The sequence below is a fragment of the Erinaceus europaeus genome, chromosome 7 (assembly GCF_950295315.1).
Source record: "Erinaceus europaeus chromosome 7, mEriEur2.1, whole genome shotgun sequence".
In the NCBI taxonomy this organism is placed as follows: Eukaryota; Metazoa; Chordata; class Mammalia; order Eulipotyphla; family Erinaceidae; genus Erinaceus; species Erinaceus europaeus.
In genome coordinates, this window is record NC_080168.1 from 115,325,946 (window position 1) to 115,530,568 (window position 204,623).

At 45.1% G+C, this 204,623-nt stretch overlaps 5 protein-coding genes and 1 non-coding gene across 12 annotated transcripts; 1 reads left to right on the plus strand and 5 right to left on the minus strand.

The window, feature by feature from the left end:
- Positions 1–7,762: 7,762 nt before the first annotated feature.
- Positions 7,763–106,860, minus strand: SPATS2 (spermatogenesis associated serine rich 2). Of its 2 annotated transcripts, XM_060195455.1 has the most exons (14): positions 106,423–106,860; positions 105,598–105,682; positions 72,335–72,599; positions 65,474–65,553; positions 62,692–62,800; positions 59,940–59,989; positions 54,916–55,177; positions 49,166–49,342; positions 46,098–46,233; positions 31,406–31,464; positions 26,069–26,178; positions 20,210–20,312; positions 16,454–16,665; positions 7,763–8,788 (listed from the first exon to the last, which is right to left on the minus strand). In XM_060195455.1, exons 3-14 carry the CDS (start codon positions 72,357–72,359, stop codon positions 8,477–8,479), a joined length of 1,635 nt encoding a protein of 544 aa, XP_060051438.1. In that variant the 5' UTR covers positions 72,360–72,599; positions 105,598–105,682; positions 106,423–106,860; the 3' UTR covers positions 7,763–8,476. The 2 variants fall into 2 exon arrangements, with proteins under 2 accessions (XP_060051438.1, XP_060051439.1); XM_060195456.1 differs by lacking the exons at positions 105,598–105,682; positions 106,423–106,860 and adding an exon at positions 94,296–94,380.
- Positions 38,997–39,103, minus strand: LOC132539604 (U6 spliceosomal RNA). Its single transcript, XR_009550944.1, has one exon. It is a non-coding gene; the product is annotated as a U6 spliceosomal RNA (small nuclear RNA).
- A 6,728-nt stretch (positions 106,861–113,588) lies between the features above and the next one.
- Positions 113,589–136,495, minus strand: DNAJC22 (DnaJ heat shock protein family (Hsp40) member C22). 3 transcript variants are annotated; one of them, XM_060195411.1, is made up of 4 exons: positions 136,277–136,495; positions 132,301–133,238; positions 127,610–127,791; positions 113,589–113,789 (listed from the first exon to the last, which is right to left on the minus strand). In XM_060195411.1, exons 2-4 carry the CDS (start codon positions 133,138–133,140, stop codon positions 113,744–113,746), a joined length of 1,068 nt encoding a protein of 355 aa, XP_060051394.1. In that variant the 5' UTR covers positions 133,141–133,238; positions 136,277–136,495; the 3' UTR covers positions 113,589–113,743. The 3 variants fall into 3 exon arrangements, with proteins under 3 accessions (XP_060051394.1, XP_007528569.2, XP_060051395.1); XM_007528507.3 differs by lacking the exon at positions 113,589–113,789 and adding an exon at positions 126,873–127,076 and having other exon boundaries at positions 136,277–136,494; XM_060195412.1 differs by lacking the exon at positions 113,589–113,789 and having other exon boundaries at positions 126,873–127,791; positions 136,277–136,492.
- An 11,158-nt stretch (positions 136,496–147,653) lies between these two features.
- On the plus strand, positions 147,654–152,240 carry C1QL4 (complement C1q like 4). The gene is made up of 2 exons (XM_007528508.2): positions 147,654–148,190; positions 151,458–152,240. Exons 1-2 carry the CDS (start codon positions 147,654–147,656, stop codon positions 151,635–151,637), a joined length of 717 nt encoding a protein of 238 aa, XP_007528570.1. The 3' UTR covers positions 151,638–152,240.
- Positions 152,241–152,828: 588 nt separating this feature from the next.
- TROAP (trophinin associated protein) lies at positions 152,829–162,042 on the minus strand. 3 transcript variants are annotated; one of them, XM_060195414.1, is made up of 15 exons: positions 161,813–162,042; positions 161,569–161,723; positions 161,163–161,328; positions 159,353–159,501; positions 159,123–159,260; positions 158,560–158,642; positions 158,023–158,075; positions 157,513–157,631; positions 155,410–155,526; positions 155,232–155,315; positions 155,036–155,095; positions 154,673–154,801; positions 153,559–154,549; positions 153,156–153,349; positions 152,829–153,000 (listed from the first exon to the last, which is right to left on the minus strand). In XM_060195414.1, exons 2-15 carry the CDS (start codon positions 161,710–161,712, stop codon positions 152,953–152,955), a joined length of 2,475 nt encoding a protein of 824 aa, XP_060051397.1. In that variant the 5' UTR covers positions 161,713–161,723; positions 161,813–162,042; the 3' UTR covers positions 152,829–152,952. The 3 variants fall into 3 exon arrangements, with proteins under 3 accessions (XP_060051397.1, XP_060051398.1, XP_060051396.1); XM_060195415.1 differs by having other exon boundaries at positions 153,559–154,528; positions 154,673–154,807; XM_060195413.1 differs by having other exon boundaries at positions 154,673–154,807.
- Positions 162,043–187,669: 25,627 nt separating this feature from the next.
- PRPH (peripherin) lies at positions 187,670–191,907 on the minus strand. 2 transcript variants are annotated; one of them, XM_007528511.3, is made up of 9 exons: positions 190,881–191,907; positions 190,484–190,544; positions 190,188–190,283; positions 189,689–189,856; positions 189,457–189,582; positions 189,123–189,343; positions 188,983–189,032; positions 188,258–188,337; positions 187,670–188,017 (listed from the first exon to the last, which is right to left on the minus strand). In XM_007528511.3, the coding sequence occupies exons 1-9, from the start codon at positions 191,423–191,425 to the stop codon at positions 187,952–187,954; spliced, it is 1,413 nt and encodes a 470-aa protein (XP_007528573.1). In that variant the 5' UTR covers positions 191,426–191,907; the 3' UTR covers positions 187,670–187,951. The 2 variants fall into 2 exon arrangements, with proteins under 2 accessions (XP_007528573.1, XP_007528571.1); XM_007528509.3 differs by having other exon boundaries at positions 187,670–188,020.
- Positions 191,908–204,623: the final 12,716 nt, after the last annotated feature.

Genomic DNA, 204,623 nt, shown 5'->3' on the forward strand with positions numbered 1-204,623 from the left:
GCCAGACTCTGGCCTGCCCCTCCTACAGACCTCAGAATCTGGGGCTGGGGATGAACATTGCACACACGCACACTCTCTCTCTCTCTCCATCGGAGAGAGAGAAAAACAAAGGTTCATTCAGCCTTTCACAGATTAGCTTAGATGCCAGGGTGTTCTTAAAAAACTTAGTGAGATAAAACTGTGTGCAGTGGTTGCCACTGTCTTCACTTTACAGTCCAGAAAGAGGTTCAAAGATGTTATGTTCGGGGGCAGGTGCTGGCACACCCAGTTAAGCACACATAGTACGAAGCACAAGGATATAGGTTGAAGCACCCCAGCTCAGGGAGGATACTTCATGAACTGTGAAGCAGATCTGCAGGTGTCTTTTTCTCTCCCTATCTCCCCCTCCTTTCTAAACTTCTCTCTGTCCCTATGCAATAAAGTGGAAAAAATGGCCACCAGGAACAGTGGATTTGTAGTGCTGGCACCAAGCCCCAGCAATAACCCTGGAGGCAAAACAACAACAAAGATGTTATTAATAATTACTAGAGCTGGGAGTCAGGCGGTAGCACAGTGGGTTAAGCGCACGTGGCGCAAAGCGCAAGGACCGGCGTAAGGATCCCGGTTTGAGCCCTCTGGCTCCCCACCTGCAGGGGAGTCGCTTCACAGGTGGTGAAGCAGGTCTGCAGGTGTCTGTCTTTCTCTCCCCGTCTTCCTCTCTTCTCTCCATTTCTCTCTATCCTATCCAGCAACGAGGACATCAATAACAATAGTAACTACAATAAAACAACAAGGGTGACAAAAGAGAATAAATAAATATTAAAAAATAATAATAATTACCATAGCTAACCTATGTTAGTAGGTCTCATAGCTGCCAGATTGTGAAATTAAAACTTTAATCCAAGTATCGGCAGGGAGAGAACTTACCCAGGAGAGTGCACACAATAATACTATGCTCAGAAGACCCAGGTTTGAATCAATGGCCAACACATGGGAGTAACCTGCAAATGGGAGAGCTTTATGAGTGGTGGAGTGGTGCTGAGGTATCTTTTTTTTTATATATTTATTTATTCCTTTTTGTTGCCCTTGTTGTTTTATTGTTGTAGTTTTTACTGTTGTTGTTATTGTCACTTTTGGATAGGACAGAGAGAAATGGAGAGAGGAGGGGAAGACTGAAAGGGGGAGAGAAAGACAATTGCAGACCTGCTTCACTGCTTATGAAGTGACTCCCCTGCAGGTGGGGAGCCGGGGCTCTAACTGGGATCCTTACGCCGGTCCTTACACTCTGTGCCACATGCACTTAACCCGCTGTGCTAAAACACCCAACATCCATCTCTTGTGTTTTTCTCACCTTCTATCTGGAAACAGAATAGGAGTCTGCTGGGAGTATTGGACTGGACAAGTGTGTATGCCCAGAAGTAAAAATAAAATAAATCACGTGTATGTCTCAAAAAATACAGGGCCTTTCCACTTCTACCACAGCGCCTAACCACCAAGCACAGCTTGCAAGGTGGCAAGGAGGAGCTCAGTGCTCTACTTCTTTACCTGCAGAGCTGTGAAGGGAAAAAACTTGGAATTTTATCCTTGCCTCAAATCTCAGCATAGTGGCTAGCTCACAGTGGCGATGGCATTGTGGCCTGTTGCCATGATGGGTTAAAAACTACTGACAGGGGCCCGTACCTGGTTGAGCGCACATGTTATAATGTACAAGGACCCGGGTTCAAGCCCCCAGCCTCCACCTGCAGGAGGAAAGCTTCACAAGTGGTGAAGCAGTCCTGCAGGGGTCTGTCTCTCACCCTCTCTATTCCTCCCTTCCCTCTCGATTTCTGTCTCTCTCTATCCAATCAATAAATAAAGGTAATAAAAAAATTTAAAAAAAGTATTGACAAAGGGGCCGGGTGGTGGAACACATTACAATGCACAAAGACCCAGCCTCGAGACCCTGATCCCCACCTGCAGGGGGATACTTTGCAAGTGGTGAAGCAGTGTTGCAAGTGTCTCTGTCTCTATCTTCTCTATTGATTTCTGGTTGTCTTTATCCAAAGTATAAAGAAAAAAAAAAAGGGGGTGGCTAGCAGTAGAGCAGCGAGTTAAGCACACATGGTGCAAAGTGCAAGGACCGGCGTAAAGATCCTAGTTTGAGTGGTCTGGGAGATGGTTCAGTGGATAAAGCATGGAACTCTCAAGCATGAGGTCCTGAGTTCAAGCCCCAGCAGCACATGTATTAGGGTGATATCTGGTCCTTTCTCTCTCCTCCTGTCTTTCTCATTAATAAACAAGATCTTAAAAAAAAAAAAAAATCTGGTTCGAGCCCCCAGCTCCCCACCTGCAGGGGCAGTCACTTCACAGGCAGTGAAGCAGGTCTGCGGGTGTCTGTCTTTCTCTCCCTCTCTCTGTCTTCTTCTCCTCTCTCAATTTCTCCCTGTCCTATCCAATGACAACAACAACAACAATAACAACAATAAACAAGGGAAACAAAAGGGGAAAAATGGCCTCCAGGAGCAGTGGATTCATAGTGCAGGCACTGAGCCCCAGCAATAACCCTGGAGGGAAAAAAAAAGTACTGACAAAGGGGTCTGGCATTGGCACATATAGTACTAAGTGCAAGGACCTGCACAAGGATCTGGGTTCGAGCACCCAGCTACCCACCTGGAGGGGGGATACTTCACAAGCAGTGAAGCAGGTCTGCAGTTGTCTATCTTTCTGCCTATCTCCCCCCTCCGCTCTCTGTTTCTCACTGTCCGATCTAGTGAAATGGAAAAAGTGGCCATCAGGAGCCGTGGATTGGATTCATACTGCCAGCATTGGGCCCATGATAAGCTTGAAGGCAAAAAAAAAAAAGTACTGACAAATAAGCTGCTTTTTTGGGTTGTGAGCAGCAAATAGGGACCTGCTGCTTCCATGAAGTGTGCTGCTGTGTAGACAGAACCCTCAGCAGGTGGACCAAGGTGGGTGAACCCTCTCCATCAGGCAAGACAAAGTCATTCTGTTAGGTCAAAAGGGAGTTTCCAGGGACTACAAATCATTACTATACTGAGCTTCCAAAATGTAGGTTGCTTTATGACTGATAACCAGGCAGCCTGGCATTCCCAGGTCATTCTCCTTTAATGTGCCAGAGTGGTGATCTGGTTCTCGTTAATAAATTAGGGACAGGGTGGTCGCTTACCCAGTTGAGTGCATATATTACCACGTGCAAAGACCTGGGTTCAAGCCCTCAGTGGCCACCTGCAGGAGGAAGTTTCACAAGTGGTGGAACAGTGGTATGTGTAGCTCTCTCTTACTCTTATCACTTCAATCAAGATAAAAAAGAAAAAAAAAGGGGAGGGGAGGCCACCAGGAACAATGAGTCATGCAGGTATACAACTCCAGCAATAACCCTGGTGGGAAAATAAAGTAAATAAAGTCAAAGCCTTTCAAAGGATGCTGATGATCAAATCGTGATACATAAATACAATAGAATATTAAGCAGTAATGGAAAGAATAAGATAGTGGCAGGGTGGTGGTGCACATATTATCATGCACAAGAATCTGGATTTAAGCCACTGGTCCCCACTTGCAGAGGGAAAACTTCATAAGCGGTGAGGCAGGTTTGTAGGGGTTCTCTGTCTCTCCCTATCTCCCCTCCCCTCTGTTTCTCTCTGTCCTAATAATAGATTAAAAAAAGAATAAGCTCCAACAGATGGGTGGCTGATAAAGTTGTGGCATATATATATACACACACACACACACAAACAATGGAATACTACTCAGCTATTAATAATCAAGTCACCTTTTTTTAAAAAAGATTTATTCATTCATGAGAAATGATAGGAGAGAGAAAGAACCAGGTATCACTCTGGTACATGTGCTGCCAGGGATTAAACTGAGGACCTCATGCTTGAAAGTCCAATACCTTACCCACTGCGTCACCTCCCAGACCACCAAGTTACCTTCTTAACCTCATCTAGGGTGGAGCTTGAAGGTATTGAATGAGATAAGCCAGAGAAAGAAGAGTGAATGTGGGATGATCTCACTTATGGGCAGAAGTTAAGAAATAAGAACAAATAACAACAGAAAGGAGAAACACAAAGAACTTAGACTGGGTTTGGTGTATTGCACCAAAGCAAAGGGCTCTGGTGGGGTGATGGGCTTTTGGGTCAATGTGTGAACCACTGCCCACCCCCCTGATTTTTATACCAGGGTTATCACTGGGGCTCAGTGTCTGCACAATTCCACTGTTTCGGGAGTCAGGCGGTAGCACAGCGGGTTAAAGCGCAGTTGGTGCAAAGCACAAGGACCGGCTTAAGGATCCCGGTTTGAGCCCCTGGCTCCCCACCTGCAGGGGAGTCACTTCACAGGTGGTGAAGCAGGTCTGCAGGTGTCTGTCTTTCTCTCCCCCTCTCTGTCTTCCCCTCCTCTCTCCATTTCTCTCTGTCCTATCCAACAATGATGACCTCACTAACAACAATAATAACTACAACAATAAAACAACAAGGGCAAGTAAAAGACTGGGGTGGGGGGTGGGGAGAATACAGGCCCATGAAGGATGATGAATGACATAGTGGGGGTTATATTGTTAAATGGGAAACTGGGGAATGTTATGCATGTACAAACTATTGTATTTACTGTTGAATGTAAAGCATTAATTCCCCAATAAAGAAATAAATTTAAAAAAAAACAAGGGCAACAAAAGAGTAAATAAATATAAAAAAATTAAAAAAAAAAACAATGCCACTGTTTCTGGTGGTGATTTTTTCCTTTTCTTTAGATAGATGAGAGAGAGTAGGAAGGGTGGGGGTAGATAGCAAGACAGCATAATGGTTATGCAAAGAGACTCTCTGCCTGAGGCTCCAAAGTCCCTTCACCACCATAAACCAGAGCTGAGCACTGCTGGTTAAAAAAAAAAAAGAGAGAGAGAGAGAAACACAGCAGCAGTGCACTACTCATGCTCAACTCCCCTACAGGTGTTCCCATGCAGCATGTAGTACCTCCCCGGTTTTGAACCCAGGTCCTTGTGCACGGCAATGTGTGCATTCTACCAGATGAGCCACCTGCCACAACCTCAACCCCAAGTATCCTTTTATACCTTACAAAAACTGATTTGTACCCTTCTAAGAGAAAATTTTTAATTGCTATAAAGAAAAGGCCTAGCTTAGATCTGATAATGATGAAACCATGTTAACTTTAAATTCATCTCTTAAGGGTTACATAACTGGCAGAGCTAAACAACCTGAAGTTATCTTTCAGCTGGGAAAGGGCAAGACATTGATTTCTAAGAAATGGAAAGGGCAAGAAAAGTGATACTTTAGTCTCTGAATATTCAGTGGGGCTAATTAGGGACTACAGCCTTCCCTATCTTGGGAGCCAAGAGCATTTATGGAGAGTGAGAAATATGCTACACTTAAGACAAACCCAAGTCTTCATTGAGGAAGACTCAAATTGGCAAATTGGGCAGAAAATCAATGAGAGACTCTAAAGGAATCATGGTTTAGATATATTGGGTTGTTGGAAAAGTCACAACACATTTTTTTTAAAAAAAGATTTTTAAAAATATTTATCCCCTTTTGTTGCCCTTATTGTAGTTATTATTGTTGTTGTTATTGATGTCGTCACTGTTGGATAGGACAGAGAGAAATGGAGAGAGGATGGGAAGACAGAGAGGAGAGAGAGACAGACACCTGCAGACCTGCTTCACCTCTTGTGAAGTGACTCCCCTGCAGGTGGGGAGCAGGGGGCTTGAACAGGGATCCTTATTCAGGTCCTTGCACTTTGTGCCATGTACGCTTAATGCACTGCGCTACTGCTCGACTCCTTTCACAACACATTTTTGTATAGAAAAATATATCATGGAGCCGGGAGGTGGTGCACCTGGTTGAGCGCACGTCACGAGTGGTGAAGCAGTGCTGCAGGTGTCTGTCTCTCTATTCCCCCCTTCCTCTTGATTTCTGGCTGTCTCTAACCAATAAAGATAATAAAAAATTAAAAAAAAAATAGCATGACTTTCCCAACAGCCCAGTACATTTTTAAAAAAGAATTGTAGCAGGAGTTGGGTGGTAGCACAGCGGGTTAAGTGCAGGTGGTGCTAAGCACAAGGACTGGCATAAGGATCCTGCAGGGGAGTCGCTTCACAGGTGGTGAAGCAGGTCTGCAGGTGTCTGTCTTTCTCTCCCCCTTTCTGTCTTCCCCATCTCTCTCCATTTTTCTCTGTCCTATGCAACAATGAAGACATCAATAACAACAATAACTACAACAACAATAAAAAACAAGGGCAACAAAAGGGAAAATTAAAAAAAAAAAGAATTGCAGCATATATACAGTGTAACTCCTTTAGACAAAGGAAACAAGGGGCTGGGGAGGTGGCTCAGCAGTGAAATAGCTATGTCACATGCCAGAGCTTTTAGGTTTGCTCCCCACCAATAGCCAGAGCTGTGTGGTGCTCTGGTCCCTGCCCTTCCCCCCCCAAACCCAAAAGACAGAATAGTACTAATAAAAGTGTAAAAAGCGAAAGCAAAAAATTTAACATGCACACGCAAAGTATATATCCATGTGCATGTGCATACTCTGAAAAACGTCTATGAGATTATATGCCAAATCATTAACCGTTATTACACCTGGGCTAACATCCCAAGAGAATGGGGAGGTGGAGAACTTTTAACCCTTTCTAATTTTTACTGCTATATATTTCATTAAAGCCTCTTATAATTAAAACAAAATGTAAAGTTTCATGATTTTTAAACTTTCTATGTCTATACAAAAAAACTCCAAATATATATATTTTTTATGTAAGATTTAAATTTCAGCTGCAAGATTTTGACAAACGTGGTTTTTCCATCTGTCTGAGTGGCTAAAAACAGTCTTGCCTGGATACAGGGATAGCTCTTAGTCCTTCAAGGCCACTTCAATCTCTGGGTTTCCTATGAAGTCTAGGTAAGCAATTAATCAGAAAAGTAAGGCTTTTCCCTAATACTCAGAGAGCTGATGGTATTAAGACAAATTCCCCCAAACGAAGTGATCAGTCTCTCTTAGAAAATGATCTCATAGTACTGACTAAAATTTTACTGGAAAGGATGGACATACGTGCACGTGCGTGCACACGCGCACACGCTTACACTTTGTGTGTTCAACCAACCTGATCAGCTTTAGTTGAAGAGCCAGGAGATGCTCTGAGGAAGCTAGGTTCTGCACCACTGCCACTTACAGTATGGGCTTTAGACTTGGGAGAACAAATGCTGTTGTTATTAAGCCACAGATGCAGGTGAAGGGCAGAAGGGCCTGGCCATGTCATCTGCTATAGGCAGTTCAATTAGACAGGCAGTGAAGAGGGTGCCAATTTAGCCTTTGGTGCCTTGAAAAGCTGTTGGCAGCTGTGATTCCCGCCTCCCCCCCCCCCCATAAGCCTTTATGGGAAATGAGTCTTTGTCCTAGGGACCCTTTCCCATAAGGAAGTTGTATTTGTTCATACTAGTGTCCACATTTTAATGCAGCTCGAGAGCTGAGTGGTGGACAAAGGACTCAGGAAGCAGATACCTTTATTTAAGCCCCACATAAAACGAATGACCTCTACCTCATGCCATCCAAAGGAAAAAAAAATTAAAAAAAAAAAAAATGAAGCCACTTTCTGCTACTCAACAAATGTGTAAACACTTATGCAGTTGTTTTTATTTGACTATAAATTGACTGTGGAGAATCTCTAGGTAACGCCTTAGATGAACACTAATTATATTGCTATAAATTTTGTTCAGGATCAGAAGAGGTTTTGGGAAAGAAGGCGAATAACAAAAATCTTCCAACATTGAACAATGAACACTTTTTAAAACTTTAATCAAATGCTACTCTCCTACAGACCTCCCTAGACTAGTCTGCAGTCTAAGGTGATAGAAACGAGGCTTTGGGCATTCGGAAGGAGCTGCGGTTAAGCTGCAGTGCTGAACAGGAGACTGAAACCTGGGTCCGAGTGTCAATCTTAGGCACATTCTGAGAACAAAGGCAGATTACCAAATGTTTCCTAGTGTTCCTTCCTTTTTACCAACTCATCTTCCCTTCTCTCGGTAATTCAACCCCTCCTCTCGCTGCTCCTATTACATTGTTGGCTAGAGGGTCCCCAAGCGTGTGTGGCTTCTGCTCGGACTGGAAAGGCAGCAGGATGAGCTCTGATCCAAGTCCTTCTGAGTCTGCACAGCGTGGGATGCTGAGGAAGTCCTCTCTGGGCAACTGAAAGGCCGGGCGCACTGAGAAGAACATCATTTACCCTTGGGAAACCTAGCCACAGCTGCCTGATTCCTGGTGGAATGATCAGAGCTCATCCAAATCACTGGGAGACATACAGGGGTGAAAAAGCTTCCCCTCCAAAAGTGATACAGAAGAAATGAGAGAATAAACCAAAACTGTTTATAGAGTGACATAAAATGTGGTATGTGTAAACTCCTTTTTGTTAATGAATCTAACTATAAGTTTCCTAAAGTCCAGTTATCAAGTTGAAATGTGTGTGATAAAGGAGAGAGGGTGGCTGGAATTTCCCTCAAGAGTGCACAGATTCAGGCTGAGAGGTCCTGGGCTTGCGCTGGGGGAGTCCCTTTTTGAATGCAGGCTTGGGTGGGTTAGTTTCCTTGATGGCTCCAGTTCCACTGGTCCCTGCAGAGTGAGCCTGGCCCAGTTCACTGGTGTTTCCCAGTGCTTGGGGTGGAGTATTTTGATACTTGGAACTAGATGAATACCATGAACTATTTCTGTAATGACTACCATTGTCATGTCGCCCTTGATTTGTGGGGTCACTGGACTTTTGGCCTTGGGACCTGTAGCCTTGTCCTCCTCGCCGGTTTCCTGGTGGTACCTAAGGATAAAAGAATTCAGTGTTCAAAGCAGGCTGGCATTATAGTACCCATTTTGTCCCTGCTCATATTATGAATGGATGCTCAAGGCCTATTTATAGTATACCATACCAGGGGATCAATTTTCTGTGAAAGACCTTTTTACATTTTTTTTTTTTTTAAATCAGAGCATGACTCAGCTTTGACTGATGGTGGTACAGGGGATTGAACCTGGGACTTTGCAGCCTAAGGCACGAGAGTCTCTTTGCATAACCCATTATGCTGTCTCCCTTGCCAAGGATCAGTTTTCTTTCCAGACTGAGATAATTCTGTCAGTCAATCCAACCTAGCAGTGACATGAGAATTAATGCACCTTTCATATTCTTCTCCCCACCTTCAATCTCTCTGCCTTTCAGCCTGAGCTTCTCTACTGAAGAGATGTTCTTTCTTTCTTTCCTTCATTTTATTTTTATTTTACTTTTCTCATGTTTGATAAGAAAGAAATTAAGGTACTGGATGGTGGCACACCTGGTTGAGTACACGTTACAATGTTCAAGGACCCAGGTTTGAGCCTCCAGTCCCCAACTGCAGGGGTAAAGTTTTGTGAGTGGTGAAGCAGTGTTGCAGGTGTCTCTCATCCTTTCTAACTCCCCCTTCCCTCTGGATTTTATCTCTATCCAATAAATAAATAAATGTAGTAATAAAAAAAAAAAGAATTTGAGAGGGGAAGAAAGAGGAAAAGAGAGACACCTGTAGTACTGCTTCACTACTTGCTTGCCCTGTGAGGACTGGAGGGGTTGGGGGGCTTGAACCTGGGTCCTTTGTGTATAGTAATGGGCTCGACCAAGTGCACCATCACCTGCCCTCCCCCATTTTTTATTTAAGAGCAAAGAAGAAAAAAGAATATTATTTATTTGGGTAGTTACATGCTACTGAACAACTTTCTTGCTATGTGTCTGAACTTTGCAAATGATGTCATTTATAAAGATAACGAACGACTTTCTCTCTTCTCCTCTCCTCTCCCGGATCAACTAGGAGTACCAAAGGAGACCACCCGGACCGAAACAAGACAGGACTAGAATGACCACAGGAACCCAGTAAATCACCCGTGAGTACAAACACACATGGCTGGTGACAGAGAGGAGAGAGGGGCCTAAGGAGAGATTAAGTGACTGCTAACAGTTCAACAGTTTATCAGTGAAGACACCACCTCCAGTCTGCTCCACAACAAGGGGACGGCTGAAGGGAGGAAAGGACTCCCCAGAGACTCACCAAGTGCAACTCTGAGTCTCCATTGCTACTACCCTCAGAATCTGGAGCAGCAACAGGGAGGGACACCAGGGGACAGAGATCTAACTGGGAAACTCAGGAGAAGACCTATACCTCCGTGGCATAGCTGAGGGGCTGTGAAAGTCTCTTTGCATAACCACTGGATTATCTCTGCCACACTCTGCTTTATCTCTTGGTCAGGAGTCAGTGATTAAGCTAAGAAGCCTACTGATAGTTTAAAAGCCCTCAGGCTCCCATAGCCTACAGGGAAGAAAAAAAAAAAAAAGAGGCTTTTACACCACTGAGCTCCAACTCAGGGATTGAAAAAACTGTTAACTTCCACCACGGCAAACCCTTTAATTAAATTACTTAAACACAAGTCAATCCAGGCAATAGTGATCAATAATTTGAAAAGTACTGATAAAGGGAACTCATAACATAATATATAAAATGGTTAAAACAACAAGAAAAAATATTGGAGACTCAAACCAGGACAAGAGTCCAGCTAAAAGTCCTCCAGAGGGTGAAGCACAAAACAACGAGTTCAACATCCAAACATTAGCTAAGGAAATAATAACAGGAGTGAGTAAAGAATTTGAAAAAATTGTAATCAGAAATGCAGGAACAACAAATGAGAATATGGAAGAAAATTCTAATTATCTCATGGTTATTAGAGAGCTGAAAGCTGAAATCGCTGAGCTAAGAAGGCAACTAGCTAAACAAGCTAAAACAGTATCAGAGCAGGGCAACAAAACAGATGAACTCCAGAAAGCAGTAGAAGGCAGAGAGAATAGAATCTATGAAGCTGAAGACAGAATTAGCAAGATTGAGGATGGATTAGAGACAACTAAAAAAGAAGTAAGAGATCTCAAAAAGAGATTAAGAGATGCTGAAAACAACAGAGTCCTATGGGATGACTTCAAAAGAAACAATATACGCATTATTGGCTTACCAGAGGAAGAAAGAGAAGGAGAGGAAGAAAGCATTCTCCAGGCCATAATAGCTGAAAATTTCTCTAGTCTAGACAACACCAAAGACATAAAGATTCAAGAAGCCCAGAGGGTCCCAAACAGAATTAACCCAGACCTAAAGACACCAAGACATGTCATACTTAGATTGGAAAGGAATAAGGATAAAGAAAGGATCCTCAAGGCTGCAAGAGAAAAACAAAGAGTCACCTACAAAGGAAAACCCATAAGATTAGCAGCAGACTTCTCCATACAAACACTACAGGCCAGAAGAGAATGGCAAGATATCTATCGAGTGCTCAATGAGAAAGGCTTTCAGCCAAGAATACTATATCCTGCTAGACTGTCATTCAGACTAGATGGAAGCATCAAAACCTTCTCAGACAAGCAACAGTTGAAGGAAGCAACCATCACCAAGCCTGCCCTGAAAGAAGTTCTGAAAGGTCTCCTATAAACAACCAGACCACCACAAATAGGACATATATATCAAAACACTCTAAAACTCTACAAGAATGGCGTTAAAATATCTTCAATCTTTGATATCAATAAATGTCAATGGCCTGAATTCACCTATTAAAAGACATAGAGTAGGAAGATGGATCAGAAAACACAACCCAACAATATGTTGTCTACAGGAAACTCACCTAACTCAACAAGACAAACACAGACTTAAAGTGAAAGGATGGAAAACTATCATTCAAGCCAATGGCCCACAAAAAAGGGCAGGAACAGCTATTCTCATATCTGACATGATAGACTTGAAAATAGATAAGATTAAAAAAGATAGGAATGGACACTACTTAATGCTCAGAGGATCAGTCAATCAAGAGGACTTAACAATTATTAATATCTATGCACCCAATGAGAAGCCATCTAAATACATCAAACTTCTACTGAAAGAGCTACAGCAATATATTAACAGTAACACAATCATAGTAGGGGACTTCAACACCCCACTATCTCAACTTGACAGACCATCCAGGAAGAAAATCAGTAAAGACATAAGGGAGCTAAATGAAGAGATAGATAAACTAGAACTACTGTACATTTTCAGAGTTATTCATCCCAAGAAACTGGAATACACATTTTACTCAAATCCACATGGATCATTCTCAAGGATAGACCATATGTTAGGCCACAAAGACAGCATCAGCCTATTCAAGAGCACTGAAATCATCCCAAGCATCTTCTCAGACCACAGTGGAATTAAATTAACACTTAACAATCAACAAAAGATTAGTAACAGTCCCAAAATGTGGAAGCTCAACAGTACACTTCTTAACAACTTCTGGGTCAAAGAGGAAGTCAAGGAAGAAATCAAAATGTTTCGAGAGTTCAATGAAAATGAAGACACAAGCTATCAAAATATTTGGGACACAGCTAAAGCAGTCCTAAGAGAGAAGTTCATAGCTATACAAGCACACATTAGGAAACAAGAAAAGGCACAAATAAACAGCCTGATTGCACATCTTAAAGACCTAGAAGAACAACAACAAAGGAATCCTAAAGCAACTAGAAGGACAGAAATCACTAAAGTTAGGGCAGAAATAAATAACACTGAGAATAGGAAAACCATACAAAAGATCAATGAAAGTAAATGTTGGTTCTTCGAAAGAGTAAACAAAATCGACAAACCTTTAGCCAGACTCACAAAACAGAAAAGGGAGAAGACCCAAGTAAACCGGATAGTAAATGAAAGAGGAGAAATCACAACAGACACCGCAGAAATTCAACATATCATGCGAGGCTTCTATGAACAACTATATGCCACCAAGCTAGAGAACCTGGAAGAAATGAATGATTTCCTAGATACCTACCAACTTCCAAAACTAAGTCAAGAGGAAGTGGATAACATGAACAGGCCCATCACAGCTAATGAAATTGAAACAGTTATCAAAAATCTTCCCAAAAATAAAAGTCCTGGACCAGATGGTTTTACAAATGAATTCTACAAAACCTTCAAAGAAGAACTAATACCTCTACTTTTAAAAGTCTTCCAGAAGATTGAAGACACTGGAATACTCCCTGCCAGCTTCTATGAAGCCAACATCACCCTGATACCAAAAGCAGACAGGGACACAACCAAAAAAGAAAACTACAGACCAATATCTCTGATGAACATAGATGCGAAAATATTGAACAAAATTCTAGCCAACCGGATACAGCAGTATATCAAAAAGATTGTTCATCATGACCAAGTGGGGTTTATCCCAGGCATGCAAGGTTGGTTTAATATACGTAAATCAATCAATGTGATCCACCACAGCAACAAAAGCAAGACCAAAAACCACATGGTCATATCAATAGATGCAGAGAAAGCCTTTGGCAAAATACAACATCCCTTTATGATCAAAACAGTACAAAAAATGGGAATAGATGGAAAATTCCTGAAGATAGTGGAGTCTATCTATAGCAAACCTACAGCCAACATCATACTCAATGGTGAAAAACTGGAAGCATTTCCCCTCAGATCAGGTACTAGACAGGGCTGCCCACTATCACCATTACTATTCAACATAGTGTTGGAAGTTCTTGCCATAGCAATCAGGCAGGAGCAAGGAATTAAAGGCATACAGATTGGAAGAGAAGTCAAACTCTCCTTATTTGCAGATGACATGATAGTATACATGGAAAAACCTAAGGAATCCAGCAAGAAGCTTTTGGAAATCATCAGGCAATACAGTAATGTGTCAGGCTATAAAATTAACATTCAAAAGTCAGTGGCATTCCTCTATGCAAACACTAAGTTAGAAGAAATTGAAATCCAGAAATCAGTTCCTTTTTCTACAGCAACAAAAACAATAAAATATCTAGGAGTAAACCTAACCAAAGAAGTGAAAGACTTGTATACTGAAAATTATGAGTCACTACTCAAAGAAATTGAAAAAGACACAAAGAAGTGGAAAGATATTCCATGTTCATGGGTTGGAAGAATTAACATCATCAAAATGAATATATTACCCAGAGCCATCTACAAATTTAATGCTATCCCCATCAAGATCCCAAGCACATTTTGTAGGAGAATAGAAAAAATGCTACAAATGTTTATCTGGAACCAGAAAAGACCTAGAATTGCCAAAACAATCTTGAGAAAAAAGAACAGAACCAGAGGCATCACACTCCCAGATCTCAAACTGTATTATAGGGCCATTGTCATCAAAACTGCTTGGTACTGGAACATGAACAGACACACTGACCAGTGGAATAGAATTGAGAGCCCAGAAATGAGGCCCCACACGTATGGACATCTAATCTTTGACAAAGGGGCCCAGACTATTACATGGGGAAAGCAGAGTCTCTTCAACAAATGGTGTTGGAAACAATGGGTTGAAACATGCAGAAGAATGAAACTGAATCACTGTATTTCACCAAATACAAAAGTAAATTCCAAGTGGATCAAGGACTTGGATGTTAGACCAGAAACTATCAGATACTTAGAGGAAAATATTGGCAGAACTCTTTTCCGCATAAATTTTAAAGACATTTTCAATGAAACGAATCCAATTACAAGGAAGACTAAGGCAAGTATAAACCTGTGGGACTACATCAAATTAAAAAGCTTCTTCACAGCAAAAGAAACCACTACCCAAACCAAGAGACCCCTCACAGAATGGGAGAAGATCTTTACATGCCATACATCAGATAAGAGTTTAATAACCAACATATATAAAGAGTTTGCCAGACTCAACCACAAGACAACAAATAACCCCATCCAAAAATGGGGGGAGGACTTGGACAGAATATTCACCACAGAAGAGATCCAAAAGGCCGAGAAACACATGAAAAAATGCTCCAAGTCTCTGATTGTTAGAGAAATGCAAATCAAGACAACAATGAGATATCACTTCACTCCTGTGAGAATGTCATACATCAGAAAAGGGAACAGCAGCAAATGCTGGAGAGGGTGTGGGGTCAAAGGAACCCTCCTACACTGCTGGTGGAAATGTCAATTGGTCCAACCTCTGTGGAGAACAGTCTGGAGAACTCTCAGAAGGCTAGAAATGGACCTACCCTATGACCCTGCAATTCCCCTCCTGGGGATATATACTAAGGAACCCAACACACCCATCCAAAAAGATCTGTGTACACATATGTTCTTGGCAGCACAATTTGTAATAGCCAAAACCTGGAAGCAACCCAGGTGTCCAACAACAGATGAGTGGCTGAGCAAGTTGTGGTCTATATATACAACGGAATACTACTAAGCTGTAAAAAATGGTGACTTCACCATTTTCAGCCGATCTTGGATGGACCTTGAAAAAAAATCATGTTGAGTGAAATAAGTCAGAAACAGAAAGATGAATATGGGATGATCTCACTCTCAGGCCGAAGCTGAAAAACAAGATTAGAAAAGAAAACACAAGTCGAACCTGAAATGGAATTGGAGTATTACACCAAAGTAAAAGACTCTGGGGTGGGTGGGTGGGGAGAATACAGGTCCATGAAAGATGATGAATGACATAGTGGGGGTTGTATTGTTAAATGGGAGTCTGGGGAATGTTATGCATGTACAAACTATTGTATTTACTGTTGAATGTAAAACATTAATTCCCCAATAAAGAAATAAATTCTTAAAAAAAATAATAAAAAAAAAGATAACGAACATAGGAAATAAAACAAAACCCACTGTGATTATTATGGTATATATCATGAACCATACATTAAATCATGTTGCTATGACATTTAGCATTTTTCAAAAATGTGACATCTTTTCTATTATAATCTGGAAAGCTTTTGGCACATGATTTTATTTTTGTCCACTAACTCGTGTTATACCACTTCTGAATAATTACAGCACTGGGCAAGGTAGAGAGCATAATGGTTATGCAAAGAGACTCTCAGGCCTGAAGCTCCAATGTCCCAAGTTCAATCCCCTGTACTACCAGTGTTTGGGTAAAAAAAAAAAAAAAAAAAAAAAAAAATATATATATATATATATATATATATATATATCACTTAAGATAGCTCTTGTGTATCTTTTTCAAACCAAAGAAGACAAAATATAGATCATGCTTTGACTTTCTAATGTTTGCTCCGCATGTCACCATGCTGACTCGCACTCCCCCTGCTTTAGCCCACCCACATGGTGCTTCTAGGGAAATGTTACTTCAGATGCACGCCGGTAAACTGCAACTATGTTGTCTTCTACCTTGAGATGGGCACATGATTCCCAGAGTGACTAATTACCAGGCAATCAGGTAGGATACAACAGGTAGGATAACTGCCAGCACCAGGAAGTCAGCAGTTCTTGGCAACGGGCAATCCTAAACTGGCTGATGGTTTGAGGCATATATACCAAACACTATCTCTGGAACTAGTGGGGCCCAGAAGCTTCAAAATGGGTATGAAATGGGCACAGAAAGAAAGGTAATGAACTGAGTTGTCAGCACTGAAACTATGACCATGTGGTCATTTTTCTTCCTCATCTCCTCAGTGTGGAGAGTAGTTTACCTCTCGAGGCTGGTACGGTCGGCCACTGGAGTTTGCTACAGCTGCAGGTGTCTCTCCTGGTGCTGAGTTTTTCTTGTTAGTACTGGTAAGGCTGGAAGCAGAGGCACAGGTGGGAGAACAAGCAGCAGAGGCAACACATTGGCTACTCAAGGGCACAGATGTAACTGAGCTACACCGGGATCTGCTTGAATAGCTGTTCTTTGGATGGGACACTGAAACAGAAGTATGAGTTTCTGGTCATATGATGGAAGGGCACGATGGGTGAGACTGTCTCCATTTCTCTATTTCACAGTGAGCAATTTAAGATAAAGAAGTGTCTACCTGAGCTGTTGTAAGAAAATCCTGCAGATGTTTATAGGAAATGATAATAAGAAAATTTCCTTTCTGATCTCTTCCTCTACTCCAGGAATGGGGAATCTTTTTCTGCCAAGAAATATTTTTTTAACCGAATTCATGGGTCACACAAAATTATTAGTCTAAAGATTAACACTTAATGTTGCTATGAAAGAAAGCTCCTGAATTTATTGAATTTTGAGTCTCAGTTTGGCCAGGCCAGACCAAACAACCCATAAGTCAGACGTGTGTCCTCACCCCTGCCCCACCCCTCCCATCCTTTACTTTTTTTTTTTTTCAGCCATTACTTCTACAGGAATAGATTAAGTGGGCCATCCCCTCACCAACTAATGATGCCATGGCATTTCCTACTACCTGGCTCCTGGATATGGTTCCAGTGGCTGACTAATAATCCTGGGAACAATAGTATGGGCCATATGTTCAGTTTCCTATGCAAGGAACATTTTGAAGTACATACTTTGCAAAGAAACAAAAAGGCAAATTAAAAAAAGTTAAGTCCTTTAACAATTTTTTGAATGATACATAATATAAATAATTACTTAAATATGAATATAACTAGTTTTTATAGCATACATACATTTTCCCAAGGTACTTTCTACAAATAGTCCCAAATTCAATATGTCAATTTAGCTGAAAAATATTAGTATTTTTATTATTTTCTACTTATTATTTATATTATCACCACCATCATCATCATTTATTGCCAGCAAAGTTATTGCTGTGGCTTAGTGCCTGCATGACAAATCCAGTGCTCCTAGTGGACATTTTTTCTTTTTATTTATTTATTTATCTTTTATTAGATAAGACAGAAATTGAAAGGCAAAAGAAAAAGAGGCACCTTCACAACTGCTTCACTGCTTGTGAAGCCTTCCCCTTGCAGGTGGGGAGGAGTTCAAGCCTGGGTCTCTGAGCACTATAAACTGTGTCACTGCCTGGCCTGCTCCTTCATTCCTCCCTCCCTCCCTTCCTTTCAAAGGATGTTTTTTTTTTAAAAAATTTTTATTATCTTTATTTATTGGGTAGAGATAGTCAGAAATCAAGAGGGAGGGAGAGACAGAGAGGGAAAGAGACATAAAGACACCTGTAACCCTGCTTTACCACTTGCAAAGCTTTCCTCCTGCAGGTGGGGACCGGGGGCCCGAACATTGCAACATATGTGCTCAACCAGGTGCACCACCACCCAGTCCCTTCAAAGGATGTTGTTTTTAACACACACACACACACACACACACACACACACACACACACACACACACACACACACACACACCTATTCTGAAATCTCATTTGGTGTTGGAGAAGGAACCTGTGGGTCTCATGTAACATATACATTGTAACATGTACTCAGTATATTGATTGCTGAGTCACCTCCCTTATCTCCAATATTAATATTTTCAATTCAAATTTGGTCACAGCTCTATTTTTTGTTTATTTTGTCCTGAGACAAATGATGAACTCACAATCACTGCCCGAAGTACATTCCACTTTTGTACTGAAAGAATACAGAAGATGGGAGTCGGGCGGTAGCGCAGCGGGTTAAGTGCACGTGGGCGCAAAGCACAAGGACTGGTGTAAGGATCCCGGTTCGAGCCCCAGCTCCCCACCTGCAGGGGAGTCGCTTCACAGGCGGTAAAGCAGGTCTGCAGGTGTCTATCTTTCTCTCCCCGTCTTCCCCTCCTCTCTACATTTCTCTCTGTCCTGTACAATGATGACATCAATAACAACAACAATAACTACAACAACAATGAAAAACAAGGGCAACGAAAGGGGAAAAAAAAAGAATACAGGGGAGTCAGGCGGTAGTGCAGCTGGTTAAAGCGCAGTTGGCACAAATCACAAGGACCGGCTTAAGGATCCAGGTTTGAACCCCTGGCTCCCCACCTGCAGGGGAGTTGCTTCACAGGGGGTGAAGCAGGTCTGCAGGTGTCTGTCTTTCTCTCCCCCTCTCTGTCTTCCCCATCTCTCTCCATTTCTCTCTGTCCTATCCAACAATGATGACCTCACTAACAACAATAATATCTACAACAATAAAACAAGGGCAACAAAAGAGAGTAAATATATATATACAGAAGCTGAGCTCAGGGCTTGATTGATGGATACACTCTCACCTCAGATTCCTCTCACCCCTTCATTATCTAAGTACCTACTCTGAGCCAGGGAAAGCAAGTATTGTTCTTTCCATTAGGAAGAATACAATAAGGCTCAAGAAGTCAGTGTATTTTTTTTGTGTGTGTGTGTGTGTGCCAAACATGATACATCTTTCAACTCAGCAGAAGATGAGGAGCAAATATTATTGTACATTTAGGAAGCTAAATATATATATATATATATTTTGCCTCCAGGGTTATCACTGGGGCTCAGAGCTAGCTCCTGGAGGCTATTTTTCCCATTTTGTTGCCCTTGTTGTGGTTGTTATTGTTGTTACAGCTGTTGTTGTTGTTGGATAGGACAGAGAGAAATAGAGAGAGGAGGGAAAGACTGAGGAGGACAAAAAGACACCTGTGGTCTGGGAGGTGGCACAGTGGTAAAGCTTTGGACTCTCAAGCATGAGGTCTTGAGTTTGATCCCCGGCAGCACATGTGCCAGAGTGATGTCTGGTTCTTTCTCTCTCCTCCTATCTTTCTCATAAACAAATAAAATCTTTTTTTTAAAAAAAAAAGATAAGACACCTGCAGATGTGCTTCACGCCTGTGAAGTGACCCCCCCCCTGCAGGTGGGGAGCTGGGGGCTTGAACTGGGATCTTTGCGCTGGTCCTGAGATATTCATTCTTAGAGCTCAAAGCGTCTGCATCCACTCACTTCTTAAATATCTCAGAGTCGTTGGTGTATTGCAGCAAAGTAAGACTCGGGGGGTGAGGGGAAGGGTTCAAGTCTTAGAACATGATGACAGAGGAGGACCTAGTGGGGGCTAAATTATTATTATATGGAAAACCGAGAAATGTTACGCATGTACAAACTATTGTACTTTAGTGTTGACTGCAAACCATTAATCCCCCAATAAATTTAAAAAATATATGTATCGGGAGTCGGGCTGTAGCACAGCGGGTTAAGCGCAGGTGGCGCAAAACACAAGGACCGGCATAAGGATCCCGGTTCGAACCCCGACTCCCCACCTGCAGGGGAGTCGCTTCACAGGCGGTGAAGCAGGTCTGTAGGTGTCTTATCTTTCTCTTCTCCTCTCTGTCTTCCCCTCCTCTCTCCATTTCTCTCTGTCCTATCCAACAACGACAACAACAATAATAACTACAACAATAAAAAAAATATATATATATATGTATCTCAGAGTCACCTCCCATAAACACACGAGACACTACGGAACAATCACTGAAGTCCCGGCACTGCAGACTCTACCAGAGGATGAGCTCATTGCCGCACCAAGCATCCAGAATCTCCCCATCTCACCTTGTCCAAATGAGTCAATGTTCTTCTTGAGTGTCTCTACATCACAGGTGAACTTGGCTACTCGTCCCAGATCCTCATCGTATTTCCGTTCACTAACAAAGTGCTGGAGAAAGGACAAATAAAGTCTCCAGGTGAGCAAAGTGGTAAACCGGACTCTAGAGATGAAGCGCGCTTCACAGCTCCAGCACTGTTACACTATCTATGAAGCTATCTCCTGGCCCTTCACTTGTTTTCTTTTTACCGCTCAAAGTTTACTAAACAGTCTTCATATTACCAATGTTGTGTGACTGACATAATTCAGTAATTTTTTATATTTATTTATTATTTATTTTCTCTTTTGTTGCCCTTGTTTTTTTTGTTGTTGTGTTATAATTGTTGTTATTGATGTCTGTAAAAGGCAGTAGCCTTGAAATTCCCTTTTTATGCAGTTGTTTGTTAAGTGCTTTTAGTATGAGTTGCTTGTAGTATGAGGTGTAAAATTCCTTGCCCCTTCCCCCTTGAATAAGCAGGACCTAATTAGTTAAGGCCACCCATTGTTCAAAGGACCCTGCCTGAGGACAAGCCTTATCAGGACCTTTGAACAGACTTTGTGGTGTGCTGTCTACCAGATGGGTGGGATGTAGGTTGATAAGGTGATGTGCTCCCCCTCCCTGAGTGTAGTCTGAATTCCTATAAATTGTATTGTTTGAGCCCTGTTCGGGGCCGAGCTTGGTAGACTAACACCAGTCACCATCTCGGCCCGGATTGCAATTCGTCAATAAACATCTTTGCTTCCTTACAGTGGATGGTGGTTTGATTTATGCTTGCTAACAATGTCGTCGTTGTTGGATAGGGCAGAGAGAAATGGAGAGAGGAGAAGACAAAGGGGGGGAGAGAAAGACAGACACCTGCAGACCTGCTTCACTGCCTGTGAGGTGGCTCCCCTGCAGGTGGGGAGCCAGAGTCTCGAACCGGGGTCCTTATGCTGGTCCTTGCGCTTTGTGCCACATGCACTTACCCCACTGCGCTACCATCCGACTCCCCATAATTCAGTAATTTTTTTTTAATATTTATTTTATTTATTTATTCCCTTTTGTTGCCCTTGTTGTTTTATTGTTGTAGTTATTATTGTTGTTGTCGTTGTTGGATAGGACAGAGAGAAATGGAGAGAGGAAGGGAAGACAGAGGAGGAGAAAGATAGACACCTGCAGACCTGCTTCACCGCCTGTGAAGCGACTCCCCTGCAGGTGGGGAGCCGGGGTTCGAACCGGGATCCTTATGCCCGTCTTTGAGCTTTGCGCCACCTGCGCTTAACCCGCTGTGCTACAGCCCGACTCCCAATTCAGTAATTTTTTTAAGAATTGAAAGGCTGGGTAGATAGCATATGGCTATGTAAAAGACTCTCATGCCTGAGGCTCTGAAGTCCCAGGTTCAATCCCAGTTCCACTATAAACCAAAGCTGAGCAGTGCTCTGGTCTCGCTCTCTCTGCCTCTCTTCTTTCATTAAAATAAAACAAATAGAATAAAATAGAATTGAAGGAGTCCACTTAGGAGCTTTATTCAATGCTATATGATGGTTAAAGCTAGTAGGCATGAGGAAGAAAGTCTGTAGAGAAAGAACTGATAGTAGAGGGTCACTTTCAACTGCTGGCTAGTCTCCACCTGGTTCCATTTTATAGAAAAGTAAAGGCAGCTCATAAGCCACAATGATTCCCCTTAAGCGGAAGGCTTGATATTATTTATTTATTTAATTTTTGTTACCAGAGCATTGCTCAGCTCTGACTTATGATGGTGTGGTAGACAGAACCTGGGACTATGGAGCCTCAGGCATGAGAGTCTCTTTACATAACCATTATAGATACTCTTTAGTAAAAACTCAAGTGAAAAATCAACTTTGCAAGTGAAAAGAATTTATGATACAGTAATCATGTCCCTGTAAAACAAAACAAAACAAAACAAAACTGGGGGCAAGGGTAGATAGTATAATGGTTATGCAAAGAGACTCTCATGCCTGAGGCTCCAAAGTCCCAGGTTCAATAACCTGTACCACCATAAGCCAGAGCTGAGTAGTACTTTGGTATTTCTCTGAGTCTTTCTCTGTATTTCTCTCAAAAATAAAATACTTAAAAAAAAAAAAACTGAGTTAAGAAATAAACAACTCTCTAAGTAAAAGCAAACAAACAAAAAACAAAAATTAACTACAGAAACTGTGAGATTAAAAATAAGTCATGAACCAAGTACTTTTGAGGGCTCATTTCTTTTTTTCTTTTTTTATATTTATTTATTCCCTTTTGTTGCCCTTGTTGTAGTTATTACTGTTGTAGTTAAAATTGTTGTTGTTATTGATGTTGTCGTTGTTGGATAGGACAGAGAGAAATGGAGAGAGGAGGGGAAGACAGAGATGGGGAGAGAAAGATAGACACCTGCAGACCTACTTTACTATCCGTGAAGCAACCCCCCTGCAGGTGGGGAGCCGGGGGCTTGAACCGGGACCCTTACGCTGGTCCTTGGGCTTTGTGCCACGTCCGCTTATCCCACTGTGCTACCGCCCGACTCCCAAGGGCTCATTTCAATAAAAAATTTATTTAAAAAAAATATTTTAATGAGAGAGTGGAAGAAATAGAGCGTCAATCTGGCATGTGATGCTGGGTATGGAATGTGGGGCCTCATGCTTGAGAATTCCATTTTTTTTTTACTCATTGAACAACCTCCCAAGTCACTTCAAAATAATTTCTATAGTAGCTTTGAGTATTATTATTATTATTTTTAATGATGATGAAAAAGAAAGTTAGATGCCCACATGTGATTTAGAAGAACTAGACTCCTCAGTACAGGTCCCTAGTTGGCCGGGGGTGTTCAAGTTCCACTCTGTATTTTCCAAGGGAAGAAGGAAATGCATCAGAATCCTTAGAACTTATCTAGAAGCAGGAAGTGGTAAAGAAATAAAAATGACTTTTGGATCTTATAGTCCTAAAGCTTCAGAGTACATTGTGACACATGAATCTCTGTAAAAAAAAAAAAAAAAAGTCTTCAGATATATAATGTCAGAAAGATTAATTCTGAAATAAATCCTAGGGTTTGTTGAGTCAAAGACCTAGTGACAATGACAGAAATAAAATGATGTGAAAATAAGACATTTAAGTGGCTCAGCCCCCATCCCAGTGAGCACACTGAAAAATGTGGAAACAGATCCTTAGTCAGCCTGAAGAAATGTTTCCAGCAGCTTTTCAACCACGTGGGAAGGAGAACAGATGAAGCCTTTGAGTGCCAGAACCTGATCTAAATCCAAAGGGCTTTCCGGCTTCTACCAGGGAGCTGAATGAGACTGACTGGCATCAGTGTGAGGAAGACTTCCTAAAAAAAATTACTAATATAGTTTTAGCTAACCAGAAAATGGTAATTTAAAATCTGCTTGTTTTCACTATTTCACATCAACAAAGAACAAAGAGGACAAGCCAGGTGGGGGAAGATAGCCTAATGGTTATGCAAAGAGACACTGAAGCCTGAGACTTCAAAGTCCCAGGTTCAGTAACCCATACTACCATAAGTCAGAGCTGAGCAATGTTCTGGTAAAAACAAATCAAGAAAAACAAAACATACCAGTGTCTATAATTATCCATGAGTATCTCAGTCTTTTTCAGGTTCCCATCTCAGTCTTAGAAATATTTGTTTGGGAGTCGGGCGGTAGCGCAGGTTAAGTGCACTTGGAGCAAAGCACAAGGACTGGTGTAAGGATCCTGGTTCGAGCGCCTGGCTCCCCACCTGCAGGGGAGTCGCTTCACAGGCAGTGAAGCAAGTCTGTAGGTGTCTGTCTTTCTCTCCCCCCTCTCCATTTCTCTCTGTCCTATCCAACAACGACAACATCAATAACAATAATAACTACAACAGTAAAACAACAAGGGCAACAAAAGAGAATAAATAAATATTCAAAAAAAACTTTTAAAAAGAAATATTTGTTCTTTATATAAGAATTTAACATGTATGCCTAATGAAAGCAAGAATATTTTACAGGGGTGGGGGTAGGTAGCATAATGGCTACGTAAAAAGACTCTCTCCGGAGGTAGTACAACAGGTTAAGCGCAGGTGGCGCAAAGCACAAGGACTGGTGTAAGGATCCCGGTTCAAGTGCCTGGCTCCTCACCTGCAGGGGAGTCACTTCACAGGTGGTGAAGCAAATCTGAAGTTGTCTTATCTTGCTCTCTCCCTCTCAGTCTTCCCTTCCTCTCTCCATTTCTCTCTGTCCTATCCAACAACAACGACAGCAATAGCAACAACAATAATAATTACAACAATGAAACAAGGGCAACAAAAGGGAATAAATAAGTAAATATTAAAAAAAAAAAAGAGAGACTCTCATGTCTGAGGCTCCAATCCCCCGCACCACCACAAACCACAGCTGAGTAGTACTCTGGTTTTTTTTTAAAGAGTATTTTGCAAAGATATCACAAAACCTAACAACTGAAACTTCAATTCAGAGGTTGGGGAGATAGCAAAATGGTTATGCAGAAAGATTTTTTTGGGGGGGGCAGGTGAGCAGTGGTGTATCCAGCTGAATGCATGCTTTGTCATACGCAAAGACCTTTCAAGGCCCCAGTTCCCACCTGCTGGGGGCAGAAGCTTCACAAGTGTGAAGCAATAATACTGCACGTGTCTTTTTTTTTCTTATTCTCTATCTCCCCTTCCCCTCTCGACTTCTCTCTGTCCTATCAAATAAAATAAATAAACTTTAAAAAACTGTTAATTGGGTGGGGGAGATAGCATAATGGTTATGCAAACAGACTCATGCCTGAGGCTTTAAAGTCCCAGGTTCAATCCCCCACACCAACATAAACTAGAGCTGAGCAGTGCTCTGGTTAAAAATAATAAAAGAAAAAGAAATAAACATTTCTGAGTAGCTACTATGTGTCAAGGCACTATGCTCAGCACTGAAGACAGCAGCTCCTCCTACTGTGAAATGCATAACTAGGCAGGGAATACAGACCAATCAAGTGCACATAAGATTATGATTTATGAAATGCACAAAGGAGGAAAGTCTTGAAGGACAAGCAGAACACGAGTGCACATGCATGCTGGGAAGAGGGAGAGAAAGGATATGACTGTGGACATGGTGGGAAATGAGGAGGGTGACAGAGTCAGATCATGGCAAGCCCTATAGGCGATGCTGAACATCACAGTCTTTTCATGCCAAAAGCAAGGAAAAGTTGGAAGCAGGTCACTACAGCGTGAAGAACACAAATGGAAAGTGAAGAAGAGTGGCCCAGTGGTAAGCGTCAGTTAAGAGCCTATTACATAAGTTCAAGCAAGAGCGCACAATACTTTCGTGATGGCGGAGATGAAAAGGCAAGTCAGGCGGCAGCGCAGCAGTTAAGTGCGCGTGGTGCAAAGTGCAAGGATCTGCGTAAAGATGCTGGTTCGAACCCGGCTCCCCACCTGCAGGGGAGTCGCTTCACAGGCGGTGAGGCAGGTCTGCAGTTGTCTGTCTTTCTCTCCCCCTCTGTCTTCCCCTCTTCTCTTGATTTCTCTCTGTCCTATCCAACAATGACGACATCAGTAACAACAGCAACGATAAAAACAAGGGCAAGAAAAGGGAAAATAAATATAATTTAAAAAAAGAAAAGAAAAAAGGTCAGTTCTGCAGTTCAGAAGGAGGTCGAGTGGACAGGGTCTGCTGACAGATTTAGTATGGGATAAGGAAACTTATCCTCATGTTTCTACTGGTTAGATGACAGGATCGCTCACAGAGAAAAGAAACCTGAAAGAAGGCCAGACTTGGGAAAGGAAGATGATGAGTTTAATGTATCAGATATAGTTTAATGTATCAGATATTCATGCATGAATCATGAGATTTTTCTACTTGTTCCTCAATGGTGAGTTGTTTACCTTGATATCGGCTCTGAGCTCAACCAACTGCTCCTCTGACATTCGAACAGCCACATCAGTCATCTTCTTTAGAAATTCAGCTTTCTTTTGTCGGCTGAGCAAAATTTCCACTGCAGAGGAAAAGGGAGTGTGGCTTAGGTACTGTTAAGCAGGATAAAGAACCTCCAGCATGGATTTTGCAGTGCGCATTTGGATGGCCAAAAACTTAGCTGCCTACCCATCTACAAAATGAAAATACCAAAGGTCCAGTTTCCACCTTCTTGAGGAACTTTAAAGAGAATTATACAGTAAACATTTTTAATGAATCACAAAGACTTTTATTTTTAATGAATCACAAAGTCATCTGTCATTTTTCTCTCTCCCCAGTAACAATTTTTGTATTAAGAAATTAAAGCAGAAATATGAACACTTGGTTACAAAAAACAAACAAACAAAACAAAACACAAAACATCTTATCTAGAGGGGCCAGTAGGTGACTCCATCAGCAGAGCCATGTACAAGGATCCATATTTAAGCCCCAGGTCATCATATGAAGTGGTTGCAGGGGTGGCCTGGGGGCAGGGGAATAAGCTTCAAGAGCATTGGAGCAGTGCTAGGGTCCCTCTCCCTCATCGTCTAGAAAAAAGAAAACTGGCCACCAGCAGCAGGAGAGTCCTAAAGGCACTGAAGCCCAATAGTAACCCTAATGGCAAAACTACTCATCTAGAATAATCTGTGTAAAATGAAAAGTACAGGGTCTTTTCAGTATTTGGCCTATAGGAAACCACTGTTCACAGTTTCTTATGGATACTTCCTAATACATACAATATATTATGCAACATTTCTCTCCCCCTTTGTTCCTTCTCACAAATAATAAACCTGGTGCTTTTACCACCTTAGTTATTTTCACTCAATAGACCTTTCTTTTTTTTACCAGGTACTGCTCAGTTCTGGCTTATGATGGTGTAGGGGATTGAATTTGGGACTCTGGGACCTCAAACATGAGAGTCTCTCTGCATAACCATTATGCTACCTTCCCTGCCCTCACTTAATATAACTTGAAGCTCATTTCCTATTAATATGTAGAATCTCTTTCATTCTCATTCTAACCTGGCATATTACTGTTAATTGCCAATTTCAGTAGATATTTAGATTTACAATCTTATTATTTTCAAAATATGTTATTTACTTATTTATATGATGTGGAGAGAGAGAGAGAGACTAGAACACTGATCAGCTCTGGTTTATGGTGGTGCTGGGGATAGAACCTGGGACTAAAACTCAGGCATTCAAGTCTTTTGCATAACCACTGTGATGTCTCCCTAGCCCTACTTAAATATTTATTTTTTAAATTGCCACCAGGATTACTGCTGGGGCTCAGTGCTAACACCATAAATCCACTGCTCCTGATAGCCATTTTTTCCTTTCTTTCTTCTTTTTTTTCCCCCTTTGTGTTTTGAACCTGAGGAACTTGAGAACTTAACCTCTGGACAGGGAATTTTGTCTTTCTTGTCTAGTTGGATTTGTTATTTTCTTTCTTTTTTTATTTTTTATTTTTAATATTTTTATTTATTTATTATTGGATAGAGACAGAGAGAAATTGAAAGAAGATTGGGATACAGAGAGGAAGATACCCGCAGCCCTGCTTCACCACTCATGAAGCTTTCCCCCGCAGATGGGGGCCGGGAGCTTGAATCTGGGTTCTTGTACACTGTAATGCAAGTGCTTAACCAGGTGCACTACCACCCGCCCCCCCATTTTAATTAAAAAAATATTTATTTATTCCCTTTTATTGCCCTCGTTGTTTTATTGCTGTAGTTATTGTTGCTGTTAACTGATGTCATCGTTGTTGAAGAGGACAGAGAGAAATGGAGAGAGGAGGGGAAGCCAGATAGAGGGAGAGAAAGATAGCCACCTTACAGACCTGCTTCACTGCCTGTGAAGTGACTCCCCTGCAGGTGGGAAGCCGGGGGCTCGAACTGGGATTCTTATGCAGGTCCTTGCGCTTTGTGCCACGTGCACTTAACCTGCTGCACTACCATCTAACTCCCATTCTTTGCTTTTCTAAGTGGGAATTTTTACTACAATTCTCCTAATCTTTTTCTGTGTCATGCTGGAGGAGGAAACATTAAGTTTTCTTTTAGTTTATAGGAACTCTTGACTACAACATGCCATATCCAGACCTACTGGAAGGTCTAGATTGATCCAGAAGTCCTATACTTTTTGACCAGATAAAATAAATCTTCTGAATAACCATGTTATTAATTATATTGGTTGTCAAGAAACTCATGATGCATTTCTTCATAGAAAAACTTATGTCATGACCTTTCTGACAGCTGAATATTAGCCTCTCTACTTGAAGTATGTTCAGAACCACTGCACTACCGCCTGACTCCCAAGGTCTCTTTAACAGATTTACTTTAGGGCTGGCAAAATAGCTCACTTGGGTAGTATGCTGCTTTGCCATGTGCGTGACTCAGGTTGAAGTTCGGCCCCCATTACACTGGAGGAAGCTTTGGCCTGTGGTCTCTTTCACCTCATGTTGGAGCATTAAAGCCCCAGAGATGACAAAAAAAAGAAAAGAAAAGAAAAGCATTTTACTTTATACGCACCCTCCTCACCTTCAAAAAGACACATCGATACAAGGATAGACTGAATCTATCCCATTTAGAATTTCAGGATATACCTGAATTATAGAATTATTTACATGAATTCTCAGCTTTGAAAAATACTGCAAAAGATCTCTGTTACAGATTCAAGATTTCAGATTAAAATGGATCAAAACCGAACTCAGCCCTGTGCTCCAAAGTTGCTTTCTCTGGTCCACAACCACAGTGATTAAACCGCGAGTCATCATATCAACCTGTTTCTATTCTTCCAGTTTGACAGCAGGTTAAAAGAAACAGCCTTCCTAATTATAAATCTGGCATTCGATACATGAGAGTGTACTCTGCTGCTGAAAAGCCCCAGGTGAACAGCACTGGACTGCAGCAGTCTATCTTTACATTAAGCCCTAACAGAAAGTAACAGAAATGCAAATAAACCAAGATACATATTTCTTTAAAAAAAAAAAAAGGGAGTTGGGCGGCAGTGCATCGGGTTAAGCACAGGTGGCACAAAGAGCAAGGACTGGCTTAAGGATCCCAGTTCGAGCCCCCAGCTCCCCACCTGCAGGGGAGTCGCTTCACAGGCGGTGAAGCAGGTCTGCAGGTGTCTGTCTTTCTCTCCTCCTCTCTCCATTTCTCTCTGTCCTATCCAACAACAATAACATCAATAATAACTACAATAATAAAACAAGGGCAACAAAAAATTAAAAACAAACAAACCTCACAAATGGGGCCAGATGGCGGTGCACCTGATTAAGCACACACATTATAGTGTGCAAGGACTCAGGTTCAAGCCCCTGGTCCCCACCTGCAGGGTGTCTCTCTCCCTCTCTATCTCCTCCCCTCAACTTCTCTCTGTCTCTATTCAATAATAAATAAATAAAAATATAAAAACTAAAAAACTCACAAAACCCAATTTAGACTCTTTTCCTCTAGAGCCTACTTTAGTAAGGTCCCCAGGACCTAGTATCTGCCAGAAGTATACATAACCTGTTTCTTTCTTTCTCTTCTCTTTCTTTGTCTCCAGTGTTTATCACTGGGGCTCGGTGCTCCTGGAGGCCACTTTTTTCCATTTTGTTGCCCTTGTTGTTGTCGTTATTGTTATTTGTGTATTGCTATTGTTGTTGCTGAATAGAGCAGAGAGAAACTGAGAGAGGAGGGGAAGACAGAGAGGGGGAGAGAAAGACAGACACCTGCAGACCTGCTTCACCGCCTGTGAAGCGACTCACCTGCAGGTGGGGAGCCGGGGACTCGAACTGTGATCCTTATGCCGGTCTTTGCACTTCACACCATGTGTGCTTAACCTGCTGTGCTACCACCTGGCCCCCATATAACCTGCTTCTTACCTAGTGATGACTCAGTGAAAACTGCTCTACACTGAAGGAGAAAACAAAAACAAGCAAACAACAACAACAACAAAGCCCAGGGAATTTTGAAAGCAGTAACCTGAAGACTCCACTCCGCCAGTTTTTTTCTTCTCAAGGAAAAAAGAAAATGAAATTTAGTCACTGAAGGAAAAAACAAAACATAATGAAGTACAGCAGCAGATGCTGGAGAGGGTCTGGGGTCAGAGGAGCCCTCCTGCACTGCTGGTGGGGATGTCAATGGGTCCAACCTCTGTGGAGAACAGTCTGGGGAACTCTCAGAAGGCTAGAAATGGACCTACCCTATGACCCTGCAATTCCCCTCCTGGGGATATATCCTAAGGAACCCGACACACCCATCCAAAAAGATCTGTGTACACATATGTACATATATTACACACTTTGTAAAATGGTGACTTCACCGTTTTCAGCCGATCTTGGATGGACCTTAAAAAAATCATGTTGAGTGAAATAAGTCAGAAACAGAAGGATGAATATGGGATGATCTCACTCTCAGGCCGAAGTTGAAAAACAAGACCAGAAACGAAAACACAAGTAGAACCTGAAATGGAATTGGCATATCGCACCAAAGTAAAAGACTCTGGGGTGGGTGGGTGGGGAGAATACAGGTCCATGAAGGATGATAAATGACATAGTGGGGGTTGTATTGTTAAATGGGAAACGGGGGAATGTTATGCATGCACAAACTATTGTATTTACTGTTGAATATAAAACATTAATTCCCCAATAAAGAAATAAATTTAAAAAAAACATAATGAAGTCAGGTGTCACTCTATTTCCTAACTGATGCTGTGGCAGCAGATAACAAGACACCATCCCTTATATAATTAATTCTATATTCAAAATATTTAAAATTTGGAAATTTTCTTCTAAAAAAGGCTCTTATAAAGTTGTTTTGCCTATAAAATTCATCTGCTGTTACAACACAACTGTTCAAGATTGTCTAACTAGAGCAGGGGTAGATAGCTTAATGGTTATGCAAAGAGACTCTCATGCCTGAGGCTCCAAAGTCCCTGGTTCAATCCCCCACACCACCATAAATCAGAGCTGAGCAATACTCTGAAGAAGAAAAAAAACAAGAGGGAAAAAAAAAAAGCCAGGTGGTAGAGTATCTGTCTAAGCACAGATATTATATGTGCAAGGATCCAGGTTCAAGCCCTCACTCTCCTCCCGCAGGGGTGTGGGGTGGAGTTGTCGTTTTATGTGTGGTGAAGCAGGTCTACAGGGGTCTGTATACAATATATATATATAAAGACTGTAACTAAACATGTAAACTCTTGTGGCATTTGTGTGATACTTTTGTTATGGATATTGAGAGACAGGTACCTACTAGAGAGATCAGAGCTGTAATTAAAAATCAATCTTACTTGCTTCAGCTTTCACTTTGTCCATTTCAGCGAGCAGTGCCACTTCTCGGTCCATTAAACTAGGAAGGGGTGACAAAGAGGAAAAAAAGGTTTGCTAAGAAACTCAGTAAGAGAAATAGCACATTGTTTATCGCAGAGAGAGAGCCAGTGTACTAAAAACATATTACAAAGAAAACCATATATGGATCACATGAAAATTCCTATAGCTAGCTCTCAAAGAATATTTTAAGAATTCTAATAAAGTAAATAGATCAAATTCCCCCTTTTCCAGTAAGCCAGCAGCTAGAAATCTAAGAGTTGAGAACCAGTAGATGGCAGCAGCAAGCTACAAAACAATTTCCAAGTTAAGCTGTATTAACAGTTCTTGTGAAAATTTTAATGTGGTCACTTAAATATTATTTTATTTATTTATTTTTACCAGAGCACTGCTCAGCTCTGGCTTATGGTGGTGCGGGGGATTGAACGTGTGACTTGAGCCTCAGGCATGACAGTCTGTTTGTATAACCATTATGCTATCTACCCCCACCCATTAAATATTATTTATAAATGGCGTGTCTCTGTGTGGGGGCAGGGGCAAAGCAACACTCTGGTACAACTGCTGCCAGGGGTCATACTGTCATACTCAGAAACCCATGCTTGAGAGACCACTTACTTTACTTTACCCACTGTGCCACCTCCCAGACTATAATCACATATTATTTACTTTTGATTTTGGTCTGTAAGACTGAACAGCTCTGCTTCTAATGATTTTTTTTTTTATTGCATAGAGACAGAGAGAAATTGAGAGGGGAGGGAGAGATAGAGAGTCCTGCAGCCCAGCTTCACCACTCGTGAAGCTTTCCTCCTTGCAGGTGGGGACCAGGGGCTCGAACCTGGGTACTTGCACACTGTAATGTGTGAACTTTAAAAAAAATTTTTTTTAATATTTTCCCTTTTGTTGCCTTTATTTAATTGTTGGTGTAGTTATTGTTATTGATGTAGTAGTTGTTAGGTAGGACAGAGAGAAATGGAGAAAGGAGGAAAGAAAGACACCTGCAGACCTGCTTCACCGCCTGTGAAGCGACTCCCCTGCAGGTGGGGAGCCGGGGGCTCGACCGTGATCCTTATGCTGGTCCTTGTGCTTCGCACAACGTGCGCTTAACCTGCTGCGCTATACCCGACTCCTGTAAGTGTGAACTTAACCAGGTGAGCTACCACCTGGCCCCACTTCTAATGAATTTTTACCAGCAATATTCCTTCTAGGACAACATAAATTTATCTACAATTAGGATCTATATAGTTTCAACATTTTACCAACATCACACAAAATCCACTATTTTTAAATAGAGTAGTTAAAGGAATACATAAATGGTGCTATCTGATAAACATGTAATAGAATTTCTGGGAAATGGTAGGGTTTTTTTTTTTTTTTTTTTTTTTTTACAAAGAACATTAAATGGTGGTCTGGAAGATGGCATAGTATATAAGACATCAGACTCTTAAGCCTAAGGTCTTGCGTTCAATTCTTGGCAGTACCTGTGCCTGGTTCTCTACTTCTATCCTTCATTAATAAATAAATAAAAATTACAAAAACAAAAAAATCAGAGAATATAACATGGACCATTAAAATGTTCTCTACTATAAAGGAAAGGATGGTCTCTACTATAAAGGAAAGGATTTTATGTTCTCTACTATAATGGAAAGGATTTTCCAGGGCATCTGGAATGTTCTCTACTATATGTTCTCTACTATAAAGGAAAGGATTTTCCAGGGCATCTGATTTCTCCATGTCCTTATAAAAGAGCTCATCACACTGAACATTCAACCTTTGGATGCAAATCAATTTGCTTGTCATCACCTTGCTCAGTGACGACAAAAGGAAACCTTTAATACCTGCATATCAATTTTAAAGTTCAGTGGTCTGGGAGCTGGTGCAGTGGATAAAGTATTGGACTCTCAAGCATGAGGTTCCGAGTTCAATCCCCAGCAGCAAATATACCAGAGTGATGTCTGGTTCTTTCTCTCTCTCTCTCTCTGCCTATCTTCGTGAATAAGGAAATAAAACATTTAAAAATGTTTTTTGGGGGCCAGGCGGTAGCACACCTGAGTAAGTGCACACATTATAGAGCACAAGAACCCAGGTTTAAGACCCTGGTCCCCATCTGCAGGGTAAAAGTTTCACAAGTGGTGAAGTAGAGTTGCAAGTGTCTCTCTGTCTCTCTCCCCCCTCCCCTTTCAACTTCTGTCTCTATCTAATAATAAATAAATTTAAAAAATGTTTTTAAAGTTCATTTTGATTTCTCCTTTTGAATGCAAATATAACTAAGGTCAGTAAAAGTTCTACTCTTGTTTCTGGTTATAAAATCAATCATATATGTATATACACACATATAAGTACCAATCCAATTTAGTGTCATATGTAGTTATGTTAGCATAAAGCAGTTAATACAGAGACTACAGTGCGAGACATTTAAAAAAAAAAAGAGGGGGGTAAGTCAGTGTAATTTCCTCATAGAACAAGACCCTTTATGGGGCAGTGCCAGAAAACACAGGCCTGATACTCATCATGCATGTTAATAAGTAGGCTCGTAATGACACAAGTTTGCCTAGCATATTAACCAGAAGCACCAGAGTGGACAGACGATACATCTACTGTGGGCAGCGATACTTTGCTAAGAAAGCATTTCCCAAACCTTGGTGGTAAATTGCTCCAAGAGCTCTAACAGCATTTGGAATACCTAAAAGGCAAAACAAAAGCACAACTGAGATAGGAGTTGTCAGGCCTAGTTTGACGTCACCTCCCTTATGCCGCTCAGCTACCTTAGTAGCTGCATCTACTAGATGATAAATTCCTAGTCTCTGACAAGCTTTTAAATTGTTGATTAGAAAACTCCCTTAAGCGAGTAAGCTTTTTGCAGCTTATAATGAAAAGCAGAATATCACAAGCTTTTAACAAGAAAAAAAAAAAAAGATGCTGGTGTACTGCACCAAAGCAAAGGACTCTGGGGAAGGAGGGGGTCCTGGTGCATACTGAAACTGTCCTCATGTATCAATGACTGTACTGTAAATCACTGATCCCCTCAACAAAAAGAAAAGAGAAAAAGCTGCCGCTCTAAAACTACATGCAGTATGAACTAGTACACTGTGATAGTAGTTTTTGCTTCCTGTGAGAATGACTAGCATCCATTTAAACAAGCTTTGCTTCTTGATTGATTCTTGGTTACACTGAGATTCATGAGATTCATAGGACATTGCAAGGAAAACCATACCACCACTCCATTAAAAAGTTTACATTTTCAGATCCCTCCAAACACTGAAAATCAATACGTACTTCTATTTGTTTTTCTCCACTGTTTGTCCTGCTGCCATTTATTGACAATGTCTATTGAAAGGTCCTGTACTATCTATCAGTCAAGCAATAAACAGAGGAGTCTATTAGATAAGTGAGAGAGGTGAAGGTATATTCTCAGAAAAGCTTGATGAGTATTTATAACATTCCATTAATATGTTCACTTTTTAATATACAAAAATGAGGACTTGCTGAGGCATCACAGATAATCACCTTAAAGAAAGTTTACCCGTTACACAATTAGATAAAGCACCAGGCTTTTCCACCAAGTGCCCGCCCCTCCCCTCCCCTAAATTTCTTTTTTTTTTTAATTAAAAAAAATTTTTTTTATAATTTACTTCTTTATTGGGGAATTAATGTTTTACATTCAACAGTAAATACAATAGTTTGTACATGCATAACATTCCCCAGACTCCCATTTAACAATACAACCCCCACTATGTCATTTATCATCCTTCATGGACCTGTATTCTCCCCACACACCCACCCCAGTCTTTTACTTTGGTGCGATATGCCAATTTCATTTCAGGTTCTACTTGTGTTTTCTTTTCTGATCTTGTTTTTCAACTTCGGCCTGAGAGTGAGATCATCCCATATTCATCCTTCTGTTTCTGACTTATTTCACTCAACATGATTTTTTCAAGGTCCATCCAAGATCGGCTGAAAACGGTGAAGTCACCATTTTTTACAGCTGAGTAGTATTCCATTGTGTATATAGACCACAACTTGCTCAGCCACTCATCTGTTGTTGGACACCTGGGTTGCTTCCAGGTTTTGGCTATTACAAATTGTGCTGCCAAGAACATATGTGTACACAGATCTTTTTGGATGGATATGTTGGGTTCCTTAGGATATATCCCCAGGAGAGGAATTGCAGGGTCATAGAGTAAGTAGGTCCATTTCTAGCCTTCTGAGAGTTCTCCAGACTGTTCTCCACAGAGGTTGGACCAATTGACATTTCCACCAGCAGTGTAGGAGGGTTCCTTTGACCCCACACCCTCTCCAGCATTTGCTGCTGTTACCTTTCCTGATGTATGACATTCTCACAGGAGTGAAGTGATATCTCATTGTTGTCTTGATTTGCATTTCTCTGACAATCAGAGACTTGGAGCATTTTTTCATGTGTTTCTCGGCCTTTTGGATCTCTTCTGTGGTGAATATTCTGTCCAAGTCCTCCCCCCATTTTTGGATGGGGTTATTTGTTGTCTTGTTGTTGAGTCTGGCAAGCTCTTTATATATGTTGGTTATTAAACTCTTATCTGATGTATGGCATGTAAAGATCTTCTATTCTGTGAGGGGTCTCTTGGTTTGGGTAGTAATTTCTTTCTTTCTTTAATGGGGGATTAATGGTTTACAGTCCAAGTTCCTCTTTTGGATAGGGGGGAGGGGGAGGCTTTAGAGTGATCCTACTTGTACCTTCCTACATTTTATTTTATTTGGTGACAAGGATCAAATCCAGTGCCTCATACATGTGAGGCATGTATGTGACCTACTAAAGAGGTACTTTTCTGCCCCCACTGCTTTTATTAATATTTTAAAAATCTACATATAATGCCAGCAAGATAGCTCCCCCAGGAGAGAGCTTTGTCATGTGCGGGATGTAGCCTCTACCCGGTGCCCACTGCATTGGAGGAAGCTTTGGTGTTGTGGTTTCTTGCCATCTCTCTCTCTCTCTCTCACACTCTCTCTGACTTTTTGTCTCTACTCAAAAAAAAACACAGACTAAAGAAATGGATCCCTTATGACAACAACACAACACACAATACAGAGACACACAGATATAATAGGTTGTCAGAAAAGTCATGACTATTATTTTTATATTTTTCTATGTAAAAATGCGTCATGACTTTTCTGACACCCCAATATATATGCTGAGGCGTTCATTGTGCCTCTGTGAGTCCACCACTCCCTGCAGATACTTTTTGACTTTTAAAGTAGAGAGGAAAGGAGACAGCATCACCCTGCTGTTCATGATGCTTCTCCTGGTGCTGTGCATGATGCTCCCATGTGCTGCTTGGGAGTGGAAGCTGGTACCTCATTCTTGGCAAAATGTGTGCTCTATCAGGTGAACTATGTCCCATCCCTGCCTGTGTTTTATTTTGCTTTACTTACCAATACAGCCTGGCTCAACTGCCAGAGCATGAAACTTGTGTGCCTGGAATTCCCAGTGGGCAGCCAACAGTTTATGTTACAGTGATGCCCTAACTTCTCTTCCTTCTCCATGTGAAATTCTATTCCATATGAGACAGACAAAAATAAATAGTTTTTAAAATTCTAAGAGTGGAGGAGATAGGTCACCTAGTAGAATGTACATTTTAACATATGTAAAATAAAAAGGACAAATTCACCAATATAGAGTGAACCAGTGAAAATCTAAAGCAGCTTGTTCTCAATGCAAACAGCAGAAACCCAGGTTTAAGGCCTCTCCTCTTCATAACCTTGTCCAGAATCTACCAGTAGTAAATATCGTCTCTTCAAAGATCTCTGATGGCTGCTAGAGTGGATCTCGTAATCATGATGCCCACAAGGGCCTGCCTATTCAGTCACAGCACTGGCTCTAGAGGTTCACACAGTAGTACAGACTCAGTGTCTGTCTGGCCTCAAGCATTCCTGCCTCTCACAGCATTACCAATAGACTGAGGTGCACACCAAACAATAGAGTAACTCTTCAATAACTAGGCCATGCCACATAATGCATCGCAGTAGAGGAGAATGTCTTATTTCTAGATTCATGCTAAAGCATTTAGGTGTGCTAAGATTTTTGCAACTTCCGAATGATTCCACCTACACACACACCCCACAAACACACTATTATACTACTTACACTTGTCCGTATTTTTTTAGGGAGCACTTTTAAAATTATTTATTTATGTGGTCAGGGAGGTGGCACAGTGGTAAAGCTTTGGACTCTCAAGCATGAAGTCCCAAGTTCGATCCCCGGCAGCACATGTGCCAGAGTGATGTTTGGTTCTCTCTCTCTCCTCCTATCTTTCTCATAAATAAATAAAATCTTAAAAAAAAAAATTATGGGAGTTGGGTGGTAGTGCAGCGGGTTAAGCGCATGTGGTGCGAAGTGCAAGGACTGGTATAAGGATCCCGGTTTGAGCCCCCAGCTCCCCACCTGCAGGGGAGTCACTTCACAGGCAGTGAAGCAAGTCTGCAGGTGTCTATCTTTCTCTCCCCCTCTCTGTCTTCCCCTCCTCTCTCCATTTCTCTCTGTCCTATCCAACAGCGACAACAATAATAACTACAATAATAAAAACAAGGGCAAGAAAAGGGAAAATAAATAAAATTTAAAAAAATATTTATTATTTATTGTATAGAGATAGAAATCAAGAGGAAAAGGGAAGATAGGGAGGGGGAGAGAGATACATGCAGCACTGCTTCACTCACTGCCTGTAAAGTTTTCCTCTTGCAGGTGGGGACCAGGGGCCTGAATCCAGGTCCTTGCACATTATAACACTGTGCTCAACCAGGTATGCTACTACCTGGTCCCCACCTGCAAGGTGCTTTTGGTTTATTTTATTTTTATTTATGAAAAGGAAACACTGACAAAAAACACAGGATAAGAGGGGTACAACTCCACACAATTCCCACCACCAGAACTCCATATCCAATCCCCTCCCCTGATAACTTGTCTGCATTAAAAAAAAAAAAGTTTTCAAATAAGAAGTTGGGTAATAGATGTATCATAAAACAGAAAAGGTGGGAAGAATTCAGAAGCAGAAAGTAGTTTTAGTTAAAAAAATTAATTTTTTAAATTATTTATTTATTCATAAGAAAGATAGGAGGACAGAGAGTAAGAACCAGACATCACTCTGGTGCATGTGCTGCCAGGGATTGAACTCAAGACCTTATGGCTGAGAATCCAATGCTTATTCACTGCATCATCTTCCAGACCACAAAACAGTAATTAAAAAAAAAAAATTTAGTTATAAAAAGGAAACACTGACAAAAACCATAGGATAAGAGGGGTGCAGGGCCAGGCAGTGGCAAACCTGGTTAAGTGCACACACTACAGTGCACAAGGGCCTGGGTTCAAGTCCCTGGTCCCCACCTTCAGGGGGGAAACTTCACAACTGGTGAAGCAGGGCTGCAGGCTTCTCTCTGTCTCTCTCCCTCTCTATCTCTCCTCTCTCAATTTGTTTTTACCCAATAATAAATATATAAAAATAAAAACTAACATTAAAAGGGGTGCAACTCCACACAATTCTCACCACCAGATCCATATCGCATCCCCTCCCGATAGCTTTCCTATTTTTTTTTAATAAGAAACGCTTCATGAATTTGCATATCATCCTTGTGCAGAGGTCATGCTAATCTTCTCTGTATCGTTTCAATTTTAGTATATGTGCTGCTGAAGCAAACACAGATTTCCTGTCTTTACCCCTCTGGGAGTATGGACCCAGGGTCATTGTGGGATGCAGAAGGTGAAAGGTTTGGCTTCTGTAATTGCTTTCCCGCTGAACATGGGCATTTACAGGTCAATCCATACTCCCAGCCTGTATGAAACAGTAATTTCTTTTATTTTTTTTTAAAGATTTTTAAAAATGTTTATTCCTTTTTGTTGCCCTTGTTGTTTTATTGCTGAGTTATTATTGATGTCATTGTTGTTGGATAGGACAGAGAGAAATGGAGAGAGGACGGGAAGACAGAGAGGGGGAGAGAAAGGTAAGACACCTGCAGACCTGCTTCACCACCTGTGAAGCGACTCCCTTAAAGGCGGGGAGCCGGAGGCTCGAACCAGGATCCTTATGCCGGTTCTCGTGCTTTGTGCTTTAATAGTAATTTCTATTACAAATTTCTAATAGTGAAGAATAGTGTCTCTATCTTTTTCTTAGACAGACCGTGGCCCCAGCATTTATCTGTAGGTGAGATTTGTCAAAAGATCCCTGGCTTGAGAGAATAATTGTTAGGGACCATAACAGCAAGCTGTAAGCCTTCCCAGAGAATGAGGGAAGACTCAACATGTCAAGATTCTCTTCCCTTTCTCACTTTAAGAGAATACTAAGTCTGTAATGTCTGTGTCTTTCCTGACTGGAAACATACCATAATAAGCGGTTAATCCACTGGACTCTAAAACTGCTAATAAAATTCAACTAAATATTCTTGGCAATCTGCCTTAAAAGATTCTAGGCTGGGAGTCGGGCGGTAGTGCAGCGGGTTATGCACATATGGTGCAAAGCACAAGGACCGGCGTAAGGATCCCGGTTCTAGTCCCCCGATCCCCACCAGCAGGGGTATCGTTTCACAGGTGGTGAAGCAGGCCTGCAGGTGTCTATCTTTCTCTCTTCCTCTCTGTCTTCCCCATCTCTCTCCATTTCTCTCTGTTCTATCCAACAACGACGACAACAATAACAACTATTAACAATGAAAAAAAAAAAAGGGCAACAAAAGGGAATAAATAAATAAAATAAATATTTAAAAAAGAAAAAAGATTCTAGGCTTAGTTAAGTTTGGGCCTTACAGATGTCAAAACTTTCCCTCCCTATCCTGGGCTGGCACGATAGTTCACTGTTTTAGGAGAGAGCACCTGCCATGCCAACAATGTGACCTTGGTTTGAGCCCCTGGTCCCCGAGCACTGAGAGAACCTTCAGTGATGTATTGTTTCTGTCTATCTCTCTAGCTGGAAAAATCAAGCTAGAGTGGTGAAGACCTGGCAATGACCAAAAAATAAATTGCCATATCTTTTCCTCTTCCTCCTTTTTATTCTTCTCCTTCTTCTTCTTCTTCTTCTTCCTCTTCATCTGGTGCTAGGACTTGAACCTGGGCTGCAAGCATGACAAGGCACTCATCTGACAAGGGGAGCTATCTCTATGGCATCACAGTGATACATAGATTTCTATTTATTTGTTTATTCCCTTTTGTTGCCCTTGTTGCTATATTGTAGTTATTATTGTTGTTGTTACTGATGTTGTCATTGTTGGATAGGACAGAGAGAAATGGAGAGAGGAGGGGGAAGACAGAGAGGGGGAGAGAAAGACAGACACCTGCAGACCTGTGAAGCAACTCCACTGTAGGTGGGGAGCTGGGGGTTCAAACCGGGATCCTTACGCTGGTCCTTGTGCTTTGCGCCACCTGCACTTAACCCAGTGCTCTACCGCCCAACTCCCCAGTGATATTTTTATATAGGTCTATTATGCATGAATCCTTTTGACAATGAAAGTTAATAAATGGTAGCAGCAGTTATTTTAATTTCTAGACTCAGCTCAATATCTGTTTCACAGAGTACATATTTAGTAAAATACCTTCATATTAACTCCAGTGAAGTCATTATACACTTCAGATTCATTGTCTAGAAATTCTTAAATAAACTCATACTAACACCGTGTAGGCAGTTATACTGAAGTGAATCAAAGCTAATTTTAAGTGAAAAGTGTGCTTTACAAAAATCACTTTCGGAGAGGTTGTGGGGACAGAGGAACCCTTTTACATTGCTGGTGGGAATGTAAATTGGTACAGCCTCTGTGGAGAGCAGTCTGGAAAACTCTCAAAGGCTAGACATGGACCTTCCATATGATCCAGTAATTCCTCTCCTGGGGTTATACCCCAAGGACTCCATAACACCCAACCAAAAAGAGGTGTGTACTCCTATGTTCATAGCAGCACAATTCATAATAGCTAAAATCTGGAAGCAACCCAGGTGCCCAACAACAGATGAGTGGCTGAGAAAGCTGTGGTATATATACACAATGGAATACTATGCAGCTATCAAGAACAAAGAACCCACCTTCTCTGACACCTTCTTGGACAGAACTAGAAGGAATTATGTTAAGTGAGCTAAGTCAGAAAGATAAAGATGAGTATGGGATGACCCCACTCATCAACAGAAGTTGAGTAAGAAGATCTGAAAGGGAAACTAAAAGCAGGACCTGACCAAATTGTAAGTAGGGCACCAAAGTAAAAACCCTGTGGTGAGGGATAGACATGGAGCTTCCTGGGCCAGTGGGGGGTGGGAGTGGGTGGGAGGGATGGGTCACAGTCTTTTGGTGGTGGTGGGAATGGTGTTTATGTACACTCCTAGTAAAATGTAGTCATATAAATCACTAGTTAATTAATATGAGAGGGGGAAAATTAATCGTATGTCTCGAAGTTTTTCAAAACACAAACTGAATCTTTTTAATATATAGGTTGTGTAATTGATATGCAGACTCTCTCAAAAACCTAGACCAAGTAGATCAGAAGCAACCAATAGCACAGCCATATACAAGATACTGGGTGCTGTACAGCAAACCCTAACAAAAGGACTTTTCAAAGTTAACCCAATTACCAAATAATGTGATGATAACATTAACTATCGATTATCTTTTGGAACCCTAAGACAGCAGGAACCTCACATCTCCACTATAGAGCCTCTACTTCCCCCAGTCCTGGAACCACTGGATAGGGCCCACTTTCCCGTATGCCTCTCCCAATCCATATCAAATAATATTGCATCTGCCGATCACAACCTAACCAACACAATGATTGCCACCTCAACATGCTTCACTTCAGACTGTGTCCAGAGACTTCACGTGTGGAATGACAACCCTTTAGCTTCATTACTCGGGTGAGACCTTTCCTTTCATAGTATACTCTAATTCCATCTCAGGTGGTTCACTTTCTAACAAAGTCCCAAAACCTAGATATACACCAGTTTCTGTGAGAGAGAGCATATGTTCACACGTATCTGTAAACTACTGAAAAATATATACCTGAAAGCAGAAGTACACTAGAGTTTGCAGTGAGTATCCCCCTAACACTTCCTCTCCAATATTCCAAGCTTTGGGTCCATGATTGCTCAACAATTTGTTTGGCTTCGTATGTTAACTCTCTTTTCAGTCATCAGGTTCCAGATGCCATCAGGATGCCAGCCAGGCTTCCCTAGACTGAAGACCCCACCAATGTGTCCAGGAGCTCCGCTTCCCCAGAGACACACCCTACTAGGGAAAGAGAGAAGCAGACTGGGAGTATGGATTGACCAGTCAACGCCCATGTTCAGCGGGGAAGCAATTACAGAAGCCAGACCTTCTACCTTCTGCAACCCACAATGACCCTGGGTCCATGCTCCCAGAGGGATAGAGAATGGGAAAGCTATCGGGGAAGGGGTGGGATATGGAGATTGGGTGGTGGGAATTGTGTGGAATTATACCCCTCCTACCCTATGGTTTTGTTAATTAATCCTTTCTTTAATTAAAAAAAATCACTTTCATTATGATTACAACTATTAAAGTTATTTTTAAAGATTTACTATTATTACTTATTGTCACCAGGGTTATTGCTGGGGCTTGGTGCCTGCACAAAGAATCCCACAGGTATGTGTCAGCTTTTATTTGGTTTCAAAGACAAAGCAGCAGTTATCAGTACAACTCCCAGAGTACCGCTTCAGTAGTAATATAATCTTACTATTGCGAATTTGATCACAAGCTTTGCTTTGCTTTTTATACTATAGCCAACCAATACAAAAAGAATGGTTTCCTAAGTGACATTAACTCCAAGCTCTAGTGCCATATAGAGTTTACTCACCTGCCAATTATGACTGGAAATAGCAACTACAAGGAACATTGAAATTAGGTAGTTTAAAAAAACAATCAGTCAGAGGAATGGACTTTACACAATCAGGAAAGAGCATGTAATCTTTCCTCAAGTTACAGTGACCTGGTTGCTAATTCAACCCCAAATACACAGTTCCCAGGCAGGAAATCATTTGTTATTTACTACAGGACCCCTCACCCACTGGGTTCTAAGTCAGGGGGAACCCACAAATCTCTTTCCCAAAACTGTTTCTTAGTTTAAGGTGTTTATGAATGGAATCAGATTTCCTAGAAGTAAGCTAGACAACCTGGAGAACAGAAGCTATTCACCACAAAGCTGTGATAATCTAAGCTCTTTATCCTTTTAAAAATGTGCAAACAATATTTGATCTGACAGTAATCATGGAGAGAGAATTTTAAGGGGAATTGTGCTATAGTGTCTCTTCTTCACCCCCCCCCCCATTTTTTTATTGGATATGACAGAGAGAAACTGAGAGAGGAAGGAAAGATAGTGAGGGGGAAAGAGACACCTCCAGACCTACTTCACTGCTTGTGAAGTGACCCTTCTGCAGGTGGGGAGCCAGGGCTTGAACTGGGATCCTTGCATGGGCTCTTATGCTTTATACTATGTGCACTTAACCTGGTGCACGACCGTCCTACACCCTCTCTTTTTCATTCTCTGTCTTTCTCATCCTCTCTAATGTCATCATCTTTTATCTGGAAAGAGAAAAAAAAAAAAAGGGCTCACAAAAAGGAGAAATCAATTACCTAAAAATTGAAAAATCCCAGAAGAAATGGTATCTTAATTTAATATATCTTTGAGAAACTTCATTGTATTGAGGTAAGCACATAGATTTAAGACAGCTGGGAAAGTTCTACTAACTAATATATGGATTGGGAACTGTGAACACTAACTTTTGAGAATTAATGAGTAATCTGGCTAGAACAAAAAAATGTAAGGAAGACAAACAGAAGATACGACACTAAGTTTCTAGCTCTAAAACTTGAAAGGGGAAGCTTAAGATTCAGGACAAAGAACAAGTAGCCTAGTTTATGACTTATCATATAAAAGTACTTTTTTTGTTGTGATGATTTAATGGGCCAATTTACTCATTACAAATGATCAAAGGAGGGACCAGCAACTTTCTGGACGGTTAGCCTTGTATCTTTGTTAATTTATTCCCTCTTCAGTTCCAGAGAACAGAGGGCTGGAGGCCAACTTATCTATCTCTTTTATTTATTTTTTTATATTTATTTATTTTCCCTTTTGTTGCCCTTGTTTTTGTTGTTGTGGTTATTATTGTTGTTATTGATGTCATTATTGTTGGATAGGACAGAGAGAAATTGAGAGAGGAGGGGAAGACGGGGGTGGGGGGGGAGAAAAAGACAGACACCTGCAGACCTGTTTCACCGCCTGTGAAGCAACTCCCCTGCAGGTGGGGAGCTGGGAGCTCGAACCGGGATCATTACGCCGGTCCTGGTCCTGGTCCTTGCACTTCGCACCACGTGCACTTAACCCACTGCGTTACCGCCTGACTTCCACCCCATCTATCTCTTATCTGCTGTGGCATGGAAAGAAACACAATTCAAGACGACCTATGTAAACAGCTCATAGACTGTAAGAAAGTGGGTGTAGGGTTGAGAAGAAGAGTGGTGAGGTTCTCTTTACCCTGTTGTCTCAAACCCAGACAAGACTACAAATGAGCAGAGTGAACAGTCCTCACTTCCAAAACTTCCACCTAATTGTGTGTCTTCTCATCATTTTACTTAGCTTGGTTAGTTCTTTTTCCATTTTCAATAAAGTCCCTTATAAATATGCAAATACTCTTCCCAGTTATAGTGGTCAGGAGATAGTGCAGTGGATAAAGCATTGGAGTCTCAACCATGAGGTCCTGAGTTCAATCCCTGGCAGCACATGTACCAGAGTGATGTCTGGTTCTTTCTCATTAATATTTATAAACAAAATAAACATTAGTTATAGAAAACCTTAGAAAGTATCTCCCAATCCCCGCCCCCAAAAGTCAAATACATTTGAGGAACAGTACAGTGCAACCCAGGAGGTGGTACAGCAGGGAAAAGTGCTCAACCTGGAGCATCAGTTCCCGAGTCTGATCCCAAGTACTGCATAAGTCTGAGTGATGCTCTCATTCTTTTTCACTAGTAAATAAATCTTGAAAAACAGCATAACATAGTTCCAATACATGGATTCACAATAGCATTGAAAACTCCAGAGGAATTTTTTTTAAAGTATCAAATCCTGTTTCCTCTATAGAACACACAGTACATTTTAAGATATGAGTATTTTGAACATAATTTGAAAGCACAAATTAAAACAAATCAATGATTAATAAAAAGCGACAGAAGAGACCGTTATAAACGGGTGCATCAAGAAGGATAAAAGAAGGTAGAAAAGTGAAGACAGTCCTTTCTAATGCTATTCAAAAGCATCAAGTCATAGTTACAAGTTCTTGGTTTAGATAGACACTAATGTAAGTCTACTCTAATTATTTGTCCTGTTTTAGACAACAAATCTCAGGACCACTTCTCTTTCTTCTTCATTTTTCATCAGAACACCACTGAGCTCTGGTTTATAGTCGTACTGGGGATTTTGGAGTGTCAAGCATGAAAGGCTTTTGCGTAACTGCTTCCCAGCCCTCTCGGGACCTTTTCTAAAGCATTATGAGCATTAGCATGTACAGGGACACAATGGTTAAAGGAAATAGAAATCTAAATATACCATGAGACTTTCATGTTTCTCTCCACCATGAAAGTGTAGTCAGGAGACAAGAATTTAAAACTTTCAAATGGCTGACCATCTGTACAGTGACTATCTTTTAGAGTGTAACTCACCAGCTCTGCAATTCAGCAAAAGCTTGCTTCATTTTCTTAATGGAAGCATCCATCTCTTCTTTAACTACAACTCGATACCGTGCAAGAGAGACTGTACAGCGTTGGAGGTCTTTTACAGATTTTTCAATATTGGAACCTTAGAGAAAAAAAACCAAGGATTAATTAAAATGAAAACAAAGAAACAGAGGTATCTTGCTAAGTATAGAGGAGTAGCTAAGCATGCAAAGTAACTGATACCCTGTGCTCTCATCAAAACACTGAGAGTTCCCTAGATGTTTAAAAAGTATCATTGCTAATACATGGGGAAAAAATTGGCTTTATTCTCATCTCGTAAGATGCACACATATGGGGGCCAGGTGGTGGCACACCTGGCTGAGTGCACATGTTACAATACACAAAGACTAGAGCTCCAGACCCTGGTCCCCACCTGCAGGGGGAAATCTTTGTGAGTGGTGAAGCAGGGCTGCAGGTGTCTCTCTGTCTCTCTCCTCTATCTCCCCCCTGTCTCCCCATTTATGGCTGTTTCTATGCAATTAATAAAATAAAGATAATAAAAGAGACTTCCGGAGGTGGGGCTACAAGCAGCAGCAGATGTGTTTCTCTCCTCTCCTCTCCCGGATCAACTAGGAATACCAAAGGAGACCACCTGGGACCGAAATAAGACAGGATTAGAATGACTTCAGGAACCCACCAAATCACCGGTAAGTGCAAACACATGTGGCTGGTGACAGAGAGGAGCCAAGGGAGAGATTAAGTGGCTGCTAACAGTCCGGCAGTTTATCAGTTGAGACACCACCTCCAGTCTGTTTCACCAATAAGGGGACAGCTGAAGGAGGAGAGGACTCCCCTGGGACTCACCAAGTGCAACTCTTGAGTATCCATTGCTACTGCCCTCAGAATCTGGAGCAGTGGCAGGGAGGCCCTGAGCTGACACTAGGGGACAGAGAACTAACCAGGAAACTAAGGAGAAGATCTATACCTCTGTGGCATAGTGGTGGGGCTGTGAGAGTCTCTTTGTATAAACCGCTGGGTTATCTCTGCCACACTCTGCTTTAAGTCTTGGTCAGGAGTCAGTGATTAAGCTAAGAAGCCTACTTATAGTTTAAAAGCCCTCAGGCTCCCATAGCCTACAGGGAAGAAAAAGCAACAAAGAGGCTTTTAAGCCACTGAGCTCCAAATCAGGGATTAAAATACTATTGAAAACAACTGTTAACTTCCACAACTGTGAACACTTTAATTACCTTACTTAGACACAAGTCAATCCAGGCAAGAGTGATCAGTAGTCTGAAAAGTACTGAGAGAGGGACCTCATAACATAATATATAAAATGGTTAAACCAACAAGAAGAAATATTGGAGAAATGAACCAGGACAAGAATCCAGCTAAAAGCCCCCCAAAGGGTGAAGCACAAAATAACGAGGTCAACATCCAAACACTAGTTAAGGAAATAATAACAGGAGTGAGTAAAGAGTTTGAAAGAATTGTCACCAGAAATGCAGAAACAACAAATGAGACTCTGGAAGAAAACACTAATTATCTCAAGATTATTAGAGAGCTGAAAGCTGAAATAGCTGAGCTAAGAACACAACTAGCTGAATAAGCTAAAACAGTATCAGACCAGGGTAACAAAATAGATGAACTCCAGAAAACAGTAAAGGGGAGAGAGAATAGAATCAATGAGGCTGAAGACAGAATTAGAGAAAACTAAAAAAGAAGAGATCTCAAAAAGAGATTAAGAGATGCTGAAAACAACAACAGAGACCTATGGGATGACTTCAAAAGAACAATATACGCATTATTGGCTTACCAGAGGAAGAAAGAGAGGAAGAGGAAGAAAGCATTCTTTAGGACATAATAGCTGAAAACTTCTCTAGTCTAGACAACATCAAAGATATAAAGGTTCAAGAAGCCCAGAGGGTCCCAAACAGAATTAACCCAGACTTAAAGACACCAAGACACATCATATTTAGAATGGAAAGGAATAAGGATAAAGAAAGGATCCTGAAGGCTGCAAGAGAAAAACAAAGAGTCACCTACAGAGGAAAACCCATAAGATTAGCAGCAGACATCTCCACACAAACACTACAGGCCAGAAGAGAATGGCAAGATATGATGTGTCTAAGTAAAGAAGAAGTAGATAACACGAAGAGGCCCATCACAGCTAATGAAATTGAAATGGTTATCAAAAATCTTCCCCAAAATAAAAGTCCTGGACCAGATGGTTTTACAAATGAATTCTACAAAACCTTCAAAGAAGAACTAATACCTCTACTTTTAAAAGTCTTCCAGAAGATTAAAGACACTGGAATACTCCCTTCCAGCTTCTATGAAGCTAACATCATCCTGATACCAAAAGCAGACAGGGACACAACCAAAAAAGAAAACCACAGACCAATGTCTCTGATGAACATAGATGCGAAAATATTGAACAAAATTCTAGCCAACCGGATACAGCACTGTATTAAAAAGATTGTTCATCATGACCAAGTGGGGTTTATCCCAGGCATGCAAGGTTGGTGAAGCAGGTCTGCAGGTGTCTGTCTTTCTCTCCCCCTCTGTCTTCCCCTCCTCTCTCCATTTCTCTCTGTCCTATCCAACAACGACAGCAACAACAACAACAACAATAAACAACAAGGGCAACAAAAAGGAAAAAAAAATCATGTCAGTTTGGGACTGGTGACATCCTGTATGGATACAGCCCTGGCAGTTCGAACAAAGCTATGAAGAGAAATGAAAACATTTCTCTAAACTTTCATGGCAGAGATGCTAGTGCTTTTTACTGTTTAAGCAACCAGAAGACAGCAATGAAGGAAATAGCACAGAAAAGTTGCCACAAAACAAGTAAGACAAACAGGTTAATGATAGCAGAAAAAAACATCCTGACAAAGTGGGTTACATTCACAAACAGGGTAACAAGCCTAGAGTGTGCTCACACTATCAGACTCCAATATACACATAGATAGGGAGGGGCATCTCCTGGAACCTTATCTGTGGAAATAATTTGCCCTGTTTAGCCCCAATTCAGATTTTTTTGTTTGTCTTCTTACAAAGGCATGCCTCTGACTTACCTAGCTTTTTGTTGCTGGTGAAGAGTGGCACATCTTCTATGCCCAGACTGGAAGGCGGAGGCCCCGTGGTGGGCCTGGAGAGAGACTTGGCAGCACTCCTGCCTTGTGAATTCTGAGTAGAGTGCATAGACAAAGGCTTGGACTCAAAGTCAGAGACACCATTCTCCAGTGTGGATCCTATCAAAGAGGGACAGCAGCATTTTAGAACACAAATGAGTACAGCATCAAACAGTCTTAAGTACATACAATTAAAATAAATAAATAAAAAATGTCCTAGGCAAAACTGTACCTCTTAAAAAGGTATAGTTATGAACAGATTCAACTCACAATGCATAGTAAAGAGCAGAGTCTTGGGTAAGGCTATTAACATGGCTGTTAGCTTCAGCCTGCCATCTAGGATCTTGTCTGTTAACTCATCTCTAGATAAACTGGTTCTTTCTACCTTGGTAGCTTCCTCGTAGCTCTAAATACAAGGAAGTGAAGATCATGAACTTCACCAAATTCTGTGCTGTATGATGAGAAAAAGCTTTATACTATTCAGGAAAAGAAGAATCTTCCATGTTTCAGAGAATAGAAAGGGCAAAGGGTTAGGAAATAAGAGAAAAGCTAGCTCAGAAAAAAACAGAAGCCACTGCATTAAAGTCAATGCAGGTGCTATACTTGTCTACCTTGTGTGTGAACTAATGAAGAAAGGAATATTTTAAAAGTACAGCAAAGTTCTTAGGATAGCATTCTATTTAAAAATCAAGAGCTCCTAAAGGAACCAAAATACCCACCCAAAAAGATTTGTGTATACCTCTGTTCATAGCAGCACAACTTATAATAGCCCAAACCCAAACAACAGATGAGTGGCTGAGAGAGCTGTGGTATATATATATATATACAATGGGATACTACTCAGCTATTAAAAATAGAGAATTTACCTTCTTTACCGACACCCATGCAGGTGGGGAGCCAGGGACTCGAACCAGGATCCTGATACGAGTCCTTGTCCTTTATGCTATCTGATATCGCCCGGCCTCCATATATAAGATATTTTTATTTGTAACACTAATCATAACTTTTTCCAGAAATAAAATTGAAACAATAAAAATCAAGCCTACTTCTTATGAAAGTCATGGAGTTAATGACTATTACTATATATGCCTCACTGTGTTGGACCTCAGAATACTGACATCAACTCACCATTATCATTTTCCTAAAGTGTGCAATTAAAAAACACCTGGGGGGCTGGGAGTTAGCCCACCCAGTAGTGTGTGTCTTGCCATGCATAAGGTCCCACATTCAAGTCCCAGTATCACATAGGAACACTACGGAGGGGGATACCTCTGTGGACAGTGAAGCAGTGTTGTGGTGTCCCTCTTCTCTTTTCCCCCTTTGAAGTCAAGAGTGAAAAGACTGGCCTGGAGAAGTGGTAATATCTCTTATGACCTACATGTGAGGTGGCCCTGTACTCATTCTCCTGTGAACCATAAAGAAATATCTTGAGGTCTTGGAGGTGGCTCAGCAGGCAGTGCTTGCTATCCAGGCATGGGCTGTAGGTTCAGTTTAGGGCACCACCTGACATCACCAAAGACAGTACCAAGGGGACTTCATAGATCTGTGGATCTGTGAGGAGATATATGGAGAGCTGTGGTTTGAGGTCTATCCCCCCCTATAAAAATAGAGAATAAAAAAATAAATAAATAAAAATTGGGACTAGGGAGTAACTCTGTAGTACTGTTCATGTGTAAGGTCCTGGGTTCATCTCCCAACACTCATAACAAAATAAAAACCATCCTGGGGGGGGGGGGGGGTCGGGCGGTGGCGCAGTGGGTTAAGCGCATGTGGCGCAAAGCGCAGGGACCGGCGTAAGGATCCCGGTTCGAGCCCCCGGCTCCCCACCTGCAGGGGAGTCGCTTCACAGGCGGTGAAGCAGGTCTGCAGGTGTCTATCTTTCTCTCCCCTTCTCTGTCTTCCCCTCCTCTCTCCATTTCTCTCTGTCCTATCCAACAACGAATTGCGTCAACAAGGGCAATAATAATAACCACAACGAAGCTATAAGGGCAACAAAAGGGGGGAAAAAATGGCCTCCAGGAGCGGTGGATTCATGGTGCAGGCACTGAGCCCAGCAATAACCCTGGAGGAGGGAAAAAAAAAAACCATCCTGGAAGCCAGGGAAGAAGCTTAGTAGAGATTCTGCCTTACATGCATGAGGTCTTGGCTCCAACACTTGAGAGAACAACAAAGATAAAACAAGTGAAACCCCATAAGTGTTGGAATGGTGCTTTGGTCTTCCTCATTCATAAAGAAAAGTAATAAATATTGGGCTGAAGAGATAGTTTTTTAAAAACTTATTTTGGGAGACAGGCGGTAGTGCAGCAGGTTATGCGCACGTGGCGTAAAGCGCAAGGACCAGCATAAGGAACCCAGTTCGAGCCCCCGGCTCCCCACCTGCAGGGGGGTCACGCCACAATCAGTGAAGCAGGTGTGCAGGTGTCTATTTTCCTCTCCCCTTCTCTGTCTTCCCTTCCTCTCTCCATTTCTCTGTCCTATCCAACAATGATGACATCAGTAACAACAATAATAACTACAACAATTAACAACAACAACAACAACAAAAAAAAAAGGGCAACAAAAGGGAATAAATATTTTAAAAATTATTTATTTTAATGAGAGACTGACCAGAACAATATTCAGCTCTAGCTTATGGTGGTACTAAAGACTGAACCTGTGACTTTAGAAACTCATGCATGAGTCTCTTACATAACCATTATGCTATTTCGCCAGCATAAGGTTAAAAAAATTAAGGTCACCTTCATTCCTAAGCTAAGGGACAACTGAGTTAAAAGTTAAAAAGACTGATATACATGGGGCTGGATGGTGGCACATCTGGTAGAGCACACACACTACAATGCATGAGCTCTGCTTTAAACCCGTGGTCCCTACCTGCAGGGGAGAAGCTCCACAAGTGGTGTTGTAGTGCTGTAGGTGTCTTTGTTTTCTTTATCTCTACCTGCCCCTAATTGCTCTGTCTATCCAAAATAGTGACCTAGACTAAAATTAAACTATGATAACTGCTGGGCATTAAACCAGCTCTCCCCTGCTCCACTGCTGATAGTGTGGTCTATTTACATAATCATTGTTTTGCCTGATACCCGCCCTGCCTGAATGGTACTGGTTAATCCCATTGGTTAGAACCTTCACAACAGCTGCTATGGAAGCTCTCTACCTTCACACTCTTTTCTTCACCCCCTTTCCTAGCCATTTCCTTTTCCGATTTGCCACTTCTGGTTTCTAAGATATAAAAAGCATTGTCTCTGATCAATAAAGGCATTGCATTGCGTTCCTGCTCCGCCACGAGTTCCTGGTCTCTCTCCTGCGTCACTGAGTAAGCAGCAGCCCAGGTTGGCTCCGGTCGAGTTCTCTCCAACCCAGAGAGCATGTGCCCAGGAAGAAATGCCCTCAAGCTAGCCTGGCATTCGCCAAAATGCCAGGCTAGCTTTGCCAGAGGGAGAGAGAGAGACGAGGAACTCGTAGCAGTGTGGTAATACAATTATTTATTGATGCGGACGCCCCAGAGTCAGGTGTGAGCACAGAGGGTTTAGACCACGTGGACCTAGCAAAACGGCTGCCTCCCGCTATACACGCCAGCCCTTCTCCAGGTCGGGATGTGGAAGAGAATGAAGAGAGAGCGGAAACAGGAGTGGCTTTTATAGGAGAATTCTGGAAGTGGCAAGTCGGGACGGAACTGGCTAGGAAAGGGGGTGGAGAAAACAAGGCACTCTGGGAAGGTAGACAGCTTCCGTAGCAATGGCTGCTATACTTTTTTAGCTCGTGGGAATGGGCGATACCCTGAGGGGTTAATGTGGGGGCGGAGAAGTCATTTTTAAAACATGACAGAAGACTGATATATAAATAATGATACTCGCATGGAAATATGGTGGTTTGTGGGTCCTGCCTAACTCAACCACATCTGTACAATATCCCAACAGACAACCAATGGGAGGTGGTTGCACACCCAGTAGAATGCATGTTACTATGTGCAAAGACCTGAGTTCAAGTCCCTGCACCCCATCTTGGGGTGGGGGGAAGCTTCATGGGTGGTGAAGCAGTGCTATAGGTGTCTCCCCCCAATCCCAAATTTCTGCCTTTATTAAAAAAAAAGGCTACCAGGAGTGGTAGATTCATCGTGTGGGCACCAAGCGCCAGTGATAACCCTGGTGGCAAAAAAAAGGGTAGGGTGGCATACCCTCATTGAGTGCACATGTTGTAATGTGCAAGGACCTGTTCAAGCCCATGGTCCCCACCTACAATGGGAAATCTTCACAAATGGTGAAGTAGTGCTACACATGTCTGTTTTTCTCTTTCCCCCGTCTTCCCCTTACCTTTTGATTTCTGTCTCTATCTAATAAATAATAAGATATTTTTAAAAAAGAGAGGGAGGGAGTCGGGTGGTAGCGCAGTGGGTTAAGCACACATGGCGCAAAGCACAAAGACTGGCATAACGACCCCGGTTTGAGCCCCTGGCTCCCCACCTGCAGGGGAGTCACTTCACAGGCGGTGAAACAGGTCTGCAGGTGTCTTTCTCTCCCCCTCTGTCTTCCCCTCCTCTCTCCATTTTTCTCTGTCCTATTCAACAACAAACAACATCAACAACAACAATAATAACCACAACAAAGCTACAAGGGCAACAAAAGGGGGGAAAAATGGCCTCCAGGAGCAGTGGATTCATAGTGCAGGCACTGAGCCCCAGCAGTAACCCTGGAGGCAAAAAAAAAAAAAAAAAAAAGAGAGAGAGAGAGAGGGAGAGGGAGAGGGAAAGGCCAAATGGTGGTGCACCTGGTTGAACACACGTTACAGTACATGAGAATCTGGATTCGAGTCTTCAGTCCCCACCTTTGAGGGAAAGCTTTGTGAATGGTAAAGCAGTGCTGCAGGTGTCACTCTTTCTCTCTCCTTCTGTCCCCCTACCTTCTCAACATCTGGCTATCTGTACCCAATAAATAAAGACAATAAAAAAAATTAAGAGAGGAGAATACAGGTCCAAGAAGGATGACAGAGGACCTAGTGGGGGTTGTATTGTTATGGAAACTGGGGAATGTTAATGCATGTACAAACTACTATATTTACTGTTGAATGTAAAACATTAATTCCCCAATAAAGGATTAAAAAAATTAAGAGAGAATGAAGTAAGACTTGCATTTTTTAAAACATTTTTAAAGATTTACAAACTTCTTTATTTTTGATAGACAGGGAAATTGAGGGGAAGGGGAGGTAGGAGAGAGAGATCTGAAGCACTGCTTCACTACTTGTGTTCCTTGCTCACTGTAAAACGTGCAGTCAACCAGGTACACCATCCATCCCAAGATCTATATTTTTTAAGTTGTATTTATGGACGGAGGATAGATAGCACAGTGGTTATGCAAATACACATTCATGCCTGAGGCTCCAAAGTCCCAGTTCAATTCCCTGAACCACCATAAGCCAGAGCTGCACAGTACTCTGGTAAAAAACTAAATGAAATGAAATGAAATAAATAAAAATGTACTTATTAATTAAAGAATTTAAACTGGAACCTCAGGTTGAGCATCCAATGCCCTATCCACTGTACCTGGCCTTTGATAATTACAAAATGTGACTCATGTAAGAGATAATAAGAACAAAAAGTACAATTACAAGATTTAACTTACTGATTGCTTTCTCCCCCAAGAAGTCCCTGCATTATTTAAATAGAATGCAAGTTTTCAAAACTCTAGTCATCAACTCACCTGTTCGAACTACCACATCTGGTGCAGCAGACTCAGGATCCTCCAGTTCTCTAGCATCTATTGAAAGGGTCTCCACACCTTCACTGAACGAGTCCACAGACTCGGTGTCATTGATGGCACCGTTGACGTGGTACCCGTTAATACCGCCTTTCTCGGAGGAAGGTGCAGACTGTTGCTCTTGAATGGAAACCGGTTTACTGGAGTCTGGGATGCTGTTAGTTGCTTCTGCAGCAGGTTTTGGTTTGTTTTTCTTCTTTTTGTTCTAATGAGTATTAAAGGTTGGGGGGTGGGGGAGAAAAGAAAAATAAGACTCCCACAACCCAGAGAGAAAAACTCTAGTGACACAAAGACAACCAGTGCTACCGATTTCTTATATGCTCTTCCAGGAATTAATTATTTTGTATTTGTTGAACTAAAGCAACTATATAAAATGACTTGGATGAACTTGAAACACAGTTTTATTTTTATTTATTTTTACCTCCAGGGTTATTGCTGGGGCTCAGTGCCTGCACTATGAATCCACTGCTCCTGGAGTCTATCTTTTTCCATTATTATTGTTGTTGTTGTATAGGACAGAGAGAAATGGGGAGAGGAGGGGAAGACAGAGGGGGGGAGAGAAAGACAGACACCTGCAGACCTGCTTCACTGCTTGTAAAGCGACCCCCTGCAGGTGGGGAGCCAGGGGGCTTGAACGGGGATCCTTGCTTCGCACTATGTGCGCTTAACCCGGTATGCTCCAGCCCAGCCCCCAGTTTTGTGGTTTTTTTTATTACCAGAGCACTGCTCAGTTCTGGCTTATGGTGGTGTGATGGGACTAAACCTGGGACTTTGGAGCCACAGGCATGAGAGCCTCTTTGCTTAACCATTATGCTATCTACCCTGCCCTGTTTATTTTTAAATTATTTTATTGCCACCAGGGTTATTGCTCGGCACTGGCACTACAAATCCACCACTCCTGGCAGTCATATCCCCCCACTTCTTTATCTTTATCAATCTCTCTCTCTCTACTTTTTTGCCTCCTGGGTTACTGCTGGGACTTGGTGCCGGCACTATGAAATCATTGCTCCTGGAGGCCATTTTTTCCCTTTTGTTGCTCTTGTTGTTGTTATTATTATTGTTGTTGTTATTGCTGTCCTTGTTGGATAGGACACAGAGAAATTGAGAGAAGAGGGGAGGACAGAAAGGGGGAGAGAAAGACATACACCTGCAGACCTGCTTCACTGCTTGTGAAGCGATCCCCTGCTGCAGGTGGGGAGCCGGGGGGCTTGAACCTGGACCCTTACACCAGTCCTTGCATTTTGCGCCATGTATGCTTAACCTGCTGCACCACCACCCAGCCCCCCTCCCCCCACTTTATTAGCTAGGACAGAGAGAAGTTAAGAGAGGACATGGATATAAAGAAAGACACTTGAAGATCTGCTTCACCACTTGTGAAGTGGACCCCCTGCAGGTGGGGAGTGGGGGCTTAAACCTAGAATCCTTGTGCTTGGTAATATGTGAGCTTAACTGGGTGCCTCACCGCACAGCCCCCGACACAATTTTTTTTTAAATACTTATCTTCCCTTTTGTTGCCCTTGTTTTATTGTTGTAGTTATTATTATTGTTGTTATTGATGTAGTCGTTGTTGGATAGGACAGAGAGAAATGGAGAGAGGAGGGGAAGACAGAGAGGGAGAGAAAGATAGACACCTGCAGACCTGCTTCACTGCTTGTGAAGCGACTCCCCTGCAGGTGGGGAGCTGGGGGCTCGAACTGGGATCCTTATGCCAGTCCTTGCGCTTTGAGCCACTTGCGCTTAACCTGCTGTGCTACCATCTGACTCCCCCAACACAATGTTTTTATACATCATGACAAAACTTGTGATAAGGAAAATCAGAAGATAAAATTTTAAATGTCATATGTGCAACTAATATAAAAAATAGATACAAAGTTCAAACAATAACTAAATAACCCAGTAGGAAACTGGTTTAAGATCTAAGCATATGGAATGAAAAGCAACCTATTCTTATAAGACACACATATTAAAACTGCACTACAGGGCCCTGGGCAGTAGTGCAATGGGTTAAGCACACATAGTGCAAAGCTGAAGGACCAGCGCAAGGATCCAGGTTGGAGCCCCTGGGCCCCAACCTGCAGGGGAGGAGGAGTTGCTTCACAAGCAGTGAAGTAGGTCTGCAGGTGTCTACCTTCCTCTCTCCATTTCTCTGTCCTACCCAACATCAATAAAAACAACAATAAAACAACAAGGGAAAACAAAAGAAATAAATGGCCTCCAGGAGCAGTGGATTTGTAGTGAAGGCACTGAGCCCCAATGATAATCCTGGAGGAAAAAAAAATTGTTTTAAAAAATTACACTAAAGAGAATTCTGGGAAGATGGCAGTGGAAGAAGCATGAGGAAACTGTCTCTTCACTTAGTAACTGCACTATCAAAACCCAAGTTCCTGAATCCAAAATGGTCCACATCACAACACATAATAGGTGGTCCAGGAGGTAGCACAGTAGATAAAGCATTTGGACTCTTAAGCATGAGGTTCTGAGTTCAATCCCTGGCAGCACATGTACCAAAGTGATGTTCGATTGTTTCTCTCTCCTATCTTTCTGATTAAAAAATAAACAGAATCTTTAGAACACAAATGTAAAACTATCCAAAAGCAAGGACAAGAAAAAAAAAAGTAGGCTGCTAGGGAAACGAAGAATGTAACACTATGCATAGACAGGAAATTATGCCCATGTGTAGACAACTATGCTGTAAATCATTAACCCTTCAATAAAGTGTAAAACAAAATAAAATAGAGGATCTAAGAGTTCCAGACAAAAGAAACTCAAATAGACAAAAGAAGTCTGAACAGATATAAAAAAGTAAATGGCAAGTTAATTCAATAAAGTAATATAAAATACTAAGGTTATTTATTTATTTTTTTGCCTCCAGGGTTATTGCTGGGGCTCGGTGCCTGCACCAAGAATCCACTACTCCTGGAGATTACCCCCCCTTTTGTTGCCCTTGTTTTTGTAGCCTTGTGGTTGTTATTATTATTGTTGTTAATGTTGTTCGTAGTTGGATAGGACAGAGAGAAATGGATAGAGATGGGGAAGACAGAGAGGGTGAGAGAAAGATAGACACCTGCAGTCCTGCTTCACCATCTGTGAAGCGACTCCCCTGCAGGTGGGGAGCTGGGGGCTCAAACTGGGGTCCTTCAGCCGGTCCTTGCGCTCTGTGCCATGTGCACTTAACCGACTGCGCTACCGCCTGACTCCCTCTACAAAAGGTTTTATTCTTGCTAATATATATTCACCAAATGAAGATGCACAAAAATAGATGAAGCAATTTATTAATAGAAAAAGTGATGTGAACAGTGATACAATTACAGTAGAGAATTCTAACACCCCATTTAAAACTTTGGACAGATCAACTAAGCAAAGAAAAAATAAGGAAATAGTAACCTTAAATGACAAGCTAGAACAGATGGGTTTAATGAACATTTATAGAACATTTCAACCCCAAAAGGGAAGAATTTCTATTTTTCTCAAACTCAGATGGAACTTCTTCAAGGATAGACCATATGCTAGGACACAAAACAAGTATCAATAAAGTTACGAAGATTAAAATTATAATCAGTATTTCCAACTGTATTGTTGTAATACTAGGACTTAACCACACAAATAAGACCAAAGAAACTTCAAACATGGAGACAAAATCATTTTTCTTCTGAACAACCATTGGATCAACAAGAAAATTAAAAACACCTGCAGGCAAACAAAGACTCAGCAGTATAAAGTATTCCCGCACTGTCATTTTTCCTGTTATTTTGATTTCTTAAAATATTTTATTAGTGGGAGTCGGGCTGTGGCACAGCAGGTTAAGTGCAGGTGGCGCAAAGCGCAAGGAATAGCGTAAGGATCCAGGTTCGAGCCACCGGCTCCCCACCTGCAGGGCTTCCCACCTGCACCCTCAAAGGTGGTGAAGCAGGTCTGCAGGTGTCTATCTTTTTCTTTCCCACCTCTCTCCATTTCTCTCTGTCCTATCCAACAACGATGACAATGGAGGAGATAGCATAATGGTTATACAAAGAGACTTGCATGTCTTAGGCCCAGAAGTCCCAGGTTCAATCTCCTACACCACCACAAGCCAGAGCTGAGCAGTGTTGGGCGCGCATGTGCGTGCTGTGTGTAATATTCTGGGTTGTAAATAAGGAAAGTGAGGTAATGTGCAACTATTAAACATACTTCATTGCTTCCTACCTTAAACTACATACATAGTGACTGTGTGATACTCTATGTACTTATGTTTTAACATGGCGATTTCCCTTTTTTTTTGCCTCCAGGGTTATCACTGGGGCTTGGTGCCTGCACTACAAATTCACTACTCCTGGAGGCCATCTTTTTCCATTTTGTTGCCCTTGCTGTTGGATAGGAGAGACAGAAATGGAGAGAGATGGGGAAGACTGAGAGGGGGAGAGAAAGATAGACAGACACCTGCAGACCTGCTTCACCACCTGAGAAGTGATCTCCCTGCAGGTGGGGAGCTGGGGACTGGAACTGGGATCCTTATGCCAGTTCTTATGCTTTGCGCCATATGCGCTTAACCTAGTGCACTATTGCCTGGCCCCCAACAGCTGACTTTTTTTAATCATGTAAACTGAAAATGCATATATAAACCTGTTTTTCCAAATATTTTTGTAGAATCTAACTTTTTAATAATAGAAATACTGATATCGTGCTATTATTATTATTACTATCCTCACTGCCATCCTGGTTACTGCTGGGGGCTCAGTGTCTACACAACTCCACTGCTCCCAACTGTCATTTTTTCTGTGTTTGATAGAGGGTAAGAGACAGAGAGAGCTAGAGAGGGAAAGAAAGAGGCAGAAAGGAGAGACACCTGTAGTGCTGCTCTGCTTGTGAAGCTTCCCTCCTACAGAAGGGAACGAGGGGCTTGAAGCCAAGTTTCTGGATATGGTGCACTCTACTGGGTGCACTGCCACCCAGGCCGGTATCCTACCTTTAAACTTCCAATATATTCTTACCTTTTTCTTGCCTGTTACTGTCCATTCTTTCAGCACTTCATTGGCACTACCTGTGTAAAGAGAAACCAGTCACAGATTTTATCTCCTACCACTCTGTATGGTCAAACAGGAATTAGTACCCCTACATTTTCAGTTGCTGGAGACTTTTCATAGTAAAAGTTAGGGGAGTCGGGCTGTAGCGCAGCGGGTTAAGCGCAGGTGGCGCAAAGCACAAGGACCGGCATAAGGATCCCGGTTCGAACCCCGGCTCTCCTGTGAAGGGGAGTCGCTTCACAGGCGGTGAAGCAGGTCTGCAGGTGTCTATCCTTCTCCTCTCTGTCTTCCCCTCCTCTCTCCATTTCTCTCTGTCCTATCCAACAACGACAACAAGAATAATAACTACAACAATAAAACAACAAGGGCAACAAAAAGGGAATAAATAAAATAAATATATATATATTTTTAAAAAGTTCATCATCATAGTAAAAGTTAAAAGTTTTTAACAGTAAAAGTTAAGGTCCAGGGTGGGGGAGATGGATAATGGTTATGTAAACCAAATCTCATGCCTGAGGTTCCCAGGCCCCATGTTTAATCCTGCATACCACCATAAGCCAGAGCTGAGCAGTGCTCTAGCAAATAAATAAATAAAATTCATGGTACAAGTCTCTGATCTAATGTAATAAGACACTAATGTCATTTTTTTTAAACCCCTGCCCAATTATACCTTCCTCTCTAGGCAATTTCCTCAGTAGTACTGAGTCAGTCAGTCCAAGAAGAGGCTCATGTAACCTGACCCTTCAGAAGCTTTGTATAATTTATATAGCTTCTAGCCCAAAATGCTACCCCCTTCTCCAGAAGATTGAAGACCACCTTGGCTACAGTATTTTAGAGAGAGCTATATATAGCCCAGACCCAAATACTAACATGTAAAGAAAAGAGATGACTCAGTGGGGGCGGGGGGTTCAGGTGCTGGTGCATAACGGTGGAGATGGACCTAGGCTGGGCGTGTTTTGCAGAAAGCCAAGAAATTATACCCATGTACCAACAATTACATTTACTGTTAAGTTCCGAAAAAGAAAAAGAAACAGAAAACAGACAACAGTGAAGAATAACCTTTTGGACATGCTTATTTTATACAATCAATTTCAGAAAATTCAACGGGTCACTGTTCAATAAATTACCAGGAAAAATCTGTTGTTTTTTTGTTTTTTATTTTTGGTGGAGACAAGAACTTATAGAAACATGATTTCAGCCACTGTTCTGGAGCCTGGCTTGATACTATAGCATTTTCACATGGATGCTGGGGCTCAAACCTGGGACATGAATATAGCAAGACACTCAACATATGTAGGGAACTGTCAGGCCCAAGAAAAGTGTCTGTTTTTATTTAATTATTCTTATTTTCCTGCTTATTTTTGTAAACTGTGGCATTGTTCAACTAGTGGTGTCTAGGATCTGAGCTTCAGGTAGGAAAGTTCATTACAAAAACCACTTTGCCATCTCCCTGGCCTGTACCTTTGACTTTTTTTTGCCCTCTAGGATTATCACTGGGGCTTGGTGCCTGCACTATGAATTCACTGCTTCTGGAGGCCATTTTGCTGTTGTTGTCACTGTCACTGTTGTTGGATAGGACAGAGAGAATTCAAGAGAGGAGGGGAAGACCAAGTGGGGGAGAGAAAGATAGACACCTGCAGACCCGCTTTACCGCTTGTGAAGCAACTCCCCTGCAGGTGGAGAACCTGGGGCTTGAACAGGGATCCCTGCGCTGTTTGTTTTGTTTTTTAAGATTTATTTATTTATTAGTGAGACAGGAACTTGAGGAAGAACTTAGAGCACTGCTCTGGCACATGTATTGCTGGGGATTGGATTCAGGACCTCATGCTTGAGAGTCCAACATTTCATCTACTGCACCATGTCCTGTACCAGCAGGAAGACTTTTATCATGTGAGTTATATAGGAAAATGTCTGCAAAATACTCAGCACCAGAAATGTGATGGCTTTGCTCTGCCCACCACTCTTCTATATGAGATAAGAAAAGTCAAATCCATATACTTAGATGACTTATCGAAAGCAAATGAAATGGTATTGGAATCTGCCAAGTAAAGGTTGAATCTGACTTTGCTTCCTGCGGTAAGACACTGAATCCTTCCTTTGTTATTAAGAACTTAAGAGATTCTTAATAATTCAACTTTAAACAAGTTCCTTCTAACAATGACCACACAATTTTTCTTAAAGAACACAGAATTTCCAGAGTTCCCAGGTTCAATCCCCAGCACCATCATAACTCAGAGCAAAGCAGCACTCTAGTAAAAGGAATTTAAAAAAAAAAGAGGGGAAAAAAATCCCCACAATTTCTTGCTTCAAGTATCATCAAATTTATGAATGAATTATTTCTAGGGTTAAGAGATATTATCTTTTAAAAAATAGCAAGGATCTATATATTACCTATGAAACACTAGAATGAGGAAGGAATATTAGGGGCCAGGCTGGGTGGTGGCGCTCCTAGTTAAGTGCTCATATTAGAGCACACAAGTACCTGGGTTCAAACCTCTGGTGCCCACTTGCAGGGGGAAGCTTACTGAGTGGTGAAGCAGGGTTGCAGGTGTCTCTTGCCCTCTCTATCTTTAGCTCCCCTCTTCCTTCTCAATTTCTCGCTGTCTCTATCCAATAACAATAAAATATTTTTTAAAAAAGGAATGAGTATTTTAAGAGCCTAAAATAACTTTTATTTAAATAAATATAAATTTAATTTTTTTAAATGAGCTAGGATTACCTTCCATGAATGCTTGTACAGTTTTGTCCACACAATTATCAAAGTGCTGCAAAACCAGGATGATTTCATTGTTGCTCTTATTGGGAACTATTGCACGGACAGCATTTATCTGGAAAAGATGACAGTCATTTAATTCTAACACCAGCAAGTCACTTGGCAGATGAGGCCTATTACACAGAGTAACAGATAAAGTGACATTTCTATTCTAGCAATATGCATCGCTTTTTACTGTTAATGAGAATACATATAACCAACTCTCTAGGCTTGACAAGGAAGTGAAAAAGGTATATAAATTCAATTTTAAAACTTAGACACACATTTCTAGAAAAAGAAAGGTATGGCTAGATCTTATTTTTAAAAAAGGTGGTTAAATTTAGGCATCAGGTATTAATTTAGCATCAGCATTTCCTTGTTTATGAACCATCAACAGTAACCACTTGGGTTTCTACATAAGTTTCTTAAAGCATTTTTACTTTATAATACTTCAATGTGTAACAATGATATAGAGGTATTTTATAATATGAATACTTATATATTATACCAGGGATATAAAGTATAATGAGTGCTTATTAAGGGTGTGATTAAAAAAACAACAACAACCAGATACAAGTGAGTCAGAAGATTTTTTATTTTTATTTTTTTTTCCCTCCAGGGTTATTGCTGGGCTCAGTGCCTGCAACATGAATCCACTACTCCTGGAGGCCATTTTCCCCCTTTTGTTGCCCTTGTTGTTGTAGCCTTGTTGTGGTTATTATTATTGCCATTGCTGATGTTGTTCGTTGTTGGACAGGACAGAGAGAAATGGACAGAGAAGGGGAAGACAGAGGGGGGAGAGAAAGACAGACACCTGCAGACCTGCTTCACCGCCTGTGAAGCAATTCCCCTGCAGGTGGGGAGCCTGGGGCTCGAACCAGGATCCTTACGCCGGTCCCTGGGCTTTGTGCTATATGCGCTTAACCCACTGCGCCACCACCCAATCAGAAGATTTTTTTTATGCCAGGCAGGGCGGTGGCACATCCAATAGAGTTCTTGTTACCACAAGCAAGGACCCAAGTTCAAGCCCCCAGACCCCACCTACAGGGGGAGCTTCATGAACAGTGAAGCAGATCTTCAGGTATCTTTCTTTCTCCCTCTCTATCTTCCATCCCCTTCAATTTCTGTCTGTCCTATCAAATGAAAAGGGAGGGACTCAAGGTTGGTGACCAATTCAAGGACCACACCCCAGTGACAACTATGGTGCCAATAAATAAAATAAAAATAAAGATTTTCATGCTTGAGGCTCAAATGGTCCCAGATTCAATCCTGAGCACCAACACAAGCCAGAACTGAGCAGCACTCTGGTAAAAAAAAAATAAATAAAATAGACACAACTAAACCTCCCATAAATGACATTTTCCTACTTTCCCTAAAGAATTTCTCCTTGAGTTTTGTCCTTTCAAAAAATACTTTTATACTTTTATGGTATATGTATAACAGATAATGTACACTATTAGTTTGTATTACAAAAATATATTGTACATGTTTATATTCAATTTGCTCTTTTTTAGGAGAGTAGTTCTTAGACTTTGTTTTTTTTGCTTTTTAAATGTTGAGAAATACACCTCTCGTTCATTTGTCTGCACTGCTACACGACGTTTCCTTTGTTAGGAAATAGCTCATCTATCCATTCTCCCACTGACACTCAAATCATTTCTGACATTTGACTATTATGAAAATTTCTATAATGAGCATTTCTATGCTTATTTGCTGCTGAATTCTCAGTACCTAAAACAATGTCTAGCACATAGTACACAATAAAAAATATGTTCTTTCTGAACTGTGAGAGAACATTTTTACTGCACATATCTACCAGCAGAGTTCCTGAATAGTAAGTAGGGCATCTATAACTTCATTATACAATGCCAAACTATTCTTTGACGATTCTCCTCTGTCTTGCCTTCTCTCCTTCAAAAAAATAAATAAATAAAAAGTAAAAAAAAATTAAAGAGAGAGAGAAAGAAAAAAAGAGAAAAGAAAAGAAAGAACATAAAACTGGACCAGGGAGATTACTCAGTGGTATCTCATCTGTGGGAGGTCTTGGTTTCATTTGCTAGCACTATATTAGAGAAAGGGAGGAGGGAAGGAGAGAAAAAAAAGAAAAAAAAGAGATGAAAAAGAAGAATTTGCTTCAAGTAGATGAAAAAATTCTACTCAGATTGCCATATCAGACTTAGTTATATAAATGGTATGTTATAATTAATGTCAATGTCTCTCACATGTAAATTAGAATATAGAGAAGACCTTGAAAAATTCATGTTAAGTGAAATAAGTCAGAAACAGAAGGATGAATATGGGATGATCTCACTCTCAGGCAGAAGTTGAAAAACAAGATCAGAAAAGAAAACACAAGTAGAACCTGAACTGGAATTGACGTATTGCACCAACGTAAAAGACTCTGGGGTGGGTGGGTGGGGAGAATACAGATCCAAGAAGGATGACAGAGGACCTAGTGGGGGTTGTATTGTTATATGGAAAACTGCAAAATGTTACACATGTACAAACTATTGTATTTATTGTTGAATGTAAAACATTAATTCCCCAATAAAGAAATTTGAAAAAAAAAAAAGAATATACAGAGATATAAAAAGAGCATATCATGTTTACATCACTGTTATTCTCTGATATTGAATAGCAATCTGTTCTTAAATTTTCATTCTCCTAATGAGTTCATGTAGTCACAGTTGCATACTAACATTTGACTACGACATACAAGTTTACTACTCTTCATAGTAGTTGGCTATACCTTCTCTTTCATGTTCTCGAAAGTTCCTCCCTGGGCCAATACAGTATTAGACTGTAAATCAAAAATGAATCCTGATGAATCTGAAAAAAAGAAAAGAGAATATACTCAACATGATCCAAAATTAACATGTAATTTATCCTCCAAAAAGATATGGTGACTAGCTGTTTCTTTACCCTATAAACTGTTAACAATTAAGTTGCATTTCTTTTTATTTATTTATTTACTTTTTTCCCTTTTGTTGCCCTTGTTTTTAAGTTGCATTTCTTTACTTACATATATTTTTAATATTTATTTCTTTTTGTTGCCCTTGTTTTATTGTTGCAGTTATTATTGTTGTTATTGATGTCATCATTGTTGGATAGGACAGAGAGAAATGGAGAGAGATGGGGAAGACAGAGAGGGGGAGAGAAGGATAGACACCTGCAGATCTGCTTCATCACCTGTGAAGTGACTCCCCTGTAGGTGGGGAGCTGGGGGCTCGAACTGGGATCCTTACGCTGGTCCTTAGGCTTTTTTATTTTTACTTATTTATTTTTTTAACCAGAGCCCTGCTCACCTGTAGTTTACGGTGGTGCAGGATTGAACTGGGAACTTTGAAGCCTCAGGCATGAGTCTTTTTGCATAGCCATTATGCTATCTAATCCCCCCACCCAAATTATTTGTTTTTAGACAAACCCAAACACACACACACACACACACACACACACCCCTTATTAATTACAGTTTTTAAAAGACAGAGAGACAGTGAAAGACACCACAGCACTGAAATTTCTTTACTGTGGAGGGGGCAAGTTCATACCTGGTCATGCACAGAGCAGCACACAACCCCCAGTAACTACATTTTAATTGAAATTACCAAATAAAATTTGACTTTAATAGAAATTTTGACTGCTTGGGAAAAACACTACATATATCAGTTCTATTAACCAGTCCTGTAATCCCTGACTGATCTTTGTTATTTATCATATGTAACTTATAAGGTCCTCTGGAAATGTCACAAGGAAAGGTGCACGGGATGGCTCAGTAGCAACATACCAACTTTGCATGGGTGAGGTCCTGAGTTTGATCCCTGGTACCACAAGAGCACCAAAGAAAATAAATGAAACTCCATGGGGGTCAGGTAGTAGCACAGTAGGCTAAGGGCACATGGCACGAAGCGCAAGGACCAGTACAAGATCCTGGTTCAAGCCCCGGCTCCCCAGCTGCTGCAGGGGGTCACTCCAGTAGTGGTAAAACAGGTGTCTGTCTCTCCCCCTCTGTCTGTCTTCCCCATCTCTCTCAGTTTCTCTCTGTCCTATCCAACAACAATGCAATAACAATAACAACAAGGGCAACAAAAATGGAAAAAAAAAGGCCTCCAGGAGAAGTGGATTCGTAGTGCTGGCACCAAGCCCCAGCGATAAGCCTGGAGGCAAAAAAATAAATAAATAAAAAGATAAATGAGACAAAACAGGTGTTGCAAATAAATAGCTCCCCCAAGGTAATTTTATTTATTTGTTTATTTACTTGTGCCAGCAGGGTTATTGTTGTAGCTCTATGCCTGCATGACTCCGCCACTCCTGGCAGGGTTGTTTTAGACAGAAGATAGGCTACAAAGGCACACAGACACTACAGCACTACTGCCATGTGGTGTCGGGGACTGACTCAGGTTCTTGTGCATGGTAATGTATGTATCCCACTGGGGGGGCCACCTCTCGGCCTTATCCTTATTAGGTTAGATAAATCACTAGTAAGGAATAATCCTTATCCCTATCCGCCCCCAGGAAGAACTATTATCAAAGAACCTGAAAACATGAGGATAACTTTCTGTAACATTAATAAGACATGAGCATAGCTTCCCTCGTCTAAACTGCACGATACACAGAATATACGTTTGTGTTCTCAATATATCTGAATTTACATTGCCAGCACACTATAGGGTATCTGGCATACACAGCCATGTCATGTAACAGTGAGACAGAACATAATTACACAAATCTAGATGGTAGTGTATATACACAATGGAATATTATTCAATCTTTAAAAACACAGGAAATTCTGACATATACTACAATACTGAATACCATACTACAATAATGAACCCTAAAGACATGGCAAGACATTCAACCTACACACTGAATTATCTCTCCAGTCTGTTGAACATTTTTTGGGGGGTCATTACTGGGGCTTTGCCATTTCAGGCCAACTTTTTCAGCTGGAAAGGAACAGACTCTTTTAAGACTTTGTGATTCTATGGTGACTATCATTGGGAAGGTGAGGGTACAGAACTTTGGTGGTGGGTAGGTATAGTATAGAATTATGCATTGTAATCTTGTAAACTACTGTTAAGTCACTAAGAAAGATACCACAGCACTGAGGCTTCCCAAAGGGGGGGGGGGGGAAGAGCAGGCTCTTGGGTCACGTGCATAACTAAGTGGCAAGCTCCCACATGCGCTTTCTTGCCGGTCTTAAATTTAACTATTTAAAGGAAAATGTAAATATTGAAAATTGTATGGAATAATACTCAGCTATTAAAAATGGTGAATTCATCATCTTCACCTCAACTTAGATGGAGCTTGAACGAATCATGTTAAGCGAGATAAGTCAGAAACAAAAGGATAAATATGGGATGATCGCACTCTGATTTTGAAAAACAAAATCAGAAGGGAAAACACTAAGCAGAACTTAAAACTGGAGTTGGATATTGCACCAAAGTAAAAGACTCTGGAATAGCGGGGAGGGTTCAGGTCCTAGAACACGAAGGCAGAGGACCCAGTGGGGGTTGGATAGAAATGTGGAAACTGAAAAGTGTTACACATGTAGAAACTACTGTATCTTACTGTTGATTATAAACCATTAATCCCCTGAAAAAGAAACTTAGCAAAAAGAAAACTGTAAATAAGTTATTTTATGTTAAAAGTCAAGAAACCTAGCTTTGCTATAAAATCTCTCATTTGAGGCTGAGGAAAAAGCATGAGAGTTATGCAAAAGACACTCATGCCCAAGGCTCTGAAGGTCCAGGTTCAATACCCACCGTAAGCCAGAGATGAGCAATACTCTTGTCATTCTCTCTGTATCCCACATAAATCACATTTAAAACAAAAATTCTTATTTTTAGGAGAAAATGATAATTTTCTCAACCATAACTGGGTTAAAAAAAAGCAAACTAAATTATGATGACTGAGAAAGAACAAAATGGAGATATAAAAACTTTTTAACTGGGTTGTGATGAAGCAGGTCTGCAAGTGTCTATCTTTCCCCCTTTCTCTCTTCCCCTCCCCTCTCAATTTCTCTGTCCTAACTAATAAAATAGGAAGAGAGAAAGATAGGGAAGATGGAAGAGGGAGAGAAAGAAAGACAGTAGTTGGGAGTGGTAGTTGTAGTGTCAGCACTGAGTTCCAGCCATAAAAAACAAAACAACAACAACAAAACCCATTTCAGTCCATAAAGCAGTTCATTTTATCTAGTAATCAAGCCATTACTAAGAAATCAACGTTTTTTTTCTTTCTTCTTTTCTCTTTACTGAGGAGGTTAATGCGTTACAGCGCAGTCACTGACACATGGGTAGAATTCATGATACACCAGGGTCCCGAAGTTCTCTTCTGCCCCCTCCTCTCCTCTTCTTTCGCAGTCCTTTGCCTTGATGCAATATATCATGTCCAGTCCATATTTCACTTTATTTTCTCCCTCCTTGTCCTGATTTACTAAGTCTCACCTATAAGTAAGGTCATTCAGTATTTATCCTTCTATTTTTGGCTTAAGAAATCAGATTTTTTTTAGTACAAATTTACCATATAATGAATGAAATGTAGCTGTCAAAATCACAAACATCTCTAGTATGTTATTTTCTTACAATAATATTTTAAACTGTCTAGTAAAAATTAAATGTAAAAGCATTTCCTTCATATTAAATGTGAGACCTAGATCTACAGCTTTATTTTGAATTAAAAAAAAAAAACCAACTAACTTTAAAATAAAACTGAATACAAGTCAAAGAGTAACTAGGATTCTTTTAACAAATATATTCCAGTTACATATAATGGCTGTAGGGCAATGTTAAATCTGTCCCTTTAAATTTTTGCAGTTATTCTAGTAAAGTTGAAAAATGATCTAAGGTGGTCTGGGAGGTGGTGCAGTGGATAAACCACTGGATTCTCGGGAGTCGGACGATAGTGCAGCGGGTTAAGCACAGGTGGCACAAAGCGCAAGGACAGGATCTAGGTAACGATCCGGGTAAGGATCCGGGTCTGAGCCCCCGGCTCCCCACCTGCAGGGGAGTCGCTTCACAAACAGTGAAGCAGGTCTGCAGGTGTCTGTCTTTCTCTCCCCGTCTGTCTTCCCCTCCCTTTCTCCATTTGTGTCAAATCCAACAACGATGGCAACAATAACTACAACAATAAAAAACAACAAGGGAATAAAAGAGAATAAATAAATGTTTTTTAAAAATTGGATTCTCAATCATGAGATCCAGGGTTCAACACCCAGCAGCACATGTAGCATGTAGCAGAGTAATATCTGGTTCTTTCTCTCTCCTATCTTTCTCACGAATAAATAGATTGAAAAGAAAAGAAAAAATAAAAGAAAGGAAATATAATCGTGGTCTGAGAAGACAGCATAATGGTTTACAAGAGACTTTTACACCTGAACTTCTGAGGTCCCGTTCCCAGCATCACCATAAGAGCTAAGCAGTGGTGTGGGTGTGGGTGTGGGTGTGTGTGTGTGTGTGTGTGTGTGTGTGTCTACATCTCTCTTCTTCCTTCTCCATCATTCCCTCATTATTCATTTAAATAAGTTAATAAACATCAGGGAGACGGTAGGTAGCGCAGTGGGTTAAGCGCAGGTGGCGCTATGTGCATGGACCGACTAAGGATCCTGGTTCAAGCCCCCGGCTCCCCACCTGCAGGGGAGTTATTTTACAGGTGGTGAAGCAGGTCTGCAGGTGTCTATCTTTCCCTCCCTCTCTGTCTTCCCCTCCTCTCCATTTCTCTGTCCTATCCAACAACGACGACATCAATAACAACAACAAAAAACAAGGGCAACAAAAAGGAAAATAAATAAATATAATTTTTTTAAAAGTTAATAAACATCATATTTATTTATGTATTTACTTATTGCAATGCCAGGGAATGAACTCATGACCTTGCACATGTGGAATATTGCTGCGCTGCCTCCTTGGCCCATCTTTTTTTTTTTTTTTGCTAGTGCCTACACCATGAATCCACTAGTCCTGGCAGCCATTTTTTTCCATTTTTGTTGTTGTTGGATAGAACAGAGAGAAACGGAGAGAGATGGGGAAGACAGAGAGGGATAGAGAAAAAGAGACACCTGTAGACCTGCTTCACCACTTGTAAAGTGACTCCCCTGCACGTGGGGAGCCAGGGATTTAAACCAGGATCCTTGTGCTTCAATGTGCGTTTAACTGCTTGCCCAACTTTTTTTTTTAATTTTTATTATTTAAAATGTTTTTATTTGTCTATTATTGTAAAGAGACAGAGAGGAATTGAGAGGGGAGGGAGAGACAGAGAGGGAAAGAAGTAGAGAGACACCTGCTCCACTGCTCGAGAAGCTTCTCTCCTGTAGGTGGGACCAGGGGACTGAACCTGCAACCTTGCACACTGTAGTGTGTGCACTTACCTAGGTACACCAACACCAGGAGGGGCCCCGACCCAGCTTTTAATCCTTCCTTCCTCCCTATTCTTTTCTTTCTTTCTTTTAATAGAGAACAGAGAGGGGAGAGAGAGAGATCACAGAACAAAAGCTTCCTTCGAAACAGTGGGGGTCAGATTCAAATCTAGGTCATAAACATGGCAAAGCTGTACACTATGCAAGTCACTTATTTCGCCAGCCTATTTTTTAATTCCTTTTTATTTATTTTTCATATTTGTTTATTCCCTTGTTGTTGCCCTTGTTTTATTGTTGTAGTTATTACTGTTGTTATTGCTGTTGTTGGATAGGACAGAGAGAAATGGAGATGGGGAAGACAGGGAGAGAAAGACAGACACCTGCAGACCTGCTTAACTGCCTGTGAAGCGACTCCCCTGCAAGTGGGGAGCCAGCGGCTCGAACCAGGATCCTTATGCTGGTCCTTGTGCTTTGCGCCACATGTGCTTAACCCGCTGCACTACTGCCCGACTCCCTATTTCTTTAAGGAAGTAAAAAGAGGAGAGATGGGGAGATAGCCTGCTTCAGTACCCATGGAACTCATTCAGTGCTATCTATGGTGCTCCCAGGTGACGCAGGGACTCACGCATCATGATACGTGGCTCTTCCACTTGCTCATCCAGCCTGAAAAGGTGGTTTTATAAAACCATTGCTGGCCTTCCCCTCTGTAAGGCTACACTTTGTATTTCTTGACTCTTCGCACCTTTTTATCTTTATTTTCTTTTATTTACTTATTTAATTTAAATAAGCTAAAGCAATAATCCCAGAAGGAAAGTTAACAAGCCAAAACTGGGAACATCTACTTAGGCTTCATTTCCAGTCTCCAGTGAAACGTCAACTTACAGGATATAAACTATCCTGCAGTAAGTTATCGCCTACTGTTCCCTGTAACATTACCTCACTCTCCCCAAAGTGCATTTTTCAAGATGCATTTGGCTTTCCTGCAAGAATATCTCAATTTGATAAAGCTATTCTTATATGAATTAGTTTCCAAACTAGTAACATGTAAGGCTATAAACTCATATCCACAGTTAAAGAAACAGTAAATAAATAATATTCTCTACTCTTCTGAAAATAACTTTAGTCATGACAGAAGTTAGTAGTAGTTAGTACCACACTGTGAAGGAAAGCGCAGCACATCAAGACAATGATTTTCAGGTGTAAGTGTGATGCTTACTCTGTAACTATGCTTTCAACAGTTATGCCCACATGGAACCTTACCCTTCTGGTTTTGTTTCCGGGACATTGTAGTGTCTTCGATCTCAAAAGATAAAGAAGAAAAATATCTCTTTGTCTTATCTGGGTTCTGATTATAGTTATCTCTGATTTAAAGCAGACAACAGGAGTCTGTAGTTGGAGGTGGTAAACACAAAATCCTGGTTATCTGAAGTTCTGCTCACTGGCTGTTAATCTCTTCTTCTCTTGTATCAGCTGATTGTCAGGAAATATCATTGCAGATTTTCATGTCCTTTTTTCATAGGAGAGTCTAGAGGAAAAACACATACACATTCAGTATTACAGTAATAGTCATGCTAAGAGGATCCATACTTTCACTTTTCAGTTTATGGGAAGCCATAGATAACCTAGATAGATATCCCTTTATATTTTTACTTTAGTGTTTTTTTTCCTTCTCTTTCTTTCATGTATTTATTTTCCCTTTGTTGCCCTTGTTGTTTTATTGTTGTAGTTATTACTGTTGTTGTTATTGATGTCATTATTGTTGGCTAGGACAGAGAAGTGGAGAGGGAAAGGGAGGACTGTTGTTAAAATTTCGGAAGCTCTTGCCGGGCGGGCTAGCTTCACGGCGGGTAACAGAGACGCGGAGACAACGGCTGGGCAGGGAAGCTGTATTTCTTTATTCAGGAACAACGATTCATAAACTAAGACAAACTAATCACCAAACAGAACTCCGCTGTCTCTTTGTGGCAGCGCAAGCACTCTCTCTTTTACTCTCGAACTCAGGAACCGTCTCTTACTCTGGAACTCAAGAACCCAGGAACTCTGTCTCTCTGGCACTCTCTCTTACTCTGAAACCCTGAAACTCTCGAACTCAGGAACTCCGGAACTCTCGCACTCTCGAACTCAGGAACCCAGGAACTCTGTCACTCGGGAACTCTCGTACTTGGGAACTATGAAACTCTGGCACTCTCCAACTCAGGAACCCTCTCCCGGGGTTCCTTGGGGCGGGGCCAAGCAGGCAGGCCCGCGAAATTAACAGGACTGATCCAATTCTCTTGGGGGGTGGGGGGGGCTAGAACAAACCAATGTAAAGCATACGACAGAGGACAGAGGGGGAGAGAAAGACAGACACCTGCAGACCTGTTTCACCGCCTGTGAAGCGACCCCCTCTGCAGGAGGGGAACTGGGGGCTCGAACAGGGATCCTTATGCTGGTCCTTGCACTTCGCGCCGCGTGTGTTTAAACCTGCTGCATTACCGCCCGACCCCCTTTTCTTTCTTTAAATGGATACAGACAGAAAGAGACCAGAGCATTGCTCAGGTCTGGCTGATGGTGCTGCTGGGGATCAAACCTGGGACCTTATGGTCTCAGACATATTAGTACTTAAAAAAACAAAAAATAAACAAAAAACACCAAGATTTATTTATTAACATGAGTGAGGAGGAGAGAAAGAACCACAGTATCATTCTGGCAATGTGATTGAACTCAGTACCTCCTGCTTGAGAGTCCAACACTAGCCTCTGTGCCACATAACATAGGTTAATATTAAACAAAACAAAGAAAGAAAAGAAAAAACTCCTCAATAGAATAAATCAATACTGAAAATCCTTGGTTGAATCTAAATTCTATCTACTGTATTTATTCTAACACAGAAACCCAGTAAGTTAGCTGAAGAAATATATCATTCAGAACCTACCAAAGGCTGTTAGGAAGGTAGTTCAATGGGTGGAGTGAAGAACCTCTATGTTTAAGGGAGGTCCCAGGTTTGGTCCTGCATACACTGGAGTGGAGGAATGTTCTAATCTCTCTCATGAAAATAAAACAAATCTAACAGATGACCTACAAATGCTAACTGTGTAAACCAGCAGAGTACTAACCAATGAAAAAGACCATCGAAATTTCAAATAAAAAGACTTCTTAGGAGTCAGGCTGTAGCACAGCGGGTTAAGCGCATGTGGCACAAAGCACAAGGACAGGTATAAGGGTCCCGGTTTGAGCCCCCGACTCCCCACCTGCAGGGGAGTTGCTTCACAGACAGTGAAACAGGTCTGCAGGTGTCTGTCTTTCTCTCCCCCCCTGTCTTCCCCTCCTCTCTTCATTTCTCTCTGTCCTATCCAACAATGACAACATCAATAACAACTACAACTAAGGCAACAAAAGGGAATAAATAAAAAATAAATATTAAAAAAAAAGAATTTAAGACTTCTCATTTGTTGTCATTTGGGAGACAGACCCTTGTGCATGCTGAACTTTACCACCGTAGGCCAGTTTTTCATTCAGACAGACACCACAGGTCCTGGTACCATAGCACCTCCCATGTTCAAATTGGAGTTCCAACTTGGACCCCATGCACAGCAAAGCAAGTGCACTTCTTAGTGAGCTATCTTTCTGGCCCTTTTCTGATCAAAGTTATAAAAATAAATAAATAAAATACGGGGGTGGGGTGGACAGCAGCGCATTGTGTTAAGCGCACAAGGTGCAAAGCACAAGGACCAACGTAAAGAATACTGGTTCGAGCCCCCAGCTCCCCATATGCGGGGGGGGAGGTCACTTCACAAGCAATGAAGCAGAACTGCAGGTGTCTGTCTTTCTCTCCCTCTCTCTGTCTTCCCCTCCTCTCTCCATTTCTCTATGTCCTATCCAACAACGAAAACAATAACAACAACAATAAACAATAAGAGCAACAAAAGGGAAAAAAATAGACTCCAGGAGCAGTGGATTCGTAGTGCAGGCACTACTGAACCCCAGCAATAACCCTGGAGAGATAAATAAATAGCCAAGAACTTTTATTCTATAATCATACATTTACCAACATCACATCCCTTAGCTTTATAAAGACTTATAAAAAGGAAACCCAAAGTAACACAAATATAATTAGAAAAAAAAAGTTTTTTTTTCTTAGCTCAAAAAGGTGAATGTGAAACCTTTCCACGACCTATTTTCTCAACAAGTATCTTCATTCATTGGTGTGGACTTTCTAATGCATAAGTCATTTTTATCTAAAAAGCCTACCATGATAGTAAAGTCTGATCATAAATTTATTTCAGAAAATGGTTTTCATTTAGAAAAATAAATTTTTATTTTTTTTGTTTTTTTATATGTATTTTATTTATTTATTCCCTTTTGTTGCCCTTGTTGTTTTATTGTTGTAGTTATTATTGTTGTTGTCATTGTTGGATAGGACAGAGAGAAATGGAGAGAGGAGGGGAAGACAGAGAGGAGGAGAGAAAGATAGTCACCTGCAGACCTGCTTCACCGCCTGTGAAGCGACTCCCCTGCAGGTGGGGAGCCGGGGTTCGAACCAGGATCCTTATGCCGGTCCTTGTGCTTTGCGCCACCTGCGCTTAACCCGCTGTGCTACAGCCCGACTCCCAAAATAAATTATTTTTAATACAGCTTCAGGTTGCAACAAAGCAAAATTTCTATAAATTTAAAATATATTACAGCAACCTGGGAGGCAGTATACTAACTAGAGTGTTGGACTTCAAAGCATCAGGTTATAGTTTGATCCCCAGCATCACATGTGCCAGAGTGATGCTCTGGTATTTCTCCTTCCCCTCACTCATGTTAATAAATAAATTTAGAAAAAAATATATAAAATTCATGATGAGTGAAAAATCAAAAACCAAACTCCTCTTTAATACTATTAAAAAAACATAGTGCCAAGAGTTGAACAGTAGCACAGCGTGTTAAGTGCACATGGCACAAAGCACAAGGACTGGCATAAGAACCCCAGTTCGAGCCCCGACTCCCCACCTGCAGGGGAGTCACTTCACAGGCGGTGGAGCAGGTCTGCAGGTGTCTTTCTTTCCCCCTCTGTCTTTCCCTCCTCTCTCCATTTCTCTCTGTCCTATCTAACAACATCAATTAAAACAACAACAACTACGACAATTTTTTTAAAAAGGGCAACAAAAGGGAAAATATAAAAAAATATAAAAAGTAAAATATAAAAAAAATTAAAAAAAAAAAACCCAAACAATGCCTACAAACTGCTCAGCATTAGTCATCACTGGCAGCTGTAAGTGTGGGAGTAGAGGGGCTGGGAAGGATCAGAGCAGGAAGGAATCCATGCATATCTGTCTTGTCCTGTTTCAAAGCCAGCTGGGTGGGTAGTTATCTGTACCACCCCCCTCACGCAGGTGACTGTGGTCCAACCCAATCACGTCAAGCTAACCTCAGCTGTAGAGTCTTGACTAACGATCATGTCACACATCCCCCCACCAGCACACACACAAACTCCACTCCTCCCATCGCTCCAGAGCACAGGTGCGCAGGCAGCTCAAGGGAATGGAGGCAGTAATTAGGCAAAAGCAAAACAAGGCAATTAGGAGCAACTCTGCTCACTAATCCTATCCCATAAAAGGATATCCCATGCACACAAGAAAAAAAATCATTTCTTTTAATTTTTATTTACAAAACAGAAATATTGACAAGACCATAGGATAAGAAGGGTATAATTCCACACAATTCCCGCCACAAAAAAAGTTATTTCTAACACTTGCACTAACTTAAAAAACTTAACTGAAGAGGCCAGTGGTGGCGCACCTGGTTGAGTGCCTGGAGCTGCGCCTACCCCAATGCCACATCCTCAGCCCCGTCCCCAGCCTTCTGCCTGCTAGTCCTAAGGCCCAGGGGCCATGCCCAACGCCCCACCCGCTGTCCCCAAACCACCAACCCTCTACCCAGCACCGTGCCTGCTATCCCTGGCCCCCGGCCCTGTCCCGTCCTGTCCCGTCCTGTTCCTCTGTCCTATCCCGTCCCCCTGTCCTGTCCGTCCCCATCCTATCCCATCCCGTCCTGTACCCTATCTCCCTGTCCTGTCCCCGTCCTGCCTCGTCCCTGCCCTGTCCCCCTATCCTGCCCCCCCCGCCCCTCCCTACCTCACCCCACCGTCCCTCATGAGATAGTCCTGGAAGTCCTTGCTCCAGACATAGCCCGCGGCCTTCCGCACCAGTGCACCCGCCATGCCGCCTACACCGCGCCACCTGCCCCAGTGACACCTGGCCGCCGGCGCACCACAGCCTGCCCCCACTCTTTTCCCTCTTGATTTGTCTCTATCCAAAATAAATAAAAATAAACAGAAAATTTTTAAAAAATCAAAATTTTTTTCTTCTTTTTGTTTTATGTTTTGCCTCCAAGGTCATCGCTGGGACTCAGTGCCTATACTATGAATCCACTGTTCCTGTGGCCATTTATTTTATTTTATTTATTTATCTGATAGAACAGAGAAACTGAGAGGGGAAGAGAAGATAGAGGAAAAGAGAAAGACAGACACCTGCAGATCTGCTTTACCACTTATGAAGTGTCCCCTCTGCAGGTGGGGAGCCAGGGGCTTGAACCGGGATCCTTGCACTTCGACTATGTGAGCTTAACCCAGTGTACCACTGTCCAGCCCCTAAGAAATTTTCTCATAATGAAATTTTCTCATCTATGACCGTATTTCTAGTATTGCTAGAAATGTAAACTACTATAACTTCTTTGAAATACATGGCACCAAACACACAAAAAAAAGAAAAAAGAGAAGAGAAAGAATTAGGATTTGAGAGGAAGAGATAAAACTAACACTTGGGACCAGGAAGGTAGCACAGAGGTTTACGTTCATGCTTGAGGCTCAGAGGTCGAGATTCAGTCACTTATGGCACACCATAAGGCGGAGCTGAGCAGTGTTCTAGAGAAAAGAAAGAAAAAGAGAAAGGGAGAGGAGGGCCAGGCGGTAGCGCAGCAGGTTAAGAGCACATGGCTCGAAGCACAAGGACCGGCCTAAGGACCCCGGTTCGAGCCCCCAGCTCCCCACCTGTAGGGGGTCGCTTCGCAAATGGTGAAACAGGTCTGCAGGTGTCTTTCTCTCCCCGTCTTCCCCTCCTCTCTCCATTTCTCTCTGTTCTGTCCTACCATGATGACAGCAATAACAACAGTAATAACTACAACAATAAAACAAGGGCAACAAAAGGGAAAAAATAAAAAGACTCTGGGGTGGGTGGGGGAGAGAATACAGGTCCAAAAAGGATGACAAAAGACCTAGTGGGGGTTGTATTGTTATATGGAAAACTGGGAAATGTTATGCATGTACAAACCATTGTATTTACTGTCAAATGTAAAACATTAATTCCCCAATAAAGAAATTAAAAAAAAAAAAAGGAAAACTAGCCTCCATCAGCAGTGGATTTGTAGTGTAGGCACTGAGCCCAGCAATAACCCTGGAGGCAAAAAAAAAAAAAAAAAAGAAAGAAAGAAAGAAAAGAAAAATAAAAAGGGAGGAAAGAGAAGAAAAGGAGACTAGCATTTACAGTCTATCGTGTGCCTGGGACTAGTCTGTCCTTTATATATACATTTCATGTAGTCCTGTTAGTCACTTAATTGAAGAACTTGAGATTGCAAGGATTTCCCAAGACTGAACAGCTGAAAAATAGTAAATTGATTCAAATCTGGGTTTATGAAATTAAAGTTCTATTTCTTTCCACTGAACTACACTTCCACTTCAAATTAAAAAAAAAATGTACAAGGAATAAAATATGGTCATGAAGCAACAAAAGTTCGGTCAAAGTTAGCATGACTTTGGAGTAGCTAACTCCATGCCATCTCCTCTCCTTAGTTCAACAACCTGAACTATTTAGTATTATGTATTTAGCACTGGGAACTTGCTAAAGTTAAAACATACATACATATATATATATATATTCCCCTCCAGGGTTATTGCTGGGGCTTGGTGCCTATACCATGAATCCACTGCTCCTGGGAGCCATTTTTCCCATTTTATTGCCCTTGTTGCTGTCATTATTATTATAGTTGTCATTGCTGTTGTTGTTGGACAGGACAGAGAGAAATGGAGAGGAGACGAAGACAGAGAGGGGAGAGAACGATAGACACCTGCAGACCTGCTTCACCGCTGATTAAGCGACCCCCCCCAGCAGGTGGGGAGCTGGGGGTTCAAACTGGGATCCTTATGCCAGTCCTTGCACTTTGCACCATATGCACTTAACCCTCTGCGCTACCTCCCAGCTCCCTAAGTTGCAAGTTTTAATTTATATAATAAAGTCTTAATTTTCTAAGTAATGAGCTATTCCACAAGTTATAAGTAGGTTGTAGATGTGGTCCATGAGGTGGCAAAATTAATCACATGTTGGAATCTCAAGCATAAGGCCCTGAGTTCTGTCCCCAGTAACATATGTGCCAGAGTGAATTCTGGTTCTCTTCCCTCTCTCCTCCTATCTCTCATTAACAAATAAATAAAATCTTTAGAAATAGTTGAAGATAAGTGAAAGCAATGTAGATCTTGTTCACATGCATGCAAATAAATTCTGTCCAGTGGCAGGAAAAATGATTTTCCCAATGGCCTTGTGGAAACAGTAGATCTGCATCAACAAACAAGCTCATTTCATAATTCTTGATCCTACATGTGTAGAACTTTAATTTTCTTTTAATTCAGTTGTTTCTTTTTGATGCTCTAATGAGTTACTCTCATTTTATAGAGCAGAGGGCTTCAGGGAGATAGTAGAGCATGGATGAAACTATGAGTTGGATCTGTCACTGCATTAAGAAAATTAATGAGTGGTCCAGGAGATGGCACAATGGATAAAGCATTGGACTTTTAAGCATGAGATCCTGAATTAAATCCCCGGCAGCACATGTACCAGGGTGATGCCTGGTTCTTTCTCTCTCCTACTATGTTTCTCATTAATAAATAAATAAAATATTAAAAAAATAGAAGTTTAAAAAAAAAGAAAATTAATGAGTGGGAGGTGGGACAGAGCTAGAGCAGTGGGCTTGTAAACAAGTTTGAGGTCCTGAGTTCAATTCTGGCATCCAATATCAAGACTGATATTCTGGCTCTCTCTTTCCTATCCTTTCTCACTCATAAATAAATAAATCTTTTTAAAAAAATAATAAATGATTGAAGCACTGGTACAGATGGTACAGAACAGGGTTTGTGTGAGAGAGACTGATTCCCAGCCCTCCTTATGCCTGAATGGTGTTTCTGCTGTCTATCATAAAATAAATTTTACAAGCTTTAAAAATTGAGTTAAGGGGAATCAGGTGGTAGCGCAGCAGGTTAAGCACAGGTGGCTGCAAAGCGCAAGGCCTGATGTAAGGATTCCGGTTTGAGCCCCTAGCTCCCCACCTACAGGAGAGTCACTTCACAAGTGGTGAGGCAGGTTGCAGGTGTCTATCTGTCTCTCCCCGTCTTCCCCTCCTCTCTCCATTTCTCTCTGTCCTATACAACGACAACAAAACAATAAAACAACAACAGCAACAAACGGGTATAAGTAAATAAATATTTTTAAAAATTGAGTTAAATGGGAGTTGGGCAGTAGCACATCGGGTTAAGCGCAGGTGGTGCAAAGTGCAAGGACCGGCGTAAGGATCCCGGTTCAAGCCCCCAGCTCCTCACCTGCAGGGGAGTCACTTCACAAGTGGTGAAGCAGGTCTGCAGGTGTCTGTCTTTCTCTCCCCCTCTGTCTTCCCCTCCTCTCTCCATTTCTCTCTGTCCTATCCAACAATGACAACATCAATAACAACAACAATAATAACTACAACAATAAGACAAGGGTAACAAAAGGGAATAAATATTTTTAAAATTAGTTAAATGACATCCTATTTTATTTTATTGTTTCTTTTTTAATTTTTTATGTATTTGATATTGGATAGAGACAGAAATTGAGAGGGGAGGAGAAGATAGGGAGACAGAGAGACACCTGCAGCCCTGCTTCACCACTCATGAAGCCTTCCCTTTGTAGGTGGGGGCCAGGGGCTTGAACCCAGGTCTTTGAGCATTGTAATGTGTGCGCTTAACCAGGTGTGCCACCACCTGACCCCCTATTTAATTTTTCAAACTAGTCAGCTCTGGTTTGTGGTGGTTGTGGGACTGAATCTGAGGCACTGGAACCTCAGGCATCAAAGTCTTGCATAACCATTATGTTATCTCCCCAGTACCCCCTCCCCTTTTTTTCCTACAGTACGGGTCCCTTATGAAACTGTCTATGGTACTCCCACAGACATGGATTCAAACCCAGAACCTCAAGGACAGTAAGGTGTGCACTCTACTGGTAGAATTCTTTCCTGATCACAAAGTAACATATTTTACATTTATATGGAGATTATGATTTTGCCTGTTTCTTTTTAATACTTAATAATAAATTTCTTAGAACATGTAGTAAATACCATGGGAGATAGTTCTAGAGTCAATGCAAGGGAAGCAAGATAAAGCTTACTGTCTGGCCTCTCCCCAGTTTTGAGATTTTAAGACTCTAGGAAGCACAGTCATTGTGAAATCAGTTGCACTTGAGAGATAACTCAAAACAGAATTCTTTGAAATATTTCCAGCTGCTGCTTCGTCCTCTAGCATAGTGTAAACAAAATGTTTAGAATCTTGTCTGAGCTACTTTTGTTCATTACAGTCACCAGTAAATAGATGGTATATTTTATCTTGAACTAAAAATTTACAATTGGCAAATGCTTTTTCTGATCCCAAACATTCTTTTTTTGCTAATCAACATCTCTACAATAATAAAAACATTATATACATTTTCAAAATGTTACTTGTCACTGACTGGTAAATGCGAGATGAAAGTACAAAACAGTATTTTTTAACTAACTTGATTCAAATATACAAATACACACACACACAACTTTACAAAAAAAAAAAAAACACTTTACCAGGAATCAATGTATAAGTTAAATATTAAATCAATAACTCATTTTAAATTCACTAATATAGAAAGGTGAGGGCACTATAAGCTCCCAGGTCTGCTGGTTTTCTAAGCCCCAAATGGAAAATGTCTCATGTGAGTCAGTCTCTGGAATTATTGGTTTCATAAGACAGCTTTTCTCCCTCACTCAGCTCAAAAAGAAACAAAGAGTAAAATCAAGCTGCACCAAAATCTTTTTTTTTTTTTTTGCTGGGGCTTCACTGTTCTGGACCAACTCTTCAGCACAGAAAGAGAAACAGAGAGAAAGATACCATAGCACCATTCCCCAGTGTGGTAAGGGCCAAGCCTGAAACTGGGTCGTGCACACAGTGCACTTTCCAGGGAAGCTATCTTACATTACAAGCCCCTGAGTCTCTAGACTCAGCATTCATACAGAGCCTTTCAAACCTTTCATGGCTCTTAACATGCTAGAAATATGTTGCTTCAGCAAGTAGCTATTGTATCCAAAAAGTGACTAGAACAATTTAGACGGGAAATAATTTGCTGTCCATGTCATTCACAAAACCATACTATATATTATAATATAGAGAGGGAGAGAGACAGAGGCATCTGCAGGCCTGCTTCACCACTCATGAAGCTTTGCCCCTGCAGGTGGGGATCAGGGGTTTGAACTGGGTCCTTGTGCACTGTAATGTATGTGCTTAATCAGGTGTGCCACTGTCTGGTCCTGTGTTAATATATATTTTTTAAATTTTATTTATTTGTTTATTCCATTTTGTTGCTCTTGTTTTATTATTGTAGTTATTATTGATGTTGTCGTTGTTGGATAGGACAGAGAGAAATGGAGAGAGGAGGGGAAGACAGAGAGGGGGAGAGAAAGATAGACACCTGCAGACCTGCTTCACCGCCTGTGAAGCGACCCCCTGCAGGCAGGGAGCCAGGGGCTCGAACCAGGATCCTTCCGCCAGTCCTTGCACTTTGTGCCATGTGCACTTAACCCGCTGCGCTACCGCCTAACTCCCGTGTTATTTTTAAAATAAAATGTATTTTACTTGATAGAACAGAGAAGAATTGAGAGGGAGGGAAAGAGGGAAGGAAAGAGGGACACCTACAGGCCTGCTTCACCAATTGTGAAGCTTTCCCCCTGCAGATGGGTAGAAAGGGCGAGAACCCTGGTACTTGTGCACTGTAATGTGTGTGCTCAGCCAGGTGTGCCACCGCCCAGCTGCATGTTTTTTTAAAAATTACTAATACCAGTGGTCCAGGGGGATAAGGCATCGGACTCTCAAGCATGAGGCACTGAGCTCAACCCCTAGCTGCATGCGTGTCAGAGGGCTATCTGGCTCTCTCTCCTATCATTTCTCATGAGTAAATAAATAAAATCCCAAATCCTATCTCTACCAAAGAGGTGTTGGCACTGATGATGTCTTCTTCCACAGCTCTTCACAAATCCATTCCTCAACATCAGATGAAGAGAGACCATGTCTTTACCTACAAGCCCTTGCCAGCATGGCCCACTTGATTCTATTGTACAAAGCGGTTTGAAGGGGCTATGTGTTGGACACATTACATTTTAAATTGTGTTTGCAAATTCCTTTCTTTTAAAGCCATCAAAATATAGAGTCTAATTCTCCCCACAAACACGAACATACTTGGTAACTGCTGTCATGATGCTGACAATCATCCCAAGTGGGCTGATGAGTGTAAAAAACTGACTCAAGTAGGGTTGCCACCCCCTCTGGGTCGACAGAAAGGAGGGTTCTGATTCTTCCAGTTATACAAATCGGAAGTGCTGAAAGGAATGTAAGCCCTCAGGGGTCGTCCTCCTGCCTCTGATTCCCCCACCTCCCGCAGAGGGAAAGTCCGCAGATGCATGCTCTGACCCAAAAGCAGTCCCTGCTCTAGTATGGGACGGGCTCAGGACTCCTGATGGGGACCCAGAGGTGGAATCAGGCACCTGGATGGGGGGCGGTGACTCTGTCCCAGCAACAGTTCAACAATGGAACCCTGATGATCCTGGGCGGAGGGTCAGACTTCAACATTATTAAGATTGCAAGGATACAGCTTCAAGCCCCCAGTCCCCACCTGCAGGAGTGAAGCTTCACAAGCAGTGAAATAGTACTACAGGCATCTCTCTATCTCTCTCCCAGTCTTATCTCCCTTTTCCCATTCAATTTCTTTTTTATTTTATTTATTTATTTTTGTTTTTTATTTTTTAAATATTTATTTTATTTATTTATTCCCTTTTGTTGCCCTTGTTGTTTTATTGTTGTAGTTATTATTGTTGTTGTTGTCATTGTTGGAAAGGACAGAGAGAAATGGAGAGAGGAGGGGAAAACAGAGAGGAGGAGAGAAAGATAGACACCTGCAGACCTGCTTCACCACCTGTGAAGCGACTCCCCTGCAGGTGGGGGTTCGAACCGGGATCCTTATGCCGGTCCTTGTGCTTTGCGCCACCTGCGCTTAACCCGCTGTGCTACAGCCCGACTCCCCCATTTATTTATTTATGTATTCCCTTCTTTTGCCCTTGTTGTTTTATTGTTGTTATTATTGATGTCATTGTTGTTGGATATAGGACAGGGAGAAATGGAGAGAGGAAGGGAAGACAGAGAGGGGTAAGAGAAAGACAGACACCTGCAGACCTGCTTCACCGCTTGTGAAATGCCCCCCCTAAAGGTGGGGAGCCGGAGGCTCAAACTGAGATCCTTATGCTGACCACTATGCTATAGCCTGACTCCCTCCAACTCAATTTCTGTCTCTATCAAAAGAAAAAAAAAAAGTCTCTGTCTTTGTGTTTTAGGAATGATATTACTACTTGTCTAACTCTTATTTGTTTATTTATTTATTTTTGCCTCCAGGGTTATTGCTGGGGCTCAGTGCCTATATTACGAATTCACTGCTCCTGGAGGCCATTTTTTTCCTTTTGTTACCCTTGCTGTTTGTTGTTGTTACTGCTGTCATTGTTGTTGGATAGGACAGAGAGAAATCAAAACAGGAGGGGAAGACAGGGGGGGAGGGGGGGACACCTGCAGACCTGCTTCACCACTTGTGAAGTAACCCCCCTGCAGGTGGGGAGCCGGGGGCTCGAACTGGGATCCTTTGCTCTTTGCACCACATGTGCTTAAACCGCTGAGCTACCGCTCAGCCTTCTTTTTTTTTTTTTAAACTACAGCACTACTCAGCTCTGGCTGATGGTGGTGTAGGGGACTGAACCTGGGCCTTTTGGGACTCTGAGTCTTTTTGCATAAATATTATGCTATTGACCCCACCTCTTCTTTGCTTTTTTCCTTCAAAATAACCAACACAATCAAGACTTATCCAAGTTGTATTTCAGGGGCAGGGGCAGGGGCAGGGGCAGGAGCATGGGCAGATAGCATAATGGTTATGCAAAGAGATTCCCATGCCTGAGGCTCCGAGGTCCCTGGTTCAAACCCCTGTACTACCATAAATCAGAGCAGATCAATGCTCTAGTTAAAAAAAAAGTATTTCAGAAATATTTCAGAAAGGATTACACAGAAAGCACCATCCAGGAAGCCAGATAACCTGATGACTAGAAGAACCACCTCCTTGGAGCTGCATGAAACTGCACCCCTGTCATCTGACAATCTTGTTAATCATTATTAAATCACTAATTAAAAAATTATAAAATAGACACACTTCCTGTTTTTTAAGAAATATAAAGGTAAAAAGATATGAGAAAAAGGAATTATGTTAAGTTTCAAGCAGAATTAGAGGGGAAAAAACTGAAGGAGTAAGAATACCACTAAGTCTAAAACAAAACTAATACTTATTTCCAGCTTTCTCAAATAGCAAATGTTTCTCAAATTAAGAAATGCTCTCTAGGGCAAAGACCAAATCCAAAGAAAGCCGTGTCACAGAAGACCTAAAGATTAAATATTTTTTTAAAAATTTAATCATTTATTTATTTATTTATTTATTTATTACCAGAGCACTGCTCAGCTCTAATTTATGGTGGTGCAGGGGGTTGAACCTGGGACTTCGCTAGCTTCAGTCATGAGTCTCTTTGCATCACCATTATGCTATCTACCCCCCGCCCCAAGATTAAATCTTTAGCAGCTGGAAAGAGCACAAGACCTATATATATGAGAGACCCTAAATCCAATCTTCAGTACTTTCTTTTTTGTTGTTTTGTTTTTAGATTTTTATTTATTTATGAGAAAGATAGGAGGACAGAGAAAGAACCAGACATCACTCTGGCACATATGCTGCCAGGGATCGAACTCGGGACTCATGCTTGAGAGTCCAAAGCTTTACCACTGCACCACCTCCTGAACCACCTTTAGTACTTTCAATGGAGTAATGCTTTGGCTTCTAGTCTTAAATTTTTTATTTCTCATACAATTAAAAAAAAAAAAGCCTGAAGAAACAACATAATGATTATGCAAAAGACTTTCATACCTGAGGCTCCAAGGTCACAAATTCAATCCCAAGCGCCACCATAATCCAGATCTGAGCAGTGCTTTGCAGGTAGGGAGCAGGGGGCTCGAACTGGGATTGAGCGGATCCTTGCACTTTGTACCATGTGCGTTTAACCCGCTGCACTACCGCCCAACCCCCTACCAAGAATTTTTATAGGTGTCATCCCACAAGAGTCTTAAAGGAAGCTAATGGGATTCAGGTCATGCTATCCCAAAACAAGTGTGAGGGACATAGTTTAGTGATTAAGCAAAAAGACTTTCATGCCTGAGGCTCCAAAGTTGTATGTTCAATCCCCTGTACTGTAAGCCAGAGCTGAACACTATTCTAGTAAAAATAAAAAAAGGAATAAAGTCACCAAAATATGGCACCTTGACACACTGGATATTTTAAACTGAAGGGGCTTGAAAAATGGCAGGATCAGGACGGTCATTCTGACCTTCTACACCCTCTCCCCTGAATCAAGTCATAAAACCCTCATGCGAGGGTGCCCTCCCTTGCACTGCAGGAAAATCCTAACAAAGGCTCTGGCTCAATTCCTCAAGCTCCCTGACCCTTCGTGTGCCTACAGCAAATCTTGAAAAAAATACTGGTCTACTTCTGAGTATTTTCTTCTGAAGGTTTCCATGTGAAACCTATATTCATTAAGTTTGTATATAAGAAATAAGAAACCAGGAGTCGAGCTGTAGCTCAGCGGGTTAAGTGCAGGTGGCACAAAGCACAAGGACCGGCATAAGGATCCCGGTTCGAGCGCTGGCTCCCCACCTGCAGGGGAGTCGCTTCACAGGCGGTGAAGCAGGTCTGCAGGTGTCTGTCTTTCTCTCCCCCCTCTCTCCATCTCTCTCTGTCCTATTCAACAACAATGACATCAATAACTACAACAATAAAACAACAAGGGCAACAAAAGGGAATAAATAAATAAATATTAAAAAAAAAAGAAATAAGAAACCTAGAGTCATTTGAGTCTGGATAACTAAGACAGTCTGTTGAGGATCTGACCCCAAGCATAAGGCACTTCCACCTCCAGGAAGGAACTGAAATATAACCCTTCTATCACAGACTACCCTGGATTGAAACTCAATCAACAACTGCCCAACCAGTTTATTACCTGCATTGCATGTTACTGGACCAATTGGAACTCAGTGACTTCTAGTCGAGCCTGATCTAATTTGAACAGTGGGCCACCAACGGGAACTTGATGGATTTCTAACACTGATCTGCACAGCTTACTAGAATTTGAACTATATCACCTTTTCTATGCAGATAGAAGCCCTACGCCATCCAGGAAATTCAGAACACAATTTAAAGATTTCTTGAATTATGTCTCCCTGGTTGCACTTCTAATAAGACACCAAATAAACACATTATATTTTGCTTCAACTGGGCTTCACACACCTTAGAGCAACATAAATATTTTCCTTAGTCTGTCGTTATCAATTTATTTTCAGACCTAGTCAGGAACCTAAAGAAGGTTGAAAAAAAGGGTCAGGCAGTGGCAGGCCTGTTGAGTGCATATATTATAGTGATCAAGGCTCCTGTCTCCACTTGCAGGGGTAAGCTTCACAAGTGGTCAGACAGTGCTGAAGATGTCTCTTTCACCTCTCTCCCTCTCCATTTCCCTCTCAACTTTTTTTCTATCCAAAATAAACTAATTTAATTACATAATAATAAAAAAAGACAGGAAAACTATTCCTCCCCTACAGAGCCTAAAGTAAAGAAGGGCTTATACCAATGTGTTAAGTGTGATTTTTGTCCAATGAACACTTCCATGAAGATTTAGAGGGCCAGGAAATGACTCCTCCTATAGACTGATGGCACTGGGTTCAATCCCAGACATCACATGGGAGCACAAAAACAAAGAATACGTCAAAGACAGTGGAGCAGTGCTAAGGTGTCTCTCACTCTGTTCCTCTCTCTAGTAAATCATAATACTTTTAAGTCAGGGCTGGTAATATAGTTCCCTAGGATAGTCCACCTGCTTTGCCATGTACACAGCCAACGTCTGAGCCCTGCTGCCACTGCATTAGAGAAGCTATGGTGTCATGCAGGAATAGACAGCATAATGGTTATGCAAAGACTCTTGTGCCTGAGGCTCCAAAGTCTCAAGTTCAATCCCCTGTACCACCATAAATCAGAGCTGAACAGTGCTCCGGTACAAAGAAGGGAGGTGGAGGGAGAGAGAAGCTGTGGTGTCTTCCCACTGCTCCCCATCTCTTTCTTTAATTTCTTATTTGTGCTTTAATAGTGATCTGCTAAATAGTAAAATCACAGGGCTGCAACCTGGGAGGTAGTGCAGTGGATGAAGCACTGGGCTCTCAAGCATGAGGCCCTGAGTTCAATCCCCAGAACTGCATATGCCAGAGTGGCTCTCTGCTTCTCTCCACTTTTCTCATAAATAAATAAATCTGTAAAAATAAAATAAAATAATTTAATCTAGGTCCCAAAAGACAGAATAAGCTCCCTTATTCCTCTCATGCAGAACAAGTGCTTTTGGAGCCCAAAACCTCCATGTAAGAAATCCGGTTACCAAGAGACCACACAGAAATAGCAGGAGGTGACTGTGGAATCCTAGCTGTTCGGACTCCTAACTATCTGGACTTCGCTGCTCAAGTGTCTGACATCTGAATCTGCAAAGAAACCTTCAAGACAACTCCTTGCCATCTGTCAACAAGTACATGTACAAATACAAGTGAACTCTGGAGCTGGGGAGACAGCATAATGGTTATGCTAAAAGACTTTCATGCCTGGGGAGTCAGGCTGCAGCGCAGCGGGTTAAGCGCAGGTGGCACAAAGCACAAGGACCGGCATGAGGATCCCAGTTCGAGCACCCGGCTTCCCACCTGCAGGGGAGTCACTTCACAGGCAGTGAAGCAGGTCTGCAAGTATCTATCTTTCTCTCCCCCTCTCTGCCTTCCCCTCCTCTCTCCATTTCTCTCTGTCCTATCCAACAATGACGACGACAACAATAATAACTACAACAATAAAACAAGGGCAACAAAAGGGAATAAATATTTTTTAAAAAAAGACTTTAACGCCTGAGGCTCCAAGGTCCCAGGTTCAATCTCCAGTACTATCATAAACTAGAGCTGAGCAGTGCTCATCTCTCTCCCTCTCTCTGTATCTCTCATTAAAAATAAAAAAAATATTGCAGGGGTAGATAGCATAAGTTATGCAAAGAGACTTTCATGTGCTATCTCCCAAGTTGTTTAACAGTATGGACTCAACTGCTCAAGCTCTGGGTTATAGGGGTAGTAGAGGTTGAACCTGGGACCTCAGAGCCTCAGGCATGAAAGCCTTTCGCAGAACCATTGTTTTCTCCTCAGCCCTCACAGTGTTTGAAATGGTGGTTTTACCTGCAGAACTACTATAATCATCACCAACACAAGACAACCACTCTTTCTAAGATCTCCTTTTACGAGGTGCTAGAGGATGAACTCAGGGCCTCATGCATGCATGACATCACCAAGCAATCTCGCTGGCCTAATCGTTAAATTCTACAGACTTGGAAAGAGAAGCAAAGACAAAGAAAAAGACACCAAAGCACTGTTCCACCACCCATGGAGTTCCTTTTGGCACTGCTCATGGTGCTCCTCTGTAGTAAAGATGGAACCCAGGGCTGTGTTCAACCAGGTGAGCAATCTCCCCCACCGTTCTGCATCTTTTAGAGAGAGAGAAAAGGAGATGGGAAGAGTGTGAGAGAGGGAAAGACACGAAAGTGCCACCCTATCATTCAGAGTTCCCTGTGCATTGTTCATGATGCTCTCATGTAGTGCCAGGGGTCAGGCCAGAACCTAACACCCAGTAAGGCATGTGCTCCACCCACTGAGTCACCTCATCATGCTCATGTTTCTTCATCTTGCAGGACTCATATTCTAACTCTTTGAAGAAAAATGGAATTTGATGCTCACAGTGTATAAACATGGTTAAACTCAACTTCTATGGAGAAACTGAAACAGCTGAGCCAAGAGTTAATTGGCCCCAGCAGAACAGCAGAAGATACTCTGGAATAGAAACAGCAAGCGGGCCTGAGGTCAAGATAACTTGCTCTGAAAACGTAATTAACTTTCTCCATTGTATTAGCACTTCCAACTAGACATCTGAAAGGGAAAAAGCCTTAATCTTCTATACCACCAAATAACCACAACATCCTAAATTATTTAGCAGCAATTTAATTAACCTTTCTTTACTCTTTCCTAGACTGTCAAATGTTTGCTTTATTTTTTTAGCAAACCAAGTACTGAGAAAGAAAAAAGATCAAACAATCAGTTTGAGACCATATTTTAAATAATAAACTAGCTGGGGGCCAGATGGTGGCGCACCTGGTTAAGCACTCATAGTACAGTGCGCAAGGACCCAGGATCAAGCCCCTGGTCCCCATCTGCAGGAGGCAAGCTTCATGAGTGATGAAACAGGGCTGCAGGTATCGCTCTGTCTCTTTCCCTCTCTATCTCCACCCCCTTCCAATTTCTCTCTGTTTCTATGCAATAATAAAATAAATACATTTTTTAAAAAGAAAAATTAAGAAGGAAGAAAAAATATGATAGCTATTCTGCTATAAATAAGATTCTTTAAATGTTAAGTAATCCATATACTTGTTTGGGTAGTAAAAAAAGAGTGAGAAGGCCAGTGTGCAAACATCTATCAATAGTTAATCTACAATATGGCTGCAGGATAGCTGATTTTAAGTATCAGTTTGGGTTTTCAGTCCTGACAGCAAAGAGTCAGTCATCCAACCCCAGGAGAAACAGTTTCTTTCTTGTTTGTTGGTCAAAAGCTTAAGTCCTGTACATCTTTTAAAATATATATTTTGTTTTCTTTTTTGTTTGTATTTCTGCCACCAAGGTTATCACTGGGATTCAGTGCCCACAGTACTCCCACTGCTCCTGGTAACCATCACCCCCCCCACCCCGCCTTTTCTTTCCTCTAGAAGATGAGCGATAGAGGGGAGGAGGAACACAGCAGTACTGCTCCACCACTCATGATGCTTCCCTGCTACAAGTGCTCCCATGTGGTGACCCAGGGTTCAAACCCAGGTCCTTGCACATGGTAACATATGCACTCTACAAAGTAAGCCAACCACAGGCCTCTAAAAATTCACTTGACTTCATATGAGATAAGACAGTTTCACACGAGAGAAGGAGTGAGAAGCCAGAGCACCATTCTAGTACATGTGGCACCAGGAACAGACCTTGCCTGCAAGTTCTGAGCTATTTCACCCAATTTATGCAAATTTTCAAATAAGAAATAAAGGTCATGACTCACTAAGAATCTACAACTTCCTAATTCTTCCCCACTCAAAAATCCCAGTCCTAGGAGAGAGGGGCACTGGCAGGTGGCTCAAGCAGTGGAGTACACACACTGCCATGTGTGAGGACCCAAGTTCGAACTACAGGTCAACACACCGGTGCACTAACAAGGAGGGAAGCTTTAGGAGCAGTGGAATGATGCTCCCCTGTCTCTCCTGTTTCTCAACCTTCATCTAGAGGAAAGAAAAGAAAAAATGGCCACCAGGAGTAGTGGATTGGTATAGGTACTGAGTCCCAGTGATAACCCTGGAGGCAAGAAGGAAGGAAGGAAGGAAGGAAGGAAGGAAGGGAGGGAGGGAGGGAGGGAGGCAGGCAGGCAGGCAGGCAGGGAGGGCGGGTAGGCACAAGAAAGAAGCAGAACATACTTTACGCTGCACAAAGACAAGTTCAAATCCCTCGCCACCACACAGGAGCACCTGCATGGAGAAGTTTCTTGAGTGGTGGAGGTAGCTGTGTCTCTCTGGTGTCTCATGCTCTGTAGCTAGCACTCTGCAGTCTGCACCCTGCCAGTGAGCTTCTACCTTACGCTCATTTAACCATTTATGTGCTGGACACGGTTCAAGCCCAGAGGTCAACAAGCATTTTCTGTAATGAACTAGGCAGCTATAGGCTTTATATATAGGTCACACAGTTTTTATTGCAATACTCAGTTCTGCTGTTACAGTGTGAAAGTCGACCAAAACAATGCACTAATGAATGAGCACAGCTATGTTTCAACTTATATATATGAACAAGCAGTAGGCAGGGGTAGATAGTATAGTGGTTATGCAAAGAGACTCTCCTTCCTGAGGTTTTAAAGTCCTGGGTTCAATTCCCTGCACCATCATAAGGTAGAGCTGATCAGTGCTTTGGTTAAAAAACAAACAACAACAACAAAAAAACGCAATTCATTTTGGGCTTGCCAGCCCCTGTTCTATGCCTATGTGAAAGCAGTAGTGAAACAGAATTTTTTAATTTAAGTTTAAGCAAATAAAACATACACACAAGCTAAAGGATGCTGCTAGGTGCTGCACAGAAAAAGAAAGCAGGAAAAGAGATAAGGAGAACAAGCACCTCATGGATATGGTGATACTGGAGCCTGACACCTAAAGGAAGAAAAACGGAGTGACCTAGGAAGTAGCACAGCTGATAAACCAATGAATTAGCGAGCATATGGTCCTGAGTCTGATCCCCTGCATTGCATGGGCTAAAGCGATGTTCTTTCTAGTTCTCTATCATAACTAAGCATTTTTCTACGTAAAAGGGAGGGGGAAAGCGGAGAAACCCACAGTACCTATGTAGGAAAGCATCTCAGAGAGAGGTAACAAGTATACAGGCTCTCAGAAGCATCTTAGGATACTACTAGAGAAATGGCTCAACTGACAGGTCACTGGGTTAGCACACCTGACATTCCCATTTCAGTCCCTAGCACTGCATGCAGCAGAGTGCTGTAGCTTCTATCTCTCTTCTCTGTCTCATGTCAGTCCCCTCCCCCTCATGTAATCAATAATAAATCAACCTTGGGACTGGGACCATGCAGTGGTACACCTGGCTGGGCACACATATTACCATGTGCAAGGACTCAGGTTTAAGCCCCTGCTCCCCACCTGTAGGGGGGAGCTTCAAGAGCTGTGAAACACTGCTGCAGATGTATCTTTCCCTCTCCCTGTCTCCCCTACCCCTTTCAATTTCCCTCTGTCCTATCGAATAAATAAATGAAATTTAAAAATAAATCTTAGGGAGTCGGGCGGTGGCGCAGCGGGTTAAGCGCAGGTGGCGCAAAGCGCAAGGACCTGCATAAGGACGCCGGTTTGAGCCCCCGGCTCCCCACCTGCAGGGGAGCCACTTCACAGGCGGTGAAGCAGGTCTGCAGGTGTCTATCTTTTTCTCCCCCTTTCTAGAGAGTCTTCCCCTCCTCTCTCTATTTCCTCTGTCCTATCCAACAATGATGATTTCAACAACAAGGACAACAAAAAAGGGAAAATCAATAAATTAAATATTAAAAAAAAGAAAAAAGAAAAGGAACAGGGCCGGGCAGTAGTACATGCCCCATAAAGTGCGCATGTTGCTGTGAGCAAGAATCAGGGTTCAAGCCTCCTCTCCCTACCTGCAGTGGGCTAGCTTCAGAAGTGGTGAACAGTGCTGCAGATATCTCTTCCTCTCACCCTCTCTGTCTCCCCTTCCCACTAGGTTTGTCTCTATAAATAAATAAATCTAAAGCAGAAAACAAAATAGGGGTCAAGTGGTGGTGCACCTGGTTAAGTGCACGTATTACCATGCACAAAAACCTGGGTTCAAATCCCTGGTCCCCACCTGCAGGGGTGAACTTCATGAGTGGTGAAGCAGTGCTGCAGGTGTCTGTCTCTCTCCCTCTCTCCCTCCTCTCCCTCTAAATTTCAAATAAAATAAAGTTTGAAAAATACATATATATTAAAAAAATAAAAACAGCAAAGATGTCACTGTTGCTAGAGGAACATGAACAGAAGTAGATTTACAAGAAATCAACCCAGTGGATAAACTGAGGCCAGACTCTAAATCTTTTAGGTTACTATCAAATGAACTTTGTCTTATAATCTGAGATGGAAAGTCACTGGAAGGTTTTGAGCAAAGGAATGATACCCTGGTTTGACTTACATTTTACCAGGTCATGGAGTCTTCTGTATAGAGAAGGGCAGAAGCAGAAAAATCAGTCAAAAGGTTAATGCAGCAATCCCAAGAAAGAGAATAACAATTTGAATTTTGGTAAAGGCAACAAATACTGTGAACTATATCCTGTAATCTTACAATCTTGTAACCCATTATTAATAAAACATGGCAAAAATATTCAGGAGTATTCTGACAATAAAACTAGATATAAGATGTTACAGAAGCATCCACAATAAGTCCTTATTTCTTGATATGTAGATGGCTGTGGATACAGGCTTGAAGAATCATATAAGTTTGAGATGTCTACTAGACACACACTAATAGTCGCATAAAGATATCAAGTAGGCAATGGGATGTGCAACTTTGGCATCAACATATTTTTATCTTGTTTCCAGTATGTTGATCTCTCCAATCAGGTTCTTAATTACTAAAGAATAAAAACATCTTACTGGGAGTCGGGCGGTAGCGCAGCAGGTTAAGCGCACATGGCATAAAGTGCAAGGACTGGCAGAAGGATCCCGGTTTGAGCCCCCGGCTCCCCACCTGCCTGCAGGGGAGTCGCTTCACAGGCGGTGAAGCATCTTTCTCTCCTGCCTTTCTGTCTTCCTCTCCTCTCCATTTCTCTCTGTCTTATCTAACAACGACGACATCCAATAATAACTACAACAACAATGAAAAACAAGGGCAACAAAAAGGGAAAATAAATAAATAAATAAAACATCTTACTATGATTTTACTCACAGGTATATTTCTCAACTTTTTGTACACAGTTCCAGTAGGATTAGATTTCTACTTTATGAGCCCATAAAACATAGCAAGTAAATTTTAAATTGGAGAAAAGAAAATACAGCTGACACAGGAATAAACAGAAAAGAAACTAGCCCCATGCCTGGCACACAGAAGGAATTGCAGGAATTGCCCACTGGAATGGACGGGTCTAACAACAGGAATTAGGATACAGACCCTTGAGCAGGTGCCCTCTCCAAACGCTTTACTCTACCCTCCCATGGCACAGGCCAGACTCTTTCCCTCTTCTTAACGCCTTTTTTTTTTTTTTTATTATGATTAGATTTCAGACTTAAGGACTATAGATTTCTACTGAAACTCTTCTCTCTCTTCCCTTTCCAAACCTAAAGCTGATTCTTTCCTAATTCTTTATTGTAACTGCTCTCATTTTCCCCAGCAAGGCAAAAAATAGCACCATCTACAAGTTTCTAGGATATTTAAGAATAGAATACTGAAAATATCAAGAAGTTCACTTGGGTTTTCAGTAGGAAACAGGGAGAATACAGGCATGACCATGTAAAGAGGAAATAGGGAATTCTGATTTTATTTTGTTTAAAGATTATTTTGCTAATTTCAGCACAGAGTGGGGGCCAGAGCACTGTTCAGATATATGCAGTGTCAGGATCAAACCTGGTACCACAGGCACAAAAGCCCTGTGCTCTGCCTGGTAAGACATCTCCCCAGCCTTGCTTAATGAAGTTACAGAACTAGTTATACAACACTGAATTTCATTGAAATAAATATATTTAGGGAGACAGGTGGTAGTGCAGCGGGTTAAGCGCACGTGGCACAAAGCACAAGGATCCCGGTTTGAGTCCCTGGCTCCCCGCCTGCAGTGGAGTCATTTCACAGGTGGTAAAGCAAGTCTGCAGGTGTCTTTTTCTCTCCCTCTCTGTCTTCTCCTCCTCTCTCCATTTCTCTCTGTCCTATCCAACAACAATGACAACCAGAATAACTACAACAATAAAACAACGAGGGCAACAAAAGGGGGAATAAATAAATAAGTATTAAAAAGAAATATATATATTTTATAATATGATTTCAATATCTTTTTTTAAAAAATATTTATTTTATTTATTTATTCCCTTTTGTTGCCCTTGTTTTTTTTTACTGTTGTAGTTATTATTGTTGTCGTCATTGTTGGATAGGACAGAGAGAAATGGAGAGAGGAGGGGAAGACAGAGAGGAGGAGAGAAAGATAGACACCTGCAGACCTGCTTCACCGCCTGTGAAGCGACTCACCTGCAGGTGGGGAGCCGGGGTTCGAACTGGGATCCTTATGCTGGTCCTTGCGCTTTGCGCCACCTGCGCGCTACAGCCCGACTCCCAGAAATATATATATTTTTAAAGCCTCAGGCATGAGAGAGTCTCTTTGCATAACCATTGTGCTATCTATCCCTGCCCTTCAACTGTAATCTCTACAACAGTTAATTTTCTTTTTTTCTTTTTCCAAATTATTGTATTGGGTTTATATGGTTTACAATATAGTTAACACATGGGTACAATTTATCCTCATGTTATGTGTGTGTCTGTAAAACACTCATGAGGGTTATTTTATGCTATGAGACTTTCACCTCAAAAAAACAGAACTCACGGGTTGGGTGGTAGTGCAGAGGGTTAAGCACACATGGCTGTGAAGCACAAGGACCAGTAAAGATCCTGGTTCAAGTCCTTGGCTCCCCACCCACAGGGGAGGTCACCTCACAAGCGGTGAAGCAGGTCTACAGGTGTCTATCTTCTCTCCCCGTCTTCCCCTCCTCTCTTGATTTCTCTCTGTCCTTTCCAACAACAATGACATCAATAACAATAATAACCACAACAACAATAAAACAACAAGGACACAAAAGGGAAAATAAATAAATAAATGAACTCGTCATAACTCTGTATTAAGAATTAGGAATTACTAACTACTGCACCCATGTTGCAGATACCAAAAAATAGGGTCAAAAAAATTAAATGACTTGATCAAATCACAAAAACAATATAGAAAAGATTAAAAATCAAATTTGTACATCTTCTGGCTTGTGCTCTAACATGCTATTGAATTTCCCATGTTAATAAATTAAAAGAAAAATGTTATAACATGGACTTTTTTTCTTTTAATTACGTAGGGCTAGGCAGTTGTGCACATTACAACCCAGGTTCAAGATCCCAATCCCTACCTATATGGGAAAAGTTCAGAGATGAAACTGTGCTGCAGGTTTCCCTTCCCCTCTCTCTTTCCTCTTCCCATCTCCCTTTCCCTCTTCTCTATCTCTATCCAAGAATTTAATAACTATTTTTTAAAAATTAGGGGTCGGGCGGTGGCGCAGTGGGTTAAGCGCATGTGGCGCAAAGCGCAGGGACCGGCGTAAGGATCCCGGTTCGAGCCCCGGCTCCCCACCTGCAGGGGAGTCGCTTCACAGGCAGTGAAGCAGGTCTGCAGGTGTCTATCTTTCTCTCCCCTTCTCTGTCTTCCCCTCATCTCTCCATTTCTCTCTGTCCTATCCAACAACGAATTGCGTCAACAAGGGCAATAATAATAACCACAACGAAGCTACAACAAGGGCAACAAAAGGAGGAAAAAATGGCCTCCAGGAGCGGTGGATTCATGGTGCAGGCACTGAGCCCAGCAATAACCCTGGAGGAGGAAAAAAAAAAAAAATTAAATGGGAGGACCTATTCTGAAAGACACCTCACTGTCAATCTGAAGCTATTGTAATCTACTATACTTGGTATTGTATGGCAATTCTCTCTGGCACATGTGCATCTGAATGAAGGGAAGGAGAGAAAATGAAGTCAAACAAATGACTACAATTAATTTTACTTCCTGGGTTACAGCTTCCTTCTTGAATATTTAAAGGGGCTTAAGGAACGGGACACAGCCCACCCAGTCGAACCTGTGCCTTGCCATGTATTGGGCCACAGGTTCAAGACCCAGCACCAGATGGGAGCACCATGGGTGGTGGAGTGGTACTGTGATTTCTTTTCACTCTCGATGTTTCACAAATACAAACAGAAAATTGGGGGAGTCGGGCGGTAATGCAGCGGGTTAAGCGCATATGGCACAAAGCGCAAGGACCGTCATAAGGATCCCAGTTCGAGCACCCGGCTCTCCACCTGCAGCTTCACAGGCGGTGAAACAGGTCTACAGGTGTCTGTCTTTCTCTCCCCGTCTTCCCCTTTTCTCTCCATTTCTCTCTGTCCTATCTAAGGACGACAACATCAGTAACAACAACAATAACTACAACAACAATAAAAAAACAAGGACAACAAAAGGGAAAATAAATATAAAAAAATTTAAATAAAAAAAAAAGAAAATTGGGTTGGGAGGTCACTCAGTAGTATGGAGCAATTGTGAAGCCCTGAGTTCATTCCCCAGCACTGGATCAGAAAAAAAGAAGGGGGCTGGGGAGACAGCGTAAAGGTTATGCAGAAGATTTTTACGCCTGAAGCTCAGAGATCCCAGGTTTAATCCCCAGACACACCATAAACCAGAGCTGAGCAATACTGGGGGGCTGGGGGGGGACATGAGGAAGAGAAGAAAATATATAGCAGTAGCAGACAAACTTTTTTCTATGAATGAAAGACAAACAGTAAACAGCAGCTTGTACCTGAAAAAACACTTCAATTGTCCTGAACATTAACCCAAGGCAGCAAAATGAACTCATAATACTTCTTAAATATAGATGCACATAGTGTTAAGATGACTATCCACAACACAGGTATGAAGGTGTGACTGGAAAGACCTCTATGTACCATGGTTCTTTCCACACTGGGTACTGGCCACGCTTTTCCACTTCTTTCATTAGCTGAGATGCCTAAAAGATTTTCAGAAGTACTTTTGTTGCTAAGTTGAAATATATTTTCCTGTGCTTGTCAGATGCCAAGGTAAATATAAACAGGAGACAGTCATAAAAAACTAGGCAAATTCTCTCCTTTTGAATTATTTCCAATGCATGTGTCTGTCAACAGTGAGGAAATCAGTGAAAATCATCCCTTGAACACAGATGAAGTGCTACTTTCACGTAAACAGAATAAACTACCAACTATCACTTAGAAATAACTAAACTGGCTCCAGGGGAATAAAGCAACTAACTAGTAGAGCACAGGACGGCTATGCCTGAGGCTCCTGGTTCCATCTCTGGTGCTGCATACACCAGAGTGATGCTCTGGCTTCTCTTTCTCCTATAAAACACTATCTCATCTCATGTGAAATGAGTCTAATAATAAAAAAAAAAGTCTCCAAACCTTCTCAAAAAATTTAAACAGAATTACCATTATCACCCAGAACTCTTAACTTCTCTTCTAATCTTCCAAAGGATTTAAAACAAAGACTCCAACTGGTTCACAGAAGCATTATTCACTGCCAAAACAATCTTGAGAAAAAAGAACAGAACCGGAGGCATCACACTGCCAGATCTCAAACTATATTATAGGGCCATTGTCATCAAAACTGCTTGGTACTGGAACATGAACAGACACACTGACCAGTGGAATAGAATTGAGAGCCCAGAAATGAGGCCCCACACCTATGGACATCTAATCTTTGACAAAGGGGCCCAGACTATTATATGGGGGAAGCAGAGTCTCTTCAACAAATGGTGTTGGAAACAATGGGTTGAAACATGCAGAAGAATGAAGCTGAATCACTGTATTTCACCAAATACAAAAGTAAATTCCAAGTGGATCAAGGACTTGGATGTTAGACCAGAAACTATCAGATACTTAGAGGAAAATATTGGAAGAACTTTTTTCCGCATAAATTTTAAAGACATTTTCAATGAAACGAATCCAATTACAAGGAAGACTAAGGCAAGTATAAACCTATGGGACTACATCAAATTAAAAAGCTTCTTCACAGCAAAAGAAACCACTACCCAAATCAAGAGACCCCTCACAGAATGGGAGAAGATCTTTACATGCCATACATCAGATAAGAGTTTAATAACCAACATATATAAAGAGCTTACCAGACTCAACAACAAGACAACAAATAACCCCATCCAAAAATGGGGGGAGGAATTGGACAGAATATTCACCACAGAAGAGATCCAAAAGGCCGAGAAACACATGAAAAAATGCTCCAAGTCTCTGATTGTCAGAGAAATGCAAATCAAGACAACAATGAGATATCACTTCACTCCTGTGAGAATGTCACACATCAGAAAAGGTAACAGCAGCAAATGCTGGAGAGGGTGTGGGGTCAAAGGAACCCTCCTGCACTGCTGGTGGGAATGTCAATTGGTCCAACCTCTGTGGAGAACAGTCTGGAGAACTCTCAGAAGGCTAGAAATGGACCTACCCTATGATCCTGCAATTCCCCTCCTGGGGATATATCCTAAGGAACCCAACACATCCATCCAAAAAGATCTGTGTACACATATGTTCTTGGCAGCACAATTTGTAATAGCCAAAACCTGGAAACAACCCAGGTGTCCAACAACAGATGAGTGGCTGAGCAAGTTGTGGTCTATATACACAATGGAATACTACTCAGCTGTAAAAAATGGTGACTTCACCGTTTTCAGCCGATCTTGGATGGACCTTGAAAAAATCATGTTGAGTGAAATAAGTCAGAAACAGAAAGATGAATATGGGATGATCTCACTCTCAGGCCGAAGTTGAAAAACAAGATTAGAAAAGAAAACACAAGTCGAACCTGAAATGGAATTGGAGTATTACACCAAAGTAAAAGACTCTGGGGTGGGAGGGTGGGTGGGGAGAATACAGGTCCATGAAAAATGATGAATGAAATAGTGGGGTGGTATTGCTAAATGGGAATCTGGGGAATGTTATGCATGTAAAAAAAAAAAAAAAGAAGTAGAAACGCAAAGCAGAAATTGACTGAGTTTGGAGTATGGCACCAAAGTAAGAAAGCAGAAGTATACTAGAGTTTGCAATGAGTACCTCCCTAATACTTCCTCTCCACTTTTCCAAGCTTTGGGTCCATGATTGCTCAACAATTTGTTTGGCTTTGTATGTTAACTCTCTTTTCAGTCACCAGGTTCCAGGTGTCATCAGGATGCCGGCCAGACTTCCCTGGATTGAAGACACCACCAATGTGTCCTGGAGCTCAGCTTCCCCAGAGACCCATCCTACTAGGGAAAGAGAGAGGCAGACTGGGAGTATGGACCGACCAGTCAACGCCCATGTTCAGCGAGGAAGCAATTACAGAAGCCAGACCTTCTACCTTCTGCAACCCTCAATGACCCTGGGTCCATGCTCCCAGAGGGATAGAGAATGGGAAAGCTATCGGGGGAGGGGGTGGGATATGGAGATTGGGCGGTGGGAATTGTGTGGAGTTGTACCCCTCCTACCCTATGGTTTTGTTAATTAATCCTTTCTTTAATAAAAAAAAATTAAAAAAAAAAAAAAAAGAAAGAAGTGCTGTTGGAAGGAAGGCAGAAGGTTAGGGCGGCCAGGGGAGGGGTTGGTTGGGGTTTTCTTCTGTGGGGGAGTAGGTGGACCAGAAATTGGAAGGCTGGGGAGTCGTGTGGTTAGCGCAGTGGGTTAAGTGCAGGTGGCATAATGCACCAGGACTGGTGTAAGGATCTGGGTTTGAGCCCCCCGACTCCCCACCTGCAGGGGGGTCGCTTCACAGGCCGTGAAGCAGGTCTGCAGGTGTCTGTCTTTCTCTCCCCCCTCTGTCTTCCCCTCCTCTCTCCATTTCTCTCTGTCCTATCCAAAAATATAAAAAAAAAAAAAAAAAAAAGAAGCATTATTCACAACAAACAAAGGAAACAATCCACCAAAAATATGGTAGATGACTGGGGAGATAGCTTAATTGTTATGTAAGAGACTCTCATGGCTGAGGTCCTGAGGGCCCAGCTTCAATCTCCAGCACCACCATAAGCCAAAACTGAGCAGGGCTTTGGTCTCTCTCTGTATCTCTCTCAATAAAATTAGTTAATTAATTAAATGTTTTAAAATGTGGTATTTTATTGCTGGGAGGGTGCAGGCACAGAATGTTGGTGGTGGGAGTGGTATAGAACTCTACCCCTATTATCCCACAATCTTGTAAATCACGAATAAGGAAAATGTGGTCGAAATAAACGATGGAGTGAAAAAGGAACAGGTTACAACAATGATGAACCTTCAAGTCATTAAGTCAAATAAATCGGACACAATGACTTAGACATAAGCTCGGCAATCTAACAGAATGGTCTAAAGAAGGCACCGTAAATTTTACTTAGGCCTAGACACCCTCCTCTTCCATCCCCCACCTCACTCACATCCCTCACTCACTCTATCTATTCAATTAACTTCAGAGACAAATGGACAGATAGTTGTGTGACTGCACTTACACTTACTATCTAAAGTAGTCATACTCAGAGACAGTGGAATGGTGGAGGAACAAAGGAATAGGGAGTTACTGTTTAACAAGTACAGCCTTTCAGTGCGGAAAGATAAATTTATTCTGGGCAAAGCTAGGCAATGGTGATTTTTGCACAGTAGTTTGAATGTACATATTGCTATTGAAATGAGCGCTTAAAATTTATTTACATGGAAGGGCCAGGCAGTGGCGCACCTGGTTAAGTGCACGCATTATAATGTGCAAGGACACAGTTTCAAGCCCCTGGTCCCCCACCTGCAGGGGAAAAGCTTCATGAGTGGTAAAGCAGGGCTGCAGGTGTCTCTCTGTCTCTTTCCCTCTCACTACCTTCCCCTCCTCTCTCAATTACTCTCTGTCTCTATCCAATAAATAAATAAATAAATAAATAAGAATTAAAAAAAATATATATATATGTACATAGCTGCCAGGGAGGTAATACAGAGGTAAAGCACATGACTTGCGTGCATAAGGGCAGGTTCAATGCCCGGATCCACATGTGACAGAGTGACACTCTAGTTGGGATGCCCCTGTTGCTCTTACCACCTCTCCTTAATGTAAAGAATAAATCTTAGAGGCCAGGTGGTGGTGCACCTGGTAATGCAAGGGCCCAGGTTCAAGCCCCTATGCCCACCTACAGAGGAGAGCTTCAGAAGCAGTGAAGCAGTGTTGCAGCACATCTCTTAGATCTCTCCCCCTTTCCATATAAATTTCCCTGTCTCTATCCAAGAGATACATATTTAAATTTTTTAAAAAAATATTTATTTATTCCCTTTTGTTGCCCTTGTTGCTTTATTGTTGTAATTATTGTTGTTATTGCTGTTGTCGTTGTTGGATAGGACAGAGAGAAATGGAGAGAGGAGGGGAAGACAGAGAGGGGGGAGAGACAGACAGACACCTGCAGACCTGCCTCACCGCCTGTGAAGTGACTCCCCTGCAGGTGGGGAGCCGGGGCTCGAACCGGGATCCTTACGCCGGTCCTTGTGCTTTGCGCCACCTGCGCTTAACCCGCTGCGCTACCGCCCGACTCCCTTAAATTTTTTTTTTTCATGAAGGGGCACTTTACCATGGGCAAGGATCCAGGTTGAACCCCTGCTTCCCACCCGCAGGGGAAGCTATACAAGTGGTGAAGCAGGTCTGCAGATGTCTACCTGTCTCTCTCCTTCCCCCTCTTCAATTTCTCTCTGTCCTATCATACAAAATAGAAAGAAAGGGCCAGAGCTGATTAGTGCTTTGGTGTAAAAAAAAAAAAAAAAGTACTAAGGATCATTTGAATTTATTTTTAATTGCCGCCAGGGTTATCACTGGGGCTCAGTGCTGGCATTCCGAATCCACAGCTCCTGGTAGCCATTTTTCCTTTTTTCCCCCTGCCCCTAATGTTTATTAGATAGGACAGAGAGAAATTGGAAAAGGGGAAGATAGAGAGAAAGATAAGGCACTTACAGAAGTGCCACTGCCTGGCTCCAGGTCACTTTAAAATAATGGCAAACAGGATATTAATAGAATTTCTTTCATGCATTACCATTATTAGATAACTGCAAACTACTTTTCTGAGTCTCATTTGAAAAATGGGGATGGATATTTACAACCACCTAATCAGGTTTATTTGAAGATCTTGTAACAATTACCTGTATACAGTAAGTTCAGCTCAACAAATACAAACCCCCTCCTGCCCTGCCATTGACTTCACCTGAAGTGTTTGCTACCCGGGATCAGGGATCAGCCTCGAAGACTCTGCTGCTGTTTTAGCCATTAACCGATGGCTCCTCCCCAGGGCCGCAGTCATTTCTCAGTTCTAGCTGTTTCACTCCTGGTTTCTAAGAGGATCGTGTCTATATTTAGAGATAATGCCAGTACCAACTGTGGACTCAACAGGTGCTCTGAGGGCACTTGAGCTCTCAACAGTTTTCCAGTTTTCCAGGGTTAATTGGCCTTGGCTCCACAGCTGGCTATCTTGACTTTTACAAGGAGGAGTGCCACGTATGCACAGTAGTTGCAGCAGTACACCAGACTAAAGAGAAAGTTAAGTGTGCCCACAGGACAAATCCTTAGCAAGAAGGTGTTTTATCCGTTTATTAGGATCCCAGAAGATTAAGTCACAGGAATAACAAACTCTACAGATGCAGCACACTAACCCAGCCTTCATGCAAATCACTACTGTCACATAACCCAAGCCAAGTTTCAATCAGTTCACACTGCCCTGTACTACAATCAAGACCAGGGAGAGATGAAAGCTGGGGATACAATAAGGCAGTGAAGATGTTAAATAGATACCCAGAAGGGTCTGAACTCCACTTTATTTACTAGCTCTGGGACATTTTTCAGCTTCTTCATTTAGTATAGGAAATAGTAAAAGAATCAGACAAAACATGCAGAACAAGTTAGCACCTTGGCTTAGCCCACAGTTAGGCAGATGAAGATCTACATCTTGATGAGTGACGATTTCACACACCTCTTGCTTTACTCAGTTTTTACATTACATAAGAAAAGTAGGACTAGCAGAACAGCTCACTTGGCACAGTGCTTTGCCCTGTGTGAGCCCCAGGTTTGAGATCACTAATGGAAGCTTTGGTGCTATGGTTTCTTTCCCACTCTGATTCTGAAAAAGTCAGCTCCAGAGATAACCAGAAAGAAAAATAAACTAAGCATTTAGATCATTTACGGTAGCCTAAGGCTACTATCCAAAACCTAGCTGAGAAATATAAGCTGTTGAATTTCCAGAAATCTCAGATGAGTCAGCAAGATCTAATGTCCACTAAATAAAAAGTTCAGCATGGACTACCTATAAACACACAACCGTAGGCACAATTTCAAAAAAAAAAAAAGTCATCAATATTTTAGCACCACCTGGGGAATATTTTAGCATCCAGCCTGGGGAAAAGAGAATTAAAAAACAAACAAACAAAAAAAAAAAACACAGGTATAAAGGCAATAAATGCTAAGATCATAACCTCGGAGATATTTCGCACAGTATTTTCAAGCCACCTTAATTCGAAGTGGAGAGTCAGTCTGCACCAAGAACTTCCTGGGGCAGAAAAGAAGCAGATGGCACTCCAACATTCATCAGAGGAACACTGCAGACCCCGCAAAGCACGTAACTTAAAAGGTTCTGATCTGGCTGTTCGCCGCCCTTAGGGCTGCAGGAGAGCCACTGCCCCCAAGCCCCCCGCCGCCGCCCGCATTGCCACCGACCTCACGCAAAGCCGGAACCGGGAGCCGCGCGTGGAGACCTGTCCTCTCTGCGGCTTCATCCACCACTGACAGCGCGTCCAGTGACCTGCGGGCCGGGCCCGAGAAGAAACAAATAGCAGAGGCACACTTCGTCCGTGCAGCGGGTACACCGGCGACAGCCAACTTACTCAGAGCGCAGCGAGCTGTGCTCCTTGGCCGAGGGGATAATAAACCTGAGGCGCAATCTCCTGCCGAAGAGCCAGTCGCCCTGCACGGATGAGGAGAAAGAAGCCGGTCACCCGGCTCAGCCCAGGCTCCCGCACCGGCTCGGCCTTTCTGCTTCAGCGGAGCCCAAACCATATGCACACATGGGTACGGGTGGTGCTGGTGTTTCTCTTTTTGCTCTGCCCCCTTGTCCACATCTGCCCGCACACACACGCCCTTTTATCAGCTTCTCTCAAGCCCACTCTGCCCTCTAACCCTCCAGACCCCGGGTCCCCACCGGTGCCCCCTGTGCGTTCGCGACTCCGGGCACTTCTCACCCTCAAGGCTCCCTCCCTCTTCCCTTCTTTCTTCCCGTCCCCTCGTCTCCTAAACCCAGGCACCCCCGCCCCCGCCCCCGCTCAGGCCAGCCCCCCTCCATTGTCTGCCGGCCTGTGCGGCTGGAAGCCCCCGACTCGGACCCGCGTGCTCGCCCCCCAGAAACCTCTCAGGGTCCGGGCGCCCCGGGTCCCAACGGGCTCGGCCCCCTCCTCTCCCTCCCCCGACCCCCAACTGCCTCCTCCCCCAGCCTCCGTCCAGCCGGCTCTCTCCCTCCGTCCGTCCGTCCGTCTCCCTCCGGCTCACCTAGCCCGGGCCCCCGCCGCCGCCGCCGCCGCGTCCCCCAGTTCCGGCTCTGCGTCCGGGACGCTCCGGGATGTAAGAAGAGGAAAAGAACAGCCCTCCCTTCCCCTCCCCTCCCTTCCCCGCCGCCGCCGCCGCCGCCGCCGCCTTCGCTCCGGCCGCCGCCGCCTCGCTCCTCCCCCAGCTCGCCGGGAGCCGACGCCGCCCCGCCCCCACCGCCCCTTTCGCCGCGTCTCTGGCCGGCCGGGCGGCGGGCTGAGAATCGCAGCAGCGGCTGCGGGGCCGGAGCCACAGCCGATCCACACCGACCTCGCCGGGGCTCGAGCTGCTCGCCCCGCCCGGACCCCGCGCGTGCGCGTGCGCGCCAGCCAGCCAGCCAGCCAGCCGGCGCGCGGGGCGCGTGCCCGCGTGCGCGCGAACCCGGCGCGTCGAGCTCGAGGCCGTTGCAGCCAACGGGCGCGCGAGCGAGCGAGGCCCGGGCGCCGGCGAACGGACGGCGGGCGCTGAGGCGCGGGCGCGGGCGCGGGCGCGGGCGCGGGCGCGGGCGCGGGCGCGGGCGCGGGCGCGGGCGCGGGCGCGGGCGCGGGCTCCGGCCGGTCGAGTTAGCGCTCCGCTCACGAGCCCGTCCCTCGCGCTTCGGGCCGCTCGCTGGGGCGTGGAGCGGAGGGGTCGGAATAAAGAGGAAGAACGAGAGGAGTGGGTTGCGGACAAACTCGTGAAGCCGGAGTCGACTAGAAACCCCCCCGACCCAGCTGGCGTCCGCGTGCAAAACGGCCCCCGAAGAAGCCGTGGGGGCGGGGGGTCAGCCTCGGCGCCGGGCCGAGCCGCAACTGCCGGAAAGAGCCGGAACTCCCCGGAGGTTGCCGAAGCCGGGCGCCGCGAGGGGCTTTTCCCTCGAGACGTCGCGGCGGGCGGCTCCCACTCTGCCGCCTTCGCGGCCCGCTCTTCAGCCCCCAAGGCTGCGGGGAGCCCCTGGGGGTCGGGGCGCCGCGGCTGCGCGGCCCCGAAGTTGGGGGTGGCGCCCCCGCCCGGCCGGCACCTGGGGGTGGGGGAGCGTGTGCCGGCTTCCCCTGCTGCCGCCACGTCCGCACCGCGGCCCACTCGGCGCTCGCACCCCGGCCTGCAGGCCGCGGGCTCTGTGAGCGCCCCTTCCTCTGCCGTCGCGGTCAGACGGCCCCGGCCCCGAGGCCGCGTCCAGCCTGTGGGTTTAAACACTCGCCCCACTGGCCAAGGCGGCTCCGGGCCGCAGAGCCTCCGTCCGCAGAGAGCCCCTAGCCCTAGGAGTGCGCGGCCAGACCACAGACACCCGCACTTTGGGCTGCGGTAGCAAGGCTTGGAGGAGGAGCAGGAGTACCTTGGAGGGTCACCTCAAGCACCTCATCTTCTTTTTATTTATTTTTTCTCCATTTTTTATATTTATTTCCCCTTTTGTTGTCCTTGTTGTTTAACATTGCTGTGGTTATTGATGTCGTTGTTGGTGCCTAGGACAGAAAAATGGAGAGAGGAGGGGAAGGCAGAGAGGGGGAGAGAAAGACAGACGCCTGCAGACCTGCTTCACCGCCTGTGCAGCGACCCCCCTGCAGGTGGGGAGCCGGAGGCTCGAACCGGGATCCTCCCGACGGTCCTTGCGCTTTGCGCCAAGTGCGCTTAACCCGCTGCGCCACCGCCCGACCCCCTTATTGATTTATTTTTCATTGAAATGGGGTGGAGTAAAAAAAAAAACAAGCACCCTAGAGCCCTCTGACCGCTGGCTAATGAGGCCTGATCTATGCACCCAGATCCTTTACCGAGGTAAAGAAACAGAAGAGGATCATCCAGCTCGTCGGATGGAAGCAAATCATCCCCATACCTACTCTTTGCATTCACTAAGTTGACGTATGTACCTGGTGAGTAATAGGCTTTGGGTCACATACAAAGAAGAATAAAACGAGATCTTCATCCCCAAGGAAAGGGGGATAAAGTTATTGAATAATTAACTACAATAAGGCGGTAAGAACTGAAACAGAAAAGTGGGAAATGATGTGGGGAGACTGGAATGAGATGACTCACAATCCCTCTTCCCTCCCAAATAGAGTAGAACCAGGTCCTGGTTAATAGGAAACTCGATATTCAACAAATAATAATAATACCACGATTTTATTCTTACTCCATAATGATTGATTTCAGGTACCTTAACTCACATAGGTATCTTCATGATAGGACCGCTTGCTTGTTGCTTCAAAACCGATAGTTTCTTCGGGAAGAAAAGTAAGTCCTCACTCTTGGAAAACTCAGTCAGGAAAGGTATGGTGCCTTCTTGCTAAGAGAGCCCCTGTACTCACGGGGTAGCCTTTATGTGTGGCTGCTCCACTCAGAAAGAAGGGAGGTGGATAGAAGCCAAGTAGTGGCGCTCCTGGTTAAGTGCACATGTTACAATGTACAGGGACCGGGGTTCAAGCCCCTGGTCCCCACCTACAGGGGCAAAGCTTCCCAAGCCGTGAAGCAATGCAGCAGGTATCTCTCTGTGTCTCCCTCCCACCCCACCCCCGTCTGTCTCAAATCAAGATAAATTTTAAAAAGAGAAAGGGAGGCGGATAAAGGAGGCTGATAAAGGAGCCTGCCCAGGATGGACTCTGAGAGAGCTATTTAATCAGGCCCACAGACAGCTCACTTGTGAGGCTCCCACTGGGCCGGGAGTAGCTCGGGCGCTCTGGTGTCTTGGATGCCTTTCCCATTCTCCCTCTGTCTTTATCTGAAGAGAATTGGCCTGGAGCAGCAAAGTCCCAACAGCAACAATGGCAGAAATCCTATGAGATAGGAAGAAAAAGGGAGTCCGGGAGGTAGCACAGCCGGTTAAGCACAGGTGGCACGAAACGCAAGGGCCTGATTGAGGATGCTGGTTCGAGCCCCCGACTCCCCACCTGCAGCAGAGTCCCTTCACAAGGAGTGAAGCAGGTCTGCAGGTGTCTTTCCCCTTCTGTGTCTTCCCCTCCTCTCTCTATTTCTCTCTGCCCTCCTCTATTTCTCTCTGTCCTATCCAACAATGACAACAACTAATAACCACAACAATAAAACAACAAGGGCAACAAAAAAATATTAAAAAGAAGGAATATATATATATTCATGGGGGAAAAATGAGAACAGCTAGAGTGCTGCTTCAGCGCGTGTGGTGCTGGGAAATTGAGCCCCAGGGGTCTCCGACGTACAAGTCTTGCACTCTAACACTGAGCCACTGTCTAGTAGCAAAGAATAGCTTATTTTAAAAAAATTATCTTGGCAGTCGGGTGGTAGCGAAGCGGGTTAAGCGCACGTGGCACAAAGCTCAAGGACCTGCGTAAGGATCCCAGTTCCAGCCCCCAGCTCCCCACCTGCAGGGGAGTCACTTCACAGGTGGTGAAACAGGTCTGCAGGTGTCTGTCTTTCCCCCTCTCTGTCTTCCCCTCCTCTCTCCATTTCTCTCTGTCCTATCCAACAACGATGACATCAATAACAACAACAATAATAACTACAACAACAATGAAAAATAAGGCAACAAAAGGGAAAATAAATATACAATTTTTTCTTTATTTATTTATTGGATAGAGACAGCCAGAAATCAAGAGGGAAGGGGGTGATAGGGAGAGACAGAGAGACACCTGCAACACCACTTCACTCACAAAGCTTTCCTCCTGCAGGTGTGGCATGGGGGCTCAAACCTGGGTCCTTGCGCATTGTAACATGCACTCAACCAGGTGAAGCCACCACCTGGTCCCAAGAATACCTTATTGAATCAATGTCCTCTAGTGGAGAGTGAGTGTGCTGTTAAGTTTCTGAGATGTCAGTAGAAGTAGGTCCTCATGAGGAATTGTTTAACATTTTATTTATCATTGGATAAAGACAGAGGAGTTGAGGAAGAGAGATAGGGAAGGAGAGTTACCTGTGGCCCTGTTTCATCACTTGTGAAGCTTTCCCCCCACAAGTAGGGACCAGGGGCTTGAACCTGGCTGTTGCGCACTGTAATGTGTGCACTTAAGCAGGTGTGCCACTGCCTGGCTCCGATTTTATTTTATATTTATTTATTCATTTATTTTTGCCACCAGAGTTGTTGTTGGGGCTCAGTTTCTTTCTTTTAAAGTAAGCATTTTTTAATTTTTTTCCATTTTTATTGATAGGACAGATAGAAATTGAGAGGGGAAGGGAAGATAGGGAGACAGAAAGACACCTACAGACCAGCTTTACCGCCTGTGAAGTGACCTGCCTACAGGTAGGGAGCCAGGTGCTCCAGTTGGGATCCTAACAAGGGTCCTTGCTCTTTGTACTATGTGCACTTAACCCGGTTGACCACCGCGAGGCCTTCTTGGGACTTAGTTTCTGTAACACCCACTATTCCAGGTGGCTACTTTTAAATAGTGGTTAAAAGAAATGGAAACACCTGCAGCATTTGTGAAGCTTTATCCCTGGAAGAAGGGAGCAGGGGCTTGAACCGTGGTGTGTACATTACCAAGTGTGCCATTACCCAGCCCCCCTCATAAAGATTTTCCTCAGACAATAGCCTTTTTTAAAATATCTATTTATTCCCTTTTGTTGCCCTTGTTATTTCATTGTTGTAGTTATTGTTATTGATGTTGTCATTGTTGGACAGGACAGAGAGAAATGGAGAGAGGAGGGGAAGACAGAGGGGAAGAGAAAGATAGACACCTGCAGACCTGCTTCACGGCTTGTGAGGCGACCCCCCTGCAGGTAGGGAGCCAGGGCTCCACTGGGATCCTTCGCCGCTGCCGAAGACTAGCCTTGGAATAGCCTTTCAAGGTGGCGCTTGGATGTCCCAGAGTGCAGTCTAAGTAGAGCTTGTAGAAGGGGAAGTGCAACTTGAGGCCCTGCACCTTTCACTCTTTATCCATGCAGCACTCAACCTCTCTAAGAGGAAGTTGCACAAATGTTTAAAAATACACCTTGCCAGGAGTTGTAAAAATTAATTTTGTTGGGTGCCGGGAGGTAGCGCAGCGGGTTAAGTGCACGTGGCGCGAAGTGCAGGGACCCGCATAAGGATCCTGGTTTGAGGCCCTGGCTCCCCACCTGTAAGGGGGTTGCTTCACAAGTGGTGAAGCAGGTCTGTACTGACAGACCTATCTTCCTCTCCCCCTCTCCATCTTCCCCTCCTCTCTCTATTTCTCTCTGTCCTATCCAACAACAATAACATCAATAACAACAACAAGAGAAACAAAGGCAACAAAAATGGGGGGAAAATAGCCTCCAGGAGCAGTGGATTGGCAGTGCCAGCACCGAGCCCAGCGATAACCCTGGAGGCAAAACCAACAACAATAAAACAACAAGGGCACAAAAGGGAAAATAGATAAATATTTTAAAAAGTTAAAAAATAACTTCAAAAAAGATTACTTTTGTTATTTTTTATTTTTTTAATTTTTTATATTTTCCCTTTTGTTGCTTGTTGAATTTTGTTGTTCTATCATATACATTTTCTATGCTAAACTTCAGTTTTACTATTATATAAAAAATTCTTGGCCTACTTTGAAATAATTGAATAATAATTGTTGTTTAACAATGCAGGGGGACCAGAAGATGTCCCAGTGGTCACAGCACTGCACTTACAAGCATCAGGTCCCCAGTTTGATCTCTGGCATTGAATGTGCCAGAGCAATGCTCTCGTTCTCTCTCCACCCCCCCATCATTAATAAATAAATTGGGGGGCGGGAGATAGCATAACGGGTTAAGCGCACATGGCCCAAAGCGCACGGACCAGCATAAGGAACCTGGTTGGAGCCCCCGGTTCTCCACCTGCAGGGGGGTCGCTTCATAGGCGGTGAAGCAGGTCTGCAGGTGTCTATCTTTCTCTCCCCCTCTCTGTCTTCCCCTCCTCTCTCCATTTCTCTCTGTACTATCCAACAACAATAAGAATAACAACAACAGGACAGGGGTAGATAGCATAATGGTTATGCAAAGAGACTCTCATGCCTGAGGCTCCAAAGTCCCAGGTTCAATCCCCTGCACCACCATAAGCCAGAGCTGAGCAATGCTCTGGTAAAAAAATTAAAAAAAAAAAAAAAAAAAAGAATAACAACAATGATAAACAGCAAGGGCAACAAAAGGGGAAAAATAGCTTCTAGGAGCAGTGGATTCGTAGTGAAGGCACCGGAGCCCCAGCAATAACCCTAGAGGCAAAAAAAGTAAAATAAAATGAAATAAAATAAATAGATTAAAAATAAAGAGGGAGGGTGGCGTGAAGCGCAAGGACCGGTTTAAGGATCCCAGTTCGAGCCCCTGGCTCCCCACCTGCAGGGGAGTCACTTTATAGGCGGTGAAGCAGGTCTGCAAGTGTCTGTCTTTCTCTCTCCCCTCTGTCTTTCCCTTCTCTCTCCATTTCTCTCTGTCCTATCTAACAATGACGGCATCAATAACAACAATAAAAACTACAACAATAATAAAAAACAAGGACAACAAAAGGAAAAATTAATAAATAATAAAAAATTATAAATAAATAAAGCGGGAGGGCCAGAGGACAGCTCACCTGGTAGGATGTGTGCCTTGCCAGGTTCATAACCCAGGTTTGAACTCCAGCACCATAAGGCAGTAAGTAACATGGCTCTAGGAGATGTCCTAGTGCTGTGATGCCTCTCTCTTTTTCTCTCTCCCTCTCCCAATCCCCCCTTCTCCACCACCAGCAAATAAAAACAATGGGAAAAAGTGTCAGCCTGGAGCAGTGAAAAGAACTGAGTACCACTAAAGTAGAAGTAGTAGTATTAGTAAAAGCAGTAGTAATTGTAATAGTAGTAATAATAATGAAAAGTAGGAGGTGGAGAAGACTCAAAGCTCCAAGATCCCCCCAGGTTCAATCCCCTGCACCACCATAAGCCAGAATTGAGCAGTACCTTGGTAAAAAATAATAAGAAGGAGGAATATGCAACATATAATATTTGTGACCTACTCTGAAGAAAACATAAAAAGTCTACATTTCCAAAATGACTATAAATGCCTGTTCTCCCTTAAGAAAAATAACTTACCTCAGATTATCTACCTAGTGACTGAATGGCAAAACTAGAACAAAACAAAGATAAAGTATAATAGTCTTCAGCTTGGCAGATATACTCTGTAAGTATTAAATGAACCTAATTCTATCCCTATAGAGAGAGAAATTGGGAGGGGGAAAAAAGGATAGAGAAAGACAGACACCTGTAGCACTGCTTCACTGAGAACCCTGAGCCCAGGTCCTTGTACATGGTAACCTATGTGCTCTTCAGGTGTACCACCACTGGCTCCAAACCTAGCTGTATATTTTTCAGACAGATCCTTGACACCATTCTTGTGGTTTTGTTTTGAGTTGATATTTTATATCTGAAATGATTGACCTTCAGATTTCATGTTTTCTCCAGAAATAAAAGGAGACTGAAGTGAAACTATAAAGACAAAAATTTTACTCATTAATTTATATAATTGGTAATCAATAATTACAATTAAAGAACATGAGTTAATTTTTAAGTCACTGTTACCAAAGCTGTCACTACGAAGCATAACACGCACAAAGACCATCAGAGAACAAGTGCTTTTCCCTTTGCTTGGACTATTTATACTATGTAAGAATATTCAGTAGATACCGTCTATTTTTTTTTAATTTTTATTAGCTTTTTTTTTTTTATTGGATAGAGACAGCCAGAAATCGAGAGGGAGGGGTGATAGACAGAGAGATGCCTGCAGCACAGTTTCACCACTTGCAAAGCTTTCCTCCTGCAGGTGGGGACCGGGGGTTCGAACCCAGGTCCTTGAGCATTGTAACATGTGCACTCAACCAGGTGTGCCAGCACCCAGCCCCCGATACTGTCTATTTTGTTTATTTATCTGCTTATTTATTTTAGATAGAGGCAGAGAGAGAGAGACCACAGCACCAAAGCTTTTTATTTATTTTATTAGTGACTAAATAATTATTTATGAAATTATAAGATAACGGGTATAATTCTGTGCTGTTCCCACCACCAGAGTTCTGTATTCCCATTTTCTCCATTGGAAGCTACAGTAGTTCTCCCAAGGTTGTAGATATGGGTTGACTATTATTTCTATAAATATATATATATATATATGGGGAGGGAGGGAAACAGAGAGGAGGTAGAGAGAGGTGGAGAGCCAACGGCTTGAACCCAGATCCTTGTGCTTAGTATTATGTGCTCTTAACTGGGTACACCACTGCCTGGCGGAAAGCTCAAGGATGGGCAGAAGGATCCCAGTTCGAGCCAGGGGAGTGAAACAGGTTCGTAGGTGTCTGTCTTTCTCTCCCCCTCTCTGTCTTCCCCTCCTCTCTCCATTTATCTCTGTCCTATCTAACAATGACGACATTAAAAACAATAATAATAACCACAACAAAGGTAAACAACCAGGGTAACAAAAGAGAAAAAATGGCCTCTAGGAGCAGTGGATTCGTGGTGGAGGCACCAAGCCCCGCTGCAGGCAAAAAGAAAAGGAGAGAAGAGAAGAGAAGAGAAAAGAAATACAGTTTTCTAAAGAGATATACAAGGGGGTAAGCAGTGGCATACCCAGTTAAGTGCACATAGTACTAGAGAAATGCAAATTAAAACTATACCGAGATACCATTTCACACTTGAGAGAATGACTTACATCAACAAGCCAGGAAATAACAGGTGTTGGAAGGTTATGAAGAAAAATAAATTCTGCTGTAGTGCTGACGGGAATGCAAACTGATGTAGCCCCTTTGAAAGACTATAAGGAGGGTCCTTAAACAAATAAAAATGGGGCAGGGGTAGATAGCATAATGGTCATGGAAACTCTCATGCCTGAGGCTCCAAGTCCAAATTTCAGTTCTCTACACCACCATAAGCCAGAGCTGAGCAGTGCTTCAGTAAAAAAAATGAAACGAACAAGACTAAATAATTAAATAAAGTAATTACCTTATTATCCAGCAAAACCACTCTTAGGCCAGTGGACAATCAAACACTAATTCAAAGGGGCATATGCACCCCTCTGTTCATGGCCACATTATCCACAATAGCCTAAATGTCCATCAGATGACTAGTGAAAGAAGATATGGGATATATATTTTATGAAATACTACTCTGAAATCAAACAAGATGATAATTGTGTCATTTGGGACAAAGTGGATGGAACTTGAGGTGATTATGCTTAGTGAAATAATAGATAAAAAAAGAACTACCAGGGAGTTGGGCAGTAGGTAGCTCAGCGGGTTAAGTGCACGTGGGGCAAAGCGCAAGGACTGGTGTAAGGATCCTGGTTCGAGCCCCCGGCTCCCCACCTGCAGGGGAGTCGCTTCACAGGTGGTGAAGTAGGTCTGCAGGTGTCTATCTTTCTCTCCCCCTCTCTGTCTTCCCCTCCTCTCTCCATTTCTCTCTGTCCTATCCAACAACAACAACATCAATAATAACTACAACAATAAAACAAGGACAACAAAAGGGAATAAATATATTTTTTTAATTTTTTAAAAAGAACTACCAGATGGTTTTGTGAAATCAAGAAATCTGATACACACAAAAAAAAGAAATCTGATACACAAGAACTTGGGGGGGGAGCAACCTTGTCACCTACCATTAATAACAAATAAAAAAGTGGAGAAAAAATAAACTAGAACCCTATAAAAATGTTCTGCTTTTGTTAAGCAAATCCAGGATAGGGGAGATAGCGTATAGTTCTGCAAAATATTATCATGCCTGAAGCTCTGACATGCCAGATTCAATTCTCAACACCACCATAAGCCAGAGCTGAGAAATGCTCTAGTATCTCTCTATTTCATTAATAAATAAAATATTAAAAATAAATGTTATAATAAAAAGCAAACAAACTTTTGCAGAACACACATAAATCCAGCTAGAGACAGAGATAGTTCACCAGGTAGAATGCACTTTGCCATGTGGGGAGCCAGTTTCCAGTTCACCATATGAGGACACTTTGGTGCTGCAAGACTCTGTCTGTCTAGCTCATGGAAAAGGTGGCTTGGGGCACTGAAATTATGCATGTATGTGAGGCCTTAGCGCTATAAAAACAGAGTAAAAAAAAAAAAATCAGGTAGTTGAAGGGTTATAATCACAGACTGGGAACACAGCACAGTGGTTATGTAGAAGACACGTGTGAGGTTCCAAGGTCTCAGGTTCAATTCCTGGCACTGCCATAAACTAAACCGGAGCAGTGCTCTGGTCTCAGTCTCTCTCTCATTAAAATGAAATGAATAGGATGCCATGGTTGGGAAGTCCAAGATCAAGAGACTAACCAGATTCTTTTAGTGATCCAGATTGGAGGCTAATTCTGGGCAGGAGAATGCCAGGAATACCAAAGGAGACCACCCGGACCGAAACAAGACAGGACTAGAATGACCACAGGAACCCAGTAAATCACCCGTGAGTACAAACACGGGAGGCTGGTGACAGAGAGGAGAGAAGGGCCTAAGGAGAGATTAAGTGACTGCTAACAGTTCAACAGTTTATCAGTGAAGACACCACCTCTAGTCTGCTCCACAACAAGGGGACAGCTGAAGGGAGGAAAGGACTCCCCAGAGACTCACCAAGTACAACTCTTGAGTCTCCATTGCTACTACCCTCAGAATCTGGAGCAGCAACAGGGAGGGACACCAGGGGACAGAGATCTAACTGGGAAACTCAGGAGAAGACCTATACCTCCGTGGCATAGCTAAGGGGCTGTAAAAGTCTCTTTGCATACCACTGGATTATCTCTGCCACACCCTGCTTTATCTCTTAGTCAGGAGTCAGTGATTAAGCTAAGAAGCCTACTAATAGTTTAAAAGCCCTCAGGCTCCCATAGCCTACAGGGAAGAAAAAAAAAAGAGGCTTTTATACCACTGAGCTCCAACTCAGGGATTGAAAAAACTGTTAACTTCCACCACGGCAAACCCTTTAATTAAATTACTTAGACACAAGTCAATCCAGGCAATAGTAATCAATAATTTGAAAAGTACTGATAAAGGGAACTCATAACATAATATATAAAATGGTTAAAACAACAAGAAAAAATATTGGAAACTCGAACCAGGACAAGAGTCCAGCTAAAAGTCCTCCAGAGGATGAAGCACAAAACAATGAGTTCAACATCCAAACATTAGCTAAGGAAATAATAACAGGAGTGAGTAAAGAATTTGAAAAAATTGTAATCAGAAATGCAGGAACAACAAATGAGAATATGGAAGAAAATTCTAATTATCTCATGGTTATTAGAGAGCTGAAAGCTGAAATCGCTGAGCTAAGAAGGCAACTAGCTAAACAAGCTAAAACAGTATCAGAGTAGGGCAACAAAATAGATGAACTCCAGAAAGCAGTAGAGGGCAGAGAGAATAGAATCTATGAAGCTGAAAACAGAATTAGCAAGATTGAGGATGAATTAGAGACAACTAAAAAAGAAAGAGATCTCAAAAAGAGATTAAGAGATGCTGAAAACAACAACAGAGTCCTATGGGATGACTTCAAAAGAAACAATATACGCATTATTGGCTTACCAGAGGAAGAAAGAGAAGGAGAGGAAGAAAGCATTCTCCAGGCCATTAATAGCTGAAAATTTCTCTAGTCTAGACAACACCAAAGACATAAAGATTCAAGAAGCCCAGAGGGTCCCAAACAGAATTAACCCAGACCTAAAGACACCAAGACATGTCATACTTAGATTGGAAAGGAATAAGGATAAAGAAAGGATCCTCAAGGCTGCAAGAGAAAAACAAAGAGTCACCTACAAAGGAAAACCCATAAGATTAGCAGCAGACTTCTCCATACAAACACTACAGGCCAGAAGAGAATGGCAAGATATCTATCGAGTGCTCAATGAGAAAGGCTTTCAGCCAAGAATACTATATCCTGCTAGACTGTCATTCAGACTAGATGGAAGCATCAAAACCTTCTCAGACAAGCAACAGTTGAAGGAAGCAACCATCACCAAGCCTGCCCTGAAAGAAGTTCTGAAAGGTCTCCTATAAACAACCAGACCACCACAAATAGGACATATATATCAAAACACTCTAAAACTCTACAAGAATGGCGTTAAAATATCTTCAATCTTTGATATCAATAAATGTGAATGGCCTGAATTCACCTATTAAAAGACACAGAGTAGGAAGATGGATCAGAAAACACAACCCAACAATATGTTGTCTACAGGAAACTCACCTAACTCAACAAGACAAACACAGACTTAAAGTGAAAGGATGGAAAACTATCATACAAGCCAATGGCCCACAAAAAAGGGCAGGAACAGCTATTCTCATATCTGACATGATAGACTTTAAAATAGATAAGATTAAAAAAGATAGGAATGGACACTACTTAATGCTCAGAGGATCAGTCAATCAAGAGGACTTAACAATTATTAACATCTCTGCACCCAATGAGAAGCCATCTAAATACATCAAACTTCTACTGAAAGAGCTACAGCAATATATTAACAGTAACACAATCATAGTAGGGGACTTCAACACCCCACTATCTCAACTTGACAGATCATCCAGGCAGAAAATCAGTAAAAACATAAGGGAGCTAAATGAAGAGATAGATAAACTAGAACTATTGGACATTTTCAGAGTCATTCATCCCAAGAAACTGGAATACACATTTTACTCAAATTCACATGGGTCATTCTCAAGGACAGACCATATGTTAGGCCACAAAGACAGCATCAGCCAATTCAAGAGCATTGAAATCATCCCAAGCATCTTCTCAGACCACAGTGGAATTAAACTAACACTTAACAATCAACAAAAGATTAGTAACAGTGCCAAAATGTGGAAGCTCAACAGTACACTTCTTAACAACTTCTGGGTCAAAGAGGAAATCAAGGAAGAAATCAAAATGTTTCGAGAGTTCAATGAAAATGAAGACACAAGCTATCAAAATATTTGGGACACAGCTAAAGCAGTCCTAAGAGGGAAGTTCATAGCTATACAAGCACACATTAGGAAACAAGAAAAGGCACAAATAAACAGCCTGATTGCACATCTTAAAGACCTAGAAGAAGAACAACAAAGGAATCCTAAAGCAACCAGAAGGACAGAAATCACTAAAGTTAGGGCAGAAATAAATAACATTGAGAATAGGAAAACCATACAAAAGATCAATGAAAGTAAATGTTGGTTCTTCGAAAGAGTAAACAAAATCGACAAGCCTTTAGCCAGACTCACAAAACAAAAAAGGGAGAAGACCCAAGTAAATTGGATAGTAAGTGAAAGAGAAGATATCACAACAGACACTGCAGAAATTCAATATATCATGTGAGGCTTCTATGAACAACTATATGCCACCAAGCTAGAGAACCTGGAAGAAATGAATGATTTCCTAGATATCTACCAACTTCCAAAACTAAGTCAAGAGGAAGTGGATAACATGAACAGGCCCATCACAGCTAATGAAATTGAAACAGTTATCAAAAATCTTCCCAAAAATAAAAGTCCTGGACCAGATGGTTTTACAAATGAATTCTACAAAACCTTCAAAGAAGAACTAATACCTCTATTTTGAAAAGTCTTCCAGAAGATTGAAGACACTGGAATACTCCCTGCCAGCTTCTATGAAGCCAACATCACCCTGATACCAAAAGCAGACAGGGACACAACCAAAAAAGAAAACTACAGACCAATATCTCTGATGAACTAGATGCGAAAATATTGAACAAAATTCTAGCCAACCGGATACAGCAGTATATCAAAACGATTGTTCATCATGACCAAGTGGGGTTTATCCCAGGCATGCAAGGTTGGTTTAATATACATAAATCAATCAATGTGATCCACCACAGCAACAAAAGCAAGACCAAAAACCACATTGTCATATCAATAGATGCAGAGAAAGCCTTTGACAAAATACAACATCCCTTTATGATCAAAACACTACAAAAAATGGGAATAGATGGAAAATTCCTGAAGATAGTGGAGTCTATATATAGCAAACCTACAGCCAACATCATACTCAATGGTGAAAAACTGGAAGCATTTCCCCTCAGATCAGGTACTAGACAGGGCTGCCCACTATCACCATTACTATTCAACATAGTGTTGGAAGTTCTTGCCATAGCAATCAGGCAGGAGCAAGGAATTAAAGGCATACAGATGGGAAGAGAAGAAGTCAAACTCTCCTTATTTTCAGATGACATGATAGTATACATGGAAAAACCTAAGGAATCCAGCAAGAAGCTTTTGGAAATCATCAGGCAATACAGTAATGTGTCAGGCTATAAAATTAACATTCAAAATCAGTGGCATTCCTCTATGCAAACACTAAGTTAGAAGAAATTGAAATCCAGAAATCAGTTCCTTTTTCTACAGCAACAAAAACAATAAAATATCTAGGAGTAAACCTAACCAAAGAAGTGAAAGACTTGTATACTGAAAATTATGAGTCACTACTCAAAGAAATTGAAAAAGACACAAAGAAGTGGAGAGATATTCCATGTTCATGGGTTGGAAGAATTAACATCATCAAAATGAATATATTACCCAGAGCCATCTACAAATTTAATGCTATCCCCATCAAGATCCCAAGCACATTTTGTAGGAGAATAGAAAAAATGCTACAAATGTTTATCTGGAACCAGAAAAGACCTAGAATTGCTAAAACAATCTTGAGAAAAAAGAACAGAACCAGAGGCATCACACTCCCAGATCTCAAACTGTATTATAGGGCCATTGTCATCAAAACTGCTTGGTACTGGAACATGAACAGACACACTGACCAGTGGAATAGAATTGAGAGCCCAGAAATGAGGCCCCACACGTATGGACATCTAATCTTTGACAAAGGGGCCCAGACTATTACATGGGGAAAGCAGAGTCTCTTCAACAAATGGTGTTGGAAACAATGGGTTGAAACATGCAGAAGAATGAAACTGAATCACTGTATTTCACCAAATACAAAAGTAAATTCCAAGTGGATCAAGGACTTGGATGTTAGACCAGAAACTATCAGATACTTAGAGGAAAATATTGGCAGAACTCTTTTCCGCATAAATTTTAAAGACATTTTCAATGAAACGAATCCAATTACAAGGAAGACTAAGGCAAATATAAACCTATGGGACTACATCAAATTAAAAAGCTTCTTCACAGCAAAAGAAACCACTACCCAAACCAAGAGACCCCTCACAGAATGGGAGAAGATCTTTACATGCCATACATCAGATAAAATCAACATATATAAAGAGCTTGCCAGACTCAACAACAAGACAACAAATAACCCCATCCAAAAATGGGAGGAGGACTTGGACAGAATATTCACCACAGAAGAGATCCAAAAGGGCGAGAAACACATGAAAAAATGCTCCAAGTCTCTGATTGTCAGAGAAATGCGAATCAAGACAACAATGAGATATCACTTCACTCCTTTGAGAATGTCATACATCAGAAAAGGTAACAGCAGCAAATGCTGGAGAGGGTGTTTAAATTATTTTTAAAAAAATGAAATGAATAAAATATTTTTTAAAGTTTTTTTTACAGGTCTGCAAGCGTCATTCTCTACCCCCTCTGTCTTCCCTTCCTCTCTGTCCTGTCCAACAACAGCAACAACAAGGGTGACAAAATGGGAAAGATAGCCTCCAGTTGTAGTGCAGGCACCAAACCCCAACGATAATTCTGAAGGCAAAAATAAATAAATAAGGTATAACAAATTCCTGCTTATTCTGTAATATGGTTTTTTTAAATAATTTATTATTAAATAATTTATTTCTTTATTGGGGAATTAATGTTTTACATTCAACAGTAAATACAATAGTTTGTACATGCATAACATTCCCCAGATTCCCATTTAACAATACAACCCCCACTATGTCATTCATCATCTTTCATGGACCTGTATTCTCCCCACCCACCCACCTCAGAGTCTTTTACTTTGGTGCAATACTCCAATTTCATTTCAGGTTCGACTTGTGTTTTCTTTTCTAATCTTGTTTTTCAACTTCAGGCTGAGAGTGAGATCATCCCATATTCATCCTTCTGTTTCTGACTTATTTCACTCAACATGATTTTTTCAAGGTCCATGAATAAAATATTTTTCTAAGTTATAATCACTTGAAGTAACTAAAATAGATCACATGGAACAAGAAAAGAAGAAAGAAAGAAAAACAGGCAACAAATGAAGCTCAGGGTGTGAACTTACACATGCCAAAGCAATGGCATGAACCGTATAGTGGAGCAAATCTCTTACAGGAAGCAGACTGGCCCCACATCTCCTACAAAGCAGGCTTCAGTTAGCACTTCAGTTAGCTTCATGGGAGCCCTTTCCTCAACAAAAGGGGAGCACTGCTAATGAACCTACCAGAGAGGAGCTGCTCCCAGAGCCTAAAAAATGGAGACAAATTTTACTCTTGTGACAGCCTTAAAGCGCCATCTGCAGTTCTTAGCTAAGACTGCAAAAAAACAAAAACAAAACCATAGTTCCTACTAGCTTGCTAAGACCATCATCCACTGTTAATGAAAAAAGAAAACAAAAAAATATTAAATTTAAGTCCTGGAGAACTCAAGAGTAGAAGCAAGCATAGCTTTAAGACAGTGTGTTCAGGAAAACACCTAAGGGTCTTACTTAGCTATCAGATCAACAACAATAACAAAAGCTAATACATTTTTACACTGCTTGATTTAAATGATGCTATATTGTCTAGACCTTGAGAACTTAATAGCTCCACAGCAAGCACACTGTTCTGTCTGAACACATCTGAGAATTGCATTTAGTTCTGGGCATCACAATTTAAGAGCAATATTGACAAAAGCCATAAAAATGTTCATACCCTTTGACCCAGTAATTCCACCCATAGGAATTTATTCTGAAATAATTCAAGAAAATAGATGGATTAGAAACATGAAGATATAAGGACAGGTGGTCTGGGAGGTGGTGCAATGGATAAAGTGTTGGGCTGTCAAGCATGAGGTTCTGAGTTCAATCCCCAGAAGCACATGTACTAGAGTGATATTCTGGTTCTCTCTGTCTCTCCCTCCTTCTCCCTCGCCCTTTCCCTCTTCCCCTCTCTCCCTCCTCCTATCCTTTTCATTAAAAAATAAACAAAATATTTTAAAAATATATCAGGACAGCATTCTTTGTAACAAAAAGCATATATAAATCCCTAAAATGGGAATATTATACATCACTAAAATATAATGTAATATTGGAAAAAATAAAACTACACACACATATTATCTATTCTACAACATTAATGAACTTTGAAAACATTAGCTAAGCCAAAATAACAATAAAAACAACAAAACAGACACAAAAGGAGTCATGTTGTATGATCCTATGTATATAAAATGACCTGGATAGACAAATCTATAGAGAAAGAAAGATTAGTACTAGGTTGTCAGGAAATTCATGACACATTTTTGCATAGAAAAACACAGAAAGGGAGTTGGGCAGTAGAGCAGCAGGCTAAGTGTACATGGCGCAAAGCACAAGGAAAGGCTAAGGAATCCGATTCGAGCCCGCCCCTCCCGGCTCCCTACCTACGGGGGAGTCACTTCACAGGCGATGAAGCAGGTCTGCAGGTGTCTGTCTTTCTCTCCCCCTCTCTATCTTCCCCTCCTCTCTCTATTTCTCTCTGTCCTATCCAACGACATCAATAACAACAATAATAACTACAACCATAAAACAAGGGCAACAAAAGGGAATAAATAAATATATATATATATTTTTCCTCCTCCAGGGTTATTGCTGGGCTCGGTGCCGGCACCATGAATCCACCACTCCTGGAGGCCATTTTTCCCCCCCTTTTGTTGCCCTTGTTGTAGCTTCGTTGTGGTTATTATTATTGCCCTTGTTGACGCAATTCGTTGTTGGATAGGACAGAGAGAAATGGAGAGAGGAGGGGAAGACAGAGAGAGGGAGAGAAAAACAGACACCTGCAGACCTGCTTCACCGCTTGTGAAGCGACTCCCCTGCAGGTGGGGAGCCGGGGCTCGAACCGGGATCCTTACGCCGGTCCCTGCGCTTTGCGCCACGTGCGCTTAACCCACTGCGCCACCGCCCAACCCCCAATAAATATTTTTTTTAATTAAAAAAATGAGAAAAGGAAAACAGAAAAAAATGTCATGACTTTTCAGACACTCCAATAGTTTCCAGGGACTGGGAGAAAGAGAGAAGTGACTGCTAATGGATATGAGGTTTTGTGGGTGGTGGAAATATTCCAGAATTAGTATAAATGGTTACACAAATTTATGAGTATACTAAAAATTACTGTATTGAGCATCTTTTTTTTTTTTTTAATTTCCCTTTTGCTGCCCTTGTTGTTTATCGTCGTTATTATTGTTGTTGTTATTGTTGCCGTTATTGTTGGATAGGACAGAGAGAAATGGAGAGAGGAGGGGAAGACAGAGAGGGGGAGAGAAAGACAGACACCTGCAGACCTGCTTCACCGCCTGTGAAGAGATTCCCCCGCAGGTGGGGAGCCAGCGGCTCGAACCAGGATCCATCCGCCGCTCCTTGCGCTTTGCGCCACGTGCGCTTAAGCCACCCGGCTCCTAATTGGGTATCTTTTAGAAAAATTCTTATTTTGTGATATTGCAGAATATGACAATGGAGGATTTTTTTTTTTTGTAATTCAGGTCACCACTGGGGATTGACCTGCAGCACTGCTCCGCTGCTCATAAAGCTTCTCTCCGTACAGGTGGGGACCAGAGACTTGAACCCCAGTCCTTACACGTTGCCGAGCACAGTGTGATCTAACTCAGTGCTCCACCACCCAGACCCAAATTATATATATATTGCCTCCAGGGTTATTGCTAGGGCTCGGTGCTGGCACTGCGAATCCACTGCTCCTGAGGCCATTTTTCTTGCCCTTCTTGTTATTACTATTATTGTTGTTGTTGATGATGTCATTGGCGTTGGATAAGACAGAGAGAAATGGAGAGAGGAGGGGAAGACAGAGAGGGGAGAGAAAGATAGACACCTGCAGACCTGCTTCACTGCCTGTGAAGTGACGCCCCCTTCCCCCCCACCCCCCCACTCCCCCCACCCCCCACCCCCCCCACCCCCCCCACCCCCCCCGCAAGTGGGGAGCCGGGAGCTCAAACCGGGATCCTTAAGCCAGTCTTTGCACTTAACCTGCTATGCTACCATCCAACCCCCAAATTATATATCTTAAAGGAGTGGATCTTATAGTATGCAATTTATATTTCATGATATATGAATATATTGTTTTATAAGTAACTTTATTATTTTTAGTCTAATAAAAATGGCCTATACATATTTGTGAAGCCTCTCATAGCAAAATGCAAGAAAAAAATTGCTTATGATTCAATGAGGAGGGAAATATACAAAATTGTCCTTGATATGATTCAGTCCTGTAAGAAATGGGTTCTGTACACTAATGGATGAGCAAGCACTGGGCAAGAACATGAGTATACATGAAAGCAATTTAATGCAGGCACATTTTAGATGTGGAGATGAGGTGGGATTGTTATTATACTGTTCTTCCAACAATTAAATGTTTTCTTTCCAAGACAGTGTCCACAAGAGGGCAAACTAGTTAGCACAAGTCTCAGCTATAAAGTTAGGTACCTAGAATGCAATGTTGAGAAAGCTTTAAGGGTGAGCTAAGTGCAACCTTCCTGGGTGACAAGGCAAAAAGCAGACCCGGAGCGGCTCAGAGTCATGCCAAGAGGACTGCAGGTGTCTATCTTTCTCTCCCCTTGTCTTCCCCTCCTCTCTCCATTTCTCTCTGTCCTATCCAACAACAACGAGATCAACAACAACTACAACAATAAAACAACAAGGGCAACAAAAGGGAATAAATAAATATAAATAAATACATTAAAAAATTGTAGTAAATGGGTCAGGGTAGATAGCATAATGGTTATGCAAAGAGACTCTCATGCCTGAGGTTTCTAAGTCCCATGTTCAGTCTCCTGCATCACCATAAGCCAGAGCTGAGTAGGGATCTGGTAAAAAAAAAAAAAAATTGAGAGCAGGGGAGATAGCATAATGGTTATCCGAACAGACTCTCATACCTGAAGCTCCAAAGTCCCAAGTTCAGTCCTCCGCACCACCATAAACTAGAGCTGAGCAGTGCTTTGTTGTTTCTCTCTCTCTGCATCTCTCTCAAAATAAATAAAATATGTAATAATAAAAAAGAAAGTTGTGGTATAGATAGATGTATCATCATGGCCACCAGACTATGAGCTGCTAGGAGCTTGGTGGGTAGCTTAGAATTAGATCCCAGGTTTTGGGAAGACCTAAGAATTCAGCCTGTTCAATCATCCATAGAAAGTGATCGGGAGTCAGGCTGTAGCGCAGCAGGTTAAGCGCATGTGGCGCAAAGCGTAAGGACCAGAGTAAGGATCCCGGTTGGAGCCCCCGGCTCCCCACCTGCAGTGGAGTCACTTCATAAGCAGTGAAGCAGGTCTGCAACTGTCTGTCTTTCTCTCCCCTCTGTGTCTTCCCCTCCTCTCTTCATTTCTCTCTGTCCTATCCAACAATAATGACATCAATAGCAACAACAATAACTACAACAACAATAAAAACAAAGGCAACAAAAGTAAATAAATAAGTAAATATTTTTAAATGCTTGTTTATTTGTTTATTTGTGAGAGGGAGAGAGACTTGAGCACTGCTTCAGCATATGTGTACTGGGGATCAAACCCAGAATCTCTTGCAGTCAGTCCTGTGCCCTCCCTGCTGAGCCCCCCACTTCTCCAGACACTTCTCTAAAAGATACATATTGGCATTATAGGATATCTTCCATTTAGCCATCTGGATCTGAGAAAAAGGGTCAGGAATACAATATCCAGAAACTCAGGAATTTGAGAGAACAACGTGTTCTTTCACAATAGCTTTCTCAGCTCTATTAAGGATTTCTCACCTCCACTGCAAACACACAGCTTCTTTCTTTTCTTCCTTCCTTCCTTCCTTCCTCTTTCTTTTTCTTTTTTGCCTCCAGTCAATGGGGCTCTGTGTGGACACTACGATTCCACCACTTCTGGTGACCATTTTCCTTTATTATTTTTCTTTATCTATTTTTATTATATAGAACAGAGAGAAATTCAGAGAGGATGGAGAGACAGAGAGGGAGAGAAAGATAAGACACCTGCAGACCCTCTTCACTGATCGTGAAGCGTTTCCCCTGCAAGTGGGGAGCATGGGTTTGAGCCTGAGTCCACTACTGCCCGTCCCCCCACCACACACACACACAGTTTCTTTAATGTTCAGATGCTCCAAGTAGGTAGAACTAGGCTGGAACAAGATGCCCCTCTCTGCCAGGAAAAGTCCACATTTAAGAAGTGTCTTCTCACCTCCCAGACCCTCTGGGCTTCCTCGGCTGACTCAGGATTTCATATGCAGCCTGGATCTCCAGAAAGTGCCTCTGAGCTTCCTCTGTTTGGTGTAGGTTGTGGTCAGGGTGCCAGGTCTTCACTAGCTCATGGTATCTCCGATGTATTTCTTCATTGGTTGTCCCTTCTGAGAGACCCAGAACCTTTGGGAAACAGAAATTGCCAAATTAGGATCTCAGAAGTTGTCAAGGCATCTGGTTCTCTTTATCCTCCCCTTATTAAATCATGTGGTTATGTTTTTGGACTTGACTTCTACTTGCTCATGGGGAAGGAAGGCTCCAGAGTTTCAGATTAACTCCAGCTTGTTGAGATATGAACAAGTTTTGAATCTCATGGCAAGAACCTGAATTTGCGTTTTTTTTTTTTAAATATTTATTTATTTTCTCTTCTGTTGTCCTTGTTGTTTTTTATTGCTGTTGTGGTTATTATTGTTGTTGTTATTGAGGTCGTCGTTGTTGGATAGGACAGAGAGAAATGGAGAGAGGAGGGGAAGTCAGAGAGGGGGAGAGAAAGATAGACACCTGCAGACCTGCTTCACCGCCTGTGAAACAACCCGCCCTGCAGGTGGGGAGCCGGGGCTTTAACACAGACCTTTATGCCGGTCTTTGCACTTTACGTGTGCGTAACCTGCTGCACTGCTGCCCGATTCCCTTGAATTTGTCTTTAATCATAGCTGTCCATTTTCCTTTTGCCTCCAGGGTTATCACTGAGGCTCAGTTCTGGACTACGAAGTCACTGCTCTTGGCGGCCATCTTTTTTTCCCCATTGTTGTGGTTGCTGCTGCTGTTGTTGTTTGAGAGGACAGAGAGAAATTGAGAGAGGAGGGGGAGACAGAGAGGGAGAGAGAAAGATAGACACTTGCAGACCTGCTTCACTGTTAGCAAAGCAACCTTCTTGCAGGTGGGGATCTGGGGGCTCGAACCAGGATCCTTGAGCATATTCTTGTGCTTCACACTGTGTGCACCTAACCTGGTGCACTACTACCTGGCCCCCTCAGCTGTCCATATATATATATATTTTTTTACCATAACACCAATCAGCCCTGGCTTATGGTGGTGTGGGGGATTGAACCTGGGATTTCAGAGCCTCAAATATGAATCTTTCTTTTTGCATAGTCATTATGCCAGCTACCTCCACCCTCAGTTGTTCTTTTTTTTTTTTTTTTTTGCCTCCAGAGTTATCGCTGGGGCTCTGTGCCTGTATTATGAATCCACTCTACCTGTGGCCACTTTTTCGATAGGACAGAGAGAAATTGAGAGAAGAGGGGAAGATAGAGAGGGAGAAAGATAAGGCACCTGCAGACCTGCTTCATTACTTATGAAGCAAACCCCCTACAGGTTGGTGATCCAGGGGCTCAAACTGGGATCCTTGTGAGGGTCCTTACATTTTTTTAAATTTTATTTATTTATTTTCCCTTTTGTTGCCCTTGCTTTTTTTTTTTTTTTTTTGTAGTTATTATTGCTGTCATTGTTAGGACAGAGAGAAATGAAGAGAGGAGGGGAAGACAGAGGAGGAGAGAAAGATAGACACCTGCAGACTTGCTTCACTGCCTGTGAAGTGACTCCCCTACAGGTGGGGAGCTGGGGGCTCGAACAGGGATCCTTATGCCAGTCTTTGTGCTTTGTGCCATGTGCGCTTAACCCACTGCGCTACTGCCCAACTCCCGGGTCCTTATATTTTGTACTAGGTGTGCTTAACCTGGTGCACCAGTGTCTGGCCCCCCATTTTCTTTTTTTTAAGTTTTTTAGATTATCTTTATTGGATAAATAAATTTCTGGGCAGTGATAAATCAAGAGCAAAGTGGGTGGCAAATAGGGAGAGAACCAGAGAGACACCGGCAGCACTGCTTCACCACTCACAAAACTTTCCCGCTGCAGGTGGGGACCAGGACTAAAAGCCAGGTCCTTGAGCATTATAACATGTACACTCAACCAGGTGAGCCACCACCAGACCTCCCTAAGCTGTCCATTTTCTGGTCTAGAACTTCACATCCTTGACAAGATCTTGTAAGATAAATGACGGAACCAGGCTGTGATGCACCTGGCAGAGTGCACACATTACAGTGCTCTAGGACCTGGGTTCAAGCCACTGGTCTGCACCAGCAGAAGGTGAAGCAGTGCTGAGGGTGTCTCTCTGTCTTTCTCCCCCCATCTTCCCTCCCCTCTCAATTTCTTTCTATCTTAGTAAATTAAAAAAATATATCTATATATATATATCGCAAAGCACAAGGATCGGTGTAAAGATCCCGGTTCGAGCCCATGGCTTCCCATCTGTAGGGGAGTTGCTTCACAGGCGGTGAAGCAGGTCTGCAGGTGTCCATCTTTCTCTCCCCTTCTCTATCTTCCCTCCTCTCTCCATTTCTCTCTGTCCATCCAACGACAGCAGCAGCAACAACAACAACAATAATAATAACCACAACAATGATAAAACAACAAGGGCAACAAAAAGGGGAAAAAATGCTCTCCAGGAGCAGTGGAGGCACCGAGCCCTGGCAATAACCCTGGAGGCAAATACACACACACACACACACACACACACACACACACACACACACACACACACACACGGAGCGGGTGATAGTGCAGCGAGTTATGCACCCTTGGACAGGCAGTGAAGCAGGTCTGCAGGTGTCTCTCTTTCTCTCCTCCTTTCTGTCTTCCCCTCCTCTCTTGATTTCTCTCTGTCCTAACAACAACAATAGCAGCTATGGCAACAATAATATCAACAATACCAACAAGGGCAACAAAATGGGAAAAATAGCCTCCAGGAGCAGTGGATTCATAGTGCAGGCACCGAGCCCCAGCAATAACCCTGGAGGTAAAATATATTTATTTTTTAATATTTATTTATTTATTTCCTTATGTTGCCCTTGTTGTTTTATTGTTGTAGTTATTATTGTTGTTGATGTCATCGATGTTAGATAGGAGAGAGAGAAATAGAGAGAGGAGGGGAAGACAGAGAGGGGGTGAGAAAGATAGACACCTGCAGACCTGCTTCACTGCCTGTGAAGGGACTCCCCTGCAGGTGCAGAGCCAGGGATCGAACTGGGATCCTTACTCTGGTCCTTGCACTTTGTGTCACGTGCGCTTAACCCGCTGCGCTACTGCCCAACTCCCTAGCAAAATATATTCATATATACAATTCCTATGTTCAGAATGTCCCAAAACTAGATACAACCCAAATATTCATTAACAAAATTGTGGCTAGACGAGTGGTGTCATCATCAGATGATGGGATGCTATGCATCACGGAGAACAGTTTACAATGGCATACAACAATATGAGAAGAAAGAAACAAAGATGTCAGACACAAAAGAACACATACCAAATGGTTCCATTGATATGAAGCACAAGAATAGGTACAAACCAATCTCGGCTACCAGAAGTCAGAAAAGAGATGCCTCTGAGGATGGAAGTATAGATTGGGGAGAGAGAGGCATGAGGGAAGCTTCTTAGGACTGGAAAGATTCCCTATCTTGACATGAACGGTGGCTATGTGGGTAGGTGTATACGTGATATTGAGAATCCTTCATGTCAAACCTCCTCAACAAAAAGTAAACTATGTGCACAAATCATTTTCCCACTTCTATAGCCCCGCACCTCCGCCCATTGCACCCTAAAGACCGAAGAAGTCAGGAGCCAGCATGCATGATAACAGTCCCACTAAAGGGGCTGGGTGACGGTCGCCTAGTGGAGCACACACTTCACCATGCACAAGGAACCAGGTTCAAGTCCCCGGCCCTAACAGCAGGGTAGAACTTCACAAATGGTGAAGCAGGTCTGCAAGTGTCTCTTTTTTCTTTTCTTCTTCCTTCCTTCCTTCCTCTTTCTTTCTTTCTTTCTTTCTCTCTTTCTTTCTTTCTTTCTTTCTTTTTTTCTTTCTCTCTTTCTTTCTTTCTTTCTTTCTTTTTTTCTTTCTCTCTTTCTTTCTTCATCCAGGGTTATCAGTGGGGCTTGGTGTAAGCACCATGAATCTACTGCTCCTGGCAGCCTTTTTTTTTTTCCATTTTTTCGACAGGACAGAGAGAAATTGAGAGAGGAGGGAGTCAGGCGGTAGTGCAGCGGGTTAAGCGCAGGTGGCGCAAAGCACAAGGACCTGCATAAGGATCCTGGTTCGAGCCCCTGGCTCCCCACCTGCAGGGGAGTCGCTTCACAGGTGGTGAAGCAGGTCTGCAGGTGTCTGTCTTTCTCTCCACCTCTCTGTCTTCCCCTCCTCTCTCAGTTTCTCTCTGTCCTATCCAACGACGACATCAGTAACAACCACAATAGTAACTACAACAGCAATAAAAACAAGGACAACAAAAGGGAAAATAAATAAAATTAAAAAAAAAAGAAATTGAGAGAGGAGAAGGAGAGAGAAAGACAGACACCTGCAGACCTGCTTCACCACCTGTGAGGTGACCCCCTGCAGGAGGGGAGCTGAGGCCTTGAACCTGGACTCTTGCTCAGTACCTGTGTGCCACTGCGCGGCCCCCGCAGGTGTTTCTGTCTCTCTCCCTCCCTACCTCCCTCTCCCCTCTCAATTTCTTTGTCTCCACCCAAAGCAAAGAAATGAATTAAATTAAAATTTTTTAAAAGAAAGAAAAACAGTTCTGCCATAAATGAGGGCAACAGCTTGGACTTCCATAGGCATGCTGGACACAGAAGCCTTACCTGGTGAGCCAGCTGGTGCTTCTCCTCCTGAAAGCTTTGAACAAGCTCATAGAGCTTCTCCCACTCCTGGAAGGAGCTGCTGCTGAAGCCAGGGTTCCCCACCAGCAGCCTCCATGTCCGGTAAGGCAAAAGGCAGACAGATTCCAGGAAGTGGCCAAGGAAGGGGAAGAGGCTGAACCAACTCAAGATGGAGCCAAGGGTCTCTGCCACATAGCTGAGGGTGGCAGTTGTATTGCAGAGGATGCTATATGCCAGAGGACCCGTGAAAGCGAGGTAAGCCAAGCCCAGGCGGTAGAGCCGCACACTGAGCATCTCTGATCCAACAGAAGCTTTGTAGCGACGGTGCTTCTGGGCTGTAATGCTGGCAGCCAGGCTGATGGGCAGGATGGCTATAGGGCGGCCATAGAAGATGGGGGAAGTAAGAAACGCAGCTCCCAGCGTGTTCTTAACATCAGAGGTCTGATTCCCCACAGCAGCCACCAGCAAGACCCCTAAACCAACTGCAAGGGGAAGGCCCACAATATAGAAGTTGGCCATGAAGGAAAAGCTAATGAGAGCCACGAGGCCAAAATAGATGCCCACTATCATCTGGGCAGCAAAGCGAATGAGACTCAGTGGGGGCGTCCCCCCTCTGGAACCTCGCCTCTGCCCTTGGGCTCTGTTAGCCTGAGCCACAAAGCTTGGGAGCTTCCAGAACTCCCACAGCCAGCCCAGCCCACCACCCCCTAGGGTGAGCATCCAGAGCAGTGCGTGGCTGTCCCTCCCCAAGTACAGGTGGTGGAGCCCTGCAGGGCCCCCTACAGCCCAGAGGACATAGGTCACCAGGAGCCCCTTGGCCATCTTTCTCTAGGTCAAGGATCTCAGCACAAGTCCAGTGGCACCTGCCATTGCTCAGAATCCTTTGTGAGAAGCCAGGCCATCATGGTTCCAAAGTTACCCTTAAGAGGACAAAAAACAATGAGACAGTCATAAAACAATATCTAGGGGCCGGGTGGTGGCACACCTGGTTAAGTGCACATGTTACAATGCACAAGGACCTGGGTTCAAGCCCCCGGTCCCCACCTGCAGGGGGAAAGCTTTGTGAATGGTGAAGCAGTATTGCTGGAGTCTCTCTGTCTCTTCCCCTCTCTATCTCCCCTTTCCCTCTTGATTTCTGGCTGTCTCTATCCAATAAGTAATTAAATACAGATAATAAATTTTTAAAAAGGCAGTATCCAGATCTCAACACAGTAACCATTTCTCCTTCCCATAAAAATCCAACCCAGCTATCCTTTTGCGTGCTTGAAATACTGATTCTCCTACACCTCTCAAACGAGCACCTTATTTCTTCTTTCTGATATATTTAAAATATATATTTTGTTGGGAGTTGGGCGGTAGCGCAGTGGGTTAAGTGCACACGTGGTGCGAAGCACAAGGACCGGCAAAAGGATCCCGGTTTGCACCCCGGCTTCCCACCTGCAGGGGAGTCACTTCCCAGGTGGTGAAGCAGGTCTGCAGGTGTCTTTCTGTCTTCCCTTCCTCTCCCCATTTCTCTCTGTCCTAACAACAACATCATCAACAACAACAACAACAATAATAATAATTTAAAAAGACAAGGGCAACAAAAGGGAAAATAAATTAAAAAAATATTTTGTTTATTCATTTATTGGAGACAGAGAGAAACCAAGTGAAGGGAGATATAAAGAGAGAGAGCCAGAGAGATAGACACCTGCAACACAATTTCACCCCTTGTGAAGCTTCCCACCTTCAGACGAGGATCAGGGGCTTGAACCCAATTTCATGTACATGGTAGCAGGTGTGCTCAGATGAACACACCAGCACCCAGCCCCAATTATTATTACAAGCAATAACCTCAAATTTGACGGAGAAGTTGTTATTTATTTATTTCTGTAGAGGGTGAGGGATGGAAACAAGGAGGGTGACACCACAGCACTGCTCCATCACTCACAAAGCTTCCTCCTTTGCACGGTGGGGCTCCCATGGGGTGGTAATGGTGGGGTGTGAACCTTCAAGCCCAAGGTAAAATATGCCCTCTACCTACTGGGAGAGCTACCTCCTGCTCCAAGGAGAATGCTTTAAATGCTCACAGTTGAATAACTGAAGATTTAGCATACAAACAATAGAAAGGCAGCTTGAATTTCAGACTTCCCCCAGGGTCGCTGTGGTCCCCCCCACCCACGAAGACCCTAGGGAGAATGGAGTGAACAGGAATGATTAAAAGGTCCTTTAGAAGGAGTCTGGTGGTAGCACAGCAGGTTAAGCACACATGGTTAAGCAAAGCGCAAGGGCCCATGTAAGGATCGCTATCTCCCCACCTGCAGGGGAGTCACTTCACAAGCAGTGAAGCAGGTCTGCAGGTGTCTGTCTTTCTCTCCCCCTCCTCTCTCCATTTCCTCTCTCCTATCCAACAACAATGATGGCAACAAGAATAACTACAACAATAAAACAACAAAGGGGAATAAATAAATATTTTTAAAAAAATTTAAGGTGAAGCAAGTCTGCAGGCATCAATCTTTCCTCCTCTCTCTCTTCCCCTTTTCTCTCTGTCCTACCTAATAACAACAACATCAATAACAATGACAGTAGTCTGGAAGGTGTCGCAGTGGTAAAGCTTTGGACTCTCAAGCATGAGGTCGTGAGTTCGATCCCCGGCAGCACATGTGCCAGAGTGATGTCTGGTTCTTTCTCTCTCCTCCTATCTTTCTCATAAATAAAATCTTTTTAAAAAAAATAACAATGACAATAATAACTACAACAAGAAAAAAAAAGGGCAACAAAAGGGAAAATAAGTGGTCTGGGAGGTGGTGCAGTGGTTAAGGAACTAGACTCCCAAGCATGAGCTCTTTCTCTCCTATCTTTCTCATTAATAAAATAAAATCTTTTTTAAAAAATGGAAGGCAAATAAATGTAAAAAATTTAAAAAAGGGAGTTGGGCGGTAGCACATTGGGTTAAGCGCACATGGCACAAAGTGCAAAGACCGGCCTAAGGTTCCTAGTTCAAGCCCCCGGCTCCCCACCTACAGGGAAGTCACTTCATAGGCGGTAAACAGGTCTGCAGGTATCTATCTTTCTTTCCCTCTCTGTCTTCCCCTCCTCTCTCCATTTCTCTCTGTCCTGTCCAACAACGACAACAACAAGAATAACTGGCAAAAAAACAACAAGGGCAACAAAAGGGAATAAATAAATATTTAAAATATATATATATTTTTTAAAAAGGTCCTTTAGAGTCCAAAGGGGGCTGGGCAGTGACTCACCAGGTTGAATACACGTTACCCTCTGCAAGGACATCCCTCCTACTTGCAGAGGGGAAGCTTCATGAGTGGTGAAGCAGTGCTGTAGGTGTCTCTCTCACTCTCAATTTCTCTGTCTCTATCCAATAAATAAATAAGTAAATAAATAAAATAAAGAGTTATATGTGGAACATATGTGGAACGTCTCTTGACTCACAACAGCCCTAATTACAACTGAGGCAGCCCTGAAGTCCTTCAGCTAAGGTGTTAGTCCCTTTCCAATTCCCATCTCTCCAGGCAGAAAATGCTGATCACAAATCAAATTCGAAAGACATCCTGTATTTCCTCTAATTAAAGAGATAAAAATATTACATTTTGTGGTCCGGGAGGTGGTGCATTGATAAAGCTTTGGACTCTCAAGCATGAGGTCCTGAGTTCGATACCCGCAGCACATGTGCCAGAGTGATGGCTGGTTCTTTCACTCTCTTCTCTTCCTCATTCATAAATAAATAAATAAATAAATCTTTTTTTAAAATTACAGTTTGACTTAGACACTGAAACTCCACAACTTAACCATAGCCTACTAGGGCAGACTTGAAAGGTTTCTCCAGAGTGCTCAAATGAACCTCCTACCCCCCAAAAAAAAGATCAAACCTAGAGCCAACAGTGGTTGCCAGTGTCTCCCCCTCCAGGCAGAGCGGCCTGGTACCGGGTGGTGGGTGGTTCCAGGGCGAGCAGCGCCTTACCTGAGCACCCCGACCTGGATGCCCTGCAGACCAACTTCTTTCTTTGCATTTCAGTCAAAATGGCCCCTCTCACACCGCCTCCACTTTCATCCAAGTGGACTTTGTGTTTCCATGTTTGCAGTGTCCCGGAAGTGAGGCAGTCCTCGAGGCCTGGGCCCGCCCGCTCGAGCTCACCTTTGAACCCTGGGAGGCTGCTGCCAGCGCTGCCCGCGCGCCCAGGGTCTCCCCAGGCCTTTCCAACCTGCCCAGGTTCAGCCAGCCCCACACCCAGAGCGCCCGCACCGCGGCACCACGGCCACCAGGTGGCGCTGCAGCGCACAGAAGGGTGGGTCCGGGCGGGTCCCAGACTCACCTTGTCCAGAGGCCAAAACCAGGCTACGCGGTTCCCAATACAGGCAAAGTAAGCTGTCCATTACCCTCTTTCACACCCTCACCCCCAGCCCCCAAATGATGAGAGATGACCCTCCCTTGACTCCAGGCTGCACTCTCCTCTCGCCTCACTCCCCTCCCCTTCAAGGCCGCCCCAGTTCCTCCAGACAGTCACAGCTGGAGGTGACCCCGCCTTCTGCAGAGCTCGCCCAGCCGCCCGTCCTCCAGCTCCGCGGACCAGAGGCCACTCGATCCTCACCGAAGTCTCAGCCCTGAAGAGCCTCCCAACCCAGCCTGAGTCGCGCTGTGTGCGAGGGGTGGAATGGGCAAAAAAGATAGGGGTGCGTGGGCGCCCCGCCAGGAGAGCGAGGGTTCAGTCCAAAGGCAGTTAACTGACCACATGCACCTACAGTGTCCTGGCTCTGCCACGTGACCTTGGCCAAGTCACACGGCCTTGCAGACCTGTCTCCTCTGTCAAGGAAAAGTCTGGGTGTCCAAGGTCTCCAGCCTTGACTTGGTGAGGGTGGGGTGGGAGGGGGGCCTGAGGGCCTCACCCTTACCATCTCCCTGAATTCAGCAGGGTGCCTCGATTTCTATACACTTCCTTCCCCTTTGGTCCTAATCCAGGCCTGGGGAGAGGGTGCAGCTGACCATATTGTTCCCCCCTTCCAAGGCTCACTGAGGAGTCGGGGCTGGGAGGGGGCCCCAAGGAGGCGGGAGCTGGCAGATGGGGGGCGGGGGCGGACGGGGGTGCTGAATAATGAATGAGACTTAATTGGGCCCGCACTGCGCGGCGGCGCGCTAAGCTCTGCAAACATTCGGGCGGCGGCGGCCGCCGCTGGACAAACAAACTAGCTGCGGGCTGGGCGAGCGGCGTGGGGGCACCTGGGAGTGAGGGAGGCGCTGACCACCCGGGAGTGGGGTCGGGGCGGAAGCCTAGGCCCTAGCTCGCCGGGGGAGACACGGATTGAGCCCGGGGCCCACGGGCGAGGGGCGTGCCGAGATGGAGAGACAGTGAGGGGCGGAGGAGAGAAGTCGGAGAGGGAGCGGCGGCAGAGGCGGCTCGGGGACTGGGTTGCTGCCGGGCGGAAAGGGAAGAGCGATGAAGGAACAAGTGCAGGCAGGCGCGAGGGGCCGGGAGAAGAATTGCAGAAGAGTCCGGGAGGGCCCGGAGGTGACCAGAATGCGAAGGAGCGGGCGGGAGGCGCCCTCTCCGCCTCGCCCCGCCGCGCTCCCGCCCCGCCGTGCTCTCCAGTCGCCCGCACTCACTTTGTCACAATTACGGGGCCGTCACTGGGCCTGGATTGTTTTCCCCAAATTGTTGTTCTATAAACTGGCGCAAAGGGGGGTGGTGTTGGGGGGTGGGGATCTGAGGAGCCGAGGCAGGTGGGGGCGCGCCGGGGCGGGCCGGTGCACACAGATACCCGCCTGCACCCCAGCCTGGTCGTTCTCGTTTTCCACTTTCTTCATTCTCATCCTTGGCTGCCTCGGTTTCTCCAAGGGAGCTGCAGGGACTGGAGGCCTGAAACAACCAAGGCGCTTGGTTGTAGGTGGGGCGTAAAGTTCCCGGTCCCCTCCCCCACCTCGCTCCCCCCCCCCCATTCTTTTTTGTTCTGTGCGGCGCTGGTCACGGGGAGAAGGCTTTGTCCCAACTCTGAGGGCCGTTGGGTAACAGCTTCTCCTCGCCGGACGGCTACCAGGTTCAGGCCAACCTCCAGCCCAGCGGCACCTGCCTGTCCCCGACCCCGCGTCCCCCAGCGCTCCAGGCCGCCTCGCTGTCCCTCAGTCCCGCAGACATCTGTTGCGCGCCCGCTGGGAGCCCGGCCGCGCCAGCCTGCTCCCCCACCCGCACACCTCTCCCCGCCGCCCGCCCCTCCCGGACGGCCCGGCCTGTCGGCTTCGTGACAGCCGCGGCGAAGCCCAGGCCCCGCGGGAACGGCCGGAGAGGAGCGGCTGCTCGGCTGGCTCCGGCACCGGCCTCCCCGGCGGCTCCAGGGGCAGCGGAGGGTGGCGGCCGCTGAAGCGAGACAGAAGCTGGCCAGCAAAGTTGGCAGAGCCGGGCGGGGGCGGCTGGTGGAGGGGGGTGTCCCTGGGCAGCCTAGTCTCCGGGTCTCTAAGGCCAGCCGCTCTCCTCCTCTCTGTTCCCGGGTCTGGCCTGGCCAGACCCCGCCAGGCTCTGCGCGCCCCGGACGCAGTGGGCTGCCCGCACCCCCTCCCCCAGGCGAGTGATTTACACGCGGGCTCCGAGCCGCGGCCGCTTCCCAATCAGGAATATCGACCCCGGGCGGGGCCCCCGGGCCGCATCGATCCCTCTAAGGCTCGGGATTTAAAAATGTCAAATTTGCCTTTTCCAGGAGGGCGGAGGGGAGGAGGAGCTGGAGGAGGGCGGCTCGGGGAGTGGGACGGGCGGACAGCAGGCAGGGCATCGACCAGGCGCCTGTGCCCTGAATGAGAAGCTACCTTAGCTGGCCCTCTATTGAGGGCCGCCTGGGCGGAGGCAGGATGGAAGCCTTGGTCCCTCTCTCCTGGCGGCCCCAGGTGGAAACACTAAGACACACAGAGAGGTGCAGAGACAAAGGTGTGGAGGCTCCAAGAGATAGGAAGAGTAAGGCTAAAGGAAGGTAGCTGGAAGACACACCGAAGGAAACAGAATCTGTATGTCTCTGTCTCTGTCTTTCTCACACTGCCTGCAGAGGCAGAAGATTCAAGACTAGAGAGGAGGCCAGGCTCAATCCTTTGGTATTTGAGAGTGAGCCTAAGTGAGTGGGCGTAAGCAAGGTGGAGGAAGAAGGCAATTAGGAAGAGGAGTTAGAATATAAGTAACACCCCACCTGCAGGGGGAAAGCTTCACAAGTGGTGAAGCAGGGCTGCAGGTGTCTGTCTCTCTCCCCCCTCCATTTCTGTCTGTCTCTATCTAATAAATAAATATAAAAATAATAATAAACAAAAGAAATAAAATAATATAAAAAGAATACAATTAACATTATCCTCCCAAAGTGTCAACTAGTGACTAGGCCTAAGATCCAAATGGGTCCCAGGACTTAGTGAACAAAGTAAGGATGGAATATTAATAAACTGTGGGCTATTCCAACAGAGCCAATGACCCAGAAGGAGGGGAGGGGAGAGGGGGGTGAACGGGTGTCCAGGGACCCAGTATCCTATGCTGGTAGTGGGTGAGAGGTGCTAATACTTGGGGGAGATGTGAAACTTTACCTCTAGAATGATGAGATCGTGTAAATCAACATGTCTTCCGTAAAGTGGTCTGGATGAACCAGCAAAAGAGCTCACTTCAATACTGTGCTGCTTTGCCATGTGCACTACACAGGTTCAAGCCCAGCCCTCACTACACTGAAGGAAGCTTTGGTTTGGTGGTCTTTCACTCTCTCTGCCTCTCTGTAATATATGTATGTATATATATATATATATATATATATATGGATTTGGAAAATTAATTGAATCAAAGGAGCCTTAGAAGCTGCTAGCCCAAGCCCAGAAGAGGTGGGTTCTCTTGGAACTTTGATCGTCTACTCCTCCCCCTCATGAGCCCCACCTGCTTCTCCTGGACAACCACCAGCCTCAGGAAGTGCATATGTTAGAGATCAGGTCTTATGGAAGGGACCATTTGCACAAGTGTATGTGCATAGGGTGTGGGCTGTAGAGAATTCTTGCAGTGACCATGGCCTTCCTCAGGACTCAGCAACTGAGTCTTGGGCCTCTGAAAACAACACCCTCTACTTTCAGAAGCTTCGAGAAGAGGGTGGCATTTGGGGGTAGAGATGATGCAAGGGAACCATTCTCCAGACCAGCATCCTTACAGTTAACATCTGTCCCCCATAGCCAACAGCACACCTCAGCTGTCACTGTGTACACTGCCACTTCCTGCAGAAGTGGAGACAGAGCTGACAGGGCTGGTGTGTGTGTGGGGGGGGAACACACAGGAGAAGCTGCAATCATCCTCTGACACACGCAACACACCCCTCCTCTGACAAAACCAGGCTGACACACAGTCAGCGCCCCCCCCACACACACACCATCCAAGCTCATCAATCCCTGTCACACATACACCACGTCAGTGTGTGCAGACACAATTCCTCCCAGGGGGAGCTGGGCCGCCTAAGTCTAAGGCCTGTCTCTTTCTTGCACGTTTGACTTAGAGGGCTTAGGTCAACTGCCCCCACTCCTTCTCAAATTCTCCCACCAGGCTCAGTTTCAACAGCTGGTAGGTAGATCAAGGAAGTGGAGGAGCAGGGTGAGAGCAAAGAAGAGCTGCCAGGGCCTCCGTTCCTCTCCCTCCTGCCACTGGCCGCTTTCCCTGCATGTCCACTTGCTGCCTGCCCGGTCCACCGGTCTCCTGTCATTCGAGTAATGAATGCGCGCTTGGGGCCCTAGCCCCCCACCCACCCAGAGTCGTTCATCACTGCCAGCACCGTCCACCTCTCCGCCACCCGCCTGGAAGGCTAAGTGGCCGAGGCGGCGGGTTCCCCTCTCCCACCCCCACCCCACCTCCACTCCACACTAATTGTCAGATTGAGATGTTGATTTGTCAGCTAAGAGTCAGCGCCAAAGAATCCCTAGGAAAAGCCGGTCTCCTTGAACTTGCTCTCGGCTCGGCTCGGGCTCTCAGCCTTGAGGCTTTTTTGGATTTGAAGGAGATAGTCTGGCTAGCACCTAAGAGACCCGGGACTAACAGCGCGGTGTCCGCAGTGCCTCTCGCTTCCGATAGGAGGCGCACCAGGCCACAGGCCCTCAGTTTGCCTGAAAGGGGCTCAGCGGGCGCGGTTCTCATCCAGACCCAAGGCCTTCGGACTGGGTCCGGGCCCCTCAGCAGAGGGCTCCTGCAGCTGCAGTGCTCCGCCAACCCCGCCAGCCCCCCCCCCCCAGCGCCCTCCGGGAACGCCCGGGGCCAGACCCCCCCCCCCGCAGCTCCCCATCCTCCCGCAGGGGGCGCCCCAGTTGCAGCTCCTACCCTGCCTGGGCGCCTAGGCTGCAGTTGCCCTCACCACTCCCCTCCCCAGCCCCGGCCCCAGAGCTCCCCGGGCGGTCGGCTGAGTGACGGGCGACCGGTGATTATGCGGCGGGGGGAGCGGGGTGCGCCGCGGGCGGCAGCGCTGACCCTTCACATTTCCGATCCGCCGGGACCCTCATCCATCCGAAGCTGCTCTTTGTCTGGCCGCCTAATTGCCGGCGGACAGGATGGATGGCGGGACCGACAGCCGCGGAATCCCTAATAAAGGCCGCGGCCGCCGGGGAGGGAGTGCGGGAAGGAGGGGGAGAAGGAGGCCGGGATGGAGGGAGGCGGGAGGGAGCGCCCGGCTTCGGCCCTCTCGGAGCGGCACTGCACGGGGTGCGGGACTGCAGCCCCGGGGCCACCCGGTGCGCGCTGGGCAGCGGGCGTGGGGCCCGTGCAGTTTTCTGCTTGTTGGAGGAGAGGAATGAGCCGGGCCCCGGGCAGAAAGAGCATCCCGGGATCCACCCCACTAAGCCGAGCCCTCGAGGATTCGAGCCAACGGGGGCCTCCGGGTTCTGGGCACTCAGTGCGGCCCTCTGTCGTCTCCTGCGCCCCTCCTCTGCTCACCTGTCGTTCTGTATCCCCGCCGAGGAATGAGGGGGCTGACAGCTGTCTGTGCGGCACGTTTCATTAACTGGGAGCTGGAGCGGGCTGGTGGTGGGGGTGCAAAGGGAACGGGGCGGGAGCCTAGTCAGAGGTAGAGGGATAAGGCAGCAGCTCCCCTTCGAAACCATCTCTACCTCCCTGCGGAGGGGCCTCAACCTTCTGAACCCAGGTGCCAGGAGGCAGCACCGTGTGCGCCAGGGAGTAAGAACCCATGCAGTTCTGGGCCACCCTAGCCCCACAGTGGCGGGAAGAGAGAAACCTGCAGCCTTTGGGCCTGTTCTTTCTGTCTGCTTCCCTTTTTCTTCTCCTCTCCATTGAGATAGCTCTTCCACGACCTGCCTGGCCCATGCCTGTGAGAACAACCCAGCCTCTGAGTGGTGGGTGTGAGAGATGGGCACAGGCTGAGTCAGGCCCCTTTCTGCAAACACACTGGCGGCCCTCAGACCTGTTTGAATCTCACTCTCTGAGGGGAGACAGAACAGTGCTTGTGCAAATGACTTTCACATCTGAGCCTCCAAGGTTCCAGAGTCAATACCCAGAACCACCGTAAATCAGAGCTGAGCAGTGCTCTTGTTTCTTTCTGTAATCCTCTCTCATTAAAAAACAAAACAAAACAAAAACCAGGGCCAGGCGATGGCACACCTGGTTAAGTGCACACATTATAGTGTGTAAGGTCCCGGGTTCAAACTCCTGGTCCCCACTTGTAGCCAGGAAACTCCATGAGTAGTGAAGTAGAGCTGCAAGTGTCTCTCTGTCTCTCCCTCTCTAGCTCCCCTTCCCTCTCAATTTCTGTATGTTTCTATCCAATAAATAAATAAATAGATAAATAAATAAATATAATTTTAAAACTCTCACTCCCCACAACCTCTGTCTCTCCTCACTCACCCTTCCACTTCCTCAGGTTTCCCTTCTCTGGGATGCTGAGAAGTAAGCCCAGGGTTGGGACTGTAGCTGCAGGGCTATCACCTACTAGTTGACGCAGGACACGCCATCTCTGTTTTCTAGGTCCCAGTTTCCTTATCTGGGAAATGGAGACATTGCAGCTACCTCTTGCTGTGCTGCCAGACTGCAGTGGGAACTGCCACACAGATGCCTAAAACACAGTAAACATCCAGTGGTGGTATCATTCCCTTTCCTTGTTATCCTATCTTCAGAGGTGGGCAAAGTTCCATTCTCCCCATCAGGGATCTGATAGCCACAAAGTTCAGTGTAACCTTAGATGTGGGAGCTGAAAGCAAGAGATGAAGGTGAACATAGAAAAGAAGAGAACCACATCCTGAATAACCTTGAGATGTGAAGAAGGAGAATATGCTGGGGATGGGAGGCACTTCTGCAGATCTTACTATGCTACCACTCAGCTGGTTCCTCTCCTCTTACAAATAGGGAAACTGAGGCTTGTGGGTGAAGGGCACACTACTCTTCCAATGCCTTCCCTTCTCAGCTCATCTTATTCCCTTTCTTTCCTGAGAGGGCTTGGGTCAGTGACAAGGTGTGTGAGAGAAGGAACAAAAAATAGAACCCACCCATGTTCAGCCAGGAAGCAATTACAGAAGCCAGATCTTCCACCTTCTGCATCCCACAATGACCTTGGGTCCATACTCCCAGAAGGTTAGAGAATAGGAAAGCTATCAGGGGAGGGGTGGGGATACAGAGTTCTGGTAGTGAGAATTGTGTAAAGTTGTACCCCTCTTATCCTATGGTTTAGTCAATGTTTCCTTTTTACAAATAAAAAATAATAAAAAAGAACCCACACAGAGCCAGGACCTTTCTGCTATACTTCATAAAATTTTAACATGAAAACTTCCACTGAGTAGAAGACAAGCATCACATGCAAATTATATGCTAATTGCACGCAAATCCAATGTCTGGTCCTCAGAACTCTGACACACCTGACTTGTGAGCTCTAGGATTTGGGAGGGGAAACTTTGGGTGATCCCTAGATTTCAGGGTGGGACAGGTGGGTATAAGCTCCATTCGGGTCAGGTCGTGGAAGTAGGATCATCATAGAAGACAGGTGTATAATTTGATATATGTGTATAAATTGAAATTGACGTATTGAAACATTGAAAATATTTTATACTTTCAGGACACAGGTGTATTGGAGGAGATAAACATATAATTTGGGGCTAGGGTCAGGGTTGGCAGAGTCATGGCAGAGATTATGGCAGGATTGAGATTGAGACTGGGGAGCCTAGGCTTCCTTCCTCCCCACTTCGCCCATCAGCTTATCTCCACTTCCATTGCCCCTTCTCTGCCTGCTTTCTGTCCACTGTCTCCCTGGGCCTCCTAGCTTGATGACCCCTCCCCATCCTGGAGCCTTGGGTAAATAGCCCCAGCCCCCAGCCTGGGCTCCAGCTTTGCCTCCTGAGTCCAGACACTTGACTTCTGGCCCCAGGAGCACCAGCTGGCCTTGACCCTACCCAGGTCCCTCCTCAGCTGAATGTGACAGCTGCAGGGGAAGCAATAAGGACCCGGTGAGCTGGCAGCTTCATTCCAAAGCGTGGGGAAAAGAGCAACAGAACATGAATAAATGCATGGAACTGGCCCCTCAGCTCCCCGTGAACCAAGCTGGCTCCCCCCTCCACACACACACACACACACACACACAAACACACACACACACACACCCGCAGCTGCCTGCTGGTCACCAAGGCTCATAGCCTGGGCTAGGGAGGGAGGGGCAGAGAGGCCCCAGGGAGAGGAGAGCAAGCAGCTGAAAGGAGCCGAGGTGAGGGGCTAAAAAATAGGGCTTGGTGAGTGAGGCAGCAAGGTGGGGAGTATGGCTGAGCTGAGAGACCTCTGGTCCAAGGAAGGAGGGTGGAGGAATAGGGAGAGGGAGGAGTGGGAGATGGGTGGCAGGGCCTGGGGTGGGATGGGGGTGGCTGATGTGAGCCCTGGCAAGCTTTCTCTCAGTGACCCATCCATCATCCAGCCTAGGGGAGCAGATCTGGAATTAGACATGCACGGGTCCGACATGGCCCTCAGCCCCCCAAGGAAGACAAATGGCGACAAAGACCTTGAATAAAATTTGTATTTATGGTTGGAGGAGGAGGCCCCTCCCCCACTGGCTGCCAATCCTTTCTCTCCCAACCCTTTCAGGCATGTAGGAAGGCCTGGCCCCAGCAACCTCTTTTTCTCTGCATCATTATGGGGTGCCGGAAAGAGGGTCAGGAGACAGGAGATGAGGAGCTCCCCTTCCTCCCACTGGGAATACCCTGGCATGCCTGTTGCCCCTCCATTTTGGCCAACCCAAACACCCACCTTTGCCAGTCCTGGAGCCCCTTTGGCCTGGGGTCCCTGTGGACAAGCAATCCCCCCAGAGTCAGGCCCCAGGGAAGGAGGCTGCCTCTCACCTCTCCTTAGGGCTCTGCTTCCTCACACACAAGGACCTAACCTATCAAAGCTTGGGTTTCCCTTGGGTTACCCAGATTGGCGCATCCACTGATCCCACGAGGTATTTAGCACTTAATCTGCATTTTAGTTACATTTGCATAACTAACCACACCCCCATATATCCCAGGCAAACAGGATGTAGAGTATAACTTCTCTAGGTTTCCAGTAAAACCCAGACTTGAGGAAGGGGGAAGGAGCAGTTTACTGGGGCAGGGTGGGGTCTAGCACTAGAGTTGGGGGGAGCAGGGCTGGGCCAGCAGGGCAAGTGCACCCAGAGCTGGCTTTGGACTCTTCCGGTAGATTTTACTTCTCAGGTCTGAGCTGGGAGACATGGCCTCCATGACCCCAACTTTAGGGACTCTGAGGAAGACAAATACAAAAGCTTCCCTGCAAAAGGTCTGCACACATGCACACACACAAAGACAAACACAGGAGCCACAACCCCACTCACCCAGGGACACACAAGGCCTGTGTCCCGTGGCCACTTCCACCCTTGCCAGCTCCCTGTCTCAACGCTCAGGGCCCCCCCCCCCTCAGCTTCCCGCGCAGCCCCGCCCCTGCCTCTCCTCTTCCCCACTTGATATGTTACATTGGAGTCCGGACACGGACCTGGGTGGCTCTCTGCAGCGGGCCATTTACATTTCTCTCTCGATCTGTCAACCTGTCTAGCTTCCCATCTCTCTCCTCTCTCTCCATCTCTGTCTCTCCCTCTATTCCCAACCCTGCTGCTACCTCCACCCTCCTCCCCCCGCCTCCGGGGCTGTCAGTTCATCTCTTTTTTGAGCGTTGTCTCTGTCTCTGCGTCTCTACCCGGCTTTCTGTCTCTTTTATTTTTCTGTCAGTCCTTCTCTGCTTCCCTGTGGGTTTCCTGCTGGTCGTTCCCCTCCTCCCTCCCTCCCTCCCTCTCTAGCTTCTCCCGACCCTTTCCAGCAGCAGGGTCGAGGGTAAGGGGTTCAGGCCGGCGAGTGTCACTTACACCCTTTACCTTATTTTTGTTACTCGGTCTCGGGCACTGAGGGATGTTGAGTGGCGGAATTTCTATCTTTTCACCTGAGTGTTTGCGGGCTTTTATTTTTCTTTTCTGGAAGGTGGGGGCGTGTGGCGCTCAAGACCACCTCTGGCTTCTCTCTGTGAGCCTCACCCCCTTTTCATCCAACCGCGGTCTCTGCCCCAAACTCCAAACTCCGGCAGAGGTGTGTGTGTGAGAAAGTCAGGCTAGAGCGGGGGTCAGTGAGTCCCCGCAAGACCCGCCGGGAGCTGGGCAGTGAGTGACCCAGAAGCTGGGGGTGGGGGGGCCGCTGGCTGCCCCGCCCCCGCGCTTCTCACTTTGGGCGCCAGGGGTCGCTCGGACCCCGGCCGCTTATAGCGGCTCCGGCCGCGCGGCGGCTCACACCACCCGCATCGCCGCCCGGGGAGAGGGGAGAAGGTGAGGGACGCGGAGGGCCAGCGCGCCCGCAGCAAGCGGCCGCCGGGCCGGGCTCTGGCCGGGGCTGGGCGCACCGCAGACCGGGGCTCGCCGAGGCCAGCGCGCAGACCTACCCGGGTCGCGTCCGCTAGGCGCCACTCGCAGCGCGGAGCCGGGGCATCCAGAGCTCAGGGGGCAGTGCCCTCTCGGACCTGGGACCCATCAGTCTGGGTAGCGGGGTCCGAGGAGAGAGAGCAGGTGCCGCGCTCTTCCAGGAGCCAGCCGTCCAGAAGCCGCCGGCGGCAGAGGACCCGTCGGTCGCTGTCCCCCGGCCCAACCACAGGTCGCCCCCCGCCTGGACGGAAGGTCTGGGGGTCCCCACGGCTGAGACGAGAGTTCTCGGGGGCGCGGGGGCGCGGCGCAGCCGTCGGGGGAGTTCCGGCCCAGGCCCGAGCCCAGCCAGCGCCCCGGGCCCCCGCGGAGAGCCCCGGGCCCCCGCCGCCATTGCGCCCAAGAGCGAGGAAGACCTGCTGGCCCTGGCCGCGTCGAGGCTGAGCCGCCGCAAGCGGGTGGCTGGCGCGGCCGTCGGGGTGGCCATGGTGCTGCTGCTGCTGGTGGCCATCCCGCTGCTGGTGCACAGCTCGCGCGGGCCGGCGCACTACGAGATGCTGGGGCGCTGCCGCATGGTGTGCGACCCACACGGCCCCCGTGGCCCCGGCCCCGACGGCGCGCCCGCCTCCGCGCCCCCCTTCCCGCCGGGCGCCAAAGGCGAGGTGGGCCGGCGCGGGAAGGCGGGCCTGCGGGGACCACCGGGGCCGCCGGGTCCCAGGGGGCCTCCAGGAGAACCGGGCAGGCCGGGTCCCCCCGGCCCTCCGGGTCCAGGCCCTGGCGGGGTGGTGGCCCCCGCTGGCTACGTGCCCCGAATCGCCTTCTACGCGGGCCTGCGGCGGCCACACGAAGGCTACGAGGTGCTGCGCTTTGACGACGTGGTGACCAACGTGGGCAACGCTTACGAGGCGGCCAGCGGCAAGTTCACCTGCCCCATGCCGGGAGTGTACTTCTTCGCCTACCATGTGCTCATGCGAGGCGGTGACGGCACCAGCATGTGGGCCGACCTCATGAAGAATGGACAGGTGAGGCCCCCCCCTGGTCCCCGGATCCGACTGGGTAGGACCCTCACTCTCCCTGCATTCCCCATCCCAACCCGCCTCCACCCACCGCGGCGGCGGCGGCCCTGAATCCCAGAATTTAGAAATCGCTTCACTTAGACAAGGAGGAATTCGGGTCCAGAGAAAAGAAAACCTTTTCCTGCCCAGGAGCTCAGTTAGGAACGGTGTCAGAATTCAAATCCAGGGCTCATAGCTACAGTGCCTCACCACTTTGGTGCCTCTCCCTGCCAATTCTTTTTCTTCTCCAGTGTTAGGCTACCGGCTTCCCCAGGCTACAGTCTAATACAGATTAGCACAATGTAGCCATGGGTGAGTTACCAGTAGTCTGACTCCTTTGGATTAGAATACAATCCCCGGATTTAGGAGGAAGGTATCTGGCTGGCATTCTTGTGTGGGGGCAATCAGGTCGGACTTTCAAGGAAGGAGTGAAAAAGGAGGAAGACATTTGCTTCTGTGCCAAGTAGCTCTGTTGTCAGCTGGCCCTAGGGCCTTGCCCTCATCTGGGTCTGTAGGGGACCGGTGTTGGGAAGTGGTGCAGCCATTCAGGGGCTGGAAGGAATGAAATTGGAGGTGAGGGAGAAAAGTAAAAGGCTGAGAGGTCAGAAGCCTTGGCCCCTGGCCTGGTCAAGCGAATCCCACACCTTCCCTGGTGAGCTTCTGACTCTTGAGTCCAACATCTGTGATCAGAGTGGAGTCACTACTGTCTGGTCGGGCCTCAAGGACTCAGAGGTTGAGGTCAGGGACTGCATTGAAGGAGTGACAGGCTGCAGGGAGGGGGAGGTGCTGGGGCTGCAGGGCACAGGGGTCAGGTTGGGGCTGGGCAGAGCTTCCGTGTGGGATGGTGTGGACCATGGCCCACCAGGCCAGCTCTCCACGAAGCCCGGCTCCCACTCTGGCTGCGGCACTCTCCTGCTCCAAGAACTGCAGGTGCTCACTGCATTGGGGTCTCTTTGTAAAGCCGCCCAGCGACCCAAGGAGAAGGAGTGAGGGCATATGTGTGTTTATGGGAGTGAACTAGCTATGAAAGTGAGTGTGAGTATGTGTGTGTTTGTGGGGGGGAGTTGGGGTGTAAAGGGTGACAAAGCGCTATCTCTGCCAGTGGCATCGAGTAGGGAAGCATCGGTGTGGGGGTGAGGAGGCGGGTATGTCTAGAGTATGTCTAGAATCTGCATCTGAGGCGAGTCTCACTCTGTATTCCTTGGCGCGGGTGCTGCGGCCCTGGGGATGGTAAATAGTGATTAGAATAATGATGAATAATTAATGAGTTAATAACCAGCCCCTGCGGGACAGGATGAGGGAGGCTGGGAGGGGGCTGGAAGGCCCAGAGGCAGCCAGCAGCAGTAGAGGCTAGGGAGAAGCAAGGGCTCCCTGGAGGAGCCAGGAGGGGAACTAGGCACCCCAGGCAAGAATGAACCACCCCCTGGGGGGGTATGTGCAGACATACTTAGCCCCCTCCTTCAGGAATGGATTGCCAAGTGCAGCAGGTCTGAGCCAGTTTATAATAATTATCTTACAGGCTGTTTTCTTAAATTTTATTTTATTTATTTTTCATGAGGGACAAAGATGCAGACTGACCAGAGCACTCCTCACTCCGGTTTATGGTGGTCAAGAAAGCCTTTTTGCATAACCATTATGCTATCTTTCTGCCCTAGCCTCTATTTTTACATGCACATTCACAGCCTCAGTTGTTCCTAAACCAGGGCTAAATAAATTTTAAAAATTTATTGGGGTTGGGCAGTGGTGCACATGGTTAATGCATAAGGACAGGGTTTGGGCCCCCACTCCCTATCTGCAGGGATGTGCTTCACGAAGTGAAGCAGGTCTGCAAGTGTTTATCTTTCTCTCTTTTTAAAAAATTTTATTATCTTTATTTATTTATTTGATAGAGAAGCCAGAAATCAAGAGGGAAGAGCATGAGAGGGAGGGAGACACCTGCAACACTGCTTCACCAGTTACAAAGCATTCCACCTGCAGGTGGGGGCCAGGGGCTTGAACAGGTCCTTGAGCATTGTAACATGTGAGCTTAGTCAGGTGTGCGACCACCCAACCCCTTTCTCTCTTCCTCCCCTCTCAATTTCTCTGTCCTATCAAGTGTAATAGAAAGGGTTGCCATGAGTGGTGTATTCATAGTGCTGGCACTGAGTCCCAGTGATAACCCTGGTGGCAATAATATATATATATACTTTTTTTTTTTTTTGATAGAGACAGGGAGAACATGCAAGGGAAGGGGAAGACAGAGAGAAACCTACAGCACTGTCTTACCACTTTTGAAATCTCCATCCCCTGCCAGTTGGGATGGGTGGGGACTTAAACCTGGGTCCTTGGGCAGGATGGGTGCCCCACCACCTGCCCCATATGCTCTCTCTCTCTTTTTTTAACCAGAGCACTGCTCAGCTCTAGCTTATGGTGGTGCCGGGGATTGAACCTGGGACTTCAGAGCCTCAGGCATGGGAGTCTCTTTGCATAACCCTTATGCTATTTACCCCCACCCTCTTTTATTTTTTTAATTACTACCTTTACTTATTGGATAGAGACAGCCAGTAATGAAGAGGATAGGGGGAAGATAGCACTGCTTCACTCAGAGCTTTCCCTCTGCCAGTGGGGACCAGGGGCTCAAACCCTGGTCCTTGTTCACAACATGGCCCCTCCAGGTTTTTTTTTTTGCCTCCAGGGTTGTCACTGGGGCTTGGTGCCTGCACTATGAATCCACTGCTCCTGGCGGCCATTTTTCCATTGTTGTTGGATAGGACAGAGAGAAATTGAGAGAGGAGGGGAAGACAGAGAGGGGGAGAGAAAGACAGACACCTGCAGACTTGCTTCATTGCTTGTGAAGCGACTCCCCCTGCAGTTGGGGAGCTGGGGGCTCGAACCAGGATCCTTATACCAGTTCTTGTACTTTTTCAATGTGTGTGCTTAACCAGCACCCCCCCCCCCGCTGTTTTTTTGAAACAATAATAGTGGGGTCTATAATGTACTTTTTGTGTACAAAACAGTGCCCTGACCCACTTCACACAGAGCAGTTCATTTAATGCTAATGCTCTTACTCCCTTCTTGATAACTCAGACTGAAGACACTTGCCTGGGCCATACAGCTAGTGAATGACAGTGCCTGGCAAATGAAGGGAACTCCAGGCCTCTGTGCCCTCTCTCACTGCTCCTCAAGGCCCAGTAGCCCCTCTGCCCCTCTCCTTCCTCTGCACAGGGCTTAGTGGGCTCACTCCCTTCCCTCCAGGTCCGGGCCAGTGCCATTGCTCAGGACGCAGACCAGAACTATGACTACGCCAGCAACAGCGTCATCCTGCACCTGGACGTGGGCGATGAAGTCTTCATCAAGCTGGATGGAGGGAAGGTGCATGGCGGCAACACCAACAAGTACAGCACCTTCTCAGGCTTCATCATTTACCCAGACTGAGCCAGCCCAGCCCCCTCCGTACCCCCTGCTTGCTCACTTCTGCTCCCCACCCTTTAGCCTGCTGCCCCACCCAAGGCGCCACCCCGTCCTTAGAGAGCTTGGCTGTGGGGCAGATCTTCCCCATTCTGGAGGCCTGAATGGGCTTGCTCTGGGGGTGCTCTCAGGCTTAATGGCTGGGGAGGGGAGGTTAGGCCACAGGAGTAAAGTGACTTGGGGAAGGACGACTGGTGTGCTGTGCCAGGGAGAACTGGGTCAGGATCAAGGTCCTCTTTCTGCAGGGATCTGGGTAGCAGTTCACTAGCTGGAGCTCAGCAGCACCGAAGCAGAGGGGATGTCCTGGCACCCTGGCAGGGAGAGGACACAGACAGACAGGAGGAGTCCATTTAGGCAGAGACATCAGGAGGGGTAGGCGCCCTGGTCCTCTGTCATGACAACTTTCTCGTCCCAGTCCTTCTTCCCCTCATCCCCACTTTTAGGCCCCAGGCTCGGGCCTTGGCAGCCTTCCTGTGAACTGGAGGAGCCTGTGAATTCCTAGCACTTAGAACTCATTTGGTACAGCCCCCATTTCATCCCCAATCAGGCTAGGCCCCTGGGGCAGCTGCTATCGCCCCTTCCAATAAAATAAAATGGGAGAAATGTGTGTGCCTCTTACCTTGGTGCACAAGTGGGGGGAAGTGTCTGTCCCTGTCCTTTGATCCTCTCTGGGTTCCCAACCTGGCTACCACTTTCAGCCAGAGGCAAAAGTTTAATTATCCCTGCTGGTGTGTGTGTGTGTGTGTGTGTGTGTGTGTGTGTGTGTGTGTGTGTGTTAACAGCAAGGACCTCAGCTGGACAGCTCTGGGGTTTGACGCCGATGGCAAGAAAGACACCAGTCAGACTGACATGAGCCAAGGGAGGAGTCCAAAGACCCGGGCCTGCCAGTTCTGCTCTCTACCCTGTGCAGGGACGAGAGGTCTGAGAGTAGGGAGGAGTTGATGCTCTTGGAAGTGGCACTGAACTCCAGGACCTGAAGGTCTGGAGAAGCGTGGTGCTCAAATGCCCACATCTGCCCACCAACCCTCAAGACAGCTGAGTGAAGGCGGTGCCTTCCCAGTGCCAGCTGCTAAGCTGGAGGACACTGCCACCTTGTGGGCAACTGGAGCGCGACAGCAGTAGCTGGCCCAGGTCTGAGCAGAAGGAACCAGTCAAGACACCCGTTAGATACTTTATTGAAGGATAAAAGGGTGTCGTCGCTCCACTTTCTGTGGAGTGGGCAACAATAAATAAGCTAAAAAGAAGGAGCAAGGAGGGGCAGGAGTGGGTGGAGGTGGGTGCTTCATGATGGAGAGCCTTGGACGGCAACAGAACCTATGGGAACAAAACACTGGAGAGAGAGAGAGAAGACTTTGTCAAGGTTCAGCCATCTCTGAAGTGTCACCAAGCCTTCCTTCCCCACTGACCTCTGAAAGTTCCCACCCACCACTTCCAATTGCCCACAAGCTTGCTGTGAGCACAGCTGGGCTGTGGACGGAGGCTCACCAGCGCATCCTGCCAGTCCAGTAGCGTGGCCACAGGGTTGGTGCAGGCGCGAGGAGGTCCCGAGGGGGGCACTCGGCTGGTATAGAAGGCACACTCATTATCCAGGCAGGCCTCGTGGAAGGAGTGGATAGCAGTCAGACAGGCTTTGAGGCGCTGCCTCAGGGCTAGGGCTCGGGGGGGCCGACTGCTGGGGCCTGAGGGCCAAGGGTTACAGAGAATTCAGGGCAGGCTCTGAGGCCTCCCTCCCCGCCAAGGGCTAGTGCAGTCAGGAAGACAGGGCTGTTGGCACAGCTCCTCCTTCCTCCCTGGAGGCTGGGGAAGGGTAGAAGGTGAAGGACAACCTGGCCACACCTAGCAAAAGGTGAGGACCTCTTTTTATAGCCCCTTCCAACCAACTCCTTACCTGCCAGGCCTGCTGCGGGCTTTAGAGAGTGCAGCCAATGGGGCTGGGGGCTGGCACATTGCAGCCTTTGGGTCATCAGGTTGCTGGTGACTGGAGTTCGCTGAGTGCAGCGGGGCTGTGGGGTGGGTTCAGAATCCCTAGGTTTCAGGGAGCAAGCCTGTGCTGCCTTGGACTCGTCTCTAGAGAAGGGCTTTGGAAGTCCAGTTTGCTCCTGGGGGAAGGCCTGAGGGGGGCTAAGCTCTCCCCTGTGCCAGGACCCTGGAGGTCTTAATTCGGCTGGAGGACAGGGCTGAGCTACCTCAAGCTCTGTTCCAAGGCTGGGCTGTGGTGATCTCTTGGGCCCTGTTTCAGAGCTGAGTTGTGCTTGTCTCTTGGACTCTGTTCTAGGACTGGGCTGTGGTAGTCTCTCAGGCTCTGCTTTAGGGTCAGGCTGTGGTGGACACTTGGGTTCAGGTTCAGGGTCAGGCTGTGGTGGACTCTCGGACCTGGTTCCAGGGCCAGGTTGTGGGGGACTTTCAGACTTGGTTCCAGGGCCAGGTTGTGGGGGACTTTCAGACTTGTTTCCAGGGCCAGGCTCTGGTGGACTTTCAGACTTGTTTCCAGAGCCAGGCTCTGGTGGTCTTTCAGACTTTGTTTCAGGGCTGAGCTGTAGTGATCTCTCAGGCTCTCTTCTAGAGCTGAGTTGTGATTGTCTTTCAGACTCTGTTCTGGGACCGGGCTGTGGTAGTCTTTCGGGCTCTGCTCCAGGGTCAGGCTGTGGTTCTCTGTGCTCTTCAAGCAGGCAGGGCTTTGGCAGCCCAGAGTGTTGTGACAGTCCAGAAAGGTGAAAGGTGTCCGGATTATGCTCTGGGCCATTCAGAGTTCTAGAAATCTCAGCTAGTAGGGGCTGAAGTTGCAGCATATCCAGAGAGGAGGAGCCTCCAGCAGGGGGTGCACCCGCCACCAGCCTCTCTGCTTCCTGTTGCAAAAGCTGCTGCAGGACAATGATGTGCTGTGGATGGAAGAGTGAACTCCAGGACACCGGCTCACAGCTCTACCCACAGGGTCCTATTCCCACACCCCCTTCTCCTGTCACTGTCCCTCAGGCATCGAATCTGTTGCCCCACAGACCCACCTGCATCTTCAGCTCCTGGCAGTTGGGGTTTTTACTGGGAGGAGCCTCGTAAGGGGTTGCCACAGGTGGTTTTCTGGGCCCCTCCTGTGACCTTAAGCAAGTCTCCTGGTCAAATAACCGGACGGTAACCTGCTCCTGCCACACAGAGGAGAAGGGTGCTGTGAGCAAGGCAGGCTTGGGCGGAAGGCCAGTCTGTCCTGGTCTAGCTGACAGGCCTCAGACTTGGTTAGGAGGGCAGCAGAGCAGCAGGGAGAGGCAGGGATAGGTAGCTTTTTGTAGTAAGTCCTCTTGCCTCAAACTACCGGGCCTCAGGCCAACAGGACAGATGGGTCACAGCAGCATGGGTGGCCTTCTGATACTCACCCAAGGCAAGGCAGGCTCTTCAAGGCAAGATTGAGGAGAGAAGCCACTCAACTGCTGGGCCTGGGACAGAAGTGAGATGTCAGAAAGGCAGCTGGTGTGGCTCCATCATTCTTGCCTCTGTCTTAACTCTCCCTCTACCATCCATTTCTCCCCCAGCCTTGGCCTATGCCAAGCTACCTTCCCTGCCCTCTCTTACCTGCTGAACCCTGGGGGCAGATGTGATAGGTGTGAACTGGGTTTTGGAATGAACGGCAAGACGATGCAATGCTGAATTTGAATTCTGGGGAGACATGGAGATGGAGGCGAGAGTGACAAAACCTAGATCTAGCCACCGATCCCAGCCTGGCCCTGGCCTGTGAGTTGTGAGTACAAACCTGAGTACAGGGGCTTGGGGAGGGTATACGCTGAGCCCGCCCAAAGGGTGACGGGTGGGAGCTGGAAGGTGGCAGCACCCTGCCAGGAGTGGGCATTAGATGGGAGTCACGACTGTCCTACGGAGAAGAACAAGATGGAAGTGAATGGTCTCCCTCCCTTCGCCTGTCGCCACCCTGTTCTCATGATAACAGCTGGCGTGATTCTTTCAGAGCCTAATGGAATCATGTCACTTCTTGTTTATCTCTCCTCTGCAGGGCTCTCCACTCACTCCACCACAGTTCAAGGCCTTACACAGGTTTGCATATCCTCACCTCACCTGGTCCTGTTACCGTGCTAGTCTCATTTCCCATCTTTCTCTTTACTCCTCTTCAGCCTCACTAATGCCTCCTTCGTATTGATCCTCAAATACATCTGGCAGTTCTTCCTCCTCAGGGCCTCTGCATCTGTAGTTGTCTTGGTCTGAAAACCCCCCCCCCCAGATATCTGCAGGTTCCATCCCCTCAACAATCTCTGGTCTTAGCAACATCTTCTCAATGAGATTACCTTGACCAATCTATCTGAAATTGCAAGGGGCCAGCATAATACTCAGCAGTAGAGCACAGTACTTGCATGAATGAGGTCCCACTACATATTCCAGACCCATGCGGTGCTCTGGTCTCTCTCATAAAAATAGAATACGTTGGGAGGCGGGCGGTAGTGCAGCGGGTTAAGTGCATGTGGCGTAAAGCCCAAGGACTGGCGTAAGGATCCTGGTTCGAGCCCCTGGCTCCCCACCTGCAGGGGAGTCACTTCACAGGTGGTGAAGCAGGTCTGCAGGTGTCTGTCTTTCTCTGCCCCTCTCTGTCTTCCCCTCCTCTCTCCATTTCTCTGTCTTATCTAACAATGGTATCAACAACAACAACAATAATAACTACAATAAAAAACAAGGGCAACAAAAGGGAAAATGAAGATAAAACAAACAGAATATGTCTTGGAGGAAAGGGCTGAGGAGATAGCATAAAGGCTAGACATGCTTAAGGATCTGCTCTACTAGGTGAGCTGGCCCCACATTTACTTAAATTACTTCTTTTTTAAAAAATATTTATTTATGTATTTATGCCCTTTTGTTGTCCTTGTTGTTTTAGTGTTGTAGTTATTATTACTGATGTCGTCGTTGGATAGGACAGAGAGAAATGGAGAGAGGAGGGGAAGACAGAGAGGGGGAGAGAAAGATAGACACCTGCAGACCTGCTTCACCGCCTGTGAAGCGACTTCCCTGCAAGTGGGGAGCCAGGCCTTGAACCAGGATCCTTAAGCTGGTCCTTGTGCTTGGCGCCACGTGTGCTTAACTCGCTGCGCTACCGCCCGACTCCCTACTTAAATTACTTCTAGCAGAGTTATTGCTGGGGCTCTGTACCTGCATGACTTTACTGTTTCCTAGCAGTGACCCTTACTGATTATTTTGATAGTAAGAGAGATGGAGAGGGAGAGATAAAGGGAGAAACAAGAAGGAGTGGCACCTGCAGCACTGATCCGTCATTTGTGAAGCTTCCCCCTGTAGGTAGGGGCCAGGGTTTGAACCTAGATCTTTGCACATGGTAATGTATGAGCTCTACCAGCTGGTTCCCCTTGTGATTTTATAGATAGCATAACGGTTATGCAAAGAAACTCTCATGCCTGAGGCTCCAAAGTCCCAGGTTCAATCCCCTGCACCACTATAAGCCAGAGCTGAGCAGTGCTCTGGTTTAAAAAACAAAAACAAATAAACAAACAAAAAGAGCAAGCTGTGTTTGACAAGTGTCAGCTCTGTCTCCCTCACACCCTTGACGTGATGAATAAAGGACCTCGATCTCTTACTGTAGGCCCCAGAACCCAGGTAAACAGAGACCAGCCCCACTCTCGAGAGGGATTCAGCCCAGCTGGGACAAACTCAGACCTAATTAACATCTTTTGTCCAGGAGCACCTGAATCAGCTGACAATTTTCAGTGATAACCCTTGCTGCAAAATTCCCCAAGCACCCCACCACACATACACACACCCTCTCTGCTTTCCCCAACACACACACACACACACACACACTCTCTCTCTCTGCTTTCCCCATCCCAGAAGAGTCCCAACTCACCCTGGTGTGAGTCACTCCTCCAGTTTCTCTTAACGGTACTCGCTGGGCCAGACCAAAGAGGCCTCCTCCTCCTCCACCTGAGTGGATGGTTTTGTGCTCTCTCCCAGGGAGAGAGGAGGCTAGGAGGAGACAGGTAGCTTGCTAGAGTATCTGGAACACCCACTGGGTCTGCTATAGTGCTTTACAGCTTCTGACAGGGGCAAGACGGGGTGATGGTTCCCACTGCACCCCCAGGGCCAGGACCTGTGAGGTATCTATCCCTCAGAGCCCAGTACTGTCTCAGTAAACATTTACCTACCGGAACCCCTGAGCAGGTTAAGGGGATGACAATGGCTCTAGGGCTTGAACTGAGGGTGAAATGGGGACCAAGTCCCTTGCCACAAGTGCACCAGGACAAGCCCTCATCCACCATGCAGGCCTCTCCCGCTTTCCTCCAAGTCTGGTGAGCTGCCTCCTCACTGCAGATAAGCCATCTGCCCCAGGTCTTCGCCCACGGTCAGATATACTCACCACAATGGACCGGGGTCTCCTCCTGCAACCCTGTGGCCTGGTGCGCTGAAGTCCTGATGACAGCAAGGACACAACTAGTAGTCACTGAGTACCAGGTATGACCTGAACACAGTGCTAAGTGCTTTACAGAACTCACCCCATTCAATTCCTCCATGACAATGCAAGCATTGTCTGTCTTCAAATGACAGACTAAAAAGTGTGAAGCTCAGGGCTTAAGGAAAACTCACGCGGGTAAGTAGCAAGAGCCTGGAATCAATCCCAGGAGGCTTTTCCTGCCATCCACTCTGCTCTAGGCAGTGACCAAAAGGAGCAGCACCTTTTGTCCCCTGCCACTCCCCCAGCAACCTGGAGAAACTAGTATCATGCTGAGACCGGACTGCAAAGGTCTCAGCCTTGTTCCATGGGCACAGCCAGGCAGTCTCAGGTCTCTCCCTCCCCTCCCGTGTTGGCATGAAGTTCTACAGCTCCTGTCAGGCCCCAGCTCTGATGGACATAGAGACTGGACAATTCTTTTCCACCTGCCCCTCAACTCCTCACCGGCTGCTGCCACTTGTCTCTCTTCTTAGCTCCTGGAAACTGGGGCGAGTAGACGGGTGGAAGGAAGGTCTTGAAGATGGAATCTGACCCATAAGAGATAAAAGGCAGGGAGTCGGGCTGTAGCGCATCGGGTTAAGCGCAGGTGGCACAAAGCACAAGGATCCCGGTTCGAACGCTGGCTCCCCACCTGCAGGGGAGTCGCTTCACAGGCGGTGAAGCAGGTCTGCAGGTGTCTATCTTTCTCTCCCCCTCTCTGTCTTCTTCCCCTCCTCTCTCCATTTCTTTCTGTCCTATCCAACAACGACAATAACAATAATAACTACAACAATAAAACAACAAGGGCAACAAAAGGGAATAAATAAATAAAAATAAATATTAAAAAAAAAAAAGAGATAAAAGGCGAGTAAGAGGTGGGCCGCACACCTGCAGGCCTCACCACCAACTACAGCTAAGCTCGCAGAAACCCTCTGACCATCATGAGGTTCCCTTTCTCTCCAGCCCCGACTTTATCCCTGGAAGAAGTCCCCAGAAGTACTGAGTATTAGTCCCTCACTGATACTCACCGGTGCCTCTAACCTCCCGGGGCACAGGGTCCTGCCTCGGGGTCCTGATCCCTCTAGCCTGGAGAAGCAGGAAGCCCTGGCTGGGTCCAGTCGGTTGATAGGGGTCCTGGGGGGCAAATATGCAGATGCCCGGACACCCTGGGACACCCCCCCCCCAAGAGGCTATTAGCACAGGTTGGCGGCTGCTTCCTCAGTCCACCCCAGTGTGATCTCACATCCTGTCTCATTACCTGGCCTCTCCGCATGGTGCCGCTTCGAATCAGTACTCTCTGTGCCAGGCTAGACTGTCGCCCCAAGTGACAGCTCTTCACCCCCTCACCTGATAGGATGGTGGCTAGGGCTGCAGGGTCAGCCACAAACTCTATGGTCCCTGGAGCCTCTGCAAGGGAAGAAGAGAATGGAAAGTGAGAAGGAGCAGGAAGGGGAAGGCTGAGAGGCCAGGGAGCCTCGTGCAGGCTGATGTGCAAGACTGAGCCAAAGAGACTCATTCAGCTGAGCACAGCTTACCAATCATTCAGAGCACTACATGGCATTGTACTAGGCACAGAAACCCAGAGATGACTAAGACCAAGCACCCATTCTCAAGGAGCTACCATCAGGGGTTGAGCCGTGGCACACCCAGTTGAGTGCACATCTTAACATGCACAAGGACCTGGGTTCAAGCCCCTAGTCCCTGTCTGCGGGGGGGATGCCTCATGAGAGACTGAAGCAGTGCTGCAGGTGTCTCTCTCTCTACCTCTGTCTCCTCCTGTTTTCTCAAGTTCTATCTCTATCCAATAAATAAGCTATCATCAAACTACAGAGATAACAGAAACAAAGTTTGTGCATGCTGTAAAAGAGTATGCAGTGAGGGGGTCGGGCGGTGGCGCAGCGGGTTAGGCGCACATGATGCAAAGCGCAGGGACTGGCGGAAGGATCCCGGTTCGAGGCCCCGGCTCCCCACCTGCAGGGGAGTCGCTTCACATGTGGTGAAGCAGGTCTGCAGGTGTCTATCTTCCCCTCCCCCTCTCTGTCTTCCCCTCCTCTCTCCATTTCTCTCTGTCCTATCCAACAACGAATGACATCAACGACAATAATAACCACAACAAGGCTTCAACAAAAAACAAAAGGGGGAAAAATGGCCTCCAGGAGCAGTGGATTCATGGTGCAGGCACTGAGCCCCAACAATAACCCTGGAGGCAAAAAAAAAAAAAAAGTATGCAGTGCCCAGGAAGTGACACAGTGGATAAAGTGTTGAAATCTCAAACATGAAGTTCCAAGTTCAATCCCTGACATTAAATGTACCTGAGTGGTGTTTTGGCTCTCTCCTCTCAACAAAAACCTTTAAAAATAACAGTAACAGGGAGTTGGGCGGTAACACAGCAGGTTAAGCGCACGTGGCACAGAGCGCAAGGACCAGCATAAGGATCCCGGTTCGAGCCCCTGGCTCCCCACCTGCAGAGGGGTCCCTTCACAGGCGGTGAAGTAGGTCTGCAGGTGTCTATCTTTCTCTTCCCCTGTCTTCCCCTCCTCTCTCCATTTCTCTCTGTCCTATCCAACAATGAAGACATCATCAACAACAATAATAGTTACAACAATAAAAAAAAACAAGGGCAACAAAAAGGGAAAATGAGTAAATATTTTTAAAAGCCTTTAAAAATTTTTAAAAAGAAAAAATAACAGTAACAATAATATACAGCAATTTTCAAGGAAAAAACTTTATGAGTGGTGAAGTAGTCTTGCAGGTATCTCTCTCTATCTTCCCCTTCCCTCTCAATTTCTCTCTGTCTCTATCCAATAAATAATTAAAAAAATGATAACAAGTATGCAGAGTATTAGAACACAGAGCAGTCAACTGGGTGAGCTGCAGAAAGGTTTAGAAATTATGACATTTTGCTGAAGGGAGATGAGGGTTGCTAAAAGCAAAGAACTACCCAGGAGCAGAAACCAAAACGCGTACAATAAGCAAGGGCTTGCGGAATGCAAAACTCCCAAACCTCACTGTGAACACCCCATACGCCTATCTATCAGAGACTGTGCTGTCAGGCCTTCAATACGTACCTGTCTGGGGAGGTGGAGGCGGCCTAAGCCCCACATTTTGACCCCCAGGGCTGGACCTGAGCTCTTCCAAGGGGTTACGGAGTTGAGGGCTCCCCACCATTCTCTCTGATTTCTTGGCTTGACCCGTGGCTTTAGGCCTGGGGTCTGCTAAGCCATGCACCTTTTCCTGGGGGAAGGAAGGACAAAATGCTGAGGCTGAGTGTTGAGATACACTGTTGGTGTGTGTTACATTCCTCCCCCTCTTTTACCAGACCACTGCTCAGCTCTGGCATATGGTGGTGTTGGGAACTGAACCCAGGACTTCAGAACCTACGGCATGAAAGTCTTTTGCAGAACCATTATGGTAACTTCCCAGCCCGTGCTATACCTTTGTACTTACTATCTCCACCCACCAGGTCCCTCTTACCCTGGGATCTTGGTTCTCCTGGTCTGGGGCGCAGGGTTTGTCGGTAGGGAGCGGCGGGCGTCTCCTAGAGCGAACGGGGATCTTGCTGGGGGTGGGAGATACACCCCGGGGGGCCGGGTCCTTCCTAGCTTGGAGGGTGGTCATGATGGCTAGAGCTGAGGGAGAAGACAGGATTAATGATCAGAGGTCAGCAGGCATCCCTGACACTCGCACATCCAACCCAAAGCCCCAGAGTCCAGAAGACCTCGGCTTCTGCAAGGCCGCTCCTATGGGTGCCCTCTCCGGACGCCTAGAATCCACGCTTTCGCCCCAGGACCCTGAGCTGCCTGTCTGCCCCAGAGGCCCACACAGTCCTCGTTCCCAGCAAGCCGCCGATGCTGCACCTTCCCTGGAACCCCTCAGGGTCGCCACCACTTTCTTCGTCTTTTTCTTGACCCTAGGGGCTTCTGCCGCAGCTACTTCCCCAGTTTGTAAAATACGCGAAGCTCCTGATTGGCTCCTCTGTGCTCGCTGTGTCGCGGACACCTGACTCAGTTGTCCAATCCGCAGGCATCGGAGGCGGGGCCAAAAGGACTAATTTTCGAACCGCTTTCTGGAAATGCTATAGGAAAAAAACTGGCCCGGCTGAAACAGCCAATCAAAAAGAGGAGCGCGGGGTGGTAGGCGGGGAAGAGGAAGGTGGGCGGGGCGACAGAGGCCTCTGTACTCTCGCGATGTCTCGGGGCTGAAGGCAAGGCCCTTGTGGGGCATTGTGGGAAGGCCGGGTGGCACAGTCTGTGGGGTTGGGAACCCAAGCCTGGGTAACCCCCCGACCAGGCTGTAATTAGAGATCAGGCTTAGGGGCTGCCATTCCAGATACAGAGGGGCCGTCTGCTATAGGACTAGGAATTAAAGCCAGGCAGGGGTGGGGTGAGGAGCAGAGCAAGAGCCGGAGAGAATGGAACTGAGCCCAACTGCAGAAATGAATGAAGTGGCTTTCTCTTTCCTGCCAGTCATCGCAGCGAGCTAAGATAAGGAGACCTGGGAGATAGTATAATGTTATGCAAAAGGCTTGCTTGCTTGAGGCACCAAATGTCCCAGGTTCGATGCCTTGCACAGCCATAAGACAGAGCCGAGCAGTGCTCCGATTAAAAAACAAAAGCAAACAAAACCCAAAACACTCAGCAGTCTCATGGCAGATACTTGCAGACAGGGATGTGAAACAGGAAAACGAGAACATCCCAGCTGGATGCAAGGAGCTAGTAACTCCTTCAGAGGCCACAGTAATGGTTGGTACATTACGCAGTAGTGTTATATCTAAAAACATAAACATCGTACTTTTAAAATACGTTATCCTTTGAGCCTGCGCTAAGTCAGTCTTTTTGCAGGTGGAGAGTCTTACTTTGTTTATGACTGTTGACTGATTAGGGTGCTAGTTGGTGGGGGTGTTTTATTTTATTTTATTTTTAATTAAAGCACTGCTTAATTCTTGCTTCTGGTACTGTGCGAGGGATTGAATCAGGGACCTAGGAGGCATTAGAGTCTTGTTTACATAACCATTGTACTATCGCCCCCATCTGGGATTTCTTAAAACAGCCATGAAGTTTGCCTCCATGAAGTGATTGCTTCTTCCTTTCAGGAAATGTTTCTCAGTAATGTGAGATGGCGCTGTTTGATAACATCTTGCTCCTAGGAGAATTTCTTTCAGTACTCTCCAACACTGCTTCCGGTTTACATAATATGTAATCTAAATTCTTTATGGTCATTTCAGCAATGTTCAAAATGTTTTCATCAGGAGTAGATTCCATCTCAAGAAACCATTCTCTTTGCTCATCCGTAAGAAGCAACTCCAGGAGCTGGGTGGAGGCACACCTGATTAAGTGCATACACTACAGTGCACGAAGACCAGGGTTCAAGCCCCGGGTCCCACCTGCAGGGGAAAAGCTTCACAAGTTGTGGAGCAGGGTGGCAGTGTCTCTTTGTCTCTCTTCCTTTCTGTCACCGCCTTCCCTCTCAGTTTCTGGCTGTCTCTATCCAATAAACAAATAAAGATAATTTAAAAAAGGAAAAATAAAAAAGAGAAGAAGCAACTCTACATTCATTGTCTTATCATGAGATTATAGCAATTCAGGTTCCTCTTGCTACTTCCACATCTGCAGTTGCTTCTTCCCTGAAGTTTTGAATCCCTCAGAGTCTTCACAGACACTGAAATCAACTTTTTCCAAACTCCTGTTAATGATAATGACCTTTGCTCATGAGTCACACGTTCTTAATGATATCTAGTATGGTGATACTTAAAACAATTTTTTTTTATTATCTTTATTAGATAGAGACAGCCAAAAACTGAAAGGACTGGGAAGGTAGGGAGAGAGACACCTGCAGCACTACTTCACTCACAAAGCTTTCCCCTTCAGGTGGGGGCTTGAACCCAGGTCCTTGAGCATTGTAACATGTGCACTCACCCAGGTGTGCCAATCCCCGGTCCCATATGGTGATTCCTTTCCAGAAGGTATTCTTTCTCTCGTTTTTATTTATGTTTATTTATTTATTTGCCTCCAGAGTTATCATTGGGGCTCAGTGCCTGCACTATGAATCCACTGCTCCTGGAGGCCATTTTTCCCCATTTTGTTGTTATTATTGTTACTGCTGTTGTTGGATAGGACAGAGAAATCTAGAGAGGAGAAGACAGAGAGGGGGAGAGAAAGACAGACACCTGCAGACCTGCTTCACCGCCTGTGAAGCAAACCCCCTGCAGGTGGAGAGCCGGGGGATCAAACTAGGATCCTTACACTGGTCCTTGAGCTTCTTACCATGTGTGCTTAACCTGCTGCAATACTGCACAGCCCCTTCTTTTTAAATTGAAATTAAATTAAATTAAATTTTAAAAAATATTTTATTTATTCATTGATGAGAGAGGTAGGAGGAGAGAGAGGAAGAACCTGACATCACTCTGGTACATGTGCTTCAGGGGATCAAACTCAGGGCCTCATTTTTGAGAGTCCAATGCTTTATCTGCTGCACCACCTCCTGGACCACTCCAGAAGGTTTTCTGTTAGAAGAATTGCAATCTATGGCAGCTATAAGTTTATGGAATAAGAAAACTTGAAAATCAGAATTACTTATGAAGGGACCAGGCGGTGGTGCACCTAGTTAAATGCACACATTACAGAATTACTTATGAGATAAAATTGTACTCAGACAAAATGAATTTTTAGTTTTGAGTCAGTCATAGGGAAAGAAATAGATACATACAGATTTCTCTTTCAGGCATGGGAATGTAGCCATGCCTGCAGCCAACCCAAACTCGAATACCATATGAATATGCTGTGCTACCAGGGTAAACTCCAGGACTGCGGCGTTTCTCCCAGTCTGTGTCTCTTGATCTTTTTTTTTTTTTTTTAATTTTTTTTTTATTTAAGAAAGGATTAATTAACAAAACCATAGGGTAGGAGGGGTACAACTCCACACAATTCCCACCACCCAATCTCCATATCCCACCCCCTCCCCCGATAGCTTTCCCATTCTCTATCCCTCTGGGAGCATGGACCCAGGGTCACTGAGGGTTGCAGAAGGTAGAAGGTCTGGCTTCTGTAATTGCTTCCCCGCTGAACATGGGCGTTGACTGGTCGGTCCATACTCCCAGTCTGCCTCTCTCTTTCCCTAGTAGGGTGGGTCTCTGGGGAAGCTGAGCTCCAGGACATATTGGTGGGGTCTTCAATCCAGGGAAGTCTGGCCGGCATCCTGATGACACCTGGAACCTGGTGATGCAAACTCTAGTGTACTTCTGCTTTCTTACTTTGGTGCCATACTCCAAACTCTGTGTCTCTTGATCTTAACTTAAAAGAATGAAAAGGTTTGCTGAGGAGGCTGGGCAGTGGTGCACTTGGTTAAGCACACATATTACTGAGCACAAGGACGCAGGTTCAAGCCCCTACTCCCTATCTCCAGTCTGGACACTTCACAAGTAGTCCAGGTGTCTATTTGTCTGTCTTCACAAGCAGGTCTGCAGGTGTCTATCTTTCTCTTCCTTTCTACCCTCTTGTCCTCTCTTAGTTTCTCTCTGTCCTATCTAATAAAAAAGTTGGATTTTTTTTTTTTTTTGCCTGGTAGGAGTGGTAAATTGCATATGTATGAGACACCAACAACACACACACAAAAAGGGGGGGGTTAGGGAATTTACAGCCATTATCTGAATAAACCATATACTCTTCCCACTTCCCACCCTCTGCCATCTACATCCTAATCCCATACAAAACTTGGAGCCAAAAAAAAAAAAAAAAAAAAAACAAAGGAAAAATCTCGTCCTGAGTTTTGGTCCCTTAATTTGCATTTCCTCACAGCTAGGTTGCTTTCCATTTCAAGTATACCATATCTTGAATTAAAAAATAAGCTATATTTTAATTTGTCCAGATGCTGAGATGGCCATATATCCTAACAGACAAGTGTTTTGCTACTTTAAAATGTTGATATGAGGACTGAGGAGGCAGCATAGTGGCTGTACAAAGGTCTTACACGCCTGAGGCTCTAAAGCCCCACGTTTAATCCTTGGCACCACCATAAACTGAGCAGTGCTCTGGTCTTTCTCTATGTGTCTCTCCTTCTCTCTGTGTTTGTGTCTCTATATATATCTTATAAAAATAAATAAAATATTTAAAAATATAATAAAATGATGATAAGATGTAATTTTCTTTTTCTGTTGAGAAGAGCCCATCTAAGGACAACTCACCTGGCAAAACATATACCTACCTCCCTGTGCAGTCTCTACTCTCTCTGAAAAAGAAAAGGAAGATTGAGCAAGATGTGCTGCTTCGCGGTGTTGTGCTTATGTGGGACTGGAATAATTTCCTAGCACCTATAAAAATATTTTGGGGGGTCCAGATAGTGGTGTACCTGCTTAAAGTGTCACATTACAGTGTGCAAGGACCCAGGTTTGAGCTCCTGGTCCCTACCTGCGAGGGAAACATTTCACAAGTGGTGAAGCAGTGCTGCAGATGTTTCTCTGTCTCCCTCTCTACCACTCTCTCCCCTCTTGATATCTGGCTGTCTCTACCCAACACATAAATAAAGATAATACAAAGTGTGTAAAAAAAAAGGGGGGGGTAGGGGAGATAGCATAATGGTTATGCAAAGAGACTCTCAAGCCTGAGGCTTCAAAGTCCCAGGTTCAGTCTAACGTAAGCCAGAGCTGAGCAGTGCTCTGGTAAAAAAAGTTAAAAAATTTAAAAAAGAATGAACAAAAAGTATATAAAATACTTTAAAAAAAGAAAAAAATAGGGAGTCGGGCAGTAGCACAGCAGGTTAAATGCACGTGGCGCTTAATAACAGTAATAAATACAACAACGATACAAAAAAAGACAACAAAAGGGAAAATAAATTTTTAAAAATTTAAAAAAAGAAAAAATATTTTGGAGAGCAACTTGAAAGGTGGCTCAGTGAATAAGGCGCTGACTCTCTCCCAGTCCCTAGCAATAACTGACCTCTTTTTTTTTTTTTTTTCACTTTATTTATTTTTTATTTATTTATTTTTTACATGCATAACATTCCCCAGATTCCCATTTAGCAATACAACCCCCACTATTTCATTCATCATTTTTCATGGACCTGTATTATCCCCACCCACCCACCCACCCCAGAGTCTTTTACTTTGGTGTAATACTCCAATTCCATTTCAGGTTCGACTTGTGTTTTCTTTTCTAATCTTGTTTTTCAACTTCGGCCTGAGAGTGAGATCATCCCATATTCATCCTTCTGTTTCTGACTTATTTCACTCAACATGATTTTTTCAAGGTCCATCCAAGATCGGCTGAAAACGGTGAAGTCACCATTTTTTACAGCTGAGTAGTATTCCATTGTGTATATATACCACAACTTGCTCTGAATGACTCTGAAAATGTCCAATAGTTCTAGGTTATCTATCTCTTCATTTAGCTCCCTTATGTCTTTACTGATTTTCTTCCTGGATGATCTGTCAAGTTGAGATAGTGGGGTGTTGAAGTCCCCTACTATGATTGTGTTACTGTTAATATATTGCTGTAGCTCTTTCAGTAGAAGTTTGATGTATTTAGATGGCTTCTCATTGGGTGCATAGATATTAATAATTGTTAAGTCCTCTTGATTGACTGATCCTCTGAGCATTAAGTAGTGTCCATTCCTATCTTTTTTAATCTTATGTATTTTAAAGTCTATCATGTCAGATATGAGAATAGCTGTTCCTGCCCTTTTTTGTGGGCCATTGGCTTGAATGATAGTTTTCCATCCTTTCACTTTAAGTCTGTGTTTGTCTTGTTGCGTTAGGTGAGTTTCCTGTAGACAACATATTGTTGGGTTGTGTTTTCTGATCCATCTTCCTACTCTGTGTCTTTTAATAGGTGAATTCAGGCCATTCACATTTATTGATATCAAAGATTGAAGATATTTTAATGCCATTCTTGTAGAGTTTTAGAGTGTTTTGATATATGTTCTATTTGTGGTGGTCTGGTTGTTTATAGGAAACCTTTCAGAACTTCTTTCAAGGCAGGCTTGGTGATGGTTGCTTCCTTCAACTGTTGCTTGTCTGAGAAGGTTTTGATGCTTCCATCTAGTCTGAATGACAGTCTAGCAGGATATAGTATTCTTGGCTGAAAGCCTTTCTCATTGAGCACTCGATAGATATCTTGCCATTCTCTTCTGGCCTGTAGTGTTTGTATGGAGAAGTCTGCTGCTAATCTTAAGGGTTTTCCTTTGTAGGTGACTCTTTGTTTTTCTCTTGCAGCCTTGAGGATCCTTTCTTTATCCTTATTCCTTTCCAATCTAAGTATGACATGTCTTGGTGTCTTTAGATCTGGGTTAATTCTGTTTGGGACCCTCTGGGCTTCTTGAATCTTTATGTCTTTGGTGTTGTCTAGACTAGAGAAATTTTCAGCTATTATGGCCTGGAGAATGCTTTCTTCCTCCCCTTCTCTTTCTTCCTCTGGTAAGCCAATAATGCGTATATTGTTTCTTTTGAAGTCATCCCATAGGACTCTGTTGTTGTTTTCAGCATCTCTTAATCTCTTTTTGAGATCTCTTACTTCTTTTTTAGTTGTCTCTAATCCATCCTCAATCTTGCTAATTCTGTCTTCAGCTTCATAGATTCTATTCTCTCTGCCCTCTACTGCTTTCTGGAGTTCATCTATTTTGTTGCCCTGCTCTGATACTGTTTTAGCTTGTTTAGCTAGCTGCCTTCTTAGCTCAGCGATTTCAGCTTTCAGCTCTCTAATAACCATGAGATAATTAGAATTTTCTTCCATATTCTCATTTGTTGTTCCTGCAGTTCTTTTTTTTTTTTTTAATTTTTTTTTAAATTTTTATTTTTTATTTTTTATTAAAGAAAGGATTAATTAACAAAACCATAGGGTAGGAGGGGTACAACTCCACACAATTCCCACCGCCCAATCTCCATATCCCACCCCCTCCCCCGATAGCTTTCCCATTCTCTATCTCTCTGGGAGCATGGACCCAGGGTCATTGAGGGTTGCAGAAGGTAGAAGGTCTGGCTTCTGTAATTGCTTCCTCGCTGAACATGGGCGTTGACTGGTCGGTCCATACTCCCAGTCTGCCTCTCTCTTTCCCTAGTAGGATGGGTCTCTGGGGAAGCTGAGCTCCAGGACACATTGGTGGTGTCTTCAATCCAGGGAAGTCTGGCCGGCATCCTGATGACACCTGGAACCTGGTGACTGAAAAGAGAGTTAACATACAAAGCCAAACAAATTGTTGAGCAATCATGGACCCAAAGCTTGGAAAAGTGGAGAGGAAGTATTAGGGAGGTACTCACTGCAAACTCTAGTATACTTCTGCTTTCTTACTTTGGTGCCATACTCCAAACTCAGTCAATTTCTGCTTTGCGTTTCTACTTCTTTTTTTTTTTTACATGCATAACATTCCCCAGATTCCCATTTAGCAATACAACCCCCACTATTTCATTCATCATTTTTCATGGACCTGTATTCTCCCCACCCACCCACCCACCCACCCCAGAGTCTTTTACTTTGGTGTAATACTCCAATTCCATTTCAGGTTCGACTTGTGTTTTCTTTTCTAATCTTGTTTTTCAACTTCGGCCTGAGAGTGAGATCATCCCATATTCATCCTTCTGTTTCTGACTTATTTCACTCAACATGATTTTTTCAAGGTCCATCCAAGATCGGCTGAAAACGGTGAAGTCACCATTTTTTACAGCTGAGTAGTATTCCATTGTGTATATATACCACAACTTGCTCAGCCACTCATCTGTTGTTGGATACCTGGGTTGCTTCCAGGTTTTGGCTATTACAAATTGTGCTGCCAAGAACATATGTGTACACAGATCTTTTTGGATGGATGTGTTGGGTTCCTTAGGAAATATCCCCAGGAGGGGAATTGCAGGGTCATAGGGTAGGTTCATTTCTAGCCTTCTGAGAGTTCTCCAGACTGTTCTCCACAGAGGTTGGACCAATTGACATTCCCACCAGCAGTGCAGGAGGGTTCCTTTGACCCCACACCCTCTCCAGCATTTGCTGCTGTTACCTTTTCTGATGTGTGACATTCTCACAGGAGTGAAGTGATATCTCATTGTTGTCTTGATTTGCATTTCTCTGACAATCAGAGACTTGGAGCATTTTTTCATGTGTTTCTCGGCCTTTTGGATCTCTTCTGTGGTGAATATTCTGTCCAATTCCTCCCCCCATTTTTGGATGGGGTTATTTGTTGTCTTGTTGTTGAGTCTGGTAAGCTCTTTATATATGTTGGTTATTAAACTCTTATCTGATGTATGGCATGTAAAGATCTTCTCCCATTCTGTGAGGGGTCTCTTGATTTGGGTAGTGGTTTCTTTTGCTGTGAAGAAGCTTTTTAATTTGATGTAGTCCCATAGGTTTATACTTGCCTTAGTCTTCCTTGTAATTGGATTCGTTTCATTGAAAATGTCTTTAAAATTTATGCGGAAAAAAGTTCTGCCAATATTTTCCTCTAAGTATCTGATAGTTTCTGGTCTAACATCCAAGTCCTTGATCCACTTGGAATTTACTTTTGTATTTGGTGAAATACAGTGATTCAGTTTCATTCTTCTGCATGTTTCAACCAATTGTTTCCAACACCATTTGTTGAAGAGACTCTGCTTCCCCCATATAATAGTCTGGGCCCCTTTGTCAAAGATTAGATGTCCATAGGTGTGGGGCCTCATTTCTGGGCTCTCAATTCTATTCCACTGGTCAGTGTGTCTGTTCATGTTCCAGTACCAAGCAGTTTTGATGACAATGGCCCTATAATATAGTTTGAGATCTGGCAGTGTGATGCCTCCGGTTCTGTTCTTTTTTCTCAAGATTGTTTTGGCAATTCTAGGTCTTTTCTGGTTCCAGATAAACATTTGTAGCATTTGTTCTATTCTCCTAAAAAATGTGCTTGGGATCTTGATGGGGATAGCATTAAATTTGTAGATGGCTCTGGGTAATATATTCATTTTGATGATGTTAATTCTTCCAACCCATGAGCATGGAATATCTTTCCACTTCTTTGTGTCTTTTTCAATTTCTTTGAGTAGTGACTCATAATTTTCAGTATACAAGTCTTTCACTTCTTTGGTTAGGTTTATTCCTAGATATTTTATTGTTTTTGTTGCTATAGAAAAAGGAACTGATTTCTGGATTTCAATTTCTTCTAACTTAGTGTTTGCATAGAGGAATGCCACTGACTTTTGAATGTTAATTTTATAGCCTGACACATTACTGTATTGCCTGATGATTTCCAAAAGCTTCTTGCTAGATTCCTTAGGTTTTTCCATGTATACTATCATGTCATCTGCAAATAAGGAGATTTTGACTTCTTCTCTTCCAATCTGTATTCCTTTAATTCCTTGCTCCTGCCTGATTGCTATGGCAAGAACTTCCAACACTATGTTGAATAGTAATGGTGATAGTGGGCAGCCCTGTCTAGTACCTGATTTGAGGGGAAATGCTTCCAGTTTTTCACCATTGAGTATGATGTTGGCTGTAGGTTTGCTATATATAGACTCCACTATCTTCAGGAATTTTCCATCTATTCCTATTTTTTGTAGTGTTTTGATCATAAAGGGATGTTGTATTTTGTCAAAGGCTTTCTCTGCATCTATTGATATGACCATGTGGTTTTTGGTCTTGCTTTTGTTGATGTGGTGGATCACATTGATTGATTTACGTATATTAAACCAACCTTGCATGCCTGGGATAAACCCCACTTGGTCATGATGAACAATTTTTTTGATATACTGCTGTATCCGGTTGGCTAGAATTTTGTTCAATATTTTCACATCTATGTTCATCAGAGATATTGGTCTGTAGTTTTCTTTTTTGGTTGTGTCCCTGTCTGCTTTTGGTATCAGGGTGATGTTGGCTTCATAGAAGCTGGCAGGGAGTATTCCAGTGTCTTCAATCTTCTGGAAGACTTTTAAAAGTAGAGGTATTAGTTCTTCTTTGAAAGTTTTGTAGAATTCATTTGTAAAACCATCTGGTCCAGGACTTTTATTTTTGGAAAGATTTTTGATAACTGTTTCAATTTCATTAGCTGTGATGGGCCTGTTCATGTTATCCACTTCCTCTTTACTTAGTTTTGGAAGTTGGTAGGTATCTAGGAAATCATTCATTTCTTCCAGGTTCTCTAACTTGGTGGCATATAGTTGTTCATAGAAGCCTCGCATGATATGTTGAATTTCTGCAGTGTCTGTTGTGATATCTCCTCTTTCATTTACTATCCGATTTATTTGGGTCTTCTCCCTTTTTTGTTTTGTGAGTCTGGCTAAAGGTTTGTCGATTTTGTTTACTCTTTCGAAGAACCAACATTTACTTTCATTGATCTTTTGTATGGTTTTCCTATTCTCAATGTTATTTATTTCTGCCCTAACTTTAGTAATTTCTGTCCTTCTGGTTGCTTTAGGGTTCCTTTGTTGTTCTTCTTCTAGGTCTTTAAGATGTGCAATCAGGCTGTTTATTTGTGCCTTTTCTTGTTTCCTAATGTGTGCTTGTATAGCTATGAACTTCCCTCTTAGGACTGCTTTAGCTGTGTCCCAAATATTTTGATAGCTTGTGTCTTCATTTTCATTGAACTCTCGAAACATTTTGATTTCTTCCTTGATTTCCTCTTTGACCCAGAAGTTGTTAAGAAGTGTACTGTTGAGCTTCCACATTTTGGCACTGTTACTAATCTTTTGTTGATTGTTAAGTGTTAGTTTAATTCCACTGTGGTCTGAGAAGATGCTTGGGATGATTTCAGTGCTCTTGAATAGGCTGATGCTGTCTTTGTGGCCTAACATATGGTCTATCCTTGAGAATGATCCATGTGGATTTGAGTAAAATGTGTATTCCAGTTTCTTGGGATGAATGACTCTGAAAATGTCCAATAGTTCTAGTTTATCTATCTCTTCATTTAGCTCCCTTATGTCTTTACTGATTTTCTTCCTGGATGATCTGTCAAGTTGAGAGAGTGGGGTGTTGAAGTCCCCTACTATGATTGTGTTACTGTTAATATATTGCTGTAGCTCTTTCAGTAGAAGTTTGATGTATTTAGATGGCTTCTCATTGGGTGCATAGATATTAATAATTGTTAAGTCCTCTTGATTGACTGATCCTCTGAGCATTAAGTAGTGTCCATTCCTATCTTTTTTTGTCTTATCTATTTTAAAGTCTATCATGTCAGATATGAGAATAGCTGTTCCTGCCCTTTTTTGTGGGCCATTGGCTTGAATGATAGTTTTCCATCCTTTCACTTTAAGTCTGTGTTTGTCTTGTTGAGTTAGGTGGGTTTCCTGTAGACAACATATTGTTGGGTTGTGTTTTCTGATCCATCTTCCTACTCTGTGTCTTTTAATAGGTGAATTCAGGCCATTCACATTTATTGATATCAAAGATTGAAGATATTTTAACGCCATTCTTGTAGAGTTTTAGAGTGTTTTGATATATGTTCTATTTGTGGTGGTCTGGTTGTTTATAGGAAACCTTTCAGAACTTCTTTCAAGGCAGGCTTGGTGATGGTTGCTTCCTTCAACTGTTGCTTGTCTGAGAAGGTTTTGATGCTTCCATCTAGTCTGAATGACAGTCTAGCAGGATATAGTATTCTTGGCTGAAAGCCTTTCTCATTGAGCACTCGATAGATATCTTGCCATTCTCTTCTGGCCTGTAGTGTTTGTATGGAGAAGTCTGCTGCTAATCTTAAGGGTTTTCCTTTGTAGGTGACTCTTTGTTTTTCTCTTGCAGCCTTGAGGATCCTTTCTTTATCCTTATTCCTTTCCAATCTAAGTATGACATGTCTTGGTGTCTTTAGGTCTGGGTTAATTCTGTTTGGGACCCTCTGGGCTTCTTGAATCTTTATGTCTTTGGTGTTGTCTAGACTAGAGAAATTTTCAGCTATTATGGCCTGGAGAATGCTTTCTTCCTCTCCTTCTCTTTCTTCCTCTGGTAAGCCAATAATGCGTATATTGTTTCTTTTGAAGTCATCCCATAGGACTCTGTTGTTTTCAGCATCTCTTAATCTCTTTTTGAGATCTCTTACTTCTTTTTTAGTTGTCTCTAATCCATCCTCAATCTTGCTAATTCTGTCTTCAGCTTCATAGATTCTATTCTCTCTGCCCTCTACTGCTTTCTGGAGTTCATCTATTTTGTTGCCCTGCTCTGATACTGTTTTAGCTTGTTTAGCTAGCTGCCTTCTTAGCTCAGCGATTTCAGCTTTCAGCTCTCTAATAACCATGAGATAATTAGAATTTTCTTCCATATTCTCATTTGTTGTTCCTGCAGTTCTGATTACAATTTTTTCAAATTCTTTACTCACTCCTGTTATTATTTCCTTAGCTAATGTTTGGATGTTGAACTCGTTGTTTTGTGCTTTGCCCTCTGGAGGACTTTTAGCTGGACTCTTGTCCTGGTTCGAGTCTCCATTATTTTTTCTTGTTGTTTTAACCATTTTATATAAGTTAAGAGGTTTTTCAATCACTGAGTTGGAGTTCAGTGGTGTAAAAGCCTTTTTTTTCCCCCTGTAGGCTATGGTAGCCTGAGGGCTTTTAAACTATCAATAGGCTTCTTGGCTTAATCAATGACTCCTGACCAAGAGATAAAGCAGGGTGTGGCAGAGGTAATCCAGTGGTTATGCAAAGAGACTTTCACAGCCCTTCAGCTATGCCACCTAGGTATAGGTCTTCTCCTGAGTTTCCCGGTTAGATCTCTGTGTCCTGGTGTCCCTCCCTGTTGCTGCTCCAGATTCTGAGGGTAGTAGCAATGGGGACGCAGAGTTGTACTTGGTGAGTCTCTGGGGAGTCCTTTCCTCCCTTCAGCTGTCCCCTTGTTGGTGGAGCAGACTGGAGGTGGTGTCTCCACTGACAAACTGTCGAACTGTTAGCAGTCACTTAATCTCTCCTTAGGCCCCTCTCTCCTCTCTGTCACCAGCCACGCGTGTTTGTACTCACGGGTGATTTACTGGGTTTCTGTGGTCATTCTAGTCCTGTCTTGTTTCGGTCCGGGCGGTCTCCTTTGGTATTCCTAGTTGATCCGGGAGAGGAGAGGAGAGGAGAGGAGAGAAAGCGATCTGCTGCTCGTAGCTCCGCCTCCGGAACCGACCTCTTTCTTTTTTAAAGATATTTAAAAATATTTATTTATTTCACTTTTGTTGCCCTTGTTTTTATTGTTGTTGTTATTGATGTCATTGTTGTTGGATAGGACAGAGAGAAATGGAGAGAGGAGGGGAAGACAAGGGGAGAGAAATATCGACACCTGTAGACCTGCTTCACAACTTGTGAAGCGACTCCCCTGCAGGTGGGGAGCCGGGGCTCAAACCGGGATCCTTACACCAGTCCTTGCGCTTTGCACCACGTGTACTTAACCCACTGTGCTACCGCCCAACACCTGTTTCTTGTCACTCTATAAGGGGAATTACATAGTGTCTTATATCCTATTATATCTATATAGTCTGTTGTTGTGTTTAGTTTCTTCTATCTAGTTTAACATGTTCAAAATTCACACTTTTATTTTGCCTCCAGGGTTATCAATGGGGTTTGGTGCCGCACTACAAATCCACTGCTCCTGGAGGCCTTTTTTTTTTATTGGATAGGACAGAGAGAAATTGAGAGAAGAGGGGGAAGACAGAGAGGGAGAGAAAGATAGACACCTGCAGACCTGCTTCACCACTTGCAAAGCGACCCCCCTGCAGGTGGGGAGCCGGGGTTCGAACCGGGATCCTTATGCCGGTCCTTGTGCTTTGCGCCACCTGCGCTTAACCCTATTAATTTTATTTTTGAGAGGGATGCGCAGAGAGAGAGGAAGAGGGAGAGAGAGAGAAACACCAGAGCACTGCTCAGCTCAGGCTTATGGTGGTGCGGGGGATTGAACCTGGGATTTAGGAGCCTCAGGCATGAGAGTCTGTTTCCATAACCATTATGCTGTCTCCCCCACCCTCAGATCCTATTTCTAATTCTTTTTAAATCTATACCCAAGAGTGCCAAATGCTGTGTCATATGGTATTTCTTTTCTTTTTTGGTCAGGTTTATTTATTGAGAGAACTCGAGCATCACTCCGGCACATGTGATATCAGGAATTGACCCCAAGACCTCACACTTGTAGTTCCTGCATTCTCCTACTGAACCACCTCCCTAGTCACAGGATATTAACCCCTAATTAGAACATTTGCAAATAATCTCTCCATTCTAGAGACTGTCTTTATTTAGCTATATAAGTAAAGATTTCTTGATAGATGCACCTGGTTACGTGCACGCATTATGCAAGGATGCAGGTTCAAGCCCCTGGTCCCCACCTGCATGGGGAAAGCATCACGAGTGGTGAAGCAGGGTTGCAGGTGCTTCTCTGTCTCTGCCCCTCTTTATCTCCCCTTCCCCTTTCAACTGCTCTCTGTCTCCACCCAATAACATATATATATATATATATATATATATATATATATATATATATATATATATATATATATATAATCTTTAAAAGAAAGAGAGGAAGGGAGAGACAGACAGGAGACCAGGCCACTATCCATGTGAGCTATTTTATCCATGTGAGCTATTTTTCTGGCCCCATAAAGACTGTGCTATTACCCCAGCCTTGATCATATTCTTTCTTAAAAAATAGAGTCAGAGAGGTAGAAGGAGGTACCACACACAGGAGCTTCCTTCAGTGCAGTGGGGGCTGGGCTCAAACCTGTGTCTTGCACATTGGCAACACAGTGCACTACCCAAGCGAGCTACTTCAACAACCCTGATAATGTCCTCTTTTTTTTTCTTAATGTTTATTATTTCTTTTTATTGATACTGGGGTTTCATAGCTCCAGGCTGACTTTCAGCTAAACAGACTTAGAGAGACAGACAGAAACACACCACAGCACTGGATCTTCCCTGAGGGTAACGGGGGCGTGACGTAAAGCTGTGTGGTACTCAAGACAAAGCAAACACACTGTCCAAATCTCCAGTTATCTTTCTGGCCCTGAATAAAACTTATTATTTATTTATTTATTAAAAAAACTTATTTTAAAAAATTTTTATTTTACCAAAGCACTGCTGGCTTATGGTGGTGCGGAGGATTGAACCTGGGACTTCGGTGCCTTAGGCATGAGAATCTCTTCACATAACCATTATGCTATCTAGCCCCACCCGACAATGCCCTCCTGATGCACAAAAGTTTTCAATTTTGATAAGATCCAGTTTATCTATTTTTTTTCTTCTTGTGTCATCTCTAAGAATCCATTGCTAAGTCCAAGTTGATGAAAATTTCCTCCTGTGTTTTGTTTTAATATTTTTGTGGTTTTAAAATCCTAGGTTTAGGGCTGTCATGCATTTTGAGTTAATTTTTGTGTCGTGTTAGATAGGATGCAGTTTTGTCCTTTTGAGTGGGAAAATCCAGCTGCCCTGACATCATTTGGTGAAAAGGCTGTTTTACTAACTGCCCTTGGCACTGTTTTGAAAATCAGTTGTCTTATGAGTTTATTTCTGGACTCTCAGTTCTGTTCCATTAGTGTGTGTGTTGGCAAACACTAGAAGAAGAAGAAGAAGAAGTGTGTGTGTCTATTCCAGTGCCGGCACCACACTGCTTTGATGACTTTAGTGGTAGTTTTGAAATTTGAAAATATAAACTCTTCAACTTTGCTTCTTTCAAGATTGTTTTGGCTTATTTAGGTCCCTTTGCAATTCCAAATTAATTTTCTTCCTTCCTTCAAAGAAAGAAGCAAAGATTTTTGCTTTTTTTTTTTTTTTTCTTTTGCTCTCAGGGTTTTGTTAGGCCTTCATATCTTCGCCACCATTCCTGGTGAACTCTCGTACAGGGTGAGTTATCTCCATGTCCCCTCAGTCATGTCATCACTTTGCTCTGTGCTGCTACTACAGTATCACAGTCTCTCAGGAAAAAGACCCTAGGGGGCCAGGCAGTGGTGCACCTGGTTCAGTGCGCACATTACAGTGTGCAGGGACCTGGGTGGGTTAAAGCCCCTTGTCCCCTCCTGCAGGGGGAGAGCTTCACGAGTGGTTGAAGCAGGGCTGCAGGTGTCTCTCTGCCTCTTTCCCCCTCTACCTTTTCCCGCTCAATTTATCTCTGTCTCCATCCAATAAAAATAAAATAAAAAAAAAGAACAGTTAGAAAGGATATACTTTACAAGTTTAACATCAAGAAACCGGTCTTAGCTAACCTTTCTTTCGTTCAGATGACGCTGATAAGGGTGTGGCGTCTCAAAAGCCCCTACCAGTGCCTTCCAGTCAAGTTCCTCCACAGTGTCCCTTTCTTTCACCAAGGATTCCAACTCCCTGAGAGGAACTGGAACATTATGGGGTGCGTGTTGCTGGGCATCCTCCGGCCAGCGGAGAGGCGGCAGCGACGTGGGGAACCGGGAACCAGCGGTGAGGGTGAGGCGCGGAGGAATTAGACCAACCTCCGGGAGTGCTTCAAAGAGACAGCTCGTTTATTGTTCATACACGGGGTTAGATATACTGATCACCGTCCAATAGAACATAGGACCCAATGAGGAAAGCGCATGACGCCCACACTATGTTAATTACCCCCAGGTGCACCTCATTCATGCCCTTAGGTTACGCCTGCTTCTCATAGCCAGATCGGGCTCAAAGGTAAGTTACCGGCCTATAAGGACCCAAGTTATGGCCTTATAAAGGGAAGTCACGTATCCGTCACGCACAAGAAACGGGAACCTTTAGGGTGTGTTGTGTAAGGAGGCAGCTCCCTTGCCCCTGAACTCGTGCCATCTCAGCCTACAGAGTCGAGGAGGGACACGCCTTTAGGCCAGGCTGGCCTTGGGGTCTGCCTCCTCAAGACTCAATGCAGAAGTGACAGGCCTCTCCCCAGGTTGGGGGATCTGCACCCCCACAGTGCCGCAGGCAGGAAGGTCTGATGCACTATACCACTGGTGCTCCCTTTTGGGCCCTGCTAACTTCATGGGAGAACAAGATACCAAGACATGGCTCTGGCTCTCTACAGGACAGGAGATCAAGTGAGGGCTTCATGTTTGCAAAACAAGCACTTTTTAAAATTTTTCATTATTATCTTTATTTATTTATTGGATAAAGACAGCCAGAAATTGAGAGGGAAGTGGGTGATAGAGAGGGTGAGATACAGAGACACTTGTAGCCCTGCTTCACCAATTGTGAAGCTTCCCCCCTGCAGATGGTGACAACGGGGCTCAAACCTGGGTCCTTATGCATTGTAACATATGTGCTCAAACAAGTGTGCCACTACCTGATCCCCACCGCCAGCTCTTGACCCCCGTCTCCCAGCTCCTAGGCTGTGGGGGCCCTCTGCTTATGGTGGGAGGAGGTTCTACAGAACTGGAAGCCACAGGACCATCGGAATCAAGAGTAAGAAGAGCCAGGAGTGAGCAAAAGGAGGGGAACTGATTTGCTTCTTGCTACAGGAGATCGAAGAACCCAGAATCACTGAGCAGGGCTGGCGCCTCTCACCTCTTGGCTCAGAGGGGCCCAGTGTGCTGCTGAGCTCATTCTTCCTGGGGGCCACGTCCTGGGGCACTTTCTGGGCTCCTGTGAAACGAGTCTTACTTTACCCTAGCAGCTGCCATTCTTGCCACACCCCTTATTTTACTGTGTTACCTTCTTATTCACTTTCCCTCATCCAAAGTATTTATTTGTTCAATTGGCTCGTTTTGTAACCCAGATAACTGGATTCCCTTGCCCACCACTACTGTGGTCCCCGAGGAATAAGTTCCCGACAAAGATGGGTGTCTTCCTGGGGTATAAGGGTGCATGGACCTTCTGCAGCCTTGTTCTCCCTGGGAGGCAGCTCTAGATAAACGTGGACACATGCCTGCTTTTGAGCTGACCTTCTGACAGACATCGTGAAAGCTAGCTCCCTCCTTCCAGCAGGAAATCAATGTGGCCTAAGCTTTCTTAATTACAATAAAATCCCAAGCCTGTCTTCTTGAGGCCCACACCAGATGCCCTTAATTGCAGTCCGAGCTTGTGTTTTTCTAAGCCTCTTCCATCATCACAGTCAATCTGAAGTGTCATTTCAGTAGATGGCCGGCCACCCCCTTTCTAATACTCCAGATTTTAAACATGTTTCTTTTCCTCCAGGGTTATTGCTGGGGCTCAGTGTCAAATCCTCTTCCTCATGGCCATTTTTTCCTTTATTATTTTTTCCCCTATTTTATTTGCTAGGGCAGAGAGAAGTTGAGTGGGGAGGAGGCAGAGAGGGAGAGAAAGATAGATGCCTGCAGACCTGCTTCACCACTTGTAAAGTGTCCTGTCCTGAGTCCGTGCGTGGGTCCTTCTGCATAGTGCTATGTATGCGCAACCAGGTACAGCACTGCCTGGTCCCCTTTTAAACATGTTCATGTCTTCTCTCCCCACAAAGACAGTTTTTAATGCATCTTAGTGACCAGAAGATGGCTCAGAATTCATGCTTTACCAGACATGAGCCCCAGCACCACATGGGAGCAACAACCATGCCCAGGGGAAGCTTTAGCAGCAGTCAAGCAGTGCTGTGGTGTCTCCTCCAACACCACCACCACCTCCTCCTCCCTCTCTTTTCTTTATAAAGATTAATTGATTTTTATTTGTTATTTTTATGTAACTTATTTTCTAATTTCCTTATTGAGGGATTAACAGTCGACAGTGAAATACAATAGTTTGTACATGCATAACACTTCCACATAATAGTTTAACCCCCACTAGGCCCTCCTCTGCCGTCATGTTCCAGGACCTGAAGCCTCCCTCTACCCCAGAGTCCTTTACTTTGGTGTCGTACACCAGACCCAGACCATGTTCTGCTTAGTGTTTTCCCTTCTGATCTTGTTTTTCAACTTGTGAGTACAATCATCCCATATTCATCATTCTGCTTCTGACTTACTTAACATGATTTCTTCAAGCTCCATCCAAGATGGGGTCAAGAAGGTGGATTCACCGATTTTAATAGCTGAGTAGTAGTCCATTGTGTATATAGACCACAAGTTATTCAGCCACTCATCTCTTGTTAGAACCTGGGTTGCTTCCAGGTTTTGGCTATGACAAATTGTGCTGTCATGAAATAGGCATACACAAATCTTTTGGGATGGGTGTGTTTGGTTCCTTAGAATATATTCTCAGGAGAGGAACTGCAGGATCATAGGGTAGGTCCACTTCCAGCCTTCTGAGAGTTCTCCAGACTGCTCTCCATAGGGATTGGGCTAATTGATATTCCCACCAGCAGTACAGGAGGGTCCCTTTGTCCCCACAACCTCTCCTGCATTTGTTGCTGCTGCCTTTTCTGATGTCTGACATTCTCACAGGAGTGAAGTGGTATCTCATTGTTTTTATTTGCATGTCCTTGACAATCAGTAACTTGGAGCATTTTTTTCATGTTTATTGGACTTTTGGATCTCTTCTATGGTGAATATTCTGTTCATATCCTCTCCTCCATTTTTGGATTGGGTCATTTGTTTTCTTGTTGCTGAATTTGGTGAGCTCTTTATATATTTTGTTTATTGGCCTCTTGTCTGATGTATGGCATGTAAAGATCTTCTCCCATTCTGTGAGGGGTCTCTTTCTTTGGGTGGTGGTTTCTTTTTGCTGTGCAGGAGCTTTTTGATTTGATGTAGTCCCATTGGTTTATTTTTTATTTAGTCTTCTTTGTAATTGGATTTGCTTCATTGAAGATGTCTTTAAAATTTATGTGGGAAAGAGTTCTGCCAATATTTTCCTCTGAGTATTTGATAGTTTCTGGTCGAACATCCAAGTCCTTGATTCATTTGGAATTTACTTTTGTGTTTAGTGAAATATAGTGGTTCAGTTTCATCCTTCTGCATGTTTCAACCCAATTTTTCTAACACTATTTGTTGAAGAGGCTCTCCTCCTCCTCTTCTTTCTATCTCCATGTTTGTTCTTCTCTAGTATGGAAAAAGAAAAGGAGACAGAAAGAATGGGAGAAAAAAAGAGTGCCTGCTGGAATTGCACTGGTTAAAAAAATAATAGTAGGATTTTAAAAATATTTATTTATTCCCTTTTGTTGCCCTTGTTGTTTTATTGTTGTAGTTATTACTGTTATTATTGCTGTCAGTGTTGTTGGATAGGACAGAGAGAAATGGAGAGAGGAGGGGAGACAGAGAGGGAGAGAGAAAGACAGACACCTGCAGACCTGCTTCACCGCTTGTGAAGTGACTCCCCTGCAGGTGGGGAGCCAGGTGCTCAAACCTGGATCCTTCCACCAGTCCTTGTGCTTTGTGCCCCGTGCGCTTAACCCATTGTGCTACCGCCCGACTCCCAATAGTAGGATTTTTTTAAAAAGAGGATTTTACAAGGCAAGCCAGTGCACACACACATAAATGCATTGTAAAAGTGTCATCACACTCTAAATGTTTCCGTTCTCTAAAAACTGTTCATCTTGGGCTGAGGGATAGTGGAATCATTAAAATGCAAGCCTTGCCATGTGTGAGGCCCTGATTTGAGCCCCCCCCCCCACCACACGATAGTACTGTGACAACAGTGGAAACTCCATAGATGCTGTGGTGTCTCTCACTCACCCATCTGAAGTAAAAAAGAACCAAGTAACCAGGGGACTAGCTCAGCTGCTAGAGTGTGGGCCTTGCATGCCTACGGCTCCTGCATTCATCCCTGGGGCCAGATGAACCAGAATGCTGCTCTAGCCTCTCTCTTCTCTCCCTCTCTCTCTCTTCTAAAACTCTCTCTACCTTCCATGAAGTAACTTTTTTTTCAGTTCAGTCTCTCTTCCTTGTGTCCAGTACAAGTCATAGGCAACAAACTCTAATGTGAAAATTTCCAAACTTGAAGTTTTGCTCACTAAGAACCAGTGGGGCAGAGGTGTGTGTAGGGGGGAGGGGCAAGAAATAAGAGATTTGCACGTTAGGCGTAAGAGAAAGACATTCTGACAGGGGCTGGGTGGTGGCTCACCTGGTAGAGCACACAAGTTAAAATGTGCACAAGGACCCAGGTTCAAGTCCCTGGTCCTTACCTGCTGGAGGGAAGCTTCGTGAAAGGTGAAGCAGTGCTGCAGGTCTCCCCCACCCCCATCTCCCACCATCAATTTCTCTGTCTCTAATAAATAAGTAAGCAAATTATTTTTTAAAAAAGAAAGCAAAAGGGGATTGGGTGGTAGTGCATGGGGTTAACCGCACACATAGTACAAAATGCAGGAACTTCGCAAAGGTCCCGGTTTGAGCCCCTGGCTCTCCACCTACAGGGGGGGTCACCTCTCAAGCGGTGAAGCAGGTCTGCAGGTGTCTGTCTTTCTCTCTCCCTCTCTGTCTTCTCCTCTCTTGATTTCTCTCTGTCCTATCTAATAAAAAAATTGAAAAAATGGCTACCAGAAACAATAGATTCGTAGTGCAGGCACCAAGCCCCAGCGATAACCCTAGACACAAAAAACAAGCAAAAAGTAAAGAAAGAAAAAGACAGTAAAGAGAAAGAAAGAAAAGCACTCTGATAGATTCCATATCTCAGATGCGGAGTCATGACTGAGCTTTAGACCTGTGGATCCAACCACCTGCCACCCTCCCACAGAGCTCACTCGTTAAGGCTAAGAGTGCTTGTTGCTGTGACGCTGACCCTACTCCAACATTACCTTTTCATAACAGCTTATTCTTTTTAAAAACACAATTCCATTTATTTATTTATTTATTTATTTATTTATTTATTTATTTATTTATGTTCCACCAGGGTTATCACTATGACTCATTGCCAGCCCTACAAATCCACTGCTCCCAGCAGTGGATTTTTTTTTTCTACTTTATTTGATAGGACAGAGAGAAACTGAGAGGGGGAGATAAGAAGAGAGAGAGAAAGAGAGACACCTGCAGACCTGCTTCACTGCTTGTGAAACGTACCCCTGCAGGTGGGGAGTGAGGGCTCAAACCCCAGTCTTTGTGCGTGGTTATATATATGCATTCAACCAGGTGTGCCACCACCTGACCCCCAAAATTAATTTTTTTTCTTTTTTTTTCCCCTCCAGGGTTATTGCTGGGCTCGGTGCCTGCACCATGAATCCACCGCTTCTGGAGGCCATTTTCCCCCCCGTTGTTGCCCTTGTTGTTGTAGCCTCGTTGTGGTTATTTATTATTACCATTGTTGATGTTGTTCGTTGTTGGATAGGACAGAGAGAAATGGAGAGAGGAGGGGAAGACAGAGAGGGGGAGAGAAAGATAGACACCTGCAGACCTGCTTCACCGCCTGTGAAGCGAATCCCCTGCAGGTAGGGAGCCGGGGGCTCGAACCGGGATTCTTATGCCAGTCCTTGCACTTTGCGCCACGTGTGCTTAACCCACTGCGCCACTGCCCGACACCCCCAAAATTAATTTTTTAAGAGGAGAGCGAACCAGAGCACTACTATGGCACATGCATTGCTGGGGATTGAACTCAGGACCTCATGGTTTAAGTCATAATTTATATCCACTGTATTGTGATTTATCCACTTGGGCTATAATCATACTCGTCCCCATCTACCTGGCTCAAGTTGAAAACTAGCATCATTTTTACTACCTCTCTTTTCCCTCACACTGTCAGTCTCTCCCTAGGAATAGCGTTTCTGTATCTTAAGAATTTCTCAGATCCATTCCGGTCTCTGTCCGTTGTCACTTCTACTATCTCACTGCAGCAACCTCTGATCTGCTCTTCCATCTCCATTCACTTGTTTCTGTACACTACCATCAAACTGGTCTTTCTTATATTATTAATTATCTCCTGTCATCACTGGGGCTTTGTTTTGGGTGGGCTTTTTCAGATAGCAAGAGAGAGAGACAGAGGGAGACAAGGAAAGATCACAGCACTGAAGCATCAGATTATTTCTGCTTCCTGATTAAAACCCTTGCACTGTCTCCTTTGACCTGAGGACAAATCCTAAGTATCTCCAGATAATAAGTAGATTAGGTACCCCGTGACTGTTATTCTATCTTTCTAGCTGTAATACTATTCTTTCCTTCCCATCTGCTTCCCCGTCATTAGGGAACTGCTTCCACCTTCCAAATGTGACCTTCCACCCCCTGGCTCATCTATTTAGCCCTCCTACTTCCTCTGCTTCATCTGAATAACACCGGCCTCTTCTGTGTTCAGTGGGACTTCACTTCTTTTGAGACACCATCCACTATCCCAAAGCCTGGGACAGTTTCTCTTTACTGGGCCTCACAATGCCTTCTCCTTATCTCTGTAGTAGTGTAAGGCTAGAATTCTCTCTCTCTCTCTGTCTCTCTGTCTCTCTCTCTCTGTGTGTGTCCAGAGCCTTGTGTATATGTGATTTCAATTCTCCAAGCCACATTTTCATTCAGAGAGATAAATAGAAGTACAGACTGGAGTGACACCAACATCCTGGAATTCTGCCATTACTATAGCGCCTTTCATGGGGTGTGGGACTTGACCCTGGGTCACATATAACAATTCACTGTCCAGATGCACGTGGTTAAGTGCACACATTACAGAGCACAAGGACCTGGGTTCTAACCCTGATCCCCACCTGCAGGGGGGAAAGCTTCACAAGTGGTGAAGTGGTGTGCAGGTGTCTGTCTGTCTGTGTCCCTCTCTATCTTCCCCCTTCCCTCTCAGTTTATCTCTCTATATATCCAATAAATTAATAAATAAATTTAAAAAATAATGCAGTGCCCTCCTCAATGAGCTATCTCTCCAGCCTTCTCTAACTTTGTACTTATTTTCACATCTCCCTTACCCTAGACCATAAATTCCTCAGAGAGGGACTCGGTATTGCTCCCTGCACTTAACTCCACAACTAGATGAAGACCTTTTGAAATACAGAAGTTGAGGGCTAGAAATATAGCTTAGTAGTGGAGCATATACCTTTCCTGTGTGAGGGCTGGGATTCAACTGCTAGTAACACACACACACACACACACACACACACACACACACACACACACACACGCATACACAGTGTGTAGGGGGACTAAATTCAGGAGTCAACTGTGACTTGAATGCAAGGGCAGGAGGGAGAAGAGTTGGAAACAGACATTTTCTTTTCTTTCTTACTCTTTATTTACTGTATAGAGACAGCCATAAATTGAGAGGAGAGGGGAAGACAGCAAGGAAGAGAGACAGAGACACCTGCAGCACTGATTCACCTCTCATGAAGCTTTCCCCCTGTAGATGGGGACCAGGGGCTTGAACCCTGATCCTTACACACTGTAATGTGTGCACTTAACCAGGTGTACCACCACCTGGCCCCAGAAACAGACATTTTCTTTTTTTAAAATATTTACTTTTTATTTATTCCCTTTTGTTGCCCTTTTTTATTGTTGTAGTTATTATTGTTGTTGTTATTGATGTTGTCATTCTTGGACAGGACAGAGAGAAATGGAGAAAGGAGGGGAAGACAGAGGGGGAGAGAAAGACAGACACCTGCAGAAGTACTTCACTACTTGTGAATCGACTCCCCTGCAGGTGGGAAGCCGGGGGCTGGTCCCTGGATCCTTACGCTGGTCCTTGTGCTTTGCACCCCATGCGCTTAACCCGCTGCGCTACCGCCCGACTCCCGAAACAGACATTTTCTGCATGTAGAGTGATAGTGGTGGCAGAGTCTGACTTGCTTGCTGAGATCATTAAATGGGTTTTGGCAGGAGGCAGGGCAAGCCCAGGAGAAGAGACCAATGATGCAGATAATGTAACAGGCAAGATAGACGGTGGCTTGGGTCTACAGCAGTGGGTTTGGAAAGAACTAGGTAGACTTCAGAAGTTAAGGGGGGGCTGGGCAGTGGCACACCTGGTTAAGCGCACAGGTTATAGTGCACAAGGACCCAGGTTCAAGCCCCCAGTCCCCACCTGCGAGCTCCCAGTCTTCCCCTGCATGGGGAAAGCTTCACGAGTGGTGAAGCAGGGCTGCAGGTGTCTTTCAATCTCTCTCCCTTCCCTCTTGATTTCTGGCTGTCTCTATCCAATAAATAAAGATAATAAAAAATTAAAAAAAAAGAATTAAAAAAAAGAGAAGTTAAGAGGTGGGCTGGGGAAATAACACAGTGGCTATGTCAAAAGACTTTCATGCCTGAGGCACCAAAGGTGCCAGGTTCAATCCCCATACCACCATAAGCCAGAGATAAGTAGGGCTCTGAGTAAAATAATAATAAAAATAAAATTACTAATAGGCTTTAAAATATGCAAATAAAGAAAATAGTCTTAAGTAAAGAAATAAAGAAAAAGTCTTAAAAATCAGAATTAACAAAGTGGCTAAATGAAGAAAAGAAAAAGCTTCAATTTGGGTCCAAGATCCTAAACTGGGGCCCAGAATCCAGGTGGGAGAACAAGGTTGTAGCCATGGAGAGATAGGAACTCTGTCTTGGAATTGCTGGGGGTTTGGGTGGCATGTGGGTCACCCACCAGACAGCTGGATATTCACAGCTGCAGATGAGAAGCTGAAGTTGAAAGGGAATGGTTTGAGAGGTGGGAGAAAAAGAAAAAAAGACAGGGAAATAGCAGCCATTTATGCTCAGAAAGAGTTGGAGATGACTGGAAACAAGGGGAGAATACATATGAGCTTCCTCACAGGGACCCCCACTTCCACAGACAAAATGCACGGCAGTGGCTGGGGAGGTGACTGTGGGCAGAGCACAGCTCTGCATGTGTGAGGCCTGGATTCGCTCCCCAGCACCGCATAGTCAGGGGCAGCAGCATTCTAATCTCTCTCTCTCTCTGTCTCTGATAACAAAACAAGCCAACACACATTGCAGAGAGTTCTCTCGACAGCCATTTTATTTTATTCAGACATGAAGCTTGCACCCTGGCCCACCCCTCCGACCATGGGATCACAGCAGGAGTAGATTCATCCTCGGGTAACACTGGCATCTTACCACAACAAGAAAAGGGGAACATATAGGTCCTGTCTCCACGTGACAGCAGGGAAGGCCCAGCTACAGCTGGCCGGGAGGGCACACATGCAGGGGAAGGAGACTAATCTGGGCCGACATCTGGGGTTGGGGCTTAGAGTAGGCAGCGTCGGGGGGTTCTGCACCAAGTTCAGTAGCTGTGAGTGGAAGATGCATCCAGTTCACTGTGCTGCTCCTTATGTGACTCTGTCACCACCTGCTGGGGGGGTCAGACACAAGGTGGCACACGCTGTTCAGCACCAACCTCCTCCCAGCTCTTTGCGGCACAGCGTCCTCCTCCCTGGCACGTCAGCTGAGGCTCTGTTGATCCAACCACTTTCTCTAGCTTCCTGTCTCCCTCCCACCCCAAGAACTGCTAGCCAACACCTGAAGCCAGGCAGGGGGTCTGAGATCATATAGGAAAAGATGGGGCCCTGGAGTCAAGTGGCCATCTCACCTCCCCATCCCGTGTCTCGATGGTCTTGATGAGAACCATCTTGCGGCTGTGGCTGTCCTGGGTAGGCTCCATGTCAGGCACTGGACATAGGAAGAAAGTTCAGAGAGGAGGCGGGGACTGCCTCTCCTCTCCCGCCCTCATTCCCCATCTGTGAGCGGGCAGAGGAGCCGGGCCCAATGGAGACCAGGGGTTGGTAGATTGTAGAAGGAACCCATTTTTCAGCAGAGCCAAGCAAGATCTGGTCCCCGCAGAAGTAAAGAAGGTGGGGGTGCACCGGGTTGAGTGCACACAGTGTCATGCTCCAGGACCTGGGTTCAAAGCCCCAGGTTCATCAGCAGGGAAGAAACTTCTTCACTAGTGGTGAAGCCATGTTGCAGGTCTTTCTCCCTCTCAGCTTCTCCTACCCCTCTCAATCTCCCTATCAAACCAAATCACATAAATTAAAAATAGGGGGGGCTGAGTGGGGTGCACTTGGTTGAGCACACATGTTACAATGCTCAAGGACCTGGGTTCAAGACCTCGGTCTCCACCTGCAGGGGGAAAGCTTTGTGAGTGTTGAAGCAATGCTGCAGGTGTCTGTCTCTCTATCACCCCCTTCTCTCTCTCTCTCTCTCTCTAAATTTCTGGCTGTTTCTAACAGTAAATAAAGATAATTTTTTAAAGGTTTTTTTTTTTTAAGTAAACAAGGAAGCTGCCAAGTGGGATGCCAGGCGTGGGAGACTCACCAGTCCTCTTTATATTTAAGGATGAAAATGAGTGGACGGGCACGGAGATCCTGGGGGCGAAGGAGCGGTCAGCTGCCCGGCCTGGGGGGGGGGTCCCCGCCACTCCCCCCGCGCCCCCCGCAGTCCTGCAGCGCCCTTACCGGCTCTCCTCGCCCTCCAGCAGCTTCCGGTAGGTGGCGATCTCGATGTCCAGGGCCATCTTGACGTTGAGGAGCTCCTGGTACTCGCGCAGGTGCCGCGCCATCTCCTCCTTGAGCTGCCGCAGCTCCTCTTCCAGCCGCGCGGCGCCCGCCTGGTAGCCGCCCGCTTCCAGGGCGAATTGCTCCTCCAGCTCCCGCAGCTGCCGGAGCAGCGCCTCGTTCTGGGGGCGGGTGGGGGTGGGGTGGGGGCGAAGCCTCAGAGGGGAGGGGCGCACAGCCCCAGCCGTCGGGCGCCCCCTCCCGCACCCCGGGGCCCGGAGCAGCCTGCACTCACGGTGCCGCGCAGCCCGTCCACCTCGCACGTCAGGCTCTGGATCTGGCGTCGAGACTCGTTCATCTCCTGCTTGGCCTGGCGCAGCGCCTCGTGGTTCCGGTTGGCGGCGTCCGACAGGTCCGCGTACTGCGGCGTGTGGTCCCCCCACCCCCCGTGTGTGAACCGACGGGCTGCAGCCCCCGACCCCAACCCACCCCGCCTGCCAGCCCTTGCGCCACCCCCCCCCCCGCACCTTAGACTTGTACCACTCCTCGGCCTCCTGCAGGTTCTTCACCGCGATGCTCTCATACTGAGCGCGGATGTCCCGCAGCGCCGCCGTCAGCTCTGGCTTCACGGTGGCCTCCACTTCCACCTGCTGCAGCTGCTGGCTCTCCACGCTCACCTGCAGGTCTCGCAGCTCCTGCGGCCCGGGCGGCGGGGTGCAGAGCGCCCCCACGCAGTTGGCGCGCAGAAAAGAGAGGACACTTAAGTGGACAGAAGGGGGCGCCATGGAGTGGGGGGCGCGCAGGGCTGCGCCACCCCGCACTCGGGCCACCGCCCCGGGGAGGGGATGCAGTTCCGCCTCTTGCCACTAGAGGGCGCAGGGGTGGGAGTCAAACCACCTGTAGAGGAGGGTGGCGGGGTTCCCTGTCCCCAGCTGATCCCGCAGCCCTTTTCGGGAACCCCTCCTGCATCCGCCAGTCTCCTGCAGAGCTCGGCGCCCACAGGCCCCCCACCCCGGGCGCACCCACCTCCTCGTGCAGCTTCTTGAGAAACTCGATCTCATCCATCAGCGACTCGATCTTGCGCTCCAGCTCCAGGCGCGACAAGGTGGCGTCGTCCACGTCCTTCGTGGGGTGGCAGTGGGTACGAGTGCAGGGAGAAGCTGCTCAGGCCGAGGAAAGACCTGGCCCTCCCCGTCGGCCGCTGGAAGTGCCCGGGGAGACCCTCCCACCCCAGTCCTCGCCGCCCCAGCCCCCCCTCCACTCTCCAACACCGCCCAGGACCCCAGGGTGGGGGATGGAGCTGCTCCCCGGGCCGGGCTCACCTTGCGGAACAGCACAAGGTTGTGCTCCGCGTCCTCGCGTTTGCGCAACTCCTCGTCCAGCCTGGTGGGCAGCGAGGGCCGGGCCTGAGCTCCGGGCCGCACCCCTTATCCCCCCCTCCCGTCCACCTCCAGGCTCTGGCTTCGAGGCTGCTGCTGCTGCTTCCTAGAACTCTGAAGGAGCTCTTGCAATCCTGGAGCTTCATCTACCGAGCGAATGACCCCACTTTCTCTCCAAGGGGCTGGAACTGAGTTGGGGCCCATTATACACAAGGGGGCACGCCCCTCCCCGCCCGCACCCTCCAGGCTCCACCAAGTGGCAGAGGGAGCTCGACGCGGGGCTGGGCGAGCCGGGTGGGTACGGGAGGGGGGAGGACCCCGACGGCCGCCCCGCCCTGACCTCTGCTTGAGCGCCGCCAGGTCCTCGGCCAGCGCGTCCCGCTCCACCTGCACCCGGTCGCGCTCGCGGCCCAGCAGCTCCAGCTCGCGGCGCAGCTCCCGCAGCTCCTGCTGGCACAGCTGGTCGGCGCGCGCCGGCTCCTGGCCCCGGGCCTGGCTCAGTTCCCCGCGCAGGGCCGCGTTCTGCTGCTCCAGGAAGCGCACCTTCTCGATGAAGTTGGCGAAGCGGTCGTTGAGCTCCTGCAGCTCCTGCTTCTCGTTGCTGCGCGTGGCCAGGAACTCCTGGTTGAGGGCCTCGGCCATGGAGAAGTCCACACGCTCGGAGGGCAGGCGCAGCAGAGAGCCCGCACCCGCCCGGGGCCCGCGGAAGCTGCCCAGGCGCACGGACGAGCCGGGCGACGCCGAGCCCAGCAGCCGGCCGCCGGAGAAGCGGGAACCGGACGAGTAGGAGAAGGCCCCGGGCGACAGCGACGGCGGTGGCCCGAAGGTGCGACGGTAGGAGGTGGAGCTGATGCTGCTGGCCCGGAGGCCCGACGTGTGGCTCATGGCAGCGGAGGAGAGCGCGGACTGGCAGTGGCCACGGGGAATGCAGGTCCAGGAGCCGGGAAGGAGCCACAGGGCGGCCCAGCGGCTTTATAGCCCTGCAGGCTCTGGGGGGGCCTGGGCGGCTCCTCCCACTGGCCTGGCTGCGGGCTTTGTGGGGAGGGGGACGCCCCACCCCTGCGGATCCGCAGGAGCTGCGCACCCTCCCTCCTGACTGCTGGCACCCTGCCTACTCCATCCCCCCTGTTGCTGGTAGGGAAGGAAACCAGGATAGTGCGGACCAGGCTATGTCGAGGGCTTGGGGTTCAGAGCCTCCAGTGCCACCCAGGATCCCCGCCCAGGATGGGACAGCTTGGGTTGGGGGGGGGTCCTGCTTGGCAGGAGGCTAAAGGGCAGACTCTGAGGGGGAACAAAGCCTCCCAGGTGAGTGGGCTGCCTGCTGCACCTAGGCCCCAAAGCCTGTGATTGTCTCCCCAAAGGCGAGGCGTTGCTCTCATGTCCTTACCACACCCAGGGAGACATGAGGCGCAGGAGGGTAGAGGCAGGAGGGGGCCAGGGAAGGGCTCGTCCTGGGAGTCCCCAGGGACCTGTGCAGGGCTGCTGGTTGGCGCCAGCTCTGCCGCTAATGCACCGGCCACTCCCCTCCCCCTCCCCTGGACACTGGGCCCTGGGCGGCCTGCTGATGGCTGGACTTAAAGGCACAGCTGCCAAACCTGTGCTTGCCCCAGGCCCCAGCGGGGTGGGTCCACCAGAGGGGCTTTGGGGACATGTATCCAGCTCTGGGACTTGCTCAGGAGAGGCTGCACCCAGGGAGCCTGCTGTAGACTTGCTGTCTGCACTGGAGCCTCCCTTCCCCCAGCCAACTGGTGCTCAGTCACAGGCCTTACGGGAAGCAGAGTCCAGAGGTAGGAAGGGGAGGGATCTGAGGGGTATCAGCCTTCTCCAAGGCAGAGATTGATGGGCTGGCAGCAACCGGTTCCAGTACTGAGAGGCTGCGGTACCCAGGGATGGGTGGGGCTGGAGGAGGAAGGGCTGAGCAAAGAGAAGGTGCCCATCCCTAGAGGCTCTGGGATTGAAGTCTAGCAGGGTCAAGAATGGGCGCAAACACAGATGCCTGTGCAGAGATCGTACATGATCACATGCACACACACACATGCACATCACACAGCTTTGCCTACCCTCCCCCGTATCGGGGTTAGTGGGAAGGCAGCTGTCTGTTCTCTGCATGTCACACAGCTTCCAGGCCCGGGCTGTCCATCGCACACAGAGGCCACCCAGACGGTCTGCAGGAGTCAGGGGGATGAGACCTGTTGGGGTCGTAGGAGCCCTGGACGCCCACACATTGGGACATATCTGCTAGGGAGTAGTCTTGAGGACAGGAGCCAGGCATCTGGGGGCAGCAGGTTTGGGGGCACAGACAGGGTGTCTGGCTGGGGTGTGAAGAGGATGTCACCCTCAGCACTGCAGGGAGGGCAGCCGCCCTGCTTTGTGTGTCCAGTCAGTGCCACCCACTTGCAGCCCTGCCCATGCCTCCAGGCCCCTCCTTCCTCCCCGGCCATTAGTCTCCATTCCCTGCACAGCTGCCAGACCATTCTCCTTGATGGGTCTGGTTTGGTTGCCAGGGGGGATAGGGAGAAAGGATGGAGATGAGGGCTGGAATGTATAGACCAGGGGCTGTCCCCTCTAACTCCTGGGGGTGGGTAGGGGGCTGGGGCAGCCTGGGAGCTTTCTGCCGTAGCCCTGGTTTCTGAGCCCCACTGATCCCAGCCAGGCTCAGCCCTGCCCTTTCACCTTCCAGGAGCAAGACAAGACATTGAAGCTGGTCCTGCTGGGACAGGACTGAAGGGCTTTGGCTCAGGCCTGGTCCTTACAGTGAGCCACAGCAACACCCAGTGAGAGGAGAAGCCCTTGGGCTGGGGCTGGGGTTCCAGCCTCTGCCCTGCCTAAGTGCCTAACTCACCCCCCCCCAAAGATGCCTCAGAGGAACAAGAGCCAGGCCTCCTCAGCACCATTTGAGGGCTCTGGAGCGAGGGAGGCTGGGCCCTGGGTTAAGGAACCAAGCCTGCTTGGGAGGCTTCTCATCTATTCTCAGAGCCAGACCTAGATCTTGGGGTGTACAGGAAGGCAGGAAATAGACCACAGCTAAAAGCTGTCAGCTGCCAGCTGTCCACCTGACTCCAGTGCTCTGCTCTAGGAATTTATTATTAGTTATTTTTGTATTATTTATTTATCCTTATTACCAGAGCACTGCTCAGCTTTGGCTTATGGTAGTGCTGGGGATTGAACCTGGGACCTCAGAGCCTCAGACCCATTATGCTTCTCTGTGAATTCAGACTCTACTGTGCTCTTGCAGATTACTCAGTGAAAGGGCAGTGATCACAGCTTCCACCACCTGTGCAGGTAAGTCCACGTGAAATACTTAGGACACACGGTACGTGGACCCAGCCTGTAAGCTGGTTTTGTGCTTGTGCCAACACCCTTGTTGTTAGTCTCTGGAGTGACATCGCCAGCCCCTGAGTGTACTGAGGAGCTGGGCCTCTTTGGGGTCAGCCTCCCTGGTGGCTTGGAGTACTGTGGTCACGGGGTGGAGGAGTCTAGCTGATGGAGGGCACGGGGGATGGCTGGGAACTAGGTGGAGTAAGACAGGGACTCTGGACAGTCATCCTGGGCTGGCAGCTCAACTGGCTGTGTGCTCTGGGCTTGGACAATGCTTTATCTTCTAGTCACCCCGCTACCTTTAGTCATAATAACAGTTAAAGAACATAATAACAGTTAAAGAACGATAATAACAGTTCCTTCCTCCTAGTTTTGGAGGACTAGGTGAGTTAAAATGTGTGACGCACACAATGCTATGTAAGTGCCACCCAGTGTTACTGTCATACCACCCTTTAAAAATGTTTTACTTAGGGGTGGAGGGTAGATAGCATAATGGTTATGCAAATAGACTCTTATGCCTGAGGCTCCAAAGTCCCAGGTTCAATCCCTAGCACCACCATAAGCTAGAGCTGAACAGTGCTCTGGTAAAAAAAAAAAAAAAATGTTTTACTTAGTTATTAGCACAAGTTTAACTAGCAAGGGGGAGGGGAGGTGGGAGAGGTAGCATAATGGTTATGCAAAGAGGCTTTCATGCTTGAGGCAACAGAGGTCCCAGGTTCAACCCCCTAAATCACCATTAGCCAGAGATGAACAGTGCCCTGGTATAAAAATATAAATAAAATGGAGGGGGGGCTGGAGAAGTGAACACTGGTGTATCACTCTAGCACATGGAATACTGGGGATCAAACTCAGAACCTCATGCTTCCAAGTTCAGCGCCCTACTCACTGCACCACCTCCCAGACCTATTGTCACCCCTCCTTCTCTGCTTCCCTTGGCCGATACGGTGAAAGCTTGGAGAGAAATGACAGAGGGTTGCACAGTGAGTGGTGAAGTTACCAGGAGAGCATTGCCCGTACAGATCACAGATGGGAAGCTGGATTCAGAGGCTGTGTAGTCGAGAAGGTGGGAGAGTAAGGGGGTTACAGCTGGAGTCCTGGACCCAGGGCACAAAGGAACCAAAAGAGGCACTGAAAGGTAGGTGGGGTGTTTGTTTGTTTTGTTTTTAATATATTTATTTATTTTGGATAGCAATAGAGAGAAGTTGAGAGTGGGAGAGAGAGAGGGAAAGGGAGAGAGAGAGAGAAAGACTTGCCACCCTGCTTCACTATTTGTGAACATCCCCCCTACAGGTGGAGACCAGGGAGGGACTTGAACCTGGGTTCTTGTTCACTGTAATGTGTTCACTCAACCAAGTGCACCCCTACCCGACCCCAGCAGTTGTTTTCAGAGCACAGGAAGTATCCCAGTGTGACTCTGAAGCCAGGTGACTTCTGGGTGCTGAGGTTACCTCTGCATTCTGAGGGGCTGGCCAGCAGAGGCTAAGGCAGGGGAGAGGCAAGGTCACTGGAGGGGAAATGGGGCCACCAGCCTGAGCCATCTCACTCCCTGTGTAACCTGGGCAAAGGACTTGTCCTTTCAGATACTGTGACTTCATCTGTACAGTAGGGTGGTGAGAGTCATTTCTTGGCATGTTGAGAGGGGCATGAATAGCCAGTGAGTCGAAAGTCCCTCAGTGCTGTTGACTGCTTTCACCTCCTATATGAAAGAAAGAAAAAAAAATGAACACAGAGCAGAGATGGCATGACCCTATTTACTGGTAACAAGTTGTCAGTTCAGCTCTTCCTGCCTCTTGGGCGTACACACACACACACACACACACACCCATCTGTGTTCCTAGCTGTTTCCTCCTTGCCCCTTGAGCCGAGTCCCCACTCCCACCTGGAATGGCTGCCACCATCGCTCACTCTCAGAAACATGCAGGTGTGGAGCTCAGCATTACTCTGGGTGCCTAGCCCCCTTTCCCATCACTTGGGAAGGTCCTGAAGCTCAGAGGGGCTGTGTTGCCTGTCTGAGGCTGCACCGCAAGCTGATGATGGCAGCACCCTCTCCGGGAAGTGGCATCCTCATCAAGCCAGCCCACCTTCAGGGTCCTCCAGTTCACCCACCCGCACCCACACTGGCTCGGGAACAGTGGAATCCTTGCCGAATTGTCTCTACTGGGACTCCTTTCCTCCCGGCTAGGTGGAGGCCCAGGTACCTTTTCTGCCTCATTACTTCCTCTTTTTTCTCTCCTTCTCTTTCTTCTCCTCTTTTTTTAAATTTATTTTCCTTTTTTGTTGCCCTTGTTTTTTTATTGTTGCTGTAGTTATTATTGTTGTTATTGATGTCATCATTGTGAGATAGGACAGAGAGAAATGGAGAGAAGAGGGGGAGACGGGGAGAGGAAGATAGACGCCTGCAGAGCTGCTTCACTGCCTGTGAAGTGAATCCCCTGCAGGTGGGGAGCCGGGAGCTCAAACCAGGATTCTTAGCTTCGCACCACCTGTGCTTTTTTTTTTTTTTTTTTTTGCCTCCAGGGTTATTACTGGGGCTCTGTGCCTGAACCATGAATCCACTGTTCCTGGAGGCCATTTTTTCCCCTTTTGTTGTCCTTGTTGTTGTAGCCTTGTTGTGGTTATTATTGTTATTGTTGATGTCATTCATTGTTGGATAGGACAGAGAGAAATGGAGAGAGGAGGGGAGGACAGAGAGGGGGAGAGAAAGACAGACACCTATAGACTTGCCTCACTGCCTGTGAAGCGACTCCCCTGCAGGTGGGGAGCCGGGGGCTCAAACTGGGATCCTTATGCTGGTCCTTGAGCTTTGTGCCACGTGTGCTTAACCCGATGCACTACTGCCCAACCCCCCTCTTTCTTCTTTTTAAATATTTATTTATTATTGGATAGAGACAAAGAAAAATTGAGAAGGGAGGGGAGCTAGAAAGGGAAAGAAAGAGAGACACCTGCAGCCCTGCTTCACCACTCGTAAAGCTTTCTCTCTGCAGGTGGGCACCAGCGGTTTGAACCTGGGTCCTTGCGCACTGTAATGTGTGCACTTAACCAGGTGTGCCACCACCTTCCTCCTCCTCCTCCTCCTCCTCTTCTTCTTCTTCTTCTTCTTCTTCATTTTATTTATGTTTAATGAGAGAGAGATACCAGAGAACTGCTCAGCTCTGACTTGTAGTGATACTGAGGATTGAACCTGGGGCCTTTGCTGCCTCGGGCCACTACAGGCTGACATTTTCAGGTGGGAGTGGGGGTGCAGATAGTAGTTGGAGAGACAGCACAGCTGTAGAGCTTCAGACTCCCAACCTGATTCAATTCCTGGCACCACATATTTTAAAGTACTGCTCTGCCCTTCCCCTCTCCTCTCTCTCTCCCTCCCTCTCTCTGTACTTCCCTCTCTCTGTCCCTTTATAGTTCATGGAATAAGCCTTAAAGGAGAGAAACAGAGACAACAGCACCAAAGTCACCGTCAGGGCCATCAGACTCCCATGGGATACGTGCAGGGCTGGACCCTGGGTTTTGCTCATGGCGAAGCTGGCAACCTCGCCACCTTACTAGCTCATGGATATCTCTCAATCTGCATAATGATCCTAGCACTTAGTGCTACTATTATTATTCCCCCCTTTATTTTTTGCCTCCAGAGTTATTGCTGGGGCTCGGTGCCTGCACCACGAATGCACTGCTCCTGGAGGCTTCCCCCCCACTTTTGTTGCCCTTGTTGTTTTATCATTGTTATGGTTACTGTTATTGTTGTTATTGATGTCGGTGTTGTTGGATAGGACAGAGAGAAATTGAGAGAGGAGGGGAAGACAGAGAGGGGGAGAGAAAGATAGACACCTGCAGACCTGCTTCACCGCCTGTGAAGCGACTCCCCTGCAGGTGGGGAACCAGGGCTGAAACCGGGATCCTTAACGCTGGTCCTTGCGCTTTGCGCCACTTGCGCTTGACCCGCTGCGCTACCGCCGGACCCCCTTACTATTCCCTTTTTACAGTTGAGGAAACTGAAGTGTAGAGAGGTTAAGTAACTTGCCCACCATCACACGCATATTTCCCAGTTTACTTGTAATCTACTTGTATGTCTGACTCTTGCCTTCCTCAACAATTGTATTTATTTATTTACTTATATTTATTTACCACCAAGGTTATGGCTGGGCTCAGTGCCTGCACCACAAATCCCCTGCTCTTAGTGACCATTTTATCTTTTTGACAAAGACAGAGGAAAAATTAGAGGGAGGGAAAGAGAGAGAAGGAGAGAGAAAGAGAGACACCTGTAGCCCTGCTTCACCACTTAATGAACCTATCTGGAAATGGGGACTGAGGGCTTGGGCCTGGGTCCTTGAGCATGGTAATGTGTACGCTACTCCGGGTAGGTGGTGGTTGTGCGACTGCCCAGCTCTGACAATATGGTCTTTGAGCTCAGCAGGCAGTTCAATGGAAAGCAACCCTGAGGCAACTGAAAACAATTCTCTTGGGTTCCAGCCTGGAAAATAAAGAGATGTGTTGCTGCCACCTCCCGGTTAGGAGTTAGAATTACAACCTGCTTTCTGGATGCACTTAAAAATCAACTCTTCGTGAACTTGGAGATTTGGGGGATACTTTATTAGGGCCTTCTTTTTTCTTACATATGAGGCAAGTCACCCAAGGGTGCGTAAAACAGGAGAGCATAAAACCCAAGTATGTGAGTGGTAGATCTGAAAATTCAACTGCTAGAGCATCAGACTTGTATGGCCAAGGCACTCCCACTTTGATCCGCAGCACAGCATGTACCAGAGTGGTGCCCTGGTCCCTCTACACACTCTCTGTGTGTCTCTCTGTATCTGTCTCTGTATCTCTCTGAATGTCTCTCTCCTCTCCCTCTCCCCTCTCACTCCTCCTCCCTCTCCTTTCTCTCCTCACATATGTAATAAATCCTCAAGGCTTACTTAACTCCGGACCATTTTATCCCCAAACTTGCTTTACTCGTCCTTCTCCTTCTTGTATAAATATTCCCTAAAACAAAGAAATTAAGAGGTCGAGGGGCTGGGTGGTGGCACACCTGGTCAAGTGCACATGTTATAAAGCACAAGAATCCAGGTTCAAGCCCCCAGCCCCCACGTGCAGGGGGAAAGCTTCACAAGTGGTGAAGCAGGGCTGCAGGCGTCTCTCTTTTCCTATCCCTATCTCTCCCCTCTCTCAATTTTTCTGTTTATATCTCACAAATAAATAAAATATTTAAAAAAAAAATAAAAGGAACGGGGCCGGATGGTAGCTCCATGGGTTAAGCGCATGTGGCACAAAGCACAAGGACCGGCATAAGGATCCCGGTTCGAGCCCCCGGCTCCCCACCTGCAGGGGAGTCGTTTCACAGGTGGTGAAGCAGGTCTGCAGGTGTCTATCTTTCTCTCCCCCTCTCTGTCTTCCCCTCCTCTCTCCATTTCTCCGTCGTATCCAAGAACAATGACAGCAATAACAACAACAATGATAAGCAACAAGGGCAACAAAAGGGAAAAAATGGCCTCCACGAGCAGTGGATGCCTAGTGCAGGCACCAAGCCCCAGAAATAACCCTGGAGGCAAAAATAAAATAAAATAAAATAAAAGGAACAAGGAGGTTGAACTGAGCAAAGCTTCATCCTCCTTGCGTCTCCAAGTAGCAATAAAGCTGATCTCCCTTTGTGTAAAAAGTGACTCCTTGTTCAGGGCTCACACATGCAAGGCATGCGCTCTACCCACTGAGCTATTCTGCTGTTTTCACCCACCACCAACCCTCTTTATTTTAAAAATTTAAGGACTAGAAGCCTAGGAGGGGGTGCAGTAGTTGAAATGCTGGATTATTAGGCATGGGGTCCAATTCCTGACATCACATGTTCCAGACTGATGCTCTGGTTCACCCCAAATAGATGATGATAATGATAGGTAGACAGACAGACAGACAGATTGATCTTTTAACAGATGAAGATTTCAGACCCAAAAAAGATTGAAAGAATGCTGCCGGCAGACCTACTTCCTGCCAGCCCTTTTTTCTTAAGGCTGTGCCCTCCCAGTAACTAGATTTTCTACTTGACATACAGCTGTTATTCAGTCAAGTCTGAGCTCTGGCTGGAGCATATATCTATTTCCTTCTGTAACTAAATGCACTTTCCTTTTTTTTTTAAAAAAAAAAAAGAGATTTGTTTATTTGTTAATAAGAGAGATAGATATGCATCTGGGGGGCAGGGCATCACTCTGTCATTTGCAGTAGGTGGGGGGGCAAACTTGAGACCTCATGCTTGTAAGTCAGACACTGCTTTCTGTGTCACCTCCTGCATTTTCTGCTTCTATTTATTTATTTATTTATTTATTCCCTTTCGTTACCCTTGTTGTTTTACTGTTGTAGTTATTATTGTTGTCGTTGTTGTTGGATAAAACAGAGAGAAATGGAGAGAGGAGGGGGAAGACAGAGACACCTGCAGACCTACTTCACCGCCTGTGAAGTGACTCCCCTGCAGGTGGGGAGCCAGAGCTCTAACCGGGATCCTTTTGCTGGTCCTTGTGCTTTGCATGGCGCCACCTGCGCTTAACCCGCTGCGCTTAACCCGCTGCGCTTAACCCGCTGCGCTTAACCCGCTGCGCTACAGCCCGACTCCCCATTTTCTACTTCTTGTGGGCCTTGGAGACAGTTTTCCCCTCACTTCTCAAGAGTAAGCCCCCACTCCACCTTTGGTGTGTATCTCTTTCTAAATAAATCTATACTCACTGCTGAAAAAGAAGAAAAAGGGGGAGAGGGGGGTGGTGTAGATATCACAATGGTTATGCAAAGAGACTCTCATGCCTGAGGCTCCAAAGTCCCAGATTAAATCCCCTGTACCACCATAAGACAGAGCTGAGCAGTGCTCTTGTTGAGAGAGAGAGAGAGAGAGAGAATATGCTTCTGTGAATATCAACATACCTTCCCTTGGTTTGTCATTATTATTCCACAGTTCCTCTGAAATTAACTTCCAGACATTGTCTGTCTGTTTGTTTTCCCAGAGCACTGCTCAGCTCTGGCTTATGGTGGTGCAGGGGACTGAACCTGGGACTTTGGAGCCTCAGGCATGAGAGTCTCTTTGCAGAACCATTATGCTATCTCCCCTACTCTAAGTATCTTTAATTTTTTTTACTTATTTATTTAGGATAGTGACAGAAATTGAGAAGGAAGAGGGAAAAAGAGGAGAGAGAGTGTGTGAGAGAGACCTGCAGCAAGGTTTCACTACTTGTGAACCTCCCCCCTGCAGGTGGGGACTAGGGATTTGAGCCCAGGTCCTTATGCATTATAATGTGTGCACTCAACCAGGTGTGCCACCATCCAGGCCTCCCAGACACCGTATTTCACCTCAGGGGACTTCAGCATACATTTCCCAGCAGCATTTGCTTGTATCAACACAGTACAGATGAAACAACAAATGCAGTGCCACTCAGTAAAGTTAATATTGGTACAATACTGACTAGCATGAGATTTCAATTCCCCCAGGTCCCCCAGTGTCTTTCATAGCGCTCCTCCCCACCCTACCCCACCCCAAACCAGCATCCAGAAATCAAGAATCAGGTGGGAGAAATAACATAGTGGTTCTGCAAATGATTTTCCTGCCTGAGGCTCTGAGGTCCCAGGTTCAACCCCCTGCTTCACTAGCTAAGCTAGAGCTGAGCTAGTAAAATAATGACAATTTAAAAATATAGTAATATCAAATAAAATTTAAGGATTGTATTTGGTTGTCATCTGGGAAAGAGCTAGGAGTAAGGCTGGGTGAGCTTGACCAGTGAGAATTTGGGGGTGCTGGGGGCTGGGCTGAGGGGGAGAGGGACAGATGGAGGGGGGGCAGGAGTCAGAGCACACCGGGGTCTGTAAATCAGAGTGTAGAGTTTATAGCTTACTTTATATACAGTGAGATGCCATGGAGGCTTGAAGCAGTGCAATGACTGGGTTGATTTACAACTTCAAAAGGTCATTGCGAAGACAATTTCAGAATTGGGACATTTTATGACACAACAATCTCTAGTCTCTTTAGGAAGTCAATTGCCATTTTCTTATTTTTGCAGGTGAAGGTATATTCATTTCCTAGGGAGGTTATAAGAAATTGTCAAGTGGTGACTTAAAACAATAGAAACACATTTTCTCTTAGTTTTGGAGATTGGAAGTCAAAAGAATATTAAAAAAGAAAAAATGTGATCAATAGAAGTTAAATTGGCAGTTAAAAAAAAAAATGCTTGTAGAGCTCTTCTCCCAAAGGCTCTGGGGGAGAATCCTTCCTGCTTCTGATGGTGCTGAAGTGGACTTGGGGCTTGCTGCCCAGAGCCACAGAGCCAAATGCTGCCGGCCTGGCTTTTGCCAAAAGGAATAAAACTTTATTAGCCATTTGAACGCACAGTGGAGACCAGAGCAATGCTCAAATTTGCCTCTCTATCTCTTTGTTGTAGAGAAGAGAAGAGACCTACATGGGGTGGGGGGGGCTGTAATGATGTCTTTAAGAAGTAATGATGGTCACAGCCTCCTCCCTCTCTCACACCAGAAGTGAGTTATCTGCTCCCACAGCTGGCTGGAGAGAAGACAAGATAGAAGGGATGGAGAAGGGAAGGGGGAGGTGAGTGGGAGAGGAAGGGAAGCAGAGAGAGGACAAGAAGTGGCTCAGCAGTAGATCAAGGGACTTGGCATGTGTTGGGCTCCAGAGGACATCCATCTTTGGCACAGCCTTTTGGCATCTTCTGGTTCTTTGTCCCACCTCCCCACTCTGAGCCTTGACTCTTTTTGAAAGTTAGCTTTTGTGGTCTGGGAGGTGGTGCAGTGATGCAATGATAAGGCTTTGGACTCTCAAGCATGAGTTTGATCCCAGCAGCACATGTGCCAGAGCGATGTCTGGTCTCTCTCCTCCTATCTTTCTCATAAATAAATAAAATCTTTTTTTTTAAAAAAAAAAGAAAGTTAGCTTTTATTTATTATTCTTTCTTTTTCTCTTTTTCTGATAGGGACAGAGAAATAGAGGTAGAGGGGAGAGACGGAGAGACACGTGCAACACTGCCCTGCTGCGGGTGAAGCTTCCTCCTTGTGGGTGGGGCCTGAACCCAGGTCATCACATGTGGCGATTTGTACAGCCTACCAAGTGCACCACCACCTGGTCCCCCCATCCTTATCTCTATCTCTTTCTCAATTAAAAAAAAAGTGAAGAGGGGCCAGGTGGTGATGCACCTGGAGGGTACATGTTACAATGCGCCAGGACCGGGTTCGAGCCCATGGTCCCCATCTGCAAGGGGGAAGTTTCACAAGTGCTGAGGCAGTGCTGCAGGTGTCTCTCTTTCTCTCTCCGTCTCCCCCATCCTCTCAATTTCAGGCAGTCTCTATTCAATAAATAAAGATAATAAAAACAATCTATAAAAAAAGTCCAAAGAGAAGATGCAGGGGGCAGGAAGCGAGAAAAGAGGAAACCAAAGAGTCAGACAAGGAGAGGAAACTCTTTGGGGCTTTTTGCAGGAAATGGTAAAAGGCCCAACTCAAAATGTCCTTAGATAATAAGGGGCTTTATAGTTTCCCCTGATGAAAGAGCCAGAGACAGGGCATTTTCAGAGCTGGGTGGTCCTGGCACTCAACAGCCCATCACTGAGGAAGGTTCTTTTAATCCTTCTTCTCTGTCAGAGTATTGGCTCTGTCTTCATATGTATGCCTGTGGTGAGGAGTCTGCAGCAAATTCACACAACAGGCGTGTACTCACACAATAATAAAAGATCAAGGAAGAACATCCTTGCTTGGTGTTCTTTCTTTTAAGAGTAAGGAGAATCTTCCAAGAACCAACAGACATTACCTCACCTCTCATTTCCATAGTGACATCACATGCTGGCTGTCTCCCCCTTCCCCACCTCCAAATCTACTTTATGAGCTACAGAGCTGGTGGGGAGGGAGGGAGGGAGGGAGAGAGAGAGACACGGAGGGAGAGACAGAGAGGGAGAGGGAGAGAGAGACAGAGAGAGAGAGAGAGAGAGAGGGAGAGGGAGAGGGAGAGACCCGAGCAGCACTCCAGCATATGGGGGGGGATCACATTCAGAACCTCTTCCCTGAAAGCCCAAAGCTCTCCCACTGCACCAAGCAACGTGCTCCATGCTGGCTTCTTGCCTAGTCCCTGGCACGAGGACTGGGATGGGGTTGGTCAGCTTGGACTAAGAGCCACTCTGGTGGCAGAGACGCCCGGGACCTCTCTGCACATGGTGCCCAGCACCAAGCTGAGTCCCACTGTGCTGGCAGCCAGAACAAGAGGCTGGGGGAGACGTGCAAGAGGAGTGGGTATATGTGACGACCTTTTCTGACACGTGGCAGTTTCTGCCTTGAGTTGGGGTTATACCCACGCGATCCACCTATGACCTGAATGAGACAAGAAGATTGAATCTGTGCCCTTGCAGCTGACAGGGAGAGTTGCACCAAATAGGTTTTCTGAATATAAGGAATGAATGAACCTTACAAAAGTAAAGCATACTCTCTAAACACAATGAGACGGAAACTGCCTTTGCCAAGGGCATCTCAGTACCAGGCTGCGTGCTAGATAAGAGCAGAGGAGTCTGAGTGAGTCCCTACTGCCAACTAGCTGGCGTCACCCCGTTTGTTGCTGGGTCTGTCAGCTGTGTTCTTTATCTCCTCCTCCTCCTCCTCCTCTTCCTTTTGAAAGAGACAGAGGGAGAGAGGGAGAGAGAGAGAAGGGGGAGAGAGAGAGATCACAACATGGAAGAGTCCTCGATGCAGTACCAATCTCAGTCCCAGTCTGCATACAGCAGTCGGACTGAAGTGAGACCACCCCATCTGCTCA

What these genes read in the sequence shown, in the direction of transcription:
- TROAP (XM_060195413.1), bottom strand. Translation starts at nt 161,712, where the DNA reads ATGACCACCCTCCAAGCTAGGAAGGACCCGGCCCCCCGGGGTGTATCT. An exon ending in GCCTCCACCTCCCCAGACAG is followed by an intron (nt 159,502 to 161,162) that starts GTACGTATTGAA and finishes CTTCCCTTGCAG; the next exon opens with AGGCTCCAGGGACCATAGAG. An exon ending in GGAGACCCCGGTCCATTGTG is followed by an intron (nt 157,632 to 158,022) that starts GTGAGTATATCT and finishes GTCTCCTCCTAG; the next exon opens with CCTCCTCTCTCCCTGGGAGA.
- DNAJC22 (XM_007528507.3), bottom strand. Translation starts at nt 133,140, where the DNA reads ATGGCCAAGGGGCTCCTGGTGACCTATGTCCTCTGGGCTGTAGGGGGC. An exon ending in AGCACCAGCTGGCTCACCAG is followed by an intron (nt 127,792 to 132,300) that starts GTAAGGCTTCTG and finishes TGTTTCCCAAAG; the next exon opens with GTTCTGGGTCTCTCAGAAGG. An exon ending in AAGCCCAGAGGGTCTGGGAG is followed by an intron (nt 127,077 to 127,609) that starts GTGAGAAGACAC and finishes CCTTTTTCTCAG; the next exon opens with ATCCAGATGGCTAAATGGAA.
- C1QL4 (XM_007528508.2), top strand. Translation starts at nt 147,654, where the DNA reads ATGGTGCTGCTGCTGCTGGTGGCCATCCCGCTGCTGGTGCACAGCTCG. An exon ending in ACCTCATGAAGAATGGACAG is followed by an intron (nt 148,191 to 151,457) that starts GTGAGGCCCCCC and finishes CCTTCCCTCCAG; the next exon opens with GTCCGGGCCAGTGCCATTGC.
- SPATS2 (XM_060195455.1), bottom strand. Translation starts at nt 72,359, where the DNA reads ATGTCCCGGAAACAAAACCAGAAGG. An exon ending in CATTGACTCATTTGGACAAG is followed by an intron (nt 16,666 to 20,209) that starts GTGAGATGGGGA and finishes CTTCTGTTTCAG; the next exon opens with TGTCCCATCCAAAGAACAGC. An exon ending in GACCGTACCAGCCTCGAGAG is followed by an intron (nt 8,789 to 16,453) that starts GTAAACTACTCT and finishes TTTTATCCTTAG; the next exon opens with GTACCACCAGGAAACCGGCG.
- PRPH (XM_007528509.3), bottom strand. Translation starts at nt 191,425, where the DNA reads ATGAGCCACACGTCGGGCCTCCGGGCCAGCAGCATCAGCTCCACCTCC. An exon ending in CTGGCGGCGCTCAAGCAGAG is followed by an intron (nt 190,545 to 190,880) that starts GTCAGGGCGGGG and finishes GCTGCCCACCAG; the next exon opens with GCTGGACGAGGAGTTGCGCA. An exon ending in TGGACGGGCTGCGCGGCACC is followed by an intron (nt 189,344 to 189,456) that starts GTGAGTGCAGGC and finishes ACCCGCCCCCAG; the next exon opens with AACGAGGCGCTGCTCCGGCA.